Source organism: Microcaecilia unicolor, chromosome 6, assembly GCF_901765095.1.
Source record: "Microcaecilia unicolor chromosome 6, aMicUni1.1, whole genome shotgun sequence".
Classification (NCBI taxonomy): Eukaryota; Metazoa; Chordata; class Amphibia; order Gymnophiona; family Siphonopidae; genus Microcaecilia; species Microcaecilia unicolor.
In genome coordinates, this window is record NC_044036.1 from 173097296 (window position 1) to 173385653 (window position 288358).

Sequence of the window (288358 nt, forward strand, 5' to 3'; positions counted from 1 at the left end):
CAAGTCTCTTCTGTATCTGCTCTTGAGATGTATAAAAATTTGTTACAAACAGTTTTGAAAGTGTCTGTAGAATCCGTTCCACCAGTTTTCAGAATTGTTATCTCCCACAGGCGAAGAGGAAGAAGAGAACTGGGAAAATTCCCTCCTTAGAATTGAATAGTTTGTATTTAACAGATTTTGTACAAAGATCAGACTCTGACCCTGTAGTTGCCACGTTCTTAGTGACTTGTGTGTTCGATCCAGATAGGGACTGGCTACTCCAGATGTTTTTCCAGTCTAAAGATACTACTTTTACAAATGCAAAAGCCCAGCTCTTCCCAGATGTGTCTAAAGACACTCAACGGAGGAGGAGACAGTTCTTCTTTTGAAACCTGCGGTGTTGAAGTTGGGGAGCTCTTTTCTTTTTACGTTATCCATGTAAATGCTTTATTAAGCATCTGGATGCACGTTATGTGTTTTTTGAACTTCAACAGTTATCTGCATTTGTTGCTGCTAAGCTACCTGAAACCCAGTTTGGGGTTGTATCTACTGCTGGAGCCACAACTAAAGATATTTTTCTGTATTTTTTCTTCACCAATGTTCTCTTTTCTGTAGCAAGTGTGATTATTGCTTGTGAATTTTGTTAAAATTTCAATTAAAAAAATAGCATAGAAGGATCAGTGTATACTGAAATGCATAGAGTTCTTGTTATATGTGGTTTGCCTCTCAAAACATATATCCCTCAAGAAACGTCTGACATTTTTAGTATATACAATTATGCCTGATACTTTTCAGGTTTTGAAATACTTGAACATTTAGTCTGCCAGGGTTTCTGATCTCTTCATGGAATGTGGATAAATCTCAACATGTTCTCTGAGGCTCAGCATAGCAACAGTGATGTTGTTTTAAAACATTCCCAGGTGTTTATCTGCATTTATGTTGTAATTCACATTTTTATATGGAGAGGTTCTTTTTCTTGCTTCCCAGGCCCAAAGCCAGTGCAGAGATTGTGGGTGCCCTGGGTGAACCCTGAACTTTACACTGCTTTCAATCAACTTTCAGGCCTTTACTATGCAACCCCTTTAAGATTTGATATTAAACTAAAAAATCATGATCAGCATACAAACATCCTATAAAAATGCAGGTTAAACATGTGCTGATGGTTCTTTGAGTGTGTGTAGCTGTCAGGACCTATTGTTTTGCTTTGCAGCTGCTTGTTGCTCACTCAAAAAGCTGCTGCCCTAGACAACCGCTTAGTCTTAGCTAATGATCAGCCCAACCCTGCCCTGTCCTAGCAAGATTTCTTTTAACAAGTCTACCTCACAGAAGAAAGTGTTTATGAACAACTTGAAAAATTGAAGATGGACAAAGCCATGGGACCAGACGGGATCCATCCCATGATATTGAGGGAGCTTAGAAAGATTCTGGCGGGTCCTCTTAAAGATTTGTTTAATAAATCCTTGGAGACGTGAGAGGTTCCGGGGGATTGGAGAAGAGCGGGTGTGGTCCCTCTTCACAAAAATGGCGACAGAGAAGAAGTGGGAAACTACAGGCCGGTAAGCCTCACTTTGGTTATTAGATAAGTAAGGGAAGCGTTGCTAAAGGAAAGATAGTGAATTTCCTGGAATCCAATGAATTACAAGATCCGAGGCAACATGGTCGCCAAAGAATTTCATTGAATTCGTTGACAGGGCAACCAGAGAATTGGATCGAGGACGTGCGCTAGATGTTATCTATTTGGATTTCAGCAAGGCCTATGACATGGTCCCTTCTAGAAGGTTCTTGAATAAACTTGAAAGGCTGGAGTTAGGACCAAAAGTGGATTAGAAACTGGCTGACAAACAGATGCCAGAGGGTGGTGGTCTATGGAATTCACTTGGAGGAAGGAAAGGAGAGGAGTGCGAGTGCCGCAGAGATCGGTGCTGGGTCCAATTCTGTTCAGTGCCGAAAGACTAAAAGGTAAGGTATGCCTTTTTGTGGATGATACCAAGATTTGTAACAGAGTGGACACCCCGGAGGGAGTGGAAAACGTGAAAATGGATCTGCAAAAGTTAGAAGAATGGTCTAATATTTGGCAATTTAAATTTAATGCAAAAAAGTGCAACGTGATGCATTTTGGGAGTAGAAACCCAAGGGAGCTGTATGTCCTAGGAGGTGAGAGGCTGATATGCATAGACGGATAGAGGGAACTTGAGGTGATAGTGTCTGAGGATCTTAAAAGTGAAAAAACAGTGTGACAAAGCAGTGGCCATAGCCAGAAGGATGCGAGGCTGCATCGAGAGAGGAGTAACCAGCACAAGAAAGGAGGTGTTAATGCCCCTGTACAAGTCACTGGTGAGGCCCCACCTGGAATATTGTGTTCAGTTTTGGAGGCCGTATCTTGCTAAGGATGTAAAAAGACTAGAAGCAGTCCAGAGGAGGGCAACAAAAATGATATGGGGCTTGCGCCATGAGACATATGAATAGAGACTGGAAGACCTGAATATGAATAGCCAAGAGGAAAGAAGGGATGGGCAGATATGATGCAGACATTTAAATACTTGAAAGTTATTAATATAGAAACAAATCTCTTCCAGAGAAGAGGAACTGATAAAACTAGAGGACATGAGCTGGGGTTGCGGGGTGGTAGACTTAGGATAATGTCAGGAAATTCTTTTTCACGGAGAGGGTGGTCGATGCCTGGAGTTCCCTCCCAAGTGAGGTGGTAGAGACAAAAACAGTGACGGAATTCAAAAGACGTGGAATGAACACAGAGGAAATCTATTTAGAAAATAGATGGTGTAAAACAAAAGTAAGTTTAAAAAAAAACCTTAAATGGCTGCAGGGAGTGGATGTGTGTGTGACGCTTGGACAGCTACTCCAGCTGTAAAGAACTAAGGCCGGTGCCAGTCAGGCTTTGTAGGTCTGTCTGAATATGGCAATTCGGTTTATGGTAAGCTGAAAAGGGCTTCAGTAGCTGCAACCGAGGACAATGCTGGGCAGACTTTTATGATCTGGTTCCCACAAATGACAAGACAGATTTGGATAGGCTGGAGTGGGCTTTGTTGGCAACTCCAGCAGGTAGAACATAAGGGTAGAACTGGGTTGACTTCTACAGTTAATGTCCCAGAAACGCTAAAGAAAGACTCGTGATAAAGTATATAATATCACATTCATTGTTGATTTAATTGATAATGAGTGTGACTTTTGGGTAGACTGTATGGACCGTTCAGGTCTTTATCTTCCGTCACTTACTATGTTACATCTCTGGTCTTCACCTGAATGTATTTTATTAAAATAAAATACTTGTATGCAACAGACCCAGCATTTATTAATATTTTGATTTTAGTTCATGAATAACCCCCACAGGACTTGTAATTAAGTTTTCAAGAAATACAGGCACTTCTAATTCCTATGCCAAAACGTTTTTGGTCAGATAGTCACAGCCAACTGAGGTCTTTTTCCCTCCTTTTTTAAGAAATACAAAAGAAAAAATAAAAAAACAAAGAAATTAAATAAAAGGACACTTAATAAACATTATAAGAACTGTGTGGTTATATGACCATTATATATAATATATTTCACATTTGTAGTGTGATCCACTGTATGCATTTTTGGTGTACTTCAAAACTGTAAAATACCTGCTTCTCCAAATGTAGTAAAGGCAGCACAAAAAGAAAACATTCTTAATTCTGAGACCTAGAATTCTACCTTTTTAAGTGGCTTTTTTTAAAATTATAAACCTGTCTAATAGGTTTAAATACCAGTTAGTAAAGAGATCACCTGATGTGGTGAGCGTGATAAGTTGGGACTTCTCAGTTATTTAAGAAATATGATTGTGGTTCACTGCAGAGAGGAATTATGAGATTTGCAGTGTAGATGGCAGCAAAAAATCCTGAAAAAGGAGAGTGACAGGACCAAACCTTCATAGCCTAAGATAATTAAACAGCAGCCCTCCTAATGTTCCTAATTCCAGACTCCGTTCCTTTTATCTCGCTGCACCTCACGCCTGGAATAGACTTCCCAAGCTTGTACGTCTAGCCCTGTCTTTGGCCGTTTTCAAATCCAGGCTAAAAGCCCACCTCTTTAATGCTGCTTTTCACTCCTAACCACTACTCGCTTGCCCTGTACCCTTTTATCCCCACCTCTTTAATTCCCTTACCTCTTAGTTGTTCTGTCTGTTTGTCTGTCCTATTTAGATTGTGAGCTCTTTGAGCAGGGACTGTCTTTTCATGTATGGTGTACAGTGCTGCGTATGCCTTGTAGCGCTATAGAAGTGATAAGTAGTAGTAGTAGTAATTTTGAGGTGCAATGGTAAAGGAGGTGACAGGTGTGGTTGTGAGGGCCCTTGACACTAAATTCAACCATCTCTATGCAAAAATTGATGCAGTCACCCAGTCGCTGGATGTGTTTTGCATTGCTTGAAATTACTTAACAATAGTTCACTTTGCAGTTATAGGCTTTCATATAAAGTTCACTTCCGATGGATATTTAAATTTTCCATTAATGAAGTGCTGTGATGCAAATTGAAGGGCATTGCATAAAAGCCTGATGTCTCAAAAATCAAATTTTTGACAAAAGTAGTTTTTTTTCCTGTGAAAGCCATCATTCACAGGTTATATTATGTTTAACTTTGTTACATGTCATCAAAGCAATTTCAGAATAACAAAAATAATGTTAAAACTTCTGTCTAATTATTAATATCCAATTAATAATGCAAAAGTTGCTAATAAAAGAAGCACAGTTTATTTCCTAAATGTATTCGCAATCCTATTCTGTTCTATAGATGCTCTCTCCACATTGCACAACATTTTTTTTTTCACCTTTCCTTATTGTCTATTTTTCTCTGTTTCTTTGTTTCTATCTAATCAATTTCTAATTTCATTGTACTTGTATCTCCTCTGATCTGGCCAAAGCCTTTCAGCACATTTTCCCTTCCCTTCTTCCTCTGATCCTTCTACCCTCTCTACTGTCATTGTAATTGTTTCCTCAGTTCATTGTAAGCCGCTTTGAGGCTGCTTTAAGTGGTATAAAGCGGGATAAAAAAATGTTCTGAATAAATTAAATTATTGTAACTCCACCAAAATGTAAATTGTTAGCCACTTTGAACCAAAACTTGTTTGCATAAGAATGCATAAATAAATAAATGTTGAACTGTCTTTAGCTACAATCTGATGGTAGATGTCTCTATAAATGCACGTTTCACCTTTGCCACCTTTAGTGGAATGGGTCCAGAATACGCAGGAGTGGTTGAGTTCAAGGGTTGTTTACCTTTCTTCAAGAGTGAAACACCACACGGTATAAGAATATTAAAAATTGTACATCTGTGTCCTGTTTTTGCACATTGCAAAGTAGTATTTGACACAACTCATTTATGCAAGAACCTGTTAAGGCCACTCACTTTTTGTTGAAAACTGAAAAGATTTTTTGCTAATTTAGGTCATTTAAACCATCCGTACGGCAGAGCTTGCAACCACAGTCAAGGCCAGTAGAGTGCTGTGATATTGTCTGTCCTTTTCTGTTCACAAATTCCTCTCCCTGTGCATGTTTAATTTGTGTTACATTTCGTTTCCAGTTGCTGACATTTTATGCTTTCATTTTTTCGTATTTTGGCAGGATAATTTGACATTTTCACTTACAGCTGCCATGCTCAAAAACATAAAGGATTGCTTTGCCTTGCAGCACTGAATAATCAGCTAAGCTAGTGCGCACATGCTTACTTTACTTTGACACTTATATGCTCGAATATTATCCCATCCAAATATAAACCAAGATAACATTCTCCCCTAAAAAAAGGGGGGGGGGGGGAGAGGAATGTTAACTTGAATGTAAACTGGTTGTTTATATTCAAGTACCAGTAATCCCCTCTCTCCTTCCTTCCCTGTCTCCCCCATGGCATCCGGCATTCCCTTTGCCGAGGTGTTCTGCCACAGCTGGCTCTGCCTCCAGCCCCCCTCCCCAAAACTGGAAACTCCCACTCGCTCACTCGCTCTACTGTAAAGAGAACACTCCCCCTCCGGGACCTGCTGTAGGCCCCCCTGCTGGTCCATTGGTGAGCTGTGGGAGGAGCAATCCATTTTTTTTTTCACTGAGTTCTTTTTCTTCCTTGCTTTACACCTTCATATTGCCAAGATTGAGAGGGCAAGATGTGTAGTTTATAAAGAGTAGAGGAGTAGCCTAGTGAGCAGAGAAACTGACTGACAACCAGCAAAGCCAGATTCAATCCTGCTGCTGCTCCTTGTTCTCTTGGGCAAGTCAATTAGGTGATCTTTTACTAAAGCTTAGTTCGAGTTAACTGCAGCAGGGCCCATTTTATTCCTATGGGCCCTGCTGTAGATAACTCAAGCTAAGTTTTAGTAAAGACCCCCTTAGGGCTCCTTTTACTAAGTAGCGGAAAGCCCAATGCAGGCTTACCACTCGCTATACAGGATGTACCACCGGGCTACCACAGCAGTCCAGCGATACTTCCCTCCCCTAGCACACCATCATTTCTGGTGCTACAAAATTTTATTTTTGTAGCACCGGAGTGTACCCGACAGTAATCAGGCAGTGCCGTGCGCTGTAAGGTTACTGCTGGGTTAATGCGGGAGCCCTTACCACCACCTCAATGGGTGGTGGTAAGGGCTCCCCCTGAAATAGCCGCATGACAAGTGCTTTACTTGCCGCCCGGCCATTTCCTGTCGGAAAGCGAGACTTCCTTTTTACCAGCTGTGGGAAAAGTGGGCCTCGGTGCACGTTTAAAACATGAGCCAACGCCAGCACCGGCCCCCTTTTGACGCAGCTTGGTATAAGGGGCCCTTAACCCTCCATTACCTCACATCTAAAATTAGATTGTAAGCCCTCTGGGAACAGGGAAATACCTGTTGTACCTGAATGTAACTCACCTTGAGCTACTTTTGAAAAGATGGGAGCCAAATCTAAATAAATAAATGGCATCACAAATTGTGCAGAAATCACAGATAAAATAAAGCCACAGATATTTATATTGCTTGGAGCCAGGTATAAACATTTGTATGTAAATTATCTGCATAAATTGCAGTTCCACCTGTGCTCCACCCAAAATTTGTCCTGAACTCATGTATACCAGATCACACAAAAGTACAGACATTCTGATCATCACTTACACTTTTATGCGCATTGTAATTTATGCATTTAAATACCTTTATAAAATCACTCTCTTGATGTGTTTTATAACAGCTTTGCAAATAGCATCTATCTTACAAAATAATTTTTGAAAATTTTGTGTTTTTTTGCTGTGGTAAATCGTCTGATAAATTACTACTTTCAGATAATAGTCTATAAATCCTTTCTCTTTGGTTTGTTTTGTGAAAGAAGAGGCAGAAGGGATGTCCCATAGATCAGAGAACTAAGATTTTTTTTAATCTTTTTTAAAACCAGCATGAATCCCCTTCTTCTGCCTTTAATTTGTTTATAAATCTTTTTGTACAAAGAAAATTGTTCCAGAATACAAGGAGATGATCTATTCATATGTGTCCTCTAAAACACAAGCTAACTGCTGGGAGAAAGCAGGGGTAAACCACACTTGCTCTTTAAATCCCAGCTGTGTGTCTGGTGGCCCAGGGCAAGGGTAGTGTACACTATTTTGGTCGTGTTAAACTGGCTTTGATTTTGTACTGCAGTTCAGTACTTTTATTTGTAGGAGATTGTCACCAGCCTTTTTTCCTTGTCAACATTCAAACTAAATCTGTCAACACAGATGTCAAGGATGTAGCACGTTATCATGCCCAAAATAATGTTACAAAAAAATTCTACAGCCTCTCCGAAGCTAACAAATGTTTAAAAATGTTAGTTTTAAAGACTTCTAAAGTCCTCCCCTCAGTTAAATCCAGTTGTGACAAAATCTGCCTTCTAACAAACCAGTTATCAATGAGTTACACAAGTCAGAAAAGACCATTTCTGATATAGAATGATCAATAGATGTCCTTGTTTTTCCTTTTGGGATTTTTTTTCTATTTGATAATAAAGAGAAATAAAACAAAACATAGAAAAGAAAATAAGAGGATATTTCCTCTTGCTCCTTTGTGCTTTAAGCAGGACTGGCTTAACCTTTCAGTATACCAGGTGCTTGCCTAGGGTGACAGTTTCATGGAGGCAACAAAAAGCAGCCACAGTCAAGACAAGACAAAACAGTAATCCCTGACAACCTCAGAAACTCAAAGGGATGGAACTCCTCTCATATGAAGAAATGCTAAAGAGGTTAGGGCTGTTCAGCTTGGAAAAGAGACAGCTTTGGGGGTGGGGGGGTTATGATTAAGGTCTTCAAATTCCTGAGTGGTGTAGAATGGGTAAAAGTGAATTGATTTTTCACTCTTTCAAAAAAGTACAAAGACCAGGGGATACTCAATGAAATTACATGAAAATACTTTTATAACAAATAAGAGGAAATATTTTTTCACTCAAAAAATAGTTAAGCTCTGGAACTCGTTGCCAGAGGATGTAGTAACAACGGTTAGCGTATCTGGGTTTTAAAAAGGTTTGGACAAATTCCTGGAGGAAATGTCCATAATCTATTATTAAGATGGACATGGGGGAAGCCACTGCTTACCCCGGAATTGGTAGCATGAATTGGTAGCCTGGTACTTGTGGCCTGGATTAGCCACTGTTGGAAGCAGGATACTGTGCTAGATGGACCTTTGGTCTGACCCAATATGGCTATTCTTATGTTAAGTACATCAGTCATCCCCAGAACTTCAGCCTCTTGGCCCATCTATACATTATTTCTAGCTTAACCGACTGAGGTAGCCTTTCTTCACTACCCATGGCCCTTTTTGCCCCTAGGATCTCCTCCTATGTGCTGTTGCTTCTACTCCCCCCCCCCCCCCCCCAACCACCAAATTCAAATTCTGAAGGCACTCATTTTTTTTTTGTTACATTTGTACCCCGCGCTTTCCCACTCATGGCAGGCTCAATGCAGCTTACATGGGGCAATGGAGGGTTAAGTGACTTGCCCAGAGTCACAAGGAGCTACCTGTGCCTGAAGTGGGAATTGAACTCAGTTCCTCAGTTCCCCAAGACCAAAGTCCACCACTCTAACCACTAGGCCACTCCTAACTAACTAGAAACTAACTACCAGACCTGGTTTTAGTTCCTCTACTTAATGTGGTATTGGAAAAATACACTTATATCATTCAGAATCTCTTTGATGCCCCACCCCCTTAAATTAGCAAATGTTATCTTATCCCACATTTTCTGATAGTCCTTTCCCAGACCTTGCCACTTTAGAGAAATCTTAACATACTATATCTCTGAAGTCCCTAACGTATTCTCAACAAATTCTGTACTGCTGGGCTCTGATTGTCCTGCTGTTAAGCAATGGTCATTTTAACTGCCAAAACTAATAGGACAGCCAGATTTTTCATTTTCCCTCCCCTAGAAGTGTCCCAGGAAACTGGATTTCCCACCAGTCCAAACCCATACTTCCCCCCAATCGCCCAGCGTAGTTCCAAAATCTCTGTACTACTGGGCATTCCCACCACATACAGTATGTTCTAAGGTGCATCTACCCCCACAAAATCTCCAACACGTCTTATCTTGCCCATTCCCCCTTTATAGGAGTCCAGTATACCTGTAATACCAAGTTAAATTGAAGCTGGTTATAATTTGTTACTGAGGAGCATGAATAGATGTAATTATAAATACATAGCCACCTCTCTTTTCCTAGTTCCTGCCCTATCCACTCTTTGCATTTCCCAATGTATGCTCCCCAAACTTCATATAGCGCCTCTAATTTCCTGTTCTCTCCTTCCACTGTCTCATTGTTCTTCTCATTGATTGATTCCTTAATGATTTTGATTTCATCTCGTCAACTCTTCACAATGTAATCCATAACCTGAATTGTAACAAATTGTATTTCCACTATTCATAATGTATTGTAAGCCACACTGAGCCCGCAAAAAGGTGGGAAAATGTGGGATACAAATGCAATAAATAAATAAATATGTTCCTTATCCCTTATAAAAACGGGTCATCAGTTTTCTATTAGGTAACCAACTTACAAAGCACCACTTCTACTGAATGACAATCCCTAAAATGTTGGGACTTATCCATTCCTGACAAAAGATATCATATTTGAAGTACTGATAAAAAGGTATCTTTAAATTAATAATTTTCTTGAAAGAAGCTTGTGATAGAAATATCCCTTGATGAAACAGATTTCTGCAACACCCCAGGCCAATCTTACTTAATTTTTCTCTGAGCTCTTTAAAAGATGGCGTGGATCTTGCTGTGTGATCTCTGGTCCGAGTCATAGGGAATAAGTGCCCTTCTATTCTGAGAATCTGGTTTGTCTACTCCTGTACTTTAAATAGTGGAGTTAGAAAGATATTCTCTTTCTAAAACCCCTGATTACACTCTGTATCCCCCTTATAGCACTTCCTTCCTCTCAAATACAGAGTATGGGAACAGTACCGCTTTTTCCACCCAAACCCAACGGGTTTCCACCCTTTCTCCAGATTGTTCTTTAAGTCTTCTCAGCACTACTGCTGTGTAGTAATTTCAAAGATTAGGCAAGCCAGTTCCCTCTTGTTCTTTATTATTCATCTTTTAAGCAGCAGAACTTTAGACCTTCTGCCATTCCATCCCACTTCCAAAATTGTTTCAGAGGACTAGCAGTAAGTAGGTGAGAAAATAAAAGCAGAATTCTTGGTCTGATCATCATCTGGAGTGTGGCTACTCAGCCTCACCAAGTCAGTCAGGTCTTTCCATGTAGCCAAGTCCCTCAAGACTTGTTTTGTCAACCAATTATAGTTTATTTTATAGACATCCAAAAGGTTCTAGGAGACATAGAGGGGCATAATTGAACGGGGACGACCATCTCTAAGGACGCCCTTCTCTAAGGATATCCCGGCAAAGGGGCGGGGAAACCCGTATTATCGAAACAAGATGGGCGTCCATTTTTCATTTCAATAATACGGTCGGGGACGCCCAAATCTCAACATTTAGGTCGACCTTAGAGATGGTCGACCTAAATGTTGAGATGGTCGACCTTAGAGATGGTTGTCCCCAGTTTTCGGCGATAATGGACCAAATCCAAGGCATTTGGTTGTGGGAGGAGCCAGCATTCGTAGTGCACTGGTCCCCCTCACATGCCAGGACACCAACCGAGCACTCTAGGGGGCACTGCAGTAGACTTCACAAATTGCTCCCAGGTGCATAGCTCCCTTACCTTCGGTGCTGAGCCCCCAACCCCCCACCAAAACCCACTCCCCACAACTGTACACCACTACCATAGCCCTAAGGGGTGAAGGGGGGCACCTACATGTGGGTACAGTGGGTTTCGGGTGGGTTTTGATGGGCTCACATTTACCAACACAAGTGTAACAGGTGGGGGAGATGGGCCTGGGTCCGCCTGCCTGAAGTGCACTGCACCCACTAAAACTGCTCCAGGGACCTGCTGTCATGGAGCTGGGTATGACATTTGAGGCTGGCATAGAGGCTGGCAAAATAAATTTAAAAATGATCTGGAAACAGGAATAACAAGTGAGGTGATGACACAAAGTTGTTCAAAGTTATTAAATCACAAGAGGACTGTGAAAATTTGCAGGCAGACCTTAAAGACTGACAGACAAAGCATCCAAATGGCAGATGACATTTAAGATGAGCAAGTGCAAAGTGATACATTTAGGGAAGAAGAACCCGTAAATACATAAGAATTGCCATACTGGGAAAGACCAAAGGTCCATCAAGCCCAGGATCCTGTTTCCAACAGTGGCCAATCCAGGTCACAAATACCTGGCAAGATCCCAGAAAAGTACAAAACATTTTATACTGCTTATCCCAGAAATAGTGGATTTTCCCCAAGTCCATTTAAAAACGGTCTATGGACTTTTCCTTTAGGAAGCCGTCCAAACCGTTTTTAAACTCCGCTAAGCTAACCGCCTTTACTACATTCTTTGACAACGAATTCCAGAGTTTAATTACACGTTGAGTGAAGAAATATTTTCTCCAATTCGTTTTAAATTTATTACATTGTAGCTTCATCGTGTGCCCACTTGTCCTAGTATTTTTGGAAAACGTAAACAGACGCTTCACATCTACCCATTCAACTCCACTCAGCCGCCTTTTCTCCAAGCTGAAGAGCCCTAGCCGCTTTAGCCTTTCCTCATAGGGAAGTCGTCCCATCCCCTTTATCATTTTCGTTGCCCTTTTCTAATTCCACTATATCTTTTTTTAAGATACGACGACCAGAATTGAACACAATATCCGAGGTGCGGTCACACCATGGAGCGATACAAAGGCATTATAACATCCTCATTTTTGTTTTCCATTTCTTTCCTAATAATACCTAACATTTTATTTGCTTTCTTAGCCGCAGCAGCACACTAAGCAGAAGGTTACAACGTATCATCAACGACAACACCTAGATCCCTTTCTTGGTCTGTGACTCCTAATGTGGAACCTTGTAAGACGTAGCTATAATTCGGGTTCCTCTTTTCCACATGCATCACTTTGCACTTGCTCACATTAAATGTCATGTACCATTTAGACGCCCAGTCTCATAAGGTCCTCTTGTAATTTTTCACAATCCTCCCACAATATAACGACTTTGAATAACTGTGTCATCAGCAAATTTAATTACCTCACTAGTTACTCCCATCTCTAGGTCATTTATAAATATGTTAAAAAAGCAGCAGTCCCAGCACAGAGCTCTGGGGAACCCCACTAACTACCCTTCTCCATTGAGAATACTGACCATTTATCCCTACTCTCTGTTTTCTATCTTTTAGCCAGTTTTTAATCCACAATAGAACACTACCTCCTATCTCATGACTCTCCAATTTCCTCTGTAGTCCTTCATGAGGTACTTTGTGAAACGCCTTCTGAAATTCCAGATACACAATATCAACCGGCTCACCTTTATCCACATGTTTGTTCACCCCTTCAAAGAAATGTAGTAGATTGGTCAGGCAAGATTTCCCTTCACTAAATCCATGTTGGCTTTGTCTCATTAATCCATGCTTTTGAATATGCTCTGTAATTTTGTTCTTAATAATAGTCTCTACCATTTTGCCCGGCACCGACGTCAGACTCACCGGTCTATAATTTCCCGGATCTCCTCTGGAACCTTTTTAAAAAATCGGCATTACATTGGCCACCCTCCAATCTTCCGGTACCATGCTCGATTTTAAGGCTAAATTACTTGTTACTAACAATAGCTCCGCAAGCTCATTTTTCAGTTCTATCAGTACTCTGGAATGAATACCATCCGGTCCAAGAGATTTGCTACTCTTCAGTTTGTAGAACTGCCCCATTACATCCTCCAGGTTTACAGAGAATTCATTAAGTTTCTCCGACTCGTCAGCTTCGAATACCATTTCTGGCACCGGTTTCCCACCCAAATCTTCCTCGATGAAGTCCAAAGCAAAGAATTCATTTAATCTCTCCGCTATGGCTTTGTCTTCCCTTATCGCCCCTTTTATTCCTCGGTCATCTAGCGGTCCAACCAATTCTTTTGCTGGCTTCCTGCTTTTAATATACCTAAAAACAATTTAGTATGTGTTTTTGCCTCCAATGCAATCCATTTTTCAAAGTCCCTCTTAGCCTCCCGTATCAGCGCTTTGCATTTGACTTGACATCCCTTATGTTGTTTCTTACTATTTTCAGTCAATTCCTTCTTCCATTTTCTGAAGAATTTTCTTATAGCTCTATAGCTTCCTTCACCTCACTTTTTAACCACGCCGGCCGTCATTTGGTCTTCCTTCCTCCTTTTTTAATACGCGGAATATATTTGGCCTGGGCTTCCAGGATGGTGTTTTTGAACAGCATCCATGCCTGATGTAAATTTTTGACCCTCGCAGCCGCTCCTCTAAGTTTGTTTTTCACCGATCTTCTCATTTTATCATAGTCTCCTTTTTTAAAGTTAAATGCTAACATATTTGATTTCCTATGTATACTTCAAAGCTAATATCAAATCCAATCATATTATGATCACTGTTATCAAGCGGCCCCAGCACCATTACCTCCCGCACCAGATCATGCGCTCCACTAAGGACTAGGTCTAGAATTTTTCCTTCTCTCGTCGGTTCCTGTACCAGCTGCTCCATAAAGCTGTCCTTGATTTCATCAAGGAATTTTACCTCCTTATGAGCCCCGATGTTACATTTACCCAGTCAATATCAGGGCAATTGAAATCACCCATTATTATTGTGTTGCCCAGTTTGTTTGCGTCCCTAATTTCCTTTAACATTTCTACATCCGTCTGTTCATCCTGGCCAGGCGAATGGTAGTACACTCCTGTCACTATCCTTTTCCCCCTTACACATGGAATTTCAATCCACAGTGATTCCAAGAAGTGTTTTGTTACCTGCAGAATTATCAAGCTATTTGATTCAAGGCTCTCGTTAATATACAATGCTACCCCTCCACCAATTCGATCCACCCTATCACTACGATATAATTTGTACCCCGGTATGACAGTGTCCCACTGATTATCCTCCTTCCACCAGGTCTCAGAGATGCCTATTATATCTAATTTTTCATTTAGTGCAATATATTCTAACTCTCCCATCTTATTTCTTAAGCTCCTTGCATTCGCATATAGACATTTCAAACTATGTTTGTTGTTCCTATTTACATCATGCTTAGTACTTGACAGTATTAATTTGCAATCTTTTGTCTTTTTGTTTAAGGACACCTGCTCTACTACGGTCTCTTTTGCAACCTCACTATCACTATACCCTATCTTCCCTGTTTTGGTGTTATCTTTGAAGGATACCTTATCCAGAACCATGCGCTTTTGAGCGACTGTCGGCCTTCCCTCAGTTTGTAGTTCAAAAGCTTCTCTATCTCTTTTTTAAATGCCGATGCCAGCAGCCTGGTCCCACCCTTATTAAGGTGGAGCCCATCCTTTCAGAATAGGCTCCCCCTTCCCCAGAATGTTCCCCAGTTCCTAACATATCTAAAACCCTCCTCCCTGCACCATCGTCTCATCCATGCATTGAAACTCCAGAACTCTGCCTGTTTCTTGGACCCTGCGCTTGGAACGTAGCATTTCAGAAAATGCTACCGTAGAGGATCTGGATTTGAGCTTTCTACCTAAGAGCCAAATTTAGGCTAATTTGGCTTTCAGAACCTCTCTCCCACATTTTCCATTGGTATCCACATGTACCAAGACAGCCGACTCTAGGTGACACGTGAGGTCTGCCACCTTCGCACCAGGCAGGCAAGTCACCAGGCGATCCTCACGTCCACCAGCCACCCAGCTATCTATATGCCTAATGATCGAATCACCAACTACAACAGCTGTCCTAACCCTTCCCTCCCGGGCAGCACTTGGAGACATATCCTCGGTGCGAGAGGCTAGTACATCCCCTGGTGGGCAGGTCCTGGCTACAGGAGTACTTCCTACTTCACCAGGATGATGCTCTCCTTCTAGGAGACCTCCCTCCTCCAAGGTAGTACAGGGGCTACCAGACTGGAGGTGGGACTTCTCTACAACATCCCTGTAAGTCTCCTCTATGTACCTCTCTATCTCCCTCAGCTCCACCAAGTCTGCTACTCTAGCCTCAAGAGAACGGACACATTCTCGGAGAGCTTGGAGCTCTTTGCATCGGGCATACACATATGACATCTCACGAACTGGGAGATAATCATACATCTGACATTCAATGCAAAAGATTGGATAGCACCCGTCTCACTACTGGACTGCTGACTCCATCTTAGTGTTTTTGAGTTTTTCAGTAATTTAAAGCTTGCTACAGTATTAAGGATATTAGCCTAATATAAAAGTGTCTTTTAGTTTATATAGTATATTGTATGATTTATTTAGTGTTTCCTTCTTAGATGGTAATGAAATGTATTTATAACTCTGTAATAGCACTCCTTGATTGTTACCCTAATTACAATAACTGATATATATATATTTTTTTATTACATTTGTACCCCGCACTTTCCCACTCATGGCAGGCTCAATGCGGCTTACATGGGGCAATGGAGGGTTAAGTGACTTGCCCAGAGTCACAAGGAGCTGCCTGTGCCTGAAGTGGGAATCGAACTCAGTTCCTCAGTTCCCCAGGACCAAAGTCCGCCACCCTAACCACTAGGCCACTCCTCCTCCATAAATGAAGAGTTGTCCTAGGGGTGGGCAGGAAGACTAAACCAGATCCTGCAGTGCCTGCTAGATTCTATCTGTTAATGCTGTGGCACAGAGTTTTTAAAACTCAGTGGAAAAGACTAATGAGATTATTTGAGGTGGAGGAGTGGCCTAGTGGTTAGGGTGGTGGACTCTGGAACTGGGGAACTGAGTTTGATTCCCACTTCAGGCACAGGCAGCTCCTTGTGACTCTGGGCAAGTCACTTAACCTTCCATTGCCCCAGGTACAAATAAGTACCTGTATATGTAAGCCGCATTGAGCCTGCCATGAGTGGGAAAGCGCGGGGTACAAATGTAACAAAAAAAATTTGCTTTTTATATTTTTATTTTGCCTATCACTAGCCTACAATTCCTCCTTTAAACCCTAAGTTCCCAAAGCACAAAGCAAAATAGTGTTCACTTACCGGAGAAATGTCCTCTTCTCTCGGAGCTTCTCAGAAAGAAAGTTCAGTGGGACCTTTCCTCTTTATATAGTTTTGAATCTAAGGGGCCTTTTTTTAACAGGCTCTTTAAAGCTGACTCAGCAACCTATGCAAGTGTTCTACTTCCCCACACCTTAATTAACACTTAATTGAGGTCGCTGGATGTGCTACCTCTCCAGCAGCCAAGGTACAGAAAATAACTGCCAGAGAAATATCCTCTTCTCTCGGAGCTTCTCAGAAACCCAACTTATACATGACTCAGGTTTCCACATTAGTCATCACCTAGGAAAAAAATTTAGATGTCATTGTTGATACGTTGAAGCCCTCTGCTCAGTGTACAACAGCGGCTAAGAAAGCAAATTGGATATTAGGAATTATTAGAACAAAACTGAGATAATAGTGCCTTCATATCGCTTCATGGTGTGACCTCACCTTCTGAATTAATTTGGGGTTTAATTGTTCCCTAGTTTCTGCCTGGTACTGTAGTTCAGCTGTCTAGTACCAGAGAGAACCTCAAGAAGGCTGATTGCATCCCAAAACTGACTCCATCACCGGATAGAATAGTGCACTTATTCTTTAACCAAACCAAGGGATTATTAACAGATATTAATAAAGAGAAGGAGAGATATAGTTCTAAAGATTATTAGTTTATTCTTACTTACCCAAAGCTTATTATTATATCACTTTAGATCCTGAACCAAAGTCTCAGGCCTGGGCTGCCAAATAATTATACACCTCGAATATTGTATTCAATTCTGGCCACTGCATCTCAAAAAAGATATAGCAGAATTAGAAAGGGCAACAAAAATACAGAAAAGGGCAACAAAAATGATAAAGGGGATGGAGGCTTGTGAGCTCTTCAGCTTAGAGAAGAGACAGTTGAGGGGAGATATGATAGATGTCTATAAAATCCTGCGAGCAGTGGCGTAGGAAGGGGGGGCGGTGGGGCGGTCCGCCCCGGGTGCACGCCGCTGGGGGGGTGTCGTCTCCATTGGTTCCTTGCTCCCTCTGCCCCGGAACAGGTTACTTCCTGTTCCGGGGCAGAGAGAGCAAGGAATCAATGGAGCCGACGCAGCTCCCAGCGATGTGGACTCGGGGGCGGATTGGACCTTCTGCCCCTCGCTTCTAGTAGTAACAATGCGCTCCGGGGGGAGGGTTCGCGCCGAGGGGGGGCGCCGTGCTGCACCCGGGGGGAGGCGCGCAGCGGCAACCCGCCCCGGGTGTCAGCCACCCTCGCTACGGCACTGCCTGCGAGGGGTAGAACAGGTAGATGTGAATCACTTGTTTACTGTTTCCAAATATACAAGGACTAAGGGGCACACAGTGAAATTCATAAAATTAAGCTCTGGAATTCATTGCCAGCGAAAATATTAAAAGCAGTTGGCTTAGCAGGGTTTTAAAAAATGTTTTGGGGAAGTTCCTAAAAGAAAGTCTATATGCAAATATTAAGATGGACTTGGGAAAATCCACCACTTATTCCTGGGATAAGCAGCAGACTTAGACGTTGTTGCAATCACGGAGACATGGCTCAATGGTTCCCATGAATGGGATGCAAACATACCAGGCAATAATCTATTTAGGAAGGATAGAGATGGTCGTAAAGGTGGAGGAGTAGCTCTGTATGTGAGAAATGATATCGCAGCAACTGAAATGACAGGGACTTGGGGAAAGGAAGAAGCGATATGAATCTCCTTAAAAAGAGATGATAGAACCTCTGTCCACGTGGGTGTTGTCTACAGACCTCCGACACAATTGGAGGAACTAGATAAAGATCTGATCACAGATATTCAAAAGAGAGAGGTGCTGTTGCTGGGAAATTTCAATCTGCCGGATGTAGATTGGAAGGTTCCATCTGCGGAATCGGAAAGAAGTAGAGAGATCGTGGATGCTTTTCAAAGTGCTCTGCTCAGACAAATGGTGGCGGAACCCACGAGGGAGGGAGCGATGCTGGATCTGGTGCTCACAAATGGGGATAGTGTGTCAAATGTCCGAGTGGGTGCCCACCTGGGCAGCAGTGACCATCAAACAGTTTGGTTTGAAATGACAGCTGAAGTGGAGGGCGGCCACTCAAAACTCAAAGTCCTGGATTTCAAGCATGCTGACTTTAGTAAAATGGGGGAATACCTGAGGAAGGAGCTGATGGGCTGGGAGGACAAACGAGAATTGGAAGGACAGTGGTCCAGGCTGAAAGAAGCTATAAATAGGACCACAAACCTCTATGTAAGGAGAGTAAATAAAAGCAAGAGAAAAAGGAAACCAAGCAAGTGGCTGAGAAAATAAAGGCTAAAGAGTTGGCGTTCCTGAAATACAGAAAAACTCAAGAAGAGGAACACGGAGAGGAATACCGGATTAAACTGAAAGAATCCAAGAGAGAGATACGTCTGGTGAAAGCGCAAGCGGAAGAACAAATGGCTAGAAATGTAAGGAGGGGTGACAAAAATTTCTTCGGGTATATTAGTGAAAGACTAAAAAGGGAATTGTGAGACTGAAAGATGTTGTGAACCACTATGTAGATAATGATGAACAAATAGCAAATTTGCTAAATAGATACTTTTGTTCTGTTTTCACAAGAAAATCCTGGAGAAGGACCATGATTGACTGGCAAAAGTACATATGAGAATGGAGTGGATATAGTACCGTTCACGGAAGAGAGTGTGTATGAACAACTTAAAAATCTAAAGGTGGACAAAGCCATGAGACCGGATGGGATCCACCCCAGGATATTGAGGGAGCTCAGAGAGGTTCTGGCGGGTCCTCTTAAAGATTTGTTTAATAAATCCTTGGAGACGGGAGAGGTTCTGTGGGATTCGAGAACGGCGGATGTGGTCCCTATTCACGAAAGTGGTGATAGGGAAGAAGCTGGAAACTACAGGCCGGTAAGCCTCACTTCGGTTATTGGAAAAGTAATGGAAGCGATGCTGAAGGAAAGGATAGTGAATTTCCTGGAAGCCAATAAGTTGCAAGATCCGAGACAACACGGTTTTACCAAAGTTAAATCGTGCCAAACAAATCTTATTGAATTCTTTGACTGGATGACTGGAGAATTGAATCATGGGCATGCCCTGAAAATGGCAGATACAAATCAAGGTCAGGTATGCACATAAAGTAGCACATATGAGTTTATCTTGTGGGCAGACTGGATGGACCGTACAGGTCTTTCTGTGCCGTCATCTACCATGTTACTCTATAAATCTGTTTTTCTCTTTTAGGATCTTGCCAGATACTTGCAACCTGGATTGGCCACTGTTGGAAAAAGGATACTGTCCCATATGGCAATGGTTATATACGTATGTGCATGTATACCATGAACTAGTAAGATTAATCAGACGCACAATTCATCAGTATTTCTACTTTTTGAGCTGTGGAACTAACTGAAGAAACTGAGAAGACCACTGCATATGGGAAGGGTTGTACATACTCCAAACTTCACACTAGATCTTAGCTCAGGAAAAGTTGTTCTGTCTAGGTGTCATATGATATCACCTACTTGTGAGCCTGATTTAGTTGAGCAATCTATCTTTCTTGTCTCTTTAACTCTCACATCATTTGACCTGGTTGCTCCTCATCAATAAAAAGTGATCTACAGTCTGGAGAATGCCTAAGTTTAGAAGTCAGCCATTTATATGCCTGATTCAGCAGGTCAGTGCAGTGTGCTTCCCAGTACTGTGTGCCAGTCTGTGCTGAATTGCATATGGGAAAAATTATCCCCAGTCCTGGTAAAAATATCATCTATTATGGGAATCCTGCCTGGAAATATCTCGGTGGTATAAAATTATGCATGTTACTACTGAAGTTCATATGTAACTCTACAAATGTTTCTAAAATCATATATAGAACTCCAAAGTGATTCCTTTTTATGGTTATTAATGACTGCTCAAGAAAGAAATATTAGTATCTATGCAACCTGCTAAAAGTGCAAGATTATCTGCTTGGTCACTGAATTATCATATACATTTGGAAGAGGCAGGTGAGATAGATGGGTGCCAGGGCCACCAGAATGTTGTGCCACTGCTGTCCATATAATAGCAGAAACAGGAAGAAGTAGCCACATTATCAAGGGCAGATAGGCTAGCCAGATCATCAGAGTGGAGGAGTGGCCTAGTGGTTAGGGTGGTGGACTCTGGTCCTGAGGAACTGAGTTCGACTCCCACTTCAGGCACAGGCAGCTCCTTGTGACTCTGGGCAAGTCACTTAACCCTCCATTGCCTCAGGTACAAATAAGTACCTGTATATGTAAGCCGCATTGAGCCTGCCATGAGTGGGAAAGCGCGGGGTACAAATGTAACTAAAATAAAATAAAAGTGGACTGACCCCACCAGGGATATGGCCCTTCCATACCAGCTGCTCAAGTAGCCATTTATCCCTACAATGATGTTACTTGTTATACATCTGAAAGCAACAGAGTAAATTACCATGTGCCAAATATAAATAACCCGACTGCTCTGTCACAGTTACTTGTAATAAATAAATACATCCATAAAAGTAGGTCTAAGGTTGAGAATAAGAGTGGCCCTGTAATATAAACAAAGAACAAATGTCTGGAGAAGCTCACACCAGAGAATATAAATATATCTTTATAACCATCAACTATATTTTGCTTTCAGAGAATGAACTGATTGTCTTTGACAAGTAGCAAAAATTGATCTTTGTGTTTTGAACATCTAAGCGCTATGGTGTGCATTGTTGGTCTGAAGTAAATGAAAACCATCAAATCCTGTATAGCAGCCGCTGTAGCTAAAAACTAATTCACTTGAGCATACAACGGAAGAAATTGTCTTCAAAGGATGCTGGTCAGCAACATATTTTTTCCTGTGGAAACTGTTTTATATAAAAAGAGAAACTTCAAATGGGTTAATTCATTTAGTAAAACAACCACTCTTGGTTTAAAAATGGAAAATCTTTTTATTCTTTTTTTTTCAGCTAAATCAGCTGTTATTCAATAATTCCATGATTTCTCACACATTTGCTGTCTCTTGAATGCTTTCTTAGCTTCAACTTTCAAATGCTATGAGACATAGAAACATGGATTATTATGGCAGATAAGGACCATAATACTCTTCTAGTCTACCCAATTAATTTCCTGTTATAATGACACAGGCTGGCTTTCTCGCTTCGCTTCTTCGCAGCTAGGCATCATCTATGGGGTTTTTTTAATGTTGTTTTTATCTTTACTTCCAATGGGAGACCATTTTTGTTTCATTTGATTTATTTATTTATTTATTTGATATTTCAGTCCCACTTTATTCTGAGAGTTACTCAGGTTCAATGTGGCTAACATGTTAATAATATTTGAAGATTACGTGGCGGGGCATTTTCAATATGTCATCTAAATCCAGTGCAGAATGTCCAAAATCTGATTTGGAAAGAAGGTAATTTTCGAAAAAGAAAAATGTCTTTTTTTTTTCCGAAAATGCTGTTTCAAAAAAGGTTTTGTGCTTTGGACATTTTGTATTTTGGTCCATTAAAAAAAAAAAAAAAGAATAAATGCAAAATGTAGAAATTCATGCCATTGGGATATAGGAGGAGCCAGCATTTTTAGTAGATTGGTCCTCCAGACATTCCAGAAGAGCAATGGGGGTACCCTAGAGGGCACTATTGTGCACTTCATAAAAATACTCCCAGATATACATCTTACCTTTGCTCCTTTATCTTGTCTTCTGAGCCCTCCAGAACCCACCACCCTGCACCGTACACCACTACAATATCCCTTATAGGTGAAGAGAGCACCTATATGTGTGTACAGTAGGGTTTTGGTGACTTTTCGTGGGGGTCACAGTTTCCACCACAACTGTGACAGGTAGAGGGTGACAGGGACGTGAGTCCTCCACTCCATAGTGCACTGCACCAACCATTACACTACTCCTTTGTGCTGCTTTTGCTTGACTTGGTCATGTGTTCTGGACTCCCTCTCCTTCGTTTGCCCAGAAAAAAAGATGGCATGTCTTGATACAATAGTCTTCATTTAATGTATAATAACCAGTTTCGTGATGATATAATATCAGTCTGTTCTGTTTTTGTTTACATGGTACACAAACTCTTGCGTTCTGTAATTTTCTTCATTCAGAAAAATCATGTTATCTATTATCTTGCTCCATAGTACCACTTTCATTTTTTTTAAATTAAAAAGCTCACTGGTTGTTTATGCATTGACTCTTTAAACTTTTAATAACATGATCTCTTTGATTATGCGAGTACTTCAGATTTTACCTCTGCCTGTCACATGAAACATTTTAATCTGTTTTTTTTTTTCTTTTTAAAAAAAATATGCCTTTATTTTCCAACGTTGAACATTAATCAGTTCTGTAAATTATGCACTATGGTTCTTCAATACATTGCTTATGAACATGCACAACCATCTCTTTTCTTTTTTACGGTGAATTAGAAATGCATGCACAATATGGTTTTAAGTTGCAGATAGAGATTCAACCAATCTTGGAAGCTATGTCTGAAGACATAATGTCAGTGCCTCAAAGGGCATTAATATCTATGGTAGCAACTCCAATGTCTATCTCCAGTATATCAGTGGAAGAAATTACACCAAGACATCAGTCAACACTGAGGGAAACTCACTGAGGCCTTGATTGCTAGACAAGTCATGTGTCTCAAACCATACCACCATAACATTATTCTGACTCAGAGCCTGAGCTCTCCTGGGGGGGGGGGGTACAATTTATGGTCAGGAGGCATCAACAGGTCTACTCTCAGACCCCTCTTCCTCACAGGAAAGGAGAAAATCTCCTTCACAGTGAGAGTGGAGGAGTGCAGTGGGCTTTGATCCTGGCAACCTGGGTTCAATTCCCACTGCAGCTCCTTGTGACCTTGGGCAAGTCACTTAACCCTCCATTACCCCAGGTAAAAAATACTTAGATTGTAAGCCCTCTAGGGACAGAAAAAGTACCTGCATATAATGTGTACAGCACTGCGTATGTATAGGAGCGCTATAGAAATGATTAGTAGTAGTAGTAGTTCACAGACATTATCAGCTAATAAATAGAAACAAAACAAACTTTCTTCAGGGCAAGACATCTCACTAACTCCTGAATTAAGGCATTCACGCCAACAGCTTTGTTGCTGCTTCAGGGGATAGGGTCCTGACTAGAGATGGTGAGATCAGAGCTGATCTCTTGCCTAAGATGCTGTAGGAAGCAGCTCAGTCCTGTGTCAGCGTAGTGGAGTTGGGAAGAACTTCTTAGGCCCTTGCAGGAAAAATTATGGTGGGTCAGGTAGGTCTACAGATGATTTTTGTTGTATGAAGATGCAATGCTTGTGTTCTGTCAGTAAGTGGGAGCACAGAAGTTTTTGAAAGAAAATTGAGCATTCTGTTCCCCTAATGGGAGAACTCCGGTATCTAATTTTTATACCTATCTCCTGCCTCTCCCCTGGAGATTAAGGAACTCCTTAGAAATTGGTGAGGAGTTCTGGACCTTACAGTTAGAGAAGAAGAAGTAGGAGCTGTCCCATATGAGAAGGAAGGAATGGGGTGAGTCCTGCAGCTGCTGAAAATTACTGATTAGCACAGGATTAGCCATGAGCCCTTACAACCTACAAAGTAGGTGGTGGTAAGGGCTCACACACTGACTTTTGTTAATGGCCGTGCACTAATGCCAACTTTAGCATATGAACTAACTGCTACTCGTGGAGGAACAGGTACCCAAAATCAAAGGAATATCCAACATATAGTAGAGGGTACTCTTATTACAAACAGCACAGGCACAATTGATCTTTTAATGGAGGAAAAGCCTCGAGAAGCTCCTAGTGCTACTACTACTACTACTACTACTATTTAGCATTTCTATAGCGCTACAAGGCGTACGCAGCGCTGCACAAACATAGAAGAAAGACAGTCCCTGCTCAGAGAGCTTACAATCTAATAGACAAAAAAAATAAATAAATAAAGTAAGCAAATCAAATCAATTAATGTGAACGGGAAGGAAGAGAGGAGGGTAGGTGGAGGCGAGTGGTTACAAGTGGTTACGAGTCAAAAGCAATGTTAAAGAGGTGGGCTTTCAGTCTAGATTTAAAGGTGGCCAAGGATGGGGCAAGACGTAGGGGCTCAGGAAGTTTATTCCAGGCGTAGGGTGCAGCGAGACAGAAGGCGCGAAGTCTGGAGTTGGCAGTAGTGGAGAAGGGAACAGATAAGAAGGATTTATCCATGGAGCGGAGTGCACGGGAAGGGGTGTAGGGAAGGACGAGTGTGGAGAGATACTGGGGAGCAGCAGAGTGAGTACATTTATAGGTTAGTAGAAGAAGTTTGAACAGGATGCGAAAACGGATAGGGAGCCAGTGAAGGGTATTGAGGAGAGGGGTAGTATGAGTAAAGCGACCCTGGCGGAAGACGAGACGGGCAACAGAGTTTTGAACCGACTGGAGAGGGGAGAGGTGACTAAGTGGGAGGCCAGCAAGAAGCAGATTGCAGTAGTCTAAACGAGAGGTGACAAGGGTGTGGATGAGGGTTTTGGTAGAGTGCTCGGAAAGAAAGGGGCGGATTTTACGGATGTTGTAAAGAAAGAAACGACAGGTCTTGGCAATCTGCTGGATATGAGCAGAGAAGGAGAGAGAAGAGTCAAAGATGACCCCAAGGTTTCGAGCTGAGGAGACAGGGAGAATGAGAGAGCCATCAACAGAAATAGAAAACGGGGGGAGCGGGGAGGTGGGTTTGGGGGGGAAAATGAGAAGCTCGGTTTTGGTCATATTTAATTTCAGGTGGCGTTGAGACATCCAGGCAGCAATGTCAGACAAGCACGCTGAAACTTTGGTTTGGATGCAAGGTGAGATATCAGGGGTAGAAAGGTAGATTTGGGAGTCATCAGCATAGAGATGGTAGGAAAAGCCATGGGATGAGATTAATGAACCAAGGGAAGAAGTGTAGATAGAATAGAGGAGGGGACCAAGAACAGAACCCTGAGGTACGCCGACAGGCAGAGGGATAGAAGTAGAAGAGGATCCACCAGAGTGAACACTGAAGGTGCGGAGGGAGAGGTAGGAAGAGAACCAGGAAAGGACAGAGCCCTGGAATCCAAGTGAGGACAGGGTATCGAGAAGTATGCTGTGATCAACAGTGTCAAAAGCAGCGGAAAGATCAAGAAGAATGAGGATGGAATATTGACCTCTGGATTTAGCCAGTAATAGGTCATTGGAGACTTTAGTAAGCGCAGTTTTGGTTGAGTGGAGAGGGCGAAAACCAGATTGTAGTGGGTCAAGAATAGCATGTGAGGAGAGAAGCTCAAGGCAGCGGCGGTGAACAGCATGCTCAAGTAATTTGGAGAGAAAAGGAAGGAGGGAGATGGGTCGATAATTAGAGGGACAAGTAGGGTCGAGTGAAGGCTGATCCAAAGTCCTGCAGGAGCAGGACTTCTTCATCATCGACAAAAACCTCCTTAGTGACTCAGCGTAAACTTGACTATTAGGTTTAAAGTTGTTCAAAACTAAAACAGCTCAAAAATCAAGAATCAAAAAAACTTAGCTTAGGTTGTCAGGTCTCTGTTATTCTTCTCAAGCTCGTCAACCGGCCGCGATCAACAGTGGCCAGCGTTTCAATTCACTGCTTCAGGATCACAAGCCAGAAGGAACTGAGGATGGAAGAGAGAAATGCTTGAGTAAAACTGTATGACAAGCAATTACAGTTGTGCTTGCTCACTTTCCGTTCTAGCCGACGGAGGCAACAAAGACAACCTGCAGGGTAAATGGCGGCCCCTTAAAAATCTTATAGTGATGTCACACACTGTCAGGTCTTCTTAACCAATCACATAGACATGCTGGAGTCAGTAAATTTAAAGGGGGTAATCTGATTATAGGAAATGGATCCATTCAACTTTAGAATTAACAGGAATTAGCGTTCCCAGTCTAAAGATCCATTTCTGCTCTTTTTGCAACAGGATCCGACGTCTGTCTTCCCCTCCTCTCCTAGTGACATTTATCTGCTGAAGGGCAAAACAACGTAGAGTAGAAAAATCTTGCTTAAGACTGGCACAATGAAGTGCTAGAGGAGAAGTGCTCTTCTGAGTTTCGATCGCACTCTTATGCTCCACAAGCCTAGTGTAAAGTGCTCGTGAGGTCTGCCCTACATACAGTTTCTCACAGGGACAGATAAGGCAGTAGATGACGTGGGTAGATTTACTAGAAGTGTTGACATATAGCGTAAACTCTTTCCCCGTAGAGGGGTTCCTAAAAGTCTTGATTTCTAGCATAAGATCACACATCTGGCAGTGATTACATCTTTTTTGACCCTCGAACCTCTGGGTGCTCAGCTGTACTTTAGGGAGGATCGAGGGAGACTACTTCCTTCAGGTTGTTTCCTCTACTGTAAGCAAAATGTTCTCTAGAAAAAAGGGAATGTCTGGACTATGTCCCAGTGATTTTTATAATTTGTGCTACCCAATGGGACTGTAAAGTGTGTTTCAGCACTTACGTAAGGATTTGATCAGATCCCTCTTCAGACCTGGTTCTGGGCATAAGTAACAAATCCCTATTGTTGTACTTAGCTCTCCAGTAAACAGAGGTGACAACCCGCCTTGGGTATCCTCTAGCTAGCAACCACTGGTTCAGGCATTTGGCTTGATCACGGAAATCCTTGTCCTCAAAACAGATCCTCCGGTACCTTAAAAATTGCGAAAACGGGATACTGTCCCTCAGTCTTGGATGGCAGCATATGGCCATTAATTTGTAACATAGAAAATCTGCCATTTTCTGGCTGCAGTGGAAATGCTACTACTACTACTTATCATTTTTATAGTGCTACTAGACGTACGCAGTGCTGTACACTTGAACATGAAAAGACAGTCCCTGCTCGACAGAGCTTACAATCTAATTAGGACAGACAAATAAGGGAATTACTAAGGTGGGAAAGATAAAACAGACATGGGTATTGAGCAAGTGGATAGGGGTTAGGAGTTAAAAGCAGCATCAAAAAGGTGGGCTTTTAGCCTAGATTTAAAGATGGCCAGAGATGGAGCTTGACATACTGGCTCATGAAATGGCCTTAGCATGCGGGAAAGACCTGCATGACAGTGTACTAAGGCCACTTTCTACCTGCAGCTTTGTAAAAGGACCCCAGATGGTCTGAAGCACTACTTACTGCTGAAGTTCTGCTGGTTGGATATATGAAAATCACTGAAAATCAAAAATGTTATAACCAGCGAAAATGTGCTATTTCCATAGTCAAAGAATAACTAATCTGTAATAATCATCACAGAGTATACTAAACCCCTAATTAGCCTGTCCAAATATTTTTATTAGTTTCCTCCAAATGTGTGAGAAGCAGAACTGTTCATGGAAATCTTATTTATAAGCTATGATCTTATAGGAAAATTGAGGTTTTGGATGATTTTTTGACATATTCTTACATTCTTGAACTCTTCCACTTTCAAGAACTAGGTCTCGGCAGAATAAATTTGTCTATGCAGCATTGTTGATGGTGCAGAAAATTATTATAATTCACTGGTATGATGAAAACAATGTTGCTATCCAGTTTTGACATTTCAAAGGTCGAAGCAAATTTCCCAGTTCTTGAATTTCAGTTTTGATGACAAAAGACATTGTGAAACCATAAATCTAAGTCCATGCACTTTTAAGTATAATAACTTTATTCTTAGACCTAGCATGTTATTAGTTGGATATCTAGTGATATGATGAAGGCAATATATATATTTGAAAGCTGCCAAAAAAGATCACACATGATGGATAGCTTTATTGATAGTCAAGTGATAAGGGTGAGTTTATACAGCAATCAATTCATGGAGCACATTGATGATTCTCAGTCAAGCAAGTCTGACTTTGAAAAGCTGCAGGGACTTCTTTAGAGGGTGTGAGAAAGCATCAGTACCTCTCTGGTGGCAGTCCTCTAGAGATTGACATTCAGCCTACCTGCTTATTACAGAAAGGCCAGGGTAAATGTGGCAAACTCACTCCATCCCCACTTGCTCACTGGATAAACAAGCCACGGCATATGCCTCTATTCACCCTGCTCCCTCCCTGATTGAAGAAAAGAAAGGAGCCCGGGGTTGAGCTTGGTCATTTTCTTCTATTGCCACCCCACTTGCTGAAGATGGAGAAAAAAAAAGCTCAGATTAAGTGCAACTGATTTCCTCCGTCTCTACCCTTTCAAAGAAGGAGATAGAAGTTGGGTCACTTGCTTTCTCCGTCCTATTTACTAAAAAGAGAATAGTTGGAGTAGGACTTTCTTCTTCTGTCTGTCTGCCAAAGAACAGAGAAGTCAAGATAATACTACCAGCCCACTCACCAAAAGGGAAAGGAACAGGGCACAACTGGACTGCCTTTCTCCTCTCCGTTAAGCTAAGGGCTTTTTTTGAGGGGGTACTGAGTACCAGCACCTTTTTCATTGTCTGCTAAAATTGACCCATGGGCGCCAAGTTTTAATGAAAGAGCTCAGGCTCTACACACCAGAGCTCAGGCTCTACACACCAATCCTGCCTTATCGTAGATTCTGTGACTGGTTGCATGGGGCAACCTTAGGACACTCCTGATGTTATATGAAAAATACTTCAGTTAGCAACTTGCTAAGTTTCATTATTTCATGTTATCACGTGCTCCATCATTTTTAATAGTGCTTATTCACTAAAGGGTCTTTTTACTAAGGCGTGCTAGCAGATTTCGTGCGCACTAACGACTAGAGCGTGCTAAATGATAAGACACCTATTATATTCCTATAGGCATTTTACCATTAAGCCGTCATTAATCGTTAACACGCCTTAGTAAAAGGACTCCTAAATAATAGAGGTCATTTGAGAAATCAGGCATAGCATTGTCACTTGTAAATAGTGGCACATACATAACATTTTTCTTTTGATGCAAAAACCTTTGCCTTATCTACAGAGGTACCTTTAGAGACATAGCACATGATTGATTCCTATGAGAAAACCTATAAGAATGTAAGGTGAAACGGGACCCCGTCGGATGGATTTGTAGATACGTGTGCTTATATCTAGATGTGGATATATTGGGAGCATTTTATGAAAATTGATAAATTATACATAAACGGAAGAAAATGAAGCTGGATATGGAGGTTTTTTGAGCCTGTGATAATGAGAGTTATTGCTGGTTGCCAAAGAAAGTAAAGCACCACAGATATTCAGAGGCTTTTTCCTCCATTTTTATATTTTTCTCCCTTTTATTCTGAGACATGAGTATTTGAAACCACGTTTGCTGTTGACTGGATACAGTTATTTGATGTGTATGTGGAGAAGTGCTGCTGATTGCAAGTGATTGTAAAATAATTTTAACATACTTCTTCCCTCTGTGACTTAATAAGGAGATACCTCCATAATTGGTACAGTCCTGTCTTTCCATTTTTGTTTCTCCAAATTGAGACAGTGATGGGAATCTGCCAGTCTTTTGGTGTTTCCTCTTGGCCGTACAGTTCTTGAATTACTCTATAATGCTATTTTATCCGTGTTGCTTGTTTCTTTAATAATTCCTAATGATTTTTGTTGTTGTTGTTGTTTGGAGCACATTTAAGGCATTTCCCACTTTGAAAAGGAGAAAAGCTGATTCAAGCTCAGCCACCTTGTGTAGTAGTTCTTTGCATGTTTTTCCTGAGAGGTTTAGCAAATCATCAAGGAGTTGGAGGAGTGGCCTAGTGGTTAGAGTGGTGGACTTTGGTCCTGGGGAACTGGGTTCAATTCCCACTGCAGGCGCAGGCAGCTCCTTGTGACTCTGGGCAAGTCACTTAACCCTCCATTGCTCCAGATACAAATAAGTACCTGTATATAATATGTAAGCCGCATTGAACCTGCTATGAGTGGGAAAGCGCGGGGTACAAATGTAAGGTAAAAAAAAAAAAAGATAGTGCTTTCGCCTTTCCATTATAACCTCTGGTTGCAATATTGACTGCCTTAATCAGTCACTATTTCTATTAGTAAGATTTTTTTATGTTTCTGATCACTTTTATTTTCTTGTAGAATGTTTTACTGCTATTACCCCTTTTTGTGCTAATATTTTCCCAATATCATTCCAGGACTTCCTTTGCTTATTTTATTTCCCTGTTTGTTTCTCTTCTGGCTCATTAGCAGTTCTCAAGGAATGCCAATGGGTCAGGTTTTCAGGGTGTCCCTAATGAATATGCATGCATAGTGAGGTAGGAGGTAGGGTACCATATGGCCAGAAAAAGGAGGACGGATTGAGCCAGCCGGGTTTTACTTCCATTGCTTTCAATGGAAGTAATTGAGGCAGCCGGGTTTTACTTCCATTGCTTTCAATGGAAAGCAATGGAAGTAAAACCCGGCTGGCTCAATCCGTCCTCCTTTTTCTGGAGCCATATGGTAACCCTAGGCATGCAGATCTCTCTCATGTATATCCTGAAAACCTGGCCCATTGGCAGCCCTAGAGGACTAAGAGCAAATACCACTTCACTAAGGTATGTGTTTCTCCTCTGTTCTACTGTGACCTAAGCTTTGTTCTGTTTATTATTATTTTTTAACTTTCTCCCTGATTATATCCAGCCACCATACTGATCTTTTACATCCTCTACTATTTTATTTTAGTTCCCCAGACCTCTGCTGTTGACATAATCAAGCTAACTTTAACACGTTTTCATTCCACTTTTGCCAATCCTGTTTGTTCAGATAGCCATTTGTAGACTTCCACTACCTTTTCTGTTAACTTATTTACATTCTCTTGTTCCTATACTTTTATTTATTTATTTATTTATTCATATATAATAGAACAAATTACAAGTATACAAGACAGAAAAATAAGAAACAACACAAGGCAATAAGTCTCTTCCTTAGATCAGAATTAAACTAAAGGGGAAGTATGGCTAAAAAAAATAATGGAAAGAATAAAAGGAATTAAAGTAAAGGAAAACCTTCTAACAGAACATAACTTCTACCCTTTCTTCCAAGTCATAATCAAGATATTAAATCCCCCTGGAGATCATCTTTAACTCTATGAAGGCCTTCAGATGTTGCAGATAAAAAAAGAACCCATATTTTAAACCCAGATATTTTACAGTACATTTACATGGGTATACTAACAGAAAAGAGGCAGCCAAACTGTATGTATCTTCTCTCATAGTCAGAAGTTGTTTTCGATTATCCTGAGTAGACTTGGTCACATCAGGATAGATCCATACTTTTGACCACAAAAGAGTTTCTGGGAATTAACAAAAGAACAATTTAATCACAGCATTTAAGTCTTGTTCAAAGACAAAGGCAACAAAAAGTATAGCTTGCTCGTTCACCTCAGACATCAAATCTTCCAACATTGCTGATAAATCTTGCAAACCATGACCCCCAACCTAGGCCTGGTTTGCATTTTCAAAATTTTCTTTGGGTGCTCCTGCAATCCTCAAGGAAACTGGTAAATAATATAACTTCTTCAAAGGGGATATAGTATTCATAGTAAATTGAAGATCTATAAGTTATTTTTTTTTTTAAGAAATCCACAGGAGAGATCCCAACAGCTTTAGGAAAATTCAAAATTCGTAGATTGTCTCCTCTTAAAATTCTCAATTTGTTCTAACTTTCAATTAATTAATATGTTATCCTTAATTATAGCTGCTGTTGTTCCTTTCAGTTCTTTAATTTCAGTTCCAGTTTGTTCTAGATGAACCTTATACTCTTGCTTAGTGTTTTTCACTGTTAAAGATAACACATCCTCTTTACTCACAAGAAGAGAGGTCTCCTGGACTGATTTAGATACCATTGCTTGAAGACCCTGAAGAACCTTCCAGGGTTATGACTGTGGGATTTTCAAAGATCCTTCTGTCTGCTCAGCATTCAATTCACCAGGTGTAGCATTGCTACTGTTGGGCTCTGTTCCAACGACTCCCACCTTCTGAGATGCCACAGCCTTAATGCGGGATTCAGCCAGACATGATGTGAGTATGGCCGCTGGAGGGGACAAATATGTCTGGTCCCAAAAGCACAGGTCCACTTGCTCCGGTTCCATTTAGTTGAAGCTTGGCAGCAAACTGGTCGAGGATTTGCTGTTCAGGGGAGGAAGTTCAGGCCAGCAGCAGTTGTGCCTTCATGCTCCCTTTCTGTTTAGTATGAGGCATCGAAAAAACTCCAAACAAGCCAGGAAGGAAAACAAGAGTGAGGATTCAACGCACAGTCTCTCCAAGACCAGGTAACACCGACACTGCTACGCCCCCCTCTTGTTACTATAATTTTGATATTTTAACGATATCCTTTTGCTTATTTATTTCTATGGATTCCCTCTTTTTCTCAGTTCTCTATTTATGACATCACCATTTTATGATCTGTATTTCACACTGCAAAGGAATCAAAAACTATCCTCCTCTTTTTCACTGTAACAATGCAGACAGTCAGGCTTTTAACATTTAGGTCATTCCATTTATAATATGTAGACTTGTAATCCTATATACTGCAGATATATTTGTTATAAAGAGATCATATTGGAAGCACAGCTCAGTTATTCTCTTTCCATTAACCTTTTTCATATCATTTGGGCTAAAATATTTCTCAAAATTTGTTCTTTGTGCACCACCCTTTCCATTAAAATCATCCTTTACATATACCCCTGGATTCTATATAGTGCAATTTGAGTTGTGCGCACAAATCCGTGCATATTCTGGAACTTAATTAGCTTAACAAGCCAATTAGTGCCGATAATTGAATTTAATCAATTATTGACACTAATTGGTATTAATTAGAATTTATGTGCACTAATGCTTAAGCATATTCTATACTATGATGCAAGTAAATTCTAAAATGCAGATCTAAAAAAGGGTGCAAGGAATGGGCGTGTTGTTCCTAGAATTTATGTTCAGTGTTTTAGAATATCCATGTTCCACACATAATTTAAGCATTGGCATTTATACCAGGTTTTCATTGATATAAATGTCTGCGACTAAATATGGTCACAGAAAATTCGTGTTAGGCGTATTCTATAAACCGTGCCTATGCATATTTTTTTCGGCGCTGATTTTTTAGGGGTGATATATAGAATCTAGCCTATAAATTTTCATTTACATCCACAGTCCAGAAAATTTCTCCCGAAAATGTATCTAGCTCTTCACTGTGTATGTTTACATAGCTGGCATGCATTGTGGAACTAGTTCAACTTTTTTTTTTTTTACCATTTTCTGTTTATACTTTAGATATTTTCTTTCAGACGTGTTTGATAAGAGCTTTAACTCTTTTGGGAGGAAGTTTTATTCATATTCAGATGATATGATACTGCTAGTACCTATAGACAATGAATGGAAGAACACTGTATTGAATATATGTAACTGCATTACATTTATTGAACATAAAAGTAGGACTCTTGGTTTTTAACGTAATAGGGATAAGACCAAATTATTATTGTTAAGTCATCAAGCACATCCTATTTCTGGCAAACTAAAACTGCCCGATGGTTTGTCACCGAAGGTGAAATCATGGGTATTATTTAAACACAGATAAAGCTAGACCCAATTTCCAGCGAAAAAAGTAAAATACTAATAGCAAGCTGAAAAGTATTTAACTATTCCAGTCTTGTTCAAAAATGTACAAAATCAATGAAATAAGTTTCACTTTTTTCTGGTTTAAAGTGGAGAAAAACGACCTCAGTAGTCAAAGCATGGCAGCAGTGTCATAATAGCACTCAATGCCAGCATTGAAACGACTCCGGAGTCGTTTCAATGCTGCCATGCTTTGACTACTGAGGTCGTTTTTCTCCACTTTAAACCAGAAAAAAGTGAAACTTATTTCATTGATTTTGCACGTTTTTGAACAAGACTGGGATAGTCAAATACTTTTCAGCTTGCTATTAGTATTATTTAAACACTACACTCTCCTTAGAACCACGTTTAAATAATGTAGTGAAAACTGCTTTTTAAAAGCTTAGACAACTTTGTCATGTACATCCTTTTTTTCAGAAGAACATTTTTCGTTATTGGCCCAGGCCCTTATTTTATCACACACAGACTAGTGCAACAGTCTTGATGCCACAATTACAGTTAAACTTCAACAGAAACTGCAGACTCTCCAAAATACAGCTGTCAAATAATTTAATATTCTGTTTGAAGTTCAACAGGGCTACCCCATCTCTTGTCCGGTTACGTTTGTTATCTGTTTAGGCTCGTGTACTTTTTAAACTGGCCTGTTTGGTTCTTACAATCTTTAAATCTCCAGAATACTTAGAGCTTCTTTTACTAAACCGTTCTAGAGATTCCTAGCATATCAAATGAGAGGAAGCCCATAGGAACTGAATGGGCTTCATCTCGTTTACCTTGCAGTAATCGCTAACACAGCTTTGTAAAAGAAGCCCTTAGTTAAGAATGGGACTCTCAACCTTATTTCTTCTTTTTCTCTTTAAGTGGTTTGTGTTTATGGTTTTGCTAGTAATATCCAAACCAGTTTGTAATGCTTGTGCTTTAGAGGAGGGGGGATTGTTTCAGGGAAAATGTTCAGAGTAATGGTATTTCTCTGTTCTTGTTTTAGGTTGTTCACTATTGCCATTCTTTATTGTTTGACTCTTTAAGCTTTTAATAAAAATTCAAGTAAAAAAAAAAAAAGAACACTGAGTTAAATCATTTTCTTTCCCCAACTGTACTCAAACTTCTCATGCAGGTGGCTCTCGTTTAATTTATTATCTCTGTTTTCAAGTTGTTCATTATAAAAGTTTTTTAATGTGCTCTGGGGTCCTTTTACAAAGGCGCACCAGCATTTTTAGCATGCACTAAAAATAGACGCACTAAACGCTAGAGAGACCCATGGGAATATATGGGTATCTAGCATTTAGCGCGTGCCTATGCAAAAGACCCCCTCTATTTGTTATCAATCAGTACAATTATGGAATTCTGTACTTAGAGATTTGAAAATTGAGTCATCTTATTTTCTATTTCAGAAAATATGAAGACATTTGTTTAAAAAGTTGTTTTCTTAACATTTTTATTATATTTTATGTTATATTGTCATATTCTGTTTGTAGAACATTCTCTAGTGATTATCCTAATTAAGAGTTGGAAGAATACAAATGTGTTGCATTACATGACATGTCTGTCCTTTATATCTACAAGTAGTTCGTTGTATATTCCTTTTTTGTCTTAATTCTTATATCTGTTAGACTTACAGGCTTATTTTCGAAAGAGAAGGGCGCCCATCTTTCGACACAAATCGGGAGATAGGTGTCCTTCTCTCAGGGTCGCCCAAATCAGCATAATCAAAAGCCAACTACTTCCCGTCGCGGGGACGACCAAAGTTCCCGGGGGCGTGTCGGAGGCGTAGCGAAGGCGGGACTGGGGCGTGCCTAACAGATGGGCGTCCTCGAGCGATAATGGAAAAAAGAAGGGCATCCCTGACGAGCACTTGGCCGACTTTACTTGGTCCATTTTTTCTTACGACCAAGCCTCAAAAAGGTGCGCGAACTGACCAGATGACCACCGGAGGGAATTAGGGATGACCTCCCATGACTCCCCCAGTGGTGACTAACCCCCTCCCACCCTGAAAAAAAACAACTTTAAAAACTTTTTTGCCAGCCTGCAATGTCATACTCAGGTCCATTACAGCAGTATGCAGGTCCCTGGGAGAGGAGGTATGCATTTGTCAGTGGAGGCATAGCGAAGGCATGGACATCCTTCTTTCAAACATTTTGGACGTCCTGAACTGCCCCCCGCCCCACAGGGACGGCCAAATTTCAAGGGAGTGAAGTGGAGGAGTGGCCTAGTGGTTAGAGCACTGGTCTTGCAATCCAGAGGGGGCCGGTTCAAATCCCACTGCTGCTGCTTGTGATCCAAAATCCAAATAAATAAAGGGGGTGTCGGAGGCATAGCAGGCATGGACATCCTTCTCACAGAAGCATCCAGGCATGGATGTCCTTCTCACAGAAACATCCACATTTTGGGCGTCCTCAACTGCCATCGCAGGGACGGAGGCATAGCGAAGGACGTGCTTCACCCATACTCTAAAAAAATTAAAAAGACGTCCCTGACGAGCACTTAGACGTTTTCACCTGGACTTGTATTTTTCTAAGGTTGTAGATGGCAATTTATTTAAGGTTGTAGACGGCTATTATACACGCAGCTTGTCTGCATGTATGAAGCATCTTTGGCATGCGCAGAGCAGCCATGCATAATGCTTGGCTGCTCTGCACTGGCTTCCCCTCCTTAGGAAGGAAATCATGTGCAAATGAGCTAACAGTGAGCAGCTCATTTGCATGCGATTTCCTTCATGCATGCCCATTCCTTTCCGAATCGCTAAGGGATCAGTAAGGGAAGGGCTTTTTCCGTTCAGTTAGTGCATCAGTTAGTCCAGTACAGTGCCCCCTAGGGTGCCCAGTTGATGTCCTGGCATGTCATGGGGACCAGTGCACTACGAATGCTGGCTCCTCCCACGACCAAATGAGTTGGATTTGGTCGTTTTTGAGATGGGCGTCCTCAGTTTCCATGATCACCAAAAACTGGGGATGACCATCTCTAAGGTCGACCATCTCAACATTTATGTCGACCATCTCTAAGGTTGACCTCAATGTTGAGATTTGGGCATCCCCGACCGTATTATCGAAACGAAAGATGACCGCCCATCTTGTTTCGATAATACGGGTTTCCCCGCCCCTTCGCGGGGATGTACTGCAAGGACACCCTCAGGAAAACTTGGGCGTCCCTGTTCGATTATGCCCCTCTTTGTGTGCTAATGCTCAAGCATTTCCATGATTCCAATGATTTACATAGAAACAGAGAAAATGACGGCAGGTAAAAATAGGGGGAAAGGGATATACCACCTTTCTGTGTTTTTTTGTTTTGTAACTACATTCAAAGCAGTTTACATAGTATATACAGGTAATTATTTGTACCTGGGGCAATGGAGGGTTAAGTGACTTGCCCAGAGTCACAAGGAGCTGCAGTGGGAATCAAACCCAGTTCCCCAGGATCAAAGTTCACTGCACTAACCACTAGGCTACTCCTATGCAGACTGCCCGTCCGTGCTATCTACTATCCCTGGTTCATTTCATTTTCTTTGTTCCCTGTCTGTGAAATATTTATTGTTGCTGTCCTTGTAATCAGTTTCATATTGCATAATTCTTTTCTATTTATGTTTAGTCCATTATAATCCAACCCCTTCCCTTCCTTTATTTCATTGAGGACCACAAAAAATGCTAAGAACTCTTTGGCATTATAATAGCTGCAGGGCAAGTGGTAGAGATGCTATTACCTAGAGAAGAAATTTTGGAGGGGACCCCAAAGGCCATTATCAGGCTGTGCTTCCTTCAGCTTTGGGCAGGCTTCGGCCTCCCTGTAGCATAAGGGCAAAGGGCAATTGTCCTTTTTGCACACCATCAACCCCATGCCAGCTTTGAACAGCTGTAAGTTACTTTGAAATATATGATTGAAATGCATTGCAAATGTATATTATTTTTTTTCTTTAAATAATTTTAGAAGCACTATAAAATATAGGTTAATTGTGCAGATATTGCCACACTTGCCAGGCTATGTCTTGTTGGCTCAGTTGGACAATGTAGCTGTCATATCTTTCTGTTCATTTTGCTTACTCTTGTCTCCACTGTCATTAAAGCTGTCTAGATACTCTCTTGTGGTTGGGTTGATGATATCAGCAGAAAGCATTTGAGAAAATTGCAGTGCAATTTATTTTCTGGCCATCTATTAATCTACATTTAGTTAATGAAAGGGAATTTATAGCAAGAACTGATAAATGGTACATTAATCCATTTTAACAAATAGTGAAATAATGGTATTTAAATCATCTAACCGCTTTTAATTAATGTAAAGTATAAGTAATAAAAAAAGAACTATTTTTAATTAGTCTAAGCATATGGTAATTAAATAATGTAATAGTTTGGGGTAAATGACCTTTGGTTTAGTTCAATCTTTAGTTGAAAGCAAACAGATCTTTGTGTCAGGCATGATAGCAAGAGGAAGAGAAGAAAGAGGCTATTAGGGGTCAAAAAATTAAGAACAAAGAAAATAGCAAATAGCATTGGGGGGGGGGGGGGGGGAAGGAACTGAAGGACTGACAAAATTACAAAGAGAAAGGGGAAAGGCTCAAGTAGTGGTATGTATTGAACAATCAACAAAGGCAGGGGATATCACTTTATTGAAATATTTAAGTGCACAAAGGAAGCCCACTAAGATTTATAGGGAGGGAATGAGTTTAGTGAAGAGGAGGATCAAAAGGAAACATATAAACAAAATCTTTTCTTGGCATTCAAACTACAAGGAGAAGGTGATGGACCAAGGACAAGGTTGTAAGGGGTTACAGAATGAACACATTACCATTTGCTAAGGAAAGTAATATTCAAGGTTCTGTCACAGTTGAAAATAGACAAGGATATGGGACCTATTACAGGTCATTTCAGAATATCAAAGGAATTAATCATACTAATTATATTTCTCAGAACTCTATTTAACATATCACTTGAAATGGAAAGATTCCAAGAGTCTGGAGAAAAGCAGATACAGCATCATCCTCTGTACATCATGGTTGGTGATTCATATCCTTAGGCCTAGATAGCCTGGTCTCTCTGCTGATAAACAGAGTCTCTGCAAATAATTTATTGTTACTTTGAGGTAATCTGTAAGGCATGGTACGATTGCTGTGTAAACTTGATGTACGAATGGATTCATTGTAGCTAGGAAGAACTTGGGTATTTTCATAATGTAGGCTAGAAGGCTTTATTGCTGACCAGAGTTGAGAAATGAACTGAGTATCCTTTGCCTAGGCTCCTGTCCAAGCTGTCAAATAACCTAAAAGCACTAGAACGTTACCCTGACAAGTGCAATAGATGTCAACTATCTGGATTTTTGTAAAGGCTTTGGCACTCTTTCTAGTTGAGCAGCAGGACTCAGCGAGTAGTTGAAGGGATCCACTCTTGTAAAGGAAAATTGGCCAGTGGGATGCTACAGCAATTGTCTCAGCTCTCTTTAGTATCCTTATAAGTGACATTGAGAAACAAATAGAGAAAAGATGTGCCTACCTGCAGGTGATCTAAAAATGTGCTGCAGAGTAGACACGCCAGAACGAATAGGTAGAATCAAGATGACTAAAAATATCGGAAAAATGGTCAAAGCTTTGGCACCTCCACTTAATTCCCACCCCAAAAAAGGCAAAAGTGTGCATTTCAGGGGCAGAAATCCAAAGGCCAAATAGCATTTTTAAAGAGAATTGTTAGCAAACAGAAATGAAACTGGAGGTCATCGTCTCTGATCGCCAATCAGTAAAATGAATAGTCATCTTGGACGTATAAAGAGAGCTATCAATAACAAAAAGAGGTACATATTAGCAACCTTACGCCTCTGTGAGTACTGTGTGCATCTCCAAAATTATGTTGATTTGGTAGAGAGAGTTCAATGCAGGTCCAGCAAAATGGCTTGCACTGTTTGCCATATCTGCAGCACAGAAGGAGCTAAAGATGTTCGTCTTAGAAAGAAGGGAAAAGGGAACATTTTACAATGACCTCAAGGTAAGCTGACTTAGGCAGCTCCCTATGTTGGGCTGAAGAAAGAAGAGGAATCCAGTAGGTCTGCATAGGGCTGTGCGGTACCAGATGGATCAAGCAGCATACATGACACTTAGAGTGGAGGAGTGGCCTAGTGGTTAGGGTGGTGGACTTTGGTCCTGGGGAACTGAGGAACTGAGTTCGATTCCCGGCACAGGCAGCTCCTTGTGACTCTGGGCAAGTCACTTAACCCTCCATTGCCTGCCGCATTGAGCCTGCCATGAGTGGGAAAGCGCGGGGTACAAATGTAATAAAAAAATAAAAAAACACAGCTAAACTGGTGCAGCAGTTTGTGTGGGACCAAATCATAACCAAGTGGGACTAGTGGACCACACTGGGTTGAATGTACCAGAATTCCAAGCTAAAGAAAAAAAAACAGCCATGGAGAAGAGAGTCAATTTCTGTCCTTCCCTCAAACTGACATTCATATCAAAGCACAGTCTGATGTGATTTATTGCAAAACAATATTTGAGGGATGATGATAAAAATGAATCCACTTTTAAGTAATTTTATTTTTGTTATAACTGTGTCATGCTGTGCTTTCAAGTCATTTTACACAAACATAAGCAATACAGCTGACTTTCATGAACAGCAGTGATATAAAAATAAAACCTTTAAAATAACCACAGGGGAGGTGGTGGGGGCGGGAGGGGGGGGGGTTGAGAGATTCAAGGGTGGGAAGAGGAATCTGTCATGTTTGGATTTAAGTATGAGTAGTATCAAGGGGGGAGAAAACTGTAAGATGGTATATGGTATACTTTGATATTTAGCAGTTTGTTGGCCTTTGTGCCGGTTATGTATTGTGAATATCAATTGTCAACTGTGCTGTATCATCAATAAACATGTTGAAAGATAAAACCTTTAAAATAATTTTATATCTGAACCGGATTTTTTTTTTGTTTGTTTTTAAACAAGGCACTGTTTGATTTTTCTCTCGGACCAACTATAAAGAGAAGCAAACTAGGGCCCTCATGATCAAAAGCAAACTCCGGCGCTAGAGGCGGTTAACGCCATACTAGCGCCGGAGTTTGCAGCCGACCCATGATCAGAGTGCTCGAGCGCCTGAAACAACGCGCTCGAGGGCTCTTAGTGCAATTAGCTTGCAAATGCATGCTAATCAGCGCTTAACGCATTCATCCCCAATGATCAGTGTCCAGTGTGCCAAAGATTGGGTCGCTGGCCGCGGCAAAATCAACGCCAGCTCCGAGCTGGCGTTAGACTTTGCGGATCTTGGGGAGGAATGGTGAGCCCTGTCCAGCATGCAGTTGCATGCTGGCAGGCCCCCGTTCCCCCCCCCCCAAAGCGAATGCAAACAGGGGGTTGGAGGTCCGGTGGGTCTCCAGCCCCCCCCCCCCAAACCCCAAGAATATGTCGCCGTTGCCGGCCAAACGCTCTCCCACCCAGCGACGGGGGGGAGGCTGGAGGTCCGGTCCCCCTGACGATCCCACCCCTTCCATGTTCAAGGAGGGCTGGAGATCCGGAGGGTCTCCAGCCCCCCCCCCCCAAACCCCCATAAAATGTTGTGGCCGCCGGCCAAACCAAACCCTCTCCCACCCTGCGACGGGGGGGGGGGGTGCTGGAGGTCCGGTGAACCTACAGCCCACCCCAACTCCTCCCCCCCAGCGTTCTTTCAATCCCTGGTGGTCCGTGGTGGGTGACAACCCCCCTCCCAGCCCCCCTTCCTTTCGTTGGAGGAGGGGCGCAGCATGCCTCCCTCCTCTTCCAGTCGACGCCGCCGCAAAATGGCGGCACCCAGCCCCGCCCATTGCATCCTGGGATGCGTCCCTCCTCCAACGAAAGGTAGGGGGGCCGGGAGGGGGGTTGTCACCCACCATGGACCACCAGGGATTGAAAGAATGCTGGGGGGGAGGAGTTGGGGTGGGCTGGAGGTCCACCGGACCTCCAGCACCCACTCCCCCCATTGCTGGGTAGGAGAGGGTTTGGTTTGGCCGGCGGCCACGACATTTTGTGGGGGTTTGGGGGGGCTGGAGACCCTCCGGATCTCCAGCCTTCCTTGAACGCTGGGTGGGAGGGTGGGAGAGCGTTTGGCCGGCGACGGCCACGACATTTTCTGGGGGTTTGGGGGGGGGGCTGGAGACCCACCGGACCTCCAGCCCCCGTTGTTCGGGCCTTGGGGCAGGCTGTTTGACAGGTTTGGGCTTTTGACAGCCCAGACCTGTCAAACAAATGCGGGAGGATTGTGCTGAGGCATGCTCGGCACAATTCTCCCGCACTTCTACATGATAATCAAAGATAATTGCGCTGCTTAGATTTGCATGCATTATCTTTGATCATCAATGCAGAAAAGCCCTGCGCTGTTCCAGCGCTATTTTTAGAACGCTGTTCAGAACAGCGCGGAGCTTTGGATCATCTGGGCCTAGATGATTGCATTTTAAACAGAAAGCCACCCCATTCAGCAGCAGAGCTATGGAGAGTCATACTAGTAAAGAAGGGTCTCATGTTTGTATATTTTAGACATTTGTGGCGCCAGGCAAGCTCAAGAAGCCTCTTACTACATGCACACTTATGTCTCAAAGGAGAATGCAAGAACTGCCTACACAGGGAATTTACCAGAACTTGATAAATAAAATACAACCAAATAAAAACAGATCTCTTTCAATAGCTCTTGAGGGAGTTATAATTTCCATATGCTGCAATGGCTTTAACATTCATTGCTGATGAAGTTGCTGACTCTGCTAATTGTATGTGAACTATTACATTCATAATTTATCTTTGCGTGTTTGATTCAGATGATTTTAATTTAGAAAACCTTGAGGTTTAAATCTTAGCCAACAATCTGTGCACATTTTGAGATGTACTGTATTGTTTTGCTGATTCAGTTGTTCCGTTAAGTTTAGAAACCTCAAACTTTCTGTTGTGGTTCTGTGCATATTAAGCCACAGGTCACATTTCTAGTGCTTTTGTTAACTAGTTGTACTAAGAAAAAAGTAGAAGAGAGTTGGAAAGAAAATAATCAGATGATTATTGTTAATAAATAGGTCGATTTGCTTTTAGCAAGGGAATTGAAAGGCAAAAATGCATGTGGCTGAGTTTGTTCTGTAGACCTCACAAGTATACTGCGGTATCCAGCTCTTTGCACGATGAATTTAGTTGAAAATTCTAGGCATTCCGATGGGTTATATGTCAAGCCAAATACTGTGAACTGTTATAAGATTTTTTTTTTTAACTATGGTAATCCAGGAAAGAATTTAAAGCCCTGTTTTTTCCACTATAATGTAGAAGACGTTTAATTAAAACAAAAAGAACTTTTTAATGAAGCAACACATTTTTAATCCCGATTTTATAGAATTCACAGCCAATAATCTGCAGGAAAGATCAAGCCCTGAATGTGGGTGGTAGGTGATCCTCTGTCTCAGCCTTTGAAGTGATCCTGCAAGAGCCAGTGCTATCACAGAACCTGTAAGAGAGAAACTTTTGCAGCACACATTCAGTAAATACAGTGGACAGGTTCTGTTTATATCATTTTTTACAAGTCTTTTAAATAGATGGAGAGGACAACTGCTAGATTTTTAAAAGTACAGAACATTTACAGATTTGCCAAATAATACATTTATTTACTTAAAATTGTGCAGCATTATAATCCAGAAGGATCACTGGATATGAAATGATACCCATTAATTCATTCACCAGTGGACTTTACATTAACAGCCTCTGCTTTACTTTTATGTTCATACATATTTAGTGCATACTTCAGCACAGTTTGTTATATTTTGTTGCTGTTAGTCATGTATATTATCTCTTAGATATGATTACTTGATTTAAAATTGTTGTAGGAAAAAGTTTTGAAAGTAGTTACTTGGAAACAGTGAAGCAAGACCTTTCCATCTACAGGAAGAGCTACATTTCCAAATAAGGAAATGCAGTGCTGTTTCTATTTACTTGCTAAGGGCCCATTTTACTAAGCCGCGTGTCTACGGGTGCCCAACATGCACCAAAATGAGCTTACCGCCCCGACTACCGTGTGGCTCTTGCAGTAATTTCATTTTTGGCGCGTGTCCGCTAATAGCGTCTGAAAAATATTATTTTCTGGCACGCATAGCGGATGCGCGCCAATTGACCTCTGACATGCGTAGGTCATTACCTCCCAAATTCTTTACCGCTAGGTCTATAGCTGGCAGTAAGGTCAGAGACCCAAAATAGATGCGCGGCAATTTTGATTTTGCCATACATCCATTTTCTGGGGGAAAAAAAATGCCTTTTTTTATAGGTGCGCTGAAAAATAATTCTGCGCGCGCCCAAAACCCGCTTAGTAAAAGGGCCCCTAAGTTTGTAGTCATTTTTCACCTAAGCAACTTTGGGGAGGGTCTGTCATAGAAACATGACGGTAGATAAAGGCCATATGACCCATCCAGTCTGCCCATCCTCTGTAAACCCTAATTCTTCCTGTTCCTAAGCGATCCCACATGCTTATCCCATGCCATTCTAAATTCTGGAACAGTCCTCGACTCCACCACCTCCACCGGGAGGCCATTCCACTCCTCCACCACCCCTTCTGTGAAATAATACTTCCTTAGTTTACTCCTAAGCCTATTCCCTCTTAACTTTGTCGTATGCCCCCTCATTCCAGAGCTCTCCTTCATTTGAAAAAGGCTCTCTTCCTGTACATAAATGCCCTTGAGATATTTAAACGTCTCTATCATGTCTCCTCTCTCCCTCCTCTCTTCCAGCGTATACATGTTGAGGTTCATAAGCCTGTCCCTATAATTTTTGCATTCAAGACTGCTTACTAATTTCGTAGCCACCCTCTGGACCGACTCCATCCTGTTTATATCTTTCCTTAGGTGCGGTCTGCAGAACTGCACAAAGTACTCCAAATGAGGCCTCACCAGCGACTTATACAATGGCACTATCACCTCCTTTTTCCTGCTAGTCATGCCTCTCTTTATGCACCCAAGCATCCTTCTGGCTTTGGCCGTTACTTTTTCTACCTGTTTGAAAGCTTTAAGGTCGTCCGACACAATCACCTCCAAGTCACGCTCTTCCTTCGCACACTGAAGCACTACACACCCTATACTGTACCTTTCCCTCGGATTTTTGCGACCCAAGTGCATGACCCTGCATTTTTTGGGATTAAACCTTCGTTGCCAAATATCGGTCCTTACTCATGTTATTCACACCCTCCAGGGTATCCTCCCTGTTGCAAAGTTTAGTATCATCTGCAAACCTTACCAGACAGTCCTTCCGCAATATCGCTCACAAAGATGTTAAAAAGAGCCGGCCCTAGGACCGATTCTTGCGGTACTCCACTGACGACATCCTTTTCTTCAGAGCAAGCTCCATTTACCACTACCCTCTGTCTCCTACCATTCAACCAATTTTTTACCCAATCAGTTACTCTAGGTCCCACACCACGGGCACTCAATTTATTTATCAGTCGCCTGTGCAGAACCGTGTCAAAGGCTTTGCTGAAATCCAAGTATACCACATCAAGCGCCCCTCCCACATCCAACTGTTTGGTCACCCAGTCGAAGAACACAGATTCGTCTGACACGACCTGCTACTAGTGACGCCATGCTGCCTCGGGTCCCGCATTCCATGTAGTTCATGAAATGTCACAATCCTCCTCTTTAAAAGTGTTTCCATTAGCTTACTCACCACCGAGGTCAGACTGACAGGTCTGTAATTCCCTACCTCCTCACTTCCACTCTTGTGCAAAGGAACCACATCCGCCCTTCTCCAGTCCACTGGGACCACTCCAGTTTCTAAGGAAGCATCGAAGAGGTCCGTCAGCGGAGCCGACAGAACTTCTCCGAGTTCCTTAGGCACCCTCGGGTGTATCCCATCAGGCCCCATCGCCCTGTCTACTTTTAGTTTGGCAAGCTCCTCACAAACACAGTCCTCCGTAAACGGGTCTTGGTCTACCATACATCCATCCCCTTTAGCCTTTGTTTTCTGCAGCTCTACCCCCGGTCTTTCATTCGTGAACACAGAGCTAAAATAACCGTTAAGCAGTTCAGCTTTATCCTTATCATCTTCCACATATTTCTCTCCCTCAGCTTTGAGCCTCACAATGCTATTGTGGCACTTCCTCTTGTTACTTACATATCTGAAAAAGGTCTTGTCCCCCAATTTTACTGTATTAGCTATCTTTTCCTCCATTTGCCGCTTCACTTTCCTGATAGCTTTTCCGGCTTCTCTTCGCTTATTTAGGTGTTCTCTCCTGTCTTCATCTTTCTGAGTCATCTTGTAACATGCAAAGGCTAGCCTTCTTTCCCTTATCTTTTCAGCTACTACATCTCTAAGGCTTCACTGTGCAGCAAAGAATAGAGTACAGAAGCAACAGTAAAAAACCAGTGGGTATCCTCGGGTCCCACTGGCAAGGATAGAGCAGCAATGGCAGTAAAGAGCCAGCGGGAGTCCCCAGGTCCTACCAACAGGAAGAAAATGGCAGTGGCGGTAAAGAGTCAGTACGAGCCCCTGGGTCCCACTGGCAAAGTCTGGATTGACTTCAGAGAAGGGAAGGGGTGAGGTTAGAGAGGAGGAACATAAGGAAGGGGGGCAGGGTTTTAGAGGAGGAAACGAGAGCAACAAGGGAGGGGGGAGAGAGACTAAAAGGGAGTGGCATGAGAAAGAAAGGAGGTAGAGTACATGGGGTGGAAGAAAGGGGGAAGTGACAAAGAGGAAGGAAATAAAATAATACAAGAAAGTGGAAGGGACAGGAAGTGAGAACAGCAGGACAGGGAGAGAGAAGTCTACATAAGCAGGCACACCCATATCTTCCCCAAGTTAGCAGGCAAATTACACCATTGGCACACTTTACCAAGCCCCCTACACAGCCATGCCATAGTCTGCAACTGAAGGAAAAGGGGAAATGCACCAATGTGTACTTTTAAGCATGTTTTATTTTTCCAATGATGTTGGGGGGGAAATTATACATAAAGGATTGAGAATGGCTGGCTGCCTGGGGGCAAAATAACTTTCTGAAACTTTAACAGAACGGAACCACATGAGTTATGGGGGGGGGGGGGGGGGAAGAGATGAAAAGATGCAAATCACACTGAGGGTCCCATAAAAATAAAGCCTTCCTTCTTTCCCCAAAATGGACCAATACATTTCTGTGGAAAAAAACAATTTCAGCTTCTGCAGCATAGAAGCTTTGGTATAATGAATGGAAACATAGCAAGAAATTGCTCCTTTCAAACTGCTTCTCTTCTTTCCCTTTTACAAACACACTTGCTGAGCCACCCCTGCCCCCACATACATACCCAGACGTGTTACGGTGGTTTTGCACTCTTGATGGTGCTTTTCTATATCGCTAAGCAGCCTTTTTGTTTGGGGACATGATGTACAAAAATGATTAAATAGTAAATAAAAAAATATAGAAGACTGCGTGAGTGGAGGAGTTGGGTTATATAAGAGAATTTTTATGCACATCTATGCAAAGTAGATAAGGCTCAGCTGGGCCATTTTGGTCTTTTCTGTAATTGTTTGCTTTGTTACTATGGATACCACAGCAGTCATGGCAAATGCAGCACTAAGATGCCTGATGATAATGCTAAAATGTGACAGTAGTTCTGATGCATCCTACCTCAGACCCAAAACTCAGAGACACTCGTGTAACCATGGTTCTCCGAAGACAAGCAGGCTGCTTTTTCTCACTGATGGGTCAGCGGCCCAGGAAACGGAAGTACTTTCCAAGTAATCTCCAAAACTTTGCGGGAGGATCCGGCGCGTGGGGCACGCCCATCACGCATACGCGGCCGTGCCCGCCTCAGTTACTTCTTTTCCACGGAGGAGAGTGGCTGCGGGTCCATCTCTCTCCCTCAGGCCCAGAGAAACTGTTCTCATGCATTCGCGCTTTCTTTTTGTTTTAAAGCGCCGCTTTCTTTTGTTTTTTCTTTCCAAGTGAAAAAAAAAAAACCTTATTTCTTTAGTTTTAGTCCTTTTAAGTTTTCTTTCGTCCCTCGTCGCGATTCTCATTTTTTTGTGTCCCCTTTTTGACACAATCGAGCCTTTTGATTTCGCCGACGTGATTTTTCCACCCATGTCATCTAAGACTCCCAGCGGCTTCAAAAAGTGTGGTCGGTGCCAGAAGTCTATCTCGAATACTGATCTACATGCGTTGTGCATTCAGTGTAACCATAGTCTCCTGCATAGCACTGAACAGCCATCTTAGCTGCTCTCTCAGCAAATATTTTTTTTTCAAAAATATTTCTCATTCGCTAAAGGGGCCCTTTTACTAAGCTACATAAACATCTATCACACCAAAATTGAGTTACCGCCCGGCTACCGCTTAGCTCTTGCGGTAATTTCATTTTTGGCATACGCTGATACGTGCATCCTAAGAATAATAATTATTTTCAGACGCGCACAAAGTGGCATTTGACGCACGTAGGTCATTACCACCCCGTTACCACAGGAGACTTTTCTGCTAGGTCAATGGCTGGCGGTAAGGTCTCAGACCCAAAATGAACGCGCAATTTTCATTTTGCTGCACGTCCATTTTCGTCAAAAATTTTTAAAAGACATTTTGTACAGGTGCACTGAAAAATTATTTTGTGCACGCCCAAAACACGCATCTACATTAATGCATCCCCTGGCTTTCACATTATTAAATACATAGGCAAAAAAAGACAAGTTGAATAAGCAAGGTGACAAAACTCAAAAAAAATAAAAAAACAGGGTGGAGTCAGTCCAGAAAACAGGTACAAAAATGGTCAGTGGTCTTTATCATAAAGCATATCGGAATAGACTTAAAGATCTTGATATGTGTACTTTGGATGAAAGGTGGGAGATATGATATAGACATTGAAAAACCTCCATCGCCAGGTATGAGATGACTCCCCTCTCACCTATACCATCTCTTTCCTACCCTTTAAGAACAAGTAGAACCGCTGCCATACTCCACCACCAAAACCAGTCTTACTTCATCAACAAATTATGCCTCAACTGTATCCATCAACTGCAAAAAGTATTGTAATTTCATCATACACATACTATCTCCAACCTTTCCAATGCACTCCAGTTTGGAGGTACATAGCCTAAAGAATATCAGACTCCTAGAACATCCTGATTAACAGCATGAAATATCTCCCTCTTGGTTTCCGTCTAAATTGTTTCAGATCACGAGACAAGCTATTACCGTATTTTTCGGACTATAAGACGCACTTTTTTCCCCAAAATTTGGGAGGAAAATGGGGGGTGCGTCTTATAGTCCGAAGGTAGCGAGTTTTGGATCGCCGTCCCCTACTTACGCGATGCCATGTTCCCTGGTGGTCTAGTGACGTCGGGGCAGGAAAGAGCCCCCTCTTTCCTGCCCATCGCGCTGCTCTCCATGATCCTGACTGCTTCCTGACGGTCTCGGCGATATTCAAAATGGCCGCCGAGATTCTCGGCGGCCATTTTGAATCTCGCCGAGACCGTCAGGAAGCAGTCAGGAGCACGGAGAGCAGGCTCTTTCCTGCCCCGACGTCACTAGACCACCAGGGAACATGGCATCGCGTAAGTAGGGGACGGCGATCCAAAACTCGGACAAGACGCACCGGAGCACCTAGGTTTTAGAGGAGGGAAAAAGGAAAAAAATTTTTTTCCTATTTCCCTCCTCTAAAACCTAGGTGCGTCTTATGGTCCGGTGCGTCTTATAGTCCGAAAAATACGGTACATTTCTCTGTCTTAATTTCTGCAATCTTTTTTTCATTCAGTTTCCAGTATGGTGGCAGTATTTTGCTTTTATTCATAGTAGGGGAAATGTTGAACAAAGATTATATAGTATTAGAATGCCATATTTTTCCAGCTTATAGCACAGCAGAATAATAGCAGCAAGCATAGACATGAGACGTGGCATTTCTTATTAGATCAATAGCACCTTAGCAATAGTTTGGAAACAGACAATTATTGACAATTAGAAATCAACTGAGGTCATTGTGCAACTGCTAAGTTAACAATATGCTTTTTATTTTGTAGGGAAAATATCCAGAAAATGTTCGACTTCCCGAAGGTTCTTCAGCAAACTACATGGTCCTAAGGAATCCGAAGCTCCCAGGGTAAGGCAGTCTGTGCTCAAGAAATGTGAGTGTCTTAGCTGGATTACAAACTAAAATGTGTTTAATACAGGGGTTATCAACCCAGTCCTCAGGACATACATAACCAGTCAGGTTTTCAGGATACCTGTAATGAATATGAATGAGAGAAATTTGCATACAGTGGAGATAGAGCATGCAAATTTATCTCTGCTTATTCACTGTGAATATTCTGAAAACCTGACTGGCTGGGTGGGTCCCGAGAAATCCTGGTTTAATACAACTTCAGGTGTATTCCTTAGACACAGAAGGTGACGCAAACTCATTTTTATTTCCAGTTATGATCATTTCTTGTTTGGCAAAAATAAGAATCAAATCCATTTGAATTATTTTATTTGGATATATTTGTTCAGGAATGTAACATGAATTTCATAGGTAAATTATTAATAGAGCGTAAAAATCAGTGTTAAACTGTGGTCTATTTTGGAGGTACAGCACTCTCGGGTGACTGTGATAATAAACTATATAGTTCTCACAGCATAGTTCTGTATGCTTGTATGAGCAAATTGGAGTTTGAAATCAACTTGAAAATTTCTCTGATCAGGCCAGCTACGGGATAAAAGTACTACACGGTATAGAAAAGCAATGTGATCTACTTCTGAATCAAGCCTTAATACCCGTAACAAGGTACATGTAGCACTATTTAGCTCTCACCTTTCTCAATAGTAACTCAAGGTGAGTTTCATTTAAATAGAGTAGATATTTCCCTACCTCTGGAGTGCTTACAATCTAAGTTGGTACCTGAGGAAATGGAGAGTTAGGTGATTTTCCCCAGGATCACAAGGAGCAGCAGTGGGAGTTGAACCTGGCTTCCCTGGTTCTCAGAAATATACATATGGAGCTCATATTATAGGCCACCAGGTGTACTTAATAGCATGAACACTGTAAAAGTGCTGAAGAATGAAAGTAAAAGGCTATAGTCAATCTTCATGCTTAAACTTGGACAAACTAACTTGTTAGTCTCACTAACACAAACAAGGAGTGACTCAGGCTGCATATACTGCAGCAGGACGTGTTTATCCACTCCTACCCTAGCTGAGATAATATTTAACCATTTCTCTGACCTCATGTGCAACTTTCTTTAAATCAATCACCTTACTTTCTAACCCTTCCTACTTCCTTACCTATCTATATATTACATCTTTGCTTTACCCTTCACTATCAACTATAATGTTCTATTACGTACTGTGTTGACGTGGAGGGGCATTTTCGAACAGGGACGCCCATCTCTAAGAACGTCCCGGCAAAGGGGCGGGGAAACTCATCGAAACAAGATGGGCATCCAACTTTCATTTCGATAATACGGTTGAGAGTGCCCAAATCTCAACATTTAGGTCGACCTTAGAGATGGTTGACCTAAATGTTGAGATGGTTGTCTCCGGTTTTCGGCCATAATGGAAACCGAGGACGCCCATCTCAAAAACAACCAAATCCAAGCCATTTGATCGTGGGAGGAGCCAGCATTCGTAGTACACTGGTACCCCTCACATGCCAGGACACCAACCAGGCACCCTAGGGAGCACTGCAGTGGACTTCAGAAATTGCTCCCAGGTACAAAGCTCCCTTACCTTGTGTGCTGAGACCCCCCAACCCCCCCCCCACCCAAACCACTCCCCACAACTGAATACCACTACCATAGCTGTAAAGGGTGAAGGGGGGCTCCTACATGTGGGTACAGTGGGTTTCGGGTGGGTTTTGAAGGACTCACATTTACCAGCACAAGTGTAACAGGTAGGGGAGGATGGGCCTGGGTCCGCCTGCCTGAAGTGCACTGCACCCACTAAAAACTGCTCCAGGGACCTGCATACTGCTGTGATGGAACTGGGTATGACATTTGAGGCTGGCAAAAAATGTTTTTAATTTTTTTTTTTGGGTGGGAGGGGGTTGGTGATCACTGGGGGAGTAAGGGGAGGTCATCCCTGATTCCCTCCGGTGGTCATCTGGTCAGTTCGGGCACCTTTTCTAGGCTTGGTCATGAAAAAAATGGACAAAGTCGGCCAAATGCTCGTCAGAGACGCCCTTCTTTTTTCCATTATCGGCCGAGGACGCCCATGTGTTAAGCACACCCCAGTCCCGCCTTCAGTACGGTACCAACACGCCCCCGTGAACTTTGGTCGTCCCCACGACGGAAAGCAGTTGAGGACGCCCAAAACTGGCTTTCGATTATGCCGATTTGGGCGACCCTAATAGAAGGACGCCCATCTCCAGATTTGTGTCAGAAGATGGGCGCCCTTGTCTTTCTAAAATTCCCCTGATTGTAATGTAGTATACTATGCCACCATACATTTTATTGTTTTTGAATATTTTTGCTGCTGTAATTGCCTATTGCTCATGTTTGATCTATTCTTACTGTATATCGCCTTGAGTGAATTCCTTCAAAAAGGCAGTACATAAATCCTAATAATTAAAAATAAATTTTAACAAACAGAAAAAATGAATACGAAACCATCAGTACATATAAGGAAAGGAACAACAGAATGTACAAAACAAGAGAAAAAATTCCTTTAAGCATCACAGCAGCTAATAAGAAAAAGCACATAAATACCACAGGAGTTACATCAGAAGTCACCAGTAGATCAAAAATGGGGAAGATGAAATAACCTAAAGATCAAAGATGAATAATTTCAACCCAGAGTAATAGACTACAGTCAAGATGATTCACAGCCAGTGATCACCTGGGACTTTTCCAAAATTGACTCATTCCATTTTTTTTTTTTTGGTCAGTTTTGTTCTGTGCCATTAATTTCATTCACGGACTGAGTGAGTTTGGGATAAGTGCTTTTCGATGCCCACCAAAAAAATGTAGAAGCAAGATAACTGGGCATTATGGTAAAAGCAGAAGACTAGCATTATGGATAGAAGTGTTGGGACAAGGTGACTATTCTGAACTATGAGTGGAGAAAGAAAAGAACTGTGATACCTGAGAATTGGAGGGTAAATAATGTAAAAACGTTTTTTTAAAAGGGCTTTAGAGGTGATCCAGGAAACTATAGAGTGGTCAGCCTGACAGGTGTGCCTAGCAGAATTGTTGAATCTATACTAAAAAAAATAAAATAAAAATCACTAACCATATAGATATACAGTGTAATGGGAATGAGTCATACTACTAAGACTCCTTGGCCACTTCGGGATTGATGGAAATGTACTTAACTGGATAAAGGGTTTTCTAACCACCAGAACTTATCAAGTAAAATTAAACTCAAACATATCACCACCGTGGAAACCCACCTGTGGAGTACCTCAAGGATCACCATTATCACCAATACTCTTTAACATGATGATGATCCCACTGGCAAAGTCCCTATCCAACCGAGGCCTCAACCCATTCATCTATGCAGATGACGTGACAATATATATTCCCTTCAGTCAGGACCTGACAGAAATAACCAATGAAATCAATGACGGTCTGAACATCATCAATTCATGGGCAAGTTCATTCCAACTGAACACTGAAAAAACACACTGCCTCATCCACTCATCTCAACATAACAACTACAAACCCACCACCATAAACACCTTAGAACACACCCGCCGTACCTCAGACAGCCTAAAATTACTCGGCATCACAATCGACCGCAACCTTACTCTTGAGAACCAAGTTAACTCCGTAATAAAGAAAATGTTCTACTCAATGTGGAAACTTAAATAAAATCTTTCTTCACAAGGGAAACCTTTCAAAACCTAATACAATCAATGGTTCTAAGCCATGCAGATTACTGCAACACTATCTATGCGGGATGTAAACAACAACTCGCAAAAACACTCCAGACCGCCCAAAACACAGCTGCCAGGCTGATATTTGGTAAATCACGCTTCGAAAGTGCTAAACCCCTCGGAGAAAAGCTGCACTGGCTCCCAATCAAAGAACGTATCTTCTTCAAAATCTGCACCTTTGTCCACAAAATTATCTATGGCGTAGTCCCAGGATACATGATAGACCTCATAGATCTACCAACCAGAAATAGAAGCGGATCATCACGTTCATGTCAGGTTCTCAGGTTCAGAGCCTGCGGGGCCGGGCTCTGGAGCAAACATGAGCCCTTGGGCTGCTGATGAGGAGCGAAAGCAGCAGGCAAAACCCACCAACCAATGCTGGGCAAGCACACCGGCACCGGCAGGGACTGCAGGCACCGCCCAGCGAGCCGGAACACACGGACTGGAATCCCCCGGACTGGAGGACACAGGACTGGAACACTGGACTGGAATCCCCCGGACTGGAGGACACCGGACTGGAACACACTGGACTGGAGCACACACCGGACTGGTCCGTACAGCTTCACCTGCACTTAGCCACTGCCCCCCCAAGGGTTGAGCCCTTGGGTTCGAGTGGCCGACAGGACTTACCGGATACCAGATGACACAGGGACCAGGACTGGAAACAGAAGTACTCCTAAATTCTAAACTGACCTAATTGCTTCCAAGCCCTAAACCAACAGAAGTGTTCCTAACAGTAAACTAACAAAAGGACTTCCTAAGCCCTATACTAACAGGAGTGCCCCTAGGCACTGACCTAACAGGAGTGCCTCTCACAGCACCAAAAGGAAAAGCAGGGGAGTTACAAGGGAAGGCAGGGAAGCTAAACACAAAGCTAATAAAGGTGCTTCCAAAACACCAAACTACAGCAGCTCTACAACTCTAAACTAACTATGGTGCCCCCACGCACCAAACAACCAGAAGAGCTTCTAGCACTAAAAGGGAAGACAGGGGAGCCACAAGGGAAAAACAGGGAAGCTAACACGTAAGCCAAAAGTGCTTCCAAAGCACCAAACACAAACAGCAAAGACTGCACTGCTCCCAACAGCACAAACACCAGAAGTACTTCTAACAGCCAAATCTGCAGTGCTCCTAACAACACAAAACCCTGAAGTACTTCTATCAGCAACAGAGCTTCCAAAGCCCTACACACAGCAATGCTACCAAAGCACCAAGAGGGAAAAGCAGGGGAACCACAAGGGAAAAGGAGGAAAGCTAAACACACAGTCACCAGTGCACACTGCACTAACACTAACCCGGACCTTTAGCAAAAACAAGCAGGGAAACTAGACACAAAGTCAGAAGTGCACACTGCACCACCCTACCTAAAGCACACGTTGCAAAGGCCCTGAAGGAAGGAACACCAGTTCCTTATCAAGGCCCTCCCAGATGATGTCACACTCCCTAGACCCAGGCATACAGCACACAGAAACCCAGAGAGGCCCAACCCACACCAATGCAGCACCGTGAAGCACTTGAAGCCAGTACACCCAAAGAGAGGTAGAGCTAACTCAGTCCACACACACAGCTGTAGTAAAGTAAAACAATTAGTCATGCTGCTGGAAGCTGCCAGCATAGAGAGAGAGAGCTAGCTCAGAAAGGACAGACAAAAGAAACAGAAGCCAGCTAAGAAGCTGACCCCCAGGAAAAAGGTAAGTTTGAGAGGGGTTCTGACCACGATCATAACAGTTCATACCTGAACTTACATTACCCAAATTGTAAAGGACTTAAATACAAAATAACTCACGCATCCAGCTTCTCCTATGTAAGTGCACAACTATGGAATGGACTCCCAAAAGCTGTGAAAACAATCCACGACCATCTAAACTTCAGAAAATCACTGAAAACCAATCGCTTCAAAAAGGCTTAGCCCACCGATCCAACATAATCCCCAACACCCAGCAACACAGCACAACCAGTGATCATAATGGACAATATACAATCTTCATCCCCTTTCGACCTTCAAGGTGTCTGACACCTACCTCATTCGACCACTATACAACCTTTATTTGTTATCTACCGACTGGTGAACGCCTTTACGGTATTATATAAGCCACATTGAGCCTGCAAATAAGTGGTAAAATGTGGGGTACAAATGTAATAAATGGGTTCAGCAAAATTATTTGATAATTTTAGGAAGACATAAACAAGTGGATAATGATGAGCCAATAAATTAAGAGACATATAGTATATAGTAACCTGTGGAACTTTGTAAGTCTACGTGCTTTGAAAATGAGCCCCATAGTGTATTTGGATTTTCAGAAGGCATTTGACAAAATCCCTCTGTAGGAAATTAAAGGCTCCTTTTACAAAGCGGCGCTATTGATTGGATGCACACGGAATGCGAAGAAGCCCATTCAGTTCCCATGGGCTTCTTTACGTTGTGCATGCTAATTGATAGCGCCGCTTTGTAAAAGGATCCCCGAGAGTCATGGCATTGGAGTCCAGAGTCCTTCGTATTTGTCTTTACCTGTACTCGAAGCTAGAGAGAAACCCCTTAGCATTTTATGTTTCACATTTATCCGTGATGTGGAACTGAGTGACAGCACCTGACTTTTAAAACAGAAAGAAATTGGATATTCTAAGCTAGAGTGCTTTTGAAGTGGAAACTGTTGGAAAAATAGAAGTCTTGCAGCAAACTCATGGAGAGATTTAATATATAATAGTCATTTGTGGGTTCCAGAATGAGGCATAGTCCATGGTCCCTAGCTGACTAGTTGTCAGTGCCATGGTTAGACAAGATTGTGAGAGGGTTAAATGAATGTGATGATAAACACAAGTGAAAATTGAAAATGTACATATGCTTCCTTCTTCTCATTCCCTAATACCGCCCCTTCACAGTTCTATCTCACCCGTACCCGTATCTCTATTCTTCTTTCAGTTTTCCTTTCCCTTTCCTATAATAAGCAAAAGCCATATCTGAATCCAGCTCAAAAACTTCAATTCATGGGGACAGTATTGGGATTTGATATACCACCTTTCTGTGGTACAGTCAAAGTGGTCCTTAGTGGGTTCACAATCTAAGTACTGTACCTGGAGCAATAAAGGGTTAAGTAACTTGCCCAGAATCACAAGGAATCGAACCCAATTTCCCAGGTTCTTAGCCCACTGCACTAAGCAGTAGACTGCCACTGCACTCCGGTAGGAACAGACCACAGACTGCAGATAATGAACTGAGTAAAAGACAGGAAACGTTATTTGACTTTATCACTGCTGTAGCTTTTTGGCAGCAACTGTCCATGTAATCATTTTGCAAAAGTCCCACATGTGATGAACACAATGGGAGCACAAATCTCAGTGGACTCAAACCACTCAATTATTATCTTACAAGGTGACTATTAGAAAGCAACTTGCTCAGTCATTTCAGTGGTGGAGTATTAGCAAAAACTTAATAAAGGACTTTTATGACATCAACTTCCAATCACAGATAGGACGGGACATGATCCAGGAAGGAAAAGTTTCCTCATATCAATCACCATGTTGTGCCCACTAGGGACAGAAGTATCTGCATCATGGTTATTTATCCATCTTCAAGTATCACCATTCATAATGTGTGTGTATGTATATATAGATAGATAGATATAGAGCACACCAGTACCAAAAGCTCAGAATCATCCATGGATATCTCCTGAAACTTAAAACTTTCTAGAAGTAGTAAACTAGTTGTTCCACAAGTGGGGTCTCTTTTTGCCTCAGATGTCAACAACAAACTTACAGAGGTCCATCTAGCCCAATATCCCTTTTGTAACAAGGTCAATCCAGGTCACAAGTACCTGACAGAATTCCAAAAAATTGCAAAATCTATGCTACTTATCCCAGGGATAAACAGTGGCTTTCTGCTTGGCTAACTTAATAATGGTTTATGGCACTCCCCCCCCCCCCCCCCCCCCCCCCGCCTACACACACACAAATTTGTCCAACCCTTTTTTTTAAACACAGCTACATTAACTGCTTTTACCACATCCTCAACGAGTACCAGGGCATAACTATATTGAGTGAAAAAATATTTTCTCCTATTTGTTTTCAATGTATTACTACATAACTTCATGGCAGGTCCTCTATTCTTTGTACTTTTTGAAAGAGTAAACATTTAATTTATGTTTACTCATTCCACTTCAGTCAGGATTATACTGAGCATAAAATACTGATGATTACACAAACATAGATATATGAATATATAGCTACTAGTAAACAAGGCCCGTTTCTGTTTTAAAGGAAACGGGCGCTAGCAAGGTTTTCCTCGGAGTGTGTATGTTTGAGAGAGTGTGTGTGCGAGTGACTGTGTGAGAGAGAGTGAATGTGCGAGTGTGTGTGTGACGGAGAGAGAGTGAGACTGGGTGCAAGTGTGTGTGTGAGAATGAGAGTATGTGCCAGGGTCCCCCCTCCCTCCTAGTTCCAGGGTCGTTGTCCCCCCCCCCCAGTCTGTCTCCCAGTTGCAGGGTCCTCCCTCCCTCCTAGTTGCAGGGTCTGTCTGTCTCCCCCCTCCTTTTGTCCTCCACGTTTTAAGGCACTGTCTATCCAGTTGAAACAGCTTTAGACTTGTTTCAGATGGAACAACAATTTAAAAACGACAATGTGAAGCAGCAGCTCCTAGGTTTGCTTGTTTTTGAGTGTATACCAATGACGGCTGCATAGGGGAGTGGAAACAGAGATTAACCAATGGGCTTCCTTGCTTACCATAGACTTGCTTTGCTCACTTCCACTCCTGTCTATTAAACGTCCTGCAGCATCTCATAGGTTTGCTTGCTTTGTGACTTCACCCGAGGCACAGCCAATCAGTGGGATTCATGACGTCAGTTTGATCTACAGCACCAAGCAGACCACGGTTCCAGGCAGCCTCAGAATGTTGGAGGTGAGAATTATTATATAGGATATGTATGTGATTACTCAACTATAATACTATCCTGAGAAGAAATTACCAACTCAGTGGCTATATTAGCCTAGACCATGTGCCTGAGTCATAACCAATCTTTGACCAGCAAAATCAGGATACTAACTAGGGCCCTAGAATGTAGAAGAAAATCCCGGTCTTTCACCCTTAGTGGTCCTCAGCTTCGGATGGGGTGATGACTTGGTTCCCCTTCAGGGCTAAAGCTGTTTCAGCAAGCCCTCTAACAGTATCAGGTATAGTCCGACATGACCTTGCTCTGCGAAGCAGCTGGATACTGAGTCTTTGGGAAGCCATAAATCAGCTTCAGAATCCTTCCTTGTACTGTACTCAGCACAGAGAGATACAGTGCATGTGTTCTGGAAATTCAGTCCCTCTCCTCAGAGAGATGCATACACTATCATATCTTCTCTTCTCCTGTGTCTTCCTCCAACCTTCTTCCAAATCCAGGGTTGGCAGCTGTCCGGGTCCCCAGGTGACAATCGGGGACCAATCAGGAACCGTATACCTCTGTTCAGGTTACATACAGTCATCACAATGAGGGGCCTTGGACTTCCAGAAATACCACCTTATCAGAAGTAATCTCGCCACGGAGGTAAACAACAAGCATTGCCTCATTCATGTCTTGCAGTGCATAACACTGCTCCACAATTTCACACAAGATACTGGAGACCCTGTGTGCTGTAAAGCGCATGCTCTCCTTCACAGCTTCCCATGAGATAAACTGGAAGGTTAGTGCAAGTAAACATGACTTTGGATGAATTTAACTAGAACAGCTGTATCAAGAAGACATGCAGAATCCATGTTGTTCATTCAGAAAAAAATGGTTCATGGCCTAACCAGGCCTCGGCCTATCAAGGTGAGAAATAGAGAGAAATACCTCTACACCACACAGGAAAAGAATCTAGGTGTCATCATTGGATATGTTGAACCCCTCTGCGTAGTGTGCAGCAGTGGCTAAGAAAGCAAATAGAATGTTAGGAATTATTAGGAAAGGAATGGAAAACAAAAATGAGAATGTTATAATGCCTCTATATCGCTCCATGGTGCAACTGTACCTCGAATATTGTGCGCAATTCTGGTCACTGCATCTCAGCAAAGATATAGCAGAATTAGAAAAGGTACAGAGAAGGGCAATGAAAATGATAAAGGGGATGGGACGACTTCCCTATGAGGAAAGGCTAAAGCAGCTAGGGCTCTTCAGCTTGGAGAAAAGGCGGCTGAGGGTGAGATATGATAGAGGTCTATTAAATACTGTTTTATCAGAAAAACAAGAAGAATACATTTAATAAGGATTTAGAAATGTCTTTTTTTCTGATGAGTGACTCCCACTGGAGTTGAAACTAAAATACTGGGTAAGAAGTTTTAAAAATGCCTCCTTATAATAGGTAACTCCCGCTGGAGCTGAAACTTAATATTGTGCTTTAATGTGAATTAACAAGATATGCTATTTTTATAGAAAAGAAACTAAAGCTTAAGAAAATAAAGCCTGTCTGCACTGCACGCTGCTCGTATACAATGGTCTAAGATTATGGGAAGGAACTGTGAACAAGAGAGGGATCCCACACCAGAACCGGAGAGCCATGTGACCTGCTAAATTAATGTATAATGTGTTTTTCTGTCTTTTTCAGAGTTCGAGTGTAAATCTAAGATTAAATCTAAGATTTTATGGTGCTAGGAATTAATATATATATGGCTATCTCAGATATATTTCTAAATAAATAGATCCGATCCTGTTCTACTTATATTTTAAAAATAAACGGATCTATGCTGTTCTACTTGAGATAAAAACCATATATAATTTTGCTAATTGTTGCTTATTTCTAAATGAATGAGACTGCGGTGGTAATCCAGATGGATGCCGCAGGTGATGCTTTTGGTGCTCTTCGTGCTTTATTAATTTTGCTAATTGTTGCTCACTTCTAAAAGAATGAAAATGCTTTGGCAAATCCAAGATGGATGCCGCGTACGTTGCTTTTGTGTTCTACTTACAGGTTAAGCTCAATCCTGGATCTGGAATGGACGATCGGAGACCTAAGGGCCTAATAGAGTTCTTTGTTTGTTTGTCTTGTGGTCTTCATGTTACATGTTTGTTTTATGTTATGGGGTACCCAAGAAACTATAAACAGACATTCATAGACCCTCCCTACTAACAGTCCCTCCATTAGTTCACATTGTCTAAGAAAGAAAAAAAAAAAGAGACCATTTTCACTGGCAGACGAGCTATAGGAAAGAAAACCATGTTCATTATTATTGATATATTCACATGTGTATATTTGAAATTATGAACAAAGGTTTCTCTTTACATGATCTATCAGGTACAATCAGTACAGGGAATGTTTCTGACCTTTTTAGTTTATTCTACATTACAGCCAGAACGCACACAATGTCTCTCCCTGGAATGAAATATTGGCTGTGTGCAAAGTAAAATTAACATATCTTTTCTAAATTCTTTACAACATTAAACACATGAGTATTGTCTATTAAAGTGCTACATTAAACACTGCTAAAGCAGATAAATATGGCAACCTTTTACCACACTCATTACCCATAAAAGGTTTCTCTCTGAAAAATAAAAAGTTTCTCTCTGAAAGGTAGTTCATGGCACTATACCATGACTCTGTTTTTTTTAATTTGGTCAATGATTAAGTAAATATTATTGCATAGGAATGATAGGAATAATTGTTTTGTGTGTAATAGTAACCTAGGAAATTATTATAATTGCATACATATGTTTCTAATGAAACAGTAGTATAATAGCTCCACATTTACACCCTTGCTTATGTATCACTGCTGTGAATACCTCAGTTAGCCTCTGAAATAGAGAATATAGGGAAACATTCACAGTGTTAGGTAACATTCATAGAATATTTTTCCTTGGAATGTCAAATGCTGAAAATATGACTGAATAGATTGTTCCACCCCATTGCGGTGGTAAATTGGTCAATTGTGCACTCTCATGTTATTGATTCTGGCTAGCATACTGGGTAAGATATCCTGTGGCATAAACTTGGGAGCAGCCTATGCCCCTGAGCAGGTGACACAAAAAGAGGTGGTCTCTGGAAATAGAGCAAAATGACGCTTGTGTGGCTGAAGTCATATAAAGTGTACTTGCAATCCTATTTTAAACCAGAGCAAAGCCATACTCTGCCACCTGACTGAATGGAAGCCTAATGAAACTGACCACAGAAAACTTAACCCTAGCTACCTAAATGTAAGTCATGAGCAAACAAAAGTAATAATGATGAGTCTTTTTGCTTATAACAGTCATATTCCAGCTAAGGACATATTCCAAGATTCATAGTGATGTGACATAGTAGATGACGGCAGGAAAATACCTGCACGGTCCAGTCTGTACTAGGTTAGAGTTGTTTTTTTTAATTTTAGCTTTTATAGTTCATTTTATGGCTCCTCATTCCAATATATTAAAAATTTATTTTCACTCGGAGCCAAGAGAGGGAATGTAACGGTATCAGTTTATTACTGAAATATGTAGCATATTTGCTGGATATATATACAGCAATATATTTGTGTATCTTTTAAAAATATATATTTGACACTGCAGCAGAGAAAATAGGCTCATTCCAAAAGCCCTCTTTCCTCCCCCTTTGGGGCCTCATCTTGCCTTTTCTCATTCCTCAAACAAAAGACTTAAGACTGCTTTAAAGTTTTAAATTGACTCTATTCCTCTGTCCTCCCACCTAACAAAAGATGGACTAAGGTGGGCACCTGAATAAAACAAAAGAACTCAGAGGAAGCGTAAACAGGACATTTGCTTGTCAAAGGTATACCTGCCCCTCCCATCAGCTTCCAGACATGTGCAGAAAGGAATGTGTATCTGCCCCAGAGACTGAACAGGACATCAAAAGACATTTGCCAGCAAAATCCAGACCGTGATGTCATAAGACATGAGACCAACTCAGGGGTCGTGTGCAGACATGAGACTACATTAACCATAATGCCTTGCAAAATATCCAAGACATGCACACACCATGCTTCTCTGCTAACATTATAAAAGGCCTGGAAACAGCCCAGCTGCCGCTCTTGGGACCTGCTTCCTCTGGAAACCTGCCTCTCTTGGAAACTGCTGCTCTCTTTGGGGTCCGCTCCGCTGAAGCCTTGTTCCTAAAACATGTGCTTACCTAATGCTGTTCATACTGTGTAACAAGGACTTGTGAGTAACAACTTTTGATCTACCTGCTATTTTGTTCTATTTTAAGCACAGATTACCTGTAAAAGATCTTGAAACCTACCTCTCGTGTGCAAGTGTATATTAAATCAATCTTTTTTGAATCTAAAAATACGGTCTCTTTGTGTTCTGAATATATATATATTTAATTTATTTAATTTATTGCAATTATCACCTTTGGTGATTGGTGGAGAAATCAATATAAATACAGCACCTGCTCTTAAATTATAAGCAGTGGCGAGTTGCTCTAGAGCTATTTTCCCCAAAATAACTCATTTCTTCCAACATATTAATTCGTGGCGAATGTGGGCAGCAAGTCTAACATATTAATTGCTGGAGAAGTGGGTAGAATTTCTTGTAACATAACAGTATCAGGTATAGTCCGACATGACCTTGCTCTGCGAAGCAGCTGGATACTGAGTCTTTGGGAAGCCATAAATCAGCTTCAGAATCCTTCCTTGTACTGTACTCAGCACAGAGAGATACAGTGCATGTGTTCTGGAAATTCAGTCCCTCTCCTCAGAGAGATGCATACACTATCATATCTTCTCTTCTCCTGTGTCTTCCTCCAACCTTCTTCCAAATCCAGGGTTGGCAGCTGTCCGGGTCCCCAGGTGACAATCGGGGACCAATCAGGAACCGTATACCTCTGTTCAGGTTACATACAGTCATCACAATGAGGGGCCTTGGACTTCCAGAAATACCACCTTATCAGAAGTAATCTCGCCACGGAGGTAAACAACAAGCATTGCCTCATTCATGTCTTGCAGTGCATAACACTGCTCCACAATTTCACACAAGATACTGGAGACCCTGTGTGCTGTAAAGCGCATGCTCTCCTTCACAGCTTCCCATGAGATAAACTGGAAGGTTAGTGCAAGTAAACATGACTTTGGATGAATTTAACTAGAACAGCTGTATCAAGAAGACATGCAGAATCCATGTTGTTCATTCAGAAAAAAATGGTTCATGGCCTAACCAGGCCTCGGCCTATCAAAGGTGAGAAATAGAGAGAAATACCTCTACACCACACAGGAAAAGAATCTAGGTGTCATCATTGGATATGTTGAACCCCTCTGCGTAGTGTGCAGCAGTGGCTAAGAAAGCAAATAGAATGTTAGGAATTATTAGGAAAGGAATGGAAAACAAAAATGAGAATGTTATAATGCCTCTATATCGCTCCATGGTGCAACTGTACCTCGAATATTGTGCGCAATTCTGGTCACTGCATCTCAGCAAAGATATAGCAGAATTAGAAAAGGTACAGAGAAGGGCAATGAAAATGATAAAGGGGATGGGACGACTTCCCTATGAGGAAAGGCTAAAGCAGCTAGGGCTCTTCAGCTTGGAGAAAAGGCGGCTGAGGGTGAGATATGATAGAGGTCTATTAAATACTGTTTTATCAGAAAAACAAGAAGAATACATTTAATAGGGGGAGTTTCTTTTCACATTGGAACATATATTTTAAAAAATGTTCAAAAAGTGGACCAGTGAGGAACGCAAGTGCTGATGTGCAAGTGTTCTGCTCACACCTGATTGGAATACACCCACTTTCTGCATCTGATGATCTTTTGTATGGTCTCCAAATAAGATGAGATATTCGGAGGATGATATAGTAATACTTTGGAAAGTTCTTTAGAGATTAATAGGACTGCTTTACTAACTTATTGATTATATATTCCTAAAGTGGTCACCTTTTCAATTGTTATTGGGGGAGAGGCAATTAAATGCTGATAAAATTGTACTACTTATTACAAAGTCTCAAACATCCAAACTTTTTTATATAAAGCAGATATCGTGTGACTGCAAATAGAATAAACAGTATGGTTATTTTATTTGGGGATCATCAGATCTAACCGCAGCACAACTCATATGAACAATTTTGTTCTTTCATTTCAAAGAAAATGGTTGTGGTGCGAATCCTCATAAGATCTCCCTTTTCTAAATTTTTCTTTGCTTTTCTTAGTTTTTCATATTTATATTCCATAATAGTCCATTTTATAAAAGTGAGCTATATGCTTTTAGCCCGACTTATCTTAGTGAGGCGGCAACCTTAACCGCAGGAGAACCTCCACCAACGTGGCCAGGTTTCGCAGTATGCTTCTTCAAGGAAGAGGCTCTCATATCATGATTCCAATGCTCCTGCGCGGCCATTTTTTCTTTATGCAGGAGCATTGGAATCATGATATGAGAGCCTCTTCCTTGAAGAAGCATACTGCGAAACCTGGCCACGTCGGTGGAGGTTCTCCTGCGGTTAAGGTTGCCGCCTCACTAAGATAAGTCGGGATAAAAGCATATAGCTCACTTTTATAAAATGGACTATTATGGAATATAAATATGAATATGAAAAACTAAGAAAAGCAAAGAAAAATTTAGAAAAGGGAGATCTTATGAGGATTCGCACCACAACCATTTTCTTTGAAATGAAAGAACAAAATTGTTCATATGAGTTGTGCTGCAGTTAGATCTGATGATCCCCAAATAAAATAACCATACTGTTTATTCTATTTGCAGTCACAAGATATCTGCTTTATATAAAAAAGTTTGGATGTTTGGGACATTGTAATAAGTTATACAGTTGTTAGTCCCCACATTGGCTGTTTTGGTGGGTTGCAATTTGGATAAAATTGTACTGGCACCCAAATTGAATTATATGTTGAGCATGATAACTTCCATTTTCTGATTCACTTTATAGAACAATGGAAGGTAAAATTACTAGATTTTTATGGCATAAAAGGAAAGAGTTTGAATCAATTTTCCAGATTGTAAATGATGATATTATGCCTTTCTAATGACAGCTGCTGCTGCAAGATTTATAGATGAGTGGATGAGAAAGTGCCTTTCTGTTAGGCCTTTTCCTTTGTGTAGTTTACAGTTCAGGCTGGAAAAGTGGTGCCTCATCTTCCATTGATGACTGTGATAATATGCTGATGTAAGTGGGATTGTCATGGTTTCATTTGGAATTTGCCTCCTTTCGGCTCAATTCTAAATTGAAGATGAGACATTGAGCTAGGTGGACTGACAAAGAAGGCATATTTCTTTTGTTCACCAGATACTGAATGGGGAGAGGGGTTTAAAACTTTTGAGGCTCTTAGTGCAGAGTATAATCTACAGCCTAGACATTAGAATTAATGGTTGCAGATGAGGTTCTGTAGTATTCAAACATAGACCTTTCATTTGCAGTTATGACTTCTGAGCTGAAAGTTTTTGTGTTGTAGATTTGCCTAGGAAAGCATCTGTGTTATATACAAAGGCAAAACTTAGTGACAAATATACCTGTGCGGGAGTATGAATTAGGGAGTGGAAACGGAGTTGCAGTGGAAAGGCTTTTGCATCATTGTTAGCAGCGGTCACTCAGTCTTTGTATTATGTTGCCCATAGGGCATTATGGATCCCTTCAAAAGTTGTGAAGCTGACTGACTGGTTTTAATAGATGTTGGTCCTGTAAATTTGCTGTCAGAACTTTGTCACATGTGTTGTATGCTTGTCTGAATCTTCAACAGTTTTGGGTGCCAGTATGGGATAGGAGGAGGAGTGGCCTAGTAGTTAGGGTGGTGGACTTTGGTCCTGGGGAACTGAGGAACTGAGTTCAATTCCCACTTCAGGCACAGGCAGCTCCTTGTGACTCTGGGCAAGTCACTTAACTCTCCATTGCCCCAGGTACAAATAAGTACCTGTATACAATATGTAAGCCACATTGAGCCTGCCATGAGTGGGAAAGCACAGGGTACAAATGTAACAAAAAAAATTACAACTGTGTAAAGGATTCAAACTGATTTTAGTTATACAGTAGTTATTTGGAGGTCAGTGGTCTTGTCTCATGTATCAAGAAAAGAAAGTTCCAAGTTATTTGATGTGCTTATGGCTATAGCAATACAGACTACATTATCTGAATGGAAGAATAATACTGTTTTATCTATGAATGCCTGATGGAATCCTGTATGTCTTACTGGGAAATATGAAGTGGCTGCTGTTAAGAGATGGAGCTATTTAAGAAAATATGGGTTCCTTTACATCTGTATTGTCAGCATATGTAAACGACTGTAATAGCTGTTTATTGTAGACAGGGACAATGTTAAGTGTTTCTCTGGTCCAGTGTTTTTTACGTTATTTTCTTTTATGTTGTATTTGTTTTAACAGTGATTTAAAAAAAACATTTTCTGTATCATTTAATTCCTTAAATGAAATATGGTTCAACTACTTTTTAAAATATATTTATGTTTTTATTTTATAGATGTGAACTAATAGTGGTTTGGAAGATACAGGTGAATGAAGAAGGAGTTGTTACACCTGTGTTGGATCTTTTGACCAAAATACCTGAGCAAGGTAATGTGAAAAACATCTTTAAGCCTACTTCTGTTTAAAAACTAAGCCATACACTCAAGAAAGTTCAAAAATGCTTAATCTCACCTAAGAAAAAAATTTGTCTTGGGTGTCTTGTACCTCATGGAATAGTAGCCTGTTGATACAGCGCCTTCTTAGTTTTCACATCTGCTCTCAAAAACAGAATTAAAAAATGTATTAAAGTAGTAGTTTGAAAGTGCCTAGTATGTCTTGTAGATCAGTGAAAGAACAATTATAGAAATGTTCAAACTGTTAATTCCTTAGCGTCAGGAACAGATGAAGCCAGAGAAATTTTGGGTTGTGACCATCAGCAGATGGAGATAGAGAGCACTGAATTGAACTCTGTCGTAATGGACAGATTGCTTCTGGGACATTCAGTATTCTCTATCTCCAGCAGGCAGATGAACGGTCTTCTCCAAGCTCCTGGGTTCTTCTGGCTGCAGCTTCTATTCAAGTATTCTGGTTCAGTGTAGCTCAGGGGTGCTTGGCTGAGCGGCACCAGCTTTAGGGGGTACATCTGATGCCAGGTCTCTCCCCACCCCAGTCTCCTCTCCAGCCCTTTGCCATCTTCTCCTTTCTCACAGCTCCTACCTAAAAAGCACAGGACAGAGGATTTCTTCTGTCAGCTAGGCAATTGACTTTTGGTGCTGGTGGGCTTTCTTGGGAGAGTGAGCTATAACTTATCCTTCAAGCAGCACTGTCTTCTGTGGACATCATTTCACTGCTAAGGGTGAGTGCACCTTTAATTTCCCTGCTGTGTTGGGCTCCCTTTGTGTCTGCAGTGACAATGGCAGCCGAATTAGTTAAGCGCTGCTTCCACTGTGGGAAGCGGAGAGCAGCATCGGGAGCACCTGCATTAATTTTAGTCTGTTATTGAGATGGACAAGGGGGAAGCCACTGCTTGCGCCAGGATTGGTAGCATGGAGTGTTGCTGCTCTTTGGGTTTCTGCCAGGTACTTGTGACTTGAATTGGCCGCTGTTGGAGGCAGGATGCTGAGCTGGATGGACCATTGGTCTGACTCAGTATGTCTATTCTTATGAGCATGTCCAGGAGGCTGTTCAGGCTGAGCCCATGAGTGCGGCAGTCTTTTATTTTGACGCAGTGGATTCCCACGCTCAGGGTGCACATCTTTTTTTTCCCCTCAGGCCAGCTTGGTTTCGGCAGCCATTTTGAACCTCTGCGGTTCTGACACCATGGTGTCAAGGGGTGTTTTACCACTTCCAGCAGCAGAAGCAGGATGCTCAATGGCTTCAGTGGGGGGGGGGGGGGGATGTTCCGTTTTGCTCTTATATAGAGCTTATTAAAAAGGGCACAGTTTTCTCTTCCCTCAATTAACAATTAATTTCTCTCTTCCTATCTTCATTATGTGCCCATTGAAATCATTTTTGAAAGAGAAAAACGTCCAAAAAGTATCAAAGCATCATTTGGACGGATTTCTTCTCAAAACATCCAAATCAATATTTTCAAATCCTGTGTTGCAGACATCTATGTATTTCATCTGGAGTGCATCCAAATCAGGGATGTTTTAAAGGTGGGATTAGGGCGTGCCTAACACTTGGACATTTTACAGTCACAATGGAACAAAACCAAAACATCTAGGGCGAAAACTTCAACATTTTGGTATAGACCTGTTTTTCTAAGAATAAGACACAAAAAGGTGCCCTAACTGCCTAGATGACCACCGGAGGGAATCAGGGATGACACCCTCCCACCCCCCAAAATTGTGAATAAAAATACTCACCAGCCTCTATAAAAGCCTCAAATATTATAGCCAGGTCTATTAGAGCAGCATGCGTAGCATGGAGCAGGGGCGTAGCCAGACAACAGATTTTGGATGGGCAAGACAAAAGAAATGGGTGGGCACCAAATGTTGTCGTCCCCCCCCCCCCCTCCACCAAAACGTATCTCAGATGGCGGGAAAACACTTCTTTCCACCTTGGCCATCTGCAGCAGGCATGCGCTGAAAACCGAGCTTGTGCAGGTGCCGGTATCGTGGAGAGTGTTGCTTTCGTTATCATCAGAGGGAAGCAGTGGCATAGGAAGGGGGGGCGGTGGGGCCGCCTCGGGTGCACGCTGCTGGGGGGATGTTGGCTCCGCTGATTCACTGCTCTCTTTGCCCTGGAACAGGTTACTTCCTGTTCCGGGCCAGAGAGAGCAGGGAACCAGCAGAGTCGACGCAGCTCCCAGCGACGTGCACTTGGGGCGGAGCAGCCCTACCGCCCGCCCCCTTTGGTAAGGATGCACTCTGGGGGGGTGTGCGCGCGCGCTGAGGGGGGCAAAGCACCCCGGGTGTCAGCCGCCCTCGCTACGGCACTGGGGGGGAGTCTTCAGTTGGCGGAGTTTGGGATCCCTACCAGCTACCGCTGAATGTGTGCTACTGTTGGGTGGGCCAAGCCCACCTGTGGCTACGCCAATGCCCTGGAGTATTGTAGTGTTGAGTGCAGTGCGCTGTAAACAGGTGGATCCAGACCCATACCACCTCCTACCTGTTACACTTGTGCTGGAAACTGTGAACCTTGCAAAATTCACCAGAAACCACTATACCCACATATAGGTGCCCCCTTCACCCATAAGGGCTGTTGTAGTGATGTACAGTTGGAGGTGGCCGGTTTTGTAGGACTCAGCAGTGCAACAGTGAGATGTATACCTGGGAGAATGTATGTGAAGTCCACAGCAGTGCCCCATTGCTCTCCTGGGATGTCTGGGAAACCAGTCTGCTAAAAATGCTGGCTCCTCCTACATCCCACTGGCTTGATTTTGTGCATTTTTAACTTGTGTAAGGTGGTGTGGTTTTTTTGTTCTGGAAATGGCCTAAAAAGATAAATGCACAAAACCTTGTTCAAAATGATATTTTCAAAACAGAATAATAGACTTTTTCTTTTTTCTTCACTCAATAAATTTCCTCTTCGGATTTGGTACATTTAGCACAAAACATCCAAAGTCTGACTTAGACGTACTATTGAAAATGCCCCTCCCCATAACCTTCTTTCATTCCCTAGTGGAAGAGAAAATGGATTCCCCCTCTGTATATCGATGACCCACCCACCCAAAATTTGCTATCTGGCTATGCCAACAGGTAGAATGGGTGGACATGATGCATTTCCCTGCATCCTATGCACCCAGCCATCCTCAGTCAACTTAAACATTAATACCTTATGTGGTGAGATTCCCCAAGATCTGCCAGCTGAAGACATCCATAGCCTATCACCACTCCACTCAGACAGCTGTGACAGTCAATGACAGCGTTCCCAACCGCCACCAGCACCCCAACAATACTTAGTTCTTGTGCATGAATTGAGCATACACAGGGTTCCAGCACTGGCAGATCAGGAGCACTGCTGCACTTATCTAAAGAGAGTTATGGTGAACTGCAGATGTCTTCAACTAATGAGAAATGGTGGATCCTACAAGGTATACCAAGAGTGCTTTGCTGGGTGGGCCTGTGCTGGAAGTGGATGAGCTAAGGCCCACCAGTGGCTACACCTGTGCCCTATACCTTTGCTCCTTTCCCCCTCCAAAAGAAAAGCTTAATTATTGCACACACAATTTGAAAAATTGTTTTACAAAACCGAATAATTTGAAGACCATACAAAAGCATATGTCAACAAATGCATTCACATTTTTTTTAAACTTTTGCCTTTGTTTTGTGACTTTTTTTATTCTCCTGGTCTGCTGTGATGCCACAGCAAGAACTATATACAGGAGCTGGCCTTTGCTAGACAATCACAAGAACCAGGTGCCAGGTCAGAAGTGGGTGAACACATGCACCTCTCTTCCCATCCCATTCCCTGTTGTTACACAGCATGGTGAATAGTAGTGCATAAAGCCACAGCGCCCTTTGTGGTTGCCAGGGCACACTTAAATCCTGACACTGTGAGGTCTTGGAGGTGCAAAATGAACAGGCTTGGGGGGAGTGGGAAGAGAAAGGAATGGTGCTGGGGGTGTGTGAGAAAGGACAGTGCCAAGTGATGGTAGAAGAGAACACTACAAGATTGAAGGGGGAGGTATGGAGAGACAGCATACGCAACTATCCTAGGCGCCAAATGTTCATAGGTGCCACAACTGATCCCATGCCGCTAGCTGGGCCTTCCAGCAGCATCAAAGCATCATGGGGTTCCTGAACTAGCAGATACAACCTCTGTCTTAACTTTGGCCTTCAACCATGGTAACAAGAAGCCCATGAGAGGGGGGAGGGGCTGCCACAGGATAAGTGCACAGTAAGTCACAAGCCCTGCAGGGGCTCACAACAGCAGCCCACCAAAGAGATTTCCAAAGAGCAATGTAGACTTCAGTCTACATGTTCATATCTTATTTGTTAGGATTTATTTACTGCCATTTTGAAGGAATTCACTCAAGGTGGTGTACAGTAAGAATAGATCAAACACAATAGGCAATTACAGCAGTAAAAATATTCAAATAACAAAAAGTATAGCATAGTATAACTACAATGTCAACACAGTATGTAATAGAACATTTTAATTGATAGTGAAGGGTAAAGGAAAGATGGAACATATAGATAGGTAAGAGAGTAAGAAGAGTTAGAAAGGTGATTAAAGAAAGTTGCACATGAGGTCAGAGATGGTTTAATATTATCTCAGCTATGGTAGGAGTGGATAAACTTCCTATTTGGAAAGGGATTCACAACAAGACAGATGTTTGGTATCTGTACTGTTTAAAGTTGAACTCCATTCCCCTAGCACTTATTTTTATGATATCCACGTTGCTTTTGTTAGGGCTTTTTGTGTTTTAAACAAAAAAAAAAAAAAAAAGGCCTGTTGCCACTACCACCATATAGTGAAGTTACTCACCTCCATAGCAGACAGCAGGATATGTATTCTTACATCTGGGTGATGTGATTTGACAGAACCCTACCAGCATAATTTTGTTTTGTTGTTACATTTGTACCCCTCGCTTTCCCACTCATGGCAGGCTCAATGCGGCTTACATGGGGCAATGGAGGGTTAAGTGACTTGCCCAGAGTCACAAGGAGCTGCCTGTGCCTGAAGTGGGAATTGAACTCACTTCCTCGCTTTAAGAGGCTCTTGGCAGTATCGCATTAAACATGTGCAAGTGCCTTAGCACCCAGCACCTTAAAGTTTCAAGATAGGTTGTTCGGGGAAAGTCTCATACAGTCAGGGGTTAATCTCTTATCACCCATAAGGTGTACCCTTCTTTAGTGACAAATCTAATCATAGACTACCGCCAACCTTCCTCGATGTGTGGTCACTTTTATACCTAGTGTGACAAAAAATCTTTTTTTAATTTTAATTATTTTTTTTTATTTTTAATTTTGTTAATCTTCATCGTTGATCATATTATTGCAGTGCTTTTAACACCCCACACATTTCTCAACTCTTATCAGTTAACGTCCTTTACGGTAGAAATGCATTATCGATTAATGCTAACAGAGGTGACTATAATACACTTATCTGCGTGCCCAGGTGTGGCTGCTACCCGACAGATGCCTGTTACGCAATTCCAGCTTTCTCAAGGGTTAATATCACACCTGACAGCCATTCTGCCTTTTCATCAGCCACCTTCCATGGTGAAGGCAGAAAGGCTGTCCGGTGTGATATTAACCCTTGAGAAAGCTGGAATTGCGTTAACAGGCACCTGTCGGGTAGCAGCCACACCTGGGCACGCAGATAAGTGCATTATAGTCACCTCCATTAGCATTAATCGATAATGCATTTCTACCATAAAGGACGTTAACTGAGAGTTGAGAAATGTGTGGGGTGTTAAAAGCACTGCAATAATATGATCAACGATGAAGATTAACAAAATTGAAAAATGTAAAAAAAATAATTAAAAAAAAAACATTTTGTCACACTAGGTATAAAAGTGACTACACATCAAGGAAGGTTGGCGGTAGTCTATGATTAGATTTGTCACTAAGCGAATGCTACATACCTGTAGAAGGTATTCTCCGAGGACAGCAGGCTGATTGTTCTCACTGATGGGTGACGTCCACGGCAGCCCCTCCAATCGGAAACTTCACTAGCAAAGTCCTTTGCTAGCCCTCGCGCGCCCGCGCGCACCGCGCATGCGCGGCCGTCTTCCCGCCCGAAACCGGCTCGAGCCGGCCAGTCCAGTATGTAGCAAGACAATACACTTCAAGGGAAGACACAACTCCAAGGGGAGGCGGGCGGGTTTGTGAGAACAATCAGCCTGCTGTCCTCGGAGAATACCTTCTACAGGTATGTAGCATTCGCTTTCTCCGAGGACAAGCAGGCTGCTTGTTCTCACTGATGGGGTATCCCTAGCCCCCAGGCTCACTCAAAACAACAACATTGGTCAATTGGGCCTCGCAACGGCGAGGACATAACTGAGATTGACCTAAAAAAATTTACCAACTAACTGAGAGTGTAGCCTGGAACAGAACAAACAGGGCCCTCGGGGGGTGGAGTTGGATCCTAAAGCCCAAACAGGTTCTGAAGAACTGACTGCCCGAACCGACTGTCACGTCGGGTATCCTGCTGCAGGCAGTAATGAGATGTGAATGTGTGGACAGATGACCACGTCGCAGCTTTGCAAATTTCCTCCATGGTGGCTGACTTCAAGTGGGCTACCGACGCAGCCATGGCTCTAACATTATGAGCCGTGACATGACCCTCAAGAGCCAGCCCAGCCTGGGCGTAAGTGAAGGAAATGCAATCTGCTAGCCAATTGGATATGGTGCGTTTCCCTACAGCCACTCCCCTCTTGTTGGGGTCAAAAGAAACAAACAATTGGGCGGACTGTCTGTGGGGCTGTGTCCGCTCCAGATAGAAGGCCAATGCTCTCTTGCAGTCCAATGTGTGCAGCTGACGTTCAGCAGGGCAGGAATGAGGACGGGGAAAGAATGTTGGCAAGACAATTGACTGGTTCAGATGGAACTCCGACACGACCTTTGGCAGAAACTTAGGGTGAGTGCGGAGGACTACTCTGTTGTGATGAAATTTGGTGTAAGGGGCCTGGGCTACCAGGGCCTGAAGCTCACTGACTCTACGAGCCGAGGTAACTGCCACCAAGAAAATGACCTTCCAGGTCAAGTACTTCGGATGGCAGGAATTCAGTGGCTCGAAAGGAGGTTTCATCAGCTGGGTGAGAACGACATTGAGATCCCATGACACTGTAGGAGGCTTGACAGGGGGCTTTGACAAAAGCAAACCTCTCATGAAGCGAACAACTAAAGGCTGTCCTGAGATCGGCTTACCTTCCACTTGGTAATGGTATGCACTGATTGCACTAAGGTGAACCCTTACGGAGTTGGTCTTCAGACCAGACTCAGACAAGTGCAGAAGGTATTCAAGCAGGGTCTGTGTAGGACAAGAGCGAGGATCTAGGGCCTTGCTGTCACGCCAGACGGCAAACCTCCTCCAATTAAAGAAGTAACTTCTCTTAGTGGAGTCTTTCCTGGAAGCAAGCAAGATGCGGGAGACACCCTCTGGCAGACCCAAAGAGGCAAAGTCTACGCCCTCAACATCCAGGCCGTGAGAGCCAGGGACCGGAGGTTGGGATGCAGAAGAGCCCCTTCGTCCTGCGTGATGAGGGTCGGAAAACACTCCAATCTCCACGGTTCTTCGGAGGATAACTCCAGAAGAAGAGGGAACCAGATCTGACGCGGCCAAAAGGGAGCAATCAGAATCATGGTGCCTCGGTCTTGCTTGAGTTTCAACAAAGTCTTCCCCACCAGAGGTATGGGAGGATAAGCATACAGCAGACCTTCCCCCCAATCCAGGAGGAAGGCATCCGACGCCAGTCTGCCGTGGGCCTGAAGCCTGGAACAGAACTGAGGGACCTTGTGGTTCACTTGAGATGCGAAGAGATCCACCAGGGGGGTGCCCCACGCCTGGAAGATCTGCCGCATCATACGGGAATTGAGCGACCACTCGTGAGGTTGCATAATCCTGCTCAACCTGTCGGCCAGACTGTTGTTTACGCCTGCCAGATATGTGGCTTGGAGCACCATGCCTTGACGGCGAGCCTAGAGCCACATGCTGACGGCTTCCTGACACAGGGGGCGAGATCCGGTGCCCCCCTGCTTGTTGACATAGTACATGGCAACCTGATTGTCTGTCTGAATTTGGATAATTTGGTGGGACAGCCGATCTCTGAAAGCCTTCAGAGCGTTCCAGATCGCTCGCAACTCCAGAAGATTGATCTGTAGATCGCTTTCTTGGAGGGACCACCTTCCTTGGGTGTGAAGCCCATCGACATGAGCTCCCCATCCCAGGAGGGACGCATCCGTGGTCAGCACTTTTGTGGCTGAGGAATTTGGAAGGGACGTCCCAGAGTCAAATTGGAGCAAATCGTCCACCAATACAGGGATTCGAGAAAACTCGTGGACAGGTGGATCACGTCCTCTAGACCCCCAGCGGCCTGATACCACTGGGAGGCTAGGGTCCATTGAGCAGATCTCATGTGAAGGCGGGCCATGGGAGTCACATGAACTGTGGAGGCCATGTGGCCCAGCAATCTCAACATCTGCCGAGCTGTGATCTGCTGGGACGCTCGCACCCGCGAGACGAGGGACAACAAGTTGTTGGCTCTCGCCTCTGGGAGATAGGCGCGAGCCGTCCGAGAATCCAGCAGGGCTCCGATGAATTCGAGTTTCTGCACTGGGAGAAGATGGGACTTTGGGTAATTTATCACAAACCCCAGTAGCTCCAGGAGGCGAATAGTCATCTGCATGGACTGCAGGGCTCCTGCCTCGGATGTGTTCTTCACCAGCCAATCGTCGAGATATGGGAACACGTGCACCCCCAGCCTGCGAAGCGCCGCTGCTACCACAGCTAGGCACTTTGTGAACACCCTGGGCGCAGAGGCGAGCCCAAAGGGTAGCACACAGTACTGGAAGTGGCGTGTGCCCAGCTGAAATCGCAGATACTGTCTGTGAGCTGGCAGTATCGGGATGTGTGTGTAGGCATCCTTCAAGTCCAGAGAGCATAGCCAATCGTTTTGCTGAATCATGGGGAGAAGGGTGCCCAGGGAAAGCATCCTGAACTTTTCTTTTACGAGATATTTGTTCAGGGCCCTTAGGTCTAGGATGGGACGCATCCCCCCTGTTTTCTTTTCCACAAGGAAGTACCTGGAATAGAATCCCAGCCCTTCTTGCCCGGATGGCACGGGCTCGACCGCATTGGCGCTGAGAAGGGCGGAGAGTTCCTCTGCAAGTACCTTCTTGTGCTGGAAGCTGTAAGATTGAGCTCCCGGTGGACAATTTGGAGGTTTTGAGGCCAAATTGAGGGTGTATCCCTGCCGGACTATTTGCAGAACCCACTGATCGGAGGTTATGAGAGGCCACCTTTGGTGAAAAGCTTTCAACCTCCCCCCGACTGGCAGGTCGCCCGGCACGGACACTTGGATGTCGGCTATGCTCTGCTGGAGCCAGTCAAAAGCTCGCCCCTTGCTTTTGCTGGGGAGCCGCGGGGCCTTGCTGAGGCGCACGCTGCTGACGAGAGCGAGCGCGCTGGGGCTTAGCCTGGGCCACAGGCTGTCGGGAAGGAGGATTGTACCTACGCTTGCCAGAAGTATAGGGAACAGTCTTCCTTCCCCGAAAAATCGTCTACCTGTAGAGGTAGAAGCTGAAGGCTGCCGGCGGGCGAACTTGTCGAATGCGGTGTCCCGCTGGTGGAGAGACTCTACCACCTGTTCGACTTTTTCGCCAAAAATGTTGTCCGCACGGCAAGGCGAGTCCGCAATCCGCTGCTGGAGTCTATTCTCCATGTCGGCGGCACGCAGCCATGAGAGCCTGCGCATCACCACACCTTGAGCAGCGGCCCTGGACGCAACATCAAAAGTGTCAAACTCCTCTGGCCAGGAATTTTCTGCACGCCTTCAGCTGCCTGACCACCTCCTGAAAAGGCTTGGCTTGCTCGGGGGGAAGAGCATCAACCAAGCCCGCCAACTGCCGCACATTGTTCCGCATGTGGATGCTCGTGTAGAGCTGGTAAGACTGGATCTTGGACACGAGCATAGAGGAATGGTAGGCCTTCCTCCCAAGGAGTCTAAGGTTCTAGCGTCTTTGCCCGGGGGCGCCGAAGCATGTTCCCTAGAACTCTTAGCCTTCTTTAGGGCCAGATCCACAACTCCAGAATCATGAGGCAACTGCGTGCGCATCAGCTCTGGGTCCCCATGGATCCGGTACTGGGACTCAATCTTCTTGGGGATGTGGGGATTACTTAATGGCTTGGTCCAGTTCGCAAGCAATGTCTTTTTCAGGACATGGTGCAAGGGAACAGTGGACGCTTCCTTAGGTGGAGAAGGATAGTCCAGGAGCTCAAACATTTCAGCCCTGGGCTCGTCCTCCACAACCACCGGGAAGGGGATGGCCGTAGACATCTCCCGGACAAAGGAGGCAAAAGACAGACTCTCGGGAGGAGAAAGCTGTCTCTCAGGAGAGGGAGTGGGATCAGACGGAAGACCCTCAGACTCCTCGTCAGAGAAATATCTGGGATCTTCCTCTTCCTCCCACGAGGCCTCACCCTCGGTGTCAGACACAAGTTCACGGACCTGTGTCTGCAACCTCGCCCTGCTCGACTCTGTGGAGCCACGTCCACGATGGGGGCGTCGAGAGGTAGACTCCCTGGCCCGCATCGGCGAAGCTCCCTCCGCCGACGTAGTCGGGGAGCCTTCCTGGGAGGTGGCCGCGGTCGGCACCGCACGCGGTACCGACGTCGGGGACCTCAACCCGGGCGATGGGCCAGCCGGCGCCACGCTCGACGGTACCGGAGGCGCAAGCACCGCCGGTACCGGAGGGGTAGGGCGCAACAGCTCTCCCAGAATCTCTGGGAGAACGGCCCGGAGGCTCTCGTTTAGAGTGGCTGCGGAGAAAGGCTGAGAGGTCGATGCAGGCGTCGACGTCAGAACCTGTTCCGGGCTGTCCAGAGCGGAGCGCATCGACACCTCCTGAACAGAGGGTGAGCGGGTCCTCTCGGTGCCGATGCCTGCTGGGTGCCGAATCCCTCGGCGACCCAGAGCTCTCGGTGCCGACACGGGGAGGAGACCGGTGTCGATGCTTCTTCGATTTCTTCCGAAGCATGTCACCGGAGCTCCCCGGCACCGACGAGGAGGACGTCGAATCCATCCGTCGCTTCCTCGGGGCCGAGACTGAAGAAGGTCGATCTCGGGGGGGGCTGTACCGCAGGAGCCCTCGGGGTAGGAGGAGACCCACCCGAGGGCTCACCGCCACCAGCAGGGGAATGGACAGCCCTCACCTGCACTCCACCCGATGCACCACCGTCCGACGACATCAGCAGACGAGGTCCTGGTACCACCGACGTCGATGCAGCTATCCGATGTCTCGGCGCCGATGCAGAGGCCCGATGCCTCGATGCACTCGATGCAGGGGCGGCCGAGGAAGATGGTCTGGACGCTGACGACGTCGATGCACTCGAAGATCCCGGTGCCGATGCCGACGAAGAGCCCGAGAACAACACGTTCCACTGGGCTAGTCTCGCTACCTGAGTCCGCCTTTGAAGCAGGGAACACAGACTACAGTTCTGAGGGCGGTGCTCGGCCCCCAGACACTGAAGGACACGACGAGTGTCGATCAGTGAGCGAGATAACCCGGGCGCACTGGGTGCACTTCTTGAAGCCGCTGGAAGGCTTCGATGTCATGGGCGGAAAAATCACGCCGGCGAAATCAAAAGCCGAAATGGCGAAATTTGGAGCACCAAAATTTAGAGGGAGAAAAAAATCTCGACCGAGGCCGAAAAGAGGCCTACCCCGACGACGAAAGAAAACTTACCGGGGCAAAAAAGCTAGAAGTACGGGGAGGATTTACACGAAACCCGGCGAGGGGTTTCCGGAGCACTTCCCGACTAGGACAAAGCTTTCCCGAAGGAAAAAAACACGTTCAAACAAATTGGACGCGCGAGGTCGACTTTCCGGGGCTCGACACGGCGAAAACACGACCGTACCGAGTGCGGACAAAAGAAGACTGGCCGGCTCGAGCCGGTTTCGGGCGGGAAGACGGCCGCGCATGCGCGGTGCGCGCGGGCGCGCGAGGGCTAGCAAAGGACTTTGCTAGTGAAGTTTCCGATTGGAGGGGCTGCCGTGGACGTCACCCATCAGTGAGAACAAGCAGCCTGCTTGTCCTCGGAGAAATAGGGGTACACCTTATGAGTGATAAGAGATTAACCCGTGACTGTATGAGACTTTCCCCCGAACAACCTATCTTGAAACATTAAGGTGCTCCTTAAGCATGGCCTGGATCCGTTCTTCAAGGGCATGCGTTGGTAAAGACTGGGCCAATGCTAGGACAGAGATTGCTTTCGATTTGGCATTGGCAGATTCACAGGCTGAGTCTTAGCTGCATGTAGTCTCCCATGTCAGCACCACAACAGAAGGGGAGCAGTCCTCTTTGCACCGACGCTTCTCCGGTGCCAGCAATGCTGATGCCCTGAAGGGGACTAATGGTGATGCTTGGCATCAGGATCCCTCGGTTCCAACAAAGAGGTTGTAGAATCTACATGCCTCCTGTGTTGGGTCAGATGTTGACTGGTCCTAGGGTCCTGCCGTAATGTCCAATGTCAAGGCAGGTGGAGACCTCCTCAATGCCACTGTATTTCCAGTGTCAGATGGAGCTGTAGCAGCCATGAGGACAGATGTCAAGTGGACTGGGCTTAGCATGAAAAAGTTTCTCACACTCAGCCTCTCTACTTTTCTGCATATGCAAACAGAGAATACAATTAGGTGTGTCATGGTCTGATCCCAGACATCAAACGCACCAAGTATGGGGATCAGTCCCTGAGATGACCCTGTTGCACCGAGAAGTGTGTTTAAAGCCACTGGGAAATTTCTGGGGCATGAAGGGAAAAACTGTCAATGCTAAATCCAATGGCTCAATGGTGAGGAAAAAAGGAAACTCACCTGACAGCATCACTCAATGTATCCCTGGAAGAAGCTCAGGTTTAAGAGGGCTTCTGGAGCCAATAACTCTCTCTATAGGTGTATTAAAAGGGTAAGGGAAACAAAAATATGAGGGGAAAACAAAAGAATCCCACAAAGGAAGGCACTAAAATGAAGCGAGTTTACATTGAGTGCAATAAATGCAGCCTCCCTGCATGTGCCTTCCCTGGGTGGGAAGGCACATGCACATTTGCAGTATGATACTGCGAAAAGCATCTTAAAGAGATATTACAGTGGGCAACGTTACACACTGGGCTCCATCAGATGATGGCACCCAGATGTAAGACACAATGTCCTGCTTGTCCTTGGAGAATTCACTTTTCCCTTTTTTGTGTTAAAAGACAACCAGAGACCTACTAACATTGTATCCTGCTTGTCTTCCACAAACCATCAAAGGCTGGCTATTTCTTCTTGATTAGTATGGCACTTTTCTAGTGGTAATTAGATGCATAGCATCAACATTTGTTTTAAGCAGGTTTAGTAAGCCGTGTAAGCAGCTAGCCTAGGTTTTACAACAGCAGCTGTTACTGCTTCTTAACCAGCATGGTAAAATATATGGTTTAAAAAAAAAAATACTTGCCCTAGCTGCTTAACACAGGTAAGAGAGCAGCACATGGGCAAGGCAGAGGACTGGCAGCTAGTGGAGAACTGGTCTATGTGCTAGCCATCACAACTGCTAAGTGCAGCTGTACTTAATGCCACTTCAAGAGGTGGTATTAAGTACAGCTGTGCTACCAGCAGCCAGATAACATGTTGATAAAACATGTCCACCACACTGATAGTGTCTCCCCCCCACACACTAGTAGTCTGCCAAAGAAATCCCCCTCTGAACTTACTTTGGGGGGGGGGGGGGTGTCATCCTGGTAGTCTAGTGGTCTGGGATGGGAGCAGATGTCCCTTCCCCCCTGCTCACACTGCTTGGGTACAAAATCATCTGACCCATACTACTATTGCTATGAGTCCACCTGCCATGTAAGGAGTAATTGCTGTAGGGAGGTGGAGGAAGGGGGTGGATAAGTTAAATTTCGATGGAAGATCTTTACTGTTTTTATGCCAGCAACACAGGTGCTCTTACCCATCTGATTTCTGCCCTGTGTGCATTTACTTGCAGAGGCTTTGCAGACATGCTCTCATCATCCAGCAAGACCACCATTTCAAAAACCTTTATTTTTTTGTCTTCTGCAGCTCTTAGACTGGATGAGAAGAAAGTTATAGAGAAGACCCCACTTTGTTTCCAAAATCTTCTGTGTGTGTTTGGGATTGAATGTGCAATTGACAATGTCTTAAAAGCATTTTGTATGGAAGATGGAGCCTCTGTAACTGACAAGTAAAGTTTGAATATTTCACTTTATGCTTGCTATGATCTTATTGCATAAGAATTCCTCCATTTCCAAACCATATCATAAACCATGCAATCTGTACATTTATTATGGCACATTATATATAATTTGTCACAACAGGGAAAAATAAATACCAACCATTTAAATACAAAATTGTTACATTTACAGAGTGAACATCATCATAAATGCATTACATATGTTTAGAATCATTATGTTGTACCAGGGCAGATTAGGTTTACAGATTTTTAAAGTATTTTCTTAAGACTAGTATGTGTTCAAATTCAAGTTCATAAAAATGGATCTTTAGTTTCACATAGAGGCGTAGCCAGACCTTGATTTTGGGGAGGTGAGGGGCACATTTTGCCCCACCTCTCCGCCCCTGCTGCAACCCCACATACTTGGCCTGGGCGGGGGGTCGCCAGGCCCCACCAGCAGAAGCCTTCCTGTAGTGATATTTGGCATGGCGCTGCCTGCCCTGCTTTCCCACTCCGGCACACATGCACAGTTTTAGTGAAATTAACCATGCACAAAGCTCACTCATGCTCAATTTCATTAAACCCAAGCATGCACTTGAGGGAGGGAGAAGCAGGGCAGCAAAACCAGCAGACTTTAGGGGGCCTGAACCCAAATTGAGGGTGGGGTGGCAAGCCCCCCTGTGGCTACGCCACTGGTTTCACAGCTTCACAGTATGTTGTGAAAATATTTATCTAGGATAGTGCTAATGGAGGATACAAACAGAATCATTTTAAATTTACATACATAATTCAAAGTACAATAACTTTTATGTCACACACAGAAAGTAGTGACACTCCTATAAATGGTTCCCAGGACATTTACAAATAGAAGAATCTCTTTCCAGTAACTGTATTCTACAGAAGTTTACCCCTGTGCATTCAGTCTTGTGGCTCAAGAATTTAAGTTTCTATTTTAATCCTACAGGCAAAAAGCCCTGGTTTATCATCACTTTAAACAACAATTAGAAAACAAAAATGGTTGTTTGTTTTTTTAAAGTGCACAATGCTAGTAAAGATGTTCACAGCTGCACTACATGAAACTCAAAATGTTATCAGGAGCAGTATTATGTATCTTCCTCTTCTGTGGTAAAGCTGCTTTGGCACACAAAGGACTTAGCTTGTTTTTATAAATAGGCTGCAAAAACATGAAACTATGATTTCAGACATATGGTCTATGCAGCAATATATTTTGCTATATTATTAACATACAATGAAGAATGATAAAGCTGCCTTTCCAGTATATCTAGAAGACAGCATCTTGCACTATCTTTTAGCCTCACTGAAACTTCAAATCGGGCAGCTGAAGAAACCAGAGAGGTGTTAATGTTAACTAGCCTTCATGTGCAACTATGTGAAGTTTCAAGCCACATGGCCTGATGACATTAGCTTAGCCATTATAAATCTTTAACAAACTCCAGCTGTTGTGCTTCAGTAAGGTGTATGTATTTTCCTTATTGAAAAAAAGAAAATCCTTCTCTAATTACTTTTCTACTGGCTCCTGTACATTACAATTTGCTTGAATGGTGGAGTATACAGCGCTCAATGAAAGCGAACCAAGGTCACATCACAGGCAGAATATGGGGTCTATGCAATGAGTTTGTCATAAATCAGGGGTCACTGACCTAGCATGTGTCTAAGGTTCTACAGGGAAAAGACCAGAGCTTGTGTGTGTAACCAGTTAGCACCATAACAGTAGCAAGCTGCCGAGCTTTTACTAGGATTAATGTGGGCTAATGCACTTTAGACATCATCGTGCATCTGGTATAATTTTTTTTTTAATAAAGGTTTGTGTACAGTAGTTAACAGTACTGCACAGAAGCTTCATTCTCTTCAGTGTTAATAGAAATAGGAAGCCGATACAAAACTCACTCAGCTACTATCTACCAGCCAAATGTATCATTAAGCAGCACTGTGCTTTGGTGCCTAAGATTCTGGTCCAAAGCTCCTGCCCATTAATGTGGGTATGCTGTAGAATTAACATGGCCCTCATCCAGCTTCTGAGAGACAGAGACGGCCCAGGTTCCATAACAAAGTGGACTGGCCAGTTACTATCCCAAAGTAGATGAAGACCAGAAACAAAATTCATGCGTATTAACTCAAAGTATCAGTAAACACACAGATATTACACGTACAAGGAAAGTTTGACAATTCTTAAGTACATTTTCATATCACTTTCAAGTACCCACATTTGGTTTGACTCACAGTATGAAAACACAGTACTTCAGTATGAAAAATCTCAAGCCAAAAAGTGTCATGTGCATGGAACAGCTGTTCATTTTTAAAAACACCAATAATATTGTCTGAGCCTGGCTTCTCACTTTTAAATCCAAGCCAGGTATACAAGTGTGTGTGGGGGGGGGGAATGTCTTATTAAAAACTGCAGTAAGTTTTCGATAAAATACAAGGTGGTAACTGTAGTATGCAGTCTACACCCCTTCTCTGTCTGACTCTTAGTTCCGGCCCCCAAACACAAAATGCAGGTAACTTGCAAATAACCGTAGGCTAATCATCATGCCAGCACCCTTAACATTTGGTGCACTTCTGCAGAAGCACTTAACACATTAATGTGCACATTCAGGGCCAGATTCTGTATATGGCGCCTAAAAACTCCACACTGACCTCAGTTTCGCTTAAGCGTATTCTATAAGATGTATATAGAATATGCTTAGTCGATATCACCACGCCTAAATCTGTACACACCCATTTACACCAACGACAACCTGGCGTAGATGCAGGCAGGCTTGGCTTTATTCTATAACTACACACGTAACCATGCCCCTTTTGAACTGCGCGTGTCACCATTTAGGCGCAGTTCATTATAGAATGTGCTTACTGAGTTATGCGCATAACTTGCAATTTAGTGCTCATTAGTGCTTGTTAAGTGCTGTTAAAAAACGCTGATTGGCTTGTTCAGCCAATTAAGTTACGCACGTAGTTTTAGAATGCAAATCGAGGCACCATATATAGAATCCCCATGTAAGTGCTTAATACACTTCAGTAAAAGGGCCCCCACACCATTTTAAAACTAAATATTATTTTTGTTTTCCCTCCCGAACCAATGAACACAAAGCCTAATTTAGTAAGCTTTTTTCTCACCATTGACACACCGCATAGGATTTGGAGCCTGTGCTTAGATTAATACAAATATGCAGTGCCGTTTATTCATATAGATAGCTGTGCTGAGTATATGGTCACTGTGCTGACACCCTTAGTTTAAGCCTGTTGTTTGGAAGAATTAAACTGAACATAAGTTATCCAGAGGGAAGCTATCACCACTAGTGGAATAATTTGTTCTTCCTCAAACCTGGCCTCATATTATGTAGATGGTAACAGTCTGTTTGGAAAGATTTTCTGTAGTATGTAATATTTGAAAATAGACAGATAGCAAATTCATTAGCTTCTTGTGAACCTGTAACTTCATTTTAACATTAGTCGAATGGGAATAAAGCCTTAGGGAACAGGGCCTGGTCAAGTTTTAGTGTCACAACTTCTATTCTTACTCCAAAATGGCTTTACTCCTAACAGCACTAGGGAAAGTTATATTCAGAAATGGTAAATATCCATTGACTAGTATCAAGGTGGTTTAATGTTTACAGCTTTACCCCATCATATGACATTGCCCTGTTTTAATTTGTCATTAACAGAAAACAGTGCATTATATATGGGGATTGATAGAACACTGTCTCGCAGGGGGTGGCAGTTGCAAACACTTGATTCCTCACTGCCCAAAGTACCAGTTAGAAAAATAGGCTACTGCAAACAACTTGAATTTCTCATGTAGTATCATATTAATAAAAATATTACATACCCACCCACAACTGTGTCAGAATTTCCTATATCAAAGCAAACCATTTATGTTAACTGTCTGCACATTTTTTCCAGTGGCTCAACAGTAGCTACTGTAACTATTTTCAATGTAACTATGCAATTTATGAAAATTTTACTTCAGATAGTCTGTCTTATACCTCCTCACATCAGAAAAGGGGTCACATACATACTAGGATACAAAATAATGTAAGAAACAGTTTGTATAATTATAATTATCCAAGGTATCCTTATCACTTCTTTTCAAATATTTTTCCCAGGACTTCTGGTATAAAAATGTGACCCTTTTGTTTTGATGGTTAGGCTTTTCTGAACTATATGAGATCAGCATTTATTGGCCAAGAGGGTCCAAATTCCTGAATACCATGACCTAGACTTCTTGCCTTAGAACAGTAAAATACAGAAGTTGCCCATGTATGTACTGATGTATCTCACCTCTACAAACAGTTGCTTAGATATTAGTTTCACAAGTGAGTGACAAATGGCATCAGGACAAAACAGTTCTCTGGGCTCCAAAGTCTCCTTTACTTTAAAGTATCGGCAGCAGAATGAGGTGGGCCTTGGCCTAACACTGCATCAGCTTGTGAGAGGAATGGATTGTGTGCTTGATTAATCCTGTCATCTAGAGTGAATAACTTTGCTTTTCCCAGCAACAAGCACGACTGAATCAGGCAAACAAGGGTTTAACTGCTAAGCTCAGGCTTTGTCTTTATCTGAGAAAATTGTCCCACTACTAAAGAGCAACCCATGTATCTGCCAGGCTTGAATGGTTCATATGTGCAGATTGCTCAAGTATCACCAAGGCATGTACCTGCTAACAGAGCAAGCCCAGTATCCAGAAAGAAAATGGCATGTACCTGCTAACAGAGCAAGCCCAGTATCCAGAAAGAAAATGGCATACAGACTTCTAACTGCATTTTCTGTAAAGAATACCATTCTAGCCACTGACAGAATGTTTGGCTGCTTACAGACATAATATATGCAGCTGATATGTACCATGAAAGTCAACCAAATAAGCTAAGTGTAGCAGTAGCTTTGTTTGAATCCTGTCACCCCCCCCCCCCCCCCCCCCCCACACACACACACACACACACTAGCAAATCAGCAGCCCATATTATACTCTACAAATGGATTTTACCACCTTTTCAAATGTTTCTAACCCTAGCTCAGAATTTCCAAATTCCACTGATTTAGAAGTCTGTTTCCCTATATAATTCTTCTGCTGGGGTTCATCTAGGATCCTGGACTACTCTTTAACCTTGTTCAGCATAGAGAAAGTGGTGGCCTTTATGAAGCCTGCTACCTGCCCTTCTGATCCCATCCCTACACAATGAGTCAAAAATCCATTGCTTGGCCTATTTCCTTCTATATTCACTTGCTAAATACCCTTTCGCCTTGGAAGCAAGTGATCATTCATCCTAATCTTTAATCCATTTTCTTCTGCCCTGTCTCAAATTCACCACTTATTTGCAAAATCCTAGAGCAAATATTCTTCAGTCACCTAGCCAACCATCTTGGGGGGGGGGAAAAAACCCAGGCCCTTCCTCCAAGGCAGTCAGGCTTTTGCTAAGAATCAAGCACTAGATCAGCACTGACAGGTTATGAAGTGAAATTCCTACCTGCTCGGTGACAGGAAAACTATAAGCTCCGACACAGACTTCAGTGGCGTCCGTAAGCAACACGTCTTTCAATCCACTAACAGTCTTTATAAAGACCAGTTATGCTCATATTTTAAAGCTACATCACCGAAAATATCTGCAATTGTTGAGACTTCTGAAACATGGTACCATATCAAGAATGCTTGGTCTATTTCAAAGAGCATGATCCTGTTCCCACTTTTTGTCTGATTGCACTTGACATCAGGGCATCTTTTGATCTGACAGAACATGGCCACCTTGTTTCTTATTTCTCAATAGTGGTTGGACTACACTTGACTGACTGATTTATTTACTTTTTAAGTAATTAGATTTTCAAAGTTAGAACCTGTCCAAGAAACCCAAGAGCCAGAGCTGTCTTTTGTGGCAAGCCCCAAGGCCAAGAGTCCAGATTCAAACAGGTTTTGTTTAACCTTTTCATAGGTCCACTAGCACCATTAACTCAAAAGTTTTGGTTTTAGAGACTGTAATTAAGGAGATATCATCCAAAGAGTGGGATTATTCTGTGTTGAAAACACTTGTCTAGGTGCTGTGGTGCAGTGCCTTACACACTAAAAAAAAAAAAAACAACAACAACCTCAAACAACTATACTAAATATGAAACTATTTGGCTCTCAAGGAAATTGCCTCTTCCTTCTCTAAACTATTGTAGATCTTTCCATATTATATAACTGAGTACCTTGTCTATTCATCTGATTTCATCGCTTACATTTGATTCTCAGCTTGCATCAGTCACAAAAGTTCTTTTTGTTTGTTTTTTTATTTTGCCTTACACTCAAATTGGTTTCCAAAAACAGTTTGACCAAAAGACCAAAAATTGTTTACTCCATACTCCAAAGAAATTTTTGGCATGCCATGTGCAATGATTGGAACAGATCATCTCTTAAAAAACTGCAACTCATTCAAAATACTGTCAAAATTCTTATCACATTTAATGTGATTATGCCACTCCCCTGTTAACTGATCAGCAAGGGGTGTAAAAATCTCAGAATAATTTACTAGGTCTGCCCTTCAGATGTACACAAATACCAGCTGACCTCCTTATCTGCCCCCATGTTCACTTCATTCTCAGGAACGTTATTTAGTAGTCTCCTGATCCACCAAATATAGCCAATACTCTTCGGTTAAATAGAAAATAGTAGTAAAAAAAAAAAAAAACTTTTCCTTTTGAATGTTTGTTTCAGGAGAAAAATAGAAATGGCCAGCGTTTATAGTAAAGTTACATTCTTCCCCACTTCTTTGGAATGAAAAACTATCCCAAATAAAGCCTTTGACTCTTATCTTAAAGAAGTCAGAACAAGAAACTACAAAGGTTAAGCTCCACTTGACTGATCTTCACAGAGCCATTCTTCAAGAAAGAATTGAACCTGTCCTTACACAGGTAGGGTAGGATTCAGATTTAGCACTGGCAAAGCAAAGGAAACTCCTTTTTTCACAAAAGAAAACCTTCCATACTGAGTGGTATTGTACATTTAGAGGATTATATAGGCTCTGGCACTACCCCCGACAACTGAAGTGGATTTTTAAGGGTGTCAACTGTTTCTATAACCTATCCCCCAACAGGTTTGCACCTGTAAAAGGGGCATCATGAACTTGAGATGAACGTCTTTTAGGTCCAAAAGTCAACCACACTAGTCTCTTGGCACAGGAAGAACCTTGTGAGGCAATGTCAAAAGAATCATATGAAGAACAAATAAGGTAAATTCAGCCTCTAAAAGAACCAAATTAAGGTCAAACTGGGTCTGTGCTGAAAAAGGTCCTAAGTATTTTTTGAACCTTCTGAGCAAGTATGCATATACTCAATTCTCTGTAAGCGGTAAAATGAAATTCTTTCAGCATAAAGTTATGAAAGAAATTTTTTCCCCAAATGGGCCAGGAGTTTCTGGTCCTTTCCCTGGCACAGTATTTAGCGTCATCACTGCCCTTTTGCACAGTTGATCAAAATATAAAACTTTTTTTTAGGTATAGGAGCCTGCCACAAGTGAGCATTACATCTAAATTAGTCTGTGGCCTGAAACAGCTACTGGACTTGGGAGCCTTGATAAAACTTCAACAGGCTGAAAGACATCAACTCTGGGCTCAGCCTCCTGGTTCAGTTTCTCATAAGAGGAGAATATAAATCAGGCCAGATACCAGTTAATATCATCCCTGTCAAGGGAAGAGTCAAGTGCTTGGGACTGATTGGGAAAATCTTTCAGAACAATCTGAAAGGAAGGAGTTTCTTGTAATTCAAAATCTGTTAACGATATAAGGGAACACTACTGTCATCCTCTTTGTGCCAGCATAATCTCCATGGCATGGGAAGTCTGTAAAATTTCTGGGAGCTTTGTTTTCACATGTGTTTGAATGAAGGGACCACTGCATGTGTGCGTACAACGTTACTCTAGTTTTCAGCTCAGGAAGAGCTGTTCCATCCTGGTTCCAGCTATTGCCCTCCTGTGCCTGATTCAATCCTGCTAGTTAGAGAATGGAAAAACAAAAATATCACACCTATACTTAAAGAACACTTAAGGAACAAGTTGCTGAAATGCCCAGGTAAAACCATACAGTTTTACAGATTAAGCTAATATTGTGACTGAAGATAGAAGAATCACACCTGGAATACTGGTCCATGTATCTTACACTTTTACTGAAATTGCTGAAAACTAGAAAACTAAACTAGGCTTTTTGCAAGCTCTCTTTATATTCCCCATTCTCAAACTCAAAAGCAACCTATGGCCACAGCTACCATATAGGTCATGGCACACATCCTAGGCTGACGCTTTTGGCTTTGGGTGCGTGGGTCAATGTCATTCAAGGGCAGTGAAAATTGTTTCAACTTTATAAGGTTAAGAAAGTTCAGACTGAACAAATTAGAGTAAAAAAAATACTTTAGATAACCTAGTTTTTCCACTAACCATCAAATTGCTCAGTGTTTCCAGTATATGCCACCCAGCTTTTTGCTGATGGATTACAGAAAAATGAAACCAAACACTGTCATACTTTCTCTGAACCTGTTTTTGTTTTGCTTTTTGAAACAGTCAACTGTTTTGCAGTAGTAACCAATATTAAGTACATTACATCGAAGCTTGGATTGATGTTGTAAAGCACCATTTATGGGTCCATCACTTAACATGCAGGAGGTTTAGTGAAAAACAAAGGCTATTTATAAATAAATAAAAACACAGTCAACATACTGTAATCCACATGAAGCAATGTAACCAGTAACCTTTTCCCTTTCACAACAACAAAAGCCAAGGTTTTCCCATGACATGGTTAAAGATTTCAAAAGGGAATAACTCAGCTATAGTTCTGATTTAATGTAATACATGCTACTGCTGCGTGTCTTCAAAACCTGTACGGTCAAATTAAACACATACAGGTGTAAAAAAAAAAAATGTTCACTACTTCTAGGAAATTCCTACTTACCTTTCTTCAAATTTTTACATAGAGCTTTCAAGTTTCATCTCATGCTTAATTTTGTGACAGCGGAACTAGACCCAGTATAAATAGTTTAGTTTTTTTTTATGCTTTGTGCTGTGTAAGTGTTTTAAAGTTACCTATTTGAATTCCTTTTACTGAAAGCCAATGGACGAGGCTTTATAAGCCTTACATTTTTCCCTTCTGTACAACACAATCTCAAAAAGAAATAGGACCATATCACTTAACAAGGCAACAGTTTACAAAAAGCCCCAATAAATTTCCAGTTATTACTCCTGGGGAAGTTCGCACTACTGTGCACTGCAGAACACACAGACTAGGAGGCAATAAGGATTTGCACTCTTGCTCTCTCTCCATCCCCTCCCCTTTTGGCATCCCTGGTGTACACATATACATATGCCCCTGGCTTGCCTGCCTGCTCTCTCATTCACTGCCATCCCATCCCCCTCAGCACTATATGCACACCCCCAATCCAACACTGATTATCACAAGCAGAGATGAAGCTGAATATCAGACCACATCCTCCTGGCACTGAATACAGAATGTGAATTGTAGAGCTCTATGGTGTCCCATGTCATTCAAACTCTGTTTCTGATAAATCAGCAGCTGGTTTTGGGGAGGGGGTAATAATGTTGAGATAGAAGGGGAGAGGAGGGAGCAAGCCATGTGCAGTGGGAGACAGCTGTTTGCATGCTGTTGAGAGGGAGAGACCAGTGAGGGTGGTGATTTGAGACACAGCAATAGGGAGGTATGCTCAGGGAAGGAAAGTGAGTGAAAGATATAGTGGAGGTGTGTGGGTGGAATGGGAGAGCGAGCGAGCTATGGGTGTGTGCCTGGGGGACAGAAAGGATCATTTCAAAAAGAGAGCTACAAGTGTCAATATAGGGAGGGGGGTTAAGAGCGTGCTAAGTTAATGCATGTGATCAAGGTTGGTGTTTGAGAGAAAACTGAAGGGTGTCCACTTTGCAGAAAGGGGCAAAGAATACTAGGGATTGCACCTGCAAGGGTAAGAGAGAAGGACAAGCCTGGGGAGGGATTCAAGCTAGTTGGAAAGTATGACTGCTTAAGAGGGAGGGGTGAGCCTGGCATACAGAAGAGCTGGGCCTTTATGATAATGGAATTATACATAAAAAGGAATGCAGAATTTTCTTTTTAAACCGTGCACAAGATTTCACACATTTTATGCTAAATTCCCCCAGGAGTAAACTATATATTGTTATGTTTAGAAAGGCAGGGCAATTTATCACCAATACTGAGATTTTAATGGCCCATCATTTCCACTGTCAAAAAATTAATCTAATAATTCAAAGTATTTCCTACTGTGTGCGTCACAGCATTTTCACAATGTGACTTTCAGTGCACCGAGTTAATCTATAATCCTGATGCCAAATGCTACGGCACAGCTCAGTTACAGAATAGGAATCAGCACCTTCCTCTGACTCCTAACAGAAGCCATTCCCCAAGTATTATTTCAGTCCTTTGAAAGGCACAGTGCCTCCAATATTTTAACCAAGGAATATTTGCAACTAAAATGCATTGTACATATCTAACAACAAAAAAAAAAATACTTGGAACACCCTTTTCATATTCTACAGTACTGAAATTTAAGAAGAAAATAACCTTATACTTTATGAAAAACTAATGTACAGTCTTCATTCTCCTTGTAGAGATCTGTCAGATGGTCTTCCTTGGACTGTATACTCTTCAAATAATAGTTTACTATCTTGCTGTCCCGTTCATACTGGTGGGGAATGTTTTCATATGGTTTAAGGTCAAGGTCCAAGAGGGAAACTGAATACATAAATCTAGATTTCGATGTTGAAACCACACATCTTTGTTCCAGGCTGAAATACAAGCCATACAAATATAATCACAATGCCATACACATTAAGAATGCAGTTGAGCGCCTAGTCTAATAGCCCTACAGCAAAGCTTCCTGATCCTGTCTTGGGGACCCCCACAGCCAGTTGGGGTTTTGGGATGTCCACAATGAATATTAAGCATGATCCTCGTGAATATTTATTGTGGCTATCCTGAAACCACAACTGGCTAAGGAATCTCCAGGACGGATCTCAGAAGCCCTGCCTTACCATGTTAAAGCAAACGTTCCTCCTACACATCTAAAAATAACTCTCTGAAACAGATGCGAGGAGAAATGATGACTTTTCTCACAGCCTGTGTTTTTAAAATAGACCATTAAGGCCCCGCTGCTCAAAACTCCAGCGCTGCTCCAAATAGCACCGTAAAAGTACTGCCGGAGCAACGCAGAACAATGCCCTAATGTCCAATGCTGAGGAAATGCAAATATAGATGTGTTCATAGCGTTGAACATTAGGGAGTTTGGTGGGAGGATTGTGTTTGGCACATGCACAGAAGAGTTCCGTAGTAAGCTTGGCTCCTGTGTGCATGCGCCTGGTAAAAACCAAATTTGAAGCACACGTTGGGAAACTGCCAATACCTCGCTACCTCCTCAGGAGGTAGAGGGTACAGCTAGCCCAGAACACTGGATCCTTGGAGGATTCCAGTTGGAGCCTCCAACTCTGCCATTACGCAGGACAGAACTTTGTGAAGGGGAAAGTGCTCAAGAGGCCTCAAGAATAGGAGTCGTCGGCTGGGCTAGGCTGGGGATAGACCCAGGGCCTTGGACACAAATCAATAAGGAGGGACAGTTCTTCCTACTGAGACCAGTGTATAAGTAGAGAACATTCCTCCACTTCCAACCCAGAGTCACAGAGACCAAATAGTCCTCCACCTCATCACGGCCACCCCCGGAAGTCAAAAGAACCTTCCTCTGGCATTGATTACCCATGCCCAGGGACACCCTCCCAACAGTGGGGTACCAGCATCAGCTGCTAGTGTCTGCTTAAGAAGCAGGACCACTTGCTGCAGCCAACCAGAGCTTAGGACCTCCCAGGCCCAGAATAGGTGAAGACACTGACCTCCAACCCCCATGCCCCAATGGGGGCTGAGACTGTTCCTGCTGCAGGAGGTGAAGTCATCAGGATCATGGGTTCCAATAACATGGGGAGGTCCCCCCTCTCAGGCCATTTCTAAAGTTCTAAACAACCTACTACTACTACTTATCATTGCTATAGCACAACCGGACGTACGCAGCACTTCACACTTGAGCATGGAGAGACAGTCCCTACTCAATAGAGCTTACAATCTAATTATGACAGACAGGACAAGTAAGGGATACGGGTTAGGACAGACAGGACACATCAGGGATAGGGGACAGTTGAAGGTTTAGGTTTAAGAGTTAAAAGCAGCATTGAAGAGGTGGGTTTTTAGCCTAGATTTGAAGATGGCCAGAGATGAGGCTTGGCGTACCGGCTCAGGAAGTTTATTCCAGGCATACGGTGCAGCAAGATAGAAGGAACTGAGTCTGGAGTTAGCGGTGGAGGAGAAGGGTGCAGATAAGAGAGATTTGCCCAGTGAGCGGAGTTCCCGGGGAGGAGTGTAAGGAGAGATGAGAGTGGAGAGGTACTGAGGAGCTGCTAAGTGAATGCATTTGTAAGTCAGTAAGAGGAGTTTGAACTGAATGCGGAAATGGATAGGGAGCCAATGAAGTGACTTGAGGAGAGGGCTAATATGAGCATAACGACACTGGCATAATATTAGTCGTGCAGCAGAATTTTGAACAGATTGAAGAGGAGAGAGATGGCTCAGTGGGAGACCTGTGAGAAGCAAGTTGCAGTAGTCTAAGCGGGAGGTGATAAGAGTGTGGATGAAGGTTCTGGTTGCATACTCAGAAAGGAAAGGGCGAATTTTGGTGATGTTATAGAGGAAGAGACGACAGGTTTTAGCAGTCTGTTGAATATGTGAAGCGAAGGAGAGGGAGGAGTCGAAGATGACCCCAAGGTTGCGTGCTGATGAGACGGGAAGGATGAGCGTATTATCCACAGAAATAGAAAAAGGGGGGAGGGGAGAGGTCGGTTTAGGTGGAAAGATAAGAAGCTCAGTCTTGGTCATGTTTAGCTTCAGATGGCGGTGAAACATCCAGGCAGCAATGTCACACAGGCATGCTGAAACGTTGGCCTGGATGCCTGCTGAGATTTCTGGTGTAGAGAGGTAGATCTGGGAGTCATCGGCATAAAGATGATACTGAAAACCATGGGATGAGATCAGAGTACCAAGCGAAGAAGTATAGATGGAGAAGAGTAGAGGTCCCAGGACAGATCCCTGAGGTACACCAACTGACAGCGGGATAGAAGAGGAGGAGGATCCACCAGAGTATACGCTAAAAGTACATTTGGAGAGATAAGAAGAAAACCAAGAAAGAACAGAGCCTTGAAAACCAAGCGAGGATAGCATATCGAGGAGTAAGCTGTGATTGACTGTGTCAAAAGCAGTAGACAGATCTAGAAGGATGAGGATAGAATAAAGCCCTTTGGATCTGGCCAGGAGCAGGTCGTTAGAGACTTTAGTAAGCGCCATTTTGGTTGAATGACAGGGGCGAAAGCCAGATTGAAGTGGATCAAGAATTGCTTTAGATGATAGGAAGTCGAGGCAACGACAGTGAACAGCACATTCAAGCATCTTGGATAGGAAAGGGAGGAGGGAGATGGGGCGATAGTTGGAGGGACAGGTAGGGTCCAATGAGGGTTTCTTTAGGAGTGGTGTTACTATGGCATGTTTGAAGGCATCGGGAACAGTCGCAGTGGAAAGTGAAAGATTGAGCAGAGATGACCTACATCATTGTGGGTAGAGGGAGCCAGCTTAAGACAAATCTGGAGGCTTTTGAAAAGCCCTACTGTGCATGTGTGTGGGCTCCTGCTGGTCACCTACTACAAATACAGTAACTGTTTTGGGATCTTGCCAGAAATGGTCACAGTTGGAAACAGGATGTTGGGCCTTCAGACCTTCAGTCTTTCCCAGTTTGGCAACATTTATGTACTTATATAACTTGGTTTTCTCCAAGAAAAAGCAGCACAGCAAGTCCTCCCTAGCTACAGGTTGCATACAACCAGAGAGAGGAAGGAAAATAAGAAAGGCTGTTCTTAGTTTCTATTTGCAATCTGTCACATATGATGGATGGTGGCAGCTAGCCTTTTTAATTATTTAATTGGAAGGAAGTTAGGTGGGGGGAACAAAAATGGGCATGCGGGGGGGATGGAGATGGATTCTAATCTCCAAAGAGATTCTGGAGGACAGACCAATGAAACCTAGTGTCACATCAGGACTACCTTTCCAAATAATACTGCAATGTGAACATATGTACTGAAGTCCACATCATTGTCTTTTAAATCCCCTCCATGGAGACTGGCCTCAAGTGGGTCACAGATGCTTCAAGCATGGCTCACACATTGAGAGGTTTGACATGAACATCAAGAGTCAAGCCTGCCTTGGCAAAAGGAAAGAAAATGCAGTCTGCTAGCTTGTTTTTAATCTAAAGTGTGCAAAACACGTTCACCATTGTGGACATGTGGCTGAAAGAAAAATGTTAGCAAGATGACTGATTCATGTGCAAATCAGACACCAACTTAGGATGGAACTTTGGATGGGTGCACAAAACCATAGTATTGTTGAAAATGTTTGCATAGGTGGACCAGTCACTAGAACCTACCACCACCCACACTAGGACCTTTCAAGTCAGGTACTTCAGATCACACACAGAGTCTAATGACTCGAAAGGTTAGAACATTGAAGTCTCAGGACACAGCAAGTGGCTTAATAGGAAGCTTCAGTATAGAACAAGCCCCGCAAAAAGTGAATAACTAGAGACTATACAAAGATGGTTTAACTTATATATAGTGGCAATACATGCCAACTGCATGAAAGTGGAAACTACTGAGTTGGTTTTCAAACTTGACTCATTCAGTTCTTGAAGGTACTCATGTTGTTGTGTGGGAAAGGAAAATGTTTGCCATCTGGTATGATGGAAAGGCAACAAACTACATAAAACTATATAGTCTCCTACTGGAGTCTCTCCAAGAACCCAGAATGACCTAGATAGATTCGGGGTAGCTAAAGCTACCCACTCAACATTACTACTACTACTACTACTATTTAGCATTTCTATAGCGCTACAAGGCGTACGCAGCACTGCACAAACATTCAAGCTATGAGGGGAAAGGGACTTGCTGTTGCACCAGCATTCCCTGAGCCTATGATTAACAAATACTGGGGAATACCTCAGTTTGATGGGACTTATGGAAAGTTCCAGAAGAAGAGAGAACAGTACCTGCCTTGGTCAATAAGAAGCCACGAGAACCATGGTTCTCCTGATCCTGCCTGGGTTTCAGGACAGTCTTCCCCCTATCACGGGAATCTCAGGATACACATACTGAAGACCCTCCACATAAGCTAAATTTGCTGTCTCTCTCTTTCCTGGAGCAGAACTAAGGAGGGGCAAAGAGATCCATTGTGTTTGTTCTCACCAGCAAAGTATATCTGAGCCACTTTTGAATTAAGACCACAAATGGTTAAAGAATATGACTTGGTTTGTTTGCAGGTACATTGTCTTTCCTTGCCAGATACCACTAATATCCCCTTTCCAGGGTTCAGTGCGGTTTACACTCTAGGTGAGACAAAAGCAAATTGTATTAGTGTGAGGTATGAGAAACATGAGACCACTGGTGTAATGCATGAGACTAAAAACATTAAGGAAAGGATAATGGATGATACTAGGAGATAGAGGTTATGATATAGATGGCCCTTAGACAAATCAGAGATGGCCCCATTCTAAAGTTTTCCATACACAGGACATGGAGCCCATTCCTCCATGCTTGTTGATGTAATGCACAGCCACTTGATTGTCTAGACGATTATTTATTGGCAAATCCATTTCTGAAAGCCTTTAGAGCATTCCACATTGCCCTTTACTCCAGGAAATTAATCTGGTAAAGTCCCTCATGAGGAGACCACAATCCCACGAGTGTGAAGCCTAATCAGAGGTCGACCAAATTTCGGTTTCGGCACCAAAAACAACCTGAAATTCAGGTTCGGGTTTGAAACCGAAACTTGGCCCCCACCCACCACCCCGCAATTACTCCCACTCCCAACTGCAAAATGGCTGTCAGGTGCTCCTATGGCAGTCTCGTGAGGCTTCCACAGGAAGTGTCAGCTGCCACTTCCATTGGAGCAGCGCATGGGGCAGGAAAGTGGGGTTTGTTCCTGCCCCCAAAGAGACCACTAGACCACCACGGCTTCCTGAGGTAGGCCTGGAGAGGGCCAACCAGTGTCAGGCAGGAAAAGGGGCCACTGCTGCCAGGGGGCATTTTCATTTACAGTTTTGTTTTCTACTGAACCAAGCAGCCAATTCTGGTTGCAGATTCAGTTTCAGCAGAAACCAAACATTCTGGGTTCAGACAGGCTCTAAGCATGATTATATTAATCTGTGACAACCCCCCCCACAATGGTTTAATGAGAGACAGACCACTCAAAAACTCTGAAGACAAGTCTGAGTCCATAGACTGCTCAACGTCCATTCAGCTTGTCTCATTCTGAGATGTACCAAAAGATTGCATGCATTACCAAAGCTAAGACAAACAACCACGTCAACATGCTCCATGCTGATGACTACTGACACCTAAACAGTGCAGCCTCACAAAGCCCAAGTGCAGTACTAGCATGAAAGCTTTTTTGGTGGATAAGTCATTTTGGAAGGCAGGAAATTATTGCAAATTTACTTACAGCTAATATCCTTTGTATTCATGGCAAGGGATATGCTATGAATGTGTTAAGAGGGTGCAGAGTCAAAGTTAATATCAATTGAGAGGGTGTGATATGAGGATGAGAGCAAAGGGCACACCAAGTGGCAATGTCAGTAGAAGTTGTGCTGAGACTGACAAAAGGATGCAATATGATTTTCAGCAGAGAGGGGTGTGGTGGTGTTGGTGTCAGTCGAGGTGGATCTGCAGTGGTGTCAGATCTCAGAACCACTGATCTAGGAGGAAGGGCACTAGGGTTTACCAGTTTTAACAATTTATTGAGGCCCCGATGCTCAGAAGTACATGCGGGAACTAGAGGTCATTAGTGCCCACATATACCAGCACAAAATGCACAAAGGCCCTTACCGTGGGAAACAAGGAACTCAACTACGATCAGCGCAAGTAGCATGCTAATGTAGTCAAAAGCATACAAATGAAGCTATTTCCTAGTCCCTCTGATGCTCGAACAGTGCGCAGAACAAGGGCACCCACATCACTGCAAACCTTACACCAGCTCAGAGCTGGCGTTAGGGTGCCTATCAATATTGACCAATAACTCAATAACATTTTGAGCTCATTTTTCCCCACTGGAGTTGATAAGATGCTAGCATGCAACAACAAGAGTTTGCTTGGGGATTTGATAAAAGAAGTCTTTGTACTGCTAGGCTTAATCCTCATGTTTCTCGGGTTAGCCGTACCTTTTTCTGAAATCACGAAATAACGGGATACACTTATTCACGGATCGGGGGGAAAAAAACAAACAGAGGCAAGCAAGGCCGGTTCCAGTGACCGGTGAAAAGTCAATTTGGCTGTGCTTGATGCACAACTCTTGAGCGCATGCGCAAGGCACAATCCTACCTAATGCTCAATGCTAACAGATTACCTATATTTGCACACTGTTAGCGTTGAGCATTAGGGAGTTATTTTGCCACTGTTCCATAAAGCGCTGGAGTTTTAAGCATTGGGGCCTTACTGCTGCATTTTCACTTCTCTAGCATGCTTTATAAGGCCTCTTAGGCTACATATATACAAAGGAAAATATGATAGCCTCTTCCATTTTCTCACCATTCATCCTGAAGACAAGGTGTCAAAGCAATCATGATGGAGCAGTCTTTAGCCGTCATTGCTACTCTATATTGATGAATCTACACAAAAGAGAAAAAGGATTTCACGCTGCTACAGTTCTTCGAAAAATCACATCTCTGTAGTCAAGTTAAAAACCGAATGAATTGTTGACTAAACATGCAAGCAAGATAAACTTGCCTTACGTTTTTAAAACAGTATTAAAGCAGCTGTTCAGAACACTGCTTGCATATTTCAGAGCCAAAACAAGTTAAGACATTGGGGCTAAAAATCAACATTAAGGCAAGTGAGTAAGTTATTATTCTACCGTGATGGAATCCAGAAATTCAAACAAAAGTAATCATACCTCTAATACAAAGAATCCTGGTACCTCCACTATAACTTTATTTTAATAACTTATATACCATTTAATCAACTACTTGGTTTATAAAAGAACAAATTGTGAGATATATACATTAATCATGGAGAGGGAGAGGACCTCAGACTTGTGACAACTTCTGATCAATAAGATCATATCAATATAGTCACCTCGATATAATCACTGGTCCTCTACCAACCTCCTCCCTGGGTGTTTCATTCATGCGCTTCTAGTGTCTAATATCTGTAATTGCCATACATCACAGCCAAAAATACAAACCACAGCTACTTAGCTTGTTGCTGCTTGCTTAAGGGCCTCCCCAACGGTCCCGTTTCGCCAACTAAGGCTTCATCAGGGAAAGAGAACCCCCGCAACGCCAGACTGTGGTACAAAGCCCAGCAAGCTGTTAATGCCGCAAGGAAAAAAACGCGCCACCTTGCAGCATTAACAGCTTGCTGGGCTTTGTACCACAGTCTGGCGTTGCGGGGTTCTCTTTCCCTGATGAAGCCTTAGTTGGCGAAACGGGACCGTTGGGGTGGCCCTTAAGCAAGCAGCAACAAGCTAAGTAACTGTGGTTTCTATTTTTGGCTGTGATGTATAGCAATTACAGATATTAGACACTAGAAGCGCATGAATGAAACACCCAGGGAGGAGGTTGGTAGAGGACCTATGATTATATCGAGGTGACTATATTGATATGATCTTATTGATCAGAAGTTGTCACAAGTCTGAGGTCCTCTCCATGATTAATGTATATATCTCACAATTTATTGTGATTATCCGCTATCTTTCCAGTTGTCATCATATATAATTTAGCGGAGTTGCTCCCAAAGCCTTTTTATAAAAGGACATACATATTATATTTTATCATATGACTTACTCATATCGTGTATATTAAAACACCTTTTATACATCAAATTGACACACTACCCTATATTGCATCACTATTTACATGTTTTTTGCTACAAAATGTAATCTCATACAAGGCATCCAACATTCAAAAGATAAGTTCTTCTATTACTGATAGATTTGGATGCCTTGTACGAGATTAAATTTTGTGTTTTAATATATACACAGTATAAGGAAGTCACATGATAAACTAGAAAATAGGAGGATTTTTAAGATGAACGATGGTGGTGTAAATGTGAGGTTCTTCCACTAGCTCTACTAATAAGAGCCATCATAGCCACTGAGTTCTGGTTAAAATACTGTTTTATGAATAAATTCTTTATTATCAATAGTAGAGGTACCAGGATTCTTTGTATTAGAAGTGACTAAGTTAACCATATATCTTTATCAGGTTAACTTTTGTGTTGATATTTAGTGGTGCTTCAGTTGCTTGACCAAAATTGTCCAGATAAGCTTAGCTGGACAGTGCTGATATTCAGTGTTGGCTAGTTAAATTCAAGCCATGGTCCTAATCTGCCTTTAGAGACACCTCTTTGGTTGTGGCTCAGTTTTGTGTGTCCAAATTGGCCAAAATGTAAATGCTGCTGGGATTAGCATGAGAGAGATTTAAAACTAATGATTAGTCCCCTTAATTCCCATGGTTACCCAGCAAAATCCTGGGTATCGGCCTCAATCTCAGGGCTGGCTCAACCATTAGGCAAGACTAGGCAGTTGCTTAGGTCAGTTGTTTCTGGGAGCACTAAAAAGCAGCTGCAGTCAAAACAAAATAATAGGTCCTGAAAACCATACAAAGTCAAAGAAACAACAGGGTAGAATTTAAGATAGCATGTTAGGTCTACAAAATTATTTCAGGTTGTTGTCCACTATCTGTTGACTATTAACTTTCACTGCTCTAAGATCAGGTTTTCTTTTTAGTTCTACACTTAAATTAGGATTCCTTTCAGTCAAGAATATACAATTAAAATGGTTTCATGAAAGCTCTTTTTGCTACCTGTCTAGCAAGATTTGGAATATGATTCCTCTGCAGATTAGATCTTTATTTCAATTCTGTAAAAGTTTTAAAGGTAATCAACAGAAATAAAAGAAAATAAGACGATACCTTTTTTTTATTGAACTAACTTACCTTTGAAAGCTAATAAAAAAAATCTATTAAGTTAGTCCAATAAAAAGGTATCTTATTTTCTTTTCTATATTTTATTTTATTTCTATTACCTTTAAAAGTGGACTAACATGGCTACCACATCTCTCTACTCAAGGTAAAAGTTTTAAAAACTTTTATAAATGTTATGAGAGTTTATTATTTCGTATTCTGGCTCTTTTGCTAAATGGTAAGTTGATTGCCTTTAGGGAGTTAGTTTTGTGTTACCCACGTTGATTCCTTAGTAGATATAAGCAGGATATAAATGCGGAATAGTATAGTATTTACTTGTACATTGCAGGAGTCAAAGCACACATTTGATATAGTCACTTCAAAGCAGTACCGGTGTTGGCGTAAATGTTGCTGTAAAAACTACAACATTTTCAGGTTAACTGCTTACTACTTAAATATCTTTCTTTGAAAAGATTTGAACAATGCCTTATTACTGAAGGACTCTTCCAATACACTGTTTCAAACAAGTTCCACCTCACTAATACGTAGAAAATAAAGTTACCTTTGTAACAGCATAAGCCACAGTCCCATCATCCTCAGTTGAAAGATCTTTTAACTTCTCATAAAATGCTTCATTATAGGGACCATCTATCTCCAAATTACTTCTAAAAACAAAACAAAAAAATATTTTTTTAGGTTACCAAATGTTCTGCAAGGATCAGGCCTCACTGACAAGCAGATGCTTTCCCACCAAAGGCAGCAGAGAAACACAATAAATCCAATCACAGGACAATGAACGTTTGTTCTAGAGCTGTAATGAATGGCATATTTTACTATTCAGCAAAATACGAATAATGGACACTGAGCATTACCAAAAATAATAAAAGAAGAAACAAGAAATCAGAGATCAAGTGTTTACTTCACTAGGATTTAGCACAGTACAGCCCTGGATTATTTGTATTCAAATTTAAATCACTATTCAGATGTAATACAAATAATGTATTTGGGACTGAATCAAATCGAATATGAATACTTTGGTACAGGCTGAGTTTGTTATCCATTAGCACCAGCTCAATGAAGTCTCAATTCCAGGAGCAGCAATGCCCTGAAGAAGCATCTAACCAGTCTGGGTTTCTGCATGGCTACAATGAATATACAAGAGCCTTACACGCACTGGATCTCTCTCGAATGAATAAAAGTTCACAATGATGTAAAAGTCCCCTCCTTTTCCTGATGTACCCTTATTATTAAAATCAGGACAGTGGGGGAAAAAAAAAAAAAAAAAAAAAAAACTTTCACATCACTGCATCTCATGCCTATTCATTACTGATATCCTAAAAATGACTGGTCTGGAAGGGACCAGTGTGACACTGGACAAACTCTACCATTTAACAAAGCCAAGAGGGAAAAAAAAAAACAAAAAAAAGAGAGAGATCAGAGAACCTCTCCCAGAAATGGAGGGTGGTCTGTGACTCCATTTAATTATTAGAGAATTGGCATGTTTGTAGGTTGTAACACCCTTCAGAAGGCAAAAGTGTAAGTCTTCAAAATCTTACAAGCCTCCTCTTTAGATTTAACTGTAGAACTTTTTTTGTTTAGGGAATACAGTAAATACCACATTCAGGGCCACTTATACACATACAGAAGCTGTTCACTGGCACTGGCTCTGTGATAACAACAGTATTCAGCTACCCTAAATTAAACTGCATAGCTATATGGATAGTGACTGAATATTGCCACCTATACTCAGAGTTAGCCCAACACACATGCTCTACACTCTGGCACTATCCAAGTAGAGAAGGTCCCATGAAACACGTGGGCAGTCAATCCACAAGAGCCAGACAGGCACAAAATCAAGAGAAGATCAAATTTTTTAACAAACACACAGTCCAGTAGACAAGATCCAATCAAATTCCAATGGTACTTTTATTAAAAACAGACGTAAAGGGGTAGGAAAGCTGTGCCCAACTTGGCCAAGTTTCACCAGAACAAAGGGCTGCCTCAGGGGCTTTCAATTCTATAAAATCAATTGGAATAGCACAAACAACAAATACATAATGTGTAATAAAAAAAACTCCCCTAAAACATTATATAATAAAAACATTAAATTTACAAACACAGAAAAGTGTAGTTAACATGGAAATAAGCACCCATGTGAATAAGGGTTTACCAACACACTAAAAAAAGCAAACACTATATCTACTTTGTGCACATGACAGCAAGAATTGAGAGCCTCCAGGGTTGGCAAAATAAAAGCCTGAAGAACACTACAGTTTGTGTTTGACTTTTTATTCTTTTTTTTATTCACACGTACTGTAGCAATCTTCAGTCTTATTTTGCCAACCCTGGAGGCAGGCATTTAGCCGAAATGTCATTGTTCTTTTGTTCCCATCAGGTGCATTCCATTCTTTCAGCACTGAAAACTGCAAGTGCAGAAAAGTAATTGCCCAATACACAGACTTACAGTACCGTCTTGATTATCCAACCTTTGCTAATCCGACCATCCAGCATATCTGAGAGACTCCCTCCTCCCTCTGGTGACATCATCATGTCTCTTTCTGTTTTCCAGCATAGCACAGAGGGAAGTTTTGCACCGGAGAATTTGTTTCAGACCCAAGACTCTGCTTTTACAGCCTTTGTTTATGTACTGTTTGAGGAGTTACCATTGTTTTTCATATTATCTTACTTTTCAAATATTCAACAGGTTGGTCCCATTTATCCTATATAATAATTCTCACCTCCAACATTTTAATGTGCCTGGTACCGTGGCTCCCTCAGAGGTGGTCTGCTAGGCAGTTTAGAATGCACTGACGTCAGGTGTAGAGGTCTCAGGTGCGCTCTCGCCCATGGCACCACTTCCAAGGTGGCCGTCATCGATCCCAACAGCTGGACAATGTCCCAAGCTCGCGGGCGGGGCATCCTCAGGAGCAGATGGACCTGATTCTGAAGCTTGCACCGCCTTTGCTCGGGAAGAAACACATAGCCCGAGGCTGTGTCGAACCTCGCCCCCAAATATTCTAGAGATTGCGAGGGGGGTAACTTTTGGCCATATTGACAATCCAGCCCAGAGATTGAAGGACTGAAACCACTCTGGCTGTAGCTAGATGACTCTCTTTTTCTGAGTCTGCTCTGATGAGCCAGTCGTCTAGGTACGGGTGAACCTGGATACCCTCTCGCCTGAGAAAGGCAGCTACCACCACCATTACCTTGGAGAAGGTTTGAGGAGCTGTGGCGAGGCCAAAAGGCAAGGCCCGAAACTGGAAATGTTTTCCCAACACCGCAAACCGCAGAAACTTCTGGTGCGGGGGCCAAATTGGTATGTGCAAGTAAGCTTCTTTCAGGTCCAGAGACGTGACAAACTCTCCTGGCTGTACCACCGCAATGACGGAGCGCAGGGTTTCCATGTGAAAATGCCGCACTCTTAAGGACTTGTTTAGCTCTTTTAAGCCCAGGATCGGGCGAAAAGACCCGCCTTTTCGTGGCACCACAAAGTAAATGGAGTAGCGGCCTAGACCTTGTTCGGCGGGAGGCACCGGTCACAGCCCCTAGCTGGCACAGACTGTGCAAAGTCTCCTCTACCGCCGCCAGTTTGGCAGCAGAACCACATCAAGACTCCACAAACACGTCTCTCACCGAGGCATCGAATTCTATTCGGTATCCGTCTCTGATCAGGTCCAAGACCCACTGATCTGCGGAGATTTTGGCCCACTCCTCGAAAAAAAGGGAAAGTCTTCCTCCGATGACAGGAAACGAGGAGGGGGCCGGAGCACCATCATTGAGAGGGTCGCCCCTGCACTCCAGGCCTTGAACAGGCAGCTGCGAAACGTTTGTCCGAGCGAAAGGAGTTTCTCTGCTGAAAGCGGGCACGCGAAGTGAACCCAGCAGCACGCCCCGGGCAGTACCTTCTAGCTTCACAGAAGCGAGGTCTGTAAGAGGAGCGGACCGCCTGACCCTTAGAGGAAGGCTTCAACCTATCTTCAGGCAAGCGCTGAGGTTTGGAATCCCCCAGGCCTTTAAAAATGTTTTCCAGCTCCTCACCAAACAGGAGAAGGCCTTGAAAGGGCAACTTCACCAACCTTTGCTTAGAGGCCATGTCCGCCGCCCAATGTCGTAGCCAAAGAGTGCGGCGAGCCACCACTGCTACAGCCATTTGTTTAGCCAAAGCTCTGACCATATCATAAAGGGCGTCAGCCAAAAAGGACAAGGCCGACTCCATCCGCGGAGCCACTTCAGATAAGGTCTCCACTCCCATCACCGGGCTGTTCCACTGCCTGCTGTAACCAAGCCAGGCTCTAGCAGCATAACAACTGCATGCAGACGCCCAAACAGTGAGACCTGCCAAATCAAAGAACCGCTTCAGAGCTGAATCACACCTGCGGTCTTGAATATCCTTAAGGGCAACACCTCCTTCAACAGGAAGGGTAGTTCTCTTTGTCACAGCAGTGACCAGGGCATCCACTTTAGGCATTGCAAAGCAAGCCGAATGTTCCCCACTCAGAGGGTATAATTGCCCCACAGCCCTGGCAACCTTCAAAGGTCCCTCGGGGTCAGCCTATTGAGCCGAAATAAGCTCTTGGATGGAGTCATGCAAAGGAAAGGCTCGAGCAGGCTTTCTGGTACTAGACATCCTTGGATTAACAGCGGAGGCTGTGCCACTCACAGGATCTTCAATCGAGAGGGCTTGTAAGGCATCTGAAATAAGCGCTGGCAGCTCCTCGCGGTGGAAAATCCTCACCGCAGACGGATCATCAAGCTCCTGTGGCAATTCTGCACCAGACTCTGGCTCCTCAGCCCAAGAAGTTCTGCCAGACCCCTCAGAATCCTCACAGCCCGACCATGGGTGGGGGGGAAGGGGGGTGCACCACACTCAGAAGGGGAATTAGCTCTTCTGCGTTTATCAGGAGGATAAGAAACAGGCAAAGCCAACTCCAAAAGGCCAGGATCCACCGGGGGGGGGGGGGGGGGCAGGCAGAGGGTCTGAAGATCCCTGTGGAAGAGCTCTTTTAAGCATGTACGCCCTATGCAGCATTAAAACAAAATCAGGGGAGAAAACCGCTCCCTGACCCTGTCCAGGGCTATCAGCTCTATTATTAGCCTCACTCAGAGGACCCCCCCCCCCCCCGGATTCAGGGCTCTCCGTCGCAACGGAGGCCGCATCATGTGGAAAATCCAAAATGGCGTCCGCTGCCAGCTCAGAGCGCAAAAGATCGCCGCTCGCCATGCTCGGGCCGGCTCTACCGTCTGTACAGCACGAATTACAGAGCCCCGCTGCTGATTTGCACTTGCCACATTTAGAACAGCGCTTTACAGTCTCCGCAGCCATCGCCAAAAACGGCGGTAAAATTCAAAAATGGCGGTTCGCGCCAAAAACGTCCCGATCGCGGGCCCACCCCGGAGGAGTCAGAAAACACTCTTACCTCACTAGACCGAGTATCACAACTCCAGTCCTGCAGAAGAATCTCAAGAAAAAAAAACCTCTTTTCCAAGATCGCTGCGCTAAAGCGCGACGCGACTTTAATTATTTATTTATTTATTTTAACGCTGTGAGGAAAGCAGAGGCAAAAGAGGTAAATAAAAACACTCCGGAGGCTCAGATAAGTGGGAAAGGCGAACCAATGTGCCTGCATCCACTGAGTGGGAAAGGACAGGGAAAAGCAAGCTAATATGTCCACATTCACGGGGGCATGGGTAAGGCAGGGAAAGGGCTGACCTATGTGCCTTCAAAGTGAAGCTGCTATAGCCTCTAACACCCCGGCTAACAACTGGCAAGCCAGGAGCCACCCCCAGGCAGATTTCTGATAGAGCTCGAAGAAGCTGCAGCCACCCTGCTTGGGGAGATAGAGAATACTGAAGAGGCAGTGGAGCTAGCTGGCCATGAGGCACTGTGAAAAGTTGAGTGCTCTCTATCTCCCCTGCTGGTTGATGGGCACAACCCATATGTAATGGCTTCATCTGCTTGATGACAAGGAAGCTCTATTTATACTTTTATAAATCCTGGACCAGGTGACGCAGGTCGGCGGCACCCACTTGTGAGAATCTGTAAGCCTGCTTGTCCTCGGAGAAAGTTGTGAACTTACGCTTTTACATATTTTCTGTGTCTTTGAAATTCTGAGAGAAAAACATATACATGGAGATCAAAGCACAACTGGGTGGAAAGGATGGCTTGGCCTATCACTTCTAGCCAGGACCAATTATTCTTACGTGAATTCATGGAAATCATGAACCTGTATAAGGAAGCAGCCTTGGGCTCATGATCCTGCAACTTATAAATGAACTAGCTTTTACTACTTAAGGATACCCTGAATCATGACTAAACATATGCAGCATAACTGCTTTTACTTCTCTATTGAACCTTTAAAACTAACCAAGACATTGTATGTTTAAATTACTAATTACCTGGTGTGTAAGACAACTGGAAAAACCTGGATTCACTTTGCATTTCTTGAGGAGTACCTTGCAAGCTGTTCTCAAACATATACTCATATCTAAAGTTGGAGATCTGCTGCCCTCCTATGGTTAATGTTTAGACTACAGAATAAGGGAGACGGGTTATTTAAATTTAAAAAAGGGGTGCATTAGAAAATGTATCTTTGAAAAGCTACTATTATTTCACAATTCAAGCAATTAACATGTGCAATGCTGCAAAGTTCTTCAGTTTTACAATTAAAGATAAGGAGCTTCATACCATTTCTGTTTTGACAGCAAGAAGTTGGAGATAAACTGGTAAAATCATGCTGCCTATATTCTGGGAAAAATTAGCAAGAGTATTTTGCACAGGTGTTTTCTTTCTGTGCATTTTCTCCTAAATTACTACACACCTAGCCATATCCACATAAGCTAAAAAAAATTTTGTGAAAAAGTTCAGTTGACCACAACCCACTGGAATGTTCTAAGAGACACGAGAAAAAGAATCCAACTCTAGCCACTTTGGATATATTGACACCGAAGCCACCTCAGTATGAATTAGGTACAGAGCTTCTTAGAAAACCCCCCAAAGTGGACTACCTTTTTTTTTGGGGGGGGGGGGGGGGGGGAGGGGGATAGGGCTCCCAAATTTGTATAAAATAATATTTTTAAAAAATTCAATTAACATACTGATAAGTGGAGAATTCAAACTATGAAAGTTTGTTTGCTCAATGCATAGCTTTAAACCAAAAGCCCAGTCAATACAGTAGTGGTGATTGCATTGAATCTAAAAGACATACCCCTTAAACCACCCCCCCCCCCCCCCGCAGCACTAATACCAACACAGCCCATTCACTTTGAGTCAGCGTGGCTTAATAAACATGGGGGGGAGGGGCAGTTAAGTAAATCAGGAGACAATCAGCTACACAAGGAACATGAACTCAATATGCAGTTTTCACCTCTCTTTGGGAAATTCCTCTAGATACTGCTCAACCCGGTCATACAGAGAACGAAGGCCTTCGATATCCAGCATGTCAAGCAGCTGAGCCTGAAGGATCTTGTAAAGGATGCAGCCCTTTGGTAGTCCAGAACCCTCCGTTTTATGATTACCTGTGGGGCAAAAATAGTTATACACCTTTGTTTTTAAAAGTAAAACCAGGTTCAATTCCCACTACAGCTCCTTTTAACTCTGGGCAAATCACTTAACCTTCCATTGCCCCAGGTACAAAATAAGTGCCTGTATGTAATATGTAAACTGCTTTGATTGCATCCACAGAAAGGTGGTATATCAAATCCCATCCCCCCTGCCCACCATTCTCTCTCTATATAAAACGCACCTCCAACGTTCGAATGAAGCCTCTGTTAGCCAAAAGTGAAGGGGGTGAGATCGCATTGTGTCTGCCCCGCCCACGCGTCAAACGTGATGACGTCGAGGGCGGAGCAATGACACTCATCCAATCGCAACGCTCGGCAGCGAAGCGTCAGGGAAGGAGGCGGCGCTCTCAACGTCTAGCCTTCCCTTCGCTGTGTTCCGCCTTCTTCTGACGTCAAGGATGACGTCAAAAGAAGGCGGAACACAGCGAAGGGAAACCTAGACGTCGGGAGCACCGCCTCCTTCCCTGACGCTTCGCTGCCGGAACCACGGAGGTACATTTAAAAACAAGAAAAAAAAATAAAAACCATGTTGGGGGGAGCGAAGAGGGTGGTCACAAAAGAAAAACAATGGGAGCGGGAGGGCAGGGGAGAAACGACACCATGGATGCGAAGGGGGGGGGGGGAAGAAGAGGGCGGCCCAGGCTGGGACATGGGAGAGAGAGGAGCATGGATGCAAGAGGGGGTCATGGAAGGGAGACAGGGGACTTGCTGGAAAAGGATGAATGGAGGCGGCAGGGGACAGAGGAGCATGGATGGGCATGGATTGGGAGGGCAGGGCTCAGGGAGAGAAGGCAATTGCTGGAAAGGGATGAATGGAGGGGGCAGGGGACAGAGGAGCATGGATGGGCATGGATTGGGAGGGCAGGACTCAGGGAGAGAGGAAAATTGCTGGATAGGGATGAATAGAGGGGACAGATGGGCATAGATGGATATGGATTGCAGGGCAGGCCTCAGGGAGACAGGGCAATTGCTGGATAGGGAAAAATGGAGGGGCCAGGTGACAGATGAGCATGGATGGGCATGGATTGGAAGGGCAGGACTCAGGGAGACGGGAATTGCTGAATAGGGATGAATGGAGGGGACAGATGGCCATGGATGGATATGGATTGCAGGGCAGGCCTCAGGCAGAGAGGGGAAATGCTGGATAGGGAAAAATGGAGGGGCCAGGTGACAGATGAGCATGGATTGGAAGGGCAGGACTCAGGGAGAGGGGAATTGCTGGATAGGGATGAATGGAGGGCACAGATGGGCATGGATGCATATGGATTGCAGGGCAGGCCTCAGGCAGAGAGGAGAATTGCTGGATAGGGATGAATGGAGGGGCCAGGTGAAAGAGGAGCATGGATTGGAAGGGCAGGACTCAGGGAGAGGGGAATTGCTGGATAGGGATGAATGGAGGGGACAGATGGCCATGGATAGATATGGATTGCAGGGCAGGCCTCAGGCAGAGAGGGGAAATGCTGGATAGGGAAAAATGGAGGGGCCAGGTGACAAAGGAGCATGGATTGGAAGGGCAGGACTCATGGAGAGGGGAATTGCTGGATAGGGATGAATGGAAGGGACAGATGGCCATGGATGCATATGGATTGCAGGCCAGGCCTCAGGCAGAGAGGGGAAATGCTGGATAGGGAAAAATGGAGGGGCCAGGTGACAAAGGAGCATGGATGGGCATGGATTGGAAGGGCAGGACTCAGGGAGAGGGGAATTGCTGGATAGGGATGAATGGAGGGGACAGATGGCCATGGATGCATATCGATTGCAGGGCAGGCCTCAGGGAGACAGCGGAATTGCTGGATAGGGATGAATGGAGGGGCCAGGTGACAGAGGAGCATGGATTGGACTCACACTTTCACTCTGACTCTCAAACACTCACTCTCACATACACTCTCCCAAACACACACACTCCGAGGAAAACCTTGCTAGCGCCCGTTTCATTTGTGTCAGAAACGGGCCTTTTTTACTAGTCTTTTATATTAGAAAATCTAGTGGCATGTAAAAAGAGAATTTGCTTTCATGCGTACAGCATCAAAGCACAAAAAGGAAGTGCTTCATCTAAACACAGATGTAAGGTAGGAATTCATGTACTTAGAAATCCTACAATGACAAATGAAAAAATACACCTCAAGGACTAGATTCTATAAATGGTGCTGAAAAATTTAAGCGCCAAGCGCTATTCTATATAAAAAAAAAAAAAATCCACATCCTTTATAGAACAGTTAGGTGCTGGTCGGGTCAATTTTATAACAAGGCATGTAAATTCTGGGAACGTTCCCTTGAAATTACACGCTATAGGAGTTCTGTGCACAGCGTTATAGAATACAATGGGCACGTAACTCCCAATTAATGAAAATTAACAGCAATAATTGGTTTTTCAGCAGCCAATTATTGGGGCTGAATGGCTTATTAATCAAGTAAGTTGCACACGCAAATCCGCTATACGCGCCGATTTGCGTGTGCAACTTTAGTCACCATATATAGACTTCAGGGGCAAACGCTAACTTATTTTAGATATCCTCTTTCTAATTTCCTCAATGTGCCAATGTGTTTTCTTTCTTGATTGCTACAATAGCTTCAGCAACCACTAACACTGCAGCTTCCACTGCTCAGCATTCAAGGCATTATTACATTATGGAATGGGAACAACTTTAACATCAGTATTTTCCAACATGATCAAATGCAAGTTATGGTTTTCCTATGAAATCATTTCCGTTAACAAGCAAGGCATTTTCTTAGTCTAAAAAGAGAAATTTTCCAGGCCCAGTCCATAAAGCATATTATTATTATTAGCCTTTCTGCATCTATACAGTGCCCTAAATCAGAAGGCTTTACAACAAATTCTATATAGATTCCTAAAGAACTTGCAATGGGAGATTTGAACCATAACTAGTTAAATGCCTCCTAATAAGGATTACATCAAAATTATTTAGCTCCTTTGCTCATTTATTATTTTCTCTAAGTTCTTTAGGTCACGTTGTTTCAAAACCTTACACTAAATGGATAATGCCCAACAGTTTTCAACTATAACTCACGATTGTTAAAAAGATATAAAAATCTGAAAGAAAGAGTTCCAAAGTAAAATCAAATGTTCAAACGGACAGAAGGGCCTGGAATACAAACAACAGGAACCTGAGGGGAGATATGATAGAAGTGTATAAAATAATGAGTGGAATGGATCGGGTGGATGTGAAGCGACTGTTCACGCTATCCAAAAATACTAGGACTAGAGGGCATGAGTTGAAGCTACAGTGTGGTAAATTTAAAACGAATCGGAGAAAATTTTTCTTCACCCAACGTGTAATTAGACTCTGGAATTCGTTGCCGGAGAACGTGGTACGGGCGGTTAGCTTGACGGAGTTTAAAAAGGGGTTAGATAGATTCCTAAAGGACAAGTCCATAGACCGCTATTAAATGGACTTGGAAAAATTCCGCATTTTTAGGTATAACTTGTCTGGAATGTTTTTACGTTTGGGGAGCGTGCCAGGTGCCCTTGACCTGGATTGGCCACTGTCGGTGACAGGATGCTGGGCTAGATGGACCTTTGGTCTTTCCCAGTATGGCACTACTTATGTACTTATGTACTTATGAGTTGTGGATCACTTGGCATGCCCACAATGCATCTTGTGTAAGGCTGCCCAACACTTAGCTATCTGAAGACCAAATTAACTTCATATTTCTTCATTTTACAAATGAACCAAAATTGCAGGCATCGGAATCCACCACACACATGTATGTTACATTTTACACTTAGCAATTCCCAGAAGTCGTTTACCTAGATAAATGGGTTATCTGAAAACGGCCCACTCTCGCTGCAGATGAAGGTACATGCATTGAGGAGCAACACATGTACTTTATCCACACTTGAGTCTGCATGTCTGGAAGCAGGATTCAAATACAAGCTTTGGTAACAGACATAAAACAAAAGAAAATAAGATACCACCTTTTATTTAATCGGACTAAATACATTTTTTAACAAAAAAAAGCGAACAAATTTTGACAAATATCATCAGAATATATAAGTGAAACGTAAAAGCATTTAAAAGTCTCACAGGAAGAGATGGGGGAACTGGGCAAAAACAGGGTGACAAAGTAAAATAATTTATGGTTTAAATGTGACAGGAAACTCAGATTGCTGATTATTTTACTTTGATTTTGGTTAAGCAATTATATTGTTTGGCTTTACTTGTTAGAACATTCGCTGTACTTGTTCCTGTTGTGTTGTAAAATGCTTTAAAACTTAATTGTATTAAGTGGTATATTAAGTAATTAAATCAAGTCCAAGTCCTGTCTAGTGGGTTCAAAATAGTTCATCATTTCGGCTTCAAAAGTCTTATGTTTCAAGATTGTCTTTTAGTATTTCTCACCAAAAAGTCATTAAAGCAGCATTCTGGTTTTGTAAAGTGCCTTCCCACAGAAATGACATCCTGGTTGGCATTGTATATTTTAACATGATGTCTGTATTGGTTGACTTAAATTTAGCCGGATGCTAAAGACGATGCAGCAAAATTTGATGCAGCAACAAGTCTTCCCACAACTACCTGCCAATAACAATCGCATACATAAACGCCAGATCAGCAGTTAACAAAACAGAAATCATCTGACTGGATAGAGGAGGAAAACCTAGGAGCCCTATTCATTACAGAAACCTGGATCCGACTCAAAGATAAACCCATCCTAAATGAAATTTGTCCCCCAGGATACAACATCCTACACACAAGACATAAGAAAAAAAAAAGGAGGCGGAATGGCAGTGATCTACAACCCCTTTCTTAAAACCGAACTGATCTCCAAATTCAACTCTCCCGAACTCAAAATCCTATCCTGCACAATACAAGACAACACACTCAAAGATCAATTATGCTGCACCCTCTTCTACAGAACCCCTGAAAAATGGTCAGAATCCCATCAAGATCTCACCGACTTCATCTCCAACACATGCATATCCCACTCAAACCTACTGCTACTCGAAAATCTAAACATACACCTAGATGACACAAACCACCTAAGAATGTCTTAACTTTCTTCAACAATGAAACTTCCAATACCCATCCCCCCCGACCAATCCACAACAAAGGCCACACTTGACCTAATAGCCTATAAATTCACAGAAACACACCACATAATGTACAATGACGTAAAATGGGATGAAACACCATGTTCCGACCACTTCAAACTCCTCGCAACCCTCAACTGGAAAGAATCCTTCCCCAAAACCACAACACAACCGTATACCGTGGCAAAATCAACAATATAACTTTCTGGAACACCATTTATTCCGAGTCCTGGTCACCTCCCAACTACTATTACTAACATCCTGGAAGGACAGATACCCGATGTCAGGATTGCTGGATTAGTATGAAACCAATACTTAGATTAATATTAAACCAGCTTCTGACTTCTGAAAACTCTTCCCCTCCCTCAGGAATCACTAAGGCCCAGATGCACTAAACGTTTTTCATCGTTAAATGAGCCCTTAACGAAGAATTTCCGATCCTTTCCATGCACTAAAGCCTATTTTTCGACGGTAGTAGCAGCTAACGAAAACTGAATGCAGATGAGCAATTAGTGTGAAAACCCCATTGAAACGACATGCACTAACCTTTTCCGATTGCCTTTACGCAGGAAAAAGGCAGGAAAACTAACGAGAGGTCTGGACCTCTCGTTAGGACAGCTCTGTGCCAGGAAAAAGTGTTAAGTGAAAAAATAAACAAACTTTGAGCCAATCCCAGCGCATTAGCAGAGCTAAAAGCGCTGTGATTGGTCCAAAGGACCTCAGAAAACACATAAAAAAATAAAACTAAAAAAAGGATCGGGAGGGGGCAAGGGCGCTCATCAGGAGCGTCCTGTACGGACGGCCTTGCCCCCCCCCCCGCTGCTCCCCACTTTCCGCCGCTCCCCCCACCCCGAAAAAGCAAACTTCTAGAAGCCCCTGCCCCCCTCCCTTCCTCACTACTCTCAGCTCCGCCTCCCGACATCCTCCGTCTGTGCCCCGCCCCCTTTTGGGGTCGTCGCCGCCATTCCCCTCCTCCATCGGGCCCCCCTCCCTCTTACCGGGCCCGTGCAGCGCCTCTCTCCTCTGTCCGAAGGCGCTGCACGGGCAAGAAGAAAGCAGAATCAGCTGATGCCTAGTTTCAATGGCGCGTCTTTCTCCTGCTGCGCCCGCCCCTGTCTGACGTCAGTAACCTACGTAGGTTACTGACGTCAGACAGGGGCGGGCCCAGGAGGAGAAAGACGCGCCATTGAAACTAGGCATCAGCTGATTCTGCTTTCTTCTTGCCCGTGCAGCGCCTTCGGACAGAGGAGAGAGGCGCTGCACGGGCCCGGTAAGAGGGAGGGGGGCCCGATGGAGGAGGGGAATGGCGGCGACGACCCCAAAAGGGGGCGGGGCACAGACGGAGGATGTCGGGAGGCGGAGCTGAGAGTAGTGAGGAAGGGAGGGGGGCAGGGGCTTCTAGAAGTTTGCTTTTTCGGGGTGGGGGGAGCGGCGGAAAGTGGGGAGCAGCGGGGGGGGGCAAGGCCGTCCGTACAGGACGCTCCTGATGAGCGCCCTTGCCCCCTCCCGATCCTTTTTTTAGTTTTATTTTGATTTGGGAGCCACGTGTTTCTGTTTTCTTTTTTTTTCTTACGTTTCTGGCATGCGCAGAGCAGCCAGCATAACGCTTGGCTGCTTTGCGCATGCTTTACGAGCCGATTACCGACGGGGATTGGTGCATCGTTCTTTCCAATACCGCACCAAACTTTTTGGGGCTGTGTTTTTGGAGCATGCTTCGTTATTTTAAATTCGGTAAAGGTTTTAACGTTTCTGATTTTTTTACGTTTGCTTGATGCATCTACCCCTCAGGACGGCAAAATGAACCAAATGGTGCTCAGCCTGCTAGCCCTATGTTGTCTTAATTACTCCTGATTAACATACCTTTTGTCCTCCCTGGGCATCTGGGAGCAGGGCTCTCTGTGAGAACAAAGGAAGCCAGACAAAGAGGCTCCCATAACTTGGGACTTCAAAGAGGAGAACCTGTGAAAATGCTCACCTTTGCTGACTTCAGAAAGTAATCTGGAGTTTTGTAAAGGAAATAACTGGGAAGGAGAGAAGTTTTTTTTTTATCTCTCTCTGCTCCTGTTCCCTTCTCTGTTCTTATTAGGTATAAAGCAGGAGCACACGGCTCTGCTCAGGGCACTTCTCTCTCTTTCTTTCCCTCTGCCCACCACCATCTTGAGCCAGTTTTTCTCTCTTTCCCTCTCTCTGCACAGGACTCTGCTGGGGGCTTTTATTTCTTCTTCTTCCTCTGCACACCTCCATCTTTAGCTGGCTTAGCTGTTCTTTCTCTAAACACACACCCAGAGACAGCCTTGTACCATTTACCTGTAACTAAGTGCTGTGAGTCTATATATATGTACATACATCCAAACCCATGTGGATTGTGTATTCTTTGGGAACCCACTGCCTCTGTGAACTGGACCCGACTGCCTCTGTGAACTGGACTCGGGACCATCCCTAGACAACGATTGCTGACAGCCAACCGTACTCAACAACATAGCAACCCTGAAAACGAAGAAAATGTTCAGAACCAAGGTGAATCCATGATATAACCACGAACTTAAAGAACTCAAAAGAGAATGCAGAAAACTAGAGGCTATGGAAAATGCACAAAAAAGAGTAGAAAACAAAGCAAACTGGAAACTGAAATACAGACAATATAAAGCAAGACTTAGACCAGACTACAAAACACACACATAAAAAACACTCTACAGCAAAATCAACTCACTTCTAACCACAGACCACCAGTCACCCGAATCAGAAAACTCTCCAGGAGCACAAGAACTCGCTAACTACTTTGAGGATAAAACAACATCAATGAGAGCCTCCTTCCAGAAAGATGACCCTGACTTGGAACCGTACTTAAATGAACTCACCAGAAGTGAAGAACCATTCATCACAGACAGATCTTGGTCATCCTTCTCACCCCCACAAACGACACTAATTCAGCAAATACTTCTCAAAGCAACTAAATCCCACTGCTCACTCAACATCTGCCCCCGATTCCTTCTAAAAGAACCTCCCACACAATTCCTAGAAAGCATCACAGCCTACCTAGCTGATCTACTAACTGCAGGCAACTTCCTCAAAGAGAAAGGTAACATCATCCTAACACCTATCATGCAAAAGTGATGTCAAAAACTACAGGCCAGGAGCCTCCATACCCTTCATTGCCAAACTCTTAGAAAGCATTGTCAACAAGCAACTCACAGACTACCTGCACAACTTCTCAATACTCTACAACTCTCAATCAGGATTTAGATCTCGTCACAGCACACAAACGACTAACAGCACTCATCGCCAACTTCAGAAGAGAAATCAGTCAAGGCAGAAACATACTACTACTACAATTTGACACGTTCTCGGCCTTCGACATGGTCAACCACCATATCCTAATACGAATATAAGACAAGATCGGCATAAGCGGAGCAGTACTCCAATGGTTCAAGAAATTCCTGACCGGAAGAACATAAGTCAAAATTAAAAAATTAACTATCCTCCATATAGAAAGCACAATCTGCAGTCCCACAAGGACCCTTAATTTCCCTAATACTCTTCAATATCATGATGACCCTTCTAGCCAAGACACTTGATAATCAAGGCCTCAACTCATTCATCTACGCCGATGATGTGACTATCTACATCACATTTGAAAACGACATTAAAGAGATCTCAGAGACCATCAAAACAAGCCTCAGCACACTAGAAAACTTGACCACCGCCTTCAAGCTCAAACTCAACAGAAACAAGACCCAATTCCTGGTAACAGCACCACAAAAACAAACCACCACACCCAACAAACATCAATGGGACATCTTATCCCCACTCAGATAACTTAAAAATTACTGGGAGTAATCATCGATCAAAAACTGTCCCTCGAACCCTGGGTCACAAAGGTGGCCACGAACTCATTCCACATGATGTAGAAGGTAAGGAAAATCAGAAACTACTTCCCTACAAAAGTATTTCGACTCATTGTGCAATCCACTATTCCCACGTACCTAGACTACCGCAACACACTCTACTCGGGGTGTAAAGAGCAAGTCACAAAGAGACTCCAAACAGTTCAAAATATAGCAGCCACACAAATCTTAAGAAAACCAAAATACGAAAGAGCCACCCCTCTTCTACAAGCATTACAACTGGCTCCCAATCAAAGCCCGCATAACCTTCAAGCTCTGTACCATGGTTTAGCTCATAATTCACGGCTAAGCGCCTGCGTAACTCTTACACATGATCACCCTACCCCTTAAGACTTCATTAAGAGGCGAGGAACTATCTGAAACTTCACTACCCCTGCTGTTGCAGGCTCATCTACAAGTCTGTTCACTCTGCGAACTACCCCTACCTAAGCACCAAGACATGGAACACCCTACCAAAAATCACTAAAGTCCTTAACTCCCCACACCACCTTTAGGAAATACCTCAAGGTGTACCTGTTCAAGAAGTTCCTACCCACAGACAACAAAAGTGTATCAACTTCACCCAACTGATATGAGCCAACCACCATACGGACATAAGTATCAATGCCCCTCCTCCCACTAAACAGGTACAACACATCTAAATACTCAACTCCACCCCACTACATCCCAAACTACCTAATTCCCACAACCACTTAGACCCAAATGAACAGGAACTTTCCCTCTATCACCTGCTCCCCATCCCATTCCACTTAGATCCATCTGAACATGTATTTTCCCTCAATCACCTGTTCCCCATCACACTTTCTGCACCTACCTCTTATTGTAAAGGTACTCCCTTTTTAACTCCATCTCAAATATTACCTTTTATCTATCATTCATCTCAATTGCAACTCTTATCCCATGTTCATCTTAAGTAGTTTTGTCATCACTACTTGTATTACAATGTTCATCTTAACTGTAACTTTACTATCAGTACTTACAATACAATGTAATTCTCTACCTCTGATACCTTCCATTGTAAGTCACATTGAACCAAACTCATTTGGAAAATGTGGGATAAAACACAAATAAAAATATACCTCTATGTAACTTTGTAAATCTATGTGCTTTGAAAATGAGCACCTTACTTTCATTAAACTAGTAATTAATATTACTTTTTTCTTACAGTAACTAATACATTATTTTTACAAAGTAACTTGCCCTACACTGCCTTTGAAATACTTTTTATATTTCACTTATATATTCTGATATTCGTCATTATTTGCTCATTTTTTATGAAAAAATATACTAAAGTAGTCCAATAAAAAAAGGCTACCACACCACTTTACTCAAGCTTTGGTAGAAGCTCATTCCATATTAGGTGTGTAACAGAGCTGAGACTCTAATGGCCTCTATGTTTGATCAATCGTTGAAGGGCTTAGATAAGGAATATACAAGCATATTGTTTCATTTTCTTAGACATCTCCGCCACTTTTGACTGTGTCTATCATCACATTTTATTACAAATAAAGTTTGATCTGTTGGTGATTTGGGCCACTGCAGCGTCATGATTCAAATCTTACCAGATGGGGCTGCTCTCAAAAAATGAACTGGTTAGAGGATTTCAGGCTGGAGAGAAATTAAGATGCTCCCTCAGACTCCATATTATCAGTCCTTTCATTTAAATACGAAAAACTTCTACAGGTTTTTTTTTTATCATTTTTCTGCTGACATTATGCTTTAAATGCCACTTTCCATAGCTGCTGGGATATAGTCTACAAATTTTGCCTCCTGTTTTTCAGCTGTACAGACTTGGCTTGCAGAAAATAAGCTGTTGATTAATTTATCAAAATCAGCAGCAATGGCTGTTTTTTTACATAACTCGTCCATGTAGCAAGTAACGGAATTGCAATTAAATGATACTGCATTTCCTTAAGAACATCAATGACTTATTTACAAGTGGTACTTCACATCCCCCAACTGGCTCTTCATTTACAGAACAGGAGAGTTAGTCCAGATAGCTTTTTATAAAATACCTATCATTCTACACCTATGGCCTTTTCTGACAGTGACTTCTGGACTTTTCCAGGCTCTTATCTTTCCCCATTTCACCCATCATTTTTGCCAGCTTAGTTTTGTATGAATATATATTAAGAACTCTGCATATGTCTTAGTTTGGTGGAATTGTAAAGTTTCCTGATCATATATCAGATCACATATAAATTAACACTGATATTAAAGTGCTACAAGGATTGACTGTGTAGTTTTTAATCCACATTGTTACAGCTGTATCAACTTGCCCGCCCTGTACAAGCTTATTTCTAAGGAATGTTAAAAAAAAAAAAGGTCACCCATTTTCTTGCTTACTTCGTTGGTGCCCCTAGTTTATAGAACTTGTTGCCAAATGAGATCAGATTGTTATATTTAAGTGCCTTCCTTAAAAGTAAAAACAATTATTTTTGCAGGTTTTTAATAACTGATGCTATACTGGATGAATTATGTTTTATTGTTGTCTGTTTATAATATGATATATGTTTGATGTGAAACACTTAGAACTTTTATGATTGTGTGGTTTATAAATGATTTAATTAACCAAAATAAATGGATCTGTAAAGTTGGTGCTTTTAAAACTCAGGTGTGGCCAGATAAAAAGCTTGCAGAGAAAAAGAAATGTGCATCTTTGCAGGTGCTTTTTCATTTAAAATTGCCTAAATATGCTTGTTCTTTAACTTTCAAACTGGTGCAAAATCAGCAGACACTATACACAGGTAAACAGTAGCAGCCATACAAGCAGTGTAAAAACAGTTCTCTTAATATACAGGGAAATACCAAGATGGGAAAACAAATTCGAGTGCGGGGGGGCGTGTCAAGATGGTGACATGCTGTTGATCGTGGTTGAACTCTCTCGCTGGCTGCTTTGAATTATGTTAAATCATTTTTATTGCAAATAAAGAAAAACACATTGTTACAGAAACGCAATAGTCATAACTTGTTTTATATAAACTTCCCCCCCAACCGACCCCTTTCCCTCCCCCCTTTCCCCCCTACTTACCCACTTATGTATAATCTACAAGGTACCATTAGTAGTTCAATAGTCTACTCCTAGCTGAAGGGGTCAATGTGTTGAGAAAGGGGCTGCTTTGAATTATAACTTTTTCTCAATCTTAATGCCTCATACTACCTCTTCACCCCAGCAGCAGTCTATCAAAAGATTTGCCACAAGAGCCCCTGCCCAGAATTCCATGAGGAGCCCTGCTGTTGCTCCGGGAGGAGGAGACCCTGGTGACTTAGGGCTGGATGTCACTCTTTGTCCCCCGGCTCTCAACCCACCGCCTCTCCCCAAAGGACATTTATCTCAATGGAGGCCTCCTGAACCTGGAAATATTGAGGGTAGACCTCCGGATCGAAGTATTGAGAAGACGGGACCTCAAGGAGGTTTGAGGCCTGTTTGTGCCTCAACTGAATGCGCAGCGCTATTAAAACAGCCAGGGACGGTAACGCTGGAGAGCATTTGGGAAGCTCTCCAACAGTTGGATAATACAGTGGCCAGATCTACAGCTGAAGTTTCAACTTTAGTGAGTACTGTTGATGCTTTATCTACCTCGTTAGAAGGCTTAAAGATAGAATTTAACACTCAAATATAATTAAAGATGATGTTAAGAAGTTACAAGATTGCTCCGCTATGGTGGTAAAAGACAAAATAATAATTCAACGAAAAATTGAACAGATAGAAAATTATAACCGTAGGTTAGATCTTCGCTTCCTGAACTTTCCAAAATCTCCGGGTACTACTCCCTTGGATGCGTTTAAGAAATATTTGCTTGAAGTTTTGAAATTTACCCCGGAAACTATTCCTCCGATAAATCGGATATATTATATACCTAAAAACAAGAGAACCTCAGAGAATTCTTTGGAAATGACTCGCCAAGAAAAGAGAGACTCATTAAATATATCTAAATTATTAGAAACATCATTATCAGCAGATTCAGAAAGGATGACGTTGTTGGTTTCATTTGTATTTGAGCAAGATTTGGAAGCGGTGAAAAGGCTATCCCTCCGAAATTTGCATTTTATGGCAAAAAAAGTTTGTTTTGTAACATCTGGAAATATCCAAACGCAAGAAAGGAGGAAAGCGTTTTTGGCTTTAAGAACGGACACTTTGGCATTGGGGGCTTCTTTTTATCTTAATTATCCATGTAAATGTGTTAAGTACATTGGGATAAAATACGTTTTTTTTCTTCCAGAACATTTACGTGCCTTTATAGATTTAAAAATGGTTCACACAGTATTACCCACAGTTGAGGATAAATGAAAAGAGTGGGGTATAGCGTGTTAACACGTTTTTTTTTCTGTGAAATGATCTCTTGAAGCTTATCTTCTGAGTTATATATTGTACAGGCCCCCGTGAATTGTGGTCTAAAGAGGATTAACATTTTCCTATTTTCTTTATTTGTTGTAAACTTTACTTTTCTGTTTTTCCTGTTCAAGTATTATGGCTTGCAAATTGATCATATACCAATAAATAAAAAGGAAATACCAAAATGGGCTTCAGTTCTGCAGCACGGCTTACTTTGACACCTCAAAGTTGAAGAAAAACAATAGAGTAAGAACTGAAGATCTAAAATGACTACAAATCAATCTCTATTTCACTAGGGTATCACTTTGACAGTGATTTTATAAAGCATTTTCATCATGTAAAGCATGTTTTTCAGATGACAAATGGCCGTTATGAAATATGACTTCATGTGCAAGTATGCCAACAGGACTATATGTACCTTTACATGGACCAAGGCACTGCCTGAGGCACAGTTTGAGTACAGCAGGGGCAAAGTTGCAAACTATGGGCAAGATGCACTAAACGAGCCTTTAACGAACAAGTAGATCACCCTGGCATACACTAAAGCCCAATTTCCGACGACAGTAGCAGCAAACGAAAACGGAATGCAGATGAGCAAATTGTGCAGAAGCCCTATTGTAATGAGATGCACTAACCTTTTCCGATTGCCTTAACGGTGGAAATCGCTGGAAAATCTAACAAGAGGTTGAACCTCTCGTTGGGGCTGTGCTGGATTGAAAAACTGTCAAATACGCATGTCATATACGCTGCCCACCTCCCCATTTTTCAATCAGCTGATATCGAAGAGTGCAGTTGAAAGCGTCCATCATAAAAATAGCCTTCCATTTTGGCCATTATTCACACCCAAATAATAAAAACATCCTTTTTGGCCGTGCTTCACTCAGCTGAGAGACCTGGAAGTCTCTGAGCCAATCACAGCATGTTTAGCTCTGTGGTTGGCTCAGAGACTTCCAGGTCTCTCAGCTGAGTGAAGCACGGCCAAAAAGGATGTTTTTATTATTTGGGTGTGAATAATGGCCAAAATGGAAGGCTATTTTTGTGATGGATGCTTTCAACTGCACTCTCCGATATCAGCTGATTGAAAAACGGGGGTGAGCAGCGCGGCATCTTTGGGCAGCGTATTTGACATGTGTATTTGACATGCGCAGAGCAGCCCGCATAACGCTTGGCTGCTCTGCGCATGCTCTACCGGCCGATTATCCGACAGTTTTACGAAGGGTTAGAGAATGTAAGTGAGCTGCAACGAGCAGCTCATTTGCATTCCCTTTTCTTGATGCATAGCTGTTCCCTACCGATTCGCTATGGAACGGCTCTAACGTCGACTTTAGTGCATATTGCCCTATGTGCATAGTTGATAAAATATGAATGTATCGACACATAGTACACCCAGAAGGATGCACCTGCCTCAAAGCACTTGTGCACTACTGGAGATTATTCTAGGAGCCTATCCATACAAGTATTCCCTTAATGAAATAAGTTGTTTTGTTTTTTTATTAAACATTTTACATATGTGCCTTTTATAAAATTACCCCGTGTCCATCATACTAGCTAAATCACCAAAGATCTGTACCCTCTAATTCTATAACAGTGCACCTAATATATGCATGCAAATGGCACCAACCTTTATACAATACGAGCACTAATGTGAACATATGCATGTAAGTGCTAACTTGCGAACAGTGGTATTCTATCAGATATTTGCAGACATGACTTACAAAATACTTTAGGATACACATACTCTGACACATTTAAGCATGCCCATTCGCCAAAACGTAGGTGCATTTCTTTCAACTCATACTAGTATTCTATAATGATATGTTGGTGAACAGGTGCCACTGTAGAACTGCTGTTCAGTGTATGGCATTGGGGTAACTAACTAAAGATGCACAGTTACAGAATTGCCCCATTAGTATGGAGAGGTCAATAATGGTGCTTTCAATCATCAACTATGCAAAACTCCTTTACAAGAAGGAACTGGAGCAGGCAGGACAGCATCTATTCTTTGCCGCAAATGCAGACCTTGCTCTGGGCATGGTCAAGACAGCCTCACTACTGAAGGTTCACTCTATAGCAGAGACACTATACACAGGTAATTTAGGCATCACTAGACTACCCATGGTTCTTCTGACCCTGAGGAAGTTCTCCATTTCTTGGAGTTATCTTAACAGCTGCTGTTGCTGCTTGCAGTCATGCCTTCCAAAAGTGACATTATGTGTCCTCCTGAAATGCGCTAGTAGTTCTAAGATGGCAATAAATGTTTTTGCCTTTCATTTCTTATGACTGGTAAGAAAATATGTACATGAGTTAAGCTGGCCAATAAGAGGTTATGTGTTGGTAGAACTCACACCCTAGATGCATGGTCTGTCAAAAATTGATCTGTATGGCGGATCTCACCTGATGTCAGCCAAGATGTAAAGGTGGTCTACATTAGTTGGCTCAATACAGACCTTAATGTTCCTCCTATTTAAGGCACTCATACTCCACTACTGAGTAACAGAGTCAATGCAATTAGGCTAAGTGTGGTTAATACTGGCCAGTTTCCAGCTGTTACATCAGGAGTTCATCTCTGTCCTGGGTGCTGGGTACCAGGGCAATAACGCCACAAAAGATAGTTTACGTATCATGTAGTGAAGTGCTTTTTAGTACACTGCCAACAGATGATCCCAGACAGCCTCAATTTAACGTCAGTATTTTGTGTGAGAGTGTGTGTGTGTGTACACATACAAACATGTCAACGTAAGTGCAGGGAATCTGGTTCTCTTACCATTCCTGAGCAGTTCCTTGCTGAATTGACTGGCATCACAGTAACTCCTTCCTTGTGAAATGGAAATCGATTTCATGTCACCTGCCCTGCAGGTACCTGTTGTGCTACTGCTTAATAAAATCATTATCAGTGCATGGATCAATTCCTTAATAACTGTCCGCGTACAGTATGGGCCACTGCTCAGTCCATTGGCAGGAAAAAAGAAAGGCTTCAAATGATGAGCTAATTCGTTCAGGTCTGAGACACAGTCCTGGTGATCCCTGCAGCCAAATATTAACTCACCGTTCTTCAGGAGTAGCACCAAGGGGAGGGAGGGGGGAGAGAAAGAAAAGAAAAGTAGTAAATTATACCATTCTGCAATGCATTTGTAAAGAATGCTTGTGGCTTATATATGAAATGTGAACCAGAAATGCCTTAGGAGAAGGGTTCCAGCCGGTGTTTCTTATTTGCAACTGCAAATTTATGTATTATACACATAAGAATTTTTAATATACATATGCATACACACACACACACATGCACAACAGTCAAATGAGGCAACTTTTAGTACAGCAAACAGTAAAACAAATCATCTCATTTACTAACACTAAGGTGATCATTTTAGAAGGCTTACATGGTTTTTATTCATGTGAATGCCCCAAAACGTGTAAACAGTAATTTTTTAAAGCTACAACTTATACATGTAAAAGCTCTAGGATACAGAGGCCCAGATGCACTAAACTTTAACAACCCTTTAACGAAGAAAATTTCAACCGTAGCATGCATTAAAGGCCATTTTCCGACGACGCTAGCAGCTAACAAAAACGGAATGCAAATGAGTAACTACCATTCTAATGTGGACAATTCGGAATGCACTAAACATACCGACGATTGCACCGAATCAACTGCTGAGATAAATTTAACGTCAGAGCTGTTAAGGCCTGAGCTGTCAGACACGCATCAAAACAAAAATAAAAAAAAGTTTCAGGAGGGGGCAAAGGCGCTCGTCAGGAGCATCCTTTATGAGCGTCCTTGCCCCCCCCCCCCAGGCCGCCACTGCTCCCTGCTCCCCCATGCTTAAAACCGTGCCTTTTGTAGGCAGCCCAGACTCCCCCTCTCCCTCCCTCCCTGCTTGTTTACAAACAACAGCTCCTGCCATCCTCCGCCCCGAGTTCCCCTTGCGCCCCCTCCCCCCACCCGAGGTCGCCGCTGCTCCCCGCTTCCCCCCACTTCCCAAAAATCAAAACTTTGAGCTGCCCCAGCCGGCCCCCTCCCTTCTCTTTCTCCCCAGCTCCACCCGGTGCCCTGCCCCCGCCGCCCCCCCCAGAGGTTGTCACCGCCGTTCCCCTCCTCCGTCTTACCGGGCCATGCAGCGCCTCTCACCTGTGTGATGGCGCTGCACGGGGAAGAACAGCTGATTGCCTCCGTCCTCTGCAGTCTCCGACGTCCCGCCTTCCTCCTGGGCCCGCCCTCGTCTGGTTACGTCAGACGAGGGCGGGCCCAGGAGGGAGGTCAGAGACTGCAGAGGAGGCGATCAGCTGTTCTTCCCCTTGCAGCGCCATCACAGAGGTGAGAGGCGCTGCACGGCCCGGTAAGACGGAGGGGGGGCAGGGCACGGGGCGGAGGATGGCGGGAGGCGGAGCTGGGGAGAAAGAGAAGAGAGGAAGGGAGAGGGCCGGCCGGGGAAGCTCAAAGTTTTGATTTTTGGGAAGTGGGGGGAAGCGGGGATCAGCGGCGACCTCGGGCGGGGGCGCAAGGGGACCTCGGGGCGGAGGATGGCAGGAGCTGTTTTTTGTAAAAAAAAAACAGGAAGGGAGGGAGAGGGGGAGTCGGGGCTGCCTACAAAAGGCACGATTTTAAGCAAGGGGGAGCGGGGAGCAGCAGCGACCTCGGGCGGGGGGGGGGGGGGCAAGGACGCTCCTGACGAGCGCCTTTGCCCCCTCCCGAAACACACGTGTTTTTGGTTTGGTTTTTTTGCTGTTTTGACATTTGGGACATGCGCAGAGCAGCCAGCATAACGCTTGGCTGCTCTGCGCATGCTTTAGGGGTCGATTACCGAAGGGGATTACACCAGTTTGATGCATTGTTCTTTTCAATACCGCACCGAACATGTGCAACTTGTTTATTTGTGCATTCTTCGTTTTTTAAAATTCGTTAGGGACTTTTACGTTTTAGATTTTTTAATGTTTGGTTGATGCATCTGGCCCAGAGTTTGGAAGGAGACACATTGTGAGCATGTTTTGGGAGAGCCAAAAGTATGTGTGTATTTCTGATTTTACAATGGCAATATACATACACTTAAAAATCTTGACATCACACCTGCTCCAAGAAAGGCCTAGTGAATGGAGGGACAATTGTGCTTCTCCCTTTGGTGCTTAAAACCCTGCAACGCCCTTAAAAGTGTTATTTGCTTGAGAGTTATCGGATAGCTGTGAACTAGTGTAAAGCACTGACTATGTACAACGCTTCCCACATGCACAAGTCTCCTCAGCTTAAGAAGTGGTACTACTCTCAGGAGATGGCAGTATTGTGTGCCTGATTAATACTACTATCTACAGAGAACACCATTACAGGTAACTGGTTGCTTTTTCCACTGAAAAGCCCATCTGAATCAGGCACATGAGTAACTGATTGCTAAAAATAGGGTTGTGCCACTTTAAAGATCACTTATTGTTGAAGAGCAATCAGGTCAAATTAGGATATAAGGTTTGACTAGCTCACAAAGACAGATTTGCTCAATACTGCATCTGACTGAAGACTGGTCCAGGAAGTAGTATGAAGTAAAGGTATGGAGCAAGATAGCCAGTTCGGGCAGGATGTCTTGAGAAACTTGTCTGTCTAGAATCCAGCACCATCCCCCTAGTCCCAATTTTGTTTAGTTCCGGGCTGCACCTTCTCAGCTAGTTTATAAATATTTTCAGGTTGACTTCCAGGCCTCAACGTTTTGCATCCCTATTTTCCTAGCGTTGTTTTTTTCGGTGAACCTGGTAGCTAGACATTCCCAGCTATACGAAGGCATGCTTGTCCTCAGAGAAAGCAAAATTACTCGCCTGAAGCAGGTATTTTCCCCCGAGGACAACAGGCCAAATATTTTCACATAACCTCCTACCTCCCTTTGGAGTTGTATTGTTTAGCTATTGTATATTACTGAGAGACCCACACTCAAGCGACAGGCAAGAAGGCACCAGCACATGTGTGGTGGGACACTGCTAGAAACTTCTCAGTCTCACTAGTCAGTGTGTGCACAGGGCTCCACTGGATTACATCACCCAGCTGTGAGAATACTTGTCCTGCTGTCCTTGGAGAACATCTGCTACAGGTGAGGAACTTTGTTTTTCATGCTAATGAACAAATAGTATACTGCCTATGTTTTTGTCCCAATTCATACAAACATCAGTGTGGAAAGTCACTCCACTCTCTGGACTGCAAACGAGCTCTCACATTCTTTAAAAACATTACCTTAGGAAGGATCTTAGGGTGCATGAGGAGAACTACTCTACTATGGTGAAACTTAGTATAAAGTGGACCAGCTACTAGGGCCTTAAGCTCACCGACTGCCAGCTGAACTGACCACCACAAAAAAAATAAAAAAAAAAACACAACTTTCCAGGTCAAATACTTCAGATGACAGGAATCAAGTGGCTCAAAAGGAGCTTTCATCAGCTGGGTGAGGACAATGTTTAGATCTCATGACACAACAGAGGATACGCATACAGAAGTCCCTTTCCCCGGTGTAGGAGAAAAGCATCTGATGCCACTCTGCTGTGTGACCTGAGCCTGGAACAAAACTGGATGAGTGCAAAAAAATCCACGAGGGGGTGCCCCATGCTCAGAAGATCTTGCAGGCTATGCCCATATTGAGACACCACTCGTGTGGTTGCAAAGCCCTGCTCAGTCCATCCACCAAGCAAGTTGCCCTTTACTGGTAGGTATTACTGGTAGGTATGTGGCTCAAAGGGCCCAATGCCACATTCCCACTGCTTCCTGGCACAAGGGGTTGGAGCCCATACCCCCCCATTTGTTTACACAGAACATTGCAACCTGGTTGTCCATTTGAATGAAAATTTGGTTCTGTAGCCGATCTCTGAAAGCCTTTAGAGCATTTCAAATGGCCCTCAGCTCGAGGAGGTTGGTATAAAGATCCGTTTCCTGCACAAACCAAGTTCCCTAGGTATGAAGCCCATCTACATGAGCTCCTTAGCCTACGTTGGACACATCCGTTGTTAATACCTTCTAAGGAAATGGAATTTTTTTATGGTAGTCCCAGAGTCAAACTCAATCGAATTGCCCACCAGAGAAGAGCATAAGTTAACTCTGGTGGAATCTGATTTGGATCCACTAGATTCCCTGCCACCTGAGACCACTGGGACACTAGGGTCCACTGGGCCGCTCCCAAATGGAGCCATGACATGCATTGTTGAGGCCATGTGGTCCATCAATCTCAACATTTGCCAAGCTGTGTGACCTGCTTGCTGTTGCAGACCTGCGAGGCTGCTTTTGCTTGTGGGAGAAAAACCCAAGCCTGCAGTGGACTGGACCGGAAGGTGGGACTTGGGGTAGTTTATGACAAACCCTAGTAGCTCCAACACCCAAATAGTTAGGTGCATGGATTGTCGTCCCCTCCTGCAATGTGCTCTTGACCAATCATCCAAAAAGGAAAACACACAGTTGTCTGCATAAATATCCCACTACTACTGCTTGACACTTGGTGAATACCCAGAGAGCTGACACGAGGCCAAATGGCAGAATGCGGTACCGGTAGTGGTGTTTCCCTGTCTGGAATCTGAGATATCTCCTGTGACTGGGAAGTATCTAAATGTGTCTACAGGTAACCTTCAAGTCCAGAGAACATAGACAATCGTTTTCCTGAATCACGGGGAGAAGCGTGCCCAGGGAAATCATCCTGAACTTCTTTGACCAGGAATTTGTTCAGGACCCTTAGGTCTAGGATAGGATAAAATCCCCCCATCTTTTAGGACGCACCTGGAATGGAATCCCCTCCCTTCTTGCTCTGGTGGCACAGGTTTAACCACACTGGCCTGTAAAAGGGCGAAGATTTCCTCTACAAGTTCCTGCCTGTGCTGAGAACTGATGTATGAAGCTCCTGGTGGGCAATTTGATGCTAATGCAGGGCATAACTGAGACAGATTATCAGAAGAACCCACCGGTCAGAGGTTACAATGAGCCACCTGTGTTGGTAAAATTATAACACCCCCCCCCCCCCCCACAACTCGAAAACCTCCTAGAAGAGGAGGCTGGAGGTTGATGAGACAGTTTGGATTGTATCTGTATGTTTCTTGATGATGTCCGTGACCTCTTCAACTTTGTCTCCAAACAGGTTGTCACCTCTACAAGGAACATCCACAACCTCTCTTGAACCACCAGTTCTAGGTCAGACACACACAGCAATGAGAGTCTGTGCAACCTCACACCCATGGTGGAGAGTGTGGACGCCATATCAAGAGTCGAACATGCCCCTGGCCAGATATATTTTACACTTCAGTTGATACTGGCTAACTGGTGAAGCTCTGTGGCTTGCTCCAATGGGACAGAATCCACAAGACGTAGTGTACTGCAGACTAAAGACTGCAAGTAAAGGCTCATATAGAGCTGGTAGAACTGGATGCAGCAAGCAGCACTGAGGCCTGTTTCCTCTCAAACGAGTTCAGTTTCTGAGGTTCTCTACCTGGGGGCACCAAGGCATGAGTCCTGGAACCCTTAAGCTTGTTTGCAGTCATCAACCTCCAGAGAGCAGTGAGGCAGCTGGTTGCTCTTGAATCCAGGAGCCTTCTGGATACGATACTGCGTATCCCTCACTGAGAGGGAAGATTCCCAGTTCTTTGTCAGTGCATCTTTAAGGATGGTGCAATGGTACTGTGGCACTCTTTCCTCAGGAAGAGACTCCTAATCTAAGACAGAACATATCTGCCCTAGGCTCTTCCTCTATCTAACATATATGGGATGGCAGAAGCCATTTTCTATAGAACAGTGAAAGAGGCCTTCAGGTGGAGATTTACATCTTTCTTGAGATGGGGAGAGATCAGACCCATAAGACTCCTCCTCTGAGTAGTAGTGCGGGTCCTCCCTTTGAATCCCCCTCAGACTCCTCACCATACTCAGACCTGGCTGGCTGAGTCTGTGCCTGCTTCAACTCAGTGAAACCATGTCCACGCTCTGAAGAGCACCAAGGTACAGCCCTACTCTCCGATTCCAGGGAAGCTTCCTTTCCTGACATCAAGAGCGGTACTGTGTGTGTCAATGTTGACACTCTTTGAGGTGTTGGCATCGAGGATCCCCGCCCAGGCATGGGCTGAGCCTCAGGAAGAATCTGGGGTTGATCTGCAGCTGGCACAAACACCCCCAATGCCTTACTGGCTTGCAGCTGCAGCATCTGTTCCAGTTCCTTCCTGAGCATGGCTCGGAACCGATCAAAGGAAGGCACTGGCAAAGGCAGAGGAGCCGGGAGAGAGGTCCCTGAGAAAGGGTCGGTGCCAAACCAGTAGTGGTGACCTGGCTGCACACCGGTACCTCTTCCAAAGAGGGGGAGCATTCTTCTCATTGCTGGCGCTTTTTGGGTAACGGTAAAGCCGATGCCCCAGTGTTCCTGGTACCATGAGGTGAGAACCAATGCGTGTGCTTCTTGGGCTTCCCCAAATGCTCAGCATCGTGGTCCTTCGGTGCTTGTCCTCTGTGTCTGGTCTGATGCAGACGGGTCCCCGGGCCTGCTCTCAGCATCTAATGTTGAAAGAGGTGGAGACACTTTCAATGCCGGTGCACTCCCAGTGGATGCCTTGGCAGCCATCAAGGTCAATGCTTCCAGTGCAGATGATGTACTGGCCTTCGAACAGCCAAACATTTTCCCCTGTTGGAACTGCCATGCTCTCTGTGTCCTCAAATGCATTATTAAACAGAAAGAACAAGAATAAGACTCATGGTCAGGCTCAAGGCACCCGATGCACCAAGAGTGCTGGTCTGGACTGTCACAGAAATAGCTAGATTACATTGGATGCACCTTTTGAAGCCACTGGGGATCTTCTGGGACATCAAGAAAAGAATTGCGGCCAAATTTAATTCCTGAATTGTGAACTGAAAAAGGGGCAGTGTTCAAGTTAAGGTCGGTGCTTCAGCCTAAATGGGCCTAGGAGCTCATGAAAAATAAAGGAAACTTTAAGAGCCAAAACAACTAATTAAAATACAGGGCAAATAAAAAAGAAAAGGAAAAATACTTGCAAGCAAAGGCACTGTGAAAGGGAGATAGCGCACTATGAGGAAAATACAAAACGTGTCCTCCCTGCTCCGTGAAAAAACGAGACTGAGGGACCCATGCTAGTGTGGCAGGAAGGCACCAGCGAATTTGTTTTGAGACACTACTAGAAAATTCTCAGTCTCACTAGTCAGTGTCCGCACCAGGCTCCGTCAGATGAAGTCACCTAGCTGTGAGAATACGATGGTCTGCTTGTCCTTAGAGAAAGGTATAACCAGCTTTGGATTTAGCTCATGCTTTTCTTAGTAGTTCAAAATAAACTACATTCAGGTGCAGTATGTACTTTGCTGTATAGTCTATGTTTTTACCCGATAAAATGGAGGGTTGGGTAACTTGCTCAAGATCACAAGCAGCCAGCAGAAAAATTAGAACCTGGCCTTCATGGTTCTCAGCCCATTACTTTAACCATTAGGCTACTCTTCCACTATTTTAATGATGGAACTGGGTATAAGGTTCATAATTAAGGATTGAAGTTCACCAATTCTTCAAGTTGAAGTAATAACTTCCTGAAAGAGTAACTTACAGATTAGATTCTTGAAAGATGAGATTTCCATTGGTTCAAATAGCACTTTAATTGGAGATGTAAGGATATTTAGATCCCACGGAACAGGAGGCCAGCAGAGCAGGAAGCTAGGCCAGGGACCAGGAGCACAACCTATCATCTGCTTAAGGTAGAGAAAATATTGGATTCTTTTCACTCGGCACCACTAGGCATACCACTGAAGTCAATGGTAAAGATCAGTATTTTCTCTACCTGTAGAAAGGGATAACACACAACTGTGCAGAATGGTACAGCCCAGACGACAAGGAAGAAAATTTAAAGATGTACAATATTCAAAATCATAACTAAAGAATGTAACTGGTTGGTAATAAAGGTCAGCCCTAACCTACATTATTTTCAAACACAGAATTTACGTCTATTGGTGGAAGAGAGATACATCTATTCCACAGACCAGACTTGTCAGTGGTAAGTTTATGAATATGCACACAAACATGTTATTAAATCTTACCTTAAATATTTTTAAATTGTTTTGTGCCTCCTGTAGTAAACTCATCAAAGCAAAGTACATTCTCTGTTTATTTCTGAAAGAAAAAACAATTTAAATTTAGACCTCACTTGAAATAAAAGTTACAGCATATTTTATTTACAAATGCAGTTAATATGTTTTTTTGCAGCCAATTACTCAGCTAAAGAATATAAACCCAGGTTTCAAATGAAGCTTAAACCATATATTAAAAGCAAGATTTTAAAAACACATAAGGTAAGCAGAAACATCAATATTAAAAAAGGGGGGATGGGCACACTTTTTATTCTATATGCTATTCTCCAGAGGGCAGACCTGATTTAAGTATGTTGCACCTTGACTTGACCAATCCATGAGGCGCAAATGTGATAAAAGATGCAATAAGTGTAAAAACTTAAGTGTAAGTCTCAACATATGGTAAATACAAAGCCCATGTGGTAAATTTTAGGGGCATAGCAAGCCTGTTCTGCATTACTGCATGGGCCTGTGTTATGCGCTGCTGCAGCACTTACCACGGACCCAACAGTCAACAAAAAACAAAAGTCACAGCTTATGGCAGTGAAACCAGACCCTCCCAACCCAGCACATAACCCTCACCCTAGCATTTCCCAAGGTATTGCTAGAAGTGAGCTCTCCACTCCTGCCCTCTTGCCGCTCAGGGTCAAAATGGCACACTCTACTTATGTGGCAGATTAGTTCCTAGTGGCAATACCACAAAACTACCGCTAGGGGTCATAGGCACCATTCTGAGATGGGCAAGAGCTGAAAAAGGATCATCCGATTGGGAGGACTATATGTGGGGGCTGTCCCTCATGGGCATATGTGCTGGGGAGAATCATGTTTCACTGCCACCATTCAGAGGTGGGCTGTGCTACCTTGTGCAGGAAGCCCAAGTGCCCTTAAAGCCTCCTCTTGAGGGTAGGGCTTGCTCTCAGGGTGGCAATCAGGAGTGTTTCAAGTCATAGTGGGATTGCAAGGGTCCTTTCATGTTGGGATGGGAATCGGAATTGCCAGGGGCTGCATCGCCATGCACTTGACCTGTCAGCTGCTGCACTATGGAACTGCCAGTACAAAGCAGTTGCACTTATCACTTCTCTTGAGTTGGCAGTAAGCTCAGCTACACTATTAGCAGTCGCTAGCTGTCACAAATCAGCCACACCTCCCATGTCATGCCCAGATCCCACCCACGGCATGTATCTCGGTGACTTCTCTTAGTAAGCATAAACACATTTTCATGAGAGTCTGAAGCTTGGAGTCTGAAATTCTGGCGTGCAGAAGATACATGGCATTGTTATGGACTTCAGATAAGTATGTTGGTGTTATGGACTCCAGATAAGTACATTTAAAGCTTATTAAGGAAGTATTTTAAGTCTCACTGATACAAAAAGGACAATGTGGATTAGTATTTAGAGTGTTTATCACATTTTTGCACATTGATTCACAAAAGGATACATGCAAAATGGTTTGTGTTGTGCACTTGGAGTGTGCCCGAAGAAAAAAAATTATGTCCACTTGATCAAGCTGCGTAATGTGGGACATTTAACTGAGGGCTCTCCTGTTTCTTAAAAAATTTAAATTAATACTTTGATAACTGTCCTCTTTTGTAATAATAAACAATTTGTTTGGTGTATGTACATAGACAGATAGGTAGATAGTAATGACTCAGTGGCTCAGCAAGGAAATGACAAGCAAATCAGGGACAGATCTGAGCCCTGTTCCCCACTTCCCCTGCAAAGAATCATAAGGGAGTTTAAACCCCCCCCTGGTCTGGCTGAGGAAAGGGAGGGGATCCAGACTGTCAGATACTCCTTGGCAACTGCAGAGCAGATCGGCAGGGGCAGACCAGGATCCAGATATAGCAAAAGCTCCCTGGCTTACTGAGCAATATAATATTGACAGCTGATGGTGCTGGGAGGGGGAAGGGGGCCCCATGGGCTAATAAGAACTGTGAAAAGGAAGAAGAGGGAGGAGAGATAGACTGGAAGATCAGGGAATATCTCCACTGTCTCAGAGATACCTGTGCCAGAAGAACAGGAAGAAATGGAGGTTGCTCTGGAGTGAATGGAACTAGCAAGTCTGTGCTTTAAGACCTGAAGAAACCTTCCCCCCCCCTCCCTTTTCACACTGTCCCTGCGGGTGGCATCAAATGTTAATTGCCAGTGAGAGGGTGGAGGGACAAGGCTCAGCTAAGAAGACATGCTGAGCCTGTCAGCCAAAGTGTGAAAAAACTGTAAACTGTACTTTGAACTTTCCAGTGAACTTTAAACTGGTAGTTCTCCCAGGACAAGCAGGATGCATCAGCCACATACATATAGCTGATGTCATCCCAACAGCCCACTGAATGGAAATGCTCTCCAATAGCTCAGACAGAATTTTTTTTTTTAATCACTCTGAGCATGTGCAGTAGTTGCCTCTGCTAGGCGAGTTCCAGTGATCCTCAGTCTAAGTTTTCCACCATTCCCAACAGTCGGATTTTCTTCAGCTCTCCAACAAATATTCAATCTGCTCAATGAACTTACATTACCAAGAAACAATCTTCAGGATACCAACACCTGGATGCGGAAGCTCCAGACTCAAGAGGTGTAGGTCGAATATATAGGACTACCAGACCTCGATCTGCCTATTTGCTCTGTAGCCACACATCTCTGCAACCACATGTACAGGCTTGCCTTCTTGCATTAGGGCCGCATGTCTCTGCACCCACTTGCACAAGCAAAACACTCTCCAGGATACTGTTCTTGCACCAAGCTGCAAGTAATTACAGACCCTGTCCTGCCTGTTTGCACCATGACCGCATGTCTCAGCGCCCAGATACACAGGTGAAACTTTCTCTAGGACACTGTTCCTACACAAGGTGATACGGAGCCCTATGCTGAAAACGACAGCTTCTCCTGCTCCACAACCAGGCCTCCTTTTGCTGCTTGCCAAGGCTGGAGCTGCTGTTAATCAGTGACCCCTGCCTTAGCCCTGAATCGTCTCCTCAGTTACTCAGCCACCAAGAACCCAGAAATGGTCCCGCCCTAAACGGAGGACAAACCAGGGGCGGGGGTAAGGGAAATGGGACTTGATAAACCAACTTTCTGAGGTTTTTACAACTATATTCAAAGCGGTTTACATATATTCAGGTACTTATTTTGTACTAGGGGCAATGGAGGGTTAAGTGACTTGCCCAGCGTCACAAGCAGCTACAGTGGGAATTGAACTCAGTTCCCCAGGATCAAAGTCCACTGCACTAACCACTAGTGAGGGAGTCTAGCCACACCTCCTCAAGGGCTTTACCACTGGGACCTCAAGGAGGGTCATGTCCTGAGGTGAGGAGGACCCGGAGGACCTGGCCACACCTGCTGAATGGCCCAGACACCTGGAATCCAGAGCCATTAAGAACTCACTTGTGCCTCTGTACCACAGAGACTCTGCCGTCACCCTCATGAATGACATCTGTGCCCACCCTTCTGACGCCTTCCACTCTCCTCTGCAACAAGAGGTTACTTCCTTGTTCCGCACTATCATTTCTGCTGTGTGCCAGCAGACTGCCCATCCAGGCACACAGGCATGGATCTGAACACCAAATTCTTAGGCGTTTCGCAGAGCCTAAAGAACCCAGAACCGGGAACTGTCAATGCAGCCCGACACTGCTGATTGGCTCCTCAAAACAAAGAAAGGAAGAAGGTGAAGGTCAGGAAACTGCTCTACAGCGGGGGCTATATGCATCAAATAAGTAAACAAAATAAAAATAAACCTGAGATCCCCTGGCTGACACTCTAACACAGGCGTGCTGCCCCTAACCACTACTTTAACACCAGCAACATGTCCCAGCAACGAGATCTCTCTAGTCTTCTCTCCAAGCAACTCTCTGACTTCAGGGCAGACTGTCCACCAGGTCACCACCAATGTGCCAGTGGAAGATAGTCGTTACGAAACCAGCATGTGAAACCAACAATCCGCCCCTCAGATTCTTCCTGATGTCCCAGACATCATAGCCTGGCTACGCTTCTCACAGACCTCACATGTACTGTTGGTCAAATCATCAGTGGTGAAAGAATAGATAATTTAATAAAATTAAGGTATTCTAGAGCTGATGACCTCTGGTGCGACCATCACTTACAGCCATACCTGGAACAAAAGCTTTCAATTGTGCATGCCATAGGACCACCTAACAGGAACTAACATCTGGGACACCATCGCTCCATGCTGCTCTGACAATCGGAGAATGCGCCCGGGAGGTTTTCACCTTCTACCCACCAGACTTGCAACCTATCAGGCAAAGACTGCAGCCCTCACCATGCCCTGGTCCAATCTCACCAAAACACAGTCCAAGCAGGCACAGCCTGCAACCCTGTCCGATCTCACCTAAACTATGTCCATGCATGGTCCACATGAACACACATGTGCCACAATCATGCAGAGGCTCTTCCTTACAGAGATACTGCAATCTATCTACTAGACTAGTAGTACTAGGGGCTACTCCACCTACTCACAGGAGAACTAGGGGCCTCCAAAAAAAAAAAAAAAAACCTTCAAGTGCACTCTGCTAAGCCTGCTGATTGAGGGCTCCCACCCCAGGGCGCCAGCCCGGCAGGTGCCACTGCACCCCCAATACTAAACTCCCTAAATGTGTCCAGAGAGAGGTAATATTCACTGGGTTTAGTACCACCTCTAACGTCAAGCAGAGACATCAGAGGTGTAGCTAGGTGGGGTGCATAGGAGCAGTTCCCCCCCCCCAATGGATTTTGAAACAAACGGCGCCTATGTGCCCAACAGTCTGCGTCTCCCCAATACTTGGGATCTGAACTGACCACTGCTGAAATAGGACTCAGGGCTTGATAGCCCTCCAGTTGACTCCGCTATGCCAAGGCCGGGGTACTCACATACTTCAAAGATCCCCTGTCAAATCCACAGAGGGGGAAGAATACGCTAAAGGTGGTGGGCACTCAGCTCTGAACCAGAGCTACCAAGGTACAAATCCCAATAATATCCTGGGGAACCTGGACAGATCAATTAACACTCCATGACCTCATGCATAACTTTAGATCAAATGCAATTCCTGCATCACCCCTTACTTACGATCTCCACCAGCCCACACCTTCCTCACAACTCCTCCCAGAAGTGAGGCTATTCTATACCACCTCAAAACACTTGTACTGTCTGCTGTGAGACACCCAACTCGGTTTTTCACATATCCTACCACAACTATGATGCAACACAGCTTCAATTTGTGGCATCTACTCACTCTCCCACAGTTCTCAAGACTGCTGTTGCACTGGAGACAGTCACTTGATCAAAAACTGGATGGACACTCAAAACACTAGTGATTTAACTGTGCAACAACCTTGCCATCTTCCCTCCATCAAGGGAACATCGCCTCCACTAGAGCATACACAACACCCTCCTCAGAGACAAACCTCTGGAGGGCACCCTCCCCACCCACTCCCCAGTCAGCCTTCCGGGACGGTGGCCTGGAACTGTATAACCACAGACCCTGTATCGGCGATGCCACAGGCTCATACCACTGATTTCCTACTATATCCACAATCCCATATCTGGTCCCAGGAACACTGGCACACAATTTCCTGATCAGATTGGGCCCCTCCAGTGATATATTACGCTGCTCTGCCTCCAACCATCGGTCTCCCGAACTAGCACAATTATGGTATACTGATTAAGCCACCAGTACTTAAAAGATAGCGGCACCAGAGAGGGCACAGGACTCCCAGGGTGGCCCATGGCTCCGCACATATACCCATGTTGCATCACGAGGGGGCATATACCTCACAAAAAAAAAATAAAAAATAAAAATAAACACACACATATGTGGCTGATACATCGAGAAAACGAAGTTGCTTACCTATAATGGGAGTTCTCCGTGGACAGCAGGATAAGTCAGCCACACAACCCACCCACCTCCCCTCGGAGAATCCATACCTACCAAGGGATTGACTGAAGCAGGATGTGGGATCACCGGGACTCGCCCCAGCACGGGCAACTACTGCACATGCTCAGAGGGATTTAAAAAAAAAAAAAAAAATTCTCTGAGCTACTAGACAGCATTTCTGTCGGATGTCATTACCTATATATGGCTGATTTATCCTGCTGCCCGTGGCAAACTCCCGTTACAGGTAACTTCCTTCATTTTTTTTGTCTATGCTTTCTTTTGGGCAGCACAAACCAGAGCTCTGAAGGGAGAAGATTTAAAACCTCCCCTGCAAGTTCCTAAGCTGTTAAAGGAAGAATAAAGAGGAACTGATTAACAAGAGACCTTCACCGGATAAAGCGCACTCTTCCCTGTTTCTTTCAGTGCTTGTATGCATATACTTTACTTTTTAATTATGGTAATTTACTGGTTTTGTGTATTTGCTTCCATGTACCACCAGTCTTTCTTGAATTTTTGGTGTCTATAGTTAGTGATACCATATAGAACAAAATGTTGGGCAGATCGTGGCCCCAGTGATCCACCCCACCCCACTGCTTACATCTACATCCATCTTCATAAAGATCATTCATGTGTATGTCTTCAGCTGTTCTTAGGCTTTACATTAAAAATCAATGAGATGTCTGCATGGGGGTTGTACTAAGTTATCAGTATACTAGTAAAAAAGGCCCGTTTCTGACACAAATGAAACAGGCGCTAGCAAGGTTTTCTTCGGAGTGTGTATGTTTGAGAGAGTGTATGTGAGAGTGACTTGTGTGTGAGAGAGTGAGTGAATGTGCGAGTGTGTGTGTGTGAGAGAGAGAGAGAGTCTGGGTGCGAGTGTGTCTGTGAGAGAGAGTGTGTGTGTGTGAGAATGAGAGTGTGTGCAAGTGCATATGTGAGAGACAGTGTGAGAGAGTGTGTTTCACACAGATACAGTGTGTGTGAGAGTGTGTGTGAGAGACAGACTCTGAGACTGAGTGTATGAGACCAAGAGAGTGTGTGAGTGACTGTGTGACACAGAGAGTGAATGTGATACAGTGTGAGACAGTGTGAGAGAGTGAGAGAGAGAAAGACTGACTGTGAGAGAGAGAGTGAGTGTGTGTGTGTGTGTGACAGAGATACCTCCCCCTCTCTCTGGTGTATGTAAGTGCATCAAGCTTTTAATGCGTGAATTAAAGCCCAAAAACCACTAATGCAGAAGTGCTCTACCAGCTGCCAAAGAGGCTGTTTGCATGCACTAATTTGTGTGTTAACTACATATTGTGTTAGGGGGCAGGAACTAGGCAGGTCACAAGTATGGAATGAGTGTAGGACTGCTTACTGCAGTGAGCACAAAGTATTTAACATGTGCTAACCTTCATTTGCACAACTAGCGCAGTTTCATTTAGCACATCCTCAAGAAGAGGTGCCAAATGCAGTCTCACTTTTGTGATCAGGTTCTACACATGCTAATGCACACGTTCACGTGTTAATTCCACAGGACATGCTGGGCACGACCTCAACAATTAGCAAACACAGCCTTTGCTCATAATGCACACAGATTTCTGCTGTTAGGGAGCACCACATACAAACATACAAGCCCCTCAAAGTTTTGTGGGATTTTTTCTTATTACATTGGGAATATAATAGTATGAGAGAGCTAGGTGCAAGCTTGGTCCTAAGGAAGGTAACAAGAAATCCTAGTTGAGCTTGCCTAGAATCTTAAAACACCACAGTGCAGGGTCATATGACAGCTAGGCTGCGATAAAATGTCCTAGCTTTAGAAAGCCCGTCATGTTATCCTTATGCAATATGTGGCATTTTCACAGATGTTTAGACTCTCATAGTTAGTCCTTCAAAACTGGAGATTATTATGAACATACCTTCTGTGTTTATTGTTTGTACACTGATTTTGGATGAATTTTAAAATGCAGACAGAAGATTAATAAATGTAGAAGGCTATATACTTTTGCAGGGCAATGTACATTTTTAATACACTTTTCCGGTATTCTATGCAAAAAATATTTGCATCAAAGTTTGTGTTCTCAGTGAATCTACAACATAAAAAGCCTGTTTTAATGCCGACCAGCTCTAATTTTACTCTAAATCCCACCCTGATAGTCAGGACATTGTAAGCAACATACCTCTAATTACATATTGTTATTATGCTGTGATGTGTAGTAGTGGAAGAATATTTTACTGTTGTAATTCTACATTATTTATGTCCATCTTATACTTGCTGTACACTACTTTGGAAGAATTTCTTCAAAAAGGCAGAAAATAAATCCAGATACATATATATACAAAAATCATCATGAACTAAATAGGATTGTTCTCACCCTGAAAAGAGATCCAAGGGGCAGTATTTACTGATCCATTTCCATTTTCCTTTGGCCACCTGCATAAACAAAAAAACACTTAAGATTCAAGATCTGAATTTGGTATTGATAGTTCAATTTACCAGTAGGAGTTCCAGTTGCATTACAAAAATCACAAATAAAACCTTCCATACATAAACTCTTGGCAAATGAATATTTGTACTCACAAGTTCTCTGCATTATTCTAATCTAGAATTTACAGTATATCTAACATATACAATTTTACACTCAAATGAAAATACAAATACTCACTTTAAAAAACAGCAGCATAAAAATTCTAGGGACAACTAATAACCCACCCTAACATTCCATAAATATAGAATATTAAACTTCTTAGTTAATCCAATCCTGGTCACAAATATCTGGCAGAGTCCCAAAAAGTAGAAAGATTGCATGCTACTTAACTCAGAGATAAGCGATGGCTTTCCCCACATCTACCTCACGCCCTAGCTAAAGCCCTGCGCTCACTCCACGATGGATGCCGGCCGATAGGTGTCCCCCACCTCTCATGCAAAACTCGAATCAACTCATAATTGTGCCATTTATTGTGTTACCCCACTAGCATGGAATTCACTTCTACCACCACTTCATACCAAATCTTCTGTACCAAACTTTAGAGCTGCCCTCAAGACTTAAGCAGGCATTTGGTGAGTTACCTCTATACTGATTACAGCCTTGCATGTTTTCTGCACTAGTACCTATCCTCCTTCCCTGCTTCTTGCCTATGTACCCCTTTCTTACCCTGTGCTTTTCTGCTATTATCCCTGTTAATTAACCTGAGGTTTTTTTCTTGCCTCTTGGATTGATTTTATATTGTAAACTGCTCCAATGTTCCCCTTGTGAGAGGAGGTATTATCAAGTCTAAAATATAAACCATAACTTAAGAAAAGCTTATGGACTTTTTAAACCCAGCTACACTGACTGCTTTTACCATTTGCTCCAGCAATGAGTTCCACAGCTTAACTGTACGATGAGTGAAAAAAATATATATATTTTCTCCTATTTGTTTTAATGTGCTGCAATGCATCTTCATGGAGTGTCCCCTAGTCTTTCTACTTTTTGAAATAGTAAACAACCGATTTGTGGTTACCCGTTACACTCCATTCGGGATTTTATAGATCCTTATATCTCCAAGTGGAAGAGTCCTAACCTTATATCTCCAAGTGGAAGAGTCCTAACCTGTTTAGCCTTTCCTCATGTAAGTGTGGTTCCAAGCCCCTTAAATCACCTTAGTCACCCTTCTTTGTACCTTTTTCCAACTCCACTACATCAAAAGCAAACTATTTATTAACTAGTTTAAATAGTATAAAACCCTTTTCCCCATAGTTTTAAACTTGAGCTTTCTACCAGAAATAGAAATTTAGCTGTTATAGCCTAGAGCATTAAAAGGGATAGCAGCAGAATGGGGTCAAACTTTCTGACCTAAAAAGAAAGCTATTTTCTGTTCTTTGCCAGAAGGAGAGGAAGAAGTACGTCTGATGTGAGGCCCAGATGCACAAAACCTAAGGAGCCAGCAATGTGGTTTTTAAACTGGTTCTAGCCAGTTTAGCAAGCAAGGAGTACAGCCAGACATGCACAAAGAGTTCTCCGAGCTCTTTTCCTGTCATGGTAGCAGCTAACAAAAACTAAATCCAAAGGTATTATAATAAGGTAATTACTATACAAATGTGCATGCAAAGCAATTCACAGCCATTTTCCGAATGATGCACACAAGCAGCCCCTACCTTTACCGTGGAAATTTTAATGGGAGGTCTGGAGCTGTCAGTCCTGACAGTTCTTCACTCCGCAGCCGCCTCCTCTGCCACTCCTGCCTGGGCAATATGAATTCCAGAGGGAAAGAGAGCACGAGCAAGAACCCAAAGAAAAAAGTTCTCTTACGTTTGTTCTGTGGAGTTTCGGGATCTGCTCCCCCCCCCACCCCCCCCAGCAGGAGAGTGCAGGCTCCAGGCATCAGCTGACTGCAGCCCCAGCCCCCCCCCCCCCCACCACAAGAAAATGCAGGCTCCCAGCATCAGCAGACCGTGGCCCCCGCCCCCACCTCCTCCCCAGCAGGAGAGTGCAGGCGCCCGGCATTAGAAGAGCGAGGCAGATTTTGGAGCGGGAAGCTATGCTGGCTTTCATACATGCAGCTTGTCTACATGTATGAGAGTTATATGTAGCATGCACAGAGCAGCCATGCTTACCGATTGGCTGTTCTGCACATGCTGAGCTCGACGACTGGTTTCCTCCATATCACATTCAAATGAGCTGGGTAACAAAAGCAACAAGCAGCTCATTTCCACGTGGCTCTTTGGGAATCCCTCTATTTCCAAATCGGTAATTTTTACCGATTTGGAAATACAGACAGATTCTTAAAGAGGACCTTTGTGCATCTGGGTCTAAATTAAGTGTTAAGGTACTGTGAGGAAGGTAAAATAGTGCAAAGGTCATTAGGGCAATCTGATTACTGTGTTATCTATCAAAGCAGCTATTCAAAGCAGTCCCATTAGAATCAGAGTTATATATGAGAGGAAAGGTCCCAGTTAATCTTTTCCTGAGGAGCTCTGAGAAGAGGACAACATTTTTCTGGGTAAGTAAACATTATTTTGCTCTATGCTTTGTTGATTTAAAGACTGAGATGAGAGAAACTGTAGACTGATAAAATCGGATTGATAAAAAAAAGCAAACTTTATTAACTAGTTTAAATAGCGTAAAATCTTTTCCTCATAGTTTTAAACTTGAGCTTTCTGTCAGAGGTTTTCTGAAACTTCACTGTTACAGTCTACAGCATTAACAAATAGCCTCTAGAAAGAACAGCAAAGCCTAATTCAGTCTTCTATGTGGATCCAGGAGATAACACCAGAGTTCTGCAGAAAACTGACAAGATCAATGCCCGATAGCATAGAGACATTCATCAAGAACAAAGGTTATCAGTGCAACTAAAGACAGCAGAAAACATTCTGTACACAATGTTGAAAGCAACATATAATTTTTATTAAAAAGCATTGTTTTGTGCACCTGCTTTTGAATAAGTATAATACAAATGAAAAAAAAGTGGTAGTAGCAAACTTTTGGCCATAACTGTAATACAAGTTTGGTTTGTTCCCCAGTGAGAGTGAAGAAGGGACTATTCTATATAAGGAAGCATTCTGTCATTTTTAAATGGTTTGATGGTCTTCCCTATGTAAAACCATCAGACCATTTAAAGTTAAGATGAATAAGCATAGATTTTATCTAACACATTCTAAACAGGACGTGCCTATTGTGATGCATTGTTTGACTAAGAAACAAGTGTTTGAAGAACTGTGTTACTTTGTGATAGATCAAGTATTAGACAGAAGGGGGGGGGGGGGGGGGGAATTGTTACATAGGGAGCAACAATGAATATCCTGCTTGGACACCACACAACCTAAGGATTTTAATGTGACTGGAAAACTTTCTATTAAAGAAATGGGGATTTTATTCAGTTGATTTATTCATTTGAAATTGTATAAAAAGTACTCACTTCACTAAAAGTTATATAATGATAAAGGATTTTCCAATTACATCAGTCAGGCTGGAAAGGACAAGGTCCTCGGTGTCAGCATTCTTATTAAATGCACAGGTGCCTTTTTTTGAACAATGACTTCCATAGTAAGCATCGATATATGCAGCAAAATGGAAACCCAGTATTTTGTTCTAAAGATTTTTTGCCATAGGACTATGATCATATATTTTACTGAATATCAGGTTTATTTTCGAAAGAGAAGGGTGCCCATCTTTCGACACAAATCGGGAGATGGGCATCCTTCTCACAGGGTCAACCAAATCGGCATAATTGAAAGCCGATTTTGGGCGTCCTCAACTGCTTTCCGTCGTGGGAACGACCAAAGTTGCCGGGGGCGTGTCGGAAGCATAGCGAAGGCAGGACTTGGGCATGTCTAACACATGGGCGTCCTCGACCCATAATGGAAAAAAGAAGGGCATCCCTGATGAGCACTTGGCAGACTTTACTTGGTCCCTTTTTTCTTACGACCAAGCCTCAAAAAGGTGCCCGAACTGACCAGATGACCACCGAAGGGAATCGGGGATGACCGCCCCTTACTCCCCCAATGGTTACTAACCGCCTCCCACCCTCAAAAAAACAACTTTAAAAATATTTTGTACCAGCCTCAAATGTCATACTCAGGTCCCTCGCAGAAGTATGCAGGTCCCAGGAGCAGTTTTAGGGGGTACTGCAGTACACTTCAGGCAAGCGGACCCAGGCCCATCCTTCCCCCCCACCTGTTACACTTGTGGTGGTAAATGTGAGCCCACCACAAACCCACTGTACCCACATCTAGGTGCCCCCCTTCACCCCTAAGGGCTATGGTACTGGTATACAGTTGTGGGGTTTGTGGGGCTCCGCACACAAGGTAAGGGAGCTATGCACTTGGGAGCAATTTGTGAAGGGTGCCCGGTTGGTGTCCTGGCATGTCAGGGGGGCCAGTGCACTACGAATGCTGGCTCCTTCCATGACCAATTGGCTTGGATTTGGTAATTTCTGAGATGGGCATCCTCGGTTTCCATTATCGCCGAAAATCAGAAACGACCAATTCCTAAGGACGACCATCTCTAAGGTCGACCTAAATTTGAGGATTTGGGCGTCCCCGACCATATTATCGAAACGAAAGAAGGACGCCCATCTTGTTTTGATAATACAGGTTTCCCCGCCCCTTCAAGGGGCCGTCCTGCGAGGACGTCCCCAGGAAAACTTGGGCATCCCTTTTGATTAGGCCCCTCTACATGTCCCAATTATTTAGACGTAAGCAATGACAGATTGATAAACAGCGCTGGCAGAAAACAGTTTCAGCAGCTCCTGAGGAAGCATTTAAGTGAAACGGAGAGGCTCCGTTGAGCCGTGCCGACTAAGAAAGTATCCATTGCTACGTTTAATGTTTATTATAAGGACATTATATATGGAAAAACCTGAGAAAATTTTGGAACATTTTAAATCAGATACTTTAAAAAAAAAAAATTGAAATCTAGAATAAAATAAAAGGAGGTGGAGGATTTTTTAGACTCATGATGGGAATAAATCGGTAATCCTTTAATCTGTTAACTGACTAAAAAGGTACTAACATTATACTAAAGTCTTTTCCTCCATGCTTTTTCATAAGTATGAAAACTAAGTAAGATACACAGTTAAAATAGTATATATAAAGCTTGCCTATCTGGTTGTTTGTAGAAGACCACACTGTCATCTTGCAAATTTCCTCCATAGAGGTAAAACGGAAGTAGGCTACTGAAGTTGCCATGGATTTTACACTGTGAGCAGGGGGACACAGCCATGAAGGGTCAGCCCAGACTGAGCATACGTGTAGGAGATGTAGTCAGCTGGCCAAGTCAAGATAGTATGTTTGGTCACGGGAATCCCTAATCTGTTAGGGTCGAAGGATAAAAAAGCTGGGAGGACTTCCTATGAGGTTTTGTACATGCCAGATAAGCTAAAGCATGCTTACAGAATAAGGTAAGCAATGCTGCTTCTCCAGGATGAGTGTACGGCTTAGGGAAGAAGACAAAAGTACAATGGACTGATTGAGGTGGATTACTGATACCACTTTAGGGAGGAATTTTGGGTGCATTTTGAAAACCCTGTCGTGGTAGAACCTGGTTTAAGGTGGGTCTGCACAAGGGCTTGAAGTTCACTTAGTCTTCTGGCAGCAATAAGTGCTATTAAGAACAATACTTTATAAGTGAGGAACTTCAGGGAACAGGAATGGAGTAGTTCAAATGGAGGTTTCATGAGAGCTATGAGATTGGAATTGAGATCCCATGCCACAAGAGGTGGCTTGATGGGAAGTTTGGTAGGAAATAAACCTTTTATGAACTGAACGGAAACTGGTTTATCAACAACCCTAGAGTGAAAAGCGCAAATGGCATTCAAGTGTACTTTGACTGAGATAGTTTTGAGGCCAGAATCCAAAAGATGGAGGAGGTACTCCATAAGGGTAGGAAGAGATAACCTTGTAGCTGCACACTGGCTCCACTTGAAACAGTAATGTTTCCGTGTAGATGGTTTCCTACAGATTAGGATTATTCCATAGATTCCGTCTGGAAGGTTTAAGGATGTAAGCCCACCAGGAGCCAAGCTGTCAGGGTCTGGATGGAGAAGGGACCCCCCTCCTTCTGAATTATTAGAGTTGGAAAAGGATCTCAATGGTTCCTTGAACAAGAACTCTAGAAGAGGGAACCAGAATTGACATGGCCAGTAGAGAGCAGTAAGACTCATGGTCCCTTGATCTCGACAGTTTGAGAAGAGTTTTTTTTCCCCAATGAGAGGCAGTGGGGGAAAGATGTATAGAAGATCCGTTCCCCAATGGAACAGGAAGGCATCTGGGGCAAATCAGTTGGGAGCACAGATTCTGGAACAAAAGCAGGGAAGCTTGTTCTGTGGAAAAGTGAACAGGTCTATCACTGGGATCCCCCACTGCTGGAATACTTGGACAAGCTATAGGCATAACGAGGGACCATTTTTGAGGCTGAAGGACCCTGCTCAATTTGTCTGCCACAGCATTCTGCTTGCCAGCTAGATAAACAGCTCTTATAGAGCTTTTTTGAGAAGCTGCCCAAGCCCATATCTGTATTACCTGTCAACAGAGGTGGAAAGAACCTGTTCCCCCTTGCTTGTTCATGTAATATATCACAACCTGGCTGTCCATGCGAATGAGTATTATCTGATTTAGGATGTGGTCTTGGAAATTTTTGAGACTGCATGCAATTCCAGGAGACTGATTCAATGTTTCTCCTGTGGGGACCAAGAACCCTGTGTGTGAAGACCCAACCTACCATGGCGGCATCAATGGTGAGAACTTTGTGATATGGGAGGGGCTGAAACGGAAGTCCCCGAGTGAAATTCTGGGAAACTATCCACCATTGTAGAGAGTGGCATAGCTGTAGGGTACCTCAAACACAGGCTGAGAGCAATCCCATGGCTTGGGACCACTGAGAGGAAAGGGTGCACTGAGGAATTCGAAAGTAGAGATGAGCCAATAGTGTTACATGGGCTGCTGAAGCCATGTGGCCAAGTATGCAGAGAATCTGATGAGCAGATATCTGGGTGGATCTGGAAGCTTGAGAGGAGAGATACATTATTATGTTTGCTCTCGGTTTAGGGAGGAAGGCTCAACCCTGAGTAGTGTTCAGGAAAATCTCGATGGTTGAAGTTGTGATTTGGGGTAGTTTATCACAAAACCGAGGTGTTCTAGGAGCTGTATGAAAGACTGACAGCTCTTGGGAGGCTAATTGGAGGTAAGGAAAAATGTGCATGTCTCACTTGTGGAGCATTGCAGCTACCACTTTGAGGCATTTCATGAAGACATAAGGCCAAAGCCAAGAAGAGTCTCACAGTAGCAGCACAGGAACATTCTGTGTGCAGGAAGAACAGGCATACATGTATATGCCTACTTCAGATCTAGAGAGCAAAGCCAATCGTTAAGCTGGATCACAAGAAGACGTGATTGTACAGAAACCATGCAAAATTTTTCTTCAAGTAGAAATTTGTTTAAATCTCACAGATTGAGAATTAGTCATACTCCCCTTGTCTTTTTTTGTATGAGAAAAGTATCTGGAGTAAAACCCTCAACCCCTCACCGGCAGATCTTCTGGACAGCCACTACAGCAAACACCAAAGTAAAAAATCCTATGGCCTGGTCCTCCCAAGTGCCCTTTGGGCATCTAGTGATCCAATCAACAACTGCACAAAGCTTCTCACTTCAAAATGTACTTGAAAAATATTATGTGTTTTTGATTCTATAGAAAGTTGCCTGCCTCAATGCTCTACATCTGTCTTGCCAGCACTTATGCTCTTGACTATTTTCTTTATTTGGATCTGCTTTCAATTTTGGAAAGAAATCCTATCTTGGTTTAATAGCTTCTTTGATCTCACCTTGGCAGCTGTTTGGTCATCCTTCAACCTTCATTATTTATATTTGTTTTAATGTTTGGAATACCAAGATGGTATTTTTAAAACAATGCCCATCCCTCAAGTAAACTTTTAACCTTTGCAACTATTCCTGTTCGTTTTTGTTGTTGGTTTATAACAACATTTTTTATCATTATCTTGCCTTAACAGTTAAAGCCTACTGCAGCAATTTTTCTCAATATCTTCCTTCAGCAATTGTGTCAAATTTGTGCTAGTTCCACTCCCATTACCCCTTGCACAAAGTCCTGTGTTCCAACTGCTCCATGATGCAGTCACTATATGACACAGAAATGCTACCTCCCTTAACATCTGCCATTTTCAGGACACAGACCGTAGAAGTCTTGCCCAGCACTAGCCCCGCCTCCCACCACTGGCTCTGCCACCCAATCTCGGCTAAGCTTCTGAGGATCCATTCCTTCTGAACAGGATTCCTTTATGTTTATCCCACGCATGTTTGAATTCAGTTACCGTTTTCATCTCCACCACCTCCCGCGGGAGGGCATTCCAAGTACCCACCACTCTCCGTGAAAAAATACTTCCTGACATTTTTCTTGAGTCTGCCCCCCTTCAATCTCATTTCATGTCCTGTAGTTCTACCACCTTCCCACCTACGGAAAAGGTTCGTTTGCGGATTAATACCTTTCAAATATTTGAACGTCTGTATCATATCACCCCTGTTTCCCCTTTCCTCCAGGGTATACATGTTCAGGTCCACCAGTCTCTCCTCATATGTCTTGTAACGCTAATTCCATACCATTCTCGTAGCTTTTCTTTGCACCGCTTCAATTCTTTTTAAATCCTTAGCAAGATACGGCCTCCAAAACTGAACACAATACTCCAGGTGGGGTCTCACCAATGACTTATACAGGGGAATTAAAACCTCTTTTCTTCTGCTGGTCACACCTCTCTCTATACAGCCTAGCAACCTTCTAGCTACGGTCACCGCCTTGTCACACTGTTTGGTCGCCTTCAGATCCTCAGATACTATCACACCAAGATCCCTCTCCCCATCCGTACATATCAGACTCTCACCGCCTAACACATACATCTCCCGTGGAGTTCTACACCCTAAGTGCATCACTTTGCATTGAATTTTAATTGCCAAACCTTAGACCATTCTTCTAGCTTCTGCAGATCCTTTCATGTTTTCCACTCCCTCCGGGGTGTCCACTCTGTTACAAATCTTAGTATCATCTGCAAAAAGGATGTAACCTATGGAACTTTGTAAGTCTAAATGCTTTGAAAATGAGCCCCTTGGTTTCCTAATTTCTGTTAGTATTTCTCTATACTGGCCAGGTACTTATATTCTTTCCCATTACACACGGAATTTCCATCCATAAAGATTCCACAGTGCATCAGGTTTCCTGCAGGGCTTTTATCCTATTTGACTTTATGCCAACATAAAGCACCATCCCTCCACTAATTTGATCTACTTTGTCTTTTGATATCAAAGTATACTGTGGGATCACTATGTCCCATTGGTTATCTTCTGTCAATCAAGTCTCAGGTGCATTTTCAGTTAGTGATGTACTCTTTACAAAATTCTTTTTAAACTTCTAGCATCCCACAATGAAAATCCAATCCAGATTTTGTTTTTAAAAATTATATTCATAACCTGCTTCTTTTTCATCCTATAAACACTATCATTCTGTACACACATTATAAATGTAATTCACAAGCTTTCTTCTCTTCTAAGCTCTAAAAAGCACATACAGAAAAGAGCCAACACTTGTTTAATTACCTTTCTTTGCTTGCTTTATCTTGTGCTTTTATTAGATATTTATAAAAAAATTTTTTTTTTACTTATCTGCTCTGCTAAACTTGTGCTCTGCTTTGCTGTGTTTTCTAAACTTGTTTATTGATTATTTTTATTTGATATCTGTTAATCTGACCACTAGATTTAAAAACTGCTATAACTCTGCACTGGATCTTTTTTTCTTTTTCCATAAAGTGTGTTGAACCCTCCCCCTCCTGGTTTCTTGAAGACAGTTTTTGTATAGCTTAGGTGTGGCTAAAACTTCTGCTTTGAGAGAGCAGAAGGCTACCACAAGGTCTCTTGACTCCTGCCTGAAGTGCTGAAAGCTCACAAATAAGACTTGTTCTGGCATAATTTCTGGTTATCCCTACCTTAGAGCTGTGGTTTTGGGTACTTCTGGTACATTTCTTAACCTTGTCTACACCTAATCTCAACCAGCTGTGTAGATAAGTGGCTAAATACAGTTTTAGAGATAGATTTTACAGGAAACACATTCCACAGGTTTTAAGTTTAAGCCCACCCAACCCACCCCTGCCAAGATGCTCAGTTAGTACAAATATTTACAGAACTTACACACACACACAAAAAAAAAAAAAGTTATGGCCAATTCCACTCTCTTTCTATTTTCCAGAATGCCCACTCAGTTTTCACTTGCACTGTGGTCACACACAGATTTTGCAATAATTTCCAAATACAAAAATAGGTGGGTGATTTCACTTTGGAACTTACTGCGCGTTCAGAGTAATCTGCTGACATTTTCAGCTGCTTTCTGGTGCAGGCACGTTCCTTCAGAGAAGTGAACCCTTAAAACACACGTTCAGGAACGGCTATTTTCAAACCCACGTAAAAAACTTGACCTCTTTATATCCCAATTCAGCTGGTTCAGTCTTTGTAGCAGTGATCTTCAACCAGGGATCAGGCACATACAGGCTCCTTCTGCAGTCCTACACGCATAAGCCCAAAACTCTGGATACCAGGTATCACTGTTGAGCCAGAGTTTGGGTCCTATGAGTGTAGGGCCTCCTTCCTTCCCTCCACCTCCTAAATTGTGAACACAGATTTCACAACATTTCTAGCCCTGGTCAGCCTGGGGAGTGAAGGTTATCTGCATGGCAGTACACAGCTCAGTACTTGGAAAGAACTAACCTAACGCCAGTTTTTACAAAATGTGAAATATACCATGACTGAGCTAGATTATGGATGATCTTAGCAAAAATATATTTTTTTAAAACCCCACAAAATCTGTTCTGCAAGGAGGAGCAAGCATGCTAAAGGAGCATACATTTAAAAAATATATATTGTAGCCATTAAATAGACATGATGAAAATGGTTTAGAGCAAAAGCAACAACAATAAAATGATAGAAACAGCTACAATGGTCTTTTGTAATCCAATTAACTCCCCCACCCCAAGGAAAACTCACACACATTTCAGTTTTAATGACATATGCCCATTACAATGTTATGCTTTTTCAAATATATAACCAAAACAGGTAAACATGCATTAGATTTACCTTGAGATGCTGATGCATACAAAAGCGACACACCTTGTGCTTCACCTCTTTTGTAATATGACAGGAAGAAGGAAGGAACCCACATTTAGGCTGAAAAATAGTGTTTATTATTATTAGTCAAATGATATCAATATCTATGCGATTCTAAGAAAAAAAGTGAATTAAGTTAATCAAGCTCTGAAAAAGAGGAAGTTACATATCAAAAAGAATTAGATTTCTACAATAAATAATTTAACCTATTATGTTGCTGGAATATTAAATGCACTAAATTATCAAAATTATCCATTTAATCCTGTGAACAAGGCCCACTTGCAGGGCTTTTGTTACAACGGCAGAAGGAAGTCAGTCATTTCTGATTTATGGGAGAAACATTTTGTTTGGTTTCTCTACAATGATTTTACTGCCTTTTGCCTCTTTAATATTGGGGAGCCTGAAAGGGCTATGCAGAAGCCCAATAGACATTATGATGGAGACAAGCTTTTTAGATTACAGATAGGCACTTGCAAGGCTGTATATCCCTTCTATGGAAGAAATATCTGAGAAAGCAAAGTGTCATATGTTAACGTACCATTTTGCAGGCAGTATAAGATTTTGAGTAGAATGTTTCCCCCAAGCGAACAAGCCTAGCAGAAAAATAGCAAGGCAAAATTTTGCTAAAAATTACATCTCATTGAAGCATAGTCTTGTTTATAAAGAACACTACAAACCCAATTTTGCATGGTTTTAACTATATGCTAAAAACTAATGAACTGCTTCACATGATTTTGCATTGCAGCAACTCAGCTATCAATTTGAATAAAATTTCATATGCAGAAAGTTACAAGTGAAATGTCTGTTACTGAAAAGGAAACACTTCACAAATGGCACTCTGCATGCTACATAATAGCACATGCACTTTTGTGCTTTTATCAAAGAGCCATTTGCAGAGTTGTCCGTGAAACAGAACATTACCGTCAGAAAAATGGTTTTTAGCATCTGGGATCCATAGTGGCAAAGGAGAATGAAAATAGATGTAAACAGTTTGAAACAAGGTAAAGTACATTTGTACAACTTAGTATACTACTACTACTTATTTCTATAGCGCTACTAGATGTACGCAGCGCTGTATACTTGAACATGAAGAGACAGTTCCTGCTCGACAGAGCTTACAATCTAATTAAAGACAAGATGGTAACCTGATCGGACGCTGAGTGGAGAGCTCTGCTGAAGATCGCTGGGATCTGTCGGAGATCGCGATCTGAGCGACCCACTGCATACGAGGAGGTGGAATACCTCTGCACGAAAGAATCACACAACCGGAGAGCGTTGAGTGAAGGTCGCCGGGGAGGAGGAGAGCTGAGACCAAGCACCAAGTGAGAATCGCTGGGAGGTCGCGATCTCAGTGGCCTGCCACATAAGAGGAGATGGAAGACCTCCTCTCGAAGGATTACATTCCCAGGGAGCGTGTAATGAAGATCACCGGGGGAAAAGGCCAGGAATAGAGACCGCCAGGAATCGAGACCGCAACTGAGATGCGCTGGAATCCACGAACTGAGGCCGCGTACAAGGCCTCTCCCACGAGCTCACCATCCAGCCATCTGACCATCTAGCCGAGTCCAGGTAATCAACCTTTGTACAGGCACCTACCCATTCAGCTCTTTCCAACCAGGACGCTGATAATAAGAGGCAATTCGAGAAACGGCCGAGGCTGAATCGGGACCCAGCCGACAATCCAACAGAAGGCGCGAAATTGAGTGGCGATAGCCGACCGAGACACGGCCCTAAAACAATGCCCAGGCTCCTTCCTGCCACGCGACCACTGAAAGGAGGGGAGCGGAGAGAGACCAGGAGCCGGGTCACCAGACCGTGTGTTTCCCAAGCTGACCAGGAGCGTCGAGTGCCCCCCCTCCCCCCCCCGGAGACAACTTCCAAAATCGTCGACAGCCGTGGTGGGGACCCACACAGAAGCGACCTGCCCGCACGGGAGAACCTGCGCTGCCAAGATCCAGGAGCAGGAGGGAGTGCGCCAGACGGAGTGAATGAACTCTCCACCAGCCCAAACCTACATCCTTAGACAGAGACTCACTGAGTACTGGGCCACTGAGGCCCACCAACATTCATCTAAGAGCCAGCTGCTCCCCTATCGAGCAGATCTCCGTCGCTACCGACCGGATTGCCGACCTGAAAACTAGAACTGGCAGGGGGGAGAGCTGAGCGCGGCCCAGACCGAGTGACAAGGTGGAGGTGAGCAGAAGAGAAGAGGCACTGCTCTCGTGAGCGATACCATATATGAACAGATTGACTGCTACATCCCGATCCTTTGCTCTATAGCGTGATTGAAACTTCCTTTCTTTCTCTCAGACCTTAAAATGCTTTAAAAAAAGAGTCCTCTGAATCCTCTGATTGCCTTATATGCTTTATGGGATGCTTTGTTAGGTTATTGATTGCCTTGTATGCTTTCTGGTCTGTTAGGCAACTTCCTCCAAATACCTAAATGCTCTGCATGTCTCAAAATGCTTTACGCATGCCTGATAGCATACTAGGAAATTTCTTAAATTGCTAAAAAGCTTGATATTACTGTCTATGTTCCAGTAAGATGGAGGAATGGTGAGCGGAGTGGAGGAGGTGGGTTTTTTTTTTTTCCTTCACCCTGCGGTGAACTGGGTAAAATCACTCCAACTACAACCTTGGTATTATTTTGCCTGCTTTATGCGCTTTATCTGCTCTGCTGGGATGAAATCCAATGAACTATTCCTAACTATCTACTATTTCACCCTAATCCAACACGCACTCATAATCGCGAACATAGACAACAAAAGACCCACACCTCACACACCATCCACACAACCCACGCATAATATGCCTATCCAAAAAAATAAAAAACATGAGAAACCCGCCATCCATGAATACCATCAACAGAAAGGACAAAAAGAATTCAACAAAATCAAATACCACGAAGATAGACAACTGATAGAAATTCCCATCAACCCGAACATCACCAACTAATACAAATAGGCTACATCAATGCCAGATTGGTAGTAAATAAAACCAATACCATAACCAACTGGACCTCGATTTCCTACTTATTACTGAGACGTGGATCCATGACTCTAAAGATCCAATAATCCTACAGCTCTGTCCACCAGGCTACAAAATAACCCATTGGACAAGAGAAAGAAAAAGAGGAGGAGGCATAGCAATAATTCATAAATCTCAATTCATAGTTACAACAACAGCAGAATCCATGCTACCCCATTTCGAAATTGCCTCAGTTAGAATTAATCACCCCAAACTACGCGACCACCTAAACCTAATCCTATTCTACAGACCCCCGGGCAAATGGCAAGACTCACAAACACATTTTATGGACTTCATTTCGAACACTTGTGCTTCCACCCAGAACCTTCTTATAGCAGGAGACATCAATCTCCATCTGGAGGACACCAACTCAAGTAATGTAATGGAATGCAAGGAATTCCTCCAACTATGGGAACTCCACTGGCCAGATATGCAACCCACCCACAAAACTTACATATTATTACCTACAAATTCCCATCAGAATCCAACCTCTCACTTCCAGATACAAAATGGACAGCCACACCATGGACCGATCACTACAAAGCAAACCTCTCCTTACGTTGGAAAACAAAAAAGACACAACAAAAACAAGTGATTAAAACATACAGTAAGAGAGGTAAAATTGACCCACAAACATTCTGGCAACAATTCTTTACAGACGAATGGACAACTCCCACAGACTCCCCCCAATTTCTCCAAGAGTGGGAGAACAGATGCAAAACAGTACTAGATAGCATAGCACCAATACAAACCAGAACCTCACATAGAATAAATTCCATACCATGGTTCAACGAAGAATTTAAAGAACTAAAAACACAAGTCAGAAGATTAGAATGAGCATGGATCAAGAAAAAAGACGAACATACACTCAATGACTGGAAAAAAATACAAAGGAAATACAAATAAAAGAACATACTACAAAACCACAATAGGACCAAATTACAAGGACACACACAAACTCTTCACACACTTGTAAACAAACTCCTAAACACCACACCGGTCACCTCTAACAACACAGACACCCCATCTGCAACCAATCTTGCAAAGTACTTCAACGAAAAAATTACAAAGCTACAACTCATGATACCTACCAATAAAACTGAGTACACAAGCATCCTTGAATGCCTAGACCCAAAACTAGGGGAATGCCCAGCAGATCGATCATGGATCAAGTTTGACACGATATCTTCTGATGAATTCTCAAAATGGCTCGGAAAATACGCTAAGTCACAATGCAAACTGGACGTCTACTCCAACAGCCTAATAAAATCAGCCCCCAAACAATTCAAAAAAGACCTTACGACGCTCATAAACTACAGGCTTCAAAACGGCCTCTTTCCCATGGAGAAAGGAAACATCCTACTTACCCCACTGCCAAAAGATGCGAAAAAAAGCACAACGGACCTAACTAACTATCACCCAGTAGCATCTATCCCATTCATAACTAAACTCATGGAGAGCATAGTGACGAAGCAACTCTCTGAATACCTAACCGAACATTCAATTCTGCACGAATCGCAGTCAGGATTCCGGACAAATCACAGTACCGAAACGGTACTAGTGTCGGCAATGAACACTTTCAAACAAGCAATTGCAACCGGCAACAACATATTCCTGTTACAATTCGACATGTCCAGCGCCTTCGACATGGTCAAACATGAAATACTACTACACATACTAGAATACTTCGGAGTAGGAGGCACAGTTCTCAAATGGTTCAAAGGATTCCTGACCACAAGATCATACCAAGTCACAATCAACGCGGATACATCATCCCCATGGACACCTGAATGCGGAGTTCCCCAAGGATCCCCCCTATCACCAACTCTCTTTAACCTAATGATGATACCACTAGCCAAACTCCTAGCCAATCAAAACCTCAATCCCTATATATATGCAGACGATGTCACACTCTACATCCCATTCAAGCAGGATCTAAACGAAATCACCAACGACATCAATCAAAGGCTCCAAACCATGCACTCCTGGGCTAATGCGTTCAAACTGAAACTCAACGCAGAGAAAACACAATGTCTTGTACTAACCTCAACACAACAAAAACACCTACTCCAAAATAACCACACCATACTGTTCTCTTCCCGTCGCGCAAAACCTAAAAATTCTTGGAGGACTATCGACCGAAACCTCACACCTCATACTCATGTGAAGAATACAACCAAGAGAATGTTTCACTCAACGTGGAAACTCAAAAGAGTAAAACCTTTCTTCCCGAGACATATCTTCCACACCCTGGTACAGTCAATGGTAATAAGTCACCTGGACTACTGTAATGCACTATACGCCAGCTGCAAAGAACAAACTATCAAAAAATTCCAAACAGCCCAGAATACAGCCGCCAGACTCATATTTGGAAAAAATAAATATGAAAGTGCTAAACCCTTAAGAGAAAAACTCCATTGGCTCCCACTCAAAGAACGTGTTGAGTTCAAGATCTGCACAATAGTACACAAAATTATACACGCAGATGCCCCAATATACATGCTAAACCTTGTGGACCTGCCTCCCAGAAACGCTGTAAGATGATCCCGCAAATATCTCAATCTGCACTTCCCCAGCTGCAAAGGACTGAAATACAAACTGACACACGCCACCACCTTCTCCTACTTGAGCACGCAGCTATGGAATGATCTACCTACAGACCTGAAAGCTATTGACAGATTAACTAACTTCCGCAAATCTCTGAAAACTCATCTCTTCCAAAAGGCCTATAAGGAAAATACATAGCCTACAAACTACTTCAACACATCACACAATTACCACAGCTCACCTCTAACTTACCTAACACTTCCCATCTATCCTCCCCCACCCAATCTTTAAACAACAAAAATTGTACTTGTCACCATGAAATGACTATGCTTATCTTCTATTACCAACATTCAAACTATAAGAAATGTACCTGTTAACACGAAATGATTATGTCATAACCACACTCTGTAAGCCACTTTGAGCCTACAAATAGGTGGGAAAAGGTGGGATACAAATGCAATAAATAAATAAATAAATAAATTAGGACAGAAAAACAGGACAAACAAGAGAGGGACCTGGGCTAGATGTAATATCACCTGCAAACTACTGTCCAGTGGCAGGCATACCCATTTAAAGTATTAGAAACCTACATCAGTAAACCATCTTTATATCTGGAAAATTTTTCATTATTACACTGGTGACAGTTTGGCGTCAGATCGTCGCATAATAAGGAATCATTGTTGCTAGTTCTAACTACATATGATTTGATTGTTTTATCATCATCCATGATCTTGTTGTAACACCAACTGTATTGTCTCCTGGAATGGCGATGCCATAACAGGTTTTTTGTAAGCCACATTGAGCCTGCAAATAGGTGGGAAAATGCGGGATACAAATGCAATAAATAACTAAAATAAAATAAATAAGGGAATATTAAAGTGAGGATGAAACAGTGACATACCAATTCTCTGTTTTTCCTTTTGTTTTATATATAGTTTTGAGAGCTTTGCATGAATTTCTCGTTAACACGTGTTAAAAACACAGTATTTAATCCCCGCAGAAAAGCGAGTCACTTACCTATAACAGCTATTCTCCATGGACAACAGAATACCAGTTTTCACAACTAGGTGGCGTCATTAGAAAAAGCCAGAGTCAGAACAGTGACCAACACTTCCAGAACTTTTCAATATGCTCTGCTGACTTGTCACATGAAGGTACACAATAAGCACATAAGAAAGCCATGTTGGGTCAGACCAAAATCCATCGAGTCCTGCACCCTGACTCCAACACTGGCCAATCCTGATAACAAGAACACAGAAGATTCCAAGGATGAGCAATGGCTCTACCAAGTCTCCTAGATCATTTTTTTGGTGTTCCCTCTGGGAACTTGTTCAAACCACTTTTGAATCTCACTGTGTTGGCTGCCTTCACAACATCTGGCAACAGATTGAAAACAAATCTTAGTGAATAATTCAGCTGTACAATCAGATGAAGTTCAATGTTGACAAGTGCAAAGTGATGCATGTGGGTAAGAGGAACCCGAATTATAGCTACGTCTTGCAAGGTTCCGCGTTAGGAGTTACGGATCAAGAAAGGGATCTGGGTGTCGTCGTCGATGATACGCTGAAACCTTCTGCTCAGTGTGCTGCTGCGGCTAGGAAAGCGAATAGAATGTTGGGTGTTATTAGGAAGGGTATGGAGTCCAGGTGTGCGGATGTTATAATGCCGTTGTATCGCTCCATGGTGCGACCGCACCTGGAGTATTGTGTTCAGTACTGGTCTCCGTATCTCAAAAAAGATATAGTAGAATTGGAAAAGGTACAGCGAAGGGCGACGAAAATGATAGTGGGGATGGGACGACTTTCCTATGAAGAGAGGCTGAGAAGGCTAGGGCTTTTCAGCTTGGAGAAGAGACGGCTGAGGGGAGATATGATAGAAGTGTATAAAATAATGAGTGGAATGGATCGGGTGGATGTGAAGCGACTGTTCACGCTATCCAAAAATACTAGGACTAGAGGGCATGAGTTGAAGCTACAGTGTGGTAAATTTAAAACGAATCGGAGAAAATTTTTCTTCACCCAACGTGTAATTAGACTCTGGAATTCGTTGCCGGAGAACGTGGTACGGGCGGTTAGCTTGACGGAGTTTAAAAAGGGGTTAGATAGATTCCTAAAGGACAAGTCCATAGACCGCTATTAAATGGACTTGGAAAAATTCCGCATTTTTAGGTATAACTTGTCTGGAATGTTTTTACGTTTGGGGAGCGTGCCAGGTGCCCTTGACCTGGATTGGCCACTGTCGGTGACAGGATGCTGGGCTAGATGGACCTTTGGTCTTTCCCAGTATGGCACTACTTATGTACTTATGGTCATTAGTTTCATGGAAAGTCCTCTTGTTTTTTGTGTTTGACAGGTTCAACAACTGCTCCCTATCTAACCATTCCACATAATTCATGATTTTATAAACTATTATATTCCCTTTCAGTCATCCTTTGCCCAAGCTGGAAAGCCCTAACCTATTTAGGCTCTCTTCATAAGGTAGATGGCCCTATCCGCTATCATTTTTTTTTTGTTGTTGCCCTTCTAAGAACCTTTTCTAGTTGCACTATATTGTTTCTGAGAACTGCAGATAATGCTCGAAGTATGGTTATACCAGGGATCTATACAGATGGATAATATCCTCATTTTGCTCACCATCCTTTTTCAGATGATTCTTAATATTCTATTTTGCATTTTTAGTGGCTATGCTATACTGTGCTAACATTTTTAAATGTATTATCCATGAGAACTTCAAGATTTCTCTCTTGGATACCGACTCCTAACCCAGAACCCAGCATTTAGTATCTGTAGTTGGAATTTTTTTCTCCTATGCACATTTTGCAATTGTCCACATTAAATTTCATCTGACATTCAGATGCCCAGTTTCCTAAGCATTTAGCCTTATTAAGATAAGTATTTCTTTATACAGAATTTTCCTGGAGATGTGCACAACTTTCAAAAACTCACACACACTAAGATGGGTAATAATGGAAGGCAGCCTGCTCTAAACATTTTGGGGCCCTTTTAAGAGGTGGTGGTAAGCCCAACGTGGGTTTACCTCTCACTGAAAGGAAAGTACCACAGCAGACTGGTGGGAGCTCCTTTCCCCCAGCGCGCACCATTTCAAGCACTGCAAAAATAGTTTTATTTTTGTAGCACTGGTGTGTATTATTATTATTATTTATTGCATTTGTATCCCACATTTTCCCACCTATTTGCAGGCTCAATGTGGCTTACAATATTCCCTTATGACATTCGCCATTCCAGAGTAAGAAGATACAGTTGGTGTAGCATGAAATACATGGATGGCAATATAGTAAAAGATACAGTAGGCGTTTCTTGGAGTGCATGGATATCAATGTGGAAATTGAGCAAACAGATATAACGAGAAAGTGATCAGAGTATAGTTGAAGTGGTGATGTGTTATAATTAAATTATTGCTCATTATGGTATGCTTGTTTGAATAGATAGGTTTTCAGAGATTTACGGAAAATGATTAGCTCGTACCCCGTGGTAATCAGGCATTGCTGCACACTACCCGGTTACCACCGGGTTAGCATGGGAGTCCTTACCGTCACCTTAAATGGGTGGTGGTAAGTGCCCTCAAGACAAACAGGAAGCACTTCTGCTCACTCTAGAACAGTATCCTGAATTTTCCGGATAATAAGCTGAATATTTTACAGACAGCTCTCTTGCGCCGTTCCTGTAAGCAGATATGACGTCAATGTCAGCATTTTTAAAAGCAGTGTGTGATGGCAGACCTTTCTTTTTGCTTTTTATTGTTTGAATGAACAGTGCCTAGTAAGCAACTTACTTGCCCAAATGTTTTCTGTCCTGCATAGATGCTACAGTTTTTGTAAGATCTTTTAAAGAGTAATCTTCAGTTTTTTTAGTCTTACGGTTTTATTTTTTTCAGTGGCTTTATACAAACTTTATGTTTTAGGGACATGGAGATTATACATTACATAGATAGGTAGATATAAACATTTTCTGGATATTCTGAAATGTATTTTAATATTGATGTCAACACTTATTAATTTAGATTATAAAACTAATTGATCTGATAATCTCTTTTGTAGTAGAGAGATTACATTGTGAGATTTTGCTTCACTGGCTCCCACTCAAAGAACGCATCACGTTCAAACTCTGTACCTTGGTCCATAAAATCATCCATGGCGACGCCCCAGCCTACATGTCGGACCTAATAGAACTACCACCCAGAAATGCAAAAAAATCCTCCCGCACATTCCTCAATCTCCATCCTCCCAAATGTAAAGGTTTGAAATACAAATCAGTGCATTCATCAACTTTTTCCTATATAAGCACATAGCTCTGGAATTCACTGCCATGTAACCTGAAATCGATCTACGAAATGACCAATTTCCGCAAACTCCTGAAAACTTCTCTCTTTGAAAAAATATATCATAAAGAACAACATGCGTAACTCTACTTTCTTTAAGTTACCCAGGAATGTTACTACTACTACTACTATTTAGCATTTCTATAGCGCTACAAGGCATACGCAGCGCTGCACAAACATAGAAGAAAGACAGTCCCTGCTCAAAGAGCTTACAATCTAATAGACAAAAAATAAAGTAAGCAAATCACATCAATTAATGTGGACGGGAAGGAAGAGAGGAGGGTAGGTGGAGGTGAGTGGTTACGAGTCAAAAGCAATGTTAAAGAGGTGGGCTAGATTTAAAGGTGGCCAAGGATGGGGCAAGACGTAGGGGCTCAGGAAGTTTATTCCAGGCGTAGGGTGCAGCGAGACAGAAGGCGCGAAGTCTGGAGTTGGCAGTAGTGGAGAAGGGAACAGATAAGAAGGATTTATCCATGTTTTAGTTGCTCCCACTCACCACCAAAGAATGGGTAGGCCACCAACATCCTTCTCAGTAAAGACCAAGGCAAAGAAATAGTTTTGTTTTTCTGTTATCTAACCCTCCCTGAGCACTCTTTTTACCCCTTGGTCATCCAGCAGTCCAACCAAGTCCTTTTGCAGACTCTGTTTCAGATTTACCAATATTAAAAACTTACTTTTTTGTCAAGCTGCTTTTCAAAGTCTCTCTTGGCCTTCTTTTTAACTTTTCTCATTTAAGTTGCAAGTGCTAGTGCTCATCCCCATTTTCTTCCTAGTGTTGCTAAGATGCCCTTTTGGATTCACTGCCTCTTCCACCTCATCAGTAAACCATGCTGGATGTCACTGAACCTTCTTTCAACCTTTTTGATGCATGGAATATATATTTATCTGGGCTTCCAAAATGGTCTTTTTAAATAATATTCATGCCTCATGCAAACTTTTGACCTTTTCTAATTTCCTCATTTTACTATAGTTTCACAATCGCAGAGGGGTCACCCTCTGTTCTGTATATAACTATCACTAGACAAAACAATGCCTCAAGAGAATAGGGAGGATTTATGAGGACAAATACCCTGCTGTCCTCAGAAAACATACATTTCACGTAAGCATCTTTGCTTTCTTCAAGGACAAGCAGCACAACAAGCTTTATACATAGGATTCCCTAACTGCAGTTGTCTTTAGAAAAAATGTGAAAGACAAAGGAAAACAAAGTGTCAACTGAGAAACAACTTGCTATTGTTGACAACGATCCATAGACAGATCATGCAAGACTGTCAAAGCCTTTACTCAAACAGTAATGAGATGCAAAAGTGTACACTGAACTCCACAATCCTGCAAAGCCCTCTAGAAGATGGTCCACCTAAGACGAGCAACATGAGCTTTGACATGTCCCTAGACAGGCAAGCCTGTCATGGCAATAAAGAAAAGAGATGCAATCTGCCGTCCAATTAATCAGTATGCATTTGGACATTGTAATGCCAGATCGGAAGAAAAGCTTGTATGCCACTTGATTTAAGGGCTTCAGTCTGCTCCGGATAAAAGACTAAAAGGCATTTCCCCACCTATTGTCTAGTAGTCCCAGATACATTATATTGCAGTAGTTTAGGACTGATGACTAGAGCTTGAACGATATTCTGAAAGTGTTTCGTATCCAGGAAATGTCTCATATGGCGGAGGAGTTTGAGATTATAGAAGCATTTGCATGCAACCTTTTTTATTTGCAAAGACATGGTTAGATGGGAGTCTATCCAGACCAATAGTGCCCTACCTTGGTAGGGTAAAAGCCTGTTCAGTAGAGCAGGGAAAAACGTAGAATCCTGTAACAAGACTTCTGAAGTACAGGCTAATTGGTTATGAATTAATATCGCCACTCCTCCCTTCCGCCCACCAGATGATACAAAGTGCACCTTAGCCACCCAAGACCGCTTCAACTTCGAGTGTTCCTTGTCTGAGAGGCGGGTCTCTTGAATGCAGGTGATATCCGCCATCTTGTTACAGGATGAGCGGAGGTTTCGCTTGCTGAAATTATGCCTCCAGAGAAGGGGATTATTTGTTAACTTTATATGGACCCACTCCTTATGATGCTACATTTTTTCCTGCTCTACTGAACAGGCTTTTACCCTACCAAGGTAGGGCACTATTGGTGCTGGGCAACATGAGTCTTCTAGCGGATTCATCCCTGGATGGCAAGCTCTAGAACTTGTTGTCAGAGGATATGGTTACAGGGATTAATATATCTGGGTTGAAAAAAAAAAAAAAGTTTGAACAAGTTTCTGGAGGAGAAGTCCATAGCCTGCCATTGAGACAGACATGAGGAAAGCCACTGCTTGCCCTTGGATCGGTAGCATGGAACCTTGCTACTATTTGGGGTTCTGCCAGGTACTTGTGACCCGGATTGACCATTGTTGAAAGCAGGATACTGGACTGGATGGATCACTGGTCTGACCTAGTATAGCTATTCTTATGTTTTCTTGGCCTTTGATTATCATAGACTGATAAGGCAGCAGCTGCTGCTTCTTGAATGCAGGAGCTCCCTGGAATTGATACATACCTGCCTTCCTACTGACAGACAGTACAGATTTTGTGGGGGTTTGAGGGAGGTCTCATCTGTACCTCCTTAAGGATATATCTCAGATAAGCACTGCCATAGTTTCTTTGTAAGGGAGTAGATACAGAAAATGTAGAACATCCACTACATTTGGTTTCAGCCATCTATAGGTGTATATTACAGCAGTAGGATCAGATGGCTGGCTGTTGCCAGAGCATGGTGAGCACATGTGCATATCATTCTGGGAACTGGGGCTGTTCAGCAAGGTGAGAAGCATGTGCAACCAAACCAATGTGGATGCATGGAAGGAGTACCTGTCTTCCATGGGCCTTACCAGAGGGATTAAGGATGATAAGCAGACTTCAGTACATCCGCTTCATTGTAAGGATGACTACTGGGGCTGGGAGAACCTGAGAGTTCTTGGCGTATAAAGAGAACAAGAAGCTCCTCCAGTGAAATTTTACCAGATATTAGTTCTAATCATCAGTGTTTTCCAAACCTGTCCTGGGGGAACCCCAGTCAGGTTTTCAGGATATCCACAATGAATATTCTTGAGTTAGATTTGCATGTAATGGAGGCAGTGCTTACAAATTTAACTCATGAATATTCATTGTGGATATCCTGAAAACCTGACTGGCTGGGGTTCCAGGACAGGTTTGGGAACCACTGCTACAAATAAAAAGTTGGCAAGAAGAGGTCTCCTCCTTTCCTATGGAGAAGAGTGGTCCGAGTTCTAATAACCCCTCCTGATTATCAAAGAACGGATCTTCAAAATCTGCACTCTAGTCCACAAAATCATATATGGCATAGTCCCAGGATACATGACAGACCTCATAGATCTACCAACAAGAAACAAGAGTCAGGTCTGCAAGATCATACCTAAACCTACACTACCCAAATTGCAAACGACTGAAATACAAAACAACCTATGCATCCGGCTTCTCCTACATAAGCGCACAACTACGGAATGGCCTCCCAAAAGCTGTGAAAACAATCCATGACCACCTGAACTTCAGGAACTCACTAAAAACCAACCTCTCTTCAAAAAGGCCTACCCCAACGACCCGATGTAAAGCTCTTCACCCAAAGCACAGCATGCCTAATGATCGCACTGGACAACACACAATCTTTATCCCTTCCGACCCTCCACATATACCTCATTTGATCACTATACAACCTTGTATTTGTTATCAACCGACTGGGCAAATGCCTAACGGTACTATGTAAGACACATTGAGCCTGCAAATAGGTGGGAAAATGTGGGATACAAATGCAACAAATAAATAAATTATACTATTCCCCAATCCACAGTCATAACTCCAAGATTAGCTCAGTATCAAAGGCTGGTGAAGCTGTCAGTGTACAACAGTCTAGCAGCCAAGATACTAAAAGGTGCCCACTTCTGTCTGGGGGACCTAGACTTTGGTACAATATGACGCACTAAGATAAGCCTCCCATCTGCTCCTAGCATACTAGATACTGATACATATCAGCTAGCTTTGACAAGTACGACCCTCTGGACTACCGATAACCAAAAGGAGTACTGCTGGATGCATACTTCCATTTGTACTGCTGCCAATACTTTCAATCTATATGCATGGTCTCATTTCAAAATGAGTCTACTACTTCCAGAATCTTGCTGTTCAATGCCTCCTTTAACAGCTGAGAATGTTAAAACAGCATAGAAAGCAGGAGGAATGGTGATAGCATCTTGGGGCACTTAAGGTTTATCAGTGGCAGTCACTTCAGTCCCTGGAGACTGATATGACCCTAAGTTTCTCTTGAAGGCAAACAATCTTCTCTGCAGGGACATGGGAGGGCATAAAAACCACAGTAAACAACTCCCCACCTTCAACATAAGGACGGATGTCAACGCTTCTTAGCTACCACCCCCGAGGCAGATACAATGAAGCAGAATCCTCCGTCTTTATCAGGTAGGTAGGAGGTACTCACCATGGGGGGTCTCCTGGTGTTCAGCTTTGAAAACTAATACCGTTTCTTCAATTTCAATACATAACCAGCATCCAGTGCAGCTCCTGGGCCCGTCAAAGTTAATATCTCAAATATCAATACAGATGGGTTTATCAGCACTGAAGAGTTTTTCCACATACTCCTGTCTGTTATGAAGATCTTTGAGAGACATTTTCCCAAAGGGTGTCACATCCAGGGATATCATGGAATTAGAAAAGGTTCAAAGAAGAACAACCAAAATGATAAAGGGGATGAAACACCTCTTGTATGAGGGAAGGCTAAATAGGTTAGGGCTCTTCAGCTTGGAAAAGAGACGGATGAAGGGAGATATGATTGAGGTCTACAAAATCCTGAGTGGTGTAGAACGAGTAGAAGTAAATTGATTTTTTTACTCATTCCAAAAGTACAAAGACTAGGGGACACTCGAGGAAATTACAGGGAAATACTTTTAAAACAAATAGGAGGAAACATTTTTTTCACTCAACAAATAGTTAAGCTCTGGAACTCTTTGCCGGATGATATGGTAAGAGCAGTTAGCGTATCTGAGTTTTTAAAAGTTCTGGACAAATTCCTGCAGGAAATGTCCATAGTCTGCTATATAAACAGGCATGGAGAAGCAACTGCTTGCCCCGGGTTTGGTAGCATGGAATGTTGCTGCTAATTGGGTTCCTACCAAGTACTTGTGACCTGGCTTGGCCACTGTTTGGAAAACAGGATACTGGGCTAGATGGACCTTGGTCTGACCCAGTATGGCTACTCTTATGTTCTTCCCCACACAGACTACATTTATCATGCATATCAGTGAAGACGAGTGAAAGGTAAGCAGGTTGCTTAAGTTTGCAGGTGGAGAAAATGCCTCCTTTTAGCCTATTTTTAAGATACATAAGGCACTCATGTTTCTTTACAATATACTAGCAGGAGTCATGTCTAGACTGAAGCCACAGACATTTATATCTGCTAAGAAACAGGTGTAAACGTTAGCACCAAAATTATAGATTTTATAAAATATGCCATAGGGCTCATTTTCAAACCACTTAGACTTACAAAGTTCCATAGTAACCTATGGAACTTTATAAAAGTCTAAGTGCTTTGAAAATACACCTCCACATAAATTAAAAAAAACTCTCCCATGCTCCATCCAGAGACCTCTCAACATGCCTACTCTAGTTTTATGTAAGTGCATGCCTAATTGTAACATGTGTACTTTTCAACATGAGGTAAATTTTATAAAATTTTATTTAGGCATGAAAAAGGTTTATAAAATTATCTCCTATTATGACTGTGCACTTTCTGAAGGCAATGGTCTTCTTAAAAGAATAGCTACAGTAAAACAAATCAGTTTCAGAAAGTAAGATGGACCAAGCACCTTTACTAACGCAGATAAAACAGCTGCAGCAAGAAAAAAAAACACCTCACAAAAACTATAACCAACAACAATTCACACTTATCTAAAGGCAATTAAGGGGGAAACCACTGACCAAACTGAAGGGCCCAGTGAAGAGACTTATTTTAAACGTGTAAAACCACAAGCACCAATTATAGGTGTCCTGCTCAGGGCAGCAATGAGATGTGAATGCGTGGACTGAAGACCAAGACAAAGCCTTGTAAATCACTTGAATGGAGGCTGACCACAAGTGGGCTACCGACACCGCCGTAGCTCTGATATGAGCTTTGACAGGACCCTCAAAAGTCAGCCCAGCTTGAGCGTAAGTGAAAGAAATACAATCTGCCAGCCAATTGGAGACCCACTCAATGCACGCCCACTCCCAGTGTCTGACACAGGCCAAGGAGCCATGAGACCGATGCATCTAATGCCGAGGATTTGGACCTGGCTCCAAAAAAGTTGATCTCGCTGAGCCCCATCTGGGTCTTTTTCTTCATATGAAGACAGAACACAACTGGAAGGAGTATGTTCAGGCCCCAAACACTGAAGACACCAGGAATGAGTGTCTTTGCCAGAGATGGTCCTATTGCACCGGGTACAGTGCTTAAAGCCACTGGGAACCTTCAATGACATGGAAGGGAAAACAGCCATGGCCAAATCAAACAGCTTGATGGTGCCAGAAAAAAGGCACAAAGCATCTGAAAAAAATACAGAGTACAAGTCTTGACCAGACAAAAAAAAAAAAAAACTCTCTCAGGGAACACACAACTCACTCGAAAAAAAAAAACTACTCATGCACCGGATGATGTAAGGAGCCACAAATAGCTTGCAGCGAGCAGGAAAGCACTTGTGCATGCGCAGTGGGGACGCTACACAGGCTCTTAAAGAAATATTAGCTTTTTAATGCTCCGCACCGGGCAACGTGGATGATGTCACCCACATGTGAGAATATTGCCTGCTTGATTTCAGAGAATACATATAATCATGAAAAGACCAGAAAACTTTCTTACAAATAAAATATTATATACTTTCAATAAAATTGTTCTAAACTCAAAAACTATGCAAAGAAAAATGCTCTTAGCATTTAGCACATTTAAATCTGGTAATTTACAAGTACAACACAATGAAGGCCATTTTATCCTTGTGCAGCTTCTATCAGTCCTTTCAAGTGTAGACTGGCTACTCATGTAAATGACAATTTCAGAATGCTGTATTCCAAGCTTCTATAGGTGGAAATACACCTGTAGAAGCTTGGAATGCAAACACCGAAAGGCATGTGGGTGTAGTTTGATCAGACCAAAAAATGCTGTGTGAACTTCCTATTTTACAATGGGTGAATATACATACAATTTAAAAATATTTTCCAGTCTGTTTTAGCGCATCCTCAGAGACCTGCATAAAAGTTTCAGCAAAGTGCTAATTTTGGCCAGGGTGTGAAATGATCAAGGGAGCAACTGTGCTTGGTGCCTCATCTTTATAGCTTATAAAAATTTACTATTGGGAGCTCTGCATTGATATGTATAATTGCCTGCGCTGTGGCTTTTATATACATAAGTGCCAATATTTATTAATAGAGCTGGTGAAAACTGACACTTCCACATATATGTGGAAGATGCTAAATAGTGCCATTCATTCTGCATATATAGGTTTCTGAAAATCACTGCTCTTGCTATATGAGCCAGAAAATATATGTATGTGCTAATGTCCTTGTACATATTTCACAAAAGGCCATGCAAGCAGCAGTCTTTTTTTTATAAAATACCCAGGGAATCCCAACCTGGATGTCACATTTCCCACACAGCGCCTCTATGCTATGAAAAACACATGAAAATTTCACAGGCATTTCATAGAAATTACTGCTGTACATAAAGACCGGATTTTTATACAAACCAACAAAAGATATTTTTGTTCTTCATGAAACATCTGGTTGATAAGTGCAAGCTTAGAGGAGTTCATACTGAACTGTACTTGCATGTCCATATTTCCCAGAAGTTTTTAAGAAAGTTAGCTTAAGCTTTCCTTACATATTTAAAAAAAAAAAAAAAAAAAGTTTACCTTAATCTCTATACACAGAATCGGCCGATGTTCCACAAAATGGTAAGTCTGCAGTCTAGTGAGATCAGGAAGGCACAAAGCATATCCACTGAAAGAATCCATCTCCTTGTCACATCGAGATTCTGAAGCATAAAATTTAACAGGAATTATCTACAAAAATGATTACAGATGAACACCATGAAAATATTACTTTTATTTGCTGTAATATTTTTATTCTTTCCAATCAGCATTTCTAATAATTTTCCGAAATACATTATAGACCACATTTACTAAGGATTCTCCCATAGTTCTAAACAGGAGAATCTCCTTAGTACAGTACTCCCAAACATTTACCCAATATGACAACAACTGAATCCCAGAGGCTGACCAAAATAAAATAGCAGACCTCCCCCACCTTAACAGAGATGAAATAGTACAGGCAGCATGGAACCTAGGGGGTCAACACATGCTTACACATCTTAGGCTCAGGGTTGCCAGTGATAAAGGGTGCCAAAATCCCCAGCCTCTGACTTCACCTGGTCTGATGGTGAAGCCTTCTCTCTCATCTCCTCCCCATGGGTCCAGCACCTCTCCCTCCTTCCTCCACTCGTGTCTATCCCTTTCTCTCCCCCCTCCATACCTCCCCCCCATGGGTCCAAAATTGCTCTCTCTTTCTCCCCCCCCCCCCCCCCCCCCCCAATGGTCCTGTAAACTGTTACCACCAGCAGCCTGAAAGACAGGCTGGCTTCACCCCAGGCCCATCTTCTCTCTACCCTGTCCCACCTCCTAATGCAATTTTCAGTGGGTGGATCACAGCAGATGGGCCTGAACGAAGGAAGCCTGTCTTCAGGTGGCAGCTGCAACTTGCACAGAGTTTACAGAACAGTGGGAGGAGGGGGGAGAAGGAGAGGGAAGAGGAAGGCATGATGCTGAACCCACTGGGAGGGGGGAGGGGGATGTGCACCAATACAAACTGGCTCATGGCACCACAATCCCTTGAGCTGGCCCTGTTTTGGAGGTATTTAAAAGGTCTCTACCATATCTTCCCTATGCCACCTTTCCAAACCTGGTCCTGGAGGCACACCAGCCAGTTAGGTTTTTAGGATATCCACAACAAACATTCATGGGAGAGATTTGCATGCACTGCATGCAAATATCTATCATGCACATTCATTGTAGATAACCTGAAAACCTAACTGGCTGGGTTGCATCCAAGATCAGGTGTTCTAAGGTAATGCATATTTACATTTTAAGTCTGTCTCCCTATGCTTGATAATGGTCATTCATCTTTTAGCAGACATTCTCTGGATAGACTCCATCAGGTTTACATCCTTTTAAAGGCAAGATTTCCAAAATTGCATGGAGTACTCCAAAAGAAGTCTCAGAGACAGAGACTTATTCAACAGGTACCATCATCTTTTTTCTACTGGCCATTTCTCTCCCTATACACTCAAGTATCCTTCTGGAAGGGCCAGCCCAAGGTATCCGACACACTAGGTGAACTTTCAGCTATGTGCCACTCTCCCCCCCCCATATGCCCCCCCCACTGCCCAAACTCCCAGCATTCATACTCCTGCCTCTTCTCCCATATTTCTTTCTCCCCTTTTCCACTATCTACCTACCTTTCTCCTCAAATATCTATTTACTCTTTCTTCCATCTTAACTTCAAAATTCATCCCCCCTCTATTCCTCTATTTTCACCTTCCCCTGCATATGCCTTTGTTTCTCACTCTTCTAGAATATCTGTCCTTCTCAGTCCTCCAACATAAGCTCCTTTTCCCATCCCCTGCACTAGCCCCAGCACCAGACTCTCTCCCACTTCACCATTTGCTGATCAGCCTCTTGTCTCCCCTCCCCCCCCCATCCAGTATATTCCTATGTATCCTCATTATTTTTTCCACCATGTTCAGCATCTCCCCTCTCTCATCCTCCCCCCCCCCCCCCAATCAACATGGTCCTGCATCTTTTCTCCTCCACATGTGACCTAGCATCTCCTCCCTACTGGACCGAAAGCTCTTCTTCCTGCCTCTCTCTCCTCCTCCCCCCCCCCCACAAAAAAAAATGTTGGTCTCCATTATGGCTCCAAGACAGAAACCAACAAGGTTTGAGGTGGACCCTGAGGAGGGGGGCACAGAGGTAGGAAGCAGAGCTGCTGTTTTGGCAGGGAGGGGAGAAATAAAGGGATATGCTGGGCCATGTGGGAAGTAGAAAGGAGGTGGAAAACCCCTTATTTTAACACCATGTCTTGCGGCATATTGGGGGGGGGGGGGGCATCTCCTCAAACTACAATTATGGTCTATTGCCTCTAAAATGTTGCCACCTTAGGCAGTTGCTTAGTCTAGCTAGGACTGGCCTTGCTTCTAGCTTTTGACATCATGTTATCCCACTGGTAATCTTATCTTATACATTCAACTCCGTATCTTGCTCTATCTTCATCCTCTTCTTCTCCTTTTTTGGATATTTGCAGCCCCAAACCCATGACCCTGCATTTTTCAGCATTACATTTTAGCTGCTGAACATTAAATTCCTTAAGCTTCACTAGATCTTAATCTCATGTTTTCCATGAGAGCAAGAGAAAGAGAGCACACACACAGTCAGTATACAATGCAAATACTATTAGAACCATCATTACAATGCCTGGACTAAAGTACAATAGAAGAGGATTTAAAAAGTTTTGCATAAATTAAGGGTCATGGCAACAGATCCTAGCCCTAGTTCCAACTGAGCTGGAAGTTCAAAGGAGGAGGAAGCAAGTTTAAAAAAAAAAAAAAAAAAGATGGGAGAAAGAAGCAATCTGTACCCCTCATGCACATGACCCCCCCCCCCCCCCCCCCCCCCCCCGCATGCCCAGCACTATTGCAGGGCTCTCATGATTACAAATTTCTCGTAGCTTTATGCTCAATTTCTCACCTGGTCTTTCTGACTGGATCTTTAAACAAAGTCGTTTCAAGAATTCCAAAGGCAGCTGCACAACTTCCTATAAAATAAATAATCACACTGTCAGCCCTTATATGAAAGAGTGCCCCTACCGTTATTTTGATGCCATTTTGCACCCAGAGTCATACAGGCTGAGCATGGAAGGAGACTGCTCCTGCTTCAAGTCCACTGGACTATCAAGGATCAGCTCAGAGTAGGTCCAGGGAGGAGGGATCAAAGGGGGAGAATCTGAGGGTTGGAGCTTGAGTAGCACAGCAGTGGGTGTCTATCATGAAGTGACCCTCTGACAGCATCCATGTCACCATACATGACTGGGCCGATTTGTGGAGGCCCTATACACTAACGCACAGGCATGTAAAGAAGGGCCTGTGCGGCAGATGAAGGGCATGCCCATTGCATTTACTACACAGGCTTTGCACTTACTGCAAGCTAATATCTGCAGTTAGCGCACAGTAAGTGCAAATCCATACTACACAAGATCCCCCCTTCCCCAGTGGCCTGAGCACAAAAACATATATGTATAAGTGGTACCAATTAACTACCACAGCCACAAAGCTTTTTAAAAAGAGGCAAAATAAGAAATGGGGATTAAGGGAAACAAATCCCCTAATCCTAGTTTAAAGCCCATGCTGAAACAAGCACTTTTACAAAAACCTATGCATGTCTCACACTAGTACAAAAGCAAATGGGGAAAAGGGTGTGTAAAATATAGACACACATTTTTGACCAACCCTAACCATGCCCAAACACACATCTCTGAAATCTCTACATCCTCCCTACACATTGATAAACAGATCTTAAAACAAACAAAAACAAAACAAAAACAAACAAAAAAAACCACTTACACATGTTTTAAGGTGACCTCTTTACTGTGGAAACTTGTCAAAACAGAGGAAAAATGAAACGACAGGAAATCTTCCCAAAATATTCTTGCAGGGTCCTGATATTAGGAATGATGTATTCCAGGTGATTTCTTGGAGAACTTAATTACTTCTTCAGGCCTATGGGAAAATTAGGTTCTTACCTTGGTAATTTTCTTTCCTTTAGTCACAGCAGATGAATCCATTACGAATAGGTTGTGTCCACCCACCAACAGGGGGAGATAGAGAACACTGAAAACCATAGTGCCTCTAGGACGGCTAGCTCCATCTGCCTCTCAGTATTTTGAAGCTTCCAAAGCAGTGTTAAACCGCAAAGTAGCATAACATGAACTTTCCTCACAGCGAATGAACGCTCCAGAACAGGTGCAATAACACAAAGGAGGGACAAACTCAACTTCCTGTAACAGAACAGTAAACAGAAATCCTGAAGACTGTTTTCCAACTTCTCCCAATGAGGGAACATGTCTGCAGGAAAAACTGAACACAAAACAGTCAATCGGGGAGGAATCATTGATTCATCTGCTGTGACTAAAGGAAAGAAAATTACAAAGGTAAGAACCTAATTTTCCCTTCCTTGTCATCAGCAGCAGATGAATCCATTACGAATGGGATGTATCAAAGCCAATCCCTAGATAGGGCGGGAACAAGCCACACCACGCGCAAGCACTTGTGCTCCAAAAAGTGCGTCCCTCCTGGCAGCCACATCCAGCCTGTAATGACGGGCAAAAGAGAGCTTAGAAGCCCAAGTAGCTGCACTACATATCTCTTGAAGAGAGTGTGGTCCCGTCTCAGCCCAAGAGGACAAAATCGCTCTTGTGGAATGTGCCTTAAAGGCGTCAGGCGGAGGCCGGCCAGATAACAGATATGCAGAAAAAAATGGCTTCCTTAAGCCAACGGGCTATAGTGGCTTTAGACGTTGGAGACCCTCTGCAAGGACCTGACAACAATACAAAAAGGTGATCAGAGATCCTGAAGGCATTAGACATCTGCAGATATTGCAACCCAGCCCTGCGCACATCCAGAAGATGCAACTGCAAAAAGATTCCGGAAACTCCTCCCTAGTAAGGGAGGGCAGATAAATAGGCTGGTTTAGGTGAAACGCTGAAACCACCTTAGGCAGGAAGGCACTATACGTACCATTACTCCGGACTCTGAGAATTGCAGAAATGGGTCTCGACAGGACAGCACCTGGAGCTCAGACACCCGTCTCGCCGAAGTAATGGCCACCAAAAAGACTGTCTTTAGAGTCACATCCTTCTCCGAAGCTTGCCTCAGCAACTTAAAGGGCGAACACTGAAGAGCCTTTAATACTAGCCCCAGGTTCCAAGCCAGACAAGGGGCCCGCACGGGAGGTCGGAGCCGAAGAACCCCTCTAAGAAACCGTGCAATGTCTGGGTGCGCAGCCAGGGAGAAGCCAGCGACCTTCCCCTGAAAATATGCTAAGGCTGCCACTTGAACACACAGGGAATTGTAGGCCAAGCCTTTTTGTATACCATCCTGCAAAAAGTCAAGAATCTGCAAGACAGAAGCCCGCATGGGTGTGATCGCTTTAGAAGCACACCAAGCCTCAAACTGGCGCCAGATCCGAGCATACGCAACGGAAGTGGAACGCTTGCGGGCCTGCAAAAGAGTGGAGATGACCTTGTTAGAATAGCCCTTGTCTCTCAATTGCGCCCTCTCAATAGCCATGCCGTAAGACCAAAGCGGCATGGATCCTCCATGGTCACCGGGCCCTGCGTCAACGGAAGGGGAGCTTCCACCAGCATCTGCCGGAGGTCCACATACCACGGCCGCCTGGGCCAATCCGGGGCAATGAGGATCCCCACTCCTTGATGCAGCCGAATTCGCAGGAGTCGCCACCTTATTAAGGGCCAAGGAGGGAACACATACAGGAGGCCCGAGGGCCAAGGTGGAGCCAAGGCATCCAACCTCGCTGAGCGAGGATCGTCTGCTGAAAAAGGACGGGACTTTGGCATTCGTGCTTGAGGCCATAAGATCCGCTACGGGCGTTCCCCATTTGGCACAGATCTGAAGGAACACTTCGTCTGCCAGTTCCCACTCCACAGGGTCGATTTGATACCTGCTTAGAAAATCGGCTTGCACGTTGCTCTGACCTGCTATGTGAGCTGCTGACAGAAGCTGCAGATGTAGCTCGGCCCCCGTGGCATATCTGAGCGGCCTCTGCGGCCAGTGCTTGACACTGAGTGCTGCCTTGTCGATTTATGTAGGCCACTGCTGTCGTGTTGTCCAACAGAACTCTGACAGCCAGTCCCTCCAGAGAGTCTTGTGAAAGGCCAGAAGAGCCTGGAATATCGCTCTCAGTTTCAAGCGATTGATGGGCCACCCTGTTTCCTCGGGCGTCCACAGACCCTGGGCATAGCTTCCCTGGCATTGTGCTCCCCAGCCCTTCAGGCTGGCATCCGTTACCACCAGGCACCAATCAGGAAGCGCTAGCAGCATTCCTCACTGCAGCATGCTGTCTGAGAGCCACCACTCCATACTGAGTCGGGCCGCAGGGAGCCATGTGAGTCTGCGTTGATAATCCTGGGACATAGGAGACCATCGTTGAAGCAGGGCAATCTGCAGAGGTCTCATGTGCGCTCTCGCCCATGGCACCACTTCCAAGGTGGCAGTCATCAACCCCAACATCTGGACAAAGTCCCAAGCTCGCGGGCGAGGCATCCTCCGGAGCAGACGGACCTGATTCTGAAGCTTGCACCGCCTTTGGTCGGGTAGAAAGACAAACCCAGAGGCCGTGTCGAACTGGACCCCCAAATATTCTAGAGATTGAGAGGGGGTCAGGTGACATTTGGGTATATTGATGACCCAGCCCAGAGATTGCAATACTGAGACCACTCTGGCTGTTACATGACTCCTCTCTTCTGCAAAGTCCGCTCTGATGAGCTAGTCGTCGAGATACGGGTGAACCCGGATACCCTCTCGCCTGAGAAAAGCAGCTACTACCATCATTACCTTGGAAAAGGTTTGGGGAGCTGTGGCGAGGCCAAAAGGCAAGGCCCGAAACTGGAAATGTTTTCCCAACACAGCAAATCGGAGGAACCGTTGGTGTGGGGGCCATATAGGAATGTGCAAGTAAGCTTCTTTTAGGTCCAGAGACGTGAGGAATTCTCCTGGCTGTACCGCCGCAATGACGGAGCGCAGGGTTTCCATGTGAAAATGCAGCACTCTTAGTGACTCATTGACTTTCTTTAAGTCGAGAATGGGCCGAAAAGACCCGCCTTTTTGCGGCACCACAAAATAAATGGAGTAACGACCGCAGCCGTGTTCGGCAGGAGGCACGGGGATCACCACTCCAAGGTGCAACAAGACTTGTAAGGTCTCCTCTACCACCGCCCGTTTGACAGCAGTGCCACATCGAGACTCTACAAACGCGTCTCTCACCGGGGCACCGAATTCCAATCGGTAACATTCTCTGATCAGGTCCAGGACCCACTGATCTGAGGTAATCTTGGTCCACTCCTCGAGAAAGACATCCTCCTACTGCTGTAAAGGAGGAGTGGACCGGCATCCCATCATTGTGGAGGACAGCCCCGAACTCCTGGCCTTGAGCCTGCCGCTGCGGAGCGTTTGTCCGAGCGAAAGGAGTTCCTCTGCTGAAAGCGGACACGTTGAGTAAATCCAGCAGAGCACCCCGGGTGATAACCTTCTAGCTTCACGGAAGCGAGGTCTGGAGGAGGAGGGAACCATTTGACCCTTGGAAGAAGGCCGCGGCCTATCCTCCGGTAACCGCTGGGGTTTAGCATCCCCCAGGTCTTTAATAAATCTTCAACTCCTCTCCAAATAACAGAAGGCCCTGAAAGGGCAACTTCACCAACCTTTGCTTAGAGGCCATGTCAGCCGCCCAATGCCATAGCCATAGAAGGTGGCGGGCGGACACCGCCACAGACATCTGTTTAGCCGAAGCTCTGACCAGATCATAGAGGGCGTCAGCTAAAAATGACAAGGCCGACTCCACTCGCGGGGCAACCTCAGCGAGGGACTCCGCACCATCCACAGGCTGTTGCGCTGCCTGTTGTAACCAAGAAAGGCAGGTTCGAGCAGCATAAGAACTACAAACAGACGCCCTTTAGGCCCGAAATCTCAAAGGACCGTTTAGCGCTGATTCCAGCCGCCGGTCCTGAATGTCCTTCAGGGCGACCCCTCCCTCTACTGGGAGGGTGGTCTTTTTTGTCACCGCCATGACTAAGGCATCCACTTTAGGTATCCCAAAACGGGCTAGGTGCTCCTCACTCAGCGGATAAAGATGCCCCATCGCCCTGGCCACTTTCAAGGGCCCCTCGGGGTCAGCCCATTGAGCAGAAATAAGCTCTTGGATGGAGTCATGCAAAGGAAAGGCACAAGCAGGCTTCTTAGTACTCGCCATCCTCAGATTACCAGAGCAGGCCTCGCCTTGAACAGGGTCATCAATAGGGAGGGCCTATAAGGCATCAGAGATAAGTGCTGGCAGCTCATCGCGGTGGAAAATCCGAACCGCAGTGGGATCATCCAGATCCAGTGGCAAACCGGCACCTTCCTCTGGCTCTTCAGACCACGAAAGCCTGCCAGATCCCTCAGAGGCCCCACAGCCCGACCACGGGGGGGGGGGGGGGGGGGGGTGCGCCACTCTCCAACGGGGAATTTTCCCGTCTATGCTTAGCGTGCATCCAATGCTCAGGGGCATCCACGTCTGACATCAGCCCCTGGCCACCATCAGTCGGAGGGGGACCAGGTAGCAACGCAGTGTCAGACACCTGCGGCAGAGCTCTTTTCAGCATGAAGGCTTTATGTAAAATAAGCACAAACTCGGGGGAGAAAAACTCGCCCTGACCTCCCGTCTCCAAATTAGGAGCCACGGGGGAACGGAGCTCCTCTGGTAGCCTCAGCCCGAGGCGCCCCTCTGCTCTCAGACTCCTCTGCAACCGCGGGGGGGGGGGGGGGGGGGGGGTTCAAGCCATGCGGCGGTTCCAAGATGGCGCCCGCTGCCAGCTCCATCGAGCAGTAAGAATCATCGCTCGCCATGCTCGTACTGGCTCTACCATCTAAACAGCATGTTTTACAGAGCCCTGCTGCTGATCCTTGCTTGCCACAACAGGAACAGCGCTTAACTTGCTCAATAGCCATCGACGAAAAACGGCGGAATAAAATTCAAAATGGCGGCTTCGCGCCCAAATCGCCCCAATCGGAACGCTGTCCGCGGGTCCTCCCCAGAGGAGCTGAGTACCGCTCTTACCGCCAAGGACCGAGTCCATGAGCTACGGTCACGCTGCACAGTCAGGAAAAGCCTCAGCAGCGCTGAAAAGCTCGTTGGTTTTTTTTTTGTTTTTTTTTTTAAACGCTGTGAGGAAAGTTGGAGGCAAACAGCTACAGCTACTCCGGAGGCAGAAGAGGGTGGGAAAGGCAGGGAAAGGGCGAACCTATGTGCCTTTAAAGTGGGCTCCACTTAGCCACAACACCCCTGCTACAACTGGCAAAATCAAAGGAGCACCCCAGGCAGAATCTTGAAGGAGCTGCAAGCTGCGTCCAACCCTGCTGGGAGATAGAGAAATACTGAGAGGCAGATGGAGCTAGCCATCCTAGAGGCACTATGGTTTTCAGTGTTCTCTATCTCCCCCTGCTGGTACGTGGACACAACCCATTCGTAATGGATTCATCTGCTGCTGATGACAAGGAAATGGTACTTTTCATGGCATTTTAGCATCTTGCACTCTTGTATCATACCAAACTCCTCTTGTTGCCTCTGTTCTATTCTTATTTTGTTAATGCAGTTAATATGATCACATACTCTATCTGCATTTCTCACAGATGACTTGTAGGCTAGCAGGTCAATAGTTTCGGGGAACAAAACCTGAAAAAAGGAATAATCTTAACCACCGATGTTAGCTCCAGCTATAAGAGCAACAAATGTACGCAGTTTACCAGATCTGGGTAGAAAATGTATTAAATGTGGAGCCAAAAGCTGTGAACTACAAGGCCATGGTTCATCTTAATCTGGTTTACATAATTTAAATATTTATCCTGTCTATATTCTCCTGATGAGTTCCCACTGTATTTCTCCATTATCTTTTACAGGATCTTTAGGTCCTTCATCAGAACATTTAAGCTTCACTTGGCTGTTTGAAAAGCACTTGAACTCTCCTGGAGTGGAGGAATAGTCAAATGGTTAGTGTAGTGGCCTGAGAACCAGGGGAACTGAATTCAGTTTCCACTGCAGAACCCTGTGACTCTGGGCAAGTCACTTAACCCTCCATTGCCTCATAGTGCAAAATAAATACTTGCATATAATATATAAACTGTTTTACAGTCTCTAAACATTTATTTTGATAGTTCATTTTTACTCATCTTCTGCTGCAATTTTAATATTGTTATTGCAGTATATGGATTAGAAGTCTTACTCTTATCAGATAGCATGCTGCACTATTTCATTTCTCTTTAAAACCTTTTGAGGGGGGTAATTAAGTACAGGTCTCCTAAAGTTAGGCAATTTCATACATAACAGACATATAGGATACTAACTTAAGTTGGTATTTATAAAGCAACATTTAGGCACAGCTGCTTACACTGTCAATGGCTGATGTAAATACAGTGCACTCCATTTAAGTGCACGTCGGATAAGCACATGCTCTGGTTAACTGCATGCCGTATTTCGGTCCCGTTTTTGGCGCCATCAATTTCTATGGGGACAAACTTCGGTTTAGCGCACCACTGATAAGTGCAAGATTCGCTTATATGCATGGTTTAAGACCACTCCTCTGCAGGAAAGACTCCGCATAAGCACATGCATAGAATATGGAAGCCGATTGGCATGTGACAAAGGGACGGTAAATTTGAAATCTCATTGGCTAACCGACACAGGCAGAATAAGAAAAAGAGTGTTAAGAGTGTACACGGGAGTCGCCGTCACGCAACTGTAAGACTTTAACACTGGCTGAACGAATAGAAGTTCTTAAAAAAATTAGAAAACAAGTATCTATTGCTAAAGAATATGGTGTCAATCCCAGTCAAATTTTACGTATCTTGAAGCAGAAAGATCAGCTTCTAGAAGACTGGCAAAACAATACAAATCCACACAGGAAACGAAAATGGGCAGGAAAAGCTGAGAACAAAGGTGCTTGTGGGGATTTATAAAATAGGCTCCCAAGTAAATGCCCCCACACAAATTTGCACCTGCTCAGAAGTTGGAATAAATGTGCACGTGTACTTGCATATTTGATAACTAGTAAGGTTTTCCTCCCCCCCCTCCACTCTCTCCCTGTGTCCCCTCCAAGTCCCACAGCCCCCTTTCCTCCCCTCCGATTTCCATGGCTTCCTCCCTCCCTCTGTCACTGTCCTTCACTGTCCTCCCTCCGAGTTCCAGTCTCCCTCCCTCCCCCCATCCCCCAACGTGCACATCGCCCCCCCCCCCCCCAAAAAAGAAATCACCAACCCCCCTCTCCCCCTCTCTTACCGGGGTCCCGGTGGCAGCATTGAAGAGTGAGCAGGCTCAGCGAGTCTGCTGCCTTCCCTTCTGTTCGCTCTGAGCTGTGACTCTGGTCCTGCCCTCATTTCCTGTTTCCACAAGGGCGGGATCAGAGTCCCAGCTCAGAGCGAACAGAAGGGAAGGCAGCAGACTCGCTGAGCCTGCTCACTCTTCAATGCTTCCAGGCCAGTGACATCAGTGTTATCTACTGCATGAAGCAGACCACCTACAGCGGAAGCCACGGTCCCAGGCAGCTTCAGAACGTTGGAGGTGAGAATCTCTATATATAAAACGCACCTCCAACATTCTAATGAAGCCTCCATAAGTCCCAACATTCTAAATCTGTGGTGGTGCAGATCAAAGTTTGCCCATGAGTGTTTGCCCTGCCCTCGCCTGTAAGGGAATTGATGCTACTTTAGCTATCATAAGAGGGGGGGAGAGAGGGGGGCAAAGGGGAAGAGAGGAGTAGGAGGGGGGAACACACTCTCTCACACTCACTGTGTCTCACATACGCACTCACACACAGTCATTCTGAAACACACACACACACACTCACAGATACAATCTCTCTCTGACACACAATCGCACAGTCACTCTCTCTCTCTCACAGTCACTATCACACACACACTCACTAAAACATACACACTACGAGGAAAACCTGGCTAGCGCCCGTTTCATTTGTTTCGAAAACGGGCCTTTTTTACTAGTTATTATATAAGCTACATACGAATACAATGCAACTCCGCCACTGCTCAAACTTCACTCTCTGGAACACCTATATACAGATCTTAAACAAAGGTGTACTCTTTCTATGCAAGTACTCAACCTACATACTCAGCTGTGCAATTTTATAAAAGCCTTTTGTCTGCATGTAAAAAAGAAATTTCACATGGAATTATCTTACTTATCCCCAAAATATTTTTAGGAAATCAAGTCACATTGCTATATCCCAAAGTCTTACAGGCAACTTGGTACAGACTGATGCATAGTATTATGCACTTAAGCACATGAAAAAGCATAAAAAAGTAACTATAGGACAAGCCTGTCACACCACAAAAACATGAGATTTTAGCTTTAATATCTTTCATGCTGACATCATAGCAATAACATTTACCCCATAATGAACGTAGTTCTCCCCCAGAAACAGATTCATGATGTGTTTGCCAAAGTCTACAATATTCTGCAGATGGTGAAAGATTTCTTCAGCAGTCTGAAATAGAAAGGAGCAAAGTTAATATTCCTCCAATGTATCACATGATATATACAAAACCAATACATTTTTTAACTTATCGCCTCTTAGTGGTGAAGTATGACATTACAGTTTAAGATGTTATTAAATTTGTCACAATTGCAGGTATGCAAAGGTGCCCAGTTTGCATATTGTCAATTCGCATATTATATACCATCACTTGGTCTTAATTTACAGCTCTCCATTGGAAATAAACTAAAACTTTTTTCTATAGTCTCAAATAATACGACTATTTCTGGATTATATAAGTCTATTCAGGCTCTGGGTGTTTTGAAAAATTATGGATTGTTACAACGGGCTTGGGATTAGGAGGTTGACCACCCCTTGGGGTTACTTAATATTACAAAAGAGAGAGATCCCCTTGATCACACACAATGCTGATTTCCAAGAATACTAATTCCAGATATTAAACAGACTTTATTTCTATCAAGTAAAAGCATGCAAAGCCAAATTAGTGGCTTCACCAATATGTGTCAAATGTGGGGAAACTGAAAGCATGCATGTTATTTCATGCCCTTTAGGCCTGTCCTAAAATTCAGACTCTCATATGAGGAAAGGCTAAAGAGGTCAGGACTCCTCTGCTTGGAAAAGAGATGGATGAGGGAAGATATGATTGAGGTCTACAAAATCCTGAGTGGTGTAGAACGAGTAGAAGTAAATAGACTGTACTCATTCCAAAAGTGCAAAGACTAGGGGACACTTGAGGAAATTACATGGAAATACTTTTAAAACAAATAGGAGGAAATGTTTTTTCACTTAATGAATAGTTAAGCTCTGGAACTCTTTGCCGGATGAGGTGGTAACAGTGGTTAGAGTATCTGGATTTAAAAAAGGTTTGGACAAATTCCTGGTGGAAAAGTCCATAGTCTGCTATTGAGACAGACATGGGAAGCAACTGCTTGCCCTGGGATTTGTAGTATGGAGTGTTGCCACGATTTGGGTTTCTGCCAGGTACTTGAGACCTGGATTGGTCACTGTTTGGAAAACAGGATACTGGGCTAGATGGACGACTTGTCTGACCCAGTATGGCTACTCTTATGTTCTTATATCATCTTAAACAAACCCAAAATTGGGTACCAGCACACCCCTTGTTCAACCATCCCCAGCCAAGCTGGGACAGGAGCTAGCCAAGAGGAGCTGCACATCTGCTAGGAGTCAGAAAATACTGACCACTCCAGGCTGCACGATACATTTAAGGGGCAAAGTGCTTGGAACTATTTTTTCTCCGTTTCCTTCTGCTGGTGGATGGACATAATCCATTGGTCTGGAATGATCTGGTATTGATGACAAGGAATGGCGTATTCTTGATACATATTAGTGTTTTAAAGATAAAAATTCATGTTAGCCTCTACAAGAGAAGAACCTTAAAGAAAAGTTAGTTCCCTCAGCATTCCTGGACTTAGACCATGCCAATGAGTGTTTCACTCATCATTCAGCATGTGTGCACTGCATGGTGATAGACAACTTCATACACCGTATTGCTAAAAGAACCTACATTAAAACACTCAACCAACTCTCAACAACATATTACATGTGCAGTAGTCTGCCCTCATACAAAAAACTCTATGTATTAATAAAACAAACAGACAACCTCTGTTCAGTTTCATAACTCCTGAATGTGTTTTACTTGCCAATCTCAAAAGAAGATGCATCTGAAGGCAGGAGTACATGCAACTCAATTTGGGCAGAAACCAATAAGACTGCATCAAAAAATGGTGGTTGTATCACTCAAAATTGGCTCTGCAACAGACTCAGAAAATTCCTCATAAGACACCAAGCCACTAGCAGGAACACCACACTAAGAAAACAATCAAGGGTTCTCCACCAATCCAAGTCTGTTTCTCTGCTCTCTTCTCATACCCTAGGCAAGAAGCCAAACACAGTACCCGCTTGCCGGCTCCCCCACAAAGTGCACAGCGCTTTCACTTTTGTGGCTGCACTAACATATTAGCTCCTTGACTGGGTTGAGAAAGAAATAAAGCTAAGGCAGAGGCACTATACAAGAGAACAAAAATCCACCCCAAACCAAAACTGTCTCCATACAAAACTGAAAGTTTGTGTTCACAGAAAAAGAAATTAGCGAGCAGACAGAAGCGTACCATACACTATCTGAAAGCTGAAATACTTAGATCAGGCACTTAAAGTTCCCTTTTTGTGATGAACAGACCAAGGCACACAACAACTACCCTTTAAATAATAAGAAAAAAAAGGGTGTGCTGGGGAGACCCAGGGCCTCCCCAGGCATAACACTCTGAGGCTCCTTAAAATGGCTGAGCTCCTCAAGCCCAACCTCACTCACTAGCTTCTGTCTTTTTTTTTTTTTTTTTTTTTTTTACTCCAGAACCCCCCCTACCCCCAAAAAAAATAATAATGGTGGGGGGGAAGGAACACAGGCAAGCAGAGCAGCTGCTCCACAAAATTAACTTTCAATGAAAATGGCTTCTATGCGTTTTTATAAAACCTACTTGTGCCAGTGCCTATTTTTTTCCACACTATCCACTTCTCCAATGCCAAAACCTGGCTATGCTTTTGTTGCACTGGTTATCTGGCCTACCACCTACTGGAGACTAAGAAATACTGACCAAGGGGCTGCACACCATTCTTAATTAAATGACATCATAGTTCTGTACTTCTCAGTCTCTACCCGCTGGCAGAGGAGCATAGCCAAAGCATCTGGACTAGTCTGGGGGTTCAATAAGGAAACCTGTATTATCATCACACAGAGTTCAGTCTGGCTGTGGCCTAATGGTTGAGGCTTCTGACCTCTATGTAGTGTGGAACTGGCATCTTTGAAGAGGTTGCACATGACAAGATTGGGGGGTGGGTGGGTGGGGGGGAGGGAGGGAGGGAGCTATCCGTTTCCTCTCTACACTCTCTACTACCCAATGAGGCCAAGTTATTAAAAGAAATAGTTATGCAATACTGGATATTATGGCTAGCTAGGGCAATGACCAACAGACTACAGTCACCCATGCCTACAGTGCTTTTAGAAATAATATATTAGTGCTACTAGAGCTGTGTTTTCTTAAAATAGGTTTCCTATCCCAGTATGGTAGGGGTCCTGGAACAAAAAACCCACCACATCTCACCTTATGACGATCTGGTGGAAACTTCAAGAAACGTAACACCACATTGCGCTGAAAAATGAAAAAAAAATGGAAGGTTCTAATTATCAGCAATTCATGTAAAGCACCTAGTTATTCTGCAGAGGGACCTAATAAGTTAACATCTCATGTAAATCTGTAAAGCAGTTCCTAATATGCAAAAAAAGGATGAAATACTGTAAAGTAAAAAGTGAGTTTTAATCTCTGAAACCTTGTATTTTTTCTCCCTAAACCTCAAGGTGGGAAAAGTAAAAATCACATCACAAGAAATCTGTAAACAGAAAAATCAATTTGTTTTAACTATTCTTCCCAATAACTCAAAAGGTGCAATATAGGATCTTATCTGAAAGCTCTGTTTTTCATGACATCAAGATTATTATATATCTTTATATTATACATAATATTAAACTGTAAAATACTGTTAGAACAATACTTGAGAAATGTGGCAAGTTGTGAACATTTTGACCAAGTTGTTAATTTTTAAATTTGTTAAACAAGCTCTTAAACTGTTTTCAGCTCTGGAATGAGGCCAAAAAATGTGATTTAACATTACATCATCAATATTAAAAATTTATAGCCAACACCTTCCAGTGCTCAAGGAAGATTATAAAGGTGCATACACAATATTTAAAAATACAAAAACATAAAATCAAATGAATTTCAGCATTACACAGATTAATACAACACTGCCACCAGGAAAGAAAAAAAAAAAAAGAGGGAATAAGAAATTAGGTCTTACCTGAATTTTTTCCCCCACTAGTCCTTCCCACTAGTCGAACTTGTGGGATAGTTGTATTCAACCAGCAAGTGGCAATAGAGAACTGAAAACGGAACGGAACAGTGATCTCTCTTGACATCTAGTCCAGCTCCTCAGTATTTACAAGCGAGCATGATATGCTCAACGGCCTCTTTTATTGCAAGATAAACTGGAGGAACCATTGGATAAATTTGTGTGTGCACTTAACATACACAGATTTAGCTCCATAAATAGCCCGGATTATAAACAAACATTGGGACATTCTTTCATTTCACCCTACATTCCAACAACGACCTTGTATAGCTTATCGCAGAGGTCCAAACTTACAAGATAAGCTGGTTCATACAAATCGACCTACTATGCTGTCGGCGACTGATGTCACCCCACGGCCATTACAAGGACATAAATCATGTGGCCACTGTCAATTTTGTGAGCAGACAGTTCAAGGTTCCGAATGGCAACATCCTAATAAGATCAATAAAGTGTACCAGTACAGGACCAACACCACATGTGAATCCACATACGTAATATATGGGATCATATGCCCTTGTAATTTATGGTATGTGGGGCGGGGCGTACCCAGAGACAGGTAAAAATTTGATTGACTGAGCATAAGAGAACTACATAATCAAGTGCTGATGGCCCCATTGGTAGCTCACTGTGCGGAGTTTGGTCATCAGTTTGCTCAATTGAAATGGTTAATTATTGATCAGGTAGTGTGTTCCCCTAGAGGAGGGAATTTGGCACACATAGAGGTGTATTTTCAAAGCACTTAGCCTTACAAAGTTCCATAGGTTACTATGGAACTTTGTAAGGCTAAGTGCTTTGAAAATGAGCCTCATACTCAACAGGAAGGAACAATTTTGGATTTTTGAATTAGACACGTTGACTCCAAGTGGACTTAATGATTTTATTGAATGGAATACAATCATTTGATCATCTTGTTGTTAATTTTCTCATTAGGATCATTAATTCATCAGTTTGAGGTGGAGTCCGAGTATCACATCATTTCCTGCTTGGGAACATTTAAAAAGTCATTGCCCGATAGCAGAGCACCAATTTGAGAGTGGCATGTTTTCTTTCAGCTTTATTTTGTTAAATCATCTTTTTGAGTTCCTGAAGAAGTGAATACGAAACCCTGCAGAGTCGAGATTCTCTACAATATACATTTGGCGTTCGGTTAGGTGCAAGTCACCGGACGGAGTGAATGAGAGAATTGATTCAGACATTTTAAAGCACGGTATTGAGTTTATTGTTTATTCTGGAATAAGAGCACATGAGGGTTTTTGCTCACAAACAATAAAAAATAAAAGATAGTGGAGAAGTTATGATCGAGAAGCTTGTCCACCCCTAGAGGCATAAATCACTTCGGTGTAGTCTCGCTTAGGTGAGTTTATACTCAGATCTCTCCACTATTATACAAAATATTTTAATTACAGTTGGTTTGATAATCTGGATCATTCTCTCTCTCATTTTTTCCCTCCCTGTTAGACTCTGGTTCTTTATTGTTTTTAATCTTTTTTGAGGGCCATCCCTCGAACGTCCTCCACACCCTCGCATATGCCATAGATGTAGATCATTTGAGCCTGAAGCAAGGTAGCAATAACCAAATCAGTATAACCTTTTCGTCTCAACCAAGCCCTTTCAATGGCAAAGCTATAAGACCAAAGCGGAATGGATCCTCCATGAGCACCGGACCTTGTTTCAGTAAAGTGTGTACCTACAGAAAACGGAGAGGACCCCCATCCAGCAGGAGTGCCTGCTGATAAAGTCTGCCTCCACATTCAAGGACCCAGAGATGTAAGCTGCCGACAAGAAGAGAAGATTTTTCTCCACCCAAATCATGAGGGAGGCTGCCTCCACCGCCATCTGACTGTGGGTCCCACCCTGCTTACTGATATAAGTCACTACAGTCACATTGTCAGAGAAAACTTAGACCAGGGCCCCCGCCAGAAAAGAAGTTGCATAAGGTATTCCACACTGCCCTGAGCTCCAAGCAATTTATTGACCACCGAGACCACTGTTCCATCCAGGTGGCCTGTCCCCTGTAATGAGCTCCCCAACCCAACTTGCTAGTGTCCATCATCATTACCTCCCATTGTGTTACCGGAAAGGGAGCTCCGACAGTCAGACTCCTGGGTGACGGCCACCACTGTATACTCCATCTGGCAACCAGCATCCAAGGAAGATGGTCATACTTCTATGACGCAGTGGTTGAGACCTTGCCCATGGCACCACTTCTAAATCGCCATACGATTCCAGAGGTCTACTCGTTGAAGGAGGATGAGGTAACAGCGGTTAGTGTTTCTGGGTTTAAAAAGGTTTGCACAAGTTTCTGGAGGAAAGGTCCAAAGCCTGCTATTGAGATGGACATGGGGGAAGCCACTGCTTACCTTGGGGATTGGTAGCGTGGAATGATGCTACTAATTGTGTTTCTGCCAGGTACTTGTGACCTGGGTTGGCGACTGCTGGAAGCAGAATACTGGGCTGGTTGGACAATTGGTCCGATCCAGTATGCCTGTTATGTCTGAAGAGAAGATGAATCTGTTGAACCAGCTTCAACTTCCTGCTCTCTGTGAGGAAAATTCTTTCCCGTGCTGTGTCAAATAGAATGCACAGATACTCCAGCATCTGTGATGGAGTTAAGTCTGCTCTTCTCAAAATTGATCACTCAACCCTATGACAGACAACTTTGTCCAAATGTTGCCACGCTATCTAAATAGGATGATACATGAATGAGGCAGTCATCGAGATATGGGTGAACTCTGCCTGGTGCTGAAGGAAGGATGCCACCAACAACAACTTAATCTTGGTAAACATTCTTGGAGCCCATGGCAAGACCGAAGGGCAAAGCCCTGAACTGGAAGTTACAGCCCAGCATCCTAAAACGTAGAAACCTCTGATGAGATGGCCATATGGGTATATGCAAGTACACCTCTTTGAGATCGAGGGTGGTGACAAATTCTCCCAATTGAACCAAGGCCATGACTGCTCTTAGTGTCGCCATGTGAAAATGGGACACTGGGAGGTAGCGATTTAGACATTTGAGATCTAAAACCGAATAAAAGGTGCCTTCCTTCTTTGGGACAATGAAGGACCAGATTATCTACCTTGCCCGTGTTCAGCCTGGGGAACTGGAACAATGGCCCACCAGCAAGGAATCTAGTGGCCTGAATCTCGACCACCTTGGTTCCTTTTTGACAAGGAGACTGCAAGAAGAGAGGAGCAACCGGGCAGAGAACTTGTAACCTTCTATAATATCCAGAACCCACTAGTCTAACATGATTTTGGCCTGCTCCTCCATCGAGCCCAGCGTCCTGTTTCCAGAAGGGCCGGTCTGGGTCGCAGATACCCGGCAGGATCCCAAAGGTGTACAAAACATTTTATACTCACAATATCTAATTCTATATTTCCTATCGCTCATACTAATTTTGAAGTTTAATATTCATGATTGTTTCAAACTAAGTTATCCTAATTTTTATTGTAAAGATGAAGATGAACTTTCCTTCCTGAATACTTACTCCATTCTGTCTCCTCTACCGTAACTATGTATTTCTTTTTTTCCGGAACTGGTAATCACCATTACAGAAATATGTAAGCCACATTGAGCCTGCAAATAGGTGGGGAAATGTGGGATGCAAATGTTGTAAATAAATAAATAAAATCTTGAAGATGTCCTCCCACCGGAGGAAGAGAAGAGGGAACCAGCCTCACATCATTACGAAGCTCTAGAGGCATTGCGTTCTAGCTAAGAGGAGGACTTCCTGCCCACATGAAAGGAAGATTGGTGTGCCTGAAAGCAGCACTTCTGACCATATTGCTGATGCCCAGGACGGTATCATCTGCTGCCTCGATATCACGCGCCCTCTGAAGATTGATGACCAGAGCCTTTCAGCTTATCCTCCAGCAACCGCTGTGTCTTAATTTTCCCCAAGTTAGTTTTCACCAAGGTACACAGATCTTCTCTATATAGCCACTTGCCCTGAAAGGGCAGTTTAACTAGACCTGACTTTGATGCTGCATCCAGTTACCGACATGCCATGACAGCTAAAGACATGCCGCAGGCCATAACTCGTAACATGTTATAAATAGCATCCATCAAGTAGTCAGCTCTGCTTTCAGGTGGGCGTTATGGCTCCCATCTTGCATTGCCAACTGCTGATGTCACTCGAGGCCAGCTCTTGCCACAAATGAGCTACACACTGTCACTTGAAGGCCAAAAGAGGCCACTTCAAAGGTTTGTTTCAGAAAGCCTTCTAGCTCTCTTAGGGCAATGACCCTTCCACCAGCAAGGTGGTCGTCTTTTGTCACTGCCGTAACAAGGGAGTCCACTCTGGAAAGCTGCAATTTTTTCTTCTTCTTCTGGAACTAACGGGTAGAGATGAGCCATGGCTCTTCTCACTTTCAGCTCCGCATCTGGTGAGACACGTTCTGCTATAATCAGGTCCTAAATGTTGGAAAGGCCTAAGAAAGACCTCTAAGCCCCTTCATGATCAACAAAATAGAACTCCTGACGCCAAAACAGAAGGCTTCTCAATGAAAAATAAGGGTACTGAGCTCCTCTTTATGAAAACCACTTCGGTGCTTTTGGCTCATCCTTCTCCTCAGGGGGGAGCTCTCCCTCCTCTAACAGCTCCTCTGAATAGACCAAGGCCACATCGGATAAGGAGGGAGAAGCAGATGAGTCTATCTCTGCGACTCATCAGCCCACTGCCCACTCCTGGAGGTCTCTACAAGATCATTAGCAGCTGGAGAGGCAGTGATGTGAAAAACAGGAGCACCTTGCAGCAACTCTGTCCCTGCTTCAGTATATAGGCCTGATGTAAGAGCAATACAAATTGTGAGGACAACAAATATCCGGATGCAGCTGAATGCTCTATCAGGCCCTGAGGCAGCAAAATTGTAGCTGTGCTCTGCGTATGATCCAACAGACTGTCCCTCTCTGCCACTCGGCCCATGGCACCCATTCCAGCACTCTTCTACATCAAACTGTGCGCCGGCCCTGCCGGAGAACTCTAAGATCCTGGCATAGTCAGATGCTACGCCATATTCAAAGACATGCTGCTGCCAACCATTTCCTCTGCATCCCACAGAATTCCTGGCTTGAATACACTGCAAGACCCAACTCCGGCCGGAGGGTCCCAAATATATAAGTACAGAAATGTTGCCATACTAGAACATTCCGAAAGTCCACCAAGCCCAATATCCTGTTTCCAACAGTGGCCAATCCAGGTCACAAGTACCTGGCAAGATCCCCAAACAGTACAATACTTTTTATGTTGCTTATCCCAAAAATAAGAAGTGGATTTTCCCAAGTCCATTTTAATAATGGCTTATGGACTTTTCTTTTAGGAAGCTATCCAAACCCCACTAAGCTAACTGCTTTTACCATATTCTCTGGCAATGAATTCCAGAGTTTAATTGCAACGGAGAAGGGTAGTTAGTGGGATCCCACAGGGGTCTGTGCTGGGACCGCTGCTTTTTAACATATTTATAAATGACCTAGAGATGGGAGTAACTAGTGAGGTAATTAAATTCGCAGATGACACTAAATTATTCAGGGTCGTCAAGTCGCAGGAGTGTGAAATATTACAGGAGGCCCTCACGAGACTGGGGGATTGGGCGTCCAAGTGGCAGATGAAGTTCAATGTTGACAAGTGCAAAGTGATGCATGTGGGTAAGAGGAACCCAAATTACAGCTATGTCATGCAAGGTTCCGCGTTAGGAGTCACAGACCTAGAAAGGGATCTGGGAGTCATCGTGGATAAGACGTTAAAAACTTCTGCTCAGTGTGCTGCGGCGGCTAAGAATGCACACAGAATGTTAGGTATTATTAGGAATGGGATGGAAAACAAACATGAGGATGTTATAATGCCATTGTATCGCTCCATGGTGCGACCGCACCTCGAATAGTGTGTCCAAGTCTGGTCGCCGCATCTCAAAAAAAAAAAAAAAAAAAAAAAAAAGATATAAAGGAATTGGAGAAGGGCAACGAAAATGATAAAAGGTATGGAATGACTTCCCAATGAGGAAAAACTGAGAAGGTTAGGGCTCTTCAGCTTGGAGAAAAGGCGGGTTGAGGGGTGATACGATAGAAGTCTACAAGATAATGAGCGGAGTAGAGCGGACAGATGTGAAGCGTTTGTTTACACTTTCAAACAACAATAGAACCAGGGGACAAGATGATGCTAGAATATGATAGATTTAAAGCAAACAGGGAAAGTTTTTCTTTACTCAGCGTGTAGTTGGACTCTGGAACTCGTTGCCGGAAAATATAGTGACAGCAGCTGGCCTTACGGAGTTTAAAGGGGGTTTGGACAGATTCCTGAGGGAAAAGTCCATTGAACATTAGTAAATTATTTTTTTTTTTGGGGGGGGGGGTGGGGGGTTGCCGGGTTCTTGAAGCCTGGATTGGGCGCTGTCGGAGACAGGTGGCTGGGCTTCATGAACCATTGGTCTTTTCCCAGTATGACGGTGCTTATGTTCTTATGTTGAGTGAAGAAATATTTTCTCTGATTTGTTTTAAATTTACTACTGTGTAGCTTCATTGTATGCTCCCTAGTCCTAGTATTTTTGGAAAGCGTAAACAAGCGATTCACGTCCACACGTTCCACTCCATTCAGTATTTTATAGACCTCTACCATATCTCCCCTCAGCCGTCTTTTCTCCAAGCTGAAAAGCCCAAGCCATTTCAGTCTTTCCTCACAGGTAAGTCGTCCCATCCCATTTTTCATCACCGTTCTCTGTACCTTTTCTAATTCACTATATCTTTTTTGAGATGCGTTGACCAGAATTGCATATAGTATTCAAGGTGCAGTTGCACCAAGGGGTGATACAAAGGCATTATATAACATCCTCATTTTTATTTTTCATTCCTTTCCTAAAAACACCTAGCATTGTATTTGCCAGAACCAGGGCCGCCGAGAGGGGGGAGCAGGGGGGGGGGGGGGGGACAAAATTCCCTGGGCCCGAGACTCCAAGGAGGGCCCGGCGCCGGGGTCTCTCGCCCTCTCCTGCTCCCAGGCCGCCGGCGCCACAGTCCCCAGTCTCCACCTACCTTCTCTCAGCTCCCTTCTGTATGCCATTCGACCCCCTTCATTTAAAAAAAAAAAAAAAAATTTCAAAATCTGCAGCACAGCAGCAGATCACCTCGGGCAGGCCTTCCCTCACTGTGTCCTACCCTCCTTTGATGTAACTTCCTATTTCCACAAGGGCAGGCCACAGTGAGGAAAGGCACGCCCAAGGCGATCTGCTGCTTTCACACAGAAGACGCTGTGCTGCCAATTTTGAGATTTTTTTTTTTTTTAAATGAAGGGGATCGAATGGCAGACAGAAGGGAGCTAAGGGAAAGTAGGTGGAGACTGGGGACTGCGGCGCCGGTGGCCTGGGAGCAGGAGAGGGAGGCAACAGCAGCAGTGGCGATTGGGAGGCGGCAGCAATCCTTTGGGGGGGGGGAGGCTGGGGGCAGCCTTGCCCTAGGCCCGGCTCAGTCTCCTGGTGGCCCTGGCCAGAACACCACAATTGCCTCCAAGGGAGTGGCCATTCACCCAGACTGTCACCAGTGCAGCACAATGCAGTCCCCGAGCACTGAGTCAGGGATCCCTCCCCAGCACCAAGTAGAACCTGCAGCGTTCCAAGCGATTTTGAGTTGGAATTACCACTGCCAGCTGCTACCCCCAAACTTACACAGTCTCCACAAGTCTCACCCCAGTAAACCTCTTTCCTCTTGTTGTGCTGGAAAAGGAACACTCTACAGCAAACAGGGGAGAGGTGAAGGGATGGAAGAATTTGGAGGGCACCACAGATAGGGATTTGAAGACCTCAGTGTACGACTCTGCAGACTCAAGCCACCTGCAAAGCTCAACTGGAAACCAGCTGACCAACTGGACCAGGAGCAAATCACTCAGAACCAGAGGCTGAAAAGTGTGTCCATCCACCTACTGGAGATAGAAAATACTAGTTGGACTGGAAGTCAAGAGATCTATGTCTCAGCTCAGTTTTCAGTTCTCCATCTGCACCTGCTGGTTGATGGGCACAACTATCCCACAGGTTCTGAAACAGTGGGAAGCTACATAATAGAAAAGACATTTCTTAAAGCAGAAAGTATTGAGAGAACTTGCACAGGAAGAGAGACCTTTGGAATTAGCACTGGCACCAGGCACAGATAAGGGTAGGATTTCCTGCTTATACAAAGTAGAAGCTGACAATTTCAATTTTGGCACCAAAACCTGCCCAAAATCCTCTCTCTGCCAGGTTTTGGTTCTGGAAACTACCATGTGTTTTCTGTAGAAGTTGAAAATTTGTGCCCCGCTCTCCATCTCCCTCAAACAGGAATTACCCCTCCTTCTGTGCTCCCTCGAGTGTCTTCCCCCCCCCCCTCCCCCAACCTGTAAGATAAAGATTTCCTGTTTAAACAAAGTAGCTGCTGACAATTTTGGTTTTGGCCCTAAAACATGCCCACAATCCTTTGGTTCTAATAAACAGTTTCAACTTGAATTCTCGCAGCTTGAGAGTCATGTCCTTTGATCATAATTATTTAAATCATTACATTCTGGTTTCCATATTGTGAGTTTAGCAGAGGGGTGCAGACTGCAAGCTCTGACAATCCCCAGTGGCCCTCGCTGGTTAAAATTCACACAACCCAACTTGAGGTTTCAGTTTTAACCAAAATCAGGCAGTGACATATATCTGCAAGATTTACAGTTTGAGGGGGGACGAGGGGAAGGTCTATAAATTAAGACTGAATATTGTGAAAAGGATATATTGTTTGTTAACACTGGAGCAAGTTTCATAAAAATTAATACAAATTTTAATTGGGGGGGGGGGGGGAAATCATAGGGGTCCTTTTACTAAGCTGCGTTAACCACAGCTTAATGCGTGCTTACAACAGCTTAAAAAAGCTTACTGCAGGACATGCTGCGGTGTCCTCTGGTAATTTTGCGCTCTACGTGCGTATGCTATGCATTAAAATAGTTTTATTTTTTTCATGGAGGGGGTATGCCTGGGGGTGAAGAGCTGGCGTTTCAGCACTAATCAGCTTGTCGGCACTGCCGTGTGCTAGTGATTAGGTGATAAGGACTCATGCACTAAACTTTAGTGGTCATGTGATAATGGCAACATCAACACAAAGACATTAAAGTTGGAAAATCCGCCATTTTTTGGCTATGGGAAGAAATGACCTTATCGTGTGGGGAAAGGTATGCTAAGGCCACTTTTTCCCATACTTTTGTAAAAGGACCCCATAGCCATAATCAAATAATCATAAAATTCAAACATAAAACAGATGGCGTAAAAATAAAGCAAGTCAAACAATCAGTAGCACACAGTACATTGCTCCTGGAAACTGAACCTCAGCCAGTTGCCTTCATCTATCCAAACAGCCTTCAAAATACTAGGTCTTTAAAAGACAGCAAAAACAGTTAATATTCTTTGAATGTTTTCCGTTCTAAAGGGAAGGGAAGGTATTCTACATCCCTGGTATTGTAATACAACATACATTATTAAATGAAGGGCTGACAATATAGCCATAAGCTTTGTTAATTATAAAGCTCTGTTGCTAAAAACATACTAACCCAATGTAAGTAACAGTTTTTTTTTTTTTTATTAATAGGCTAGGAATTGGCACTCCAAGCTTAAGTAAAAGCAATACTGGGTGCCAGAAATTGGGATGACTCAGTAATTCTCATCACTTTGAAGAATTTCAAAACAACCTCAACCACAAGCCACATAAAGAAAGGTTACCATCTTCATGGACAGAACAAAGGTTTTCCATTCTTAATAAGATGCATGAACATATACAATTCAAGTTGAGGTCCCGAGACAGGTTTTAGTAGTTGAAATAAATGTGCAAATCAGGTGGTTTCACAGATGTAGTTCAATATCAAACACTCAGGAATTTAATCATCTAATGCTTAATAAGGAATTTTTTTCAGCCTCTAAATTTTTGACTATTTTCCAGAAAGCATTCTTTTAAGGTCAAATGATTATTGGCAGCCTGTGAAAAAGCTAGCAAGTATTTTAAATTTCTCATTTTTTGTTTAAAAATATGTATCTGCCTCTTTTGTTAAGAGAGACAAAATTTAAAGTAAATAAGATAGGAACTCTCTGTGTATGTCCACATGATTGGCAAGTAGTATACTGACTTCCATCAACTCTTCATTCTAAAATTAGCCATGGCATTTCTCCTATGAACGCTTAAAGAGAGAGGTGAATTGAAACCCAAGGATGAGAGCGATTTGATAGTTGCAGCCCAGGACAGTGGGCTACAGAGGAGATGGCTCATAGCAAGCATAAAAAAGCAATACAAAAGATGTATGACATCTCTTAAGTGGCTGAAAAGTTCTGATGACAGAAAATTTTCTGTATAGAAAGACAATAAGGTGGTATGTCTCATCCACTGGAAACTTTGTAAACATTACAACATTGCTGTATCATAAAAGCACTGGGATCTGGACCACAAGAAAATTTTGGATAATGATGAGTTTATGATCACCTGGGACATCCCCATTCTGTCCAATAAAAACCTGGATGCAAGGAAACCAGATACAGTGGTAAAAGAGAAAAGAAACACACACACACACACACCATAACAGCACTGAGCATAGAAGTGTCAATCCCAATTGGTTACATATAATACATGTAAACTGCTTTGGTTGTACCACAGAAAGGAAGTATATCAAATCCATGACCCTTTACGCTTGTATCAAGAAATGCAGTCAGACCAAGAAAAGGTGGCAGAAAGATACTGAAATAGTTACCCACGTTAGGTGCCACAGGCTTGATTAAAAGGAATTTCCAAGCACACCTGGAAGTGTTACTTATACAACATAAGAACAAAAATAACCACCATCCTAGGTTAATCCAGTGGTCCATCTAGCCTAGTATCCTGTTTCCAATAGTAGCCAATCCAGATCACAAGTACCTGGCAGAATCCCAAATAGTAACAAGATTCCATACTACTGATCCCAGGACAAGCAGTGGCTTCTGCTATTTTTCTCTCAACAGCAAACTAATGACTTTTCCTCCATGTCTTCCAAACCTTTTTAAAACCTAGATATGCTAATCGTTGAAACCACATCCTCTAGCCACTTCTTTGAGTGAAAAAATATTTCCTCCTACTCATTTTAAAAGTATTACCATGTAACTGGAGGAGTGGCCTAGTGGTTAGAGTGGTGGACTTTGGTCCTGGGGAACTGGGTTCGATTCCCACTGCAGGCACAAGCAGCTCCTTGTGACTCTGGGCAAGTCACTTAACCCTCCATTGCCCCAGGTACAAGTACCTAAGCCGCACTGAGCCTGCCATGAGTGGAAAAGCGCGGGGTACAAATAAAAAAATACCCCCCCCCCCCCCCCCCCCCCAAATTCACTTTTACCCATTCTACAACACTTGGGATTTGTAAACCTCTATAATATCCCCTCTCAGCAGTCTTTTTTCCAAGCTTAAGAACCCTAACCTCTTTAGCCTTTTCTCATGAAAGGAGTTCCATCTCCTTTACCATTTTGGTCACCCTTCTTTGAACAATTTCTAATTCTATGTATTTTTTGAGATATGACGACCACACATTTTTTTTTCACCATTTCTACAGGTATTTTTTTCACCCTCAGTTTCATATCACTACCATATATTGACCCCAAACTTTGCTCTTCTCCCCACCCCCCCCCCCGAGTTCTCTCTTTTTAATCTGCCCCCTTTTTTTTACTTGTCTTTTTGAACGTTTCGCTTCTCCATTTCTCAGAAGCTTTGCATAGTGATATCTATTTCAAATGCACACAACATACTACAAATATGTACTTTTCTTTAAATAGTAATATGTTCATCATTTTATTATTGTTGACATTGCTTCTTCCTTTTTTGCCCCCTTGAGACCAAACTGTATGTTATCACTTGCAATTAGAGTTTACTAGATCTCTATGCATTATTAGTGATTTGTGACATTTGTCCTATATAATAATTCTCACCTCCAACAGGATGTGCTTGGGACCGTGCCTGCCGGAAGTGGTCTGCTAGGCAGGCACGCACTGACCTCAGTGACATCAGTGACAGACAATTTGGCAAAGCAAAACAATCTGAGTGCTGGCCATTAGGACACAGGGTTGATAGGAGAGTTTTAAAAGACTGAAGGAACTGAACGTGTTAAATGGGGGGGGGGGGGGGGGGAGTTCTGAACGACTGAAAGACAAGAACATTTGGGAAAGGAAAACAATCTGAATGCTGGCCATTAGGACACAGGGTAGATAGGAGAGTTTTAAAAGACTGAAGGAAACGAAAGTGTTAAACTGGAGAAGGGGGGGGGGGAGTTGTGAATGACTGAAAGACATGCAAATTTGGCACAGGAAAACAATTCTATGCTGGCCATTAGCACACAGGGTACATAGGAGAGTTTTAAAAGACTGAAGGAACCAAAAGTGTTCAGTGGGGGGGCAAGTTCTGAATGAATGAAAGAAATGAAAATTTACGGAGAGGAACACAATCTGAATGCCGGGCATTTGGACACAGGGTAGATAGGACAGTTTTTTTAAAAAATGAAGGACATGAAAGTATTACATCTTGGGGGAGGGGTGAGGAAGAAAGCGGTGGGGTATCCGGATACTGGGTGTTAGGGCCACGGGGGTACATAGACTTTTGAAAGCCTTAAGGATCCCAAAGTGTGGGAAGGAGGAGGAAAAGGAGGGGAGGGAACGGGGTGAGGGGCATTAGGAACAGGGGAGGGGGCCCTGTCACACACTCTCATTCTCACACACACACTGTCACACAGACAGTCTCACTCTGTCACATACCCGCACATTCACTCTGGCTCTCTCTCTCTCAAACATACACACTCCCAGGAAAACCTTGCTAGCGCCCGTTTCATTCGTTCCAGAAACGGGCCTTTTTTACTAGTATTGAATATTTGTTCACCATTGCATCTACTGTACAAAAGAGACTTCTCATGTTAATTATTCTTAAGTTATATACATAGTAACATAGTAGATGACGGCAGAAAAGGACCTGCACGGTCCATCCCGTCTGCCCAACAAGATAAATTCACGTGTGCTACTTTTTGTGTATACCTTACCTTGATTTGTATCTGCCATTGTCAGGGCACAGACCGTAGAAGTCTGCCCAGCACTAGCCCCGCCTCCCCCCACCGGCTCTGCCACCCAATCTCGGCTAAGCTTCTGGGGATCTCTTCCTTCTGAGCAGGATTCCTTTATGTCTATCCCACGCATGTTTGAATTCGGTTACCATTTTCATCTCCACCACCTCCCGCAGGAGGGCATTCCAAGCATCCACCACTCTCTCCATGAAAAAATACTTCCTGACATTTTTCTTGAGTCTGCCCCCCTTCAATCTCATTTCATGTCCTCTAGTTCTACCGCCTTCCCATCTCCGGAAAAGGTTTGCGAATTAATACCTTTCAAATATTTGAACGTCTGTACCATATCACCCATTTCTCCTTTCCTCCAGTGTATACATGTTCAGGTCAACAAGTCTCTCCTCATACGTCTTGTAACGCAAATCCCCTACCATGTTATGTTTCAGTCTTTTATATTTACCTCCTATTTTTGTGTATGTGTGTTAAGCAATTGTCCTATAACACTGTTTTTTTACGAGTTAAGAATTTTATGGGGGGGGGGTTCTGGTCAACATTTGTAATCTCAAAATTTATTCTAAAAGTTTTTATTTTTATATATTTAATGTTTCATAACATATTCATATTTTAATTGTAACATTGAATGTATTTTTTTGGACTCCTAAAAGCAGGCACGTTTCAGCCCCAAAAAACGGTTCTCTCTCGAGTCAATTAGTGTTTGTTGATGAATAAACCCTCTGCTTGATATCTTTCAATGCCATCGAGTTTTCTGGAAGCATTGTTTGTCTATACTCCCTTGGTTGTCTTCCTACATTCGTAGTGGTCCTGGTTCCTTCACCTTGGCAGTTGCACTATAGACTGATAAAGAGTAGAGACATATATGATGTCATTTAACAGTGCTTCATTTAAATCCAAAAGCAGCTTCTATCATTGAATTTAGTTGCCAGTTGTCTAAGATGTGTTAGGGTTTTACATATTGATACTAGCATTTAATAGATGATGTTCCATCTAACTGGAACAACCTGTTCAAGACTAGACACAAGCTTTTAGAGAATGGCATGAGGATAAAGTTTGTCCCCGTTCCCATGTCATTCTCTAATACAGAGGCATTATAATATTCTTTGTCTTATTTTCCATCCCTTTTCTAATAAATCTGAGCATCCTGTTTGATTTTTTGGCCGCCACCACACACTGGACAGAAGATTTCAGCTTATTGTCTATGATGACACCTAGATCTCATTCCTCCGCACTGTCACCCTTGAATACCTTTCTGATACAGGTAGATCTTTTACATTATCTTCAGCTTATGATCTCCAGAAGGAAGATTTCTTTAGCGTGATAAGTACTACAGTGAGCATTAGCAGTAACTATGCGAGACTGAGAATACGCCACAAACCTTGGCTTAGGAGTGAGGTTCATTACTGTCATGTATGTACAAAAACGAAACCATCTGGAGACACGCAAGAGTAAATGAGGAAAAGGAGCATCTTTTTTTTCTTTTTCTTGTGTCTGATATAGCACCAATAGATTTTACACTGAAATATTATTGGTATTCTCCAACACCAAATTACTTCATGCTTTAGACTAGCAGGTTCTAGGAACTTTGGGCCGACATGCAGAGTGCTGGCTCCTGAGGAAGTAACAAAGGGGCACGTCGTCCAGCCCCAACAATTTGAGCTGAATGGAATAGTGAAATTTTGAGCAGATCATCCTACCATGACTCAAGCACTCCAGCGTTGCATGGGTAGGAAGCATCGCGGGGCCATTTCATCCAGGCATCGGGCGCCCCCACAGTGGCGTCAGACGCTAACAGGAGAGCAGGCATTTAATCCAAACTTATCGGAAGTCAAATGCTCTAGGGTCGAAGCCGCCCTAGTAGTTGCTTGCTCCTTTGGGTCCAGAGATGCTTTGTGTGACTTCAGTGTGTTCCTGCAGCCTTCCTGCTTTCTGTGGGTTCCTGTACAGCTGCCCGTTGCTTGTGTGAGTGGCTTTCAGCCTTGTTTCCCTTGCAGCTGTTCAGATCCAGCGTCACACCAGTAGGAGGAGTCTTTCCAGAAGGCACTGTGGGGCCACATCATTGGAGCTCCAGCATCGCATGGACAGGAGAAGTCTTACCAGGAGGCACTGCAGGGCCGTCTCGTCCAGGCATCAGGCGCCCCGCAGTGATGTGAGACGCTGACACGAATGCGGGGCACTTAACCCTGGCTTACTGGAAACCAGACGCTCTCATATCAATGCCACCCTAATCGCTGCTTGTTCCTTTGGGTCCCGAGATGCTTTGTGTGATTTCAGTGTGTTCCTGCAGCCTTCCTGCTTTTTGTTGGTTCCTGTGCAGCTGTCCGCTGCTTGTGTGAGTGGGTTCCAGCCTTGTGTTGCCTATCTTGTAAGTGTCGGTTCCAGTGCAGCATCTTGCTGCTTGTGTTTGAATTCCAGTTTCCTTCTTACTTCTTGTATACATGGGTTTCAGTTCGGCCTTGCGGCCTGTGCGAGTGTATTCTTTCCAGCCTTACATCTTGCGTGATTGGGTACCAGGTCAAGCCTTGCATCCTGTGTGTGTTTGGGCCTCCTTGTTGCCACTCTGCCTGGGGTTTGCCCACAACCGCCTATGCTCCCTGCCTGTGGGGATTCTGTCTATCGTAGGTCCTTACTACAAACCAAGGGCTCACAACCCCAAGACACAACACAGACAAGAGTTGAATTATTAGATTTTATATTTTGATTAGAGATGTGATGGGCTTATGTTCTCACATTTGTGACACTTGAGCTTACTGTGAGGTTACTGGTTAGGTGCTGGGATGTTTCAGCCCAGCAGTGGAAGTATGTGCTAGAGCAGGCTAGACTACAGTCAGTACATCATTGCTCTTATAGAATTTGCACTTGGGAATGCACTACACTGTATACTGAAGACTATTATAAAAACATTTTTTAGTATATTTAATCGTATTCCACCAGTGTCAAATCATGGGTCACAACTGGTTTTATTTTGTTTGGGTTTTTTTTTTTTTTTTTTTTTTTTTTTTTTAAGAGAGAACTTGGTGTATAAGTGTCCCTAGTGGCTGCATAATACAAATTTAAAGAAAACAAAATGTGTACAGGTTACATCCAGCTCCTGTTTTAGCCTAATCCAGCAGTTCCTGAACTCACAGTGGAACCACAGCATATTTCAAGACACCCCTTCAAAATTGCGGCACCAATGGAATGTCTGGCGGGGATTCCAAAACCCTACCAGCTGAAGCGGTCCACTGCCCGAGCCCCATGCTACCTGAGAAGCCAATGGCATGCTTCAGCCACCCATGCCGGCACTTTCATGCATGCTCAGTTCATATTTTTACTTCAAAGACATGCTAACTTAACACAAGCTTCCAGTACATAGGTATTATTCTACATTCCCAGCTTACTTGAGGAGAAAAGTATCCAAACTATGTAAATTGGGATTTTCAATCCTTAGGCCAGTGGTTCTCAAGCCTAGTCCTGGAGGCACCCCAGCCAGTCAGGTTTGAAAACCCGCCTGGCTGGGGTGCCTCCAGGACTAGGTTTGGGAACCACTGCCTTAGGCAATTACAGCTGATCAGGAGATATTTTGATCACAATACTATTCATTCCCTCATTGTTAATTACTGGACTTGATTACTGTAATATAGTTATTTAGGTTCTTCTCACAATAACCTGTAACAACTTCAATCTTTACAAAACATGGAAAGTCACGGTAGTAAATATGATCAAGTTTCCCCTTTACTTCAAGAGCATCCCTATCGAGCAGAGAATTGTTCATAAACTTTTAACATTCAAACATTTCAGGACTGGCACCCACAATACCTGGTCAATTTTACTATTCCATATTCTCCGGCACATTTGCTTCATTCAATAAATGACTACCACCTTATTCTCTCTGACCCCAAAAAAGCTGTATTTGAATCTACTAGACATTGCGCCATCTACTTTGTATCCCTGTTCTTCTGGAACTACCTTTTAAAAAGTTTAAACCTTCTGAAAAGTCCTGACTTTTTCATCAAGCTTATAATCTATCTTAGATGTGTTTTACTGTAGACCACTGGTTTCCAATGCCTTGCTTCTCCCCTCCCCCAGCTTGCCTGGACTCAATTTATTCTGCATTGTCACTCCCTGTTTTCCCCAGACTGTTTTGAGTGACTGTGTGAATAAATGGTTACTTTTTTTTTTTTGTACTTCCTCTCTCATTTCTATAATTTGTTATTGAAAAATTGTAAACCACCTTGGCCTGCAAGTTAGTTAAAGCAGTATAGCAAGGTTGAAAGAATAAACAAATAAGCTGTTACAACACACTAAACTGTGCTATAAACAGCTAATGCAGCTTATTAAAAGAACCCCTAAATATGCCAGCCCTGAATACAGACAAAAACTATGATAAAACTAAAAACAAGCATGAAATTATTTTAGCTTTTTCTATCTTGGTTAGAATAATACCTACCTGTAGCAAGTGTTTTCAGAGGACAGGAGGCATATATTCTCACTTGTGGGCAACATCATCCATGAGCCCAGTGCGGACACTTCCATAGTGCACTGTCCCTTTAAAACTTTGAGGCAGTGTCCCCATCACGCAAGTGCAGGTGCCTTCCTGCCCAACGTCAAGCGTGGGATCAGCAGTACAGTACTAAAGCTATGAAGACAACTCCAAGGGGAGGCAGGAGGAATGTGAGAATATATGCCTGCTGTCCTTGGAAAACACCTGCTACAGGCAAGTATCTTGGCTTTTTCAAAGGACAAGCAGGCATAATATTCTCACATATGGGAGGGACTCACTAGTTATCAAGGCTCACAACAAATTAATTTTTGGCAACTAAGTAGTTAGTGAGCCTGAGGGGAAAAAGGAACCGGAGGGCGAAGTTGACTTTTAAGTAGTAAAAAGATTCTGTAGGACTGCTTGTCCAAACTGGCTATCTTGCCTAGAATGCTGTTCCAGACAGTGGTGAGTCGTGAAGGTGTGGACAGAACTACATAGCCACCTTGTAAATTTCTTCAAGTTTATTGCACAATTAATATACCACTCAACAGAAAAAACTATCAGAGCGGTTTACAATGTTCTAGTATCAATAATAGAAAGGAAAGGAACTACAACAGAAAGAAAAGCCAAGAGAGCAGAAACCAATACTGTTACACAATGAACCACCCTCCTTCTATGGAGGCAGAGCGGAAATGGGCTCTTACACTGTGAGCAGTGACCTGACCATGAAGGATTAGGCCAGCCTGCTTATAAATGTAGGAGATACAATATCTTTGGCTGGCTGACTATGTTTAGTAATGGGAATCTCTAATCTGTTAGGATCGAAGGATACAAAAAGCTAGGAGGACTTCCTTTAAGGATTAGTACACTCCAGATAATTACACTAGAGAGCGCTTGCAGTCTAAGGTATGCAGTGCTGCTTCTCCAGGATGAGAGCGTAGCTTAGGGAAGAAGACAGGAAGTACAAAGGAATGATAGAGGTGGAACTCTGATACCACTTGAAGGAGGAATTTGGGGTGGGTTCAGAAAACAACCCTATCATGGTAGAACCTGGTGTAAGGAGGGACCATCACCAGGGCTTGAAGTTCGCTTACTCTTCTGGCAGAAGAACTATCAAGAATACTACCTTATATGTTAGGAACATCAGAGAACAGGAATGAAGTGGATCAAAAAGGAGGTTTCATGAGAGCTGCAAGGACGACGTTGAGATCCCAAACCATAGGCGGTAGTCCGATAGGAGGTTTGGTATGAAACAAACCTTTCATGAATCTTATCAAGGGATGAACAGAAACTGGTTTATTATCAACTCTGAAGTGAAATGTGCTAATAGCCTTCTATGGTTCAGGGTTTAGTTAGCTTTGATCTTTACTATGGCAGCTAATTTGCTAATCTCTTCTCAGGATATATTTTAGTTGTGTATTCCTATATATATATATATATATATATATATATATATATATATATATATATATATAATTTTGCTTTGCCATATTTTTATATATTCCCATTTTGCCATTATTCCTTTCATTGGTGGACAGCTTTGCAAGAACCAGGCGGCCACCTAGGTACTGGTCATATCCTTAGCCATACAAGTCCAGAGAATTGCTAATCAGAGTGATTTTTTTGTCCTACAAAACAGTACCTATAACCTCTCCCGTGACAGTCTCTATGATGTATTGACGGGTTGGGATAAGGCTGGCGCAAGCACTCTGTAAGCCTCTACAGACTGCGAATGCAGTAGTCCTAAGCTCTCCTCCATAAGCATAGCCTGGATTTTCTCCAGCAGAGTAGGCGTTGGTACTGGCTGAGAAAGTGGTGTGAATGTCCAAGTTATAGCCTATACAGGCATACGAGACTGACAACCTTGAGGGCTCTCGATGAGAAATTAGTTGGAGAGACAGAAAACAGTCACTGCAGCATGAACAGTTCCTGTGCACCAAGGATGCCCATGCAGAAGAGGTGCTGGAGTGCCTGGAGGGAGAACAATGGAGATGCTTCTTAGGTTATTTACCTTGCAGGTCCCTTGAGCACACAACACCAACAAAAAAAAAACAGAGTCCTTACACGGTCCTGAGTTCAACGTCGGACTATCTTGATGTTGCATCAGAGCACCAGATGTCAATGCCAACACCAATGTAGGTTCCATGTTGAATGCCAGTGCCAAATCCCCTGCTATATGCAATGTGGATATCTATGCAGAACCAAAAAGTTTTTCATGCTGCAGGCTTTAAGAGGTCCTCGCTTGCATGTGCAGGCAGAGGCTAAACAGTATGTCCCTGGTGCTCTGGACCCAAGCACTGAACATACCAGTTATGGAGCTCAGTGCCTGAAATAGTCCTATTACACTGAGTACACTTCTTAAAGCCACTCAGCACCTTTGCTGACTTGGAGGAAAAAAACAGCCAATGCAAGATCAAATGAGTCTATGGTCCGGGAAGCTCAAGCACTTGAAAATGTTTGATGCTTCCCAGGCAAAAATAATTTAAAAATAAGTAAGTTAAAGTAATTAATACAGAAAAAAATAATATGAAAAAAAAATCCCAGAAAGGGGAAGGCACTAAAAGGAAAAAGTTCAACACGCTGACAGATTAAAAAAAAAATTAAAAAGCAACATCTCTGTTCCAATGAAAATGATAAGACTGCTGGTCCCGCACTTGAGATGGGTAGGAAGGCACCGTCTCATAGTTTTAACCACACGGGGTTCCATGGATGACTTCGCCCACATGTGAGAATATTATGCCTGCATGTCCTCAAAGAAAACTTTAACCTTTAAAGATTGTGACTGTAGTCTGAGTAAATAAGGCCAAGTTTAAAGGCAACAACCAAAAAAACACAATTCCACAGTGATAATAAAATCCTATTGTTACTGTCATCCGATAACCTACCAACCCCAGATAAAGTAAGTTACTAACTTGCAGTTCAGTATAGAGAAAAATATCAGAGACATATTTTTATCCAAAAATATTTCCTTTCCTTGATATACAGAGTGTTCGCAACAATAAGATATCTTTAGACAAAGAGACAAAAGGTGGAGGGAAAAATCAACCCAGAAGGAGCAACAACATATCAATAGCGTGTAAGTGACTTGGAACAGCAGGAGACACACACGCACCATATGTGCAGCTAGACTGGCCAGCGTCCACCCAAGCCTAAAGTCAGGCACCAGCCAACTGCCTCATCAACGGGAAAAAGAAAAGAAAGAAAAAAAACCCTCACCTGAACGTGAGAAACCACCAGGCTTTTATTCCCTTCTCCATGGTACTTCCACGTATTCTCATCCATCTCTTCTACTTCCATATCCCCTCGCCGATTCCTATCACCTAAAATGCGAAAGCAAAGATACCAAATCACACGCATTTCCACTATACTCACACTCTCTTGCACCCCTCCCCTCCGCATGACCTAACATCTCTTCCTTTATCTTCCACTCTCACCCTCGTCCGCAACACGGCACCACTCCCTCAAACACCCTCATCCCCGATCAAAATCCTACCTGAGGTCACTCACTAACAATCCCACACCTTTCCTTCTCCGGTGCCCCGTCCCCTATGACACACACTATTTATTACACACATCACATTACTACTCTCCCTCTACGTCCCGCCTTGCCGGAAACAGGAAGTTGCGTCAGAGAAGAGCGCGGCATGTCCTGAAAGATATAAGCCGCTATCTATTACGACATAGTAATAGTACGGTTTGTGACTAGTTGAGGCTAAGGAGGTTAAAGCAAATCCGGGATGACGTCAAAAAGTTGAAGCCACTTAGGTTAGCCTTTGTTTCCTCTTCCCCGCGCAGCCGTCAATCAAACAAAAAAAAAAACCCTGTGAGATGCTGCGTCCTCGTTGTCGTTCTTTATTGTTAGAAGCATTTTTATTTAATCTCATATTTTCAAACATGCTAGCTTGTGCAGCATACGGACGTACACAGGGGAAATATTGGTTTCATCGGTTAGAGTACTAGTTTGTTCTACATTTTAAATCATTGAGTCATTTGGAGGAGCTGGCTATAGGCACTCCCTGTATTCGTGCAGAGATGTTTTCAAACAGACATCATGTCTTAACAATCAGACTTACTATTTAAGAGTACACTTTAAAAAAACATTAATTAGGTTAAAACTGGGAGCATTTAACATCTTTTTTTCTCTTTGACTACATCAAAAGAAAAAAGATGGCATGTGGGAACTTCCCCCTTTTTCTTTTGTGGAATGCAGCAGTGGTATTTTATGAAAATGCACTTGCTCTTTTTTTTTTTAATTACTACTATTCCACAGGTATATTAATGAGATAGAGGCTTCCTTCATTCAGATGCTTTAAATGTGCCCAGGAGTGGCCTAGTGGTTAGAGCATCTGTCTTGAAATACAGAGGTGGCCAGTTCAAATCCCACTGCTGCTCCTTGTCCTTGTGATCTTGGGCAAGTCACTTAACCCTCCTCTTGGTGGCCATTTTAAACAACTGGCCACAGCAAGAAATGTGGGGACTTTTCCTGCACCAGGGTGATGCAAGGTATGTGTGGGGAGGACATCCAGGGCTGGAAGAGAGTGGATGGGAGGGAGTTGAAGATAGGGTAGTGTCCATTTCCCCTTCCTTGCACAGGGTTCATGGGGACAGAAGCAGTTCTGTAGGGATCCCATGGGATTGGAAGCAGTTCCTGCAGGGTTCCCATGGAAGTGTATGCTGCACTTGCGCCAGCCTCTCACCTACCAAGCTCTTGTAGAAGTGATGAACATGTATGAATACCTGCCACAGATGCCAACGCAGTCAGAGGTGGACAAGGATTTCTTTTATTTTTAAATGCAATTTACATATTACAGTATACACTTGTACAGAAAATGCTAAAGATACAAACTATTACAAATGAAACTATATATAATAAAAAAATATCTCAAAATAGCATCCATCAAGCCCATACTAGGAGGAAGACCAGGAGAGAAAATTAAGAAAAATAAATGTCAGCAATAAAACGAATCGCAAAACAGTACTAGGAGCATTTAGATTTACAACAGACAGAAATCTTAAACGAGATCTACACCTAACAATAACATTTTAATTGATAGGGGGAGAATAGAGTCATGTATTGTATGTACTTATGAAACAGAATGCTTCTGCATATATGCATTTCTGTGACACATGCATCTGTTGGATCACACAGTTGCTCTATGGATCACAGGTGAAACTTATGCAGATTTTTCTTATTCTCCCAGATGAAGCTTCCTTTTTAACTATCATCTTTTTATTATATCTAAAGCCACATTTCAATATTTTTCAAATTACACATTTATTCAGTGCAAACTAATTTTTGGCATCTTTTTACACAGATTATTTAAACTGCAGTAATTAAATGTTTCTGTTAATCAAAGGTTGATAGTAAAGGAATTGCTGTAAGAACAGTTTTAGAAAAACATCTAATGCTAACTGGGAACTGAGAATAGGTCTGCAATGTCTGTTTTTCTCTCCTAAGGCTGAAGCTCTGATTGGCACCATTGGTCATGCATTTCAAATTTCTGCTAGTCCAACCATTTTGGTATGTGTTTCCCTTTTCTCATAGTAGTTCACAGACATCCCAGTGTAACGTAGAAACAAGGAGAAGAGGCAGGAGACATGGTTCCTAAGAGATAGATTCAAATTAGAAAAATAGGAGCAAAAAAGACTGTGTCAACTTGCATGCTTTAAAAATAGCATGTCTTTTGCTGAAAGTTTTAATATTCTGTACCTTCTGAGAGATGGAATGCATGCTATAATCTTTGCCCAGTCCTGAATTCCTACAGTGCAGTCATCGTTCAATGAAATCAAATAACACAAAGTTAAGTTTGCCTATCAAGAGAAGGTTGTTGTTGTTTGTTTGTTTTTTTATGGGGGAGGGGGAAGGAGGAGGCCTGCAGGTTCCTCTTGGTTCTGTGTGCTTCCAGTTCTGTTGGAACTGAGACTATGGTCTAATACTATCAGCTTTAATTACAATTATGTGGATATATTTTCTTCTATTTTATATCCTATTCCAATTTGTCCAGCCCAGTCAGATCAACAAACCAAGGTCTTGAGCTCTGTAGGGTTCCAGAAAATTATAAGGCTTAAATCTTGCCACTAGGTGTCACTGCACAGTGACTTGAATTCTCCCACTTCAGTAACTGTGACCACAACTTCAAGAGGAACTGTTTTAAACAACAATCAGAAAAGGTTCATGATTGTATGGTATACCATGTGCATCAAAGAACTCAAAGAAGTAGAAAAATTGATGGAAGATAAAGTCCTCTAAAACCGTCTAATTTCCATTTTCTTTACCTATATGTAAGACAGATTGTACTTGCTTCTTGTTTTTTTTCCAGTGCTACGGATCCTCTGTACCTTTCCTTGTTTAATTCTAGCACTGTTTTATGTGCATTTCTCACCCCCAGTCCCACAACTGCTCCTTGTGATCTTGGACAAATCACTTCACCCTTCATTGTCTCAGGTACAAACTTAGATTGTCAAACCACTGGAGACAAGGAAATACCTACTGTACCTGAATGTACTTGAACTACTAGTGAAAAGGCATGAGCTAAATTCATATAGATAATATCAATCTCTACAATGTATTTCCTTTATTTTCTTCATCTCCAAGGAATGCTTAATTTAGGTTGCTTGCTAATTGATTACTTAATATTCTACCATTTACTATTCTGCTAGCTTTCTGTATGTTTGATACATGGTTCTTGCATGCTGTTTTGTCTAATGGTGTCCTCCTGCTTTTGAACTACTAGCTTAGTTGGAACCCAAGGCTTTGGAGTAGTGAGTTGCACGGGGACAGAAATCTAACCCATCCCTGCCACAAGTATTCATTCATACCATGTATTTGTTCAGACCGGAATCGGCTAACGCCGTTAATGGTAATATGTAAGCCACACTGAGCCTGCAAAAAGGTGGGAAAATGTGGGATACAAATGTAACAAATAAATAAATAAATAATCTACTCCATTCCCAGCCCCCGCCCCGTTGTATCATTGCACTGCATCGCACCTCGCTATACAGTCACCTTAACCCACCCTCCAAGAAAGTCAGATTCTATAAATACTGGTAAACATAATGTAAATGCATTTTCTTCCATACTCTGCTAAATTAAAAAAAAAAAATTTAAATACACATTAAAAAAACAAACAAACATGTACGCTTGGGGAGGGCATCCAGGGCTAGAGGGGAGACGTCATTCAACTTGCCTATGCTTCTGCAGGATCCCCGCAGAGCTTGGATCCATCCCTGCAGGATCCCTGCAGGGTTCGGGTCCACCTCCATGGGATCCTCGCAGACCTAGGTCTGTCCCCGCGGGATTCCTGCTAGCCCCATTCCCATGCAGCTCTCTACTTTGGAGCCTTCTCTGGCAGCTTCTGAAGGTTATTTTTTTGCATATTGTTATTTGCCTCACTCTTCTCTTTCTATAGTCCAGGCATTACATCAACTATCTTTCATAAGAAAACAGGCAGACCACAATAACCTTTGCAGCAATGCATTTGTGATCCTTGAATTCTCCTTGTGTTTGTCACTTCTGTAGAGTACCTGGGCTAATAGCCTGTGTGGGTTTTGAAAATGGTCTACATCTTGACCCAAGCCCCTGTCAACTCAAGGAGAAGAAGCTGGATCTTACATTCCACCTCAGATCACCCAGATGCCGGTGTGCAAGCATTACAAGCAGGGCATCTTGTCAACCCAATCATTGTACTTTGTCCATTGAACATTTTTAGCTCTTAACCACTCCTAAATATGTATTCCTTTATTTTCATTTGTCCTGGAGTATCGGTCCTTTTGCACTGAAAGGGCACCTTTCATCAGGTGTTTATTAGGTTTGTTCATAAAGAGATGGAATAAAACCAGCCTCGGGACTGGTCTCTTTGTCATTATGTTTACCACTCTTCTTTATAAAATTCCATTCATTATTACAGAAGGACTTTTGACAAGCCAAATCTGATGTTGAAGTCAATTTTAAGAAGTCATAGATTATTTTGCCTTCAACAACCGTAGCCATTTTGGTTAGGTAGCCTTGCACAGCTGAAGAGAGTTTCTTCCCTAAAACTGTATCATAATTCCTACAGTTCAGCTATAGGCACTTTGTTTCGAAGATGCCCATGTATCATTTTCCTTTAGCTTTTTATCTCTCTTTTTAATTCAGTGAGGGCAGCCATTACTGTGATGCTGAGATGCATTTTACAAAGCTTGTTCAGCCTTGATCCACAATCAGCAGGAGTTGAATGGAATGCCATGTGCCATGGATCCAAAATTGTTATAACCCAAGGTAGCAATAATAGTGTGAAGTTATTGAAGCAATAGCGGGAAGTTATAAAATGTTTCCTTATCTAGGGGCCTTTCCCAACTGCTAAGATAAGGTGACTGTTCAGTGACCCTTTAATAAAATCAAATAGAACGAGAACATCTTGTTATAGATTCTTTGTTCCCAGGTCAGAGTAAGTGCTCTGCTATGTTTATGACTGAATGAATAACAGCAAGAATTGAAGCAATAACAGTGACATTAGTCCTTATACATTTCAGAACTTCTCCCATTTAAATTCTTTGTATGCATAAGAAGAAAATTATGTCTATGCAGTGGTAGAAATCAGGGTGGATTTGACTTAAATTCACCCTGTTTCCTGACTAGCAATTTGTAAACTAATTTTTATTATAGCCTTCCTCTTGTCTGTAGCTCAGGCTAAAGTAGTTCAGGAGTTCTTTTGGCAGTTCTGTATTTGGTGTGTTTAGGCTTTTGCTTCTGATTCACTTTATAGAATAGAATTGGCTTGATTCTTCATTCAGGAGTAGTCAAATCAGCCCACCTGTTATTGGTTACAGCAGTGGTTCCCATGCCTGGTCCTGGAGACACCCAACCAGTTAGCATTTCAGGATATCCACAATTAATATTTGTAGGAGAAATTTGCATGCACTGCCTCCACTGCAAGCAAATCTCTCATGAATATTCATTATGGATATCCTGAAAATCTGACTGGCTGGGGTGCCTCCAGGACCAGGTTTGGGAATCACTAGGTTACAGGGTGGGTCTAGTTATGAACTTGGGTTTGTTATGACAGTGTGTGAAGACTTAAGCAATCAAGACTTGGGTTTCTTAGTTTCAATTAGTACTGTCCTCCCTGTTTCCTTTTCAAGTTTCTTCCCTGTTGCCCTTCCCTGTAGCACCTTCTATAATGGCATGACTTTAATACAGGGGGCCTGAAGCGATGTTCTTCTCAGTTCCAACTACACAGATGTTGATCTTTGGTGCATGGGGAGAGGAAGCTCCAAGGCCCAAAGTGGCCTTGAAGATTGGACCCCAAAAGTCCAGAAGCCCCCTCACTGAAACATTGACTGTTAGTCTGAATCAGACTCAAGACCACCCTGCTACCTTATTCTCGGTCAAAATTTGAACTTTCCTGGTGGTATGATTATGGAACCAGGACTGCTCTGATCAGGAGAAGTCAATAGGACTCTCTTCTGATCCTTTTTCTGCTTTGGAAAGGAAAAAGCCTTAAGTGGAGGTAGGACGTCTCATTTGCCAAGTTAATCAAAGGCATAGTGGAAGCCATTCCATTTCCTTTGAAGAAGAATAATTCCAGAGCATTCATGCTGGATATCCTCCAGTTTCTCATTCTCCCAGAGAAGGTTGTGACAGTATGTATCCAGCTAATTCTAAAGGAGGAAAAGATAAGAATGTGAGAGGCCCCTTTCTTTATACCATCTGTACTTGAGAAGGCAGACTTCATGTACAGAATTCCAGAAGACTCCTGGATTCAAGAAACAGCTATCACACCAGTCAGTAGTATCCTGAAAGTGGCCAAGTAGATATGAATCCTCTGATTATTACCCCCGTAGGTGGAATGAAGAAAAACTTGCCACAGAGGCTAATACTCACAGTAACATCAGAAGCCTGCGAGGGAACCCGTGGGACCGTTATATCACGAAGGAGCAAAAGAGGCACTCAGGGAGAACAAGCTCATAGTAAAGAACCTGAATTAATTCTTTGCTTCAGTCTTTATGGAAGAAGATATAAGAGATCTGCCTGTACCACAAATGGTTTTCAAGGGTGATGATGCGGAGGAACTGAAAGAAATCTCAGTGAACCTGGAAGATGTACTGAGCCAAATTGACAAATTAAAGAGTAGTAAATCACCTGGACTAGATGGCATACATCCAAAGGTACTCAAAGAACTCAAGCATGAAATTGCTAATCTGCTGTTAGTAATATGTAACCTGTTGTTAAGATGATCTGTAGTACTTGAAGACTGGAGGGTGGCCAATGTGATGCCGATTTTTAAAAAGAGTTCTAGGGGTGATCCGGGAATTTAGAGACCAGTAAGCCTGACGTCAGTGCCAGACAAAATAGTGGAAACTATTATAAAGAATAAAATTACAGAACATGTAGACAAACATGGTTTAATGGGACAGAGTCAGCATGGGTTCAGCAGAGGGAAGTCTTGCCTCACCAAATTGCTTCATTTCTTTGAAGACGTGAACAAACATGTGGATAAAGGTGAGCCGGTTGATGTAGTGTATCTAGATTTTCAGAAAGCTTTTAATAAAGTTCCTCATGAGAGACTCCTGAGAAAATTAAAGTCATGGGATAGGAGGCAAGGTTCTAGTGTGGATTAGGAATTGGTTATTGGACAGAAAACAGAGTGTTGGGTTAAATGGTCATTTCTCTCAATGGAGGAGGGTGGAGTGTTGCAGGGATCTATTCTTGGATTAGTGCTATTTAACAGATTTGTAAATGATATAGAAATCGGAATGACAAGTGAAGTGATTAAATTTGCTGATGATACATAACTATTCAAAGTTGTTAAAACATGTGCGGACTGTGAAGTATTGCAGGAAGACCTTAGGAAATTGGAAGACTGGGTATCCAAATGGCAGATGAAGTTTAATGTTGACAAATGCAGTACTCAAGGTGCAGTCGCACCATGGAGTGATACAAAGGCATTATAGAATTTTTGGTCTTATTCACCATCCCTTTCCTAATAATTCCTAGCATCCTGTTTGCTTTTTTGGCCACCGCTGCACACTGAGCAGAAGATTTCAGCGTATTATCCACAATGACACCTAGATCTTTGTCTTGAGTGCTGACCCCCAAGGTGGACCCCTAGCATCAGGTAACTATGATTCGGATTATTCTTTCCAATGTGCATCACCTTGTATTTGTCCACATTAAATTACATCTACCATTTAAATGCCCAGTCTTCCAGTTTCCCATGATGGCCCTAGGAGAAAAGTAGGACTTAAGGATATAGCAGGAAGAGTTAAACATGCTGATAGGGATATATGTAACATTTTCAAGGAATATTATGCAGGTTTATATGACCAACCTATCAAAAATGGACTGCAGGGCAGTACATACTTGGAAAATTTAGAACTTCTTAGATTGACTCCCAACAGACAAGAAATTCTTAAATTCTCCAGTGAAGTAAGAGGAGGTAGCTTGGACAATAAAGCAGTCCCCTTCTGAAGGCCCCAGATTCCAACAGGTTCAGGGCTAAATTTTATAAACTTCTGAAATACAACATTCTTCCATCTCACTGCTATATATGATTGTTTGGTACTAGGAGATATAAACTTTGCTCTAATAGTAGTCTTGCCCAAACTGGGAAAAGACCCAGTACTCCCAGTCCTGCCAACCAATTCCAATTTGAAACTAAATTACTGGCAAACATACAGGCTAATAGACTAGACCGAGTTCTCCATTCTTTGCTCCATGAGGCCCAAGTTGAATTTCTCCGGGGCAGATACATAGCCAGAAACATTAGGAAGATACCGGTATAAAATCTTGCAGATGCATAGGCCTCTGGGAGGGATGGAAAGATTGATGGACCAGTGGAATAGAGAGTTGAATAGAAACTACACTATTAAAGAATTTAGTAAGCTTTTCTCCAATATCTATGACATGGTTAAAGTAGCAGACCTGCAAGAAACTCAATATAGGATATTACACCGAGCATACATTACAAAGGCTAAGGGGGCAGTCATGGGCCTCTGGGGAGAGGGTCAATGCACCAAATGCCAGAAAGGGTGGGGGACTTTCATTCACTCTTTTTTAGAATGCCCGTCTCTTTCACTGTGGAACCAAGCATTTCAGGTGATTAAAGAAGTCACAAACAGGCAGATAGAGTGGGACTATGCAACCTTACTGTTGGGAGACCAAGACCTTCTGATTGCCCAGGGCCTTCCTAAGTCACATAGGAGATTTATATATACATTCCTCTTATTGATCAAAAAGACCATCTTACAATTTTGGACACACTCAGAACATCCCCCGGTAGAAGTGTGGTATAATAAAATGAGAATGGTGGGTGAGAATGAGTGCCGTATATATGCCACCTCTGCAAAGCTCACCACCAGGCAATATCATGGTCTGTGGACAGCCTGTTTAAAAGTGTTACCTTTACAGGGTAATGAGGGAGGGGGGGGGAAGGGAATGGGAGGGTATGAGGGAAGCGTTTGGGGTGGATGTTGAGTTATGGTGTGGGTTAAAGTGGTGAGCATGAAGTATGACTGGGAAAGGGGAATAAAACAGAAAATGTAGTGTGTAGTGCGAGCCAGGCCGGTGATTTACGGTTAGATGCTTTGTAAGCTTTAAAATGTGATCTTTATGAGTTACTGTATACACACAACTGGAAGTTTTGGATTTGTCTGTGCGAGCACTGCTGTACTGTGTTAATAAAAATAAATATTAAAAAAAAAGGAAGATACCAATGGAGCTTAGAGAACGGACTGGACAACATTAGTTTTGATGTTGAGAAGGCATTTGATAAGAGTAAAATGGAATTTCATGTACTCTGTATTATAACACTATGGTACAAGCCATTCACGCACTATATTCTTCCCCAAAGGCCAGGGTGTGATTGTGATATCTAAAGAGGGATCTGACAGGGCTGCCCATTGTCACCTATGTTTGTGTTGACTTTAGACCTCTTAATTCAAGATTCTAGCTAATCTGGAAGTTAAGGAAATAGGAGAAGGATGAGATTTTAAAATTATAGCTTTTGCAGATGATCTGTTGGTCAACTTGGTTGACACTCAATCCAAAATTAAATCCTTTGCTATGGAGGTGACACTGTGGTAGCACTGGAGGGGGGACTTTCCTATATACTGGATGAACCAGTCTTTTAGATCATTGGGAATACAGTTACCCTATTCTACTCAAATGTTGTCATCACTTAATATTGGGGTTCTGCTGGACTCTACCAAGAGGCAGCTGGTCTTCTTTACCACTCTCCCTATCAGGTTGGGTGAGCCTGTATCGTACGGTGGTTTTCCCTAGGTGATTGTATGTGCTTTAGGTTTTGCTTTTCTGACTACTAAAAAGAAATCTTTCTCTTGTTAACCAGATGGTGGCAAGATGCAGTTGCGATACTTGTATGGTAACTAGCAGAGTCAGGGCCTGGGATTACCATACTTACAGCTTTATAATTATGCTTGCCTTATGTGATATTTGGGAGACAGGTTATTGCATTTGAGTGATTACACTATTCTGTATGAACAAATACTCTACACACCATATGATGTTGGTCATTTCTCCAGGTTCCACGGAGGCTCCTACTGCACTCCCTGGGCATGAGTGTACTTTTAGATTTCTGAAAGACACCTTGAATAAGTTTGCTTAATGGCTGGGAAGTGCCCCTGAGAGAACTGATCAATTGCAGATTGTGGGGAAACTTGCAATTTCAGCTGGGGTTGGATAATAGTGCCTTTGGTATTATTATTATTATTATTAATATTTGTATAGCGCAACCAGACGCACGCAGCGCTGAACACCTGACATAGAGAGACAGTCCCTGCTCAATAGAGCTTACAATCTTTGGTAGATGGAGAGATCAGGGCATAGTCTTGATAGAACACCTGCTCATTCTGGGGGGTACTATGATGAGTTTTGAAGACTTTAGACAGCTCATAGAGGTGAGGTGAGGAGATTGTTTTGCATATTGCCCAATTAAACATTATATATTTAAACACTTGACCCAGACAAAAATTGAAGATAGAGAAATTGAAAATATTTTTTTGATTCTATAGCTGAATAAAGACTTTCTATCTCAAGGTCTTTTTTTTAAAGTTATTCAGGCAGTAGTGGATCGAAAAGACTTCATTGTATTGAAAGCTCAATGAGAACTGCATTTGGGAAAGACACTGATGGATTGGAATGTGCCGTCTTCCATTAAGCAAATATCTAAGTTATCCACAGTACTGAGCTTCAAGAATGTTTGTTCATTCCAGGTTGTCCATAAAGCATATGTCAAAGCACGGTTGTTTAAGGTAGGGAGAACTCCCACACCAGTTTGTATTAAGTGTACTTGTGGAGAAAATACTTTATACTATGCCATAAGAACATAAGAGTAGCCATATTGGGTCAGACCAATGGTCCATCTAGCCCAGGATCCTGTTTTCCAAACAGTGGCCAAGCCAGGTCACAAGTACCTGGCAGAAACCCAAATTGTGGCAACACTCCATACGACAAACCCCAGGGCAAGCAGTTTCTTCCCATGTCTGTCTCAATAGCAGACTATGGACTTCTCCTGCAGGAATTTGTCCAAACCTTTTTTAAACCCAGATGCACTAACCGCTGTTACCATATCCTCCAGCAAAGAGTTCCAGAGCTTAACTATTTGTTGAGTGAAAAAATATTTCCTCCTATTTGTTTTAAAAGTATTTCCATGTAACTTCCTTGAGTGTCCCCTAGTCTTTGTACTTTTGGAAAGAGTAAAAAATTGATTTACTTCTACTCATTCTATATCACTCAGGATTTTGTAGACCTCAATCATATCTCCCCTCATCCATCTCTTTTCCAAGCTGAAGAACCCTAACCTCTTTAGCCTTTCCTCATACAAGGATTATACAACAACTCTGGACTAAGAGCACTGTAATTAGTTACCTTAACCCTTTAGTGTCCAATGTTCCCGTAATAAGCCATAGGGGAACAGATTGATGGGAACATTGGACACTAAAGAATTTTAATAGGCCAGAGGTTGAATTTATGCTGTTTGATATCCCTGTAGGAGTGGATGTGGTGGGAAAAGACCATAAAGTGCTAATTTATAAATTAATGGTGCTGAGCAAAAAATGTATATTATGTTCATGATCAATTCCAGATCCTCCATCCTATTGGCGCTGGAGAGCCTGTGTTCATACCCTGACTTTGTGGGAAACAAAGGGGTGGGTATTTCGGGAAAAACTGTACCTTTTGTTTGAGACCCATATTTGCAATCTATATCTCCAACGGCAAGGAGTTTGATCTTGAATAATTTATATGCTTGATGTATATGTTTTAAACCGGGATGTGATATTTTATGAGGGGTAGGATAGATAATCAATAAAATTGTTTGGAGCTAAAAACAAAAAAAAGCACTGGATATACTTTGGGTCACTAGAGACAGTTTAATATTGCATATTTGAATAATGTAATATACGATATGCTACCAGTTGGTAACTGTAAGGAGAAATGTGTGTATTTTTTGATAGATATTCATAGGGTGAACACAAACAGTACTGCCGGTATGGTTAATATACAGTTTGGAATGAATGTTCAACAACGTCATCTCCCAATCAGAGGTTATGATTTATACAGTTCTTTTTTTGTGCCAGTACGCGCTGGTATGGCATATCGGCACCTTTATTTTAACCTCAAGCAGTGGCTTACTATTTATTTATTTATTTTATTTATTTATTAGGATTTATTTACCTCCTTTTTGAAGGAATTCACTCAAGGCGGTGTACAGTAAGAATAGATCAAACTTGAGCAATAGACAATTACAGCAGTAAAAATATTCAAAAACAATACAAAGTATGGGCATGGTGTACTATTTACAATGTCAACACAATACGTAATAGAACATTATTTATTCATTTATTTATTTATTGCATTTGTACTTTACATTATCCCACCTTTTTGCAGGCTCAATGTGGCTTACAGGGTAAAATTTGGTATTATCGTTACATAGAGTTGGATACAGTCGGTAATGAATTGGAGTAAGAGAGGAATTAATTAGAAGGTAGTGGGTAAGGTCGTGTCGAAGTGTTTTAGAGCATTTGGGTGATGTACGGAGAAGTATGATTCATCAGGATTGTTTTTGTAGGCTATGTTGAAGGGAAATGTCTTCAAAGGTTTGTAGTTTGATTCATCAAGGATTATTTTTGTAGGCTTTGTTGAAGAGAAATGTCTTCAAAGTTTTGCGAAAGTTGGTTAAGTTGTCCGTGGTTTTCAGGGTCTTGGGTAGTGCGTTCCATAGCTGTGTGCTTTTGTACGCAAAGGTAGTAGCGTATGCCTGTTTGTATTTGGTTCCTTTACAGCTGGGGAAGTTCAAGTTGAGGAACTTACGGGCTGATCTTCTGGCATTTCTGGGTGGTAAGTCTATTAGGTTCAGCATGTAGATTGGGGCCTCTGCGTGAATGATTTTGTATACGGTCATGCAGATCTTGAACTCAATTCTTTCCTTGAGCGGGAGCCAGTGTAGTTTCTCTCTAAGGAGTTTTGCACTTTCGTATTTGGGTTTTCCAAAAATAAGACGGGCTGCGGTGTTCTGGGCTGTTTGGAGTTTTTTAATGGTCTGTTCTTTACATCCTACATACAGAGCATTGCAGTAGTCCAGGTGACTTATCACTAGTGATTGTACCAGGGTGCGGAAGACGTATCTAGGGAAAAAAGGTTTTATTCTTTTGAGTTTCCACATTGAGTAGAACATTTTTTTCGTTGTGTTCTTCACATGGGTATCGAGTGTGAGGTTTCGGTCAATGGTGACTCCCAGAATTTTCAGATTTTCTGAGATGGGAAGAGTGCAGTGAGGTGTGGTTATGGTAGGATAGTTGCTTGTGTTGTATTGGGATGTGAGAACCAGACATTGAGTTTTTTCTGCGTTCAGTTTTAACTTGAATGAGTCCGCCCAAGAGTGCATGATGTGGAGGCTCTGATTGATTTCGTTGGTTATTTCATTTAGGTTATTTTTGAACGGGATATAGATCGTCACGTCGTCCGCATATATATAGGGGTTTAGGTTCTGATTTGCTAGTAATTTGGCCAGTGGTGTCATCATCAGGTTGAAAATAGTTGGCGAGAGGGGGGATCCCTGAGGAACTCCACACTCCAGCGTCCAGGTTGGTGATCTGTCATTGTTCGTTGCTACTTGGTAGGACCTGGTGGTGAGGAAGCCTTTGATCCAGTTGAGAACTGGGCCTCCGATTCCAAAATATACTAATAAGTGTAGTATGTTTAATTTGTTTATTGATTTTCAACTTTTCAAGTTTACAAACTTGTTTAGAAAAATTGGATATAATGAGGTTACAATATAAGAAAATGTATCATACATGAAAATTCCCTCAAACCAATACAAGTCCACTAGTGGGGAGTTCAAAATACAAACATCATTGAAGGTATATTAATAGGAAATAAACAATTTCAAAAAGAGTGGCAGAAGTGTACAGAGGACACTATATTCCAATTTCAAACAACATCATTAGTTGGAATTACTATTCCAACAGTCTTCCTAGATGTAATAAATGTCTCGAGTTGGGATGGATCATAGAACACAAACTTTTCAGAGTGGTATGTGACCAGACACTTGCACGGAAATTTTAAAAAGAAAGTCGCTCCCAGCTGAATCGTTTCCTGCTTTTTTTGAAGAAATCTTTTCCGGCGCACTTGTGTGTCCTTTGATATATCAGGATATACACTAATTTTTAACCCTTTGAAAATTTTTTCACGATTTTTGTAAAACAATTTTAATATCCATAGTTTGTCAGAAGACAAAACAACTGTAGCCAATAACGTGGCTGGTATTACTTGTTCAGAGTCTGAGGTTTCTAAGAAAGCTGTAACATCCAAAGGTTGATTTTGTAATATTTGTTGTTGTCTAGATGGAAGATAAAAAACTTGCGCTAGAGGAGGTATATTTTCTTCACTGATCTGTAAGATATCTTTAAAGTATGTTTTCAGCATCTCTCTAGGAGCCACATTATCCAACAAAGGAAAATTTATAAATCGCAAGTTATTACTTTTTGAAAAATTTTCCATTGTCTCTGCCTTTCTTCTTAAATTAATTAAGTCTTTCACCATATTATTTTGAACTTCTTGCAGTCGTTGTACTTCTTTATCTTGTTTCTCAACTTTAACATTCAATTGCTTTACCTTCTCCTCTATACAGACAACTTCCTGTTTCACTTTTTGAATCTGAGGAATTAGTGCTTTGCCCAAATCTACAATAAGTGTCCACAAACAGTCTAACGTAACTTCGGGAGGTTTAACTTGAAAAACTGCAAGTGAAAAGTCACCTACCCCCGTTTGTTGTAAGGAAATTCCTTCCATAGTCGAGGCATTTTGCTCCTCGATTGATGTTTCAGCCTGTGAGTTCAATTCAGCTCTTTGGTGATCTTCATGTGTCTCCCGTCGTCCGTCGTCTATCCCCCGATCTAGGGTAAGACTCGGAGATGCCATATCTAGAGCTTCAATCTCACACGGCATTGGAGGGGGAGGGGGTGTTCGAGCGTCGGGGCTTAGAGAAACTTCCAGCTCTAAGGTCTCCTGCGCTCCTTCAACCAGCACAGGAGACAACAACGAGCCGCTCACCGGCGTTCTGGCGTCCAAAACTCGCTGCAAAAAAGAATCTATCGGACCGCTTCGAGTTGGGGTACTAAGCCGCTGGGAGGCTGTAGCAGCAGCTTTCCCCCTTCTCTTAGGCATTTTTAAGGTATGGCTAACACAAGAAGCCTTTAGAAAGAAAAAAAAAATCGCAGGAGCGTCTGTAACACGTCTGCTCTACTCGGCGGCCATTTTGAACTCCTAATAAGTGTAGTAATATTTCATGGTCTACCATGTCGAAAGCACTAGACATGTCGAATTGTAGTACGAGTATATTTTTGCTGGTTGCAATTGTTTTTTTGAATGAATTCATTGCAGACACAAGTACAGTTTCAGTGCTGTGGTTTGATCTGAATCCTGATTGAGACTCATGTAGAATTGAGTGTTTTGTTAGGTATTCCGTGAGTTGTTTCGTCACGATGCCCTCCATCAGTTTTGTTATGAGCGGGATGGAGGCGACTGGTCGGTAATTTGTTAGGTCCATTGTGCTTTTTTTGGCATCTTTTGGCAGTGGTGTGAGAAGGATATTTCCTTTGTCCTTAGGGAAGAGACCATTTAGGAGTCTGTAATTCAGTTGGTTCGTGAGGTCTATTTTGAATTGTTTGGGGGCGGCTTTTAGTAAGCTAATCGGGCAGATGTCAAGTTTGCATTGAGATTTGGCGTATTTTCCAAGCCAGTGTGTGATTTCATCCATTGTAATCAGGTCAAAGTTGGTCCATGATCTGTCCGCTGGATATTCCCCAGGTTTCGGGTCTAGGCATTCAAGGATGCTTGTATATTCAGTGGTAGTGACTGGAATCATGTGTCGGAGCTTTATGATTTTCTCTTTGAAATATTTTGCTAGATTAGTAGTCGATGGGGTTTCTGTGCTATTTGAGGTGACCAGTGTAGTGTCTAGGAGATTGTTTACAAGTGATAAACTTGTTTACAAGTGATAGCGAAGGGTAAAGCAAAGATGTAACATATAGAAGGGTAAGAAAGTAGGAAGAGTTAGAAAGTAAGGTGATTGATTTATAGAAAGTTGCACATGAGGTCAGAGAAATGGTTAAATGTTATCTCAGCAAGGGTAGGAGTGGATAAACATGTCCTGCTGCAGTATATGCAGCCTGAGTACTCCCTGTGTGTGTGTGAGTGAGTAACGAATTAGTTACTTCTTCCAGTAAAATCTCTGAATCGGCAGCGCAGCGCCTCACATCTGCAAAAGAAGCAGATCGCCTCGGGCCTTCCTCTGATGTAACTTCCTATTTCCGCAAGGGCGAGACACAGTGAGGGAAGGCCCGAGGCAATCTGCTTGTTTTGCAGACGCGAGGCGCTGCGCTGCCGATTCAGAGATTTAAAAAATGCAGGGGGCTGGGTGGCTGAAAAAGGGGGCTTTCCAGGGAGCTGAGGGTAAGCAGGTGGGGACTGCGTCGGGGGTGTTGAAAAGGGGGGATCTCAGATGGGAGAAGGGGGCTGGCAGGCAGCGGGAGAAGGAGGATGGGCGGGAGGGAGGGAGAGAGAATCGCTGGACATGGATGAGAGAGGAGGGCAGGGGAGAGAGGAGAATCACTGGACATGGATGAGAGGGGAGGACAGAGGGTAGAGGAGAATCGCTGGACATGGATGAGGGGAGGACAGAGGGCAGAGGAGAATCACTGGACATAGATGGGATGGGAAAGTAGGGGAGAGAGAATCGCTGGACATGGAGGGGAGGGCAGGGGAGAGAGGAGAAATGATGGAAATGGATGGAGAGGAGAGCAGGTGAGAGAGGAGAATTGCTGGACATGAATGGAGGGGAGGAAAGAGAAAAGAAGATGCACATGGATGGAGATGAGGGAAAGGGAAGTGAGGAGAAAAACTGCATATGGATGGAGAAAATAGGCAAAAGCTGGAACCATGTTATACCTCCTGTCCTCCTCCAGTCAATTCCATGGAGGACCCAGCTTTTACTTAGGGATATAGGGCAAGAAATGAAGAACAAAGGAGGAAAGTAAAGAAATAAATGGAAAGGAAGCCCTGGAAACGTTGTTAAGAGAACAGATAGAGAGCAGCAGAATCAGAGACTTAGGCCATCATGATCAGAAAAACAGTCACCAGATAACTTTAGTGTTTGCAATATGTCCAATTTGAGAATTTACATCTGCTGCCTTATTTTGCACTGGGTATACTGGAGCTGTTATAGCTTACATAAATTATTTACAATTAAAAAAAATCAGAAGTTATTTTTTTCGCCTATACTGGTATAAAATTTCAGTGATGCCTTGTCATCTGTGTTTGAAAATGTAAACATTTTGAAGAAGACTGCGATTATTTCTAGCTACGACTGCCTAGTGGACTTACAAGATTATAGGATTATCACTGGCAATACGTTGGTATCCATGTTATACAGTGGATTCATCAACACAGGAGCATTTCATTTTTCCTCCTCTGTTTTAAAACTGTGTAAAAGCTCGTCTTTCAAGCACTGATGGACAATTTATCATCAGAAAGGACGTTATTTTATAACAACCCAGGACATTGATGTATTATGAGAGAATTTATTCAACATAGAAGGAAATTTATAAATTGTGGGTTTTAAGGGTGTAACATATGTAATGATTATTTGAGTTAGTAGGTAATAAACAAGTTTGTAATTATCAATTCTTTTATGTTGGTTTAATGTGTAAATTGAAGAATAGTTACAGTCTAGTTCCCAACATATATATTTGTTTGTAATTTGTATTTCTCTTAATATTTTCAGTCAGATCCTTCTTCCGTTTTCTGAAGGATTTTCCTTTAGCTCTAATAGCTTCCTTCACCTCATTTTTTAACCATGCCGGCTGTCGTTTGCCTTTCCTTCCTCCTTTTTTAATACTGGTCTGGGCTTCCAGGATGGTATTTTTGAACAGCATCCACGCCTGATGTAAATTTTTGACCTGGTTAATTTTTAATCGCCTGTACTCATTAGACTGATGTTTGACTATCTGCACTGTGGTAGGTTTTGAAATAATACAATGCAAACAGATAGCTCAGGCAAAAATAAGGTTTGCTTGATTCCCTCTGAAAGCTGGTGATTAATAGAGTTTGACATATCATGATGTCACCCCCTTGCATAGCTTAGTTTGAGTCAAGAGCCAACTCTGCACATGGAGCTGCTCCGTACCATTCTGGAGTCCCACGTATCTCTGCTGTGAGTGGCCCTGAGTGAGTTAATCCTTAACTGAGCACAATGACCACATTAGCTGGGGCCAGCACTGTGTGATAATTCCCTGAGTTTGGCAAAACCTTAGTGAAATTGCTGTCTCTGTATGTGCGTGTGATCAGTAATAAATGTGTGCAGTCACGTTGCTCATCCAACACACTGCAAATCCTTGTTTCCTTATAATCACCAAAATATATCCTCCTCCTTTCTGAACACCTCACTCAAAACTCTTCTACTTTCTAATCAGCTCTCATTCTGGTTCCTGCAACCTTTTTAAAGGTCTCCCACTAAACTATCTATATCCATTAAATTCTATGCAAAATTCAGCTGCCAAGTGTCCTTTCCTCCCAGCTCTTTTCTCAGCTCCTTAGATTAATGTGCCCTGTGGTTCTACATACAGTTTCAAGCCTCTGCTTACTTGAAGGTACCTTCCCTCTGCAATTTATTACTTTTCCTTTCACTTCCTTCGCTCTTTCTTATCACTGGGCAAGCTGCTCTTATCTGTGCCCTTTCCTCATAGGCGGTCGGTGGCCCAACTGTTTGGGGAGGCTCAAGGGGGTGGGGTTAGGGGTGGGGCCAGGGGTGGAGCTTAAATCCATAATTGTCTGATAACACGCAGAAAAAATAAATAAATAAAAATAAAAGTCACAATTAATACCTTTTATTAAATTTAGATATTAGATATGTATCATATGTCAAAGAATAAAGTGGTTGCTCAAAGCATATTCTAACCACAATCGCTCAACTGCAAAACACTATGCACAACTTTGTCCAAAAACACACTCAGAACCTTACTGTACCATAAATATTACACTGGGCAGACCTAATACACCAATATACCACCCATACAGAAAGTGCAGACCGTCAACAATATGAAACAAGGGATCATATCATCACAATTCTCATGTAGAGCCACAAAACACCCTAATTCATGTTTAATGTGGGATAAAATGCCATAAATAAGTACATAAATAAATAAAGAAATATAAACTTTTAATGTTGAGCACCTGATTCTCAAAGTGGACATATTCCAAACACTATAATGAAAATAAAATGATCTTTTCTACCTTTGTTGTCTGGTGACTTTTTCTGATCATGCTGGCCCAGGATCCATTCTGCTGCTATCTGTCCTCAGTGCAGGTCAGGAAGTCATCCTCCTTAAATATCTCCCTGGCAACCCAGGACATCTCCAGCCAACCCCCCTGCTTTCCCAGCAGTAAGGTAAACAAACCATATACCAATTTCTACAAATGCTAGAGGGCTTTCACTGCAGCTGCTGCTGTGAGGATGGAGGTAAATCAACAATTTAATCCCCTCAGAGCAGCTGGACTCCACAGCTGATCCATTCTGCTGCAGCAGGGGGGAGGCTTAGCCTCTCCAAGCCTCTTATACCGGGCGCCTATGCCTTTCCTCTTTTGTGAACTCCCAGCTCTGTTCTATGCCTGAAACAGCTTTTCTGAACTAGTGTCATGTATCCTCTCTGGCCCTAAGAACAAACCATACTGGGTCAGACCAATGATCCAGCTGGCCCGGTATCCTACTTCCAACAGTGGCCGATCCAGGTCACAACTACATGGCAGAAACCCAAATAGTAGCAACATTCTATGCTACCAATCCCAGGGCATGCAGTGGCTTCCCCCATGTCTATCTCAATAGCAAACTATAGACTTGTCCTCCAGGAACTTGTCCAAACCTTTATGTTTCAATCTTTGTATTGTTATTTGCAAAGTAGCCTTTGCCAATAATGCCACCAAATATAACATTTTGTACATGCATAACCAACAGCTCGTACATCAAAACCACATGAAACTTGTTGCACATGATTAATTTGCCAACAATTATCTATAGAACAAAGCCTTATTAACTACATGCCACTACTACAATAATTCAACCTTTTATAAAGTAAACAACACTCTACCCCCCTCCCACTCCCTCCCACCCACCCCCCAACCCACACCCGTACCATGCCATACTGTCTTGTGTGCAAGGACGGTGAGCCCTTAGGTCCCGTAAGGCCCCGAGGGACCTTAAAGAACAACCGTGCAACCCCAAGTCTTCACCCGCGGCGACCGCCGTTCACCAAGGGTTGAGCTCAAAGCTGCAGGCGGTCAACGGGACTTCAGGAACCGCGGGGTGCCAAGCTGAGCCGGACAGGGACCAGGAAAGCAGAGGGCAGATGGAGAACGAGAACATCCAATAACAGTCAAAGTTCAGGGCAGGCAGCAGACAACGAAGTCAAGATCCGGCAAGAGGTCGAGGAAGGCAGCGAGCAGGGAAAAAACCAGGAACAGTCCTCGGGAACAGAACCTGAAGCAAAGTTCTAACTCAGTTCTCTTCCTTAAGTACTGTTCAGCATCAGCCGCCCCGCCCCCGCAGGTACTGTATAGCCGACCAACCCGAACCTGGCTATTGACAGAGCCCTTCTGATTGGCTCTGTCTGCCCAATCCAGCACCTCAGAGGCGGAGCTCCGGACCCCCGCGCCCGGGAGAGACGAGGACGCCGGCCATCGCGCCTCGGCACCACCTCCTCCCGCAGTGCAAACACCGCCCCGCTGCAATCGCCGGCCTCTGGCCTCTGCCCCGGATTGGGCGGCCATCACTGCGGTGGGCCCCGGCTCCCCGCTGTGGCTTCCGGATCATCGACCCTCGCCAAAGTGGACGCCGGCTCCCGCCCCCCGCAGCGGAGGAGCCGGAGGGAGCTGCGGACGCGACACCCGTACCATGCCATACAGCCTAGGAATTCAAGATCCTGCTGCTTGCTACTGCCATCAGGGAATCCCAAAATAGGGACCAGGTCCTGCAAAAATAATCTCCCTTAGAGGAGGATAAATCCCCCACACCTCTGCATTCTAACAAGCATAGAAAAATCATCTTGGATCGCCATTGTTGCAAAATTTGCGGCTCTGCGGTTGTACAATGTTGAAGAATAGCCTTCTTACCAATAAGAACCACCCTTTTTAAGAATGGCCTCAACCCTTTGGATAAAGACGGGGAAATCATGAAGATATCAAACAATTGGGACGGACTCGGACGCCAAGTGACCCCCCCATAGGTGTGAGACATGCAGACACACTTTCCTCCAAAATTCTATAATAGATGGGCAAGACCAAAACATATGTCCCAAATCTGCAGGAAAACAAGCGCATTTAGCACATCTATCATCCTCTCTCATAGTTACCCTAAAGGCCCTAAGTGGTGAAAATTATCTATGGTCTAGCTCCAGAATACATGATTCCTCTAATAGACCTCCCACCTAGAAATGCCATCAACACAGCCCGCACCTGTCTCCAACTTCATTATCCATCTTGCCGGGGTGTCAAATACAAGCTTCTTTTTGCCTCTACTTTTCACTACTCCAGCCCGAAGACTTGGAATGCTTTACCTCTGAACCTAAAATCTCAATCTGATCATCACCTTTTCAAGAAGATGTTGAAAATGTTCCTTTTTGAAAAAACTTACTCCATTAGTAATTCTGCTTATTAGTCACCCTAATTGTTGTTAGTATTCTCTCCTTATTCTGCTGTAAAATTCATGTGTTGTACTTCTCTACTTTTGTAATTCATGTAAGCCACATTGTGCCTGCAATTGTGGGAAACTGTGGGGTATAAATGAACCATAAATAAATAAATATATACATCCGCATTTCTGTTAACTTTTGACATGTCTTCAACTTATCTCCCTGGAGACCCACTGACAATTCTCTATTCCATTGATTTGCTAATTTTTCATACTCACATTCCCCCAATTGTTCCCGAAGGCCCGAGTGGTAATATCTGAGGGGGACTGACAATTGGGCATCCAACCCTAGAATAGTGAGAAGCTTTTCCCAGGTCACCAGCTTTAGAGAAGCGGGAGGGAGAGACCTAATGTATTGGTGCAGCTGAAACATAGAAAAGAAATCCCTCCCCTCCAACCCATACTCTAGTTGCAAATCTTCCAAAGACTTAAGAGTACCATTCTCTGTGTATAAGTGGTGTAAGTAACGTATCCCCTTGGATGCCCAGATGGCAAAGTTTGGAGAGGTAGAACCTGGTGGAAAGTCTACATTGCCTCGCAAGGGCAATAAGAGAGAGGACACTGCTGAAAGGCCATAAAAGTGACACAGTCACCACCTAGTCCTCCTTAGAGGTAACAATAATGATGCAAATGCTGCTGGCGTCCGGAGCCTCTTTGGCGATGCATGTAACCAGGCACAATCCCGTTTCTACCATGGTGCACGAGAAGTAATTTGTATTCTGAAACCAATCATTGAGATGGCGCATATTGCTCACCACTGACAATAGCTTAATATTCAACAACCCCAAACCTCGTGTCCGGGGAAGAAAAAGTTGCGAAGCCGCTGCCCTAGGTCTTTTGCCCTGCCAAATGTAACACGTAACCAGGCAAGTCATAAACCACTCATCTCTATGATTAAGGAATATAGGCAGCATCTGCAAAACATACGTCCACTTTGTTGGAATGTATTGTATTTTTACATGCATTGCCTGTCACCTATTATTTCTCTGTGATTACTCTGTGACCTCTGATGTGAATTACTTAGAGAGGTCACACAGCTATGCAACTTCCTGTGGGGGTTAGATGCAGTAGATGCAGCACATGGAGCACATGGAGCTCATGATCTCTCCTAACCTGAGAGGATCTATGGTGGTGTGAGCATCCATAATCATCTAAGCACATGGAAGGAGCTGATAATACAAATGTATAGTAATATGTAAATATAAGCCTGTCTGATTATAATCTAACTACAAACTGTGAGTAAACAGATGTTTTGTTACTTCAACTTTAAAGTGACTCAGCAGTGAATTATTCAGGGGTGAATGAGAGAGAGATGAAGAAAGAAATTAACATTTCTAAAGCTGAAGCTGTGTGTACTAAAATCTGCTAATTATTTACTACAAATAATCCAACAAAAGGGTTATGGGCCCAGGGTCCAGGAATTGAAAAAGAAGAGAAATATTACCAGGCAGAAAAAAAAAGCCACATTTTTCTCTTAAGTTTTAAAGGAAAGATTCAGTCTGTCTCTCTCTCCCCCCACACAGCAGACAGAAGGCTAAGAAAATGGCTGAGGGAAGAAATTCACCATTGTTCTATTCTCTCAAGGTGCCTAGATTAACTGAGTTTAATTATCAGCAGTGGGAACTAAGATTCATATGTCTCCTTCGAGCAAAAGGATTAAATATATGCTTAGACCAAGACAGAACAGCTGAAAATATGGCTGAATGGGACAATGCAAACTATTATGTGAAGTGCATGCTTCTGGAAGCTCTCTCAGAGAAACAAGCCATATTAGTGGAGGGAAAAGATACACCAAAGGACATTTTACATAAACTGAGAACTATGTATGCAACTACATATGCAAAGCAGCAACCAATTTGGCTGGCAGAGTTGAATGAAACCAAATTAAGGGATAAAAGTAAATGTAATGATCACATTATGCATCTTATGTCTTCATTTCAAAAGCTAGAACTTTCAGGAATTCCCATGTGTGATGCATTGAAAAGAGCATTTCTTTTTACCTCACTATCAAAGAAGTTTGATGTTTTTAGGTCTGTAAATGAGGCCATTGAAGGGCAATCTTTTGAACAGGCAACATCAAAACTAAGGCAGGAATGCATAATAAATGATTCTGAGGAGATGTGTTCTCAAAGCAAGTCAGAGAGAAATGAAACAAATTTCTTGGCAAAGAACAGAGGAAGGCGGAGCTATGGGAAAACTCCACCCAAGGGCAAGCTGATTTGCTACTCATGTGGAAAGGAGGGACATGTATCTAAATGGTGTAAGGAAACACAAAACACTCCCTCTAGCTCACCTAAGCCAATGGAACTAAAGAATTTTCAAACCAGGAAATGTATGAAGGACAAAGATAAACACAAGGGCTTTCTAATGGCAGAAAAATCTTTGACTATGGTAAATAATAATTCAAATGAAAGTACTTGGATTTTGGATTCAGGGAGCACATGCCATTTAACCAATTGTAAGGATTTCTTTCAGGAAATGTGTCCAGAGGAAGGTATTCTTAAAACTGCAAACGCAGGGACTGCTAAGATCCAAGCAAAAGGTATTGGATTCTTAAAATGCAAAGTGTCTAATGAAGTTAAAGAAATTCCTGTAAGTGATGTCTTGTATATTCCCCAAGCAGTTTGCAATATGCTTAGTGTATCTACATTAGATAAGAAGGGATTTGCGATTCATTTTGAAAACAGTAAGTGCACAATCTCTAAAAATGATGAAGTGTATGCTGAAGCTTTTATGCATAATGATGTTTATAAGCTGAACATTTCAGGTGAAGCCTCACATCTGGCGCAAGTGGGGAAGAATGATGGTAAATGTAGTCTGGAAATCTGGCACCGCCGCCTGGGACATCGTGATTCTAAGGTGATCCAGGATCTTTACAGTAAGCAACTGGCCACCGGCATTCAGATAAGTGCAGATGCTGGTAAAATGGAGAAATGCATAGACTGTGTTACTCAAAAAGGTGTAAGACCCTCATTTCCTGCATACACAGGAAATAGGAGTAATAAAGTGCTGGACTTAATACACAGTGACTTATGTGGACCGTTTAATATCCCATCATTGGGAAATAACAGATTTGTGCTAATATTCTTGGATGATTTCTCTAGATATTGTGTGGCCTATTTGCTGAAAGAAAAAAGTCAAGTCACAGACATGCTGAAGAAATACGTAGCCATGGTGAGCAATAAATTTGAAAGAAAACCAAAGGTTCTTCAGACCGACAATGGTGGTGAGTTCACTTCACAAAGCATGCGCACATTTCTAGAACAAGAAGGCATTCAACATATCACAACAGTAGCTTATACACCAGAGCAAAATTCTGTTGCAGAGAGAAAATTTAGGTCACTTGTGGAAATGACCAGATGTATGCTGTCAGATAGCAATCTCCCTAAAAGACTATGGGGGGAAGCCATTCTCACAGCAGTGTACCTACAAAACAGAATGCCAACTAAAGGCGCTGAGCGCACACCACATGAGACATGGCATGGTAGGAAGCCAAACCTGTCACACATAAGAACATTTGGAAGTACAGCATATGCTCATGAACCAAAGCAAAGAAGGCATAAGCTGGATTCCACAACAGAAAGGGGCATTTTAGTTGGCTATACTCCAGGACACAAAGGATATAGAATTTTGAATCTGAAAACTGGCATTGTTGGCATAAGACATGTTACATATTTTGATGAAAACAAAAGGGTTGATAAAGGCTGGATTATCCCAGATGAGCCTTATCATCCAGAATATGAAACTAGAACCATAATAGACATGCCAGTGTATATAAATGCCATACCAAGGCAGATGTCTGAAAGCAACTCACCTGTATCTAACGAGGAACAGGCAGAGGAAGCAGACACAGAAAGGATCATTGAAGAAGACAGTACAGTTGGAGAAGGGGAATCAATTGGAGAAGGACTCTCAGATTTAGAGGATGCAGAAAGGTCAGACCAACCTGTTGTCAGACGCTCATCCAGGGAAAATAAAGGTGTTCCACCCCCAAGACTGTCTTACCTAACAAAGTCAGCAGAAGCTCAAGAGCCCTTAACATGGGATGAGATTGAGAAAATGCCAGCAGAAGAAGCTGCTGAATGGCATAAAGCTGCACAAGAAGAAATTGATGCATTGGATAAAAATAATACTTGGATTCTTACAAAATTACCTCCTGGCAAGAAAGCTATAGGATGCAAATGGGTATTCAAGTTAAAAAGGAATGCACAAGGAAAAGTGGAAAGGTATAAAGCCAGATTAGTGGCAAAGGGATATCTTCAAAAATATGGAGAAGATTTTGATGAAGTGTTTGCACCTGTAGTGAAACACACGACAATCAGAACACTTCTGAGCATTGCAGTCTCAAAAGGCATGCAAGTCAAACACATTGATGTGAAAACAGCATTTCTTCATGGAGAAATAACTGAAGACTTGTACATGGAACAACCAACAGGTTTCATAAATACAAAACAAAGACAGCTAGTGTGTAAATTAAACAAAGGTCTTTATGGATTAAAGCAAAGTGCAAAATGTTGGAATGATAAATTGCATGAAATATTGACAAATTTAGGATTTAAGCAAGGTGAAGCAGATAAATGCTTGTACACTAGGTGCAGAAATGGACAATATGCATACATTTTAGCTTTTGTTGATGATCTGCTCATTGCAAGCAAAAGTGAGCAAGAGTACAAGGACATTGTAAAGTGTTTAAACCTGAATGTTGAGATAAAAGAACTTGGTAATGTGTCATACTATCTTGGTATAGAAATTGAGAAACAAAATGATGGTTCTTATCTTCTAAGCCAGAAGCAGAAAATAAATGAGCTTATTGAAAGTTTAGGTATGCAAGATGCCCAAGTTGTAAGCACTCCCATGATCACTGATTTTCTGAAGGATGAAACAGTAAGAGAACCTTTACCAGATAACATCCAATATAGATCAGCCATAGGTAAGCTTTTATATCTAGCTACCACATACAGGGCTGATATAGCAAATGCAGTAGGAATTTTGAGCAGAAGGGTCAGCTCACCTACCAAATCAGATTGGACTGCAGTTAAAAGGATGGTAAGGTATTTAAAGGGTACCATTGATTGTAAATTAAAGATTTCAGCCAATAGTAATCCAAAACTAATATGTTACTGTGATTCAGATTGGGCAGGGGATCATTCTGATTATAAATCCACAAGTGGATATGTGTTTATGTATGGAAATGTACAAATTTCATGGGCCAGTCATAAACAAAGTATTGTGAGTCTGTCTTCTACAGAAGCTGAATACGTGGCCGTATCGGAAGCGTGCAGAGAACTGATGTGGATTGAAAAACTTATGCTGGATTTCGGAATAGCTGAAAAGAGACCAATCCAGTTAATGGAAGATAATCAGAGCTGCATCCGACTGTCACAGAATGACAAGGTTCAGTCACGCACCAAGCACATCGCAACGAAATACCACAACGTGCGAGAGTTGGTGAAAGAAGGGGTCATCAGTCTACACTATTGTCACACCAGTGAGATGACAGCTGACATCATGACCAAACCGTTACCCAGAGAACATTTTGTGAATTTGCGTATAAAGCTTGGACTTTGTATGAATAAATAATTGCATGACAGTTATGCATGAGAAGGGGTTTGTTGGAATGTATTGTATTTTTACATGCATTGCCTGTCACCTATTATTTCTCTGTGATTACTCTGTGACCTCTGATGTGAATTACTTAGAGAGGTCACACAGCTATGCAACTTCCTGTGGGGGTTAGATGCAGTAGATGCAGCACATGGAGCACATGGAGCTCATGATCTCTCCTAACCTGAGAGGATCTATGGTGGTGTGAGCATCCATAACCATCTAAGCACATGGAAGGAGCTGATAATACAAATGTATAGTAATATGTAAATATAAGCCTGTCTGATTATAATCTAACTACAAACTGTGAGTAAACAGATGTTTTGTTACTTCAACTTTAAAGTGACTCAGCAGTGAATTATTCAGGGGTGAATGAGAGAGAGATGAAGAAAGAAATTAACATTTCTAAAGCTGAAGCTGTGTGTACTAAAATCTGCTAATTATTTACTACAAATAATCCAACACACTTAGGTACCAACATCATATTGTAAAGAGCTATTCTGCCCATAATAGATAGTGGCAGCAACTGCCACATCCACAATGTCTAGTATTGGAGAGTAAAGGGTCCACATTCAGCTCATAAAGGAGTGACAAGTCGGCGGAAATCAGGACCCCCAAATATTTCAGGGGACCAAAAGTCCAAGAAAGAGGAAACTCCCCCTCCCAAGTCTCCCTAATCTTAGCCTGAATCGGGAAGGCTACTGATTTCTGTAAATTTAACGTAAAACCAGAAAAATAACTAAATTCCTCGATTGCATTGAGTAAATTGGGTAGAGATTGCTGTGGCTTCGTCAGGGTCACTAATATATCATCTGCGAATGCTAACGACATGACCGAGAGTGAGGGCAGAGCAAAACCTGAAATTTCAAAATCTATTTGAATGGTATGCAGCAGGGGCTCTAAATAGAGAAGAAATAACAATGGGGACAAAGGACACCCCTGCCGCGTTCCACGAGAAACCGAAAACGAAGACGAGCACAGTCCATTTACCACTAGTGAAGCACTTGGCTGGGAGTAGAGTGTGGCGATTTCTTGTAGAAACCAGCCTGTAATTCCCACATACTTCAACACTGAAAATAAATAATCCCAACCTACCTTATCAAAGGCCTTCTCTGCGTCTAGACTGACCAGAAGCAGTGGCTCCTTAGTGAAATGTCTGTGTGCAATTGCTAAACAAACCTTGCACACATTAATGGAGGAGTGACGGCCACGCACAAACCCCACTTGTCCCTCTCCCACCAAAGATGGAACATGTGTAGCAAGATGATCTGCTAAGACCCTTGACAAAATCTTTAAGTCCACATTAATAAGTAAGATTGGCCTGTATGAACCCGGACGATCTGGCGGTCTGCCTGGCTTGGGTCTTAAAGTAATCAATGCCTCGTTAGAGTGTCTAGGAAAAGAGCCCATGGAAAACGAGGCTTTGAAAAATGCCGTCAGTGGGCCACAAATTTGTGGAAACATAAGCTGGTAGTATTCCGTCGCATACCCATCCGGAACCCGGAGCTGTGCCCCACCTAAGGGATTTAACCACACTATGAATCTCCTTAGCACACAAGGGGGCATTCAGTTGAGACAAGGCCTCCGGTGAAAGGCGCGGCATGCCAGAATCCTCCAAATAGTCAACCACAGAAGGCCCAGGATGCGACTACGGAGCAGCATACAAGGACGCGTGATCATGTAAGATCTGAGCAATTCCTGATGAGTGACTCTCCCTCGTACCATCTGATGCTATCAGGGATGGAATAAATCTATTGCTCCCCCAAGTCTTTGTGACCCTGGCCAACAACTTGCGGGATTTATTACCAAACCTATGAAATGAAAAGGAACGGTGAAAAAGTTGCTTTTTGGTACGTTCGTGAATCATGGAATTTAAGGCTGTCAAAGTCGACATCATCGCCTCTCTAGTCAGTGAAGATGGCACCACCAAGTGCACTCGCTTTGCCGCCTGATATTTTCATTCCAACTGAATTATACCTCGGCCTATCCGCCGAGCACGGGCACACATATATGCAATGATGTCACCCCTCAAAACTACCTTTGATGTTTCCCAATATAATTGCGCCTCCAGTTCATGATGTGCATTCGCTTCCGCAAACTTCAAGCACTTCTGATGTATTCCTGAAAGTTCACATCCTCTGCTAAATACAAGGGAAACCTCCACTGATTCTGACGAAGTTGCTCAGCACCCAAATCCATGTCCACCCAAATTAAAGTATGATCAGATACCTCCATGGGCCCGACCTCAGCATGCATAATCAGCAGGAAAAGAGTGGCATCTATTAGGATGTAGTCCAGGTGCGACCAAGTACCATGAGCTGGTGACAAATGGGTATAGTCACGTACACTAGGATTAAACAACCGCCATGGATCTACCAAGTTCAAGGCCTTACAAAGATATGGCAAGCCTTGCCCCCCACCCATCGCTACTCCCGCACCTGGGGCGGACCGATCTTGCTGCCCATCCATCACTTGATTAAAGTCTCCCAATATGACCCAAGGAGCGGTAGAGTGCTGAATACCCAAACGCACCAAGTGCTGGAAGAAAGAATGGTCATACACATTGGCCCATAGATATTAAGGAGAAAAACTTCCTGACTCATGATATTCAAATGCAAAAGAATGTAATGTCCATTCCCGTCCTGTGCTACCACCTGGGCTTTAAATTGTAGATTTTTATGAATGAGGTCCACTACTCCCCCCTTCTTACCCCTCACCAAAGCGAAAAAGCAGTCCCCCACCCACCGCTGTCTTAACTTTAAGTGTTCTGCATCAGACAATTTGGTTTCTTGAAAGCATGCAAGAGATACCTTGTGACGTTGTAATGCGGACAGAATTTTGTCCTTTTGACAGGAGAGGTGATACCCAATACATTCCAAGAGATTAATCTCGGAACCGACAAATTAGCCAGGATCCCAACCCCAGGATGCAATATATGCCACAAAACAACGCCCAAAAAACTCCCGAGCGCCCAGCCTTCACCTGGGAATCCAAGTACACCCGTGAGTCCCGTCATGTATGGGACCCTGACCAGCAGATTGACCCCCTATGTATGGCATGACAACTCCCACAACCAACGTCCACAGTACGGCAGTGGCGTAGCCAGACTGCCAATTTTGGGTGGGCCTGAACCCAAAGTGGGTGGGCACAAAATTTTCTCTCTACCCCCACCCCCCCAGCAAAATTTAGTCTCACTCAGATGCATTTGTCACACAGGGTAAAGTGCTGCTTTTCAGTGCATCCAATTTCAGACAATTTATTTAATAGCCTAATCCTTTTCAGTGAGCTTTCAGATGCCAAAACCTCCTGCCTCAGGTTAGTATAATGCTGTTACGGTATCCTCTCCTGACCTAAGGAAGGAAGTATTGGTCTCTGAAACTTTATTAACACCATATTACTTTATCCTAAATTAAAAATAAAATTATTTTCTTTACCTTTGTTGTATGGCCATTTACTTTTTCTCATGTTATTGTCTACAATTATGCCTAGATCTTTTTCTTGGGTGCTAACTCCCAAGGTGGACCCTAGCATCAGGTAACTATGATTTGGATTATTCTTCCTAGTGTGCATCACTTTGCATTTGTCCACATTAAATTTCATCTGCCATTTGGATGCCCCGTCTTCCAGTTTCCTAACTTGAGGATGCTTTTAAATCTTAAACCTTAGCTCTATGGTGAAGGTATGAGCTAAATCTACAAAATTAACAATTAATAATGGCAAACATTTCAACTCCTTTCCAGACTCTGAGACAATGTTTATGAATTCAGCTGGCTTCATGATATTCTTGATTTTTGTAATTCAGTTCCACTGGGAGCAAATGAGATATTGAAGTCGAGGCTAGGTTGTCTTGTAACATCTTATATATCTTTAGACAGTCTAAAACGTATCACAACCTGTACTGAAACCAGTTTTCTCAGGCATTCAGCATAGCAAGTCGAACTCCACCTAGGCCGCATGAACGACAACCACTTTTCACTAAAATTAGTTTTATATAACAGGTTAGCTTTCCAAAATTACAGGCTTCTTGGCTTCCTTTTAGCTAAGATTAAAATGCAGGGTGTGGAGTGTGAACACCAGGGGTGGTTCCTGCTTGGCCTTTTGGTTGAGATTCAGAACGTGTACAACAACCTTAATGTTCTGTCACCTCACCCAAGTGGAGATAATGATTGGATTTTGAGGATTACTAAAGGAGGCACATTAAACCTGCTTTGAGAAAAAGCTTTAAAATTTCTTTTATTTTTTTATGACAAGTACTATCTAGGTATCAACGTTTAACATTGGCGCTTCAGAAATCTAGTACGAGACCTGTGTTCAGTTGTTGCTTCTGTGATCAAATATTGCAACCACTGCGTTCCTCACTCTGTCCCCAGTGTACATCAGCATTTCACTGCTCTGAATTACTATCCAGCCATCGGCCTTTACAAATATTTGAGTAATTGGAACATATACAGCGATTTTATTTAACTTAACCACAAAAGCAAACAGAAAAGGACAGTCCAATAAAGGAAGTTAATCGTCAACAAAAGCTGCTTTTCACAAGTACGTAATGAAACAAAAAAAACAAGCTATAGTTTATTCCTAGAGCCAGTCTCATACTCCTGCCATACAGCGATGCAACACATGAAATTGCAAAAGAGCTGACAGGAGATATGATAGAGGTCTATAAAATAATGAGTGGAGTGGAACGGGTAGATGTGAAGTGTCTGTTTACTCTTTCCAAAAATACTAGGACTAAAGGGCATTCCATGAAGCTACAAAGTAGTAAATTTAAAACAAATCACAGAAAATGTTTCTTCACTCAACGTGTAATTAAACTCTGGAATTCGTTGCCAGAGAATGTGGTAAAGGCGATTAGCTTAGTGGGATTTAAAAAAGGCTTGGACAGCTTCCTAAAGGAAAAGTCCATAGACCATTATTAAAATGGACTTGGGGAAAATCCACTGCTTATTTCTGGGATAAGAGGCATAAAATGTTTTGTACTTTTTGGGGATCCTGCCAGGTACTTGTAACCTGGATTGGCCACTGTTGGAAACAGGATACTGGGCTTGATGGACCTTTGGTCTGTCCCAGTGTGGCAATACTTATGTACTTATGTAACCATGTACAAGGTCCTAAAAGGGAGTGGTGGAATATGCCGACATCTCACAGCATTTCAATTGTCAGTTTTTGCTGCTCATGAAATTTAGTACCAGACACAATCAGGTAGCCCACATCTAACCACAAATCTCTCCCTATTTCGTGGAGGAAGGACCTGCTACCACATTTCCATCCCCGCCCCCGCCAAGCTAACATAGTTTTTCCTTATTCCCACTTACATTGCTTATTTGCTATTAAACCTATTGTAACACAGATTGGGTGCGGTCTTTATCTGCAGAAAGATGTGCATAAATTTGATATTACTCCACATTGTTCTGCTCTGTTTTTCACTCAGCACTACCCTTCAGCTTCCAGCTTAAATGGGACCTGCCCCAAATGTAACTACACTAAATATTTATTTAGTATTACATGCTGTGTGTTGATTATACAGGAACACAGGGCTAGTCCTCTATGTAGTGAGGACAGAGGGACTATACAAATAAGATACTCAAGGATTTATCTTTGTGCCCTTCTCTCAGGAAATCTTGCTCTAGAAATAAAAACTATGGGGGTCTTTTACTAAAGTTTAGCTTATCTGCAGCAGGGCCCATAGGAATAAAATGGGCCCTGCTGCAGATAACTGGAGCTAAGCTTTAGTAAAAGACCCCCTATATCTTGTATGAGGCCAGCCCTGTCACTCAGACAGCAGCACCTGGTCCTGCTAGTGAGGTATTCTTAGATTTGTCGCTGTCCAAAATGGAAGAACATGTGAGCAAAACGAAAAAAAAAAAAAAAGCTTTGTATGACACCCATCTTGCAAATACATGACTGTGTAAAACAAAGAGGCAGAGAGGAAGCTCCGTTAATGGCAGAAAGCTGTTAATTAACTTCTGGTATTTAACGTCTTCTTAACGTCCTGGTTTCACATAACTACATCTGGGCTGTGGCTGCTGTGTTCAGTGAAGTGGGACTGGAAAGTGGAACTTCTTGAGGAGCTGTGGGCTGAAGAACAGCTGGCCTCGAATGTATGTGTTCAGTTTCAGGAACTGAGAGCCAAAATAACACTAAGCAGGTTTAAGACCTAATCAGCTTTGTATATCTTGCCAGGTCTCAAATAGGTGAGAAATAACAGTATGTACTGGAGTACTACCCTTCTGAAGAATGAAAAAAACAAAAACCCAAAGAACTTATTTACAGATGGCTGATAATATAAGGTACAGAATCTGCCTGCAGCAGTGTGGGATGAAATTTCATGAATGCTATGAAATGTGCACAAAGATGTATGAAGTGCAAAGGTCACTGTGAAATGAATTATAAAGAAAGAGTACTTCCAGTTGTGAAGAAAAACAGTAAATGAGATCACTTCTCTGCTTCATGGTGAGTAAGATCAACAGAGAGTGAGCTATGAATTTCAGATGATCTCATCTTGGCTTTTTGGCAGAGATTGAGTACCTATACATTATATGGAAGGAGGAGCACTTAACTATTCTGCCATCCAACCCCATTGAGAACACGATGAGGTGATGACCATCATGCAAACATGTATTTCGAAATGTCCAACTTAACTGTGAAATGCACTACCAAACGTCATAAAAACAATGCACCACCTAACAAACTTCCGAAAATCACTAAAAACCAACCTGTTCAAAAAGGCATACCACAATGATCTATCCTAAATTCCAGATAACGAAACTTATACCAAAACTGGACAAAACCGAACCCTCGATACTTGATTGCTTAATTTACTCTGTCACCATTGAACTTTAACGCAATGCCACTTTATTCTCATTCCGGAAATGAACTCTCTATACCTGACTGCTTAAAGTACTCTGCCACTTATGAACTTTAATGCAATACCACTCTGTATTTCTCATTCCGATAATGGCGAGCGCCACTACAGCATAATGTAAGCCACATTGAGCCTGCAAATAGGTGGGAAAATGTGGGATACAAATGCAACAAATAAATAAATAAATAAATACAAGTTGTCAGCAGTGCTGTCTGTCTATTTAAGCAGTGCCACTGAATGTACACACACAACTTGTAAATGTCCTGTGGTGCACTTCGCACAAACCTATGTGTTTAGCAGCTTGGAGGAGTTGGGCGCTACTTTAAAATGCCGACAGGAAGCCCAACCCCCTACTGGCAAAAGCAAGGCAATGCCACAGTGAATAACTATGGGAAGTTGGGGTTCTGCCAGCAAAACATCCAGGATCACTCAAGGGATTTTGGTGGCCCACTCCACATCATGCTCCTCCTCCCCCCACCCCCTGCATCAGATTCCTTCTAACCAGCCATCCTTCCTATATAACCCTGACTCACCCCAGGGGTCCTAAGAGCAACAGAGCAGGATTACTATTTTAAACTGAAACTCATAAGGCAGCTGAAGCCATTTTTAGACACAAACATTGTTGGCTGTGGGATTTATTTATTTACTAGCTGTTAAGCCCATAAAAACGGGCAAGTATTGCAGCCCTTCTCTCTCCCCTGGCCTCACCCCGTCCACCGATCCTCCCCCCCCCATATCCAGCGACCCTCCTCTTTCCCTTGGCCTCCCCCCCTCCCCCCATGTCCAGCAACCCTCCTCTGTGCCCTGCTCTCATCCCAAGTCCAGCAACCATGGCCTCTCCCCCCTGCCCTCCCCCCATGTCCAGCTACCCTCATCGCCGCCGCTCCCTCCCCCCTCCGTGCCGGGCCCCCTGCACTGACCTGACAGCGTCTCTGACCTCCGTGTGAAAATGCTACAGGCAGCAGCAGATCGCTCTGCTGCTGCCTGCAGCGCTTCCACACGGAGTTGAGAGGCGCTGTCAGGTCAGTGCAGGGGGCCCGATAAGGAGGGGGGCGGGAGCGGCGGCAGGGATGGGGGGAGGGGGGAGGTTGTTTCATGCGATGTTCCTTTCCAGGCGGCAGCAGCAGCGTCCAACAATTCGACTCCGTTTCCCTCTCTGTTCCGCCCTCTGACATCATGACGTCTTGACGCGAGGGCGGGACAGAGAGGGAAGTCTGTACTGCGCATTTGCAAGTGAGTACGGTCACTTGCCATTTATATGTTTGATTTTTAATTTAAGCCTTTTGGATCACCACTTCTCAACCTAGTCATAGGGACATACCTAGTCAGCTGGGTTTTCAGGATATCTACAATGCATATGTATAAGATAGATTTACATGGACTGCCTCATCATGGTATGCAAATCTATCTCACACACATGCATTTTAGACATCCTGAAACCCTAACTGGCTGGGTGTGCTCCAAGGGATGGGTTGAGAAGCATTGCTTTAGATTACTGTAACGTTTTATATATAGGTCTTTGTGCCATATACAGGAAGTAGTTACGGATATTACAGAATGCAGCAGCAACAAGTACAGTGAGGGGTGAAAATGCTGGGAAAATGCAAGGCTTTTGCTAAGTAAACCGCATTGGCTTCCTCTAAAGGAGAAAGCTACGTTTAAATTGTTAATCCAGACTTTTAAGGTTCTATATATTTAAAAGAAAATGTCACCATCACGCTTATTTTCGAAAGAGAAGGACGCCCATCTTTAGACACAAATCAGGAGATGGGCATCCTTCTCGCAAGGTCGTCCAAATCGGCATAATCGAAAGTCAATTTTTTGACACCCTCGACTGCTTTCCATCGCAGGGATGACCAAAGTTCATGGGGGCGTGTTGGTAGGGTAGCAAAGGTGGGACTGGGGCGTGATTAGGAGATGGTCGTCCTCGGCCGATAATAGAAAAAAGAAGGGCGTCCCTGATGAGCACTTGGTCGACTTTACTTGGTCCATTTTTTTTCACGACCAAGCCTCAAAAAGGTGCCCCAACTGACCAGATGACCACCGGAGGGAATCGGGGATGACCTCCCCTTACTCCCCCAGTGGTCACTAACCCCTCCCACCATAAAAAAACAAGTTTAAAAATACTTTTTTGCCAGCTTCTATGCCAGCCTCAAATGTCATACTCAGGTCCATCGCAGCAGTATACAGGTCCCTGGAGCAGTTGTAGTAGGTACAGTGTACTTCAGGCAGGCGGACCTGGGGGGGGGGGGGTTGGGGGGCTCAGCACCCAAGGTAAGGGAGCTATGCACCTGGAAGCAATTTCTGAAGTCCACTGCAGTGCCCCCTAGGGTGCCTGGTTGGTGTCCTGGCATGTCAGGGGGACCAGTGCACTACGAATGCTGGCTCCTTCCACGACCAAAGGGCTTGGATTTGGACTTTTTTGAGATAGACGTCTTTGGTTTCCATTATCGCCGAAAACCAAGGACGACCATCTCTAAGGTCGACCTAAATGTCAAGATTTGGGCATCCCCGACTGTATTATCGAAATGAAAAATGGCCGTCCATCTTGTTTCGATAATAAGCGTTGCCCCACCCCTTCGCGGCACTGTCCTTAGAGTTGAGTGCCCTTAGAGATGGTCGTCCCTGTTCGAAAATGCCTCTCCATATGTCTCTAATGTTACACAACTAAGTATTTTGGCTAAACTTGCTTATCTGAAACTTTCACTATATGGATTAAGCAAGTTGCAGTCAATGTGCTTCAAAGTAGGAGGAAAAGGACTTTAGTGGCTCGGGTCCCTGCCTACATTCAAATTTGGACTAATGGCCCGCCCTACTTCGTCATCCAGGCTCGTAGGATTGAACAGTTTCTGGGACAGGGGCTACCGAAAGTGCAGCATAAATGAACACGCTCCTGATGAAGCAAGGGTGAAACAGCCATGCTGTAGAGCGGGTTAAAACTGCCTCAGATAAGTACCTGGAATCTTGTTAAAGAAAACAACATGAAAAAAGCATTCAAAATTGAAAATAGAAAATCAGGTGTTATTAAGCATTGGAGGGTTTTTTTTAGGACTAATGACGAAGCAGGGCGGGCCATTAGTCCAAATTTGAATGTAGGCGGGACCCGAGCCACTAAAGTCCTTTTCCTCCTACTTTGAAGCACATTGACTGCAACTTGCTTAATCGATATAGTGATAGTACCATATGTCTCTAAATAATCCCCAAGGTCTTCTCAAAGGCATTTGTTAAATGTCACAGGACCTGAGAGTATAAGGAAAGTTGGATTGAGATCCAAAGCATTTAGGACTGTTGGTCTGGATCTGGAATAAGCTGCCCATCGATTTAAGATTGGAACCCAGTCTCTTACCCCACCCCCCTCCCCTGTTTACTAAACCCTGCTAGTGGCTGCCAATGCAGCCTATTCAAAGTGAGCATCACCAGCACAGCTTAGTAAACAGGGGGGGGGGGGGGGGTAGTGTTTAGGAAGAAAAATTTTAAACCTATTTTCCTTCCTTATAACAATCATATTGATTGTAAATGTTTGTATTTTGAGTTATGTTCATACCCTGATCCTTCATTTCTTTTTTTTCTTGTTTTTCTTAAAAGTGTAAAACATTTGAATTATATTTTAGCAAGAAAATGGTATAGATATATATATACGTACTCTGTCAGCTGGGTCAGTATGTTAAGTTGTTGATAGTAGGGTATTGTCCAAAATCACCATGGGGGACTTAGGAAGTTGGATGTTAGGTAACAGCCACACTAGTACTGATTGCCTAATTACCAGAAAATTTGTTAAACATTTACAGTCTGAAGAATCATAAGAGTTATTTCAACCTTTCAGCTGTTAGTTCATTTAAAAATGTTTCTAGTGAGATATAAAACATCAATTCTTATACAATTAAAACAGTATATTCATTAGCAAAAACACAAAGTTTAGATGATTAAAAAGCTTGTGGTTAAATATGGTCAGAGAGGGGTGCTGTGTGAAGTAAATGAGGAAGCCTGCATGGTGGAGTCCAAAAAAAGAAGACAACAAGAACTGTAACTTGATTAAGAAGTGAAAAAGGTATAGTAGGCACTGACCTGTCCATGGAGGGCTTACAATACCTGAGATAATGGAGGGTTAGAGGGTCTTTATACTACTACTTAACATTTCTAGAGCGCTACTAGGGTTACGCAGCGCTGTACAATTTAACAAAGAGAGACAGTCCCTGCTCAAAGAGCTTACAATCTAATAGACAAGTGAACGGTCGGTCAAATTGGGGCAGTCTGGATTCACTGAACGGTAAAGTTTAGTGAATGCTAATGGACCAAGCGCCACGTGGTCCATAGGTAGAAAATAGGACATACAACATTTAGCACATGCTAAGGATGCCAGGCTTTAGGAAAAGGACTTCTAAGAGGTCCTTTTACAAAGGCATGCTAATGTTTTAAGTGTGCACTAAAAATAAGGACGCACTCCTGAGAAAATTAAAGACTCATGGGATAGGAGGCAAGGTCCTGATGTGGATTAGGAATTGGTTATTGGACAGAAAACAAAGGGTAGGGTTAAATGGTCATTTCTCTCAATGGAGGAGGGTGGAGTGCCGCAGGGATCTGTACTGGGACCGATGTTATTTAACATATTTATAAATGATATGGAAATCGGAATAACAAACGAGGTGATCAAATTTGCAGATGATACAAAACTATTCAAGGTTGTTAAAACATGTGTGGACTGTGAAATATTGCAGGAAGACCTTAGAAAATTGGAAGACTGGGCATCCAAATGGCAAATGAAATGTAATGTGAACAAATGCAAGGTGATGAACATTGGAAAGAATAATCTGAATCATAGTTACCTAGGTTCCACCTTGGGGGGGGGTGGGGGGGGGGGGTCAGTGCTCAAGAAAAAGATCTGGGTGTCGTTGTAGATAATACGCTGAAATCGTCTGTTCAGTGTGCAGCGGCAGCCAAAAAAGCAAACAGGATGCTAGGAATTATTAGGAAAGGGATGTTGAACAAAAATACTATAATGTCTTTGTATCGCTCCATGGTGCAGCCGTAACTTGAGTATTGCATTCAGTTCTGGTTGCAGTATTTCAAGAAAGATATAGTGGAATTAGAAAAGTTTCAAAGAAGAGTGACCAAAATGATAAAGGGGATGGGACTCCTCTTGTATGAGTTAAGGGCTCTTCAGCTTGGAAAAGAGACAGATGAGGGGAGATCTGATTGAGGTCTACAAAATCCTGAGTGGTGTAGAACGAGTAGAAGTAAATGGATTTTTTTTACTCCTTCCAAAACTACAAAGACTAGGGAACACTCAAGGAAGTAACATGGAAATACTGTTAAAACAAATAGGAGGAAATATTTGTCACTCAACGAATAGTTAAGCTCTGGAACTCTTTGCCGGAGGATGTGGTAACAGCGGTTAGCATATCTGGGTTTAAAAATGGTTTGACAAATTCCTGGAGGAAAAGTCCATAGTCTGCTATTGAGACAGTCATGGGAAGCAACTGCTTGCCCTAGAATTTGTAGTATGGAGTGCTTCCACGATTTGGGTGTCTGCCAGATACTTGTGACCTGGTTTGGCCACTGTTTGGAAAACGGAATACTGGGCTAGATGGACCATTGGTCTGTACTCTTATGTTCAGATGTTCTTAAAACTGTAATAGTGTATTTTTAAGAATATGGTTTCAAGAAAGTGTGATTTTAATATCTGACTGTACATCAGAGGTATACCTAGTTATATTGCATGGCCCAGTGTTGGTGGCTCAGGGAGCTGCTGCAGACTGCCGAGGGTGGAGAACAGCACCATTGGGGGGAGGTCTTCAGCTGGTAGGGCTTGGGATTCTCACCAGCCCACATATATTTTTTTTAATTGAGTAGGGAAGGCACAGATTTTTTTTTTAATTGTAGAGAGCATTTGAGACAGTTGAGTACAACACACGGCATCATTTGTTTGCAGCTAACCAGTCCCTTGGCTAGCATGTCTACAAACAATTTATGGATTCTTATTTTATTATTAATGTATTGCCTTTTTATTTATTTGCCTAAGGTGGTGTACAGCAAGTGTAAACCGGATACAGGCAATGAACAATTACAGCAGCAAAAATATTCAAGCATCTATAATTACATTATGGCATAGTATGCTACTTACAGTGTCAACACAATGCATATTCAAACTTCTCGGGGGGTAAGCAGAACTAAATATATAGACAGATAAGATACAGGGAAGGGCATTTTCTAGATGACGTCCAAAATCCAGTAGCAAACATGGCCAATTTAAAAGCAGAAAAATGTCAAACTTTATGTTTTCAAAATAGCCGTTTGCTAGATGTTTTTGTGCTTTGTGTATCTATATTTTAAGAGCATTAAAAAAAACCTACACTCGTTTACTAATCCGCACTAGCGGCTGCCCTCTGACAGAGCCAATTCTGACAGAGCCTGTTCACTTTGAATGGGCTGTATCGGCATTAGCGTGCAGCTTAGTAAACAGACCCCTTAGTGTCTACGTGAAAACACACAAAAACAAGTCATTGGGATATATGGAAGGGGGGGGGGGGGGGAGGGCACCATTCTTAGTAGACTGGCCACACAGACATTCCAGCAAAACAGTGGAGCATCCTAGGGACATCACATAAAAGGTCCCAGGTACACATCTCACCGTTACTCCTTTATATTGTATAGGGAGCCCTCCAAAACCCACCAAAAACCTACTGCACCTATACATATAGGTGACACCTGCAGGCATAAGGGCCATTGTAGTGGTGTACAGTTGGGTACAGTAGGTTTTTGGTGAACTCCTACTTTCAACCACAAGTGTATCATTTAAAGTAGGATATGGGCCTGGGTCCCCTTCTCTAAAGTCCAAGGGCGGGACAGCTAAAGGAAGGCCCCCAGGATTAGTGAAGCAACCTGCTTTTTTCCGATGATGCCGGATGCCAGGTCAGATGGCACTGCTTTAAAAAATGTAATCACGGCAAGAAGAAGAGGTGCTGCATTGCGTGGGGAGCAAGGATGTTGAATAAAAACAGGAGACAGGGTGCCGTTAAGAAGTTAAATCAATAAGGTAAGTCTCTGTTTTCCCTTCCCCATGTAGCTGTCATTCTGCCTACACTCAAAGCAAACAATCCTATGAGCCACTGCACCCATGCTGTCATTCTTTATTGTTGGTGGCATTTTTATCTAAGCTCACTTATATTTTCAAACATGCCAGCTTGTGGAGCATATGGATGTACACAGAGGAGATATAGTAACGGAATAACTTTTCATAAGTTCATAAGTGTTGCCATACTGGTACAGACCAAAGGTCCATCAAGCCCAGTATCCTGTTTCCAACAGTGACCAATCCAGGTCACAAGTACCTGGCAAGATCCCCAAACCGTACAATACTTTTTATGCTGCTTATCCCAGAAATAAGCAGTGGATTCTCCTAAGCCCATTTTAATAATAGCTTACAGACCTTTCTTTTAGGAAGCTAGCCAAACCTTTTTTAAACCTCACTAAGCTAACTGCTTTTACCAACAATCTCTGGCAATGAATTCCAGAGTTTAATTACATGTTGAGTGAAGAAATATTTTCTCAGATTCATTTTACTTAGCTTCATTGCGTGCCCCCTAGTCCTAGTATTTTTGGAAAGAGTAAACAAGTGATTCACGTCTACCCATTCCACTCCACTCAGTATTTTATATACTTCTATCATATCTCCCCTCAGCTATCTTTTTTCCAAGCTGAAGAGCCCAAGCTGTTTCAGTCTTTCCTCATAGGGAAATCGTCCCAGCCCCTTTATCATTTTCATCGTCCTTCTCTGTACCTTTTCATAGGTAGAGTAGTAATTTGTTATAAATTGTAATCAGTGTCATTTGGAAGGGCTGGTTATAGGGACACCCTAGCACTGTTATATTTATGCAGAGATCTTCTTTCTCCTAGTAAAAGGGCCACTGAAATAGACATCATATTATGAAAATCAGGTTCTCAACATTCAGAGTTTCTATTTATTTACTTATTTATGATATTTTATATCCCACATTAAGCATGAATTAGGTTGAAACCTGGGAACATTTAAAATCTTTTTTTTTTCCTGTGCCTACATCAAAAGAAAAAGGTGGCATGTGGGAACTTACTCCTTGTTGTTTGTAGATTGTAGTGGTATATTACAAAAATGCACTTGCCTTTTTTATTTACTATTATTTCACAGAGAGGTATTGAGTAATGAGGGAAGAGCTTCCTTCATGCAGAAGTTCTGTCCAGCATCAGCTTAAATGTGCCAACATTGTCCAGTTCAGCAGACTATTAGCCACCAAATTCATACAAAGTTAATTATGTTCAGCGGAAAATAAATCTGTTGGCTCAGGCTGTCTGCTATGTGACTATTCCATCATTGTTTCATTATTGCTACACCACATATTACATATTATGGGTATTTGCTTTAAACTTTGTTTTAATTTGTTTATCCAGATCTTACATACACACGTTTTTGCTTGTTAAACCCAAAGGTGAATCTTAAGAGTGGTTGAACAATTAGGTATAAACTGTGTTCTTTCTGATTTTACTTGTTTTGGAGTGTTTTGGGTCCTGCTGATCTGTTCATCTGCTCTCTGAAATTTTGGAAGATGGAAATTAGAAAATAAAAATACAATTTTGGATGTACTCTGTAGAAGTTGTTGTTTACTTTTGAAATGTGTGTTATCACTGGAGTTATGTGTTGTACTGCATGATTTGTGCTTAAAAGACTGCAGAAAGTTTAGGGGATTTTAGACGGCTTGTTGAAGTACAATATTTATGATACGTAATTGTGCTTTTAGAGAGCAATTTGCCAGCCGTCTGCACTGGTGCAAAACCAGTGGGTGCTTGTTAGCTGTAGTCCTTAAAATAGTTTTCACATGGAAAATACTTTGAAGATTCCCAAAGAAACAGTATCCACTAGGGCTGTACCGAATATCTGTGAGAAGTCCCGGCATGCTGCTCAGAGCCAGAAACAAGCAGTGGGGAGCGGCAGTAGTCCATTTATTTGGCTAGTGGGGCTTGGCACCTCTGCCAGCAAAAGTATGCCTAGCGTGCCCATAAGGGGGGAGGGAAAGAGAATTGTGCTTCCCCCCCCCCAAAAAAAAAATTGCAGGGCTGGTTTCACCCGGAGAGGGAGCCTGTTGTTAAAACTTTCTCTGTGCGGCATCCTCTTGCCTCCTATGCTCTGGAAGAGGGAGGGTAGCAGCAGCAGTAGCAGAGTCAGTAACAGGAAGGGGAAAAGGGGAGATGCAGGATACAGGGGAAGGATAGATGACATTTTGAACATGTGGGTAGTAGGGAGGGGAAGGGGAGATACTGAACCAGGTGGAGAGGCGAAGGAAAGATACTGTATTGTTGGGGAGAAAGTATAAGGCCTTGACCTGCCCCTGGGGTGGTAGGATGCACATGGCTAAGGTTTACCTTGGGCATCGGGTACTCTTGGACTGACCCTGAAGGTGTGTGTCATAGTATCCTTCCAATCAGTCAAAAGAACTCACCTTTACCACACATAGACACTTGCCAAATACAGAATAAGTGACCACAAATTTGGGAAACCAAACATGTAGACAAAACCTGACCTAGAAATGTCAAGAACCTTGATTCAGTGAAGCACTGAGAAAGACAAATAGAAATGTATTTCCTTCTACCCAGCTGCCTAAAATCCACAAACCAGGTGACCCTGTCTGACATATATCTGCTATTAACATACTCACCCAAAGTATGGATTCATGGAACCTGTGTTAAAACTACTGACTATTACCACCTTGTGTTGCCATTTTAACTACATAAGAAATAAACAGTGTGGGAGGGACAGTACATTTTTGGGTGTGTGAGTATCACCTACAGATTTTAATGCCAACTTCTTTGCAACAGACAAGTACAAATACATCATGTCACCACTTAAAGGTTAACATGTACAATGGACAAGTCCTGCAAATTAAAGCAGAAAATGTGCTTAAATATAGATCAAAAGATGCTCAGAGGTGATGATTCCTCTGTAAAAGACATTGCTGAAACCTCATCCTGAACAACTTGTCCAAAGCTAGAGATTAGATTTAAAGACCTAGATAAATATACTCTAGAAGAGCACAGACAGGGAAAGGATATGATAATAAAAGTATGTGTTTTCTTTTAATAACATTAACACCCCTGTGTGTTTTGTATGTGTTGTGTTGTCATTTCCCATCCAAAAGGACTACATATTGTTGCTGTGGTTTATGTCATTCCCAGCACCAATGTTGTGCTGGTTAAAGGAGCCCTAATCCTGCCTTTTTACCACACTTCCGAGTGCTCTTTAAAAAGACAATGGCTACCCTGAATAATAGCACCAGTGGAACAAGCAGAAGCAAATGGGATAGATACTGACAGTGGGGGGGGGGGGGGGGGGGGGGGGGGAATGGGTAAGAGGATGAAAGGGGGCATCCCAAAACTTTGGCTTAAGTGTAATAGATGTAATAGAAGATGGAGTAACTTAGTGGTTGGCGCATTGGCCTTGACATCCAGGAGTGCCTGGTTCAAACCCTACTGCTGCTGCTTCCTGTGATCATGGGCAACTCATCTCTCTATTGCCACTGGTACAACATTTAGATTGTGAGCCCTCCAGGGACAGGGAAGGTATCTGAATATACTTGAATGTAATTCACCTTAAGCTACTACTGAAAAAGGTGTCAGCAAAATATAAATACAAATATCCAGGGGTGGTGTGTATTAAGGGCAACAGAACTATCCAGGGATAGGATAGGGTGCAGTTGTAGGAGGTTTTCTGGGGAGACAGGGTTTTAAGAAAATGGTAGAGCATCACCACCATTTCTTGGGGATGAGGAACAAGAGCCATTGGCTTTATAAAGAGATTTGTGGAGGAGGGCCCCTCAGGTACAGAAGTTCCCTCTAACCAAAAGAACAAAAAAAACAACAACCCCAAATAGCACAAAAGTGGAGAGGAAACAAAAAAAAAAAAAATCACAAAACAAGAAATGAAACCAACTTTTCCCCCATCTGTGATAGTGACATTCAGGTATAAGTAATGCACAACCAAGCAGGCATTATGAAAGGATATTCTACAATCAGAGGTCGTACTGTGAGGTTCAAAGAAAGGGTGGTTGATACATATTACAACTAGTCAGTGGAGGTGAAGGCATAACAATAACTGAATTCAAGAAAGTATGGGGCAAGCAGAGAAGTAAACAGGTGGTGTCCAATACAGCAACAAGAAATACATTGGATAGACTAGATAGGCCTTATGGGTTTTTCATCTGCCATCATATTCCATTTTTAAGTATTGCTCAGTTCATGGTTAACAGAATCTTTGATGTGTTGTATTCTCATGCCCTCTAGTGGACATCTGTGGAAATACTGATGCATCTGGACATGAATATTAGATGTCAGCTGTGATGAAATGCATACTTGACAACAGGAATGAATACATGAATACAACATGGCAAAGAGGTATAAATATCTTTCTGGACCTCAGCACAATTTATAATTGTTTCCCTGAACAAAATATGCTTGCCCTCCTATTTACACAGGAGTATAGTGGATTACAGCACATAAGATTACTTGGAGGCATATTTTCAAAGCACTTAGCCTTCCAAAGTTCCATAGGTTTCTATGGAACTTTGGAAGGCTAAGTGCTTTGAAAATATGCCTCCTAGTGTACCTGAATTTAACTCACATTGTGCTACTACTGAAGACAGATGTGAACAAAATCCAAAATGAATAACAAATAAATTAATAAGGATTAATTGGCCCATTCACTCTGTTCCGAGTTGCCTCCCTGAACTCAGTGGCTTCCAAAACACAGATCCCTCCGCTCCCAAGACAAATCCCTCCTTTCAGTACCCTTCTCCACGACTGCCAACTCCAGCTCCGCCCTTTCTGCTTCGCCTCACCCCATGCTTGGAACAAACTCCCTGAGCCCATACGCCAGGCCCCCTCCCTGCCCATCTTCAAGTCCTTGCTCAAAGCCCACCTTTTCAATGTCACTTTCGGCACCTAACCACTACACCTCTACTCAGGAATTTAGACTTCCCCAACTTGACATTTCGTCCTTTAGATTGTAAGCTCCTTTGAGCAGGGACCGTCCTTCATTGTTAATTTGTACAGCGCTGCATAACCCTAGTAGCGCTCTAGAAATGTTAAGTAGTAGTAGTAGTAGATCCAGACAGAGGAAGGCCCAAGTGAGAGAGTCAAAAGCAAAAGAAACAGTGGTTAGAGAACCAGACTGGAAACCAGGAAAGCCTGAGTTCAGCTCCTGATTCTCCCATGGACACTCCTTCTGATGTTGAACCCAGGGCCGGTCTTAGGCCGAGGCGACCGCATAGGGCCTCATGCTTAAGGGGGCTCCGCGTGGCGCGCCTCAACTCTGCTTCCTCCACTCCATCCTGCTCCCGCACTGGCGCTCACAGTCTGCTACCAACCACTTGCAACCCAGACCCAGCCAGACTGCTCTGCTGCGTGTGAGCCGGCTGCCTGCCAGAGACTTGCAGCAGCCGGGCTGCACTGCTCCCTGGCCCTGCTCGCCCAGTCGCCACTCCGGACCATACCTCTCCTCCTGAGTGAGTTCGCACCTCTGACCCCCCCGGGGAGGGGGGGGGGGGGTTCATGATAGCATTGTGCTTATTATTTCAATCAGTTTTTCTGTTTAGCTTCATTTGTCTTTATTTGAAATTTCATAAATAAAAAATGCTCTAAAAATTGAATAATCTTATCGATGGGGTGGAGCCCCACCAAATTGGTCTGCACAGGGCCCCGCACTTGCTAACACCGGCCCTGGTTGTACCCAAGGCAATGCTGGGTGAAGTGACTTGCCTAACTTAGGCTGTGAGCCCATTTGGGCAGTGAAATAACCTCATGTACCTGAATGTACTTTATCTTGAGCTACTTATTACTGAACAAGGTAAGAGCCACAGCCCCAAGAATCAGGCAAGAGCACCGAGCTGAAGGTCTGGGAGGGTGCTGAGATTTAGGCACTGAACAGCGCTGCCAGGATGTTGGTGCTAAAAGATAAACTGATGGTACAACATCAGTGCCCAGACCGACAATCACCCAGTAATGCACTAGAACTCTGATCTTGGTGCCGACACTGATCATCAGTGCAAAGAGCAAACGGCATTGAGCAGCAAGGTTTGGCTCCAAAAAACAATGTAATTCCAGTCCAGAAATTATATCAGGGAAGAAGCAGAAAATAGCTTTGACACAGATGACCTCTCTCCCTGTTTTATTCGTTCCCAGAAGCAAATGTTTCTCTAAAATTGCAATCCAAACCAGCTCGTTCACCAGCTTTAGTGGCAAATATCCAAAGACTTCGTGAAAAATTACTTCAAAGATACAGCTCACAATCCAGAACAAGCTCAGCCTGTTCCTGATCTGCAGACAGAATAAATGGGCTGATGCAGAAAGATACCACGGGAAGTAGCGTACACACTAAATGAGAGAATTACGCACATTCTACTGGCTGCATGATGAAGAACAGGCTTCAGCGATTAAGTCTGCTCACTTGGTAGCCATCTGTGCACAGTTTATTCAAATATATTCTAATGAGACTATTAGCAATCCCACCACAATGCAAAGCAGGGAACACAATATCTTAATGAGAGCACAAAGCAAGAAAGTGAACACCAGGCAAGGCAACAGAGAAAAGCTAGTTGCTCTGGCAGTTTTGCAGCCCCTAAATCCAACCCTCCCTTCTCCTCCCTTGGCCCCAGACATAAAAACAATATCCTCTGTAGTCTAGTAGCCCTTCCTCTCCTCCCCCCAACCCAACCCCCTTCAACTTAAAAAAAAAATCCTTTGTACCCCCTTCCCTTCCACAAACCTACCAGATCCTAGTCAGCCACCTCAAAAGCAGAAAGACAAGATCAATGCCCACACAGTCCTGCCTCTGGTGCCGCTATGATCCAAAATCATAGTACTTGACTCGTCTACCAAATAAGGCAAATATTGCCTTACTTGGTAAACAAAACCCTAGAGGTGTGTTGCAATGCAATACTAGGGGTCAAGTACTGCCATTTTGGATCATGGAGGTGCTGGAGGCAGAAACGAGTGGGCATAGCTCCTGCCTTTCTACTTTCGAGGTGTTTGATGGGTGGGTTTCATGGCTGTCATGAGAGAGATAAACTATTCAATTAATGCTCTATCACCTCAATAGAGAGCCCTGGCAGTGTTTTCTTTTTCTTCAATTGAGAGAAGCGGCTACCTTGCTCTTACCTTTATATGTGGTGACATTGCCCATTAATATTGATAGAACAGAGGATATTATCCAGGCTGTATTACTAACATTAATGACCCCTGATGCAGGTGTTCCACCGAAACAAGGCACGTGTCAGGTCCTCCAATAGTTCGGCTGTCAACCCACCCATTGTGCTCTTTTCGCTCAGCTTCATTTCCTTTGCTTTTGATTCCTTCTCTCTTGTTGCCAAAATTCTAAAAGGATATTTGAAGACAATCCAAGAACATAAGACCTTTGAAGTGGTAACGGCAGTTAGCTTAGCAGGGCCTATATGTGGTTGGCATGATGGCAAATTGCCATCCAGTGTTTATTCATGAATATGACCTGCACAGTGGCAGAGGAGGCTCTGGCTGGCTGGCTTGTTGGCAGACTCTTTGAACTATGTAGGTCTATCTGCTGTCATTTAGTGTGTTCCTGTGTGTAGGAAACAAACATCAAATGTATCGCTCAAGTGTGAACTGCTAAGGAAACCAGGTGTGAAAGGGGAAATGTACAGATGATGGGTGAAATTCACCTGTGCAAAGTGAGAAACACTGAACCCCCTAACCATATTTTGAGCCAGTCACATAGCAGTTATTGGGTGGATTGAATCGTTACCATAAATCATTTGTACCCTGATATAAAGGAATACTGAAAACACTAAGTCAAGCATTCTTACTCTGGCTTGTATTAGGGTTACCAAATGGCTCCAAGTCACCAGGTACTGAATGAGCCCGTTCTGGTTTTACCCACATTCAGGGCCTGCTAAAGGCATGAGCTAGGTGAGGCACTGGCTCAGGGCATCAAATCCAGAGATGCCAAGTTACCCAGTTGCAGGCCTGGAGCCTTTTAGGCCAGTTCTGGCTTTGAATCTATATCCCCAAGTACTGTATTCTTTGTAGTGCCTGATTCTCCACATTAAAATCAGTGCTGCAAGTCCAATATGCACCAGGATGGGGTGGTCAGAAAATCAGAACTGTCCCAAAAGCTTCAGCCTGGAACTGGGTAATTTCACGTCTCTGCAAATCTCAAAGACACCAACCGCCTACGTTCCCTGCTCAGCCTTCACAGCAGGGAGATCAGTGTTTTTCTCTCATCGCTTTGCTCTCTTTTCTGCATGGACATCAGTATTAATATTGGTTTAACTATGAAAACAGGTACTTCCTGTTCTTATGTTTAAAACTGGGGTGGTACTGGTAGCCAAGCATGGAGGAGAGTGCAGCGGTGAAAGCAAAACAACATGTTCTCATTGCTTTAAAAGAGCAGATAGAGCTGATGTCAGTTGGAGAGGGGGGAGATGGAAGGGGCAGGGCCGGTCCTAGGGTCTCTGGCGCCCCCCTGCAGACTATCAGTTGGCGCCCCCCCCAATATCCTTTCTCTCTTCTACCACCCTGCCCCTGTCCAGCGATTCTCCTTCGCCTCCATCCCCCTCCCATTTATGCCCACCTGCCTGCCCTCTTCTCCCCCCAACATCCCTCTTTTTCTTCTTGCCACCCTGCGTGGTTTAAGTTTTTTTTTAATTTACCTCCGTCCCAGCGTCTGCGTCATTTCAAAGCCCTGCCCCTCTCTAGCCTTCCCTCCCTTCGTGAGTTTGTTCCCGCAGAGTCCCGCCCTCGAGGAAATGAAGTCAGAAGGTGGGACTCTGCGGGAACGAACTCACGAAGGGAGGGAAGGCTAGAGACAGGCAGGGCTTTGAAATGACGCGGACGCTGGGACGGAGGTAAATAAAAGATTTAAACCCCCAAGGGCAGCGTGGTATGGCGGCACAGCACCGCAGCAGCGCCCTTGAAGGCAGGCGCCCCCCTGCAGTGCTTACCCCGCTTACTGGGTTTAACCAGCCCTGGGAGGGGGAATGCAGACAGAGGTGAAGAGCTTCTAAGCTACCCAGTTCCAAGAAGGGAGATTTGAGGCCAGTCCTGTATTTCTGCCAGCTTCATCCTGATGAATTATGGGCCCTGAACCAGAAACTACAAACCCTACACTGCTTTGGGATATAGGTTTAAAACTAAAACTGCTCAAATAAAGTCTCTCTCCAGGAACTGAGTAACTTGGCAGCACAGGGGTGTGCCAGAGGGCCAGAACTGTTTGAACTATCACTGCTCCCACTGCTTGCATAGGCTTGTCAAATTCATAGGGAAATCAATTGTAAATTTTAACTACAACTCTGTGCATAGAGTGGGACAAGAACAGGACTGGCTCAGCAATCTGGTAACCCTATTTAAAAGTATTTATTACATATAGCCATATTTCCAGAGTTCCAGTTCTACAATGCAGCCTTTATTTCCTCAAAACACTGAAACGTGGGGAACATGGATACACAAGGTTATCTACAGCCCCATACACTGTGCTTGGGGATAGTGGTTAATGTTGCATACAGTTTGAGTTCAAATGATCACGTTCAATAGCAACACTAGGCCTGCTGTTCTGTTGTTTTTTTTTTTTTTGGGGGGGGGGGGTTGTTTCTGAAAGCCTGTTTATGTACACAGCACTGCACAGTCAGGACGAGTGTTTGTGTTGGGGACGGACTGGAGTAAACGAATGACTGGTACATGAGAACAGAAAAAACAAACAAACAAACAGTTTCTGGTGCATTAGGTCAACAGACCCTGCCCCAAGGTTCCTACAGACTAATCCAAGTTTTGCAATTGTAGGGACTGACTTGGGTTGGTTTTCTGGCTTCACAGGCACACAAGCGTGATACTTTATCTTTCACGTGCATTCAGTCTGCTCTAATTCCAGCCTGAGCTGTGTGCTTGTGTACCCACATCCTGGACTTTAAGCTGATAGTGACCCTTTCTGCATGCCAGCAGGGTTGTTTCTCTTCGAGAATTAGCAGATTTTCATCACTTTCCTCCTGTTCCTATGTAAGTCCAGCTTCAACAGAACCAGGACTGGGAACTGGTGCCATGAGACTTCATTCACAAACTATCCTAGGAATTTGCCTGTGTTTTATATCTTTCCCCTCTTCCTAAGATATCCCTCCCAGGCCCACTCAAGGAGAACACCGTTAACGGCTTCCTTCTCTTCAGGTTGAGCACTCTGATACTTGGAAACTGACAGAACTTGAAGCATACATGTCCTAAAAGGAAGAGAGTGGACACCAGACAACAAGGAGAGGAGGTGGCAGGAGAGGGGCAAAGAACAAATTCATGACAGGTAGAATTAGAGGTCAAGAACGGGTAGAGGTCAATCAGGCAGCATAGTCTAGTCTATTGCTAATGAACCTAAGTCAAACACCAAGGATCAACAGAGAACATAACATTCAGCGCTCCTTGAGAGACCTTTCTATGGGCAGAGAAGACTGGGTGTTCTAGAGTATATATATGTGTGGGAAACCAATTGGTGGAAGCCTTCTACAAGAACCAGTTAGTAAAAGATGCTGCCTCAGAGCAGGGACAGGCAGTAGCATGAAAGCAGGAAGAGGCTTGGGTTCACCTTCTATTTAGGGTCCAGATCCTGTGTGGTAAATGTGTGAAAGGTCATGGGCCAGGGGCCATGCACTAGGGGACTCCTTCCAAACTCTGCAATTGTAAATCCTAAATCCAGCCACTAGGTGTCACCCTTAAGCAATTATTGCTCTCCCTCTGTCACATAGGTCTGAACAATACCTCTGCCACATGCCCAGTCCCTCAATCTGGTGAGCAAAAGATCTGACTTTGGGAATTAAACAATTACTACTAATAATTTATATAGTGCTACTTCATCTAGTAGCACTATAGAAATGATTAGTAGTAATTGTTTAATAGATGTACATGGTAATCTCTCACAATTTTGGTTTTCTAAATGTGGTGTCCCTCAGGGTTCACCATTGTTTCTGGTGATTTTTTAAAACATTTTTATGAGTACTTTGACTTCCATGGTATTAGACAAGGGCGAATATCTATTCTCATATGCGGATGACGTATTCATTTCATCAGGAAGTGAATCCGGACCTATGTCAGTCTTTCCAATATTACTTCTTGTATGTCTAAGACCTAAATGTGGGCTAATAGAGATTGGTTGAAACGCAATTCTTCTAAGACCAGGCTTTTATGGCTCGGAACACAAATTCCATCTTTTCCATGTTCAGTACATCTTGAGGGAAACATCTCCCTTCCTTTTGAAAGTACTGTGAAGGTTTTGGGAGTAATCCTGGATTCCCGCCTTACCTTTCAACCACAAGTGAATAATGTTAGTACAAAAATGTTTTTTCTTTTTTTCAAATTAAGGCAATTGAGATCCATATGAACACTTTTCAAACATTTTGCAATTCTGACATAATCTAATATAATAATTTGCACCTCCAACGTTCTGAAGCTGACTCCGTGGCAGCGTGGCAGTGAAGCCGTGTAGTGTTCATAGGGTTCGTAATCGCCCTGCCCTCGAGGGAACTCTGTATAGTTGCCAGGGAAAGAAACGCGATGTCAGAAGGAGAAGGACCCAACCACAAGCCTCGCACTCGCTCTCAGTGCCCCGCCTCGGAGGGAAGGGAAGGCTGCATATAATATTCACCCACCGGAAGTTTGTTCCCTCTCTCCGAGTTCCATGGTCATCGTTCGTCCCCCCTCCCTCCCAGTTCCAGGGTCGTCGTCCCACCCTCCCTCCCTATCTCCCTTCCAGTTCCAGGCCCCCTCCCTCCGAATTTTAAAAGTCATCCTGACTTAACTCGCGCGGTAAAAAGCGTGCAGGCTCGGCACTTCAGTTTTCCTTTCTCTGTCTCTCAGCTCTGGTCCAGCCCTTGCAGAAACAGGAAATGAGGGCGGGACCAGAGCTGAGAGACAGAGAAGGGAAAACTGAAGTAAGTGCAGAGCCTGCACGCTTTTTACTGCTGCTGCTGGCCGCCGAAGCCCCGACGAGGTCAGGATGACTTTTAAAATTCGGAGGGAGGGGCCTGGAACTGGGAGGGAGGGAGGGACGACGACCCTGGAACTCGGCGGGCGGGACGATGATCCTGGAACTGGGAAGAAGGGAGGGGGGACCCTGGAACTGGGAGGGAGGGACGACGACCCTGGAACTGGGAGGGAGGGAGGGAGGGACGCTGGAACTTCCCTTAAAAACATTAATGGCAGAAGGTGATTACCTTTCTAGCGCCCGTTTCATATCAATGAGAAACGGGCTTTTTTTACTAGTATATAATATTATCCTATTTGGATTATTATAACTTGTCATATACTAGCGTTTCATTGTGTCTGCAAACTTTAAGAAATCTAGATTTAATCATGTTTCATCACTCCTGAGAGAATTACATTGGCTTCCAGTGAACAGGAGAATAGATTTCAAAGCTTCTTGTTTTGTGTTTAAATTTTTACGAAAGGACATTCCAGAAGAGTTTATGACCATGGTTTCTTTTCCTAAGGGTAAGCTTCGTGGTAGACGCTCAAGGATTTTTAAACTTGTATATCTCTCTAGGTGACTGTTTAAAAAAAGATGCTTGAGCAGTCTATCTCTTATAAGGCAGTTTCTATTTGAAACACTTTTCTTGAGGTTATAAGATTTGCCGACTCGTATTTTGTATTTAGAAAATGCTTAAGACGTATTTCTTTACTGATACTTGAAGTCACTCTGCTATTTCTAATTTACTTTTTATTTTAACTTTTGTAAACCACTTTGGGACCTTTAAGGGTAGAAGTGGTATATAAGAACATTGAATAGAATATGCAGGTACTTTCTTTCCCTAGTGGGCTCGCAATCTTTGCTCCTGGGGCAATGGAGCCGCAGAGGAAATTGAACCCAATTCCCAAGGATCTCAGTCTGCTGCACTAACCGTAGGCTACTCCTCCAAACCAGGAACCTTCTATACACCAGTACACAGTGCTGCTACTTGGGCCACTGGGCCAGCCCAAGCATGCTTGTTTCTTATTTGTTAGCTCAGTCAAATTCTCTGATGCATTTTCTACAGCGGCTTGAAGCGGCTTGTGCTGCCCGGTCTAAAGGGAAGGTGTATACCAGAGAAAGCCAATTTGGCTAGTGTAGGTGGAGGATGACAACAGCCTTGAATTGGTCCCATAGGCTCAGGATACGTTGGTGGACTCTCCACATGTTTTCCTGCACGTGAAAGACTCCCCACAAATACAACTGTGAAATTGACTGCACTGTGGAGGAGTGGCCTAATAGTTAGTGCAGTGGGCTTTGATCCAGGTAATCTGCGTTTCATTCCCACTGCAGCTGCTTGTGACCTTGGGCAAGTCACTTAACCCTCCGTTGCCCCAGGTATAAAAACTTAGATTGTGAGCCCTCTAGGGACAGAGAAAGTACCTGCATATAATGTGTACAGTGCTGTGTACATCCAGTAGCACTATAGAAATGATTAGTAGTACTGTGTTTCTATCATTCTTTCAAATGCTACCACATACACTAAATACAGAACCAATGTGAGAAATGCTGGAGCCCAGGGCAGAAGTTTGGGAGGGGACCCAAACCCAGCTGGCAGGCTGCACTTTCTTCCACTTTGGGCAAGTTTTGGCTCCCATGGCATGGAGGCCCTGAGCAATTGCCCTGTTTGTGCCTCCCAAATATTGCTGACGCTATCAGAATAAATCTGAGCTGGAGGTGGTGGTGGCTTAGTGGCAGTGCTGCATTCTGCCATACAAAGAACCTGGGTTCAATTCCCTGCTCAAGGCCTCTACTCACTAGAGCTGGGGACCTAGCATTCCCAGCCCCTAGGAGAAGGCACCCCCAATTCATCATACAATGCCTAGATTTAGCCCATGGGTGGCATAGATGGGATGAAGAGAATCACCCAGAATAATATCCTCTGGCCAGGGATGGTCAGCACAGTTTTGATCAGAGCAGCTGTTTTAGTAACACATTAAATGATGACAGTTAAAGGACCTGCATGGTCCATTCCATCTGACCAACAAGGCAGCCACAGCCATACCCACCATTCTATGCAGGTTACACTTCTTCATAATTAACACTGAATTGTCAAACAAGGCAGTTGGCAATGCTCTACCATGCCAACAGCATATAGACAGTTATATATGATATAAGCTTAGAACACAATACTACAACACCAATTGTCTTCCCCTCCTCCATTGAGATACACATCATTCACACTCGTATGAGATGAAGTATGTATAGAAATACAAGTGTCTGTCATTTTTGGGACACAGTCCATAGAAGTCTGCCCAGCACTGGCCTTACTTCCCAACTACTGGAGTTACTATTCTACTCCTTCCCATCATATTATATCAACAGCCATGAGGTAATTTAAATGCAATTGTTCAAATTCCTTTCTTTTGTCATTTCTTTTCTGTCAGCGATATTCTTGTTTACCCATTTTTCAAGGCTTGGTTCACTTAGTGATCCTTTTATTAAAGTGACCTAACAGATTTAACACATACAAACAAATTAGTGTGTGTTAAGTGCCAGGAGCACGGCATTTAGCAGATGTTAAAATCCATTAGTTCACCTTAGTAAAAGGACACCTTAGGCTCTCACGTTTATGAATTTAAGAAAATTAGGACTGATATTTATCTACTACTGCTTATCATTTCTATAGCACTACTAGACATACACGAAAAGGTTCCAGAGGAGATCCGGGAAATTATAGACCGGTGGGTCTGATGTCGGTGCCGGGCAAAATGGTAGAGACTATTATTAAGAACAAAATTACAGAGCATATTCAAAAGAGACAAAGTCAACATGGATTTAGTGAAGGGAAATCTTGTCTCACCAATCTACTACATTTCTTTGAAGGGGTGAACAAACATGTGGATAAAGGGGAGCCGGTTGATATTGTGAATCTGGATTTTAAGAAGGCGTTTGACAAAGTACCTCATGAAAGACTCCAGAGGAAATTGGAGAGTCATGGGATAGGAGGTAGTGTTCTATTGTGGATTAAAAACTGGTTAAAAGAAACTGAGGTATGTGAGAGAGATGGAGAGATTAATTGCTGAACACAAACACCAAATGGGAAAATGGCAACTAGTATGGAACCAAATTCCTGAAGGAGCTCTGTGAAAATCTCCTTGTTAATGAGGTGATTGCACTGATTGCACCTTGGTCGTTGTACCCTCTAGGGGAGGGGGAGGAGGGGGAAGGGGGAGGTAGGGGGGTAAACTTGAAAATCGAGGGGGGGGAATTGAAGTTCTGTACTGTTCTTGAAGAAGAGCTGAAACTGCCGATTGCTATACTGTAAGGTGGATTCACCGACGTTATGTGTTAGTAACGAAACATTGCTTATTGGTTGACCATCTTGTGTATCACTTTTCTATCTTTTGCTGTTACTGTCTAGTTTCGCTGCACAATAAAGACTTCTTGCAAATAAAAAAAAAACTGGTTAAAAGATAGAAAACAGAGAGTAGGGTTAAATGGTCAGTATTCTCAATGCAGAAGGGTAGTTAGTGGGGTTCCACAGGGCTCTGTGCTGGGACTGCTGCTTTTTAACATATTTACAAATGACCTAGAGATGGGAGTAACTAGTGAGGTAATTAAATTTGCTGATGACACAAAGTTATTCAAAGTTGTTAAATCGCGGGAGGATTGTGAAAAATTACAAGCAGACCTTACGAGACTGGGAGACTGGGCATCTAAATGGTAGATGACGTTTAATGTGAGGAAGTGCAAAGTGATGCATGTGGGAAAGAGAAACCCGAATTATAGCTATGTCATGCAAGGTTCCACGTTAGGAGTCACAGACCAAGAAAGGGATCTAGGTGTCGTCGTTGATGATACGTTGAAACCTTCTGCTCAGTGTGTTGCTGAGGCTAAGAAAGCAAATAGAATGTTAGGTATTATTAGGAAAGGAATGGAAAACAAAAATGAGGATGTTTTAATGCCTTTCTATTGCTCCATGGTGCGACCGCACCTCGAATATTGTGTTCAATTCTGGTCGCCGCATCTCAAAAAAGATATAGCGGAATTAGAAAAGGTGCAGAGAAGGGCGACGAAAATGATAAAGGGGATGGGACGACTTCCCTATGAGGAAAGGCTAAGCGGCTAGGGCTCTTCAGCTTGGAGAAAAGGCGGCTGAGGGGAGATATGATAGAGGTCTATACAATAATGAGTAGAGTTGAACGGGTAGATGTGAAGCATCTGTTCATGCTTTCCAAAAATACTAGGACTAGGGGGCATGCGATGAAGCTACAATGTAGTAAATTTAAAACAAATTGGAGAAGCTTTTTCTTCACTCAGCATGTAATTAAACTCTGGAATTCGTTGCCAGAGAATGTGGTAAAGGTGGTTAGCTTAGCGGAGTTTTAAAAAAGGTTTGGACGGCTTCCTAAAGGAAAAGTCCATAGACCGTTATTAAATGGACTCGGGGAAAATCCACTATTTCTTGGATAAGCAGTATAAAATGTTTTGTACATTTTTGGGATCTTGCCGGGTATTTGTGACCTGGATTGGCCACTATTGGAAACAGGATGCTGGGCTTGATGGACCTTTGGTCTTTCCCAGTATGGCAATACTTATGTACTTATGTACAGTGCTGTACACTTGAACATGAAGAGACAGTCCCTGCTTGACAGAGCTTACAATCTAATTAGGACAGACAAACAGGACAAATAAGGGATAAGGGAATTACTAAGGTGGGAATGATAAAACATGGGTATTGAACAAATGAGTAAGGGTTAGGAGCTAAAAGTAGCATCAAGAAGGTGGAATTTTAGTCTAGATTTGAAGACAGCCAGAGATGGAGCTTGACGTACCGGCTCAGGAAGTCTATTCCAGGCATATGGTGCAGCAAGATAAAAGGAACGGAGTCTGGAGTTAGCAGTGAAGAAGAAGGGTACAGATAAGACAGATTTACCCAGTAAAAGGAGTTCCTGGGGAGGAGTATAGGGAGAGATGAGAGTGAAGGAGTGGAGGAGTGGCCTAGTGGTTAGGGTGGTGGACTTTGGTCCTGACGAACTGAGTTTGATTCCCACTTCAGGCACAGGCAGCTCCTTGTGACTCCATTGCCCCATGTAAACCGCATTGAGCCTGCCATGAGTGGGAAAGCGCGGGGTACAAATGTAACAAAAATAAATAAAATAGTGGAGAGGTACTGAGGTGCTATGAATGTATCTCAGATGGGAAGGAAAAGAAACCTTAAGGTTGGCAGCAAGTTGGATTGATGGTTTATCTAAGGAAAACAGCAGAGGTGGTCCATGAAAGAAGATAATACATACTCAAAGGTTCACAGACAGACTTTTATTGAACAGTGACTCTTCTCAGCCAAGTTTCAGCAATAGCCTTCATCAGGGGTCAGAACAGTCTTCAATGATAGCCCAATTAGACACAAGTCCATATATAATCTCCTTCTAATGTACAGCAAACGTCCATGCTTCAGCGATGATAGCCATTATCCCCTGGATTCTGTATAGCGTGCCTAGATATCGGTGCCAAATTCAGTGTGGATTGTATAACAATGTGTGTTATTTAACAAGCTTAACAAGCTAATGAGCGCTGATAACAGCACTTAAGCAATAATGAGCACTAATTGGCACTGATTAGAATTTAGGCGCACAACTCGCTAAGCATATTCTGTAACGATGTGCACTGAACTTCCAACATGCACAGGCAAAAAGGCATGGTTATGTGTGGGGAACTGGGCATTTTGTGGATGTTCTGAAATTTACACACCTAGTTACAGACTATGCCCCAGTGCGCCTAAATCTATGCGCTGGGATTTACACCACATTTTGGTTGGTGTAAATGGATGCATGTAGATTTATGCGCTGAAATATCAAATAAGCGTATTCTATAATCTAGGCACCAATTATAGAATACACTTAATTGGCACCAAATGTTTAGGTGCCATATATAGAATCTCCCCTATGTGATTATATTTGAGCTTGTGTCCAATTGGGCTATCATCGACTGTTCTAACCCCTGATGAAGGCTATTTCCAAAACTTGGCCAAGTAGGGTCACTCTGTTGTTGAAAAGTGACCCTACTTGGCCAACTTTTTGAACCTTTGGGTATTTCCTTCTTTCCTGGACCACCTCTGCTGTTTTCCTTGGATTTGCTATTTGTGCTGAGGTTTTCTCCTTTTTTTTCATTGCTTGGATTGTTGGTTTAGTCAAGTATTGACAATGAATGCAACTCTTCTAAGATTGTATCAAATACACCTGCCTATATTGGTTGGCATTTTGTGGCTCTGGTCGTCATGTTGGGCAGACTGGACAGACCATGCAGGTCTATCTGCCGTACTTTACTATGTTACTATATGCAAGGATACCAGAGAAAGCGGAGTAGGGGTAAGAGAGGAACAAAGCAGACCTGTTGATATTTTAAGCAGTTAAGAAGTTCTCTTTTGGGCCTGCTTTACCAAGGCTTCTTTCCCACATCTTCAGATCCCCTGCAAGTGCTCCTACATCTTTGAACTCTTCAGACTTCATTGGCTTGCTGACATTCCTGGGATAAGAGATTAGAAAAAAAAAAAAGAGCACAATATAGATCTTTCATCCCAAAACTATGGTCAAGTGTAGAAAAAAAGTCTGTTGCATGCTTCTCTTGCTTGGCACATTGCCCCATATCAGGAGTCGTGTGTGAGCTGGGCAAGGAGAATTGGGGCGCAGACTGACCCATCTGTTGCTAAGTTGTGACTAATGATGTGAAACACTTTGGTTTGGTTTTCAATTAGATTGTCCTTGGTGGGTGATGTCTTCACGTGTGATACTTAAATAGCAAGAACGGATCATCAATAATAATAGAAGTACAAAGAACTCCTGGCAGAAGGGCTATACCCACAAAGGCCTTGGAAAAGCCAGGAATAACAATTTTATTTGAGGTGGCACTGCCAGGAAATCTGTTCAGAGAATTCTGTGAGCAGTTGAAACAGGAATCGTTTTGATCCTCAGATTCATTTTTCCTTTTTAAGGGCAATGATAATAGTCAGGGCCCTCCTCTGCTCTTGAACATTCTCATATTACCTTTAAAAAGAAAGAAAAAGATTTTTAAAAAACTTATTCGGCTATATGCAGCCTGCAGCAATCAGCTGTTTTAAAGCTGTCGATAGCTGCAGACACCGGCACTGAATATCCGGGTCTATGGTGGACCTGGAAGTTATGCAGGTGCCGGCTGATATTCAGGGTTGGCATTCACATACCTAACTGGGCAAAGATAAGGAAGTATCTGTCCAGTTAGATATGCAGGTACCAGCACCGAATAATGCTGGTGCCTGCATATCTTCCAGCTCCACTTGACTCTACCCACCCAGACCACCCTGTCACTAACCAGACAGTACTACAGCAGTCACACCAGATTTTCAATAGCCCTGTGCTACTGAATGTGGACTACTGTTTAGACTTGTTATTTTCTGTTAACCCCAGTTATTAGTAGCTAAATGCATAAAATGGGACCTATTGTAAAACAGGATGACTTAGTGGTAAAATAACACATCTTATCAACAGCCCACATTGATAACTATGACCCATGGAGGGGCATTTTCGATATGACATCTAAATCTGACTTTGGATATTTTGCTCAAAACGTCCAGAATCCGAACAAGCAATATGCTGATTTTTGAAACAGCAAAACGTCTCATCGTTTTTTTTTCCCGAAAATGGCTACTTGCTAGATGTTTTTGTGCTCTGTGTGTTTATCTTTTTGGTCCATTTTTGAAAAAATAAAAAAAGTCAGAGTGAAAAACACACAAAATCAAACCATTGGGATGTAGGAGGAGCCAGCATTCTTAGTAGTCTGGCCACAGACCTCCCAGCAGAGCAGTGGGGCACCCTAGGGGGCACTGCAGTGGACCTCACATAAAAACTCCCAGGTACTCATCTCACCGTTGCTCCCTTATATTGTATAGTGAGCCCTCCAAAACCCACCAAAAACCTACTGTATCCAGCTATACACTACAATAGCCCTTATGGCTGCAGGTGTCACCTACATTTGGGTACAGTACGTTTTTGGTGGGTTTTGAGGGCTCACACTTTCCATCACACGTGTAACAGTTAGAGTAGATTATTGGCCTGGGTCCCCTTCTCCACATTGCACTGCACCAACCACTAGGCTACTCCAGGGACTTGCTTGCTGCTCTAATAGGATTGGCTATAACACCTGAAGCTGTAATAGAAGCTGGTGTGTACTATTTCTTTCACATCTTTGGGGGGCAGAAGGGGGTAAGTGATCACTGAGGGAGTAAGGGGAGGTCATTCGTTTATTCCTACAGTGGTCATCTGGTCATTTAGGGCACTTTTGTGTGGCTTAGTCGTTATTATAACAGGTCTAGTTGAAAACATCTTAGTTTTAGTCCTGGACGTTTTCGTCTTGTTCCATTATGGTTGAACAAATGTCCAAGTCTTAGGAATACCCAATTCCCACCCTAACATGCCCCTTTGAGATTTGAACACACTGCGAATCTGGAAAATGGGTTTCGAAAATACCGATTTGGATGTTTTGGTGAGAAAAACATCCATCTGCCGGTTTATGCCACTTTTTAAACATTCTTCTCTTTTGAAAATGAGCCCTTTAGTCTCTTAATTTCCAATTGTCTATTACAAATAAGCAAACAAATAACTTACTGCAAGTAGTTAAAAAACCAGTATGCCTCCAGAGATATGAGAAAGCTAGGGAGAATAACAAACATGGGGTGGAAGGGGAATAAGGGTGGAAGCAGGATGGTGGGGGCTGATCAGTGGGAGAGGTAGGTGGGGGGTTGAGACTGGCTGGGATGAGGTTAGAGAAGTCTATGTACTCGGGAAACAGAGGTGAGGGACAGTGTTGGGAGGTAATGTATGTTGAAGGAGACAAACTGGGGAAGAGGGATAGAAAAAAAGTGTGTGTGTTGGCGGGGGGGGGGGGGGGGGAGAGAGATAGGCTGAGAGAGAGTGTGGGGGAGCAGAATTTGTTTTAGTTATATGAATCATACTGGGTTGGCTGCATCACTGAAAAGGATCCACCCACCCTTGCCCTGAGTGCTGTCCACTTTGTCCGGCAATGGTCCTGTTCTCACATTGAATGGTGAAGATCTCTGTGTAATAGATGTTTGATTTCTTCCAATGATTTCATTTTTTGTTGAGTACTGGAACAAAGCCAGAGATGAAATAGTGCTGACTGCATAATCACTGGTTCATTATCTCTTAGCATCTTTAATTTCAGTCATCATAACCCCTTTTTCATGATAGTTCAACCGATCTGACGGCAATCAGCAGATTATGGTCTCTAGGAAGGGATTATATGACGTTAGTTGAGATAACACGGCTGGAAGCTGAGGAATTCCAAGGGAAAGCACAGCCACATGTGCTATGGGGTTTCTATAAAATATACCAGCAATACTGGTTAAAAGATCCCCTTTCAGGTAAAGTGGAATTATGAGAAATTTGGTTCATCTTGAATGGATTTGCCATGCTTTATAAATATTATTATATTCTTTGGTATCTGGTAGAAGTGTGTGTGTGTGTGTGTGTGTGTGTGTGTGTGTGTGTGTGTGTGTGTGTGTGTGTGTGAACCGACTTCCTCAAATTGTTTATGAATTCCATCAGGTCACAGTTTGTTACAGTTATCCCATCGTTAAAATAATACGACTGAACGGATACAGGGTGGCTGTTTAAGTCCAAAGGAAGAATTTATTTTTCCAGGCATCATTCCAGTGCCAGATGAAGCTACTTTCTGAATTCCTGCTGCCAGGTGCCTAAAAGGCAGCCCAGAGAGCAAGCACACGATAAACAGCAATCTCTGGTTATAATGATTGGACTAGAAGCCCAAACATTTATTTCTTACCAAGAGGGTTGTCTGAAGCTGGATTCAACACAGAACAAAATTTGAGCGTGGGATGCCACCACGGCCCTGTTGCCATCAGTGGCCTTGGGGACAGGGTTGCCCTGAGCTTCCCTGCTGCACCTTCCCTACTGGATGCTGCAGCAGGACCCCTACACGCTTTATCTAATGCGTGCAGTTGCTAAACAACATGAATCTATAACACCAGTTCTCCCCTCACATCTTGGGTTTTTACTTCTTAATCCTTAAACTTTGACTTTTGCAATTCTATTTAACTTTACAGAGTTTTTCCCTTTTCCCGGCAGTTTTAACCTGTACCCATAACCTTAAGAACTACTTAAAAAAAAACAAATTTGAGTTCTTATTGCCATGCCAAGCCAGCCTTGCTCTCACCTACCATTAACCCTTTCTGCTCTCTGGAATGAAAATACAAACATAAACATGAGCCAAAATCAAGCATACAACCAATAGTTCCTCCCGCCCCCCCAATTCCCCAACCTCAAACCAGGAGGGTCCAAGAATCACTAGGTGTAACTCAGCGAGTCCCAGGAGTGTCTGAATATCACCAGTATAGATCAGGAACCTCTGAATATCACTACTCTAAGGGTAGGGTCTGAAGTTGAGCATCAAATGCTTAGATTATGAATGTCTCTAGCATATCACTAGTATCAGAAGTGTCTTTGAGAATCACTAGTGCAACTCTGAAGGTCCCAGGAGGATCTGCATTTCACCAGAGCACAGCTCAAGGTCTGAAATGCTGAGTATCACTAGTACAGCTTAGATAATCACCAGAAGGTCTAAATATAAACTGCACACAGCTCAGGTAACATAAGGGGATAAGGACGTATAGGGAAAGAAAATCTGCTGCTCTGGGATATTTTCTTTCAAAAATATCAATGTCTGAGTTCACCTATTATAGTGCTATTCTCCAGTATTTGGCACTAGTAGTGTCTTACCCTATTTATCTGGTTTTCCATTCTCTGCTCCCTCTCTTAATCTCTTTTTCATTTTTGTATCTCCCTCTACGTGAGTTGCAAGGAAAGGAAGCTGAAACTCTAACAATTTCTAGTGCTTCATCTCCCAGTTCATGGGTACAAGTATTCTTCTGCCTGTCTTTTCCTTCTGTCTCTACTTTCATCTGTCTTTCTTCTTGGTCTCTGTCTCCTCTTGTCCATTTCAGTTTTTTCTCCTTCCCCTATCTCGCTGGATCTTAGCCTTCCTCCTCTCTTACATTTGCACTGTCTCCTAGCACTAGCAGGCAAGGTTGGAGCGGGCTGCTGCTGAATGCACACATTCAGTGCTGCTGCATGTGGTGAAGATGACAAAAAGACACTGAATTTATTCTGGCATGCAGAAAACTGGAGTCTCGATTGACTGGCATGCACATGAAGACACTGTGTCAATTTCTGATTTGCTGGCACTGCTGAGGTTGCCACATGCACACGCCAGTAGGTCAGGTGACTTTGGACGCTGCTGGCTCGAGCATGGATTCCAGGCTGGGAGGGAGCAGACATAACAGTAGGTGAGAGCGAGACTGGCATGGCAACTGCCATACACTTCCACGGGAACCCCGTAGGAACTGCTTCCTTCCCCATCGGAATCCTGCGAACACAGAGGAGATTCCCGTGGCAGTCCTACCACCCCAGAGGGGATTCTTGCAGGAGTCCCGTGGATTCTGTTGGATTCCCTCAAACCACATTCCCATGCAGGTCTCTAGTAACCACCAGTGATATACCAAGGGTGGGCCCGGGTGGGCCTAGGCCTACCCAGTAGCAGCACACCCATGAAGTGTCTGGCAGGGATTCCCAAGCTCCACCAGCTGAAAATTCCTCTCCTTCCTGCATATCAGCCTTTCCTCTGATGGATTTCCGCCTATGCGAAAACAGGAAGTTGCATCAGAGGGAAGGCTGTGGAGCCAACATGAGCAGTGTGTATTATTTGCTGCTTGCTGCCAGACAATCTGCTATTTAAAAGGTATGGGGGGAGGGGGATGTTTGAGAGACCATATGGTATGCAGGCGAGAGAGGGAGAGACCAAATCACTTGTGGGACAGGGTGGAGTTCTACCCACCCATCTTGGGCCCAGGCCCACCCAAAATTGGGTGTCTGGCTACGCCCCTGGTAACCACTCATCATCCTTAACCTCAATTCCACTTCTTCTAAACACACTTTGCCTTGTCCAGAATACAGGCAGGTTTATGCACTGACAATGCTCAGTTTAAACATCAGCCAACATTACACTCTTCTCTTTTCTATTAGGAACGGTCACACTCCACAGTAAACCATTACTCACCCCCTATGGAAGCACCTTTGGGACTTTCTTCCCCCTCTTTTTCTCAGGCTCCAACTATTCCCTGTGGATACCTGAAGTTCAGCACTAATGCCTGCTTCAGGGTGGATTCTCTTCCCTTCTTGGCTAACGGGATTGCCTGCCACAGAGGCTGGGAGGGGAACTCTGGCTCCAACCCTCTTTCTTGGAGATCTACTCTTATTCCCCCTTTCTGTCCTTCTCTGCCTCTTTCCCTTTCTGGTTTGTGACTTCCCTTTCTGGGTTCTTTTCTGTTGACCTCTAGAACTACTTTTATACTCCTTCTTTGGCAGTCAGCAAGGTTACTTGATAATTGCTGCAGGTGAGAGTTGCTAACAGCAACAACCACCAGCTCCCTTGATTAAAGCAGCTGCTGTTGGGTTAGCAGGTTTTCCCCAGGTCTTCTCCCAGCCTGGCAGCTCTGCTGACCTCATTGCTTCACTGATTCTGTAGGACTTCTGGTTTTCCCACTTCTTGAAGCGATATCCCCATCTTCTCATTTTCCACTGATTTAAATTGAACACTGATATGATTTGGATTGCTTCGTCTTCTTCTTTCTGATAAGGACACGGCAAACCCTTATCACAAGAGTCATGCCCTAAATTTATTATAGATAGGAAGGTCCTGCTTAAATTACACTATTCTAATTTAGAATAATTAGAATAGTTACGTAATTTAGAATACGTTTGCACAAATTATTCTAAATGATATAACTGGTAAATAGGACCTTACCAATACAGCTAGTTTCAGCTGTTTCCAACACTTTTGTTTTAAGGGTGGGTGCAATGAGCCTTCATTTGCAATTACTCGTTTTTTTTATTTTTTTTTTTTTATTTTATATCCTCTCCTAATTCACCTAGCCCAGTCACCACAATGGCAGTCCTTGGCCACAGGCCACATACCGTGAATCCTTCCAGAATTCTGCAACCATCTAGCCACTGGGATTCACCCCTGAAGCAGCCCTGATGGGTGAAACACGACCGTGTCGGGCATCTTGTTACCTGCTCTCTACAATGAAGACTTGTAGGTTCATCTTCCACTGGGACTAGCGGACCACTTGCCCATCTGTTTTTTTTTTTTAATGTCTGGGACCCCCATCAGCTCAAAGCAAAAGGCTCTAAGCATGGAGTTTTGCAGCCAAGTCACAAGACTGGCTGATGCTACTTATTTTACCCCCTGGCATATCAATATGGCATTTCCTCTCTGCATTCCTCCATTTGTTAATCCTATGACTAATGTCAGGAAGTATTTTTTCACGGAGAGGGTGGTGGATATGTGGAATGCCCTCCCGCAGGAGGTGGTGGAGATGAAAACGGTAATGGAATTCAAACATGCGTGGGATAAACACAAAGGAATCCTGTTTAGAAGGAATGGTTTCATGGAATCTTAGCGGAGATTGGGTGGTGACGCCGGTAATTGGAAACAAAGCGGGAGCTGGGCAGACTTCTACGGTCTACGCCCTGATTGTGACTGAATAGATAGGGATGGGCTGGAGTGTAAATTTTAAGGGGCTTCGATATTAGCTTCAGAACTTAGTACAAGAACAGTACTGGGCAGACTTCTACAGTCTGTGCCCTGAGAAAGGCAAGGACAAATCAAACTTGGGTATACATATAAACTATCACATACCATATAAATGAGCCATCATTTACTATGTTACTATGTTACTCTTTGGGGGTTCTACATGGAATGTTGCTGCTAACTGGGATTCCAGAATCTTGTAACTCTAGGATTCCAGAATGTTCAGAACTTAGTACAAGAACAGTGCTGGGCAGACTTCTACGGTCTGTGCCCTGAGAATGGCAAGCACAAATCAAACTCGGGTATACATATAAAGTATCACATACCATGTAAAATGAGTTTATCTTGTTGGGCAGACTGGATGGACCGTACAGGTCTTTATCTGCTGTCATTTACTATGTTACTATTAATCTATGGTTGGTGTTTTTTGCCCATAACATCTATGACGTGATAAAATCTGTGTAAAAAAAAATCTGTCTCTCTCTCTATGGGGGTCTTTTACTAAAGGTTAGCTCTAATTATCTGCAGCAGGGCCCATAGGAATAAAATGGGACCTGTTACAGAAAACTCAAGCTAACCTTTAGTAAAAGATCCCCTATATCTATATCTATACACACACACACACATATACACACAAACAATGTATATACACACACTTTTTTTTAACCATTTGTCTTTGTAATTGGTCTCTCATATGGGTCTAGGAGGGGGAGCCAAAGCTACAGCTGCTCCTTCTGAAAATCCTTTTGGCGTCTGCTGATTGCCTATTTGACCCCCCATTCTGTAGCTGCCAAACTTTGCACTCTATTGCCCCTTCTGAACTTTTCTCCTACCAAACCCCTTCCAGTTTAAGTCTTATCATATTTAGTACCTCTCTTCCAGTTACAAGGACCTGTCCTCACCCCTGCCCTTGCACTCAGACATTTCTAAAACTCTGCCCATTGCACTTAGTCTTCAGCTGTTCATCTTGGCCTATGAGGGCAGTCAGCACAGCAGTAGCAGAGTATAATTAGCGTCATGGAGGCTGGCAGTGCCTCAGGCATGTAAGGAACCTTCCGTTTTACTTACTCCCATTTGCATCTATTTTTAAAATCATATTTTGCATATTTTCCTTTTTTGACATTGCCTTGAACTTTTTATATATTGGTGATTTATAAATCCAAGTGCTAAATAAGCTAATTCAGTTGCACTACCAACCCCCGTACCCAAAAAAGAGCCCAATGGGACAATATGATTTGTAATTTTCCTAATTTTCTGTAAGCCACATTGTGCCTGCATGTGTGGGAAAATGTGGGATACAAATGAACCATAAATAAATAAACAAATAAATATGATGATAGTTTAACTGTGAAACACCTCTGTATTGGGAATGTAAATAAAATCAGAAAAAAAAAAGAAGAAAAGCTTATTCATCTTGTTTCATCATTTAATTTCAAATCAATTATATTGCACATATAAAAATGTACATTTTTAAAATATATTAGGTTATTTAAAAAAATAATGAAAGACATCTGATATACACAATTATTTATATCAAAATACTTTTACAAAACTGAACAGATATAAAAAATAAACTCTTCTGTAAAATGGGTCATTAGATGTGATTATATATTGTTATAACACATGGAGAACCATATACCCAATATACAGTTAAAGCTGTCTCTTTGACATAAAGAAATCTTGTCATTTAGGGGCCCTTTTACTAAGCTGTGGTAAACAGTAACGCATACTTACCACAAGTTAAAATCCAGTACTGCGTGTCGCGCTTAGGCGTGTCGTAGTAATTTCAGATTGGCGCGTGCTAAAAAATACTTTTTATTTTGGAACACTGGGGGCATGTTTGGGGGCAGAGAGTGGGCACGCCCAGTGCTAATCGGTTATCATGGGAACCCTTACTGCCTAGAAAATAGGTGTCAGTACAGAGCTCCTGTGCTACTGGTCATTTGCTAATTGGGAAATTAGCGTGTGGCTATTGATGGGGGAAATAGGAAATATGGTCATTTTACAGCCACGCATAGCCACCGAGGGGGGGCAGGAGGGACAAAATTCCATGGGCCCGGGCCTCCAAGGGGGGCCCGGCGCCACAGTCCCACCCACCCTCCATCATCGACCATCTGCCCCCTGCATTGAAATCGCAGTCTCACCTCTGTGAAAGCAGCGCTGCATGCAGCAGAACACCTCCCTTCGGCCCTCCTTCCCTCCCTGCGTCCTGCCCTCGTCTGACGTAACTTCCGGGAGGGCGGGACACAAGGAGGGAAGGAGGGCCGAAGGGAGGTGCTCTGCTGTCTGCAGCGCTGCTTTCATGGAGGTGAAACTGCGATTTTAATGCAGGGGGCCCAGCCCAGTGGCAGACGGAGGGGGGGGGGAGCGGCGGCGGTGGCGATCTCGGGGGGGGGAGCGGTGGCGACCTCGGGGGGTGGAGGGGAGAGCAGCGGCGGTGGCGACCTCAGGGGGTGGGGCGGTGGGGCAGCAAAGGCAGTAGGGGCGGGGCACCGGGCCCAGCTTTGCCCTGGGCCCGGCCCAGCCTCTCAGCGGCCCTGCAGCCACTCTATAAGTGGCCTCAGCATGCATGAAACCCATGCGCTAGTTTAAATGCGGGCTACCTTAGCACAGCCTAGTAAAAGGGCCCCATAGTTTGTGCCTTAATTAATGTTATTTTGTACAAAAAAAAGGAAATTCAATTTCTTTTTTTGACATTTCAAAATGACACCAGATAAATACATGATGAAAGGTCTGTTCTTTTTTTTTTTTTTTTTTACTTTTATTAATGGTGTTCTGGACATCTGGAAATTCTAGTTAATTTTCTAAGAAATTATTTTGAAAATAGCTTTAGGACTATAACGCATTTAACCGATGTTTTTAAATTCTAATTTGTACAACTCTTCACTTGCATCCTGTTCCTCAACCGATTCAGTGTTCTGTCCACACACACACAACATGACAAATTTATTGGTTCAGGACCAGGACTGGGATAGACGAACCTCAGAGGATGTAAATAGTTATTCCACACATGCTGTAATCTCCACGTAGTCAATAGATTATTCTTATAGTTTATTGACACTTGCTTAACTACTCTAACTGACTAAGCAGAGCATAGCAGTGTACAATCTATATTAAATTAGAAATGAAAAGAACTCCATTTAAGATAGGAAAGTATTGCAATCACAAAAGAAGGTAGAGAAGGAGAAAGAAGGGACTAAGAGGGAGGGAGTAAAACTCTATGTCTGGCAATCCTAATCAATCTGCACCCCCGAAAGCCTGTTTGAAGAGACAGTAAGGCAGATCACTCCAAGATTCAGATTCTGAACCAATGGCAGTAACTATGGCAGAGGCAGAAGGGATTCGCCCAAGTGGGGTTAGTTTGCCATAAAATGGATTTTCCCCCCTAATTTGGTAGTTTCCGCTCAACTATCAAGTAAGGGGGGGGGGGGGAATCCTTTCTATGGCAAGCTGACCTTACCCAGTGCATCCCAGGATGTACTGCATGGGGCTAGGTGCCGCTGTTTTCAAAGTTGATGGCAATGACGCAGGAGTGAGTGGGCATCATTCCTGCCTCTTTCAGGTACAGGGGCCTTGGGGAGCCTAGGAGGGCATATGGGAAGGACTGGGGTGCACTGGACACCAGGGAATTTTTGGAAAGTTGGGTCGGGTGCTACTATATACCAGGGCTTTTGGAGTCAGAAAGGGGAAGGGAGTGCCATTAAACACCGGAGCTTTTTTAAAAAGTTGAACGGGAGGAAGGTGGGGTCAATCATGTCAGGGATGAGGGTGGGGGTGCCACTAGTACCCGGGGAATTATCTACGTCGGTAGAAGAGGGGGTCTGGTTAGGGAGTGGTAGGGTGCCGCTAGACACCAGGGAGAGTTTGTGGAGGGGCACGGGGTCAGGTTGGAGTGGAGGGAAATGGGGCCAATGCAGACTATGGGGGTACTCTATGCCACCTCAGACCAGGCATTAGGTTTATGGCAGCATTGTGCCCCCACATCAGCGCACAGTCCTGCATTGCTGCAGAGTAACTAATAGGTCCTGTAACATACATTTTAATATGCTGTGTACTGATGTCTATTGCATAAGAACATAAGAACAGCCATACTGGGTCAGACCAATGATCCATCTAGCCAGTGGTGTGCTGGTAAATGTTTAACAACAGGCTCTCTCCCCAGTCCACCTCTGTGCCCCCCCCCATCCACCTCTGCGCCCCTCGTCCACCTCTGTGCCCCCGTCCACCTCTGCACCCCCCCCAAATTGCAGAGCTGGCTATAGCTGGGGAGAGAGCCTGGGCGGGGGGAGGGGGGGCAATGCATTACTCTCTCCAGGAAAAAAAAAAATTAAATGATTCCAGGTTCCAATCTAATTCATGTTTAATGTGGGATAATATGCCATAAATAAGTAAATAAATATAAACTTTTAATGTTGAGCACCTGATTCTCAAAGTGGACATATTCCAAACACTATAATGAAAATAAAATGATTTTTTTCTACCTTTGTTGTCTGGTGACTTTGTTTTTCTGATCATGCTGGCCCAGTATCCGATTCTGCTGCTATCTGTCCTCTTAACTCCGTTTCCAGGGCTTCCTTTCCATTTATTTCTTTACTTTCCGCCTTTCTTCATTTCTTGCCCTACATCCATAAGTAAAAGCTGGGTCCTCCGCAGACTTGATTGTCCAGTGGATCCAGCTTCTGCCTATTTTCTTCATCCATGTGCAGTTTTTCTCCTCTCTTCCTTTTCCCTCATCTCATCTCCTTCCTCACTCTTCCCTCCCCTCCATCCATGTCCAGCATTTCTTCTCTCTCCCTCCCCTCCATTCATCCATGTCCAGCAACTTTCCTCTCCCCTGCCCTCCCTCCATCCACCCATACCTAGCGATTCTCTTCTCTCCCCTGCCCCCCTCCATCCACCCATACCCAGAGATTCTCTTCTCTCCCCAGCCCCCCTCCAGCCATCCATACCCAGCGATTCTCTTCTCTCCCCTGCCCCCCCAGCCATCCATACCTAGCAATTCTCTTATCTCCCCTGCCCCCCTCCAGCCATCCATACCCAGCGATTCTCTTCTCTCCCCTGCCCCCCCCTCCAGTCATCCATACCCAGCGATTCTCCTCTCTGCCTTGATTACCTCCGTCGAAGCGGCCGCGTCATTAAAAGCCCTGCCCATCTCTAGCCTTCCCTCCCTTCATGAGTTCATTCCTTCAGAGTCCCGCCCTCGCGGAAAGAGGAAATGACATCAGAAGGCGGGACTCTGAGGGAACGAACTCACGAAGGGAAGGCTAGAGACGGGTAGGGCTTTCAATGACGTGGCCGCTCCGACGGAGGTAATAAAAATGATTTAACCCCCCCCCCCCAGGGCGGCGCAGGCAAACGAGGGCAGTGGTGGGAGGTGAGGTAAACAGGGTAAGCGTGGCTTGTGGCACCCTCCTGCCATGCTTACCTCGTTTACCAGAGCCGGCTCACCCTGCAGAACAACCGGCTCGCAAGATGTTAAAAAATTTAACAACTGGCTCCAGCACACCACTACATCTAGCCCAGTATCCTCTTTCCAACAGTGGCAAAGCTAGGTCACAAGTTCCTGACAGAAACCCAAATTGTGGCAACATTCCATGCTACAAATCCCAGGGCAAGCAGTTGCTTCCCCATGCCTGTCTCAATAGAAGACTATGGACTTTTCCTCCAGGAACTTGTCCAAACCTTTTTTAAACCTAGATACGCTAACCACTGTTACTACATCCTTTGGCAAAGAGCTCCAGAGCTTAACTATTCATTGAGTGAAAAAAAAAATTTCCTCCTATTTGTTTTAAAAGTATTTCCATGTAGCTTCTTTGACTGTACCCTAGTCTTTGTACTTTTGGATCGAGTGAAAAATTGATTTACTTCTACTCATTCCACATCACTCAGGAGTAAACTTCAGCAAAAAAAAAAAAAACATTTTTTGCTTACAGCAGCCATTAACAAGCAGATATACTGCTTGTTAACTGTGTGCTGCAGCCTTTAGTAGATTTCTACATTGGCCCCTTATTGATTTAGCAAGACCACAGCTGGAACTGGTTTATGCCAGCAGGCCAAATAAGCAGTTCAGACTTTTATAACTCTCCACACTCAATAACTCAGTTGATTCTACAAGCTTGCTCTGATCCAGAATTTTACTAATGTCTTTAGAGTCAATTATTCGTGGCAAGGCATCAACATAGAACAATTAATGCAGTAATTGTAGCAAAAGTATATAAAAGAATCTCCCCAGTAATTCACTCCTGTTTCTCAGCAGTGCTGCACCTCTTTTAACTCTTACCTCTTACCAATGAGGGCAGCAGAGTTCAAACACAATTTTCCCAAATATATATGCATTCTTGTATCCCAGTGTTATCCGAAAACAGGTTTCAGTTCAAAGTGGCTTACAGTGCACACTTAGGTGAAATTACTTTAGTGTTCTACATCAGTGACATACATAGGTTTGCAATGAAAGGAGACATGATACTTGAGGTGGTTTAGGTCAATACAATCCTGAGTGGTTTAGAATGGGTAAAAGTGAATTGATTTTTCACTCTTTCAAAAATTGAAAACACCAGGGGACACTCAATGAAATTAAATAATTTTAAAACAAATAGGAGGAAATATTTTTTTTACTCTAAGAATATTTAAGCTCTGGAACTCATTGCCAGAGGATGTGGAAACAGCAGTTAGAATATTTGGGTTTAAAAAAGGTTTGGACAAGTTCTTGGAGGAAAAGTCTGTTATTGAGATGGACAGCTTGCCCCAGGATTGGTAGCATGGAATGTGGCTACTATTTGGGATTTTGCCAGGTACTTGTGACCTGTATTGTACACTGTTGGAAGCAGGATACTGGGCTAGATGGACTATTGGTTTGACTCAGAATGGCTATTCTTATGTTCTAATTTTAAATGGACAGATATGGATTGGAGCAGTCCATATATTGAATCAGTTATAGAAGTGTGGTAGCCGTGCTAGTCCACTTTTAAAGGTAAGAAATAGAAATAAAACAAAACAACAACAAAAAACAAAGATGATACCTTTTTATTGGACTAACTAAAAATGTATTTAGTCCAATAAGAAAGATATCTTATCTTTATATTTTGTTTTGGAATCAGTTAGAAGCTGAGTTCAACTGTAAATAGCAGAGATTAAAAAAATGTTACATTATAATAATTTATGATTTTGAATTTCTCATATTGTAAATTGATATTGCCTTATGAGATATAAAATATTTCAATAATCTCCAGAGTTTACTATATTCCTAGCTCTGGGTGATGATTGGTTGAGGGAGAGGATCGTTTGGCTCTTCCTGATTCATTAAATCTTACCACTTGATTGGTGACCTCTCTGGAGGAGTCTACAACTAGGGCCACCTTGATTTCTATTTCAGTCTTTCTGGATGTGACTGTCAATGCAGAAAAGGTTAGAAAATAATTGTTATTGCTGTAATCTTGGGCTTTAGCCTTAGGAATGAGTTCTTTCTTAAAGTTTCCTCAGAAGTGTTTAGTTAAATTCAGTGGAAACAATTATGTTTTCTGGGATTCTGTCAGGTACTTGTGATCTACATTGGCCACTGTTAGAAGCAGGATACTAGACTGCTAGATGGACATTGGTCTGACCCAAGATGGCTATTATGTTCTTATGGGATCTGGGTCAGCTACTACAACATATCCAGGGCAAGAATAGGGAAATATTTTGAACATGTAATCAGTTTTTGTGGGAGCATTTATTAAGAATGATATTGAGTTGCATGGTGGAATATATCAACGTTGCTTTGTTTTGATTTTTCTTCTACATGAGTTTAATTCCTCCTCCCTTGTGGACTTTTTTTTGTGTATTAGATGAATATCTCTTTGGATTATTTTTGTTTTTGTTTTCATTTTAAAATTGAATACATTATAAAATTGCAAAAATTAAAACATAAAACTTGACTCCAACTGACAGTCATAATCAACACATTCTACATGAGTAACACATGCATCCATCAGAGTAGTACTGTATACTAACTTCACATATACTATTGTTATTTTGTTTATGTTTATTAAATAATTTGATATACTGCTTGTCCTGTCACATAGCCAAATGGTGTACAATAAAATCCAAATTTATAAATGAAGAGGGAAAGAACACCAATAATAAATAGGAAAGAGGACACATTTATTTATTTATTTGTACATTTATATCCCACATTTTCCCACTGACTGCAGGCTCAATGTGGCTTACACAATCTGCATGAAATACAATTATACAGTTGATTGAAAGTAAGATAAAATAACATTTAAACAGCAGTATGTAAAAAGATAATAAGGATAATTAGTGTTCTTGAAATCTTGTTAATACTAGGAATTAATTAAACATAGTTACAAATGTACAAAGCATTTTTCCTGTTGATATAAAATGGTACAAATCTTTTTAACATCAGACTGCAGGTTTTGTGTGTTTGTGTGTGTGTGAGTGAAACATGATGAATTCAGGGTGAAGCTAGGGGGCAGCTGAGGGTTAGACTAGGTTAAGCAATATAATTTGACTGCATTGTTGTCTCCTTTCCTATACTTTGCTATCCTTCCAACCTACTATAATCTTGCTACCCTAGATGCATATGCACAAATAATATTCTATGAATGAAATAATGAGTAGCAAAATAAAACGTATTTTCTTGAAAAATGTACGTTATATTTCATTTCCTTTGCTGAATCTGGTATAGGATTTACATGGCATGATGAAAGAGATAATGAATAAGATGAACCAGACACAAAAGCAGAGATGTGTGAAAAGCAGAAACTGTTAGAGAGACAGTTAAAGAAGTTAAGACGTAATAGGGAAAGCTGAAAAACAGCAGGTTAGATTCTCTGGTTAGGACTTAAAATAAAAAATGACACAGCTGCATAAATCAGTTGAAATGGGATCATGGTATATGGCTCAAAATATTGAATTTTCACTTATACTAATGAGTAATAGCCTTTGTGGTCTCATTTTTCAGGCCATAAAGGTCATGTCTTCCTCAAGAAAATAAATTCTCTGTTTTCACTTGGACATTGAGTAGCATATATTAAAACAAAAAAGTGGAAAGAAGGAAAGAAACTAGCCAAGATTGATAGGAATGGGGGAGCTCAAGTCTATATGGAGGCATCTACTGGGATTCTAAATGACCTTGAATGGTAAATGATGTAAACCAGGCTCATTCAAGGTATCATAAAGGTTTAGAATGACACATTACTCATAGAAATCCACTAACATTCAAACTAATAATTACAATGAATCAACAAGGGAGGTTTTTTGTTTGGTCATATTTCATCAGCGAGATAATCAGGTTATCAATGGGGAAAGTCATTTTCAAAGCCATTTCCATGTGCTTTACCCACACAAATGGGTTTTCATAAATTCCCCAGCTTATACTTACACAGGTTGCATGTGCATAAGTTTACCCACTCTTTAAAGAGGCATTCCCGAGGGCAGAATGGGGGGGCATTCTTTTATAAATTCAAACATATATGTATTTTAACCTAGAAAAAATGTGCACCTCAAATAGCAGGTGTAAATCTGTACACAGGTTATTCTGGGATTTTTTTTAATAACAAAAGTACACACATACTTTCACTTTGAAAAGCTGGCAGAAAAGCATGTGTGTGGGCTAATGTCGGCACTTGTGCAATAACCCTCCTATTATCCATCAGTGGCGTAGCCAAGGGTGGGCCCAGGCCCGCCCATTTTGGGTTCAGACCCACCCAGTAGCAGCACACGTATGATGTGGCTGGCAGGGATCCCCAAACTCCATCAGCCCAAAACTCCCAACAACTGTCCCTCCTGCATACCATGTAAATAGCAGATCTTCGCCTGCAGCGAGCAGCGACTGATACATACTGCTTGCACTGGCCCCACAGACTTCCCTCTGATGTATTCCTGCCTATGCGGAAACAGGAAGCTGCATCAGAGGGAAGGCTGTTGGGCCAGCATGAGCAGTGTATATTAGTTGCTGCTCGCTGCCGGTGAAAATCTGCTATTTAAAAAGGTATGTGGGGAGGGGGGATGTTTGAGAGACCATATGGCATACAGGCAAGAGAGGGAGAGACCAAATCACTTTTGCTTCTGAGAATTGGGTGTTATCCATGCTTCCAGGCCCCAATGCTCAGAAGCAAAAGTGGGCAGTAGAGGCCATTAATGCTAAACTAGCACCTACATTAACTATCACACAATGCTCAGAAGCTCAGAGCACAGAAAACAATGAGCTCGCCGAAGAACAGCGCTAATAGCATGCAAATGTAGTCAAAAGGATGCAGATTAGGTTATTTCCTATTCCCTCTGATGTTCAGAGAAAAGCGCACTGAACAAGGGCGCCCTTACTACTGGAAACTCTATGCTGGTATTAGGGTGCCTCAAGAGGAAGAAGAAGCATTTTTAGGATTGAACCTCATGAACCCAACAGTGCCCTGTCGATTCAAAGAGCTCTTTCGGCAACATCAGTAAAATAACTTCAGCAACTGAAGTATCTTCTTTCCTGGATTTTTACACATGGATGAGGGGGGGGGGGGGGGGGGGGGGGGGGGGGGGGGGGGGGGGGGGAGAGATTCACTCCTATAGATGTCAGCTCCAGTCAGTCAGCTGAAAGCTGGTAGTGATGCAGCTCCCTCTGCCCATGCCACTCACCACAAACCTCTGTGGCACTGATGCCTCATCCTCCTGGCCATGCAGGGCTCTCTGCTCCTCAGTTTGACTGGACGAGCACAAAAGCTTTGCTTACTGTGCAGTTCTTGTGTGCATGACCCAGGCACAACCCTCCCTCTTAACTTTCTAATGCTCAATGTTAACAGCGCACAGATCATTTGCATACTATTAGCATTGAGCATTAAGAAGTTTTTTTCCAGTGCTGTTCCAGGGCTATTTTCCAGTGCTGTTCTGTACAGCGCCAGCCTTTTGAGCATCTGGGCCTCAGTTTGTGAAAAGACGTTGGGTTTCCCGCTATGCTCCTTCCCTAGTCTGATGATTTCATAAATACTAAGACTAACCCAGCAGATGAAAAACAGTGGTTCTTAAACTAGGGGGTCATGGAATGGATTGTGGTGAGTGTGAGATATTTCATTTAACACTGCTTTAATTACATTGCATCAGGGATTAGGAGGACAGTATGGACTAGGTAATTGGGTGTGGAGGGTAAGAGTAGGTTTCTTTTTTAAAATTTATGTATTTAATTCATATCTTTTTTTCCTAGATGAGCTACATTCAGGTACAGTAGGTACTTTCCTGTCCCTAGCAGGCTCACAATCTAAGTACATAAGTACAAACGTAATGCCACACTGGGAAAAGACCAAAGATCCATCGAGCCCAGCATCCTGTCCACGACAGCGGCCAATCCAGGCCAAGGGCACCTGGCAAGCTTCCCAAACGTATAAACATTCTATACATGTTATTCCCAGAATTGTGGATTTTTCCCAAGTCCATTTAGTAGCGGTTTATGGACTTGTCCTTTAGGAAACCGTCTAACCCCCCCCCCCAGCTTATAACTGAAACAATGGAGAGTTAAGGCCAGTGCATTTTGTCTAGCAAAACAGGTGCCGGTACTCAAATGCCAAGCCACCCTTCAGGGGTGGAGTGATCATTGAGGGACTCACCCTACAATAACCAGGACCCCTGCAACCAGTCATAGAATCTATGACAAGGCAGAATTTGTATGTAGAACCTGAGCTCTTTCATTAAAATACGAGAACCATGGGTCAAGTTTAGCAGACAGTGGAAAAGGTGCCGGTACTCAGTAATCCCAAGTACCCCCTCAAAAAAAGCCCTGGTTAAGGGGCTCTTTTACAGAGCGGCGGTAAACCCAACAAGGGCTTACCACTCACTCTTCTGGAACTAATGCCAGCCCAATGCAGCCACTGGCAGTAGTCCCGCCCTGAGCGCACACCATTTCTGGGGGAAAAAGAAAACCCCAGGAAATGGTTTGCCCAGCGGTAATCGGGCATTGCCGCACGTTGCCCGGTTACCGTCGGGTTAGCGTGGGAGCCCTTATCGCCACCTAAATGGGTGGCGGTAAGGGTTTCCTGCCACATGGCTATGCGGTAAGAGTTCTTTTACCGCATAACCATGTGTGCTGGGGGCTTTTTTATCCGCTGCTGTAAAAATTGCCCTGGCGTGTGGGAATAACGGCACCCACAGCTAGCGCATGAAGTCCTGGAGCAGGCCGCAGGCAGCCTATGAGTGCCGCTGCCTGGATGAAGCTGAGAGGATTTTAGTGGGGGGCAGGGCAACAGGGGGCAGGAGGTGATGCGCCCCCTGTAAAACGTTTCTGTCTACATTACTGGTTATACCGCACACATTGAGTCAAGCTAAAAACTTGCGCACATGGGCCAACAAAAATTAGAGAGAACATTGATTGGAATATGTCAATTTTGGCAAAATGCATTTGCTATAGCTTTGCATTTTGCTCAGTAAAGAAGGAAATGCAGCTCTGTTTCCCATTGCTCACAGTCTGGTTTCTTAGGATTTCCACTAGTTTTTATCTGTATGTTCCCATTTCTAAAAATTCTGCATTAAGCAAGGGTTGTTCTGTGTGTGTAAGTGAGGTATAGTATTTCTGCTAGCTTGTAGTTTGAGTCCAATCCTAGTTCTGGTGCTACCAGTTGAACCATAGGAGGATCCACTATTTCCTGCCCCTACTATGGAGAGAGTTTGAAAATCTAGCAAAATCCTCATCCTGACTAGAGTCATAGCAAACACACCTGAAGTTATCAAATTTAAGTAAACATTTGCATGGAACATGTAAAAACAGTCTCCAGGTGCAAAGACAGTAAATCATTTCCCTTATCTTGAGAGATCTGGTTAAACCAGATCCTATGTCCACTGAAAATAGTTTAGTGTGTGGTAACAGACATTGGTGTGCGTTAAATACTTTGCAGCCCATACGAGGGGGGAGGGAGGGTTTGTTTGGAACATTAGAGTATAAGATCAGGGGGGTTGGGAGGAAAAGAATTATTGAAGGGAGGGAGGGTGGCCTGAGAAGGGAAAGGGAGGGGAGACAGGGGAATGGGGGGGGGGGGGAAGGGGGGATAAAAAAGCTAAAAGATTGATGACAGTACGTTTTATTGTATAATTGATGAAGATAACTTTCGTAAATGAATGTTAATGCACCATATCAATGACTGTATATGTTCTGAGTTGTCATTAATAAAATTGTTGGAAGTTAAATACTTTGCAGCCCATTTTATACCTAGGGGTCACATGGCACTTAGCACACTATACGTGGTCCATTTACCAAGCCATGCTAGAAAGTGGACAGCACTGCAATTAGCGTGTGAGTTTGCCGCATGCTCTGGTCACTTTCTAGCGCAGCTGAAAAATGGCCATGGTCATACGTTTTTTTTAATGGCTACGCGCTAATTTCCCCATTAGCACATGACCATTACCTCCGGGATCCCTTACCACCATCTATTTAGGAGGCAGTAAGGGCTCCCGCAATACTCCTGTGCTAATCGGGTAGTGTGCAGTGATGTGCCTGTGCTACCCAATTAGCACTGGCACGCCTACTTTCTGCC

General features: G+C 43.1%; 2 protein-coding genes and 1 long non-coding RNA gene across 4 annotated transcripts; 2 read left to right on the forward strand and 1 right to left on the reverse strand.

The window, feature by feature from the left end:
• The first annotated feature begins 19744 nt into the window (after nt 1–19744).
• CENPP (centromere protein P) lies at nt 19745–84185 on the forward strand. The gene is made up of 4 exons (XM_030207124.1): nt 19745–19778; nt 49831–49910; nt 67011–67102; nt 81201–84185. Exons 1-4 carry the CDS (start codon nt 19761–19763, stop codon nt 81344–81346), a joined length of 336 nt encoding a protein of 111 aa, XP_030062984.1. The 5' UTR covers nt 19745–19760; the 3' UTR covers nt 81347–84185.
• Nucleotides 84186–84344: 159 nt separating this feature from the next.
• On the forward strand, nt 84345–102278 carry LOC115472741. The gene is made up of 3 exons (XR_003942552.1): nt 84345–85050; nt 94102–94112; nt 102268–102278. It is a non-coding gene; the product is annotated as an uncharacterized LOC115472741 (long non-coding RNA).
• On the reverse strand, nt 86292–208158 carry IPPK (inositol-pentakisphosphate 2-kinase). 2 transcript variants are annotated; one of them, XM_030207118.1, is made up of 14 exons: nt 208088–208158; nt 207731–207834; nt 186190–186237; nt 182966–183061; nt 173488–173554; nt 170599–170720; nt 152702–152791; nt 141474–141532; nt 133230–133302; nt 124977–125262; nt 108726–108876; nt 101924–102026; nt 98987–99066; nt 86292–92113 (listed from the first exon to the last, which is right to left on the reverse strand). In XM_030207118.1, exons 2-14 carry the CDS (start codon nt 207809–207811, stop codon nt 91891–91893), a joined length of 1479 nt encoding a protein of 492 aa, XP_030062978.1. In that variant the 5' UTR covers nt 207812–207834; nt 208088–208158; the 3' UTR covers nt 86292–91890. The 2 variants fall into 2 exon arrangements, with proteins under 2 accessions (XP_030062978.1, XP_030062976.1); XM_030207116.1 differs by having other exon boundaries at nt 208008–208094.
• Between the last annotated feature and the right edge of the window lie 80200 nt (nt 208159–288358).

Coding starts and splice junctions, on each gene's coding strand:
- CENPP (XM_030207124.1), top strand. Junction 49,911..67,010: donor AGGAATCCGAAGCTCCCAGG/GTAAGGCAGTCT, acceptor TTTATTTTATAG/ATGTGAACTAATAGTGGTTT. Junction 67,103..81,200: donor GACCAAAATACCTGAGCAAG/GTAATGTGAAAA, acceptor TGTCTTCTGCAG/CTCTTAGACTGGATGAGAAG.
- IPPK (XM_030207118.1), bottom strand. CDS start 207,811: ATGGAAGTAGAAGAGATGGATGAGAATACGTGGAAGTACCATGGAGAA. Junction 102,027..108,725: donor GAGGAATTTCCCAAAGAGAG/GTGAAAACTGCA, acceptor TTTTGTTTTTAG/AAGTAATTTGGAGATAGATG. Junction 99,067..101,923: donor TGGCTTATGCTGTTACAAAG/GTAACTTTATTT, acceptor TCTTTTGTGTAG/ATTCATCAATATAGAGTAGC.